Here is a 225,533-nt window from a genome sequence, read left to right on the forward strand (position 1 = left end):
CAAAATAAATATTCAGACTACATGGCTGAAGATAAAAATGTCTGTAGCACTGTTCAGCAGTGTACCCTGCATACATACAGAATGTACAGTGCTGAATAGTTAACATATCATTGTCATCTTACTGTGTTTCAGAATGAGTGCTGCTGATATTCTTTTTACTGCTTTCATAGTGGTTGTAGGATATTGTCTTTTTAAAAAATAGAAAAAGCAACATCACCGTATCATTTTTGCAAGACACCTAGACCTAGGATAAGAAACATTGTTTTTTCCTAAATGATCAAATTACACTATTTCACTGACTTTGAAGGCAACATTATTACCCTCCAAAAACAATGGTTGGCCTAAACAAACCGCTGTCAATGGCGAGGCAGGGTCTGTTCACAGGAAAATGAGTTAGAGAGATGTTTCCTGGTGTGCAGGGGTCAGGATCCTATAGTAACCATACTATTAGTGTTACTGTACCCTTAATTTTCTTTACTAGTAAATGAACAGACTTTCCTTTTTGAAGTACTGGAACATGAGGAAGCCCTGAACTGTAGCCCAATATCATGACAGAATTACTACTGTCAAATTTGGTTTCCATACAAATAATAGAAGTCCATACACTTCTTTGATAACTGATTGAAAGAAGCAATGTATCTAAAATACCGTGCTTGATGCTACCTGATGCTACTTTTGTCATTATATCGTTGAAGGATTTTTGAGAATATGAAATTCCTATCTCATCATTTACAGTCTGACATATCATAAATTATTGAAATGGGGTGATAGAACTGCGGAAGAGGGTATATCCTTTGAACTTGCATGGTATGGCAGGCTCGAAATTAGTGTGGTAGTCCCGCGTCCACAGACATACCAACTTTTCCCTGGGGCTACCAAAATCCATGAAATGGTAGCCCACATGGACTACCAAAGACCGGGACATAAATTTCAGTCAGTACTTGGCGTGCAATGTCCAATGTCTGAAGTGACGTACTTGAATGACAGGCACTTGAAGTGATGGTCAATGAAAATGCATTTCATTGCATTTTGATCCTAATGTATCAATCACGGGTAATATGCCTCCTCCCTACGGAAAGCTCATGGTCTATTTTTAGCACTGCTACAGTATGGCTGGTCTCGACGTGCTGAGAAGGTCGTAGTCGTTGTCATGACAAATATCAAAATTTTCATACAACTCTGAGAATGAAACAAGATGAAAATAGATCACCAAATTTTTGAGTATCACTGTTGTCCATTAGGCAAAAAAAATTGTTTCTGGTCACCGCGTGCGTCATTTCAGAACCTGAGCGTCATGGCATTTTTTTGGGTCACATACTAATCAGTACAGCTATCCTTGATATCCCTGTTTGCATGTCTAAAAATGCTAAACAGAAAACGGAAGTATTATGCAGTCAGTGATAAAGACTGTAACAATAACTGTTGCATCAATAGTGCCAAACCAGCATTGTTAAGAAAAAAGGGGAAAAAGAAAACCGCGTTGCCGCATCACTTCTGAATGTCAAGGACCAGAAACATTTTTTTTTTTTGGGTGGGGGGGGGGGGGCTTATACCTGTTTCCTTTTGGTACTAGGTGTGTAAGTTTTCACATCAATGACAAGAAAATTCCCCTCATGGCAGAATCTTGAAAAATTGCTTTTGCTTGTCTGGTTAACGAAAAAAATGTCCGTAAACTTAAATATGCATGGGCTACCAGCCATTGTCACTGGACTACCAACTTCAGAAAATGGTAGCCCAAGTGGACTACCAGGGGAAAAAGTTAATTTCGAGCCCTGTATGGGATTCTGTTGTACCTGTTTACAGTATGTTTGTCTGTCTGCAGAAACAGTAAGTATAGATTTACCTATACACCATACTGATGTTGCATCAATTACACCTTGTTCTGATTGGACCTCATTTGTTCTATGCTGGTCACATTGTAGCAGCACCAGCAAACAACAAACACAGAATTATCTAAGTATCTGATGGTGATCAGATTGGCCCATACAATGGTATGGCAGGAAAAAAGAGAATGACACTTTATATCGATAAAAGATTGTTTATTGTTGACCATGAAAATGGTACAATTATTTGGACGGAAATTCATTCAGTGTTCAGACCATGCATAGTAAAGATTATTTAACAAACCAAATGTCTGATCATACAGAAATAAAAAACTTGAAGAAAACAGTGGTCAAGGCATCTTTTAAGTACACTTTTAGAAGAGAGACTGTCACAATAAAATAGGGAGACAGTCTGCCGGAGTATCCCAACCCTTGTCATATTTCTTGGATTCACACAGAAAATACAAAGTTATAAAATAAAATGTCAAAGATATGGTTTTCAGTCAAATTTAGTTTTATTGGTGTCACTTTAAATAAAAGCCTGAATCTGAAATCACAAGATTGGAAATAAAAAAATCGTCAAAAGCTTATTCTGGATGAAAAGCAACTTCTCAGACTGCTTCATCTTGCTTGCAAAGTTCACGTAACACTCACTTAGCAATCCTCATTGCAGCCGTTCAATTTTGCAAATACATCAATATCACTTTATTAATCTTTGCTGTTCTCTATAGCCAAACATAAATTCCTCTGTTGTCTCTGAGGTTTGAGACATCTGAAAAATACTGGGTTCTCTTTTCCTTGAGCAATTTAACTGTTGGTATAAGGGTACCTTTTCGGTGGACGAAAAAGTGTACCCCCTAGGAGAAGAATAAATTGTAATACGGCTTCATGGGAACCCGGTATTCTTCAGTCTCATTAGTGAAGAGTTTTTGTGTGAGTGATTTGATTGTATGCTTAAAAAGATTGTCCAAACTAATGATTGAAATTTCCAGAACTGAAAAACGTGAATCTTACATTCCAGGTGTAATTTGTATCGTGTGGTGACATGTAACTCTATGTGTACAGTCACACCAAAATGTCTTTACTGATGTAGAGAATCAGAGATAAATCTAAAACATTGTGGTGAAACATGGTGGTCTTGATTCTCAGATTATTTTTGTCATAACTTGAAAATGTCTATTGACTATTTGCAAAAGAATACATTTGTTCTTGAACATGTATTATAGTAGTGTTTCCAGCAATTGGACGTTCATTAAACAACAAAAAACAGATTATAATAAGAATAAGTTTTGTATTAGATGTGAAAGTCTGCTATGTCTTTATAAGGACGGAAAGAGTGGCAATGCAGTTGCAGTAAATTTTTAAAATGGAGACCAACTGTTGCTGGATGGATGAAGAGACAAGATTCCTGTAGCATTCTCACCCTACCTCCCTCTATAGAGGTAGAAATCAAGAGTGGATGGATTCAGTTTGTGTGGATGGATTCAGTTTGACAGTGCATGGAAGAAACCCTAGGTATACATACTTCAAAACATGGCTGAGACGATCAGAAAACATGTCATTACTTTGAATGTACAAGGAAAATGGTACGACATAATAATGGTTGTCCTTAATTTTACTAGTACAAAAACTGAGAAGAGTCACACGGCCATAACCCATAGCCGTATAAATTTCTTTTCTTGAAAATGTGTTCGAGTTGCCATACATTGAAAAAATGGCAAGATATTTTTGTGGAACAATTGAGATAATCACTTTTAACTACATGAAATCACACAGGTTGTTGAACACTACAAGAAATTACTTCAGTGGTAAGCAAATAAATAGCAAGATATGACATAGGCTGTATTGATCAATGTCATATGGACAAGGCAAACTCTTTTTGCAAGTATTTAACTTAAACTGCACAAATAGGTAGCACCTCACAAACCATGTTAAATTTTCGAGTATTACTTTAAAAATCACAATTTGTCTAACCTTTTTACATGATTAAAATGGTTAAAGCTTTGAAAAATTGAAATTAAATATGAATGAAACCATGCTTTTTTTCATCCAAGAAAGTCACCATGTCAGGTCTGGAATTTCTGTAAATGTGAAAATTAAAATGGTAGAGTCAATAAAATTTGCTTTTGCATGGTTGTAATTGGATTAAAAACAACTACAATTTAATTTGATAAAAGTTCTTGATAAAATTTGCAAAGGGCTTCATTTGAACTACACTCAACAGAACAGTACGTTTCTCAGTAGTTTTCAGATTACGTCCAACGTTGAAGTCCTAGCATTAGTGGACATAAATTATAACAGACCAATAATCCTTCAGTTCAAGTTCCAGGATAGTTTGTTCAGGGACTTTGGTTCAAATGATTGGTAATCTTTCCTCAGCAGTTTGTCAGACAATTCCTTGCCAACAGTGTAAATACTATGGTATTGCTGTGGGTTACCATGTCATTGCCATGGGTTACCATCTCATCACTATTGGTTACCATGTCATTGCCATGGGTTACCATCTCATAACTATTGGTTATCATTTCAATCACTTTTACCTTATGTTTTGCCTGTCTCTAATGTAACTATGGTTGCTAAGGAAACAGAGATACCATGTGACGGCCATGTCTTCCTCTTGTCATGATAAATGAAGTTCACATATAACACGGTGAGTTGTATCTGGTTCTCATTTCCCTGAAATTTTTTGAAATTTACTGTTTTCTTTCCAGATGGTTGATATTAGAGTTTTTCAGACAAATTTTAGAACCTTGTAATGTCCTTCAGACTGTAAAGCATATAATATAGCACAACACGCTTAGAAATGACAAATTACACTCAAAAGGTTGGATTCAATATTTAAGAAGAATGTTTAGTCTACCACTGTGTCTTTCTTATTCTTTTTTATGCTTCCTTAAGAAATCAGATCTGACAAACGAAAACATAAGATAGGACTCCATCTTCTCTCTTTCAACAATTGACAATTAGGCCATGATCTTTGACAAATGAACAAAAATTGACTTTCAATTTATGGTTGTATTTGTTTTTACTAACATTTTTCAGTACAGCTTTCATGACTCACAGAAAGTCCTGATACCAGATGCTGGCTCACAGACTGCCACCTTCTTACTGAGATGTATCTAGGGGCAGATAGACAACTGGCCTTCTTGTGCTGAATAAAGAAAATGTGGCTCTCTGCACTACGAACATCACATCACAGAAACCAAACACACTTAACAATGCACCATGGGAAATAATATTTTGCATAGCTTGGTTAATTTAAATGTGTCTATCTGTTGCAATCTCCAGTGTTGCAACATGCAAAATGTATACCATGATTTGTCAAAAAGGAATACATCTTTACCCAGCCTTTAAGTGTTCTTTACGTATTTACAAGTCAAAAATAACATTCAGCAAGGAACATTAATTCATTGAGTAATGTCGCAAAACTAGAAGTGGTTAGAGATATTTCACATATTTTTTAAAATTCTCATTTTTCCTTCAAGATTTACAGTCCTAATAATTATAATACATTACTGTGAGCTTCACAGCACATTACATTTTTCCTGTATGTCAAGTAATTATTTAATTCTCATACAAACATAATCTTGATCTCAATCAATGATGGCCACAAGGTCAACATCGATCTTGGACAATTGTAGAACCTGTTCCATTTGAACAGTGTTATGAAAGGATACTTGTAAATAAATTCATAGCTTTCACAAACTGGTGACAGCACACATGTGTAGTACTTTACACTTTAACAGAACACCACCAAAGGGGAAAAACACGCCTTGCACTTGACAGGGGTCATTCCACCCAAATTCCTGCTTCAAGGGTCCAAAATTATATGTGAAGATACAAATGTCGTAGAAAGGTGTACGTACAAACTTTCATACAACAAAACATGTTAAAACTTCACATCTTTTGCCATCCTTGCAGATGGTACTGAATGTGAGAAACTTCAGTAAAAATCCTACTTCAGTAATTTCTTGATTTCAAGGGAGGACTATGCTAGAAATCCTTGCGTTTCAGTGCTTCCGGGACTTCTATGCCAAGATACTGCAGCAGTTCAAAGTACGACCACACAAATGCTGGGTTTATTTCCTGTGTATGGTCCAACCCATGTGCCTCAGACTGTAGACTTCTATTGAACATCAATCTGGCTTCCAGTTCCTTTTGCTTCCTGGCAAGTTCCCTAGCTAGTTTCTCTGCTTCCTCTTGTCTGATCCGGAGTTCCTCTTCTCTGCGTATTCTCTCCTCCTCTTCCCGTTTCAATCGTTCTGCTTCCTCCTCCCGTTTCCGTTTCTCATATTCCAGTCTCTCTGCCTCCTCCATTTGGGCCAACATTTCCTCCTCAAGTCGTCTCCTTTCAGCCTCCTCTTGACGACGTTTCTCCTCCTCCACTGCAAAATACCAAAGGCGACATGTGAAAAATATTCTCAGCAAACTTTACACATACTCTTTACCATCAAAGCTTTTGCATTCATGAGGATACTGAACCGACTGACTGGAATCATATTTTGTTGGCAGGAACATTATTGATTACAGATAAGCATAATAGCAGCTGGTCAGTACAGTTAGGGACTGCAAATGTTTAAAACTGATGATTGAATGACAATCAACACTCATTATGTTGGATATTATAACCCATCCTCTAAAGAAAATGTTTGAAGCATGAAAATATGACGATGAAATTATAATTTGAACCTCCCTTAAACACAATAAATTGATAAAATGGTTTGTTCAAAGTTTAAACTGCCTGCAGGTTTTTTCAATTACAAATATTTCACAACAAATATATAAATTGTGATTTAGCATATATAGAAAATATATGGTCAATGGTATCTATTTGGTACAAAAAGGGACTTTGTGCAAGATTATTGAAATAAATGTATGACTAAACCCACTTCCCGATCACTTGTGATTTGTACTTTAACTATTCACAGTCACCTTTGAATGTTGAAACCAATCAGGGAAAAGTTCATACTGCATAGAAATACAAACAATTTGATCTGTGATATGCACTTGACTTTTTACAGCACACTATGCAAAGATTGGTACAACACATTATGGCAGATGTCTGTCTGGGTTCACAAATTGATGAAGACTGAACGAATCTTTGCAGAAAAGTGATTTTCAATTGAGCAAAATGTGCTGTATTTTCTGCAATGCCAACTTCAACAATTATTGTAGTGTAAAGCTTTGAATTGTATTTTAACCATACACAGCACCTTCCATATAGACAATGCTCTGTACTTTCTTAATACACCATACATAACACTTTCACAATAGACCATACAACGGCACTTTTCAAATAGACCAAACACAGCATCTTCCCAATAGACCATACACAACTTTCCTAATAGACCATACACAGCACTTTCCCAATAGACCATACACGGCACTTTCCCAATAGACCATACACGGCACTTTCCCAATAGACCATACACAACACTTTCCCAATAGACCATACACGGCACTTTCCCAATAGACCATACATGGCATTTTCCCAATAGACCATACACAACACTTTCACAATAGACCATACAACGGCACTTTTCAAATAGACCAAACACAGCATCTTCCCAATAGACCATACACAACTTTCCTAATAGACCATACACAGCACTTTCCCAATAGACCATACACGGCACTTTCCCAATAGACCATAGACGGCACTTTCCCAATAGACCACACACGGCACGGCACTTTCCCAATAGACCATATACAGCACTTTCCCAATAGACCATACACAACACTTTCCCCATAGATCATACATGGCACTTTCCCAATAGACCATACACGGCACTTTCCCAATAGATCATACGTGGCACTTTCCCAATAGACCATACACAGCATTTTCCCCATAGACCATACACGGCACTTTCTGAACAAAAACTTACATCTCCTTCTCTCTTCTTCCTCTTTTATCCTCTTTGCCATTTCTTCCATTTTCCTCCTGTATTCTTCTCTCTCCCTCTTCTCCCGCTCCTCACGCAATCTTTGCAGTCTCTCCCGTTCTTTCTCCTCTTCTTCCAGTCGTGCCCTCTCCAGTTGGTCACGCTCACGTTTCAGCCTACACAGGGAGATGTGAAAAACCTCACTGGTCAGGAATTTTGTAAAGCACTGTACTTTGTCCGAATACAAATAACTACCACATGAAACATATTGGATAGCATGTTCCATACAGTGTTGCTGAGCAGAGAAACCAAATAGTTTCTGAAACAGTTCAAAAATCATTCAATATCCTTACCAAATTGGACAGTTGTGGTGATTTGAAATGATATCTTCTCACAATGGTTAATAAATTGCAATATGACGACTTGCAGCTTATCAAATTTTCTATGTTTGAAAATGTTCAAAAAATGTTATTTTACTGAAAGCTAAGGAAAGTGTAGATGATGGTACTTATCGTTGAAATATTATTTTGTCAACAGAAGATCAAATTTCACCTTAATTCTTCTTCTCTCCTCAGTCTTTCCTCTTCAAACTCTCTCTTCATCTGCTCAGCTCTCTCAGCGTCTTCTTGGGCCTTGCGTTTTGCTTCCTCTCTTTCTCGTCTCTTTCTTTCGACGGCCAGGCGTCTCTTTTCAGCCTCAGCCGCTCTCTTAGCCGCCTTAGCCTGAGACCTGCTGGGCCCACCAGGAGCACTGGAATCCTAACAATTTCAGAAGTGATAAAATGTAAATAAGATGTCCTCTTTTTTTTACATTTCACCAGTACAATAATGTTAGCATTTGTTTCCAGGGTAACTGTTAAGTTCATAAGTATCAATAGACAACGGGAAATAAATGATTAAAATTGTTAATAACTTGAACAAACAACATTTAAAATTTTAGTGATGATTTAATGTTAACAAATTAGTTCTTTGTCCATACCCATGATAATTATGCAACACTTAATATTTTAATATAAAAAAAAACAAAAAAGTTATCGTAATGACTGAGAATGACACTCAATACAACCTTATAGTCCCAGGACATTGATGTATGTGTGTTCATGTTGTGAAGCAATTACATACTGGCCATCATCCTTTGGTTTTATGAAAATGGAACTTGCATATATATTACTGTTTGATTACAAAATTATTAAGTAGACAGAATTATAAGACATGAGACTTCAAAATGTCTCTAAAATATCTGTTAAATGGTAATTATGTTATCCTCTCGTTATTTTTATCATGCATTGGTTTATTTATATACCATTTGCAAATGAAAGTTACATGCAGGCTATGATAATTACTTTAACTTGAACAAGGCACTGGGTATGTGGTGTACAACTTGATAAAATGCCAGTAAGAAAAGGCTTGGATATCAATGTTTATGATACCACTGAAAAGTTTGAAGTTTTATTTTATGAATAATCTGTATGTGACATAGTTGTCAACAAATTCGCATGCAACATGGTATACAATTGTGTCTGATATTTGCAAAGTTTGTACACACTGTAAACAGGAAAGCATTTATATATAAAGAGATGGATGACAGGAAAAAGACCCTAACACAAATCATTTCTCTTTTCTAGAGCTATAAGGAATCTCAAAGCGTAATGAGAGAACAAAAAATTTTGGAATTTACGATGAACTTGTGTGACAATCTGCAAAGTGGTGAAATGTCATAAAAGTGACTGTACATATGATATAATAGTTGATCATCAACCAACATTGCACATTAATGTATTACAATACTATCGATTTTATTTGAAACTCTCCATCTAACCACTGAGAATATAGTTTCCTTGAAACTGTATTCCTCTTTAAGTTTTTAAAGCTTTGTGTTAAAACTTTGAGGCTTGATTACTACACTTCCATTAATTAAAGAATACAGAACTACTACTAGTAGTCAGTTATGTATTTCAGTTAGGTTCCTATTCCCAAACTTTTATGTGAAGACTGTATTGTAGCCAAAAGGAGAATGTTAGAATGAATGTTAAAAAACATTTGAAAGCATGTGATGATATTAATAAGGTATATATGAACCAGGTACAACGACATATAACATACAGACTAAAATGCACTCATAAATATGTGCATATATATCATATTACTTCAACTACATACTGGAAGATGCTTGTTTATGCGTGTCTGCAATATTTAGTGAGTGAACCCCAAACCAAAGCCAACCCAACTTGGTAACATTTGTTTTTTTATTGAATACATACAATAACAAAACAAACATACTAGACAAATAAGTGAAAAAACTACAAGATCCTGAAAACACTAAAATTAGTACTGTAACAACATCTTCATGAAACAGCTTCATAGATTTTGCTTTCTAATACAAATGGCAGATATGAGACATGGGGAGTGAAAACTTTCATGAAAGTTTCATCGCAACAATATATCTGCAGCAATCTGCTGTTCTTTACAGTGTACCGATAACCTTTATCAGAAATTCCAATTTTGCTCATGCCATTAGAATATTAGAAGCAATCACAGCAAAGCACCAGCACACACAGCAATTCAGAAAACAGATAATGAACTTGATCACAAGGATTATACATGTTGTGATGCATGTAAATCCTGCCTTCAATAGACCAGTTGCAAAGTACATTGACATTTTAACTTTGGAGGATGCTCTGAGGAAGTGACAGAGTGAGGCTGTATTTTTCCTTGGTTTCTATCAGTTTTACGTGACATTCATTAAATAGTATTTCTTCATTTGTGGGATATTGAAGATCTGTCACAGCAGTTGCCCATTTTGTTACACTAAGTTCATGAACACTTGTTTATTCAGTTTTGCCTGACTTTCAGATATTACCTTTAAATATTTGGCAATAAAACACAGGTTTTGCACAGAATGAAACCTGGTGAAACATGTTTCATATGGAGTGATATATGTTTCACATCTAAGATGAAATGGGTTTCACACAGGTAAAACTATAAGTAATTTCTTAAAACAAGCCTACAAACAAACCTATTTCACCTATTTGCTTGTTTTTTTTATTTCTTTGCTCTTGCCAATTTTTTGTTTATTTATTTTCTTTTTGTTCTTCTGAAGCCCCCTTAGGTTTCACATTACTATGATGTCAAACCAGTATTTGGTCAGACAAGGAAACTTGGAATTCAAATCAGACAACCCTGGTAGATGTTTTTGCAACTGGTTTTTACTGGAGACTACCTCTGTAAACTCAGAATCAAACTCTGTGGTTCCACCAGAGCCTTCATCTTCCACCGTTGGTTCATTCACGCTAGCAGGAACAGGCTCAGGCTCGGGATCGGGAGTTGGTGGGAAAGAATCCGGTACCCGGTAGTATATCTTGGGTGGTTGGATAAAATTTGGGCATGATTACGGCTGATATCAAAGTAGCACATCCATTGGCAAGGTTAGTGATAGGTTTAGTAGCAAAGCAACTCAAAACTCACGCCATGGTTATAAGTCTTCAGTATGTTAATCGACTTGCAGCTTACTGCATTCACCATTTGCACTAGCACACATTTACATTGACTAAGCGATGACACGTCTTTCTGTTTCATTAACAGTTCAATTTAAAACACACAAAAAATACATTTCCCATTTACAGCATCAAAGTTTTTGCAAATTATGCATTTTTATTCTGCCTTTCTTGTGAGAAATGCCACATTTCTGAGCTGCTACCCTTTAATTTAGTTCTCTAATCAGTGTGGCTAGGACTGATAGTATTGTTTTACAGTAAAGTTGGCCCTCTATGCCGGGAACGGGGAGAAAGGGTTAAAGGTATTCGGTCACCTGTTTTTTGACAGCAATCACAGATTTTACATGGGTGGCCGCTTTGTAAAAAGGGCACCCCACACGACAAGCCATGACATACTTAGCTGTGTTGTCTACATGAGCTTTCACATATCGAATATGGAGGACTGACAGCTACAGGTGTTACAGGGTAGTATGCTAAGCCCCAGCCCTTTACCATATATGGAATATGCAAATTTACGGTGACCGTGTACCTTTAAACCATCGGATGTACACAATACCATCCATGGTAACCCCTTTACTGTTGGGCTAATGTTGTTGCCTAATGTCATCAACGGTCAGATTGGACCTACATACAGGAAATGGGGCTAAGTGAGTGGGGAGGGGGATAACGGGACTTACATTAGGTACTCAGTTTTTCTGTCCTCAGAAAGCTTTTGATACATTTGAGATGCACATTAAATGTAGCAATCTTCCCCAAGTTATAGACAAAGTTGTTCCTTCCAATGAATTGATTGAAACAAAAACCACTTCAGCCCAGTACTTCTACAGTAGTTCACTTGTTTGATAGCGACTTTAGAAAGACACTGTCATCATGACTACCTGAAAGTAGGTAACCTTGCCCACATATATGTCCCTCTACTTTGTTAATCTCAAGAAAAATACCCTTTTACTACAAATTTTTATCACCTGCTGAAAGAAAAATGGAAGAAAAAACACCTGGTATAACAAATACCAGCAAAAAGGTAAAAGGTCAGGAAAAAAAGAGAGATTTCAAAAATCCAGTTTGGAAGAGAAAAATGAGTGGAAATGGCATGCACAGGTTCGTGTGTGAAAATAACACCTTACAGTGATGCTGAAAATGAAAAGTTTTGAACACGGTGGTGCATTTGGTGCGGCTAAGGAGTGATGGTGATGAGCACACTTAAAAACGTGACAACTTTGATCAAAATGCAGGAAGAGTTCAAAAAAGAGGAAAAAAAAACTTTTAAAAAACATGTGAAAATCTATCAGACAAGAGTCTACCTCTTCCTCCTCCTCCTCCTCCTCCTCCTCATCCTGCTCCCCAAGAAAGCTGAGCTCAGACCCCTCCAGCTCCTTTATAACAGCATGCAGGAAAGAATAGATCAGTGGTTATATGTGTGCTCTCAGAACACACAAAAATATCTCATGCAACTCTGAATGGCTTACTGGAAAAGAATCAGTTAAAAAAATGTGACTACATGACTGTGAAAAGTGATGATCCGTGTTGAGTGTGTCTGTAAAGTATAGTCTGGTGCAATTTTATTCATGAAGGATGAAACACATTTGAAAGTTGTTACAAAGGGGAGAAAATAAGAAATAAAAGAACTTACTACACTAAAACGAGGCTGAAAAAGAGATATATTTTGACAAATGCAAAAACACTTGCATTTCATATTACTCTTACAAGCTAGAGTATTTACATCACAACTTGGTCTTCTATTTCATATTCATGCATTGATACATTGTTGCAAAATATTTTATGACAAATTTGCAACAACTTGAACCATTTGGAAAGCATCTCAATGATAATTGAAAAACCCAACACATAGCATGGTCTTATGTTAGCTGTAATTATGCTAATGTTGCCATAACTTTATTTTAAAGTACTATCACGTTACTGGAAAAATTGAACTATCTTTCAATATTATCTGATGTTTTCAGTCTATTGTATAAAACTCTGAAGTACCACAGCAGATAACAAAAATTTAAGGCATTGGAGGTATTTTTCACGTAAACATTTCAACATTCTCTGAGTATTCTGATGGTTTTCACATACAAAGGTTACTTCTATGAGAATCACTTAAACTGGTTCAATAAGTACAAATTTCTCTCACTTCATGGAAATGCACAAGGATATCATTGCTGGGTTGTCACTCTTTATATAATAGGTCTTTACAATAAGTCTTTACAACACGCATTGCAGAGTTGAATGATAATTTTAACTGGAAGAAATAACCTTAAAAACTTGCTCAGAGCTTGAGGAAATCTGATCAGTACTTGGTAGCATGCATGCAGCAATATATTGTAAAAAGCATTCCAATCCATGCAGTTTCACCATGACCTTTGACCCACAATGTTAACGTTAGTAATTCAATTGTTTTTAACAAAGAGCATGGCGCAGATAATAGAATTGTTGCTGTGGATGTTTTCATAATTAAGTTTTATTTCACTCCAAGCTAACACTGAGGGAAAGAAATTGATGTAATATTCAGACTCTGCTAAGATAATTGTGTGACTGTCTGCTTCATCAACATGCCTTGAGACTTAAGTAAACTTTTTTGACAATATTTGCAGAGCATGTACACTGATATTGCAGTTTCCATTATCAAATATCTACTATGTAAGAAGTCAGAGTTTCATATGGAAACTTTTTCCGCATTTTGTAATGTACCTAGAGGTGGTTGAAGTTTGTTTGTGTTTTCGTGATACACAGGCGATAATTACTTGCAGTATGTGGATCTTTGACTTTGTGCAATTAATTCTTCATGTATGTACAACAAGGATGACTCTACTCTCTGTAAAATACTGCACACTTCCCTTGAAAAGATTCTCAAAAGAAGTTAGCGTAAAAAGAGAGCCGTGTGTCTGTCTGGCATTGTTATAGTAAATTCAACTCTTTCCAACTTTGAACAATATCCTTCATTTGGCACTGACCATCAAGATCACATAAAGAGGGTCCATATACTCTAAGTTGCTTAAAATTCAGGGACTTTTTCAACAATTTCAAGGGCTTTTTGAGGTCCAAATTTCCATTTTCCAGATTACATTTTTTACAGTACATCATTTTTATCTATCATTTTATCTTTCATCTACATGATATCACGACTGATTATCTGGACAAGTTTTAAACTGTGGCAGCTATATCAATTTTCCGGGACTCAATTTCATTTCCAAGAATTTTGCAGGACATTCCAGGCAGCTTTTCAATTCAAGGACTTTCCAAGTGCGTACGGACCCTGTATAAAGCTTGAGGGAATTGTGGTGCCGAACATGATGAGAAGTTGTCTCGGCTACACAGGGACCCGTCAAAAACCTAAGATCCAGTGGTAAAGCTCTTACCTCTTCTAATGCAGGAGATGGTTCAGGTTCAATTTCTGGAGTTGGTGGTTCTTTTGCTGGTGACGGAACGGGAGTTTCCTCCTTAACAGGAGTTGCCACTGGAGTTGGTTCTTTTTCTTCCACTTCAGGCTCTGCAAAGGTAAGAGTGATAAGATGAATGAAACCAATTTCAAACTGATTTTCAATACTTGCTCATTCAAGTCGGTCAGATGTCAATGTTTTGTAGTCAACACAGAAGGGAATTTTAAATGGTTACAGCTCTGTGAAAGGCCACTTCACAATCAAATGGCACAGTCATGGATCACTATCAATCTGCATTCATATAGGACTGTTACGTTTCAAATCAACACTCATATATGACATGTACTTAACCATTAAATTCCTATGATTATCATACTTTAAATATAAACACATGTGTTGAGACTGAGCTAAAGTAAAAGTACACATCAACATTTCACAAACTTTGTTGATCAAAAAAAGGACAGTGACGTCTGCGGTCTATCCTGAAATACCTACCTTCCACTGGTGAGGGTGTTTTCTCTTTGGGTGTTTCCGGTTTCTTCTCCGGTTCTGGTTCTGGTTCTGGTTCCGGTTCCGGCTCTGGTTCCTTGACCTCTTCCTTCTCTTTTGCTTTTGCCGTCTTTTTCTTCTTGGGTTCAACCTTTTTCTTTGTTGGAGATGCTTCCTTCTTCTTCTTTGGTTTTTTCCCGGATTTGACAGGTGCCACAGCTGTACCATTAAAAACAGACAAGGTTTTATCCAGATATCTAGTCTTCATCATGAAAGTGTAAGTCGTGTAAGTTTCCTTAAAGTATGCCATGGACACAATTTAGTAGACACATTTTCAGAACATGTTTTATTGATACAACTGCACAAAATAGATGATGAAAACTGATCTTTTAAAATAAACACTGATAAAGTATCAAATTAATGAATAGATGAATACATATTCACATGCAGACTTTTACTTCCATCATCTGCTTTTGTTTTAAAGTATAAACTGACTTCAGAAAATACAAGAATCAAAATGTTGACATACCTTCTTTTTTGGGAGCTGGAGAGGGCGCTTTAGGCTGCAGAAACTCATCCTGTGGTTTTTCTTTTGGTCTCCCTGAATGAGAGTAGAAATTGTATGTCACGCACACTGATGCAAAGCAAAATATTTCATTCCTATAGGCTGTTATTAGGTTGTATCAGCCGATTGTAAAAACAATGTTAAAACCTGCACAAAGTGAAAAAACTTCATCAATCTGCTCATACACAGCTGGGTTTTCTTTGAACTGCATACGTACAAATACTGTTCTACAAATCGTCTTCATGAGGCAATGAGTGATTTTGAACAAAAAATTGAACATGACAAAGTGACAGGCTATGCTAACTGCTTGTCACATGCTACATTGCGATTTCATTTTTTTTTCATACACTGGACAACAAGTTTAAGTTTCATCTGTTACAAAGTAAAACTAGAGAAGTTTTCCGTATCAATTCCATATTGAGTTCTTCTGAAGATATGTCTGACTCTGGCGGCCATAAAAATCATAATCTGCATATAAGTTTCAGTGCAAGATGACAATTAGAGGTCATATTCATAATGGAAGATGATGTAGACAGTTGTTTATGGATCCTACCCTAAGAACAAGAACATGTATTGCACAGTGGCAGCTGATGATGCAATTGAAATAATCATGACTGGAGCGCAGAATTTTTTTCGGAGGTACAAAGTGGGGTACAAAGTCGTGATATACAAACACATACACTACAACACACTGAGTGGAATACATCACCCTTACAACACTACGAAAAATACACAAATAATTCACAGTACGCAACAAATAACACAAACAATAAGTGACTTGACAATGTGTTGCAATGTGTACACAATAAACAAAGTCTAAAACTGCAATGCAAGATGTGAAGTGTACCTATGTAGATGATGATCAGTGCGTGTGTGGGGGAAGACAGGCACGGCATGTCAGAGAAGGTGTGATTGTTCACTCTTTCACTACTCCACCTGCTATGAAATCTTTACTATCAAGCATAGACTTATCAACATATTCGAATACGTCGGTGTCGACTTTCACAGAGTTTTCATCTAACATTTCTCTGTCATCTTCCTCCATCTTGACGATATCTTTGTTTGTTTTCTCTGTCTCGATTTCTTCCTCTATGACTTCAGTTGTATCAACTTCTTCCTTTTCAACTTTCTCTGAGCCAGGGTTCTCATCCTGAATCCCTGTCTCACTATTATGTGAATCAACATTTTCGGAATTTGCCACTTCTGTTTCAGCTTTCTCGGAATTTGCCACTTCTGTTTCAGCTTTCTCGGAATTTGCCACTTCTGTTTCAGCTTTCTCGGAATTTGCCACTTCCCTTTCAGCTTTCTCGGAATTTGCCACTTCTGTATCGGCTTTCTCGGAATTGGCTACTTCCGTATCATTTTTCTCGGAATTTGCTATTTCAGAAATCACCCTCTCAGACTCCACTACTTCTGTATCAACATCTTCAGAATCTATTTCTATATCAATTATCTCAGATTCTGGTATTTCTGTGTCAAGATTTTCTGACTCAGCTTTTTCTGTTTCAACTTTCTCACTGGCTGGTTCTTCATTATCTGCTGTGTTATTCTCAGTGGACACATTCGTCTTGGCGGAATTTGTCTTGGCAGACCTTGGTCTCATGAACGGTACGACTTCCAACTTCTGCTCAGGCGTGACTACATTTGTTCATGCATGGATTGACATGTAGTACAGTGTTGACACAAAAATAACATGCAACAATATCATAGCACACACAAGCAGTTACCAAACAATTATAACAAAGGGCGCCCTCAACAAGGCACTAAGCTAGAGCTTTTGAACTTTTAATCATAGTCCCCTCGTTTAGATACAGCAATAGTTTCTGATCTTGCTTTGTCTGTGGTAAAAGAAATGTTTTTTAAAGAACTCCATGAAAAAAAAAAAAATCCTGTCATATTCTGCTTCATTGCTGTTTTCTAATTGTTTTTCAGCATATACAAATGCAAAACTGAGGCTATCTACCCTGACAGGTTGATGAGTGACTGAGATATGTTTTGGGCCACAAAGTGAAACACAACAGACCTAACTGAATTGCAGAAACTCTGAAAACAAGACCGCTTGAGAGGGCATAAAATGGCAAGATGTACATAATGAAATAACTAATACGAAATATTTGCACATTCAGAACACAGAGACAGGGACTGTACGGTTTACATTACAATGGGTTCAAAGATGGGTGATGGTTGCATGTACAGGGCATGAAGAATGTTGTGGAATAAATATTCCCTTTATATCAATATTCTTTTAAATATCACAGAGAATGAAAATTTAATACTTCCAGTACATGTGGATTAGCATATCTAAATATGAGAGAATTTGGAAAATAATTGAGAGGTCATACAAAATGTTGATGGACAACAAAAGATCTGACAAAAGAATTCAAGAAGTCTACATCTGTGACAGATAAATAAAGAATTTTTGTGATACGGAGTGTCAAAGTTCACATGATCAAACATGCTTATTTCCTCAACCAAGTAGGACTTGTAATGACAGATAGAGCATATACTAGGTCAATAGATATTCAACAAGGTAGATATATTTCAAAAATACATAAATTAATTCCACTGACAATCAATATATCCATGCCAATAAATGATTCTTGTTGGTGGGACTTACCGACAACAAATCTTTCCTTCTTCTCTTTTTCAGCAGAATTCTTACTCTTGGAACTGCGACGACTTTCTGCTTCACTTTTCCGTTTTTCTTCCTCCTCCTCTTGTTTCTTTCTTGCCTCTTCCTCAGCTGCCTTGGCCGCTTCTGCTTTCTTTCTTTCCTCCTCAGCTGCAGCCTTAGCAGCTTCATCTTCCTCCTCCGTGGCGCCACTGTGCACCGACTTGGCCTTCTCGGCGCTGGAATGTCTGCTGTATTGTGACTTGGCCGACCCTCTCTTCACATCTTTGGGTACTGTACCATAATGAGTGATGTCCAAATTAAGGTCATCTGCGTGTGTGCCTTTCTCAGCTGGAATTGACTGCTGGGGACCCTTTCCCTGTGCACCTGTTGGATACAAACCAAGGAAGTTAACATCCGTGGTTTTGTAATTAGTTCTGTGATCTTGCTGGTACCTAGTTAGCAGACCACATATCACCAACTCACCTTCACCAGTGACTATGGAGAATGGTTGAATATGTATCATCAGAAACAACTTCATTCAAATTTTCACAAAGATCAATGTATATAACAACAAAGTTTCATCCAATCAGAACAATAAGATTTAACCATGCAAATTTCATAAACCCTTTGATTACAAAATTGACTTTACAAATTTATTACTCGTCACACAGTACTTGAGATTAACAGCAAAACATGGGACTGCATAAGTATTGCAAACAAATTCTATTCTAAAAATGTTTGTTATCTCACCCTTAACCCACATAGACTTAAAAACCATTTAAAAAGCAAACAAAGTTAATTATTTGATTATCTTCTTATGTAGTTTGACATGCTGGTGCAATGCATGCATTTAAATTGTAAATGTAGTGTGTGAGATATTGTGAATGATAGATAATGAAAAATAGTGAGTTGATGACAGATGAAGGAAAGTTGATAGAGAAGGAGTGCTTTCTTTCGGAGAAGTGCTGTAGTTTTTCCAACCATTTTTGTTCATGACTGATTAAATCCACTGAAAAATCCACTGTTAGCCAGTCTTGACTTAACATACATTTGGTAGTGATGTGCATTGCAGAGATTCAAAGAAACCTAGAAAATTTGTCCTATGTTGTATAGTAATTATAATTGATAACTTGCACATTATAGAAACATTTCTACAGAAAAAATAATAGCTTCTTAGTCCTACAGAGCTAACCTGAAACATGTAAAGAAATATTTTTTTAGTTTAATTTTTGTAATTTGACAGATTCTTGCTGAATTTAATTTGCTTTTTCAAACGCTTTACTCTAAGCATATGCAGAAGCATGTTTCTCACATTTATTGTGTTGCAGCTGAACTTTAAACAGTAAATTCCTTTTATAAATAGTTGATTTACAGTTGAATTCATTCACAAATGTATCTTAAGAACAGGTATATGTCTTCTAAAGAGTGCTTCATCTTTAAGCGCCTTCATAACTGAATCAATAAGCACCTGAGTTCACAAGTTTGTAATCTTATTGCTAGGCTCCACAGACACAGTCAACACAGACATAATATTTTGACCTTAAAAAATCCAGAGAGTGCGTACACAGGGTTGTTGTTTGTGAATTAACTTTCAAACTGTTTGGGTACTTATGTGCAGAATGGGTTTGTACTCAGTGACTGGTAAGATTCATGCAGAATAAAAGTTACGATACATATAAATTCTGAAGCAGTTGATTATGGACACTTATACCTTTGAAACCTCGTTTTCCTGTCAAAGAACAGATAAGGCAACCATGGCAGAGTCAGATTAAAAGCAAAATTAGCAATTAGTATGAGATTAGTTCAAGAACAGAAACAGACTTTGAAGTAACAAGATGTTAAAATACATGCAACAAATTTATCAACTGTTATATGGACATGTCTTTTTCTTTACATCTTGTTTAATTTCTGATGCTCTGCCAGAAGAAAAAAATTCTCACACAAAAAATTGAGATTGTGATAACTATGCTCTCATGACATTGACAATGACAATGGCTGTAAACAGCATCTTTGAGATGATCTATTGACAGTGTAAGTGAAATTCAATCACCATAGCAATGGAGAGTATTCTGGGATGGTGACCTTTGACATCAAGATCTCAACCAAGGTGTTGGTTTCGTTTCACTTGTTGTCTGAAGAAAATGGTGGCTGTGAGGTAATAGTGTTTGGAAAGGATCTACAACAGTTCTACACTTTTCCCAGTCATTCATTTGATAAAGTTTATGAGTGGTACTTTTGGTGAAAATAGAATGTATTTTTATGCCACTGTAAGCAAAACCAGTATTCATCAAAAATTTGAGAGTTTGCATGGGCAGTATTTCAAAATCCATCATCCCAGAATACTGTGCTTTCATTTTATGTCTGAAAACGTGACGACAAATATCACAAACACACACACAAAACAAATATGACATGACTCAATGACAGTGTTGGTAGTTGCAATGGTTGTGTCAAACAGTACAAAGAAAGTAAAAATACGGAATTATTGAGGTCGGTCAAAAGACATTTCCCTTGAATTTTGGAAGTGTTTAAATGCTGGAATGCATTGTTCATGCGCATGACTATGTAAAAACTGGTTGACGTACAACCAAAATGTGTGCATTTTGGTAACTTCAATGAAATGTGAAAGTCTTTATGACAGTGGATTGTGGGAATGATAATGACTGTACAGGTGATGACATCATCAATATTTTGTGTTGCATGGTATGTATAACTGCATATTAACTTGGGTGGTGGCAATTTTTGCAATTTTAAATAACACACCTATGTCTATTATAGGATGATGTTTCTTGAAGTCTGATAGTGGGGCAGTTACATTAAAATCAGCATTGATTACCCGATGCGCTGCCATTTTGTTTTTTATCAGGCCATGCATGTATGTTTATTCTAGGTGTATAATCCAATGAAAATCTGCTGACAAATGCTGATGATTCATACATTTGTGATTTAAAATTGACAGCACTTGTGTCAAAATTATATAATGAACCAGGTGTACACCAGTGAGTCAAGTGTACATCTGGAGACTTTAGATTCAACCTTAAAAAGCCCTTGAAAATGGGAATCTGTTTATTTTTAAAATATGGGCCATTCATGCTTACAGAAAAAGTGCAACATTTCTTTGAACACGATGGACATAAACACAGCAGGCAATCCAGGCCATGCATTAACGAAAGACGCAACATCACACTGTTGCCACGGCAACTTGGACTCACTTGCTGGATGATAAATATGGCCTTGTTTGACCCCACCCAAAGCTTCCTTTATACTCCTGGTGCTTTGAGCGCTTCTCACACTTCTGACACTGGGACTTTGTGAGCGTGCACTCATTGCATCGCCCGCAGTCCCATCATCCTCTGGGGTCTGCTCTTTTAGTGAATGCACAGACCCAGACTTCAGGGACTTTTCATCCTGTGATGTTTCCTGGTCTTCATCTTCTTTTGTTTCTGATCCTGTTTCTGTACCTGCCTTTTCTGATGACTTGGCTCTTTCTTCAGCTACTCCTAAAAAGTTAGTCATGCTCATTAGAGTTGCTATGCTGACACCAAAGAGGGCGCACTGACTCTCTGCACCATTTCCAACATGATTTGAAAAGGAAACTACATAATGTCACACATCAAAAAGGAAACACAGTGTGCATATATGACCAACACTAACTGTTCAAAAAGAGATATTTTTTGGAATGTAGTCTAAAAATATGAGATACTTTTGTGGTACAGGAGTTTCTGCTACGTCTGAGATAATTTGTGCGATAAACTGTGAAAATACTTCAAATTAGTTTTTGTTGCATATATAAACTGTCATTTCTTCTTTATTCACTGATGACCTTACTAAGAAGACAAATACTGTGACTTAAAAATACAACATCAAGGTCATAACAGAATTCCACACACAAAAAACATGCTTATAATACACTGTAAATTACACACTGTGGCTCAAACACAAAATCAAACGTGCAAGATGTGAGTTACAACTCCCATCGTAACAGCAGTAGTAACCCTGTTCATTTCAGAGAATCACTTCACAGCCATTGCAGTTGAAAAGTACAGACATGTTTCAGACATATTCTGCAGCATTATAAAATGCTTACAATTTACAAGTAAGTTATTGGGCTAACAGTTTGATTTTGAGAGAGACAGAATTAGACAATAAAGAGATATAGACGTAAAATGCCATCTTCTATTTCGGTATTTATCACTTCATAACTAATTTGAGAAATGTGTTTGGTTTTAATTTGAATGTGGTACAAGATGTTAATAGATACTTCTTATATTACAACAAATATCTGTTGACATTCCTTTTGAATATATTCATGAAATGTAGCTTTTCTTTAATGAGTAAAATGGCAATTCTCAGGAAACTGCAATAACTTTGGAACAAAAATGACAAAAATCATCATACCAGGGAGATAAAAAAATAATGTAAAACAACAGAAAATGTACATAGTTACATACTTCTGATAGCGTTCTCAATTTCATCGGCATCAAGGAGATCAGAGGCTGAGGAAGAAGCAACATCAAGTTCGAAAGCAAAGTCAAGGACAACCTTATACCATCTTAAGAGATAAAACCTTTCAGGTTAACTCTGGCAACATTGATATCTGCTGCTTTCCATGACCCATATGAATCAGGCTTTCTGATTGGTTCAACTAGAATGCCTTTATGAATCTCTGATTGGTCATATGTGGTCTGACGTACTGGGATTTCTGGTAGGTAGTGACAGCAAGCCTGTTGCATTTTATTTCAAGGTTTCTTTGGAACATGGTTGTATTTCCATATTAGTGTATATTGAATGACAAACTTCTTTGCATCAATTTATCAATATCTTGCGCAATATAAAATAGTCATTGTCTCACAGCATGATTCTGTGACAACATAGTGTGTGATTCTATACCAGGATAGGGGGAGTGGACTTCAACCAAATGAAATTTTGAATGGGTCAATTGCTCCATGGTATGGTAGATATTTGGCTGGGGTAACCTTCAATGGAGCTATGTTGCAGATATCAATGGCACCTGAGTTCACAGCTGATTGTAGGATAGTCATTTTTAGAGTCATTTGTAATTGGCAAAGATGATAAGGCACAGAAATCAGATCACCAACAAGATGTTAGTCTATGGATCAAGTCAATAAAAATAAATAAATTATAGATTCAATCATAGTGCTCCTGTAGATCAAGTTCAAATGAAATCACAAAAGTTGATTTCTATCATTGTAACACTGATAACAGACTTACACTTTCAGAGGAGGATAATACAAAATGGTTTTTAACAAAGTTACTGGCAAATTGAAGAAAAGACTGGTCATCTTGTTGTGATTGATATACTTTGATTGTTCCTGTGTGCTGAATGTCACACAAATCAGTGTGTTTATTATATCAAGCATAGACAAACCTTTGTGTCATCAGCACATTGGAAGCAGCAAAGTCAGAAAGCAGTAAACCCAATACCACACCACAGCACACCAAATCTTTGCATATTGACTGCTATTTCCTTCCAGACTCTCTGCTTTCAAAGGTTTTTATTGGGTTATTTTGCAAAAGTTTACCCTTGTTGCCAATTTTCACCAACTTTTCTTTTTTTAGGACATTCCACAACAGTATATAGGAATCTTTTGAATAGATGTGTTGATAAAAGTGATAAATCAATCTTATAAACCTATCATGAGAGGGTTTTGTAAATGTTTGTACATAATATGCAGTTGAAAGTCTTTGTTACTCAGCAGTCAAGGAATCAAAGATAGTGTTTTAGTGAAAATGCAAGAATTTTTGTAAAAAACCACACTGCATATAATTTTAAATGCATTCTCTTATAAGCATCAGATGGTAATAATTCATATCATATTCATGCAATATGATGAATAATTGATTGGAGTCATGAATAATTCATGTTAGAAACCATTAGTAAGCACACAGCAAACTTCAAACCATGTTAGCCCATCTTTCATGCAAGAAACCTTTTTGCCATGCAAAGTCAAAACCACACATGGATAAAAACCCGAAACACTGTGTTATTGTTAAACACGGAAATATCTGGTGTTATCAGTAAAAGAAACCACTTGTCAACAGTAAGCCCAGAGATGACCCATTACCTTTAGTGAAATCTACAGCCCTTAAGAATCGTGGGTCTAGAATGGAAATGCGATTTAATGCTCATTGAATACAACCATAACAAATATAAAACTTAACGTAAGACATATATACATGGGATTCCCAAATAGCTGTATGAGTAGCTACCAAAAGATAAACTTTCTCTGTCACATATATACTTTCACATATTTTCCTTGCATGTCTTTTGAGGAACTGCACAGAAATTTTAAGGATTCACCACTGTTAAATAATGAGCTCTATGATTGGTTGGTTAACATTTTTCTCTCTATCCACAAACATTTAGACAAGACATTTTACGAATTTTTACTTCATGCAATCACTTGCCATTTTATTTGAAAGGTATGAACAAACCTAGTCTACTCTGTATGATGCGACGACATTTTGAGAGCTGTTTTAGGTGTAGAAAGAACTGAATCATGTATTATTTACTCTAACTTTAGTAACCACTTGAACAGTCATTTTGGCAACTTAGCCTGTTATTATGCCAGAAATATTCAGCAAAAGTTGATCTTGACGGTAGCTACACACATAAGATGCCCTTACACATTGCCCTTACTATGGCCACAAAGAAATGACAGATTGTCTTACATGTTACAAATCAGGAAGACTTCAAACAAAGACAGTGAAAATCACACAAGATTGTGCCTTGACAAACATGTACATTTGCATCATGGAAAATATGTTTGGAACCTTCCTGATCATAGCTTTCTTGAGACGTGACACAATTTACATTGTATGCACTTTACAAACTTCAAATAGAAATGAACATTTATTGATGAATTTGAAAAAGCAGCAGACATACAGACGGTATACATACAAATAGGAAGTTGTGAAGGAGACATAGGAGAGGTTTGTGCATCTACAGTTTCCACGTGTTCTGAACGTCAGAAGACAGAAAACAATAAATATGACAAAATATGGACATATACATTTCCTATGTTTTATAACTATTATTATTAAAGTATAACAGAATTGGACGAAACAGACTTTGTCTTATATTACACTGAACATTTGGTAATTCTGTTAAGACATTGATCAAAAAGATATCTTTCAGAAGAGTTACTCAGTGACTTTCACTGACTCTATAATGACAATAATTGACTTAATATTTCTGGTAGCGACTCCTTCCAAAACTGTTCTTTGTTTCAGTATCATGGTCTGTAATACCATATTGGCTGTGGTTAGCAATAAGTGTATATAGTAAACAAATGGGATTGAGAAAAATTTGATATGGACAATACAACATCTTTTTTGAATCTAGAGTCCTATGAGGTGTGTATTGGATCCAGATAATGGAAGGAGAACAGCAACATACAAAATGTTGATATGAAAGGTACAATCAAAACAGTGCCAGAATCTGTTTGAAAAGTTGAGGGGCAGGGGAGGGTATGTTGGAAGAGACACCTGTTGAGTTACAGTAATAAACAGTTGGACCCCATGGCAGTGTCAATTACAATACATTTTGACGAGATAAAAGCTAAAATAGATCCATTCGAGTACATCACCAACAAAGGGTAATAAAACTTGGATAAAGAGGCAACTCTTTTCATCAGTGATTTTACTTGAAGTCCACTCATCAATGCCATCTAGATACGTTTGTGTGTGTTCTCAGATTTGGTGAGGTTCATTGTTTTATACCGGTATGTCTGTTAATGAATAAAGCCAGCATTCTTTGACGACACAACAGTAGATCTGCTTTATGTTTATGAAAATGAATTTCAAAATCCTGATTGGGTTCAAGGATCTACCCATACATGTAACCTGGGCATCACTGAAAAGTGAATTTTGTTAAAATAGGAACATGAAGACTGACTGCATCAACTGCAAGTATCACTTGACAATACTGTTGGCATTTGCTGTTGAAATATATTGTTATCATGTGCATGCTATTATTTAATACACCAAAGGAAAACATCACAGTGCCATGCATTTGATGCAGTGACAAGAAAATCCCTGCTGTCTTACCTGCTTGTCGTAGTCTTTGTCTGAGGAGGGACACTGCAGCCTCAGCAGAGTTACTTTTCTTGTGGGAGATCTTCCTCGGGATTTTGGGTTTCTTCAGTTTTGCTTTGCCTGGCCAACTTGGTCCATCATCATCACCGGGCAAACTGGATTCCATCTGAAAAAGAAAGCCAAGATGTCAAGCAGCGAAACATGGATGAAGGCGCGTGATTGGCTTAATGAAGAGAGAGAAAGAATCAGATTCAAGTCCACAGTGATTCAAGAATTTCGTTGTTTGTTTTACTCACACTCCAAAGGGAATCAAGAGAATTCCTGCGATGCCATTCTTCTGCTGATTTTGTCCTGTTTGGTTGTTCTTCATCAGGTTTGAATAATTCAGCAAGCATTTTGGACCAAAGCTGAGCTGCAGCCTGTGAGACAAGAGATGCATACAATTACCGGTTGCTTGCATATAGCTAAAACAATGCTATTGATTTTGTGAGATAAAGTCAAGATATAAATTTCATCATACAGAGATATGTGACTTCAATAATACATAAAGTAAAATCAGAGTGTCCAAGACATTTCTACAACAAAAAATGTAAAGTATTTGTTCCATGTAGACATCAAGTGGGATTTCCCAATTAGTATGATGCATTTCCAGCAGGTGGCAATGGATTTGTCATGCCAATTAACAGTTGTACTTCTTCACATCATATCATACCTGTGCATCCTTGGCTAGGTTTCTTCCCGTCACAGGTCTTTCCAGTACAGCTGCTGCCACAGCTGATGCGTGGTCTTCAAGAAGTTCCATCTGAGACTTGGTGGAAACCCCTGTTTTGGCTGAAATTCCCGATTTACCCGATTTCATGGATTTCATTGATCTAAGAGACTCGGCTTTAGGTGAAGCACGACCCTGTGGTACAGAGATGTGGCTCATCGCGTCTATTTGTTTTCAAAAAACAAAACAAAAACAGAAAATTATAATGAGTCACAATTTTAAGTCCTGTTTCAAATCTACAGGTCCAATTTGTTCATTGGAGACAATGGATTTGTGTCATTTTGAGATAGTAACAAAGTCTAAGCTATTTATCCTCCTAATTTGTTCCCTAAAGATTTGATTAACTAGGTAATCTTTTGAAATTACACAACTATTCTCTCATTCAGCTGTTTCTATATCTATTTTATCCTGCTGAGATTTCTCTGAAACTTACTATGTTTACTATTTATTTCCTATTATTCCTTTTTTTATATTCCATGAACAAAAGAATTCATTTCTTTTAATCTTTTAAAATAGATTATCAAATCAGACTAATAATTCCTTTTTAAGATACTGAAAAGATTTCCTGTTTCTTGAAATGATTGTCATGATTTATAGTTGTTTTTTGTAGCCAAGCATTTAAAATAACTTTTTCATTGAAAGGTAATCCTGCATAAAATCAAAATGTAGGATTACTAGATCATGAACACCAGAAACAAAGGTAAGTTTTCTGTTCTGAAATTAAGCTGTCATCAACTGATCTTTTCCAATGGACTGATACTATTTTTTTATAGCCTATGTCATCATTGTTCCATCTTCCAATATTAAACATTTTTAGTAAATATTATTCAGCTTTTATTTCCCCTTTACACAAGAATGGCACTAACTAATATATTTCCCACAGTATTTATTACATGTGTCACTTCAAAGAATATCATCACACAATGAGATCAGCAAAGTACACGTACTGGAGCTACTGAACAAAACTGTCAGTGAAATGACATACAATGACAGCTCAACATGTACATTGAACAGATAATACAAACTATACGGTTTCATATCTACTTTCTAACAGCCTCTTGTTTGCTATGCTGCTTCTGTTCTCTGTCACACACACCCAATCTGAACAACATTTTACTGAATCTCTGTTGTACACTCATGTGCCCTCAACAGTCTAGCCTAGTTAAGCCAAAGGAGCAAGCTGGGCTGTACCAACATTCATTTGTGAGGGCACATCCTATGAGCCAATGTGAGAGAACTGAATTGCAAGGCAAACATGGGCTGTTCGAGAATTTGGATTTCACAATACTTAAAATATCAAAATTTAGAGTGGACAGCTTGTACATGAGTGTGGGTATGTCAGAGTGCTTTTGTGGGAAGATGAACATTACACTATGGTTATGTGATGTACCTTCAACACACATGAAATGATAATAAACTGAACATTAGTACTGAACATGACTTGTACATGGAGAGTAAACACTTGCAGTTTGATGTAATTATGGATACATGGATATGAGGCTGTCTCTGGCAAACCAGTTCTAAATATACTCCCATATAATCCATGACACCACTATGCATCTGAGTATCAGCCTCAAATAAGCATCATTGATAATACTAATTCAATGTGTCACAAGCCTTTTTGAATTTTCTTCAAACCAATAGATGAATATATGAAATGGATATTACAGAAGTACATTTACAACTGGTCAGAGCCAACATGGCAGTCTGCAGTCAAGTGGCAATTGCCATAATGCATTGCACTATGATCTACTTTCTCAGTCTAGCCTGCTATACTGGAACTCCGAACTTCCTTTATCGAAATGTGGATAAGGTTCAAGGGTGTCTTTTGTTTTGTGAACAGACAAGACAATTGGTCAGCTGACAGCAGCATGGTCATCACTTTTTGCATGGCCTACATGCATCAAGTACATCTGTAAAGTGACATCTCTGACTTGAACATTTGAGTTAGAGAAAAAATATCATGGTCCGGATAATCTCTGAGAGATTGTTGATCATTTTTTGACTGAGAAAGTAGACTTAGTGCAGTGAATTGTGTCATGAATATCTGGCGTCGAGTAGGCAATGGACAGAAGCTCCTAGAATAGGGCATGAATTGATAGTGAGTTGATATGATAATGGTGATGATTCGATGATGAGAAGAATGCAGCCATAGTCTTTCCTGCTGAAAATGAAGCTACATTTGTGAGAAATGGAGACAAATACTATGAAATCTAGGATATAGATGTAGTTTGACATTCAATGAGTACTACTTTTAAGCCTAAAGATCAGAACTACTTTATCAAGGAAAAGCTGACTGATACTGCTTGCTAGTTATCATGTTGATTTCTCTACATAAAGGGTGTGGTATGTGTAAGTTTACGGTCTCGTCAGTGCTGAACCAAACTACAAACTACCTTTGTACGTAACGTGAAACAAATTTAGAAATGATCAATTACGAGCTGTGTTGAAAACAATTAATATTTGATGATGGTGTATTTTGCATTTGTTCAGTTCGAAGTACAACAGATATATGTGCACCAGATACACCTGTGCATTGCATGATTCTAAAGAACAAGAAAGCGAGAGACAAGAACATCAAACTGTTTTGCAACAGAGCAGACAAACAAAATGCAATATGATCGTGCAACAACAAAAACATAACACAAGCATTAAACATACACGTATGCAATATAGGATAACATGTACATGAAGTAATTTCTGTAACAGTGTAAATCCATGTGTGCAGTTACATTTATAATATTCCTTGAACAGGAAAATATGATGTGCAATGTTATTATGAATCTTCGTGTCAGTCATCTTCTTTGACATTCATCGATTAGATTTGTCATGTATCTGTTTAGTCAAAGTTACATGAACTTTATCAATCAATGGTTTAACAAACAATCAGAAGATACCCATAAAAGGTAAAACATATGTCACAAAATAACGCAAGAAATGGCAAAGGGTTAGAAGATATTGAAGTGTTAGGTTTTACTATTGATCAGTCAAAAACAATTTTGTAGTGACACCAGGATTTGCTAAAGTATGTTACTTATTTGATCCAGGTTGGTATTAACAATATGAAGGGTTATATAGATTGATTGCCTCCCATAATTATGCACTATATAATAGCGATAAAAAAAATTAACCCTGTGACGTTGCCACAGGATATGTCACTTGTAAGATATGTTAGAATTTTGAGTTGACTGAAAAGCTTCTAAGAAAACAACAATGAAAAAAAATACTGTGTCATGAAATGAATCTTTTTTTCAGCAGTGCAGATGTAGTTTGGAAAAATGCAAACACAAAAACTGATGAAAACAACACATCATTTGTTAGTATTATGGTCTTTTAGCGTGATGTGGCAATGACTCACATGCAGAGTTACAACACACACTGGTCAACACAGCCTGACACAGCTTGTTTAGTGGTTTGTTAATTCTCCACTCTGTATAAAATACCTGCATCCTCAAAATCTCCAGCATGCAGACTCTGAGTCAAAGCAAGCTGACCTTCATCAGCCTCATCATCAGCGTCATCATCGCCGCCATCATCCTGGCTGCCGTGCATTTTGTAACTCCAGTTGGAGAATGACACAGTTGCATCTATGTCCCCTGCTTTGAGATCAATTTCTTTTGACAAAATACAAAGTGTTTGAGAGTTAGTTCTTCTGAGTTGCCAACTCCCTGGCGACGCCCTTGAGGAGAAATTTAGTCATTAGTTGCTGTTTGTTGTGATAACATTGTATTTTTTGATAGATATGACAGGCAAGCATCGGGCAGCTGAGTAACTTGTAGTGACTATGTCAGACCACTTCCTCAAAATTTAATGACAGGGAACGGCTGCCGATAGTTTATGCATATGCCGACCCATTCTATAATATTATTGTACATGTATATCAATTACATTGTTATTGGCATTCTGTAATATGCCATACCAATAAATTGGTAAAACTTGCACATAAAAAAATTAAACCCTCTAAATTTAAGATTCAATGGCCGATGCATCTCATACTCATAGGGTAGTGCTGAGAAGGGAAATGAAATAAAACAGATACATTGCACAGGAATGGGGTCTCAGGCAAGTACATGTATGGTGTCAATTGTTTGTGTATATGGGTCACTGTAACAGTTATTAAATTAAATTCCACACAGTATGGCCCCTTTCCAGTCATTGCCACCACTGATGGAGAAAGAACCTGGAAGAAACTGCTATTAGTGTTCAGTAAGTTACCGAAACATAAACAAGAGTTACACCATAATGTCAGTCATTAGTACTTTCAAGGTTCACAAGTCAAAGACTTAACTATAATAGTTTTTGATGCATGAGATTCCAATGGCTTCATTTTTGTGCTCCTACTGTCTCTTTGTAAAAATTGTCCTTGAAAATATTGTGTTTTTCCATTTCCTCAACATAAAGTATCAATATACTAAAGTGCCGATATACACACTTGTTTGAAATTGTTTTCGACGATGATTTTGATAGACGTGACTTTGAAAAACTTTATAAACAGATAGACCAACAAAAACACTTCTGTTGTATTGATACTTGTCAAGTTCAGCTATGGCTCTTTATTTTGTGCACACACAAAAACAAAAACTTTAAGTATTCATTTATGAATGGTCGTCCATGAACAACCATTTGTGCATTATTTTTTATGAGAATGTTCCCAGTGTCAAAATTATTTCAAATGTTCTTGGAACAGCTAGGATTTCCATTGGAAAGGCATGAAAATCTAACTTTTCACTTGTTTCAAACAATGAAAATCAAAGGCTTTTTGAACACAAAACAAAATTTTAAAGTATTTTCACTAATTCGAAGACCATTGCTTTCAGTTCAACATTTACATACACACTACCATGATCTCAACATCTTCCCAAGCGCAGCAACAGGTGGCTTTTACTGCATAGCGACCGACACAATTTACTGCATAGCAACAGAAGCCATTAAACAGCACAGCCACAGAAAAGCTTTTTACCGCACAGAAAACACTGAACACTTTTCTTAATAGAATTATCTTGATCATTAGTACTGTAGGTTGTGTACTAAGTAGTGGAATTTACAGTCAGTACAGAGCTGTATTTCATCAGCCCTGGGGGAATGAACACAATACTATCATACACAGCAGAAGCTGTATGCTAAAACTCGAGTCATATGATCTGAAACCAAACATCACATCATATGATGTTTGGTTTCAGAAGTACAAAATGGAGACCCATACCAAAACAGAAAGGATAGCAAACTGTTTTGAGATCTAATCTGAATTCAATAATATTAACCCTTTGATGGTTTATGAATCATTCATCGAAATTGTAGTCTACTGTCTTTTGATTATAAATGCAATTGAATTAAACAGGCATTCAGTTGTAGGCAATCGCTCTTGTCAAATTTTTTTCATACTCTTTGACACATACGTGGATAAATTATCAATAAACATTGTTCAATTACTTAATCCCTTTTTTTCCCCTTTTCAATGTCAATACTTTCAAAACAGACTGGAATTCATATACACAATGAGGAATGTAGGAAAATAATTTAACCTTGATAGGAGTGCTTACCTTTCTGAGATTGATAAGATGTAGCTCTGGACTTCCTGGTTGCCACGGATGCCGGGTAACTCTCCCCGTCTGAATCGTCAGACGTTGCATAGTCTGTGAATTTGAAAGATAACAAAGTCACCATGGCTACTCCTTGTTGCTTTGTGTCGTACTGGTTTCAAGTTAGCTGTCCCCTGGTTCATGTACTGCAACCTTTGCCAAGGTTGATTTTACGTCTTGGTTTTGTGAAGGCTATACACAGTGAACCTTCAATTCTTTCCTAAATGATGCAAATCCACCCAGTGCTTAAACAGTGTGAGCACATTACATGGTAGAGAGTTGGTTGTAAAGTAAGTGTACGCTTGGTTTTACAGGAAATAGCAACTGGCCAAATGTACAACAGTGTCAGTGGTACATTTTGTACATCTAATGTGCAAAGTTTCCACATGTGGATTTGAATTCGAGATATTTATAGACGGCTACCAACGAAGTAAATTAAGTTAATTAGACCTGATTTTGATGGCAAAATAAGTGGTTTACACTGGAATTGAATTTGAAGTAGGTGAGATTACACATAAAGGTGCTGGAAACAGGTGTTGTTACACATGGTTTGGCAAGAATACACATTTCCTGTGATGGAGAGTATGGTACTAAGAGTGAACTCTTGTCCAGTGTGTCCAGTTTTCTTTGAATGGTTGGGATATATCCAATTGATATAGAGTGGATGGGGAGGTACTTATATGGGTGTTTGAGTACACATTGGCAATCAATATGATTTTTTGTTGCTGTATTTACATACTGTGACAGAAGAAACCATAGAAATGGATTATCGGTTCTTTTTGAACCTAGAAGAGAGTATGTTGTATGTCACCGATGTAAACTAGGTCATGCAACTTCTCAACTTAACACTCGTATATTTTCAAGGTAGCAAAACCATGTTTGACAAGAACAGGGTATAAAAATTATAATTGATGGAAAAACAGAAAAGATATCTATCCTCTATTAAATGAGGGTAGAGTATATTCCTCTGGGAAAAAAGACATGCAATTTTGATTGAAAAGATGAAATGATGACTAACTTTATTAAGCTGGAGAGGTGTAAATGAAATCTACTACTCTAGTTTGTGTCAATGTTACCAGTACAATGTGTTGTAAACATATTGCAATACAAGAGCGGTGGCAAGCACATGTCCCAGTACCATGAGTACTGTATCCTGGTGTTTTCTTTAAGAAACACCAGTGAATATAACTATGGGAAGGAATCAGACCATTTCTAGGCTAGTTAAGAGTATTTCCATGGGGTAAAGTAAGAAAGTAAGAGAGAGGCTTGTCTGAAAGGGTATGACCATTCTCATGCAGTGGCAATATCATTTCTTACTGCATGGCATTATTAAATGATGTGTGAAAATGTTTACAAAGAGAAAAATATCTAAATACAATAATCTTATCGTTTAAAATAAGGAGGTGTTTGTGAATTCTACCTGCTCCTTTTTCACCTTCCTCTGTACTGGATTCACTCTCCTCCGCAAAATGCACAATTTTGCGACTACCGGCCGCTGCTGTTTTTTGTGTTTTTCCCATCATCGGCAGCAGTGATGAAATAAGTTACACATTTGACAAACACTTGTATTTCATATTGAGGTGTCAAATTTAGGTGCATTTTGTGAAAGCGTCTTTGCTAGGTGTGATATTAAGCAAATGCTCCATTGACATGCTGGCATTCACATATCATGCAAAGCTTGTCAAATATAGGATGAAAAAAGAACAATATTTTAGGTCCAGCGTCGGCACACTATCCATTGCCTTAAAAAAATGCTTATGGTGGTTGAAGTTTACTGATTACATTTCCTCTTTTGGAATTATAAATAAAAAGAAAATTATTCCTTTTTAGAAACAATTAAGTTATTTATCCGATAATATTTATCTATGGCCAAAAACAATCATACGTTTGTTTCTCATTCTTGTTCTCTTACCAAAATGATGCGGCAAAACAATTTTTTATTCTACATTTGGATTTTTAGCTCATGAGATCTGACTACTGACATGGAAAAATCAAATCAGGAATTTATTTATATGTAGCAGTAATTTTTTAACACACAGCAGGATCATGATAATACCCCTATGAAGAGCAATAAGGATATGTGATCAAACACTGTCATGTTTTAAATTTTTGCACAGGAGTGAAACAGAGGTTGACTTAACAAGTCAAGGTTGATGCACACAGGGATGAGAAACAAACCCTTTTTTGCCTATCTTCTTTATCATTTTACAGCTCTTATATTTAATTATTTACTTTTAAATTTGATTTTTAACTTTTGAAGTTGTGACAGGACATTCATTTATAAATTTATAAACATTTTAACCAAGTTTTAAAGTTTTCAGAACTTCTTCTTGGAAAATATTTCAACTAGCAGTAATTTTCAATAAGAATGTTATAGCACACATACATATGTATACATGAAGTATTTGAAAATTCCAAAGGGAGAATATTTATAGTCTTTGACTATTTCTGTATACATTTTTATTTTCATGTAAACAAGTTTGACTTCATCTCAAACAATTACAGACATGCAGTACTTTGCAAAGTTAGATATGACTTCACATCTTCTGGTACTTTCCCATAGCAGCTTATCAAGCAGGTGCATCTACAGTTTTAATTCTTTAAGGTAGTATGCGCCTTGAAAGTGAAAGACTTAAACTTTTGCTCAAAGTTCTTCAATGAAACTTTCAGCCATTCTCTTACCAAATGAAGAATAAATTTCTGGGGTAATTGTGTAGAGTTTGGTGCTATAGAAACAAATTACCTAACATTTACTGATATTTGAAATTCAAAATGGCCGATAATCCCTGTGTTTACTCTACAGGGAAATAAAATTTTTGATTTTTGAAAAAATTAACATGGCGAAAATTTCTCTCACTCCAAGAGCTTGAAAATGATCTTCTAACAAGGGTTACCAGAAAGGTATTGAAAAATTTAAAGCATCCGAATATCTCTCCCTAAGGCGCATTCTACCTTAACAAATACGCAAGGATTTCTCTTGGCATGCATGGCGATCTAGTAGGGCTTAAATCTGTATTGAATATGTTGTAGCAGTCCACAACATCATATCATCATGCTTCAATAAGAATCAAATCCATGCAATAATAATAAAAATAATAATAATAATAATATAATTAATATATATATATATATATATATATATATATATATATATATATATATATATATATATATAGTGTAGTGTTAACGGGAACTAAGGCAGTTTCAAGGTAGGCGTTGTATTACTGGTCAGTTTCGTGTAGGTAGAACCTACACTCATCAGATACCATAGCCTATTGAACAGAACACGGTACTCAACAGAAATTATGCGTTATACTGGACTGAATATGCAAATGAGCCTGGAGTTGAATGGCAGTGTAAAAAAGAATGGGGAGTGACAGGTGGTGATGATTTGTCTGTCTCATGAATAACAGTCAGGTAACAAAATTCTTGAGGAGAAATTTGTTGGAGTGGCGACATGTGTTAACGAGCTCATTGCGTTTGTTAAGGGTGGCCAATTGGGGTTTGCATATTATAAAGTATTTCTCCCAAAGACATATATTGCATCTGTTGCTGATGGGGCTGTAGTCGAGGCTCAACCTTGCGGCAATGTGTGCAGAATCTGTTTCAATCGATGTGACTGTTACCTGGTCAACTTTCTTGTAAGATTTTGTGATGTTCTTGGTAAGAAGCTTGTTGTATGTTGGTACATCCATCTTGTAAAAATTGTTTGTCTTATCCGCTGGTATTAGGAGTATTGAGGTCTTGAGACATCTTAATTTTCCTTTCATATTATCTTTTCGCTCCTCTCGTGTCGAGCACTCTCTGCAACTATTACTGACACATCGATTGAAACAGATTCTGCACACATTGCCGCAAGGTTGAGCCTCGACGACAGAATCAACACAACAGCAAAAAGAGAAGCATTTATAACACTAAAAGATCATAAACCCAACTTCAGAAACAACCCTGCGTGCCGCCTCATCAACCCAGCCAAATCTGAAATCGGCAAAATTAGCAAAACAATTACTGGATCGAATAAATAAAAAAGTTATAGAAGCGACAGGCGTCAACCAATGGAAGAACTCCGCATCGGTTCTGAAGTGGTACAACAACATCAATGACAAGGCACTTCCCTCGTTTATTGTATTCGATGGTGGACTTTTACCCATCCATATCACCCGACCTACTCAACGCTGCCCTGGATTTCGCGTCCAACTTTGACAATATAACCAGCGACGAAAGAACAATCATCCTTCACGCGAAAAAGTCGTGTTTGTTCATTGCGGACGAAACATGGGGCAAAAAATCATCCACCAACCTATTCGACATTACCATGGGTAGCTATGATGGCGCTGAAACATGCGAGCTCGTTGGTGCCTTTCTACTCCACCACATCACTAAGAAACATGGCAAATACTTCGGCCTTTACAGGGATGATGGCCTCGGCATTACCAAAGCCACACCAAGACAAGTTGAACTCATTAAAAAAGATCTGTGCGCCATCTTCAACCGCAATGGCCTCAAAATCACCATCGAGGCAAACAAGAAAATAGTCGACTTCCTTGACATCACCCTGAACTTGAACACCGGAAAATACATGCCGTACACCAAACCGAACAATGCACCCCAATACGTCCACAGCAAATCCAACCACCCACCTAGAATCCTCAAAACATTCCAGCATCAATCAACAAACGCCTCGCAGAAATCTCCTGTGATAAGGAGTCCTTCAACGCAGCCGCCCCACTCTACCAACAAGCCATTAACAATAGTGGATATAAGCACAAACTCCAGTTTTCGCCACCATCAACACAACCACAAGCCAGCAAAAGAAACCGCAACAGAAACATAATCTGGTACAACCCGCCATACAGCAAAAACGTGGCCACCAACGTCGGAAAAGAGTTCCTGAAAATAATCAAAGAAGAATTCACCAAGGACCACGCCCTCCACAAGATATTCAACCGGAACACCATTAAAATCAGTTACAGCACCATGAGCAATACAGCACAATCTATCCAGGGCCACAACAAAACAATCATCTCTAATAAAACAGATAACAGTGCGAAAAGACCATGCAACTGCCAAGTGCGGTCATCATGCCCAATGTCTGGACACTGCCTATCCGAATCCGTCATTTATCAAGCGACAGTCACATCCCCGGACAGCAACCAAATCAGACATATGTAGGTCTCACTGCCGGCACTTTCAAACCCGATTTAACAACCACAAAGCATCCTTCAAAAACCCAGCCAAAAAGATAGCACAGAACTCAGTAAATACATATGGACATTAAAGGAAAAAAACATCATTACAACATCACATGGAAAATCCTCAAACAAGCCAAACCCTACAGCCCCATCAGCAACAGATGCAATTTATGTCTTTGGAGAAATACTTTATAATATGCAAACCCCAATTGGCCACCCTTAACAAACGCAATGAACTCGTTAACACATGTCGCCACTCCAACAAATTTCTCCTCAAGAATTTTGTTACCTGACTGTAATTCATGAGACAGACAAATCATCACCACCTGTCACTCCCCATTCTTTTTTACGCTGCCATTCAACTCCAGGCTCATTTGCATATTCAGTCCAGTACAACGCATAATTTCTGTTGAGTACCGCGTTCTTGTTCAATAGGCTATGGTATCTGATGAGTGTAGGTTCTACCTACACGAAACTGACCAGTAATACAACGCCTACCTTGAAACTGCCTTAGTTCCCGTTAACACTACACTATTTTGCTCTGGATTTGCACCATCGAGCACTCTGCCAGCAATACTTGCAATGAACTTTCATAATATATATATATATATATATATATATATATATATATATATATATATATATATATATATATATATATATATATATATATATATATATATATATATATATATATATATATATATATACCAATATATATATATATATATATATATACCAATATATATATATATATATATATATATATATATATATATATATATATATATATATATATATATATATATATATATATATATATATATATATATATATATATATATATATACCAAGGCATTGATATATTTTTCTAGTAAATGATCACTGAACTGACATATGAAGGGAATAAGAAATGATAATTCATAAACGCCTGTACTTCCATTACTTTCAGCTCTTGAAGTAAAGATATTGACACACTGAATTGCTCATGATAACCATTTCTATGCACTTTTAGAAAGCTGTCAAATTACATCTAAAGGATATTTTTTCGACCTTCATTGCACAAATGAGAACTCAGTAAATGTCTTTTTGCTTCAACAATCAGTTCACAACCATGTACCAGTATATTGTAATAGTTTGCTGTGAAAATCTTACCAGTAGCTCTGTTTGCATCTGTCACAGCGCTGAAAGAAGCTTGGGACTCCCGATCAGGGCCAATAGCGCCCCCAACAGCTGATAGCTTCACCATCGGGACCAAAGACAATGCTACCACTCTCTGTTGTCCCTAGGAAGTGATTCGTGACAGGTTAAATTGGCGTTACTTTTCCGGTGTAGAATAGATCAGTTGTTCTACTAATTAGTTTGATAGATTAAGAAGCAAAAAATTTTAGAGAACCTCTCACTCCATCTGTGCTGACAATAATTTGTTTCGCAACTTTGCAGTTGTCAAGTTTTGATGAAGTTCTGCCAGTGTCCTTCCAAATGTTGACTGCTATGATTTAGGGGTATAGACAAACTGTAATTTGCATTTTGCTAAAATTACTATGATGGTTATTGATATTCGTTCTTTAGAAATCTCAGGAACATACTAATCAACACAGATGCTTCTTGCAGCAAGATATCAATAGCACTTTGGAAGCTTGTACAATAATGGGATCATGCAAAGCCATATTACAATTTGACATTATCTTAGAGGGTATGTTTCTGTTTATTTACCCATAAAAGTAAGTCAAGACTTGCAGATTACTACATAGGAGCAATGCACCGACTTCTATTACAACCGTCAGAATTATGCAAGATATTCTTTGGATTGCCCAGATTTTTGTTTGAGAAATGTTAGAATTAAATTGGTTGCAACTGAAAGTATTCTTTTAAGGGAAAAGAAATGGCTAAAAAGTGAAGCAGAAATGATGTAAAGTTTGTGTGACATACCTTTCTTAGATGACTTCATGCTACTTCTGTAACTTTTCAGACTTCCACCTTTGAGGGCGCTATGAACGCTGACTGCATCACCAAGACTTTCTGTGCTGCTCTGCAACTGTGATCCTCCAGCTAATACAGGTCCACTTGCTGTATGGGTAAATAATGGAAAATTTATTTTGCTTTAATACATAGGACCTTTGACACTATCAAATGATCTTTATTTCAGAGAAATTTTCTGAGCAAAACATTACCTCAAGGTTATTTTACACTACAGCAAGCTTAACTGTATCAAATTTTGATGCACCTGGCCTTTTTTCTTCATCATCAATATGAAACCATATCATCAAAAACATTTGACTTGAGTGGAGCAAACACCATGGCAGATATTTCAGTCTGATTATGAAGGATGGAGAAAGCTAATGTTACAGAATTTTGAATCATTATAGACATTTTTGATGATATGTAAATTATTTTGCTGGTACTTAACTTTGAAATGTGTCAACTAACGGCTTTGTAGAGGACAAACAGATAAAACCTCACCTTTGCTGCTGAGCAGACTTTGTTTGGATGAGGATTTCTTCATGGTTGATGATTTGCTGGATTTCAGGGATGGATCTTTCTGTAAGATTTCATCTTCATCAATGTTTGCACCCCATTGATCAGTCTCTGATGAGCCTGCCATAAATCAAAGATGTCATTATATGAAGTCATCATAGTTAGCAAGAAATTTCTCAGCATAAGTGCCATATACATCCCATAATTTCACATCCGTGAAGATACCCTGCCTATACTGGTATTTGACATTATTATTATATTGTGATAAGCAAGAAACCTTAATGATTTTATACACAATGTACACAAATGTACTCTGCTGTCAAACATGACATACTGTTCATCATGGGCAGTTGTTTTTTTCTGTCACAAGATGATTATAGCATAGTATCCATTCTGATTTCGCATTCTTGTCTACCCTGACAAAAGTGCTCTTCCCACATTTCAGTTCTAATGCTTCGCTATGACATTCCTAGGAAGGTGAACTTTGACCTTTGCTTTTCAAGAATTTTGCACAAATGAATCACAACTTTTGATGGGATGCAATATGTCAACTGGCTGGTGACTATCTCAGTGTTGTTATGAAGAAAAGATTCACTGCACCGGCAAACCATGTGTACATTTATGGAATAGATTTTCCTCTGTCCAGTATCTGCACTGAATTGCATGAGGAATGACAGAAACACAAGTCTTGTGAATGTATGTCCCTTTCTAAAAACAGCTGACACACTGAAGATAAAAGTGAATTGTCATGCAACAATTTCATGAGATGAACATGTACCTGGTAGAATCTTTGTTGAGAATAGATACTAACAATGCCATTTTTGTGTGTGTCACACTTGTACCATTATGAAAGTGATATGTATATCTTTACCAGAGCCTTCCAAAATGTGTGATTCAAGATTTGCAATTCAAGAGACACGAAGGAAGCATTTCCTATCAATTTCTCCAACTATTCCAAAGGTACCATGCAGAAATCATGACCCCTGATGAGATTTAAACTAAGCATGCATGAATTGATGGTCCCATGACCAAAGTCAGGATCACCATGAATTCCCAGGGTTCATTACCCCATCACCCTCTACTGCCATTCAAAAGACCAATGACCCTTCACCTCTTGACACAGTTCATTCACAACAGACCGTGACTAGAGAACTTCACCATTTTTCATTTGTGAGTCCATGCAATGTCATAATTTTCTTACCACATTTGCATACGGTCATCGAATTATCAGATAATTTTGTCTGAGAAATGATCAGGCTAAGCAGCAGAGGGACAAAACAGATTCAACTTGAGTCACATAAATTTTAAACAAAATTGGTATAACCATACTAGAAATTTGCTTTTGTTGCATCAAGGATGTAGAAAATTCTGGTTACAGTGGCAAAAATGAAAGTACAGGTGGTTACAAGTAGTGTATGTGTACATAAAATTTGTGCTAAATGTACTGATTTCTTGCTAAACTAAATTTTCACAGCCGGCAAATTTTAGCTGACAGCTGGTTGTTTTGCCGGCTGCCGGCTATTTTCTACATCCGTGTGCATTAATAATTGTGGTTTGGAGGTATTTATATGAAAACAAATTTAAATTCATTGTGGTACTTTATGCCCATATGCCAATAACTTATTGATGGTGTTCAAATGGAAATAGGAGATAATAAACTTTTGATTAAAAGCTTTGGTCATAATTTATTTCCTTTGAAACAATATTTCACAATTCTTTGCAGTAAATCTTAAAGTTTTTTGCTTTGCAATAGAGACGATTCCTTTCACTGTCCAAAAGCAAAGTATAGTTTTTCATTCCACTCCTCCACATGAAAGGACATCAAGTCCAACTACCGGGTATATTAATCAGACTATCCACAGATTTTTTCATCTAGACATGCCGGCAGGGGAGGGGGAAACCCTCCATGAAATGGAGCCAGTCACACCTTAGAGATTCAAGAAGAACACATGAACTGGTGAAATCCCTCTAAATTTTCTGGTAAAGGGGGAAAATCCCCCTGTAGATGTCATCCTGGATGAAACACTGTCTGACTGACATCATATTAAACTGTCATGTTGAGTTTAGGCTACATCTTTTTTTGTCAAAAAGTCTGTGATAAAACACTGACTGGCTAGCTTTTCATCTGCATGGAATATCTCTGGCAAATTTTCCTAGAACTCAAAGAAATGCAGCAGGACTTACTTGCCCATCCTTCACTCATATCACTCTCTGCAATAGTGGGCCGCTCTGTCTGAAGAATAAAAGTCTGCTGTGGGGTGGGAGGTTCCATTGTGATGAGAGGTAAACCAGACGCATCTCCACCACCTTCCTTGCTCAAATTTCTTTGCATCTGTCTTGTGCTTGGAATTGGTGGCAATGTTGGGATAGCAGTTCCACCAACTGATGAGTGGGGAAAACAGACAACAAATAAACTGTAATACTTCCCTATGTAAAATAACTTGAAACGGTATTGTGGTTGAGATTCCCAGTATCACAAGATTTTTCAAGAGTGAAAATGCAATGGTTTTAAAAAGTTTCATTTTTTTGTTTGTGTGATGAAATTTGTCCACTCTTGCGATACACATGTTTTTTTTATTAAAATAAGACAGAGTCTTACATTTTTTCTCTCTCTTGACAGCTTTGGTGTACTCTGTCTTGACATCTTTGTCAGAATAGACTGCTTCTTCACCAACATCAATCAAATTGGTTGAGTTGACTGAAACCATCACCTGGAAGATGGAAAATGATACTTGTTATTCACAGAGAGAAATAATAAAGTTTGTTGACTACTTGTTGCTCTGCCTACTGTGCTGATTATCAATGGGTCTGTATGTGTTTTGACTGAGTCCCTTATCTGTCGGCACAGATTTGATTTTGACGATAAATCCTGCGGCTGGGTTTCGCAACTTATGTTCAAGGGAAAAGGTAATTGACAGATGGTAGAGATCAGTGAATCAAAATGCATATCTTTATATTTTTCAACCACAGCTATGTAATAACTTTCACACTCAATGCTTTCATTCATGCTCTGACAGAACAAATATCAGAAACGAAATTGATCAAAGTTAAAAAAATGCCAAGTTATAAAGTCATATAGCATGTGTTTGAATATACATTCCTTGACAAAACTGGTTTGTATATGTTGTACAACAACGTGTAATAACACTAACAAATCCCCTGGAATTCAACGCCACTGACTGCATAATGGTATAAGACTCATGGCAGCATGTATTCTTATCATGAAACCCGCTGGACAAACTTGATCCCCTAAGACATATATGGTGTTATAAGCCATATGACACTTTGATCCTACCCTTGCACACTGTATGAACAGTCACTCAACAGACCTTCTGATGAAATATTTAATTTCTTCTGTGTGCTACTTCTCATGTATCTTAACTTGTTTCTTCACGACCAAAAGTGCAATATTATGATGAAAAGCAGATTATTGAATTCAAAATAGGAAACACATTTGAGCCATCTTTCAAGAAATGCATCAACAACCTCTAATGTTTGGCAACTTTCAAATTTTACCCAAAGGGTGACTGTAATCCAACTACAGAAGGGCCGCCATTTGGGATAGCGGTATGTATGTGCATAGACATTAGAGGGGAAGTCTTCCCCTTCTAACGTCTATGGTGTGTGCACATGTATTAACTTGTACTTCAACAGGGCAAGAAGAATGTGAACTTCTAAGAAAAAGAAATGTATAGAAGAAGTGGTGAGTGGGATGCTGTGGTGGCACGAAAGGTGTTGAAGAGAAGATAATTCATAGAGAGCTGGCAATCAATTTTAAAGTATTTAACACCCTGAATGAATAATGAAATATTGAAATATGCAGGGATTTATTCACTTGAAACTATGACAAAAGAAGTAAGGGGTTCAATGACATGGGATGAATTCTGGTGTTGGAAATCTGTGACTTACTTCATCCTCTAATTGTTCACTTGTTTCCTCATAAATGACAGTGTCACAGTAAGAGAAGTGTAGTCCTAAAGCATCATGGGATAGCGGAAGTAGAGAAGTCACAGAGACAAATGCTACATGTGTTATGACAAATCAATAGATTGAAAGAGTAAAAATCATTTCAGTCAAATCAGCAATGGGTAGAAAGAAAACTAGTTTTGAAATGAGTAGGAATTTCAAATTTACATATTTGACAGCTATTTCTTGATATTGAGGTAGCCAAAAACCCAAACTACAAACTATACCATGCAGGTAATGGAAGGAAAAGGTTCTAGGGCACTTGAAGATACAATTCATGTCAGATGGAATCCATGCGGTATTTCCAAATCTTCAGGCTCAAAAATATCAGAATGATATTTTGTCTTGAATGACAGAATTCTCAAAGGGTTGTGAGCAGGTCTTGATACAGTTTTGGAATGTTACAAACAGCATCAAAGCATCACCCAGAAACATATACATAGAGATAAGGCCCACAACCATGCTTGGAGAGAGAATCAGTATACTTGTAGGAGAGGATTAAACCAAGGTGTTTAAAAACCAGACTCATTTCCCATTATCGAATGGCACACACTTCTCATTCCCTGTATATGGATCAAATCACAACTGAGGGTAGTAATGTGAAATTGAAATGACATCCATATATGGTTAGTCCAAGTATGGCTCAATTCCACAGTTTCAACTCAGTGATAAACAGATGGGGTTGCATGCAATAGAAAAACTGCTATTACATCTGCATTATCAGCATGGAACTCAGCAAATTTCCATCCAATATGACTTTACTTGTTTTAATGTCTTAATTGTAAATGAGATCTCAAAATGCTAAAAAATACGAAAGGTCACAGCTTAGATTCAGCAATAATGTTCCGTACCGATGAGTTCAGATGTAGTGGCAAACTAAAATGGTGGAAGTGGTACTGTAGGTGCATGATCACCCATCTCAATGCATGCCAAAGTGAAGACCACATTTGGATTTGAGTTCATGACAAGGCAGCTACAATGCTGTACGTGTGTCTGACTTACAGTGGCCTGTGAAGGGTGCATGGTACCAAAACCTGAATCCTACAGTGTCAAGCATTACCATTGGTGGGAAATATACATCAAAAGAAATAAAAATGAGAATTGTAATGTATTCGTGTAATACTTTCACTTTTCTTGTAAGAGATTCTATTTATTATCAGGTGGTTAACTAGTCACTTGGTGATAAAAGAATTATTAATCGAGTATTAATATATACACTTTAAAATATCATTTTCTGTAAACTATATGCATGTATCACAACTACTTGAAGATTGTGTTCACTTGAAAAGACTCAACTTCATCAAACCATGGACAATACACCCATCTACTTTCAATCAGATAATACTGCAAAACATGCTGAACATGGGGGATGGGTTGTAAGGTTGGGCACTCAGACGATGAGTGTAAAGAAGCAATGTGCATCTTTGTGTATACATCATTGTAAGTTATGTCTATAGTTCTCATTGATGGTAGATATCTGTTTTCTCTAAAGACATATTTTCTATTCATAGGGAGGAAGAATTTTCAAATCAGGACAATTTTTACTGATTCATCTAAAACAGAATATTTGCAAATACAGGCTTGGGAGGAATGAGAAAGGATGAAATCATCAAATTTCAGTGAGGCAGCAATTAATTATTGTTTGTCCCATGTCTTTATTCTGCATCATTGTTACATATCCGACTATCTAAAACTTGTTGTCATTTCACTTTTTAGTATTTGTGGTTGTAAGGTATGATTCACAGACACTGTGATCACGGTCTATAAATCTAAAAACTTACACAGTACATTCTTTATCAAAACACTGATTTAAAACACACTGAAAAGACATCGTCAAAAAGGCATGCTTCTGGACATTATCATGCATGTAGTGAATGATAAATTTATCAAGAATTCAAAAGTGCGTTACTAATAATCTGCAGTGACTGTATTTTAATATCATAATACCTGTGTATCATGTTCTAACACATCCGTTGTTGATGAAGAAGGCTGCTAGTTGGAAGAAGGTAAAATGAACTAACAGAATGACGATACGGCTTGATAGATAACTGATAAATGAAAAAAGCAAGTTTTGCAGACGAAGATGCTGCACATGTATTGAAATGAAATACATCTACTTTGCATATTTTAATTAAATAACTTTTAAGGAAGCTGTGCTTAACATGATTATGAACATAAAAGAGATATTTACATCTCCTTTGAAATAATTTTTATGTCGGCAGTTTGTGTTGACTTTGTTTCCTGCTGGATTTATTAGCACAAGGGACCTTTGAAACTCTCCTTGCACAGTTTTCTGTTTTATCCACCAGGCTTTCTGAAACCACCTGTATGGATGACTTTCATAGGTTTTTATTACTTACATCAATAGCTTTCTCCATATCAATATCTTTGATACTTGGTGGTGTTGAAGCTCTGGGAGTCTTGTTGTTAATCTTGGCCATGGATTCTTCCAATATTTGCTGTTGATGGTGCAAAGCACTTTGTATAAGTAACCTCTGTAAAACCTTATGCTGTTGTTCTTTTTCTAATTCGGCATACGAGACAGCACGAGCTTTATCGTCTTCATCGCGTGCAATGGCTGCGATGGAGCCTTGCATTGATCCTCGACTTTCTCTCCCTCCTGACCCTGTGCCGCCTTCCGATGGGTGGTCTGAAAAATATTGTGACAAGAAAGGATTAGGACGAAAGAAATATAAAAATTTTATTTATAAACAAAGATTTTTAGAATTATTCACGCTTTTCTTAAGGTCTCAATTTTCCATTTAATGTTTTTGTTATTGGCATACTAGAACTTTACTTGAGTATCATCAAAAATGCTTCAATATTATTGAAGCAAATAACTAGTATCATTTTCATGTACTGCAGAGTTTTAAATTATCACTGGCATATACATGTACATGTTTACAATGATGTTAATTTATTGCCAATCATTAAGCTGCATAGGTTGATAGGTGGACAAAAGGGTCTGGAAGAGACTCAATCTGTAGGTCCCTGCTTTGGAGGGTCTGATCAGAGAGAAGAAAGAATTATAGACTGCGTATAGCATATATTATGGAAGTAATCAGGATGGGAATATTTGATTACACCTCACAACACAAGAAGACAACCTAACTGGTTTGTATTAAGTTATCATTCCATCAGATAGTATCTCCACTGCCCTTTGAAAGTGTTTTATTTAAAAATGTACATTGTGACAAAGAATGGTAGCAAGTGGCTATTCCGGTTTACTGTTCAAAACAATAGCATGTCACCAATGTTCCCATCAACCCAACACCTCTCATCTAATACCGGGTGAAAAAAATTTCATTTTTTCACTGTCTGAACATTTGACAGTTAGTTTCCCAAATGGGAAAAGCTGTCGACCATCTCACCTGATAAGCCACTCTCTGGTCTTATCTTGTAAAACTCATAACTTTCTAGACTCCCAGGAGACATGAGCATACTCCTGTTGATTCTGTACGGAGTTGGAATCTCGGACAAGTCATCATTTATCCGTCTGTACAGGTGTGGTAACAGGGTATTCTGTTGGAATAGATTCTTATCCCAAATGTGACCTGTTGAACGAAGAAAGGCATATTATAATCTTCTCATCAGCATAAAACATCTTACAATGACACCAGTGAAAACGTCTGCAAGAAGAGCTAACTTAAAAGCCAAGTATATAATTTGCTTGGATCGAGTTCAAGGTGTTGATTGCAAAATCACACACATAAGTTCTGTCTCTTGTGTGTTGTGTTGAAATGTCGTTAGGCCAATGAAAAAATCTGCCGCCAAATTAATCTTTAAATATCAGAAATTGTCAATTTTGCAGTCTGTTCTGGCCATCCACTTCTTAGCCAATAGACAATAAGTACAGAGCACTCTGCAAAATCTTGGCATGTACTGTACACTTTCATTCCATGCAGAGAGGGAGATCACCCGTACACCAAAGCTATAGTAACAAAAATATTGAGATCACTAAAACCCGTCGTGTTGTAAATACTTTCATTTAGTTGTGTAACCTATGGAGTCGATTGTTCTTGGTACAATGATTATTTTAAACTTAGCAATGTAATCAAAGTGTACCATGGTCTTTGACATATTTACAGAGTCACCATATAAAATGCAGTAACTTCATTCCCCTGCTCTGTAAATGTTTCTGAAGTCTGGGTCGTATTTGGTTTCCTCACATCCCATGAAAAAATGTCCTTCACTTTAATATTTATACATTTTTTTTATCTGCCTTGATAATTATTGATTTTTGGCCTGCTTTGATATATATTAGCAAGGTCAACAAACAAAACTTTGTGATGAAAGACAAAACCTGTCAAATTTTCCAATCACCATCAAATGTATCATGCAAAGACATAAACATTTTCCACTTTGATGCATCAAGGTGAATATTCCAAGTGTCAACAAAAATCTTCTTGATAAAACTCTTTACATTGCATGGTTATGTGTTCAATCATTACATCCCATAGTATTTTCTCTAGCCATACCTTTTGTCCTGAGAGTATTAAGAATTGTGTCATCCCAGCTTCTTGACCAGTTTGCCATGTATCTCTTTGCAGAAAAACCTGGACGCACATTTCTGAAGTCTGGCAGTTTGTGGCGACGCAGAAAATTGAAATACAACTTTTCAGCATTCCCTTCATCTCCGTCCTACAAAAAGAGAAGAAATATCTGTCAATGCTTAGATCTTACAAGCAAACATAGTAGCCATCCTCCTCAAGAAAAATTTCACAAGTTCACAGTGGAAGTATAGTTTTATTTCCACATTGTTCATATAACAATGACATGACACACTTTCATTTCAGAAGCAACACATCAGATCTCAGAATTCTTTGTAAGCGACTCAACAAGATGATGTATACATTCAAAATTTGCCAAATCCAAAACTTCAAAGCCTTCATGCTAAATATACTGACGGAGTATTGACATTTTTTAGAGTAGACTTCGTCTAAATATATACATATGTATGATGTAAATTAATTCACAATTCTTCATATAAAAATTGCAATTATCAGTGTCATGTGTTTCCTAAACTGTGAAATTATCTGAGGACTAAAATATTGTATTGGTGGCATGGTGGAGTGTTCAATAGTCACTAGGTGCACTGAAATTGAGATTTATTGAGCATTCATTGGTGGTCATTTGTACATCAGAATAAAGCAGGCCCAAAAAATATCACATGGTGAACTTAGAGGCTGGGTGCAAAGGTGAAAGGTCATCAAAACATTCTTGCAGTGTAGATTTACTCCACCTTTGCCAAGGAGTGCTGTTGAAACAGGTGAGCTGGGCTATTATTTGTACTGTTGTGTATGGATGTACACGTAAGAGAGGCATATCACTTCAGTTACTGACAGAGTAGCATATCAAATGACAGATATGAGCCACTGTACATTGAAAACTGTCAAAAGAGTATACAGGTTAATAAATTATCTGTCAACAAATGGCAATTCTGATCGTACTACTTTCACATAGAACTGTTAGCTGTGATATGTAATATTTATTTCTTCTGCAAAATGGTTTTTATCAAATTTCATTTTGGAAAATACTAGCAGATTGGAAATGAAATCAGAGATGAAAGAAAATATTACAGGTTTAGGAGTTTCAAATCAACATTGGATTGCTTGAGCTCAAGCGGAAAGCAAAGATAAATACAGAGTCATTTTCTACAAAAGTAGAATTGATAATCAGAAATCTCTACATGCATTACAAATGATACACATGCATTTTCAACATCTTCATGGTCAATCAGCATGTTAAAGGTTGTTAGGTCAAGAAGACATATTGATAGTCCTAAAATAATGAATAATACCTGTTTAATTGCCAAAACTACAAGACTGTTGTCAGTTTCAATTCTATAACTGCAGTAAAGGCAATACTGACGGTAAAATTCTCATGGCTCTGTCAGTACCAAACATTTCTGCTTTTTTCATGGCAAGCATGATTCCCATTCAGTAAGAGTGACTGATGAAAAATGGCGACATGCCGTTGTATGGAATTCTTGTCTTTCTATGTTTGTGAAACCTCTGGTAGTGAATAAAATATGTCCATGGTCCCAGTATCATTCCAAAATAAACACATTCTATTGATTGAGTTACTAAAAATGCCACAAATGTCTGCATTAACAATGTCATACTTTGAGCACAAATATTTTCCATCATGATTCAGGATGAAAATATGACAATTTCATCTGAGTTATTAAGTTATTATTATGGAAGTAGGAAACCAGCCTCCAGAAATGAAATGACACTATGGAAGTTGAAATGACACAATGCAAGTTGATCCCAGTGAAATATATTACCAGGGCTATTTGTTGTCTTGTACATATCTGCCAGTGTATGCATATATGGCATATTAAAAAGATGCATTATGAAGTCTGTTTGCATTTTGGACATCTGAAAAGACAAATTTACTGATATCAGCGTAATATTCCACTAAGTGGTACTCCACTTTGAACATGTACTTATTCATTAGGATCATTTTTTATCGAATATTTTGTTCACTAATGTCAATTGATCATGATATGACGCATTACTCAGGTCACATTTGATAGTTGAGAATTCACAGAATTAATATCTGTACAAGAAGTTAGTCCAGTCATAGACTCAATTATAAGGCATCTGGACACAGCACTGCATGAAAGAACAAGGTATTCATGGGTCACTGTGAAACACGATTAATTTGACTGAATTGGACTTGTTTCCAATTGGCACTCAATTATCTGCTGTAATGATGTCACATGATAGCTCGGGGTGGGTCTTGGTAAGAAAGCAAGCCAAAGACTGAACATATAATCTAATTTCCATTAATGTGTTTACTTTTACGTTTCCCAAACAAATTAAAATTGGGTCTATGATAAAAGGCATATTTATAAATGTTTCGCTGTTGCTATGGAATTATTGAATAGAATGTCATGCTTCGGCAATTGCTCCTAATACGATGAAAACCATTCTTTGAAAAAAGATAGACACATCATATACCCATTCACTTCATTATTGTTATCTTCCTTTCATGAAAAAGAATATCAGAGACACTTCATAGGCACTGCAACGACTACTGGTATATCCTTAGAATTTATTGACAAGAGCGTCTGTAGTTATTTTTTTAAAGAAAAATACTTTCATTGAGTCACAATTAACATGTTGTAAAATCATACTAATTAAGCAATTAGATGACACACAAAATTAGACAGTGTGGCACAAAATTGTTGTATCCTAGCATGGAAATGAAAGCTCTTGCAGTTTAGCGTAAACCAGATCGTCTTGGAAACTATATAAAAAACACTACTTTATCAATCTGTACAAAAGCCAGGACTCCAAAGATTTCTTAGGAAATCATCAGAGAAATGCTTATGACATTGTTTTGATGTCTTCGATATTGAATTGAAGTGTTATGAAAAATCTACCAGCCATTATCATGATTAATCATTAAGGAGTCTTCAAACCATATCTGTATTTATCTTACTTTCATGGCATGCTTTGTTGTTTTTAACTTTGATTTGTGAACATCAAACATGTTAACAGGGAAACTCAAAAAGTATTACACAATTTTAAATTACCTTTGTGAGTTAAATAAATAAATGAATAAATAAAATATAAATAAATTAATTAATTAAATAAATAAATATATTACCAAGTTTTGTCAAGGCATTTTTGAAATTTAAATTTTTTGTATTCTTTACATTTTAAATTTCTGTTGACATACAAGCAATATTTCTCTCACTCTTATGTATTCTAACAGACTTTTAATACTTACCTATTTGGAATTTCAAACAATGTAAAATGGATGAAGTGAATAATTGTGTTACATGTGAATGTAATGGGTGATGAAATGATTCTTGTACTCCACAGGTATTGATATTTTGTTAGAATAAAGTATTTTTTGAAGTTCATTTATCACTCTGTATCAAATACATGGGCAGTTTATAAGGATTTGAGTGACAAGGTGTTGCAGGCTTTAGCTGGTAGGAAGTGGCATGCATTGCTTCAAGCGTTTTGGGGTTTGCACACACACTCTCTAGCCACATGCAACTCACCCCTTTTGGTAGAAAAATAACTCTGGCATTTTGATCTTGCTGAATTGGAATGGAAAAAACACATGTTAGTGAAATGACCTACAAACTACTTGTCTTCTATCATGCATGAGGTAGTTAGGGATATTGTCACTATTACATAGCCTGTTCTATCTATTTTCTGTAAACAAACACTGACATATTCCACAAGGCGGCAAAATTGTGACTCAGATAATGAACTAATTGTACATAGTAAGTTATGGACAAATTAAAAAATGTGTCTTTCAGCCAACACATCTTTGAGATTATTGCAAGCATTCCTACTACTTGTATCTTGTTTCCAGCATTTTGGTTTCAGACAGAAATCTGGCCTGATGGGGCAGGTATACAATGGTGTGGTAAACAGCAACGCTCAAATCATCCTTGTTGTGATGTTCATTGCGAGGGCTAAACTTCTATTTCATTAAAATCTGGTATGTTTATCAACAGCCTTAAGATAATTGCAAAAGAATCAGGCAGGAAAAGGTATCCAAGGACTTGTGAAAAACTCATAAGAAATCACATGGTAAGACAATCATTTGGGAACAGTGTAGGTGACTTTGCATAAAATTTCTAATGAAATGTTTTTATAAAATTTAATTTAGTCTAGACTTCTCTGATGGTAAGCTAATCCTTGCAAAGTATATAGCGATCCATGACAATCCCAGCAACGATTGGGTCTAAATGTTAATCAATTGCTTGAAACTTGAACAGTGTCTATGACAGATGTATATGGGATTTAACACATGATGGAAAGTTGATAATGATGTCATTTCTGCCTTTCATTTGTACACTTTACAGATGTCGGTTATGAAATGGAGCGTTTCTGTGGTTGCATATGATGGTTATATTTACTCTGTATCTTATGTGTCCATCAGTTGGGTCAAAGTTCACAAAGGTCTCAGACTAAGTTGAGCTTCATCAATATTCACAATATATACTTACACTGATTCCATAATTAAGCACAGCATTGCGTAGATCTTCTATTGTCTTCATTTCAAAACCGTCAAAATCCTCCGCTTCAAGGGACTTCTTCCTGCCGTACGAACTCCTCTTGTAATGCGATGTCTTGATTGCCATGTCTTCTGAGAACAGCAGCATGGCACCTTTCCTTGTGAGAAACGTTTTATGTAATGGCAGTTCTCGGGGTGAGTCGTCATATTTTTCATCTTCTTCCCAGGCTACTTTTTGTTCAATGGGAGGCAAATATAATTTTCTTGATTGGATATTGTAATAATCCTGCAAGACAAAAAAAGATTAAAATCATTTCGTCTGAAGATATGAAGGGCAATCATTATCCAAGTTACAAAAAAAAAATCCAATTAAACATTGACACTTTCAAACACTAACTTTTTCAGCTGTTTCATTTATCCTTGTGTGAAGTCCCATGAGAAAAATTCCCTTTGTAATAGCCAACAATAGCAATGTCAACAATAGGATTTGAAGGATAGTAATGGGGTTAAGATTTTCTAAATGTGTGTAACATGTGATAAAAGACGTGATTAACTCCACGATCAGCGACTGTCGAAGCTACATTGAGTACATTATTGTAATGCTTAGAACACCTTGTCCACGATGGAATTTGATGAAAGGGGTTGAATTGCCAGGTTATGCATGCAGGCCAGTTTCATATGTCACACAATCTATGTAATTTCAGTGTACATGCACTGTCTGGCAGATGAAACATCTTTTTTGGTCTGGCCTATACTTCTCAGTATAGATACATAGTAATATTCACTGGGAGTTGACGCAGAGTTCCAAACTTTTAAGTATTAAAAGTACAAATACCATGCATATATATCAGTCATGACAGCTGTTGGTAATTTAAACTAATTTTTAAGTGTTTTTTAATCAAATGAACAATCTTTGCAGTAGATTCTTTCAAAACTTCAAACATTTATAAAAGCGGCATGTACATGCAAATGTGACTCTTGCATTACTGTCAATCACTTTAACTTGAAGGACAGTTCCCCCACATATGCGGTTAAAATAACATCATTCATATGATATGCTATATTATATGTTGGTCATATCTGTTCATGAGTTACAAGAACTTGGCAATTCTCATTACTAAATTGACTTCCTGCTGAATCACACATGGTAAGTACATGTACAAGTACATTATTTACTTGGAATGGGACAATGAACCATATGTATTTACACTGGCTTCTGTGACAGATAAAAATGGTATACCATATATGCATTTACTGGGGATTATGAAATTTCAATGAAGACAATCCATACTATCTCTGATACCATGGAATGTCCATTGAAATGGACATTCTCGCCTGTCACATCATTACGTCAAAGTTGCCGTATTATTTAATGTGTACACTTTGGGCCAGATTGTATTTTGTCCACAATGTAAACTGCGACATTGTAATAAGTTATCTCTTTTCAAACACAGGTTCCAAGACTCTAAGAAATATGTCTGTACCAGGTGTGTCTCGATAACCGTGTAAATCTACTCTCTATTATGTGTTATACCGGTGAAAGCAGTATGTCTTCGATAGCTATGCAGCAATTAACTTTTCCTACAGTTAAAAAATGTCGCAACAGTTACTTTGACAGTTATGTATGTATACTGTATAGCGAAGCGAAAGATATGTATTCCTATTTCAAAGTCGAATCAATGTGAATTCAAATAATCGATACGTTGTAAATAATCTAAAGCTTTAAAGTTGGACCATATCTAGGGATTCAAGTTTTCATCATTACCTCCGGTTCAAGAGAAACGTCCAGTTTCTTGTGCCCCTTTCTGTCAGTTTCATTTCCAACACCCCGACTGAGTAACGACAAACCCGCCATGTTGGAAAACTTGACAGCGAGGTCTAGTGGACAGAAGAGGACATCAGTTTGCTGGCGCTGACTTCATAGTGGTGTCCGCGTTCACCGGACGTCTACCGTCCCTCTGCACTTCACGGCAAACTGTTGCACGGCAGCGATCTATCGCGGGCAGTGCGGCGCCTTCTTACTGGTATCCCTTTTCAAACAAGTGATCCACCGTCAGAAGCTCTAAATCTTGGCAATCCAACAAGATATAGGGAAGGATCCAAATTTGTTTGCATGTCAACGGACTTTGACAACGTCACTTTGCCGCCATATTGTTTGGTGTTGCCGTGGAGGGGCGTGATCACATGGTACAATGTAATTTACATATAAAATTGACAGCCTCAGGCTCCCTATCAGGTATCAGAATACTTGTCGTGATGACGATCGCGATGTCTTGTAGCAGGTGTTTCCTCTTCCTTCAGTGAGGCTTGATAAAATATTTTCACACAGTTCGAAAAAAACTGCTTCAGTAAATAGAAAAGGAGGAAATAAACCGGAAGAAACGTCGTTTACGAGATGCTGATTGGAATAACGTCTGATAATGATTATTTGTTCTATAGGCCTATATTGAATTTATCTGTATTTTCTCTTTCCTCTCCCTGAAGACGTTGACATACAAATAAAGTACTACTTGCCTTACCACAATTACTCTTACATGTGTAAAATTCAATGCTTTGTTTAATGTACAAATTTCATTGACGATCACAAAGCCTTTCTAATCAGAAAGTTTGGTGTGACATCGTCACTCCATTAAGTGACCGTGGGTGTGATTATCAATTTTCTGGATTCTGAAAATTAGTGAATAATGTTAATTTTACGTGTTTTTACCATACCAATGCCATACTGTACAAGACATATCCCACAATCCATTCAAAGATTCCTCAGTGAAATCTTGCATATTGTCTCTCATGCATGCAAATGTAGAGGTCACGTCGGACAATAATTGTAAATTTCATAAACACAGTTTTTCTGGATTCCTAACTTGAATGATTTGGAAAAAAGGTTTGGTTAAAAGAGCAGATGGCATTGTTGTTAAATGTTCCGACCATTGTGTCCAAAGCTGTGTATAATTTTTTAAAGCAAAGGAAGGAGACTAGTTGCAGGTGTTTCATCAAACAAAAGGTATGGTTTTGTTTTTACAAGGGATATAACAAAAAAAGATTATGGTAAATGATTTTCCCATTATTTGTAAATCTGACTCACTCGTTGATGTCTCACTACCCCTCCTACAGTTGGAACCCAACCAGATTGGTAGTTGTCTCAGCTTGCCCTTCAATTATCTTGTTATTATAGCATGGAAAAATTCATTGAAATATGACAAGGTTAAACGAAAACTTTGCATGTTTCTCATAATATGGCTCAAAGAATGGAGACGGTTGCTCAGTCAGTCATTTTGGGCCTCTCTGACCCACATCAAGGAACACAACAAAGATAGTGAATTCACATGTTATTTTTGAAAATGTACAAAATATTATAAGCCTGTAGCAGGGTCACTATGAACACGATCTCAGTCTTTCTTTATCTAGTGTCTATTAAGTCCGCTAGGAAAGTATTTTGAACATATATTGATTTCAATGATGTAAGTTTAGATTTAAGTTAATCGAAATAATCTTTTTAGTTTTCTGATCCAACACGCTGCGCCAACAAGTATGCAACTCCCTTATATTTGGTATTAGTCCGGGCAGAGTGTTGGTGCTGTTCTGGCTATTTCTATTTTACATTTTATGTTTTGTTTATATTTTATTGTTATTTCAAAGAACAACATTCTTAATGTTTCATCAATATAATTATTTAATCTGTGTGTGTAAACAAAAACATTGAACAAACAAAAGAAAACTTCAGAGTCTGATTTCTCTGGAAGTTCAGGGTGGAAATGGAAACCTTTGATATATAGAGGGCGCCCGCAAGCGATGAGTCCGCGCAAAGTTGAAAATTAGCATATGAATATGGCAATATTCAAATTTAGTTAACCAGAGTACCTTGTCCAGCAGCTTGCAGAGTTCAAATAATTTTTCATATCCCAGGGGGATAAAAGAACACCATAGCCTTCCCAATCTGATTAATAGGTGCAATATTACTTACCATGATACTGTATATAACAACTGGTGGATAATAGAACAACGTGACAGAAGTGATGGCGTCCCCATGAGAAATCGTAGATAAAGTTGGGCTCCATTTGATAGGGTCCTCACTTCGCCGTTATATAAGTATCGCTTCTCGGCCTTTTGGCTAAGATCATGTGTAGTATCTGTTCTTATCAGCTTAATATCTGATACGCTGCTCACCGAGCAGCTCGATATTAAACTGATTTTTGGAATTGGGCCATGGAATAGGGGCTTGCTCCGTCCTGGCCACGGATCGACCCGGTATTGCAGTACCTCCGGGAACGGTCCACTACTTTATCAATCAAAAGGCAGAATAAACCCTCTCCTCCTACCCTTTCACAAGTGGTGGTGGGCAGGCTTCATGGAGCAATAATACTATTATTTATCATATTTCAATGTGTCTGTTAAATTTTTTTTTGTTTATGAAAGCTAAAGACTACTTTATTTCTAAAATGCAATGTTGACAAACACATTTCTCTGGTTCCCAGTTTAAGACTTCTCATGGAACAAAACCCTGCAGAGAAGGGCTTGTGTGGATTTTTTGAAATAGAGGGCTTGTTGCCAGATCTGTTATCATTGACGATTTCATGAATTTAATGCCTGCAATGATCTTCTATTTTGAGACATTTTCAATTTCAACTTTGTCAGTTTGTTGATTTTTCCATATTTCCTCTTTAGAAGATAATTTGATATGCTTGTATGCTTTTTCAACGAGAGACATGTACGTGAAACATTCTTACTTGCGAAATATATATATTAAAGTGTTCTGTGTATTAAAAAGTGGATGTTTACTTATTAATGAGCACTTCTCATATTTTTTCTTGGGTGTGTGGATCGGACAAGTGTGTGTGGTCTTGTCAAAACGGCATCATAATACGAAATTGATTTGACATAAAGAACTTTTGTTTTAAGGGGGAGGGAGGGGGTTTCAAGTGAAACGAAGGAATTACGTTTCTTGTGCGTCAGCTTTTATTTTACTCATCTGATAGCTTTGATATTTGGTATACAGGTTCCTGCAGATGAACTTAAATATATTGAAATTATGATGAAATCTGCAATTTTGTCTGGTATTTTTTCGCGAGTGTGTGGATCGGACAGGTGTGTGTGGTTTTGTCAGAAACGGCATCATAATACGAAATTGATTTCGCATAAGAAATTTTGTTTTAAGGGGGAGGGAGGGGGTTTCAAGTAAAACAAAGGAATTACATTTCTTGGGCATCAGCTTTTATTATCAGCAGCCCCTTACACTTATTATTAGTTTGTATGTTCCCTAGAAATTTGCCAGATATTTCGCCCTCTATTGGCCTCTGATAGTGATCTTTTGTTTCAAAACTTTCAAAATCGCCCTAAAATAAACCAATTCTGCTTAGAGAGGCATGCCAAAACAGTGCATTCCTTGAGAATATATGTAAGGATAATGATTGCTGCATGTGCATTTGCTAAAACCTACTAATTTAATTTAACAAAACTAATCAATCATATGTACCTTAAATTCACACAGTTTGTGATAGATTTTGCATCCATTTCGTAGCCACACTGAAGCCACAGGCATGCATAGTTTGATACTTGGCTTTTATTATAGTCATGGTTTGCTCAGGTCACAGTAATTTGCAAACTTTATATGTCTTATTTGAAACTAAATTTCCATTGACTGAAAATCACAAAAGGTTGCACATAGGAATTCACAAACATTCTGTTGTTTAGCAGACCATATCACCAATATTCATCTTCAGTGGCATTTCTGATGGGAGTCACAGCAGTTTGGAAATTATATTTCACTGTTCAGGAAGCGGGCCATATATTTGATGAGTAGTGAATGACCTCTAGCAGTTTCTCTCCCATCACAGAGTTCTTTGAAGTCACGTCTAACAGTATTATACCACAGTTCCGAATATGTACATCAAAATAAGCTCTGGAATTCAAAACACCAAGCGAAATATAATGTGCAATATTTAAAGCAAATAATTAACAGTGCAAATAACAATGAAAAGGACATTTGTACATACTTGAAATAGTACAGCATATAACAGTATTGGAAAATGTAACATGATTTCAAACATGGGGCAAAACTGTAATCAACCTGAAAGGCTGATTTTATTAAAAATTAAATGTAATACTGATCTAAATATCCAAAATATGATGCTTTACAAACAATGATTTCTGTCTAAATGATCAGTTCCTTTAACTTGTGTTACACACCGAGTCAAATCTCAGACAACTTACAGTAACAGACTAAAAGCAAAGCTCTTCCTTTGTATGCATGTCTCAAATAAACACATTTCCATAAGAGTAATACTTCATGAAAAGTGTTATCTTGCTGAGAAAACAAGGAGACCTGGTTGTTTGAGCTAGATTATGCAGACTATTGTGCAACGTTGGGGTACTGGGAGCAGGAGAGTCGAGAAGCACTGGACCATACAACCTTGCGTGTCTATGGTTAGACTTACTTGTCAAGTGATCAGCCTCTGGCCTGTTGTGGTAGTTGTCTTAGATCAAAATCACTTTATTGATTTAATTCAAAATTACGGTTGTGTTATTAGTAAGCTTGTCCAACACGTGCACACTGTGGCAAAATGGCAAAATGAGAAAAAATCACAGATTCTGTTCTAAATTAGAATTTAGAGAAATTGTTGAAAGGAAGGAATTGCCCCTCCATACTAATTTTTTTGCATTCTATTGATATCCATCAAAATTTATCACAGTATATTGTACAATGAGACACACAGGCTGAATCACAGTTACTCAGTGTTTCAAGCAGAATGTTTCATTGGAACAGATTGATGTTGAAGCTTCTATCCCTTTGTGAAATAATGTGAGCAATCAATGATATGTTCACACAGGCACCACTTCTTAAAGTTGGCATTAAAGATTGCTTTCCCTGAGTACAAAATCTTCCTCTGATTTTGTTAGTATGAATCTATTCACATTTCATCAAGTTCTTGTTCTTTAGCCAGCATACGTACACTGGATATCCCATATGTACAGTTTTACAAAAAGTGGTGGTTCTACTACTTCTACACACCAAACAAATATGACCATTTTCAAACTACTAAATTATCTAGTTAAATCACATGAAAATCACAGAGTTCAAGTTGTCAGAATATCCAAGGCGAATTTTTCATAGTTTCATCAAGAACTGGGCCTAGTGGTTGTTCCACTTTTCAACCCGTCCCATCATCAAGAAAATCTTCGCTTAGAATACTCCAAGAAGCTTCAACTGCAAAAATGAAAGAACAAAAGTTAAAATTGGCTGATGAAAAGTGTTTGAAATGAGCATGTCTGCACAACTAGGTGTTATGAAATTGAGAGCAGTACACTCACAGATTTATTATGTTATTACTCATTCTGTAAGGTATGGTGTTGTTGTCTGTCTCTGAACAAAGAATGCTTTGAGGATAGTAATCATGCCATTCTTGAAATGATGTACAGATCATTGGGCATCATTTGACTTTATAGCTGCCATCTATCTTAAACCATTGGACAAGTATGCTATTCATAATGCTTTCCAACACCCAACTCTTGCCTGAGTGTTTTCAATAATCTGATTTGATAAGGATGAAAGATATATCACAGGTAATATTGTCCTGATTTGACCCTGACAACTATGCACCAATAGGGTACAAAACAGGACAAAGAGAGTATTTTAGGTAGTCTTATTTGACCTACAGAGAAAGTTGAATAGGTAAAAGGTCATAAAGTCTATTGCACTGGTATATTGGGAGATTGAAAGATTCAGTCATGTGAGGGCGCTCTGAGACTTCAAACCAATCCATAGACTTGAGGTCCTTGAATGCTATCATTTGACTGAATCTTGAAAAGGTCAAGTAAATAGAGTAACAGAAGTCATGGAAGTATAAGCTTTGCATTGTGAATTTGATTCTCAAATATGACAAAGAAAAGTCTTAGGGACTGAAATGATGGACTATTCAAATTTTACTTGATATTTTAGTTTAATCCTGCAGCAGGGGAATATTTTACCGTCAACGCAGACACAGAAATTTGTATCACATAAAAATACATTGCACTATGTATGCTTATCACTTTGTATCCGGGAGCAAACATCTGTAACATGGCATGCACTGAATGATTTACAGGTATTCACTGTGGAAGTGATATCCTAGCTGAAAAGGGGGAAGTGAACTATTGTAGCTTGTTGTTGTTTGTCTTTTTATATTCTAATGCTCCTTCTTTCTCTTACTATTTCACCATCTCTGTAGAACATGCATCTAAAAAATCTGCACAAACACAACTCCTCACTTTTATCCTTCATTGGCAGGGAGGCTAATTTTTGTTTTGAGTATAACCCTGCCATACTGCATGTCAGGGTGTTAAAGGTATACTGTCACCTGTTCCAATTTTGCCGCAGTTACCATGGAAAGAGAAAATCTAACCAATCACAGATTTTAAGCGGGTGGCCGCTTTTTAAAAACAGCGCCCTCACATGGGCATTTGATTACCAAGGAACGCTGCTATGACCATATATGGGCATATTTAGATTGGAGGTGACTGTATACCTTTAAGTTTGTTTGAACAGTCATCAGCTCATTCAGCAACTTGAGTGTGTTTCTTTAAGGCTTCTGGTGGAAAGTCGAATGTATTTTTCATTGAACACTTCTTAACCTGTCCACCCCTAATTCCCTGTAAACAGGTCCACACTGGCCATTGATAACAATGGGTACTTTGGGTCAAACCATGGCAATGAAAGGGTTAAAGCCAGATTCCAATCATTTCTAAAATGGCACCAACGTGACAAAAATAATGTATAGAGATGGTAAATTTGTTTCTGTGCATGAATTTGGCAAAACTGTATTGGCATGATGGCAAAGTGTAAAAATGTTTGTTGAAATAAAGTTGGAGGCTGACCTCTGCATATGCATGTAGAAATTACTTCAAGCTTGCTTCAATGGCACTCACAATTTTCTGATATTTGGCTTCAGAGTCAACATAGCCAGCACCGTTCTGAAAGGCAAGGAGGACACAGACATCAATCAAGTGGGCTGGCATTCACAGATAGGATGCTGACAATAGCTGACTGAATGTCAAACACACGTATCATGGTAACAGGGGCATGCTATTATTTGATACAAAGTACTTACATGTTTGAACGCAAGTTAAGGATGACTGTAGCTTTAATACACTAACTGGTTTTTTTTGAGGGTAGAAAAATTATGTTAAGCAAAGAACATTGCAACCAATACACAAAACAGTTTGACTGCTTCAGCAATTAGTCCACTGCATAAATAAATACAATGCTATAGTTTCCAAGAAGTGACAAAACAGTGATAAGTTGAATAGAAATTGCCATTTCTGTCAGTAAAAGAAACGGTAAATGAAATGGTCAAGGGAAACGTTAGTCCATAGAAGAAACATGAAATTGTGCTGGCATATGAGATTTTGATGTCAATAATCCACAATCAATAAATATATCAATGGTCTTGGATTGAAACAACAATTTCTTTCAAGTTTTGGTTGTGAAAACTATAAGTTCACTTCCTTTTCAAAGTAATGGTGATGAATCATTCTTAATCAGGTACAAAATATAACAATTCACCAGTGTTATGACCGTTTCTCACTTGCTAAATTAAATCAAGCATATGTTCAAGCAGCAAGCTTTTTTCTTGAATTCTACAATGTACTGCGCTGAGTTGAGATGAGTCCTCTGTTTCTAGCACACACTCTAAAAAAAGACCAGTGTTTCTACCTTTCAATGAAGGAACTCAATCTGACAGGTTCTTACACAAAAGCTCTGTCCAGCCAGTATTTCGAGCTAGTGGTACACGGCATTGCTTATCTTGTGTGTACTATCAGATTATGATAAGTGTAACATGAGGGTGATACAAGTACAAAACCTTTATACCATGTTCAGGGTGATACAAGTACAAAACCTGTATACCCTGTTCAGGGTGATACAAGTACAAAACCTGTATACCCTGTTCAGGGTGATATAAGCACAAAACCTGTATACCCTGTTCAGGGTGATACAAGTACAAAACCTGTATACCCTGTTCAGGGTGATACAAGTACAAAACCTGTATACCCTGTTCAGGGTGATATAAGCACAAAACCTGTATACCCTGTTCAGGGTGATACAAGCACAAAACCTGTATACCCTGTTCAGGGTGATACAAGTACAAAACCTGTATACCCTGTTCAGGGTGATACAAGTACAAAACCTGTATACCCTGTTCAGGATGATACCAGTACAAAACCTGTATACCCTGTTCAGGGTGATACAAGTACAAAACCTGTATACCCTGTTCAGGGTGATACAAGTACAAAACATGTATACCCTGTTCAGGGTGATACAAGTACAAAATCTGTATACCCTGTTCAGGGTGATACAAGTACAAAACCTGTATACCCTGTTCAGGATGATACCAGTACAAAACCTGTATACCCTGTTCAGGGTGATACAAGTACAAAACCTGTATACCATGTTCAGGGTGATACAAGTACAAAACCTGTATACCCTGTTCAGGGTGATACAAGTACAAAACCTGTATACCCTGTTCAGGGTGATACAAGTACAAAACCTGTATACCCTGTTCAGGGTGATATAAGCACAAAACCTGTATACCCTGTTCAGGGTGATACAAGCACAAAACCTGTATACCCTGTTCAGGGTGATACAAGTACAAAACCTGTATACCCTGTTCAGGGTGATACAAGTACAAAACCTGTATACCCTGTTCAGGGTGATATAAGCACAAAACCTGTATACCCTGTTCAGGGTGATACAAGTACAAAACCTGTATACCCTGTTCAGGGTGATACAAGTACAAAACCTGTATACCCTGTTCAGGGTGATACAAGCACAAAACCTGTATACCCTGTTCAGGGTGATACAAGCACAAAACCTGTATACCCCGTTCAGGATGATACCAGTACAAAACCTGTATACCCTGTTCAGGATGATACAAGTACAAAACCTGTATACCCTGTTCAGGATGATACCAGTACAAAACCTGTATACACTGTTCAGGATGATACAAGTACAAAACCTGTATACCCTGTTCAGGATGATACCAGTACAAAACCTGTATACCCTGTTCAGGATGATACAAGTACAAAACCTGTATACCCTGTTCAGGATGATACCAGCACAAAACCTGTATACCCTGTTCAGGGTGATACAAGCACAAAACCTGTATACCCTGTTCAGGGTGATACCAGTACAAAACCTGTATACCCTGTTCAGGGTGATATAAGCACAAAACCGTTATACCCTGTTCAGGGTGAAACCAGTACAAAACCTGTATACCCTGTTCAGGGTGAAACCAGTACAAAACCTGTATACCCTGTTCAGGATGATACAAGTACAAAACCTGTATACCCTGTTCAGGGTGATACAAGCACAAAACCTGTACACCCTGTTCAGGATGATACCAGTACAAAACCTGTATATACCCTGTTCAGGATGATACAAGTTCAAAACCTGTATACCCTGTTCAGGATGATACCAGTACAATACCTGTATACCCTGTTCAGGATGATACAAGTACAAAACCTGTATACCCTGTTCAGGATGATACCAGTACAAAACCTGTATACCCTGTTCAGGATGATACCAGTACAAAACCTGTATACCCTGTTCAGGATGATACAAGTACAAAACCTGTATACCCTGTTCAGGATGATACCAGTACAAAACCTGTATACCCTGTTCACGATGATACAAGTACAAAACCTGTATACCCTGTTCAGGATGATACCAGAACAAAACCTGTATACCCTGTTCAAATCATGATTCCAAACCAGTGGACACATCTATCTTTAAATTCACCTCTTTCTTTAGCAAATGTTCTTTTACCTTTTTTGAGTGAACAAGCTTGCCATCAACTTCAACTTCAAACCTTCCACTCATACCTGGGTCCTTATGGCCTTGCTATAAAATTAATTGATGCAAAGATCACATAATGTAAATTTTATCTTTACTAATGACTCCCTAAGGAGCATTACGGGATAAAAGCTTACTAGGAAGACATACACATACATACAAAATATGAATCACATACAAACTAATGGATCACAAGAACAGAGGTTATAAAATTTGCACAAAGAAAGAATTCCTATCAAAGTGATTGCGAGTCAAAATAGAAATAAAGTTACCCCTTTAAGCTAAGCTAACAACACAGGGCATTATTTCTCTAACAACATCTTCTAGTACTAGTATGCATAGTGATGACATCACTTGATTTTTGCCAAACATGTATTGACGGTTTAATGACACTGGTGGGCAGTTGCAATCTAAACATATCCAATGTGCAATGGGTAGGTGTCAAGGAGGTAAGTGTCCTGAAACCCTTGACGATCTGATTGCATTTCACATTAATCCGCACCGTCAAGAGATGTGTATCAAAAACAAAGTCTGCCAGTTTGGAAACCTAATTGTTAAACAGAAACTGCTGATATCTCTGAAGTTCATACTCACGATGTTAAGTTCCCCTGGAAATTCAGCCTCAAGTTCCCTCTTTAAAGAGTAGAACTGCAGAATGGGAAAAACAAACAAGCACTGCTAAGAGCCTGGCAGGAGAATTACCTTTCATACAAAGAGTACATCATTGACATACATGATACTCTCCTCAGAAACAAAACATGACACTCTCCTCAGACACAAAAGTGGCTAAATTTGTATTGATAGCCAGTGACAGATACTAAATGCATATCATATTGATTTGTATAATAATCATTATGCACATTCAGTTGATCAGTACGCCACTTCTGCTTCTCATTCACATCTTACTTGGTCTGTAAATAATAGAAATTTTTATCTCCTAAAGTACACTTATACAGAACAAAACACAACATTACACATTCGATTGCGAAATACTGGAATGATATCACACTTTTTATAAAGTATAGCAGGTCTAGAAAATCTTTCAAGCAGGTCCTAAAGGCTTACTAACTTAGCAGAGTCTAAATGTTTTTGACTGAGCGATTGTGATTTTTTTACCTAATCCTTATTTATTTAAAATTTATATGTATTAATATACAATATCCTACTTTTCAACTTTATCCATCTTTAGTATGTGTTTTAACTTTTTCACTCTATTTGTGATATAAATTTGATGTCTGGGCTAAGGACTAGATTAGGCTGCCTTCACAGTCAACAATCATAATGGGGGGAGGGGGGTAGGGCTGCTGTTGGAATTCAGATGGGATTTGAAAATTTTGGGGGTAGAAGGGGGAACTTGAAAGTTTTGCACTGCTCATAAGGGGACCTGAAAATCTTTCGGTTCCCTTTTACTGTTTACATTTTTCAATTCCAAGGTTTGGCAGGTAATTTAATGAAAAATGAACAACATTTTAATGTTATCAATTGTTCTAATGTTAGTGATAATTAAACAAAATCTAGAACCATTTTGTTGCATTTCATGACTTTTGTCTCAAAACAATCTTAACATGTATGATTTTTCATACGGATACCAAACAAGAGGGCATGGTTACACCAGCTGTTGATAATTTTTTCAATATTTCTATGCACTATATCAAATACAGTTTCTTGCTGTCTCCCTACAGTATGCTGAAACACACAATATTCAGTTTGTCGACAAAGCCCATATACATAAATATGAATTGGATGATAATTGAATTAGAATCAAGACTTAAAGTCATTTGTCAATGATACAAATGCACAGTACACATACACAGGCAAATATACTTGTACACAAGATCAGACCAGAGAGCAACACATATGTGAAGGCAGCTAGCCTAAACCTGAAGATGGCCCTTACGAGTGAAATACCGGTAAAGATATCAAAAGAAAGAGGAATTATTCAGGCTTACCTTGGGATCGTAACCTCATCCACCACTAGAGGCAAAAAAAAAATAGAATTATGAATTGAAAATAAATTTCATAAGCACTAGTGCAATTGATCTGTGTTGTGAGCTGTGGTCGATGCGATGGCTGGCCTTGGCTAAGCTAAGGTGTACCATGGCATTGTGTATGTGGCGTGGACAGGTAAAGATATTTTTACTTCTATTTATGCTCAACTTAAAGTTTCTTAAACCTGAATTATATATATATAATTCATTTATATATTTTATATATTATATATATATATATATATATATATATATATATATATATATATATATATATATATATATATATATATATATATATATATATATATATATATATATAATGCAATCATCCAAACATGATATTCAACTTTTCTTAACTACAAAAAACCTTTGCATACTGCAGATTAAATAAAACACAAGAATCAAGCTTTCGGTGTGAGTCAGTTAGTAAACACTTCCTTTACTGTACATTCACTGTTCTTGCTCTTTTGGAAACCACTGTCCCCGCTTTAAAATTGTTTCTCTGGAGTCCTGGCTACATTACAGTACACCCAGGTGACATGATGACATCAATCAGAGGAGTACAGAAGTAAGACTAAAGGATGACCTTTCACAAGACTTGTGATTAGTAGACAAAAATAGAATTTTGCGTGTAGTGGAGGGACTGTGGTATCACCTAATATTAGCTAGGAAGTCATTAGGGTGAGGATCAAAGCACAAGCCCCTAAGGAAACCCTCTTGTTTATATCCATAGGTGTGTGGTCACAAGAACATGCCTCATCCAACAGCCCCTTCCAATTTAGCATGTGTGGAGAGACTAGCTGTGCTCCTTGACTTATTGGCCAAACATAGGGATGGCAACTATTATTTTTCCACTGGGGTATCTCGATGCTTTGTGCAATGGGTCATGGGCATCAAGCATTCATTATCCAAGTGTGAACATGCATGTACAGCCCCACTCACAGTGTCGAATCTATGAGGCCATACATATATCATTTCTGCCCGAAAAATTGGTTCACTGCAGGCAATGGACTTTGAAATTTCAAGGATTGAAACATCCAGATTTACACTTTACTATGCATGTCAATGTTACCTTAGTGCAGGTGGAATGCCATGCCGATGCGGGACCAATGTACCAATTGTACATTGGTCATGTCAAGATATGACACAGCAAATATTCTGATGTTTACCTGAACAAGCTAAGCATCCTGCTTTTGGTCCTTTAAACCAGCAAATATTTTACCTTTTTATACTAGTTGAAATTACAAGTTTGTGGGCCAAGAACCTGTAGTTCTACAAATGCTTATTTGTAAAACAGTGGTAAAATTACCTCAAGAATTTACACCTCAAAATGGATACATAAGTCCATACCGTGAGTGCAAAACGAAGAAATTTCAAGTGAATTTCGTGAGGAATATTGGGCATATTACAATATTTGAAACTCACTGAGTTAGGACTGGCATGGAACATGTCAACCAATCTATATCTGATCAAAATCAATCATGGAGGTACTTTATATCTGATTAAAATCAATCATAGAGGTAGCGTGTGCTCCATGATCAGGTGACAGTGCATGTACAGATGGTATTAGTTTGCATATTCCTGCTGCAGTACAGTAGCTCGAGTTTTGGCCTGGTGGGTATTTGGATTGGACGGCAGAACCAGACCCAAATACCCAGGCAAAACTTCGAGCTACTGTACTGCAGCTAGCATATTCCCTGCTGTTCTGTAAGTCGGCACACTACAGCAATGGCTGCGGCGACAGAATGAGAAAATCATGCAAAGAAACTGTACGTGCCATCTCTACATCTGATTTTATTGGGCTAGACTATAGCTGCTGTGGCTCAACTCCGTTGGAGGCCGATTAACTTTCAAAATTCTAAAACATCATGTGTGTAGAAGTTAATGTCAACCCCACGTCGGGATTATAAATTTATATTTTTCTTTGGTTATGAAATCGGCATTGTGAAATTTGCTGAATGCCATTAACCCCTGGGAAAATAAAATAAATGGAAAGTCTCCATCCAAAACCTGCAAGCAAATCCCTAGATACATGAGCCCGGGTCCGTGAAACAACTGGGGTAGGGACTCCATGGTTTATAAAGAGACTAGGGACATTACTCAGTCACTTGTAGTTAGATACAAGGTGCTGGTCATTGTGAAATGCATTAGAAAAGAAGGATACGGATACACGCCACGGCGGCCATCGCCGTCTACGTATCGAACTACAAGCGACTATGGAGTGTGGGTACAGTGTGGGACCCCATCGGCCATCCCCGGGCTGAGTTTCATGGCAAATTCCGTCGGTACAATTTAGTCTATTAAAATCCCCTTTCCCGTATTGCTTGGAGTGGTCCCCCTTGGATATTGGTTGACCGCTGTATGTTGGTGTGGCTCGCTCGGCTGGCCTTTGCAGCACTTCCGTAGTGCACCATTTCCCCGGCGAAAAGCCTAACGCGTGTGACCTCGAAGACAAAAGAAAACTTACCAGTACGTGACTTTTATCTTCAAACCCATGTCGCGATTATTATTGGTATTTCCTTGATGTCGAATGGTCTTTCCTTTAGAGGGAGACGGAGGCCAGCACTCCTCTGCAAGTCTTGTTAAAGTGTGAAGAAGAGTCAATGTATGTCATCAAATCCTATATTGATGATGTAATGGTTCAGTGTACTCCCTAGGTTGCTATATTTCGAGACAGTAGTAAGGAAGCCATCATTATTTTCTGCGGGCGGGGAATCAGAAGAATTCGTCCCAACAACTCAACCTAATTGAGTATGCCTTGTGATGATAAATTTCATATAGTTCTATTATATTTTGAAAAGTTGTCATTGGCATTTTAAAGAAGTGTGTGCCTTGAAAGTGAAAGACTTAGGGACCATCTGAGATTGTCGCAGAAGTTCAAGAAACGAAATTTCTTCGTTTAGATCAAAACCCCCTCCCCCCTCACCTAAACGAAACTTCAAAAGTGCGAAATGTTCATGTCTGCGTGAGAGTACAATGTTGCATTTTGCTAAACTACTAAATACGTATTCCCCTTGCCACATTACAATTAAAGTAATCGATCAGATTTGAGTACTAACAGGGTATTTTACCGCATAAAAGTTTCATTTTATTTTACTTTCCCTTTTTGCATCTCTTGTACTGTTCTTTCTCTTTGTGAACACGCAATTTGTAATTGGTAGGGACGGTAACTAAGCGAGAAACTTTGACAAGGGGGACCAGGCATGTTCAATCATATTAAAACGGCTATGACCAGGTGTAAAACAAGTGAGAATAAAGACATCTAGTGGTTAGAGCAGACGCTTATAAATAGCACATTTTTAAAAAAAATACATTTTGTCTTTGTATAATTTGATGAATAAAAGGTTTAGGATACAATGTTACTATCGGTAAATTGTGTTTGGGGCACAAACGAGATGGAAACAGTTACAAATTTGTTGGCACGAGCGTGCAGTTTTTCTTTAATTTAAAATAAACACACGAAAACTTGTGATCACAAAATAAAAGTGCGAATGTGAAGTTCACTAATTGAATGGAGGTCAAACCCCCTCCCCCCTAAACGAATAAATTTCGCTTTTTGAACCTCTGCGACAATCTGAGACGGTCCCTTATGCTCAAACTTTCCTCAGTGAAACCTTTAATAAATCATTCTTTTAACAAATCAAGAATAAAAATCAGGGGTCACCATGCAAAGTTTGGTACTAGAAAAACAAATAACACAGCATTTACTCATCTTTGCCATTCAAAATGGCCACGATCCCTGTGATAATGCTATAGCGAAAATTAATTTTTTTTTGTTTTTGAAAATCTAAGACAGTGAAAATTTTATTTACTCCAAGAGCTTTAAAATTAGCTCCTACAAGTGGTAGATCAGAAAAGAATTGTAAAAATCTGAGTCCAAATTAGATTACAGTCAACTGAGGGGGGTGAAAAAGATACACAAAATGAATGACTTACAAGTTTGATTTATTTGTGGCAATTATGTGAGTAAAAAACATCACCACCAAGTGATGGGAAATACCATTAAAATTTTCGTTAAAATCAGCAGTGAATAGGTAAAACATATTTGACATAGCCTATCTAATTTCTTTGTTGTGAAATCATGCATCTTGGAAGAGCTTTGGTCAGTTTGATCTTTGACATCTTTGGTAACCTTCAAAGTTATATATGTAAAGTTAAGAGAATATACATCTACAAAATCTTCATCAGAAAAAATAATTTTTTACAAGTGAAAAACCCAACAATTTCAGCTCAATTCAATGAAGAAGTGACCACGCTTTCCTATTTAAAATAGTCACCTGATTTAAAATGGACAAATAAATGACTCTGTACAGGTTTATATTACTTTATGGTTATATACAGACTATGGTACTTATATGTTTGAAAAACTAAGAATGACAAAGTTGAGTGCATGACTTGGTCTCAGTGAATTCTCAGTTCCATCAAGATCAGGCTGAGTTATACCGGTAAGTCACATTTAAGCCAGCTCCATCATATAGAGATTCTTCACTTGGAACAAACCAGACTAACTCCACTGAAAATGAAACAAACAGATATGATGACACAATGTAAACTTTCAATGGATAAACAAATCCCCCTAAAATACTATCTCCGTTATTTGACAATTTTATCTTGGAGATTTAATTCATCTTGGGAAGATAAATTCCTCTTCAAATAAAAAAGTGCAGTTACAATGGTATTTCTCATTGTTACAGTCTAAAGCATGTTCATTGTGATATGTGTATTCAGACAGATTATTATGATAATAATTATCCTATATGCCAATATGAGTTTATGATTATTTCTAGGTACAGCAATATGGTAAATACTACAGAACCATATTGTATCACAGGTGCCATATTGCACTGACCCAAACAAATCGTCTTTGTTACTTATGGTAAGATTTTCACAGGAATCTGAATATCTAACCTTTGCCAAATTGATGATTGGATTTTCACAACCTCTTTACTTTTTCAACCCTTCATTGATGGCAGATAGTATCTTCTCAAACTTGTCTTTGCTGTCAATAAATCCGTCACCACCCTGTATGAAAAACATAGGGCCAAAGTCCCTGAAGCTACTATAGACATGGATACAAAATTAAGTATTTCCTGACTGTATGAAATTATCTCACTTAAGGTCATCCTAGGGACCTGTAAACCAAATATTAAAGCTGTCTGACCAGCGGTTTTGAAAAAACAAGCGACTCAACAGTTGACAGAGCTCTGCTGTGTTATGTAGAGAATAACTTTTTGTGACACCTGTATTGATGAAGAAGGTGCATATCTTTGATAGCTCATTTCAGGATGGAAAAAAAAATTCCGTAAAAATACAGATTTGCATATTTCATCACAATTTTAACAAATCTAAGTTGGGTTATCCCTAGGGACCTGTATACCAAATAACAAAGCTGTCTGACCAGTGGTTATGAAGAAGAAGATTTTTTACCAAAAACGCCTTTTTTGGTGCTAATTTGCATATTTTCAACAATATCAAAAAATTAATAAAAAGGGTTTCTGAAAATCATATATTTCATCCACACAACAAATATCAAATCAGTAAGTACTGCAGTTCTCTAGATATTTGAGTGGACGGACGCCTCACAAACTGACATACATAATACATACATACATACACATACATACTGACAGTGCACGTTGGACAGATACCCATCCCAATAGCTTCTATAAGACTATATTAGTCTATAGTAGCTAGTAAACGAGAGTTAATTACATTCTAATTAAAGTAAACAAGACTTGCTTAAATCGAGATTTTCGTCATAAAAAACAGCATATCTGTCAGGTTATAAAGAATCTTAAGCTGGTTATTTTATCAGTATTTTCATCCAATTAACCAAGCACATTTTAACTTTGAAATTAACATTGCAAGTAAGTTCTGTTGAATAAGTTGAGCCTGTAGGTACTCAGAGAAAGCACACTGAAGAGACAAATGTTTGAAACTTGAGAAGTTCAAGGTCATCAAAAGCATCATGCAACACTTTCATTGCACTGTTTACACAGATTGCATAATTGCTATAAATAGCACATGAGGAATCTTACAGCCCAGCTTTACCATAAAAACCCTATCACTTTGACCACTCTATTAATTGACCACTCTATTTTTTTCCTCAAAAAGTAATTTTATCTTATCCTTACCAAGTCAACCATAAATGGAAATTTGAACTTTCTCTATCTTTCTTTATTTGACCACCCTATCATGACACTATTATGAGCAATTTCTTTTAGATAACATACAGGGCACAATAAATGACGGTTCAGAATATGTCAAAGTTGGGATTCAGGAAAGCTGTTTTAATCCTCCAAGATGGTAAGCATTTCACTATGAACTGTCAAAAAAAGTTGAACTTTCTGATGATTCTACACTAAAATTATTTTGGCTTTGATGATTGCCTAATTAATTCAATTATTTAAAATCATATTAATTACTTTTTTCTGGGTGAATTGATAGGGTTTATACAGTACAAGAACTACATACAATGTAAGTCAAATTTTGACCAAAAATGACAAAAAAATTCCTTAAAAATACACATTTGCATATTTCATCACAATTTGAACAAATCTAAATTGGGTTAGCCCTAGGGACCTGTATACCAAATAACAAAGCGGTCTGACCAGTGGTTATGAAGAAGAAGATTTTTTACCAAAAATGCCTTTTTTGGCATTAATTTGCCTATTTTCAACAATATCAAAAAATAAAAAAAAATAGTTTCTCAAAATCATATTTTTAATCTACACAACAAATATCAAATCAGTAAGTACTGCGGTTCTCAAGATATTTGAGTGGACGGACACCTCACAAACGGACATACATACATACATACATACAGACTGACGACGGACGCCGGACGGATACCCATCCCAATAGCTTCTATAGACTATAGTCTATAGTAGCTAATAAAAAAAATCATATGCATTCATTCATTTAATTTTTTTATATGTGACTGAGCATGCAGATGTGTTTCCCAAGACTATTGTGAATACAACTTCACAGCATTTTTGGAAATCAAAAAGTCACATTGAAGCCAAAAAGATAAAACAGTGAGAAAACAAAAACACCATGACTAGTACTTGACTCCATGATGCATGGAGCATGGAAGCCCTGTGCCATTACATTACAGAGACTGGGACCACCAGCAAGTCAGGTGCCTTTGCATGCATGTTGTTTTTACAAATACAATATAGGAAGAGTAATTAAATTCTCTGATTTGCATCCACTCCAAATTTTGATAGGCAAGTGGGTAAGTGGTTCAAAAACTGCAAACAGAAAATTTTACAAATGCAAGTTCTATGTATGCTTGATTGTTTAGGAGTGATATGAGTATGTCAAGTGCCCATTCAAGAATCAAACTAGCAGAAACTTCTGTTTCAACTCCTTAATTTACACTACAATGTGACATTCTGCAAGTATGAAAGTGTTATAAGTACATTTTTTCAATGTAAACAATGATTGTCAGCAGATAAGTGCCATTCAAATACACTATGTGTTTTTTTTTTCATGAAAACCTCAAAAAATGCAAACAAATTTTAATTTCTTTGGCCAGAGAATGCATTGACAGTTGATAAACTGCGAGGTATACAGCATATCTAATTCAAAGAGGTAAGAGTTGACTATTTGTTTGTGTGTTAAAGGCTAGGGACTCAATCCCCAGGAGTTGAGTTAATTTTAGTCTGTACAAGGATTATGGAAGTGTCATAGCCTTTAGTTTTTCATTGAAATTGTACTCTAGTAAGTAAATTTCTTGGCAAGACAAAATGATGCCTGACAAACTTTTCAAGCCTTTAATGAATTTAGAAAAAGACATAAGAAATCATTAGTTTTTTACTACATGTTCTTAGAAATAAAAATAACCTTGTTGACCACACTTATACTTAATCTTTGCAATTTCATGACTGCATGAGAAAAAATTCCTGATTTTTCTCTGTTTATTATATCCCCAAGACATGTCAAGAAAGAAATACAGAAACACACATATGAGATGAGTCACATCCATGCAGTACACAGTATCATCAGAAATACAAACCATGTCTTATCATACTATCGTACAAATTATCTGATTGTATTGCTATTATTGTTATCCCCTGTTTATGTCATAACACATGTATAAATAGGTTTACTGTAGCATAAACAGTCTTCTCCCTCCACAATAATTGGAGTAAAGATGTCACCATGTGTAACTGACCTTTTTGGAATGTACTAATGTGCCATTGATTTCAACTTCAAACAAACCATTCATGGTTCCGAATGACTCTTCCTCCTAGAAGGGAATATTGAGATATCACTTGTAAATAAAAACAGATGTGACTGCAGAAGTGTCAATTTGATACAATGGACAATGAAATACCTTTTTGTGCTCTTTGCTCAGTCTTTAGGATATGCAGATCATAAAATTTACTTTCAACATACAATGTGAAAGTATGATGATGGGAGAAAGAACACGTGACAGAGTATGAGTAACGACTTAATATAAAGTTGGAAATTTCCGGTAACCTGACTTTATCATGCTGCCAATCTGCTGAACTTGTAGCAGTTTTAAAAATATGATTAGACTTTTCCAATGTCATAATTTTCCTAGGGTTGCACTCGCAAGAATTATAAGGAAAGACAAATTTTTGAATCCAGTAACACTATTTATGGAAGACTATGCCACAATGGGAAAAAAGTAGATTTAGATGGAAACAACTCGTCTTTCATGGGAAAGAAAATATTACCAATGGTTCTTCGATCGTACGATGAATACTTTGATATTTCATTCCACAGTTCTTTCATTAATGACAAATTTCACACATCAATTTTCAAATTTTACTGTCTTCCTGGGTAGCTGCTCTTTCAAAGCTACATGAATAAATATGCATATTAATCAACCCTAGATTTGCATATTTTGCAGCAACCAAATGACCTCAAAATGTGAAATGGCAGATTTCTGTAGATTCTGCTTTTACACAGCATTAGAAAATATTTTATGTGATGTTGAGGAGTTAGCATGCATTTACTTACAATAACTAAGAGACCTGGATAAGCAGTTTTCAGGTCTTGCATTAGTTTTTGAGACTGAAATTAAAAGAGTGAAGGTGCATGTGAATTATTTTGTGTGTTCACAAACAGTGATGCTTCCAACTGACTTGAAATTATTGTGAAAAATGTGCTCCACCGAGGGATCATGAAAATTACAGCAAATCCCACCAAATGGTTTTCTAGCGAATGAACAGTAGTTCATGCATATTGTTTTTTTCAAAAATCAGCATTGCTGCACAATATTTTAACAATCTTCACTCAATGGGTTTTTCTGCCTTTTTTATACCCCAAGACCTAATGTTCAATCCCATAAAACATGAAATACAGGTAAATACCAGTAATAACTCACCCTGCTCCCAAAAGCTCATCCGCCACTGCAATAGAAATTTCAAAATGAGTGTGAGTAAAATTTTAAGAATATACAGATAGTTTTTCAGAGAGGAACATGTTCTTTCACAGTATTTCAAGGTGCAGTTCCAATGTAAAAGTATAACAATGACCTTACTGCCAGCATATAGCATGGTGAGAATATATTTTTATCATGTCAGTCGGTCATCTTCAACAAAATCAGAGCTTCACACCTCTCAATGTGTTCATATATTTTAGTTAAAACTATTTAAGGGGTGAATTCACTGATACTGCATCAAAATCAATTGTTTCAGGGAATTATTTTGTAAAGGCCTGAACAGAATTAAAAGGGAAGGGGATGCTTAGTTCACCTGACATCACCATTTTTCATGCATCAGTTTTGGGGAGGACCATGATATTTCTAGAGCATGAATCTGGGCAAAGGTGACCAATTTTTGTGCAAGGATACGGGCAAAATCAACTAATAGTTTAAGACAATGCCCTGCAATGTTAATGCAGAACAGTAATGACTTTTCAGTGTATAAGGAAATTATGAAATAGCACAACAAAGTATAGATAGGGCTCAGTAGTTTTTACTATACTTGTACTGTCAACTACATCCTCTGTGTGACAGTTAAAAGACACAATACCACATTTATTTGACTGACTGAATTATGAATACAGCTGTAATACATTCTTTGAATAAAACTTATATTCTGTAATGAAAATTATAAATTTTGTTTCATACCATTTTGTGAAGTCTTTACCTCATATTGCACTGAACACACATTTTGCATTTAAAAACTGGATGGAAAATAATGATGGCATATTTCAGTGAATAAAAACAAAGTTCTGAATCAGTCTCTATCGCTGCAACAGCAATTATTTATTACATAATGACGAACTCAGTCAGTCCATAAATGTTACAATAATACAATAATAACTGCAAAAAACAACAAACAAGAGGGTACTGAATCTGGTTCTGAAACACTGGTGACATACATGTATTTAACATTTCCATTACGTTTGTGTAATACTGATATTGATCAGTGGATATACAACACAACTCTTTTCGTATTTTATTTTCTTGGTTTAAAGGGTAGGAGCTATACTTTTTATGAATGCTTTAGTATTTCTGTCACATAAACATGTTTTCTGGTTCTGTATGATATTGCAATGCTATTAGTTGGATTGTCAACATATCATATATATATATATATATATATATATATATATATATATATATATATATATATATATATAATATATATATAATCATCAACCTTACAGTTGACACTCAGACTGATGGTGTAACTTGCTTTATCAACAATATGCTGACCAACTACACATTTGCCTAGGCTGTTTTGACGAAGCAAAACATTGGTAAATTGGCATTTTTGTCAGAAATGTAGAAAGACTACCAAAAGGCTCTTTATTAGATGCAAATTTTGTTAGAGGTTCACTTGTTTTTAATCAAGTAGAAGGGTCAGCATTTTTGTGCATCCAGTTTTTGAAAAGCATTAGGCCCCCCTCCCATTGATTTTGTCCAAACCCTAATCACAGCCCATTCTGGAGGAAATTGCAGAAGTATGAAACTTTCTTTAGGATTAGCACTATAAATTTAACTCATCAGAAATTATGAGAGGTGACTCTGATATCATTTCAATCAGCAAATATTGGTCACTGAGGTAAACATTAGAAAATAACATTTTTGGAAAGGCATTGTTAGTCTGCAATATATTGGCAAACAATGTAACAAAATAGTGCTGATTCACGCGACAGTTGCTCCTCAAAACTGGAATGTTTGCAAAACCCAATGCCAAGTACTGTGAACTGGCACATGATATTTCAAACATTAACTCACATTACCAGCGTATTAAAATGCAGCATTTAGGTTACACTGCAAATCCAGCTCAAAACATATTTTCTGCAAAAGCCTGAAAGCCTTTCTTTTGAACTGAAAGGAACAGGTCATTTTACACAACCATGCAAACCTTATCAAACTACATGGCGAATCGATCCTGAGTGCCTCTCAAAATTCAATATCAGAAAGTGAAATAATTTTGTGTAACCAAGGTAACATTCACAAATTTAAGATCAAAGGACTAACAATCATTATACTTGTACTTAAATTTAATCAGATATAATTGTGAAATACCAAATTGCGCATTTGGTAAGAAAGCCACATTGTTAGTTCAAGCACAGCAGACCTCTATATTTCGGGTCTATTGTTTCTACAGCAAGACACAGTTGACATTCTTTCATTAACGTGGAAAATCGAAGCTTATCGATCAGCGGACAGCAGCTTCCATTCTAGAATATTTTATTGGGATACTCTCCTGAGTTCAAGTCACTTATGGAACAACTCTGGGTCTGGTCACTGAGACATTGAGACAGAAGTGAGCTCCTCTAGCTCTGCCTATTTATAGTGCTATTAAGTTTGGCAGCACGGTCGGGGACAGTAGTGGATTGTTGTGTAAATGTTTGGTAAAGTGTCTCGTTTGACAGATACATTATCGTCACCGGCACGTTGCCGAGTAAATAACAGGCAAACATCCAACAAGTTATTTACTCACCAACGTGTGATTTTTATCTTCAACCTCATTTTTCACCTTCCTATATACGTGTCACGGGGGACTTGGCTCAAATCATCCACTTGTTTGGTATTGGCCCTACGCAGAATTATTTGTCGCAAGAAAGACCCCTTAGGCATCCGTTCCTTTGAAGCTAGTAAATTACCACGTTCTGATGAGGGATCGACCATTCAGAGAGGTATGAACTTATTGCATTAATGCCAAGATTTTTAATTTCTTTTTTCAGAATCTGCTTATGCCATGCGTAAGTCATTTAACAATATTCTTTCAAAAGTGATAGGTCTGCATGTTTCAACATTAATTTTACTCTGCATGTTTTCCATAACGACGACTTCTACATCTAAGTTTAATGGTCTGTCCCCCATGGCCTGGCAACTTATGTGTACTGATCAGTATTGACAGAGCGCCATGACAAGGCAATTCTTTTACCACGGGTTTGTACAGAAGAGGTTACAAAAACACAGCCCCACAAACATATTTGACACCGAAACCAGGTCCGAACTGTTAGCGTACACCAAAAAGAACTTAGTCTCCATTTGGACCGTTCACTTATCTCGCGAACAGGATAAAGTCCGACCCCGGGAGTCAGACAGTATAGTCGTTGGTCGTTGGCACAGGGACGCGTTATATTCCCAGCTGTGTCATGCGCACGCTGCAACCTCTTGCGAATTTGGGTACTATGAATAGTTGTACACACACTCCTACTCATAAGAAATCCAAGGGTGGACAGCGAACTAGACAATTTGGGAAAATCTACATTGTAACGGGTTATATTCCAACAAAACCAATAGTTATGGCCATTTCTTACGTCAAATAAATAATTTTTCCGGTAACATCACCAAATAGTGCGTTTGTCATTTGAAACGGAGTGTAATTTCGCTGCTTGAACGAAGGGAAAACTGCTCTGTATGCAAATTACAGGTCGCGATGTCACAATAGATTTCTCGAGTGCTGATTGGCTATAAAGTGCCGGCTTTCCTATGACGTAAGTATGTGCAAATACAAACATTGCAAACGACGTCCCAGTGTTTCAACCCGGAAGTGTGGATCTCGCACAGTTTTCGACTGTTTCATGGCATTAAGTAAGACATATGCGTACAAACTAATTAAACTAGTGCCTGTCTAACAATATGCGAAGTGTGGAATATCGTTTGGGTCATTTTTTTCATATTTCAGTGATTTTTACTAAGGTTCGAGCGCGAGTCGTACGTGGTAACGTACAGACCGTACGCGTTCCGATGAACCACGCGCCACCTGTCCAATGACAGTTTCCGTTTGAAATGATTGACGTACAGAGCAGTTTTCTTTCAGGTGTCCGGTTTGTGTCCACCCTTGGTGTTTTATATAAGAACAGTGGCAAAGCACTTAATCTTGAAAATACTATTTTTACAATCAGACGGAAATATAAATATTCATTAATAATTGATATGTTATTGTGAACAAGCAAACACGGAAAAGAAATGTTGTAAAAGATCGAGTCATAATGTTCGAAATAGGTACTCAAAGTACCAACATTCGTCATTCGAAAGATAACGCGTCCCTGTGGTCGTTGGTCGTTGTTAGGCTGCATTCACAATTTCTTGAGGGGGGGGGGGATAGCGTTTATCACGATTTCAGGTATGTTTCTAAATATGCTGCACGCGCGCGACATAGGACAACGCTGCCTCAAATTCGGACAAAATCTGTTGCTGCATGCGCAGCTTAAAGGGGGAGTCGAAATGAAACTATCTCTGCTTGATATGAAATATGTGTTGGGTGTCCATTTTAGCAGTGACTTTTGGCTAATTTTTTGGTTTTGTTTTGTGTATCACTGCAGTTTCTTGTTCTACTTCATGAAGTGTGATCAAATGTCCAGTATTTAACTTATCAACACAACCATATGTGTACGGCTATCATTGCTATTGTTTAAAATTGAATACAAGTCATCAACAAGAATGATTACAGTCTTAACACACTTACAGAGTATTTTGCCAAACGGAATGTTTGAAATTGTTATTCTAGCATGGCGTATGGAGTAAAGCAAGAAACTGCAGTTGATACACGGAACAAACCATACTGAACAGTGGCTAAAAGGAAAAGCTAATGTCCCTTTTATACAATTATGTAAATTATGTTCAGTTTTCCTGACAGGGGAAGGAAGTCATCCTGTTTCCAACCATTTTATGTGATTGCTATTTTCCTGTTCTACAAGATGTTATCCTGCAAAAGAAAATATGTCAAAACAGCGCCCTCCTTCCCAGAGAGAGAGAGAGAGAGAGAGAGAGAGAGAGAGAGAATCTGTCAAGTTCAAAATCACGTCAGTTTTTAGCTCAAGTGTTCACACACGTGGGCTAATGTCGCAGCGATGTCTGTCTGTCTCTATGTCTGTCTGTCTGTCTGTCCGTCTGTCTGTGCGACTCATCAGATCAGAATCAAATCTGGTGCATAGATTCAGTTTCCGAATGGCAAGAACTGATTAGTTTTTGGTGGGTGTGGCTTGCTTACTTTGTGCTCATTTGCATAATTAATGATTTTAGAAAAAAACATATATATTGAGAACGACTGCACACAATTTAATGAGACTTGCTACAAATGTTGATTGCACCAAGATATATCAGCCGTAAAAGACATTAAGGGGTGACATGAAAGATAATTGCTAATTTGCATGTTTGATGAAATTTTCTAATTAGGGATATATATATCTGAATTGACTTGATCAAAATTGACGGAACTTGGTATGCATATTGAAGGTACTATGATTTAACATTATTGAAAGTCATTAAGTATTTTTGACTTCAGCCAATTCTTAATTTACATATTTAGGCCTAATGAACTTTCCTAATTAGGGATATATATCTGAATTGACTTGACCAAAGTTGACGGAACTTGCTACACATATTGAAGATACCATGAGACAACACTCTTGAAAGTCATTAAGCATTTTCAGTTCAGCCAATTCCTTCTTTGCATATTTAATGATCTTTTGAAATTAGAGAATTATATTTGATTGACTTGACCTAAGTTGATAAAACTTGCTTTGTACATCAAAGATATTATGATAATATTATTGAAAGTCAAAAGGCATTTTCACTTCAGCCAATTCCTAATTTGAATATTTAATGAACTTTTCCTAATTTGGGATATTTATCTGAATTGACTAGACAAAAGTTGATGAAACTTGCTTTGTACATTAAAGATACTATAACTATAATACAACACTATTAAAAGTCATTGAACATTTTTACTCAGGCAATTTCTAATTTGCATATTTAATGACTTTCCTAATTACAGATATATACCGGGATTTACTTCAAAGTCGGCAAAACATGCTATGTACATTGATGATTATACCTGGTTAAAACAATATTGAAAGTGATTTCGCATTTTCATGTCAACTAATTTATAATTTACATATCCAATGAGCTTTCACAGTTCGGCATATATAGCTTGGAGGATTTGACAACAGGCAATTACACTTGCTGTATAAAGTGGTGATACAATGACAGCAGTCAAAGAAATTTTGTATTTTTATTTCAGCTAACTAAATATTTATATACTTAATGACCTTTAAGAATTAATCTGTGGTAATTTTTTTCATTATGTTGATCATAATACTCTCAATTACGTTGCAAACATGTGGCACTGGTTCAAATAAGTTCAATAATGAAACACGTGAGCATTTTCAGTTCATTTATGGTATTTTTAGGGGATGTCAATAAGTCAGAAGGGGCATCTGAAAGCTTTTTGACTTTGTTACGGGGCATTTGAAAAAAATCCTATATTTTTTGGGATTCTCCTGCCCTCCCCTTCCCCCGAGGTTTTTGTGAATGCAGCCTTATAGTGATGTTAGATCATGCCAATTAATGTGATTGGATACTACTCTTAACTGCTCTTAACTCTTACTCTCAACTCTTAACTGCTTAAAGGCGCAGTAGTTTATTACCTGTTCTATAAATGTTCGATCTTCTTAGGTAGTTTGTACCACAGGCACTTGAGAGTTTCTATGTACAGGGATATACCCAGTTGTATACAGACATTCCATACGCATATGGTTCGTCCAGGTCACCTATTAAGTAGAAGCATTTCTGAGGGGCAGCCAACAAAGCCGTTCGTGCAAAAAGCTATTCGTAAGTGGGGGCTGGAGGAATTTTATTATTTTTTTTATTTTTCTTATTTATAAATTCAACGCAAGATCGACTATAAAAGAATAAAAGAATACGAAACGTGAACGACTAGTCCGACATAAAAACTACCAATGACTGAACTAAACACATTTACATATGAAATTTTTAATTTGATATCTACGTCTGAGTCCGACTCATGGAAGAACATAAACGTGTCTAAACAGCTTAGGGGTAGTAAGACTGATGATATGGAAAAGAATCTGGCTAGACCACTGTCCATTCCCGTATATCGACACATAAAGTTACTTTGTGCTTTCTGCCTGAATGGGTGGCTGTTTGTAGCTATGCAGGGGTTTCCGGCAGCCGGCGAAATTGACCGGTTACTCTCACGATTTCGCAAGCTACTTTTTTGAAAAATGTTGAGTCTTTCATCGCTAAAATATGTTTTACCTTCTGAAATGGTTCGGACAAGTATCACAAGCTGTGCTATCAAACTATTCAACAGGTTTTATTTGAAACAAAGTTTAGTAGACGAGTGACTACTACGATCGCCGTGCAGCACAGTCTAGCTGTACTGCCTGAATAAAAATCGGAATTGCAACGGTTGATTCTATTGGCAACCTGAATTGCTGACTCCAGTGGTGCCTTTTTATTCGCCAATGAAAACGTGCGTACTACACCTGTCGGCCGTCATACGCTCAATTCAAAAAGGCCGATAAACAACTGAAGAAGCGATCACAAGGTCAAGCATCGCTGTACGATCGTGGGTTTTAAAGTGCGCCAAAGAACAAGAGAAAGATAATTACGTGGATTTAAACTGTTTTCGAAGGCAATGGTCTGATTTTTTCTCACGAAAAACATTCCCGATTTATTACAGTTCGAATTTTAGTAGGTCGACGTGCGTTGCACTGCCGTAGCCGTAAGTGTGAACGTATGATATAACCAGCTGGAGGTATGATATGTAAGCCTACTGCTTTTCGGTCTATCCACGCCAATAAGAAGTCGTCTAGAGTGGTTGAAAATACAAGCACACCTCTGAACTCATTTCAAAAACGATCGTCAGGTTAAATCCATATGTGAGCTTCTGAACGTACAAATTTTCATATCCTATATCAAGGTTCTTACTTTGCATACCCATAAGCTTATAGGCCTGTCAAATAACCTTGAGGATCTTGGTTTCTATTTGCGAAGTATGGTCATTGTTGTCATTTTTTATTATTATTGAAAAATGAATTATCCTTTTAACCTCCCTCGAGGTATAAAAGTTCTTCGTTTACAGATTTTCATACCCAACATCAGGGTTCTTAATTTTAAGCATATGAAAAGTTTCTCGTTTTCTGTGTTTAAAATATCAGTCTCATCCAGGATGGCATCAACAGGGGGATTTCCCCCTTTACCAGAAAATTTAGGGGTGATTTCACCAGTTTATGTGTTCTACTTGTATCTCTAAGGTGTGATTCGCACCATTTCATAGGGAGCTGGTCCCCCCCCCCTTGATAAATTAATTTGGGTGTCAACATGTCGACAGGAATCTCCCATCCCCCTGTCTAGATGAAACACTGCATGATATCGTCTGCAGTATCAAATTTATATCAATAATAATAATGAATTATTATAGATTATTTCAGAAAGCATATAGGTTCTTAACATACCGATTTTCATATCATACATCAAGGTACTTTACTGAGCAATATTGTCAACTTATTTCTAGACTTTAGTTTTCTTTGTTCAAAATATAGTCAACATTACCACATTTTATCATTTTTAATTATGAATTATCATATTTAATCTCCCAGGAAAATGGCTTTTATGACATGAACACAAATTGTTGTCCTACATAAAATTCATTCATTGAAGTTTGAAACCTTATTGGTATAAAGACTGACTCAAAGTTGAACATAGTGTGTTTAAGAAGCTAGTAAGGCACATTGCTATTTGTACATCAATATCGAAAGTTTACTCTGTAGGCTAGGCCTACTTTATTTTTGATAAGAGGTTTCATATAGTTACCAGTCAATTGTTTGTTTGAAGCAGCTCTTGTTGAGAAATTGTTCTATTTCGCATATTACTAATTATGCAAATTGATATCAATTACGTGTCTTTGCCATGTGGTAAATGGGGAATAGGGAAATTTAATGTTACGCGATTGGTTGCTCTGCTTTAACGCGTTCAGTTTCGCTTGCTTGACAGCCTCGCCCTGCAAGCGAGCGAGTGCTTTATACTTCCCTTTTAATCAGTGCGCATGCGTAGATTAATCGCATCAAAACGCCATTAAGGTCATAGCCATACAATTCAAACTCAAGCAAGCGAAAGTTGTTCCTAGTTTTGTGGGCGATCGCAAGCTTAACCTGGATGTCACGTTAAGGTCACCGTGACAGGCCACGGATATTATTTATTCACCTCAGTGTACATAAGGTAAAGGTAAGGTTATGTAGCGACATCGCCACCTGTCAGCGTTACTGTCGCCTGTTTGTTACGTTGCATTGCAATGTGTCACTGGTGTAAGACATCGACTTGTTCACCTTAACCTTGTATTTACATATTGAGATGCGAGCCTTGCCCGCGCAATGGCGTCCAATGCCAAATTGTTGACTAGCTGATCTGTAGATTCTATTATAATCTACAAACATAGGTATTAATGCACTCGTGTCATGCTAAATTGTACCTCTTACCGTATACCGTCACTGCCGTGTCCACAACAACAGTATACAATGTAGTATATATTGTATGATGGTGGTTCCATAGCGATTCAATGAACTCGCGTTTGCTTCCGCAGCCCACATTTATATAAGTGACACAGAACTACTGAAGTGTAAACCAGAACACCAGCGAACTTACATATGTGAAGTAATGTTAAAAAATACCCGAAATATTTTTCTTATATATTCTGTTTCAATGTAAATTTTTAATTTTTTTAGTCCAGGTAATGTAATAGTACCCTGCAATATACCTCACATATTTATTAATTTTCACATTTTCCTTTAGGGGAACCTTCATTGTATTGTATGACCAAAATCTAACTATCAATAAATAAATGATAAATGATAAATGTGGGCTGCGGAAGCAAACGTGAATGTTAGGTTAGGTTGTCACTTATATCGTGAGGTGAACTCCATAGCTTGGCGTGAAAAGCCAATGTGGAGGGCATTCTCAGATCGGTGACAGTGTTTGTCGCGGCGCGGCGGGTCGCTCCTGATTTCTGCTGCAGCAATTGTATCTATGTCATTATATATTTGTAGATTGAAATGCTCGTTAGTGATATGGAAACGCTGTCTCCTAACTCCGTTACGGTCTCACGACTGATATCTCTCGTGTGCCACGCCTAACCTTGACAATGACACTCATCAGCGCAGCAGAGTCCGCTGGCGTAAATCACATTTGTCGGTGAGGGCGCCATAGCCAACTTTTCGGATTGAAACCACAGGCCCGCGCCCGGTGGTATACGCGTTCGAAGCGTTGAGGGTGATATGATTTTCAGCTATTCGATGCGGGAAAACAATACATATTTATAGCCATCTTAAGATTGAGCATTGTTCTATCTCTTCCGACTTATCCCCCCAACATTTTATAAATTTTGTTGTTTGTACCTACAACAAATATTGGGCATGCTCAATTGTACCTGCAGTCGCATGCTGCAGTCATAAAATGACACAGTACATCTGTACTGGCATGTCTCAAGTCGCAGCCCTTTAACATTGCTGGTTAGTTATCACTCTCAACGTTGCTGGTTTGTCATCACTCTCGAAGGAATAACGCTACACGTCTAATACAGTGCTGAGTCTTTGTATTTGATTGATTAATTGGCGACAGGTCAACTTGATGAAAATAAGATATAAGCAGTTTTGTCCTTGGATGTAACTTACCATTTTATATGTTATTAGTAGGCAGAGACGGGGAGAAGTTCAGAAAAGCTGGTGCTGTATGGGTGGAATTTTTTTCTATGGGGAAAACAGTCCGCAAACTAAATGAAATCTAGACAATTTGTCCTGGCCCAACTAGGACTGAACACAATGATATGAATTATCAGTAGAACAATTGCAACTGAAGTGTTGTGAAACATAAAAAGCCACTAAGGGACTACATGCCATAGCTGCAAATAGTCACCATTACTGTGGTGTTAGGGCATTGGCTATGGGTCACCTGGGGGACATGCTTTTGAGATGGGCGTGACAGGTTCGCCTCTGTTCAGAATGATGGCTCATTTCTCCATTTTACCACAGTAACACTGTGTAATAACATAGTTCACAGCCAGACATACAAGTGCAGTCACATGTAAACTGTGCCCCAACACACATGCACAGGATTGATGTGATTTGATCACCACCTCACTGAAGCCATCGTTTGCCATTGTAATTTTAGGAGAGATTGTTCACCAAGTGGCAGTGAAGTTCAGCAACATCTACAAGGGATTAAGTGACATTAACACAAAGATGATTGACTTGGACAGGACCGCTTTGTTAGCATTGCTTTGTTTTTTATCAACATTCTTACATCATGTAAATTCTACAAAGGATGGTGGCATGCATTTATCAGCTCAAGATCTTCACAGCAGAGGTGAGCAATATATCGCAATAATCTGTACGAGAGTTTTAAATACAGTCACAAGAAGACATTACATAGAGATTGATATTGTATCATTTCTGTCAGGCTCTCCTTGCATTGTGGAGGAGTTGTTTGGCATAAGCGCAATATAAATCTTTTCTTCCAAAGTGCAAGTACTGATTAGAACGGTAATCAAAGGAATGGTTGGGCATATACAATGTGTTTTTCAGTCAAATTATCATTAAAAAAGAAGTGAGCATATTGTTACACATATAAGTGATTCCCTGGACTAAAGACAATATGTTGTGTATTCTAACATCTATTAAATGGGAGTCTGTAAATCAGAATTAACATAATGCACAAACAGGATAATGTTTACATGATCAATGCAAGACTCTGGTATCTTGATCAAAATCACTCCCAGTTATTTTAACCACATGGAGAGTATTCTCATACATTGTGTTACTATGATTAAAGAAGTTAAACATTCTTGATTTATGCTCTTATCAGTGTTTTCTAATTATTGGCTTGAAAAGTTTGTAATTTGTTGCTCAAAAGATGGCACTGTGACCCTTGCCTTATGCAGATGATACTTTTTGCTAAATTTCTTCTTGTATGTGAATGAAAGAAAATGCATCAATTGTATTCACAAATTAGTTTAAGGGATATGGTCGTCAGCACTGACCCATACGACCTATGGCAACAATGTATCCAAGGCACAATGGTGATTGATGAAAGTTAAAACATGTCTGTCATTCTCTGTCATCGTATAATTTAAATTTTGCAGCTATGATGATGAGGTACATCTTGATATCGTGCACGAAATACATCGTTTGTAAACAAGAAACTCGCACAGGCGCAGTTCCGATAACTATATCCCTTTAAAGCAAATTTCTAAGCATGTAGGGCAACAGATAGTGTAAACTATGCTCTTCATCATTGACAATACTATCTCTTTTGTGAAATATTACAAACAACCAACATGATGGAAATGAATCTTAATTTAACCTTGTTTACAAATGAGTTATTTGACTGTTTTGTGTCCTGCTTTGTGTTGTAGTTCGTCGCAACATCTTGGGTGCCTGTGGAGGAACTTTGACTGGCACTTCAGGGGTATTCACTTCTCCTAATTATCCTAGTGACTACCCAGGCAATCAGGAGTGCATTTACTACATTCAAGGAGACGGATCACCCAACAGCCGCATAGAGGTAGGTTCATTAAAGCCCCAGTATTTGTAACTTTTTAAACCTTTTTTTATGTTCGAAATTACATATTATTCTCTTACATCCATGGTGAAATGTTGTTCAGTAAAGAAATAAGCCAAATTTGTGCTCCTGTAGTGACATACAAACGCTAAATATTGCCCGATCGAGTTGGATTGCCGCGCGGGTTTGTTGACAACTTGTAGGCTGTGCACGTGATCGAGAACGCCGATTCTGATCACGCGTGGATTCTGATGACATCATCGAGCCTCCAACATTCCTGGGGCCTTGCCATGCCACGCCACACTGCCTGGGTAATCGCCAATGGTCGCCGGCTGAATGACCTGCGAATGGTTTTATTTTGTTCTTCTCCGGTCAAATACGTACTGCTACTGTGTTTCAGAGGATACAGAACTTTGGCAGAGGAGGCTAACATTCTATTCTGGTACCGTGTGCATTATATGCGGATTATTCAAACTGCAGTCGGCAGTGCACCGATGTGCACCCTGCAGTTGGTCACTCAGAACTCCGAGTACCGATGTAAAATCAAGACAACGCTATATACACTTGGCTCACTTCTGTAGGCAAATAGCTATCAAAATTGAGTAACTTGAAGTAATAAATTTCAGCTGATTGTCGCTTTAGCGGCAAGGTGATTGCGAAATCGAAGCAACATAATTTGGCAATGTATGGTAGGCTGTCGAATGCAGTGAACGCGATGGCCTTTGGCTGCAAGTAAGGGAACCGTCAGTATTTACGACCTGGGGGTCATTCAAAAATTGAAAGTTATAAGGGGGTGCTCAAAATGTTTTTACGCTCCCATATATGCATATGTATATATGCAAATGGGAGGTATTCGTATAAGGTGGCAAAATGGCGTCTGTGTGTATGTATGTATGTATGTCTGTTAGTCCGTCCACATCAAAAACTCCTAAACGTTAGAACCTACTGTCTTAGTATTTGGTGTACAGGTGCACCTAGGGGTGGAGATGTGAATTTGTTCAAATGAACATTAAAAGACAATTTTATTTTGGCCAATTCCTAATTTGCATATTAAATGAATTTTCATAATTAGGGATATATATCTGAATTGACTTGATCAAAATTAATGAAACTTGCTATGTACATTAAAGACACTATGATACAATAATATTGAAAGTCATTAAGCATTTTTCCTTCAGCCAATTCCTAATTTACATATTTAATGAACTTTGCTAATTAGGGATATATATCTGAATCGACTGGACCAAAGTTGATGAAACTTGCTATATACATTAAAGATACTGTGATACAACATTATTGAAAGTCATTAAGCATTTTTCCTTCAGCCAATTCCTAATTTGCATTTTCAATGATCTTTTCTAATTAGGGATATATACTGGGATTTACTTGATCAAAGTTGGCAAAACATTCTGTGTACATTGATGATAATGCCAAGTTAAAACAATATTGAAAGTCATTTCACATTTTCATGTCAGCTAATTTATAATTTGCATATCTAATGAGCTTTCACAGTTTGGCATATATGGCTTAAAACTTGGCTAAAGGTAATTATAAAGTGGTGGTACAATGACAGCAGTCAAAGAAGGTTTTTTAGCTCCCATAGCCATATGTATATATGGCAATGGAAGCTATTCTTATAGGATAGGAAAATGTATGTATGTCTGTATGTCTGTATGTCTGTACGTCTGTATGTCTGTATGTCTGTATGTCTGTATGTCTGTCCGTCAACATCAAAAACTGCAAAACCGCTGTACATTTCATCTTGATATTTGGTGTGTACATGGATGATGGGCTGTAGATGAGATTTTGTTCAAATGAAGTTGTCATTGCCAAAAATATGCAAATTAAGTGAAAAAATGTAAAAACAGTCAAAATTGAAAAATCTCAATAACCACTGAGCAGATTACATGAAAAATTAGCATGTAAGTACTTTGGGCTGACATGAAATGATTGTGCGCATCTTGGGTCAGTATCTTGGACTTGCTATTTTTCATGAATTTTTTTGTAATTTTCTCCCATTTTTGGTCAAAAAATCTCCTGCTCTGAAACCACAAGTCCGATTGATTTGAAACTTGGTATGGAAGTGCATAGGAGTGACCTTTCATAAATTTGGGCAAATCGTGGTGAAATTTGCATATTTTTAGTCCATAGACTCCCATGTATAAGGCAGATCTCCATAGACTCCCATGTATAAGGCCACAAAAAATAAAAATTTAGTTTCTCATCGTATATTCATATTGCAAAAAGGATGCAGTGACACAATTTTTAGTCCCCACGGATGAAGTCCAGTGAGCTTATAGATTGGGTCATGTCCGTCTGTTCATCCATCCGTGAGTCCATCCGTTCACGCAGATATCTCGGATATTTTGACAAAATGTCATGTGACCTTGATGACCTTTGATCTCAAATATACATATTTGTCCATAACTCAGTAACCACAAGTGCTACCACCCTTCATATATGGTATGATGGGACAGCTTATGACGCCACATATTGTACCTCATTACTTATGCGCATATCTAATTTTGAGCGAGCTAATAGAGCTAGAGGTCTGATTTTTGGTATATAGGGATAACTAGCAATACAATTTTTTGACAAAATGTCACGTGACCTCGGTGACCTTTGACCTCAAATATACATATTTGTCCATAACTCAGTAACCACAAGTGCTACTCCCTTCATGTATGGTATGATGGGACAGCTTATGACGCCACATATTGTACCTCATTAATTATGCACATATCTAATTTTGAGCGAGCCAATAGAGCTGGATGTCTGATTTTTGGTATATAGGGATAACTATAGGAGAGAAATTTTTTGACCAAATGTCATGTGACCTCGATGACCTTTTACCTAAAATATATGTTTATGTCAATAAATAAGTAACCACAAGTGCTATGTCCTTTGTATTTAGTAGGATGGGAGACCTTATGACAACACACGCTTTACCTCATTAATTATGTACACATCTAATTCTGGGCAAGCGAATAGAGCTAGAGATCTGATTTTTTGGCATATAGGGATTAATTAGCATTATAATTTTTTTTTTCAAAATGTCATGTGACCTCGATGACCTTTGACCTTGATTATACATATATATGCATATTTCAGTAACCACAAGTTCTATACCCTGCAATTTTGATGGGATATTAGACCTTAAGATGTCACATCTTGTACCTCATTTATAATGCGCATATGTATTTCTTGGCTGGCCAATACTGCTAGAGGTCTGATCTTTTTTCCTGATTTAGAACCATAACTTAGACATGCCTCATGTGTTTCAAATTGGGAACAACGACATAGACCTATGTGCCCATAGATCTTAACATATACACTCCAGTGATACTTCTTAATGACCACATTTTCCTACCCCATCAAGACTAATACTCCTATTACAAGTGGGGACTATGTCATTGTAAATGACTTGTTGAGTTAATGGTTGTATCACAGTATTCGATATATCTAATTCTGTATTTTTTCCATTTTATATTCTGAATAATTACATTAAACATATTTCACTGTCTCCAGTACATTTCATTTAAGTATTTTCACTTCATGCACTTTATCCCTTTCACACATGTTCAAATATCTGACCAGAGAACAAACACTAAATAGTCCAGGATGGGAGTTACAGTGTCATTGACGCTATTTTTATTTTAGCTAATTACGTATTTGTATACTTCATGATCTTTTAGAACTAATCAGCGATGAATATTGTTCATTATGTTGATCATAATACTTTCAATGAAGTTGCAAACATGTGCCGAAGGTTCAAATTTACACATAACTGCAATAATAATGAAACACGTGAGCATTTTCAGTTCATATCTGGTACCTTGCTGCAGGCCCCACACCAATCTCGGCCCGGCCCCGCTGCACTTAGGCTACTACCTCCATGAAGTACAGCCTTACAGGGCTAGTAGACGGCCAAACACACAAAAAACAACGTCGCAGTGTAAAATCCGTAGGTCAGAACCGTTGATCATAAATTTTCAGAACCAGTGATGTTTAAAAGTTTTGTATTGATCACTTCATTTAGGTTTATGTGAATGACTTTCTCATCGAGCTGCGTCTATAATTGTCCCGGGCATTGTCCATGCAAATTTGGGGCCTGCCTTAGCTCCCTCCGATCGTCTGTAGACTACAGCCAAACTCACAGTCCTGAGCAAATTGTACAGTTGTGAAAGTCAGATATGTATCATGAATTTTATACAAAAATATATAAAAAAACAGAATCAAACCAAGAGGTTAGTTTGCTGTCGGGCCGGGTGCGCAGGGGACGACTTTGCAGTGAGGCCGGGATCTCTCTTGTGTTCGAACTTCTAAGCTTACAATGCCTGGAGCTCAATCGCATCGCAGCTAGCCGATACTTGTTGTACTACTGTAGTCCTTGTGAGGATTAGATACCCGTTACGTTCGATATTATTTTGAAATACTTTTAAATTTAATAAGTAAGACTTTTGTACTGCATTCAAGATATAATTTTTCCTTTCTGAGCGTTTTCAATTACACCGGCAACGATATGCGAAGTTGATAGGCTGTGTTGCCTGCAGCGTAGCCTGGCCGTACACAAAACTTCGTTTGAGTAGACGGAGCAGAATCAGTCCCGTCATTTATTTTCAACGAAATTTTTATTATACTCCATAATGGAAGAAACGACTAGTTCAATGATTACAATGGTGAAGTGTTGAATTTTTATTCATATATGTTTTTCTCTCTCAATTCATTCAGCAAACTTGATCTCCGTACCATCGGTCACAACGTGCAGTGCCTTGCATGAAGCTAATAGTCATTAGTTTAGCTGTTCAAGACGTTTGTTTGCACGGCTCATTATAGTCGGAACAATCTGTAAACACTTACATATTTATATCTTTCCGGTATTTCACCCAACTTTCGCACGTTTTTAGCTGAGTCTCCAGTTTCGATGGACCAGACCTTTTCGAAGAGCGTATGGTTTCTACGGACGCTACAGTAAAACTTGCGTAGATGTGGTTGAGCATGCGCGGTGGTGTGATTACGTTTCGTTTCGTGTGTCAACAAAGCTGACTTCTGGTCCGGACAAGAAGTCATTTTTCACTCCTTTTACTGTTAATCGTGAGGCGGGCTGGGCATGCAAACCATGCGATTCAGTATTAATTATGGTCTACTTTCACATACTGAGGATGTCATTTTAATCAAAAATATGAAAAATATTGTTAAAAGTTACAAATACTGGGGCTTTAATACCTTAATATTGGCAAAGCTGACCAAAGGTACCGTACCTCAAAGTATCATGTCAATGAATTGCTAATTTGCATATTTGATGAACTTTTATAGTGTGATAGTCTAGAATTTAGAAATACTGCTGCAAATTTGATGAAATTTGATACCGTGATACAGTGTTGTAATAGCATGCAAAGACATTTAGTAGTATCATGTCAGTTAATTGTTGATTTTCATATTAAATGACTCCCCAAAATTAGGGTGATATGTCCAGAAATACTTCATCGTATTTGATGAAACGTTGTACAGGTGTTGATCTCACAGTGTTGGGATAGTGTATAAAAACGTTAAGCATTATTATATCATTTATTTGCTAATTTGCATATTAATACATTTTTAATGAGGGTAAGTTGTCCTTAAATACGTCATCCAATTTGATGAGAATTGGTACAGATGTTGAGCTCAAATTGCTTGAAGGGACAAAGTTGGCCATTTTTCATGAATTTTGTTTGATGCAAGGTACCACTTATATTGTTTGACATGTTGTAAGATACTGAATAAATGAGTGACTGTGCATATATTCGACCCTGGTTTTAGACAAATTAAATGAAGCCATCACGAAAATGAATTAATGCTCATGACCATTAATTCATTTTCGCAATGGTCTCATTAGTCGTGTCTAAAACTGAAGTCAATTATATGCATGGTCACTCATTCATTCAGTATCTTTCAACATGTCAGTCACTCATTCATTCAGTATCTTTCAACACGTCAAACAATATAAGTAATATCTCGTATCTAACAAAATTCATGAAAAAATGGCCGACTTTGTCCCTTTAATAGTGTATAGGTATCATGTTAATTAATTTTTAGCTACTACCGTAATCACTCCATCAGTTCGACCGGGAAAAAATAATTACGATTTATGAAAAGACGAACTGATGGGCTACAAAAAATAATATCAATACTCAGCCGGTCGAATTTCTAGAATATATTTTCGACGGTCACAAGTTTCCATAAGTTTACATGTAAGAACTGTGGGCACCTTCAGCTGGTCGTGTAGGAGGCATGTATGATCAAATTTAACAGTTTGACCCGAGAAAGAATGAGTCTCTAATACCTTAGAAGCTCGGATCTGCAGCTTTGATCTTCAAAAATACAAAACGGCGACAGAAAAGTTGATTCATATGCACAGCACACCACGACGACATGGACGCCGCCATATTTACTTGGATGTTGATACCATAGAGGGCGCTAGACAATAAAGACTATTTAGTACGCTCAACAACGGTACCATGTCATTTTATATTTCAGGTGAAGACGGCGAAAGAAGATACTAATAAAAACAATTTACAAAATATTGAAAACATGTAATCGGCTTTTGGTTTCCTTACTTTTTTATACTTGTGTTGAATGAATGAATGGATGATTTGAATGGAAAATTGTGTACAGACTGAATGTTTCCCTGTTCAGAATTATTACATTCATTTTTTCACAATGAAAATATTACGGTTTCCGTATACATTTGTCATGACGATTTTTTCTGATGCCAGTTTAGCAAAATTTTCAGCATTGCTAAATTTTGTTCAACTCGTCCAAAGTTCCCCTGACATTAAATGCACCAAGCCAGAATTTTGTTTTGTTCAATGTCCCTTAAATTTAAATGCCGTACTGTCGAGCAGCACTTCATTTTTAGACGCTTAAGTTTTCTTTCAATTTCTTGTTTGCAGAATTTTGTAGATGTTATGCCAGTAGCACTAAATTCAGAATACGTTTATTACAATTTTATGTATGAACCACAATTTTTTGCAACCGCCCCTCAAAAGAGAGAGAGAGGAGAAAAAAAAAAAAAAAGCGGAGGTTCTGAGAGAGAGAGAGAGAGAGAGAGAGTAAAATATAAAAAAAAAGAAAAATAAAAAATAAAAAGTTGGCATTGTTTTATTTAGGTATACTCTTTCTGGAGGATGTGGTGGCCCTGAAAAGGGCCGTTTATGGTTTGGGTTTGTTGTCGCTCAGACATACTGATCTGAGGCTTTTAGCTGTACTGGTTTAGACAGCCAACTCATCTGCGGTGAAGCCTTCAAACCATGGTTCTTCATCATCGTCTTCGTCGGTGAACACGTCCACCAACATGTCCGCCAAGACTTGCTCGTTGTGGGTCAGGTTAACTTCGCTGCCGTCTAGAGCGTTGCTGATCCCGCAAACCTTGAACGACTTCGCTACCATTACCGGCTTCGATCTAAGCTGCTGCCAAGCGCTGGTCACCCAGTCTACAATGGTTTGGCGATCGGCGGTGGTGAGGCGGCTTTCGCTGTCTTCGTTGTCGAGGGCTTTCTGTGCTGCTTCTTGGATGTACGATGTCCACGAGCGCCGGAGTTCCGCCTTGAACGGCTTGTTCAAGACGACATCAAGGGGCTGGAGCTTCGATGTGCACCCACCAGGTATCACCGCCATCACCGAGTTTGCTCGACGGATTTTGGACTTGATGGCATCGGTTTTATGGGCTCAGAAGGAATCTAGAATCAACATCGAGTAGCGACGCTCAGTGTATGGTATCCAGATTTCTTCAACCCACCTCGCCATCAAGTCCTCGTCCATCCAGCCCTTCGGTTGAACAGCGATGACAAACCCTGGTGGATGCTGCAGCTTCAGCTCCCGCTTCCCCTTGAAGATGACCATCGGTGGAAGAACATCGCCGTTTGCTGCTACCGCCAGTACCACGGTGAGGTGTCGTTTCTCGGCGCCGGTCGTTCTCACTCTGACGGTCTTCTCACTCTGACGGTCTTCGTGCCACGCTTCTCGACTGTTTTGTTGGGTACCAGATCGAAGTAGACCGGTGTCTCATCCATATTACCGATGACATCGAAGTCGTCTGCGAGTCGCTGCGTACGGACGTAATCGTGGAAGCTGGTGATGTGCTGCTGAAGGTTGGCCGGGAGCTTTTGCGATACCGATGTCTTGCTGCGTAGTACAAGTTCATGCCGCCTCATGAACTTTTGACACCACCCTCTGGACGCTTTGAAGTCGCGGTTCTCTGGCTTTACCACTTGAAGTGCGTGAGTGCAGATGGCATCGATGGTGACGGGGATCTGAAGATCGCACTGCTGTAGAATCCACTGGAGAATGGCTTCATCGGTCTCGACGGAATATGACATCTGTCAGCCACCACCAACCAGACGACCACCTCGAGTGAATTGGTCGTGTTTGAAGTCGTACTTCTTCCAGGTTTTCAGTGTGGAGAGTGGGATGTTGAATAGCCTGGCGGTGGCATTCAAACCGTTCTCTTTGGCCTGGTCACGAATTTCTCGGCGCTGTTTCGGGGTGTACGACTTGTACAAACCCCGTTTCTTGACTGGTGATGGTGTCGATGCGATGAGTTCGGTGACGATGGGCAGCGGTGCAGTGACGACGGGTGGTGATGGTACGACGGCGGCGGGTGGTGGTTGGACGGTAGGCGGTTGGACAGTGGCAACGGTTGTTGGTGGTGGAACGGTATCAGCGCGAGTTGGAGATGCAGAATCGATACGTGGTATCTTTCTTGGACGTCCAACTGGTCGCTTCGCTTTTCTCTTGATCGGTGACGGAGTGCGGAACATCGATGGCGGTAACGCAGGAGTCTTGGCGAAGTAGGAGTCGATGCGATTCATGGTGATGCTCTTCGTTAGGATAGCGAATTGCGAGTGAAGTTGCATTCATTTCAGAGACGTTTTTATACACTTTTTCGTTTTGATATACCTGCTTTACGCTTTATACCCGGTATACCCGGTAGACTGTATTCTATAGAAGCTATTGGGATGGGTATACATGCAGCGTCCAGCGTCAGACTGTATGTATGGCCGTTTGTGAGGATGTCCGTCCACTCAAATATCTTGAGAAGCGCAGTACTTACAGATTTCATATTTGTTGTGTAGATGCAAAATATGATTATGAGAAATTAAATTTTTTTAGTTTTTGATATTGTTAAAATGAATCAAATTAGTGCAAAAAAGACATTTTTGGTAAAAAATCTTCTTCTTCATAACCGCTGGTCAGACAGCTTTGATATTCAGGACCAAACTCAGATTTGTTCAAATTGTGGTGAAATATGCAAATTTGTATTGTTAAGGAATTTTTTTGTCATTTTTGGTCAAAAATTTATTTCATCAAAACCGCTTGTTTGACAGCTTTGATATTTGGTATACAGGTTCATAGGGATTATCAAAATATGATGTAGTCAAAGTATGATGAAATCTACAATTTTGTACTTTTGGGGCAATTTTTGCCATTTATGGTCAAAAAAATTATTTCTCAAAAAGTACATGTCTGATAGCTTTGATATTTGGTGTACAGGTTCCTACAGATGAACTAAAGGTTCCCACAGATGAACTGGCTTCTCAGCTAGGCGACTGATGCCGTATGTTGTGGGTTCAAATACGATTGAAAACTAGCTGTATTTTCTACCCTGGGTTGGTAACTCTGCTGGTGGACAGAATTGTCCCAGAGGTTATCGTTCGCCCAGTTAAAGCGATGAAATTCGTTCCTTTGCGTCGATAAAGTGTGTATGTGCGATGTATGATAGTGAGCATGCGTGCGTGAGTGTTTCACGAACTCTACAACGTGTTGAGCGGTCTCAGTCAGAAAAATGTAACAACTTAGCCGGCTATTGAACCACTCTTTTTTGGGAATGGAGATTTAGCCGAGCGGTTCTCTCTCTGGCCTCTCGGCTAGGCGACTGATGCCGTATGTTGTGAGTTCGAATCCGATTGAAAACTAGCCGTATTTTCTACCCTGGGTTGGTAACTCTGCTGGTGGACAGAATTGTCCCCGAGGTTATCGTTCGCCCAGTTAAAGCGATGAAATTCGTTTCTTTGCGTCGATAAAGTGTGTATGTGCGATGTATGATAGTGAGCATGCGTGCGTGAGTGTTTCACGAACTCTACAACTTGTTGAGCGGTCTCAGTCAGAAAAATGTAACAACTTAGCCGGCTATTGAACCACTCTTTTTTGGGAGTGGAGATTTAGCCGAGCGGTTCTCTCTCTGGCCTCTCAGCTAGGCGACTGATGCCGTATGTTGTGGGTTTGAATCCAATTGAAAACTAGCCGTATGATATATTGAAATTGTGATGAAATCTGCAATTTTGTATTTTTGGCGCAAGTTTTACCTTTTTTGGTAAAAAAATTTGTTTCTCAAAAATACTTGTCTGATACCTTTTATATTTGGTATTCAGGTTCCTAGGGTTTGTCTTACTGTGATATTTTTAGACTTGATGAAATCTTGTATTTTAAGATCAATTTTTGCCTGTTTCGTTCAAAATCTTTATTTATACTTAATTTTGTATCCATGTCTATAGTAGCTTCAGGGACATTGGCCCTATGTTTTATTTGTGTAATTCATAAATTTATTGTATTTAGGGTGAATGTCCAGAAGCTCTTCATCAAATTTTTAAATCACATGGTACAGATGGTAATCTCAGCGTTATTATAGGATACAAAATATTTAGCAACATCAAAGTGTCCTCTATTAGTCTATTTGGCACCCCATGACTCAAGAATATTCTCTGTGACTCAAGTAAATTTCACAAATTTTTCAATTGACTCAAAACTTTCTTGACATCCCTTTTGTTAGTACACTGAGCAACATCCTGTCGATTAATTACTAACTGATTTATTTAATGACATTTTATAATTTGGGTGGCAGTCTAGATTTGCTTTGCGTTTTCACCAACTAGTCAGCATAAAATATGGTTTGACCCGCAAAAATTTGCTACAAAAGGTTTCTCAACAGTTTTTTATAGAGTCAAATGTGCTTAATAACATAGTAAAAGTCTACCAAAATCTGACCACCGGAAACGTGTCTTTTTCAAGATGGCGTCCAAGATGGCCGCCATATACTTAAAATGGCCATAACTACATAAATATTAAACCTAGACTAGTGATGTCTGTGTCTAGCACATGTTTTAGTGGTTTAGGAATCCACGTACCATATCTAGATTATAGGCAAGTGATCATAAGTCCCATAATATGCATATTAAAAATAATCACTGTCACATTCTTCATTGCTCATGTGGATTTTCACAATTTCCAAGGTTAGGTAGTAAAGGGAAAGCAAATCCACACATCGTTCATGTTTGAGTTATTTGCGTTTTGTGTATAAAATTGTGCATAATTTAAGTGTATATCATGTTTGGCTGTTTTATGTAAAATGTTGCTTAGCAATGGCGAGACGTACCCGTAATCTAGGCATGATGTTACTCCACACTGGAGCGGAGAGACTAGTGTGACACTGCGATCCTTTGGCGCTACATTTCGAAAACAGAGTTTTCTTCATCAGTCGCTTAAAATTCATGCTTCTTGATTGGTGAGACGTGTTGAATGGTTGATTGTTTTTATTTGGCAGTATGCTGTTCCACTTCATTTGTTGTTCAAGTCGGGAAGCTAGAATGTCTACTGTTTGGTCTTGTTGTGTTTGTGTAGGTTCATGTGAACCTGAGTTCGAGCTGTTGTCGCTTTTGTGAAATCTGGCGCTTGTAAGTGTAATGCCTTTATTTCTGTTCCTTCTATATGTGATTATTGGAACAGTTTTTTCAGTGTTTCGTCTTTTACAAGTTCACTCCAGTTTTCTATCATGGCTTGCTTGATTTTTGTCGTTTCGAGGTACAGGCTATATGTTGTTATGAAGACTACAGTATTATTGGTGGCGTTCTTTCTTTCTTTTTGTTGTTCAAGTTGCCTTTTTCTGCTTTTATGATCTGTTTCTCTGATAATGCGTTCTATTTCATTTTTTTATGTTGTCGGTCTTGTAATTTTTCACTAAATTGCGTGACTTTCTGTGTAAAATCGGTTTGGTTGTTGCATGTTCTGATGTATCATAATGTTTCACCTTTGATCAGACCTTTGAATGTTGCTGCCGGATGGCATGAGTTTCTTTGTAAGAACTGGAATGTATCTGTTGGTTTTGTATGTGTCTTGGTGTTGAGAATGTTCTCTTTGTTGTATTGATGACCTTTGTAGATAGTCAGGTCTAAATATGTGATTTCTTGAGAGGAGCTTTCAAACGAAAATTTGAAAATAGGATGCATTTTGTTGATGTTTGATATGAATTCATTGAGTTCGTGTTGTGTTCCGATGAAAATCAGAAAACATCGTCGCCTGAACCTCAGCCAGGTCGGTATTTGTTGTTTGTGTTTCAGTATTATTCTCATTTCTGTCTCATGAAATGTAATATCTCCTATTTCCGGAGACGAGAGAGACCCATAGAGTACCCCCATATTTGCCGGTAGAATTCATCGTTGAATTCAAATGTGTTTTTTTTTAAAGATTGTTTTTAAGATTTCAGCTTGATGTCTCGTTTGTAGTATTGCACCATAATAGAAAAAGACTTAAACTTTTGCTCCAACTTTCCTCATGACACTTTTAATCATTCTCTCACCAAATCAAAAGTGATCAGGCATGGTGGCCTAACTAACACCGTGGAGGTGCACATATTTATTCATCTCTCCAAAAATTAGCTTCTCTACAGCTGTCCGTGATATCACTCTGAAATGTTGCGTTAAGATCGAAAAGGCCAACCTGTATTTCAAGTTAGCTCTATAATGGTGATAAAATTGTCATGGACAAATTTTAGGCAAAAGTTTTTCTCAAAACCTCTTTTTCCTCTAAACCACCCATGCAATGGCTGTAAAATTTGATTTGTATGTTCCAGGTGAGAAGTTCATTCAGATTTGTTCCAATGATATTGGAATTTGTGTATTCAAGTTTTTGAGGCAAATATATTCCAATTTTTCGTTAACACAAGTTTTCCTAAAAAATGTACCAGTCACATAGATTTTAAATTTGTAACCAAAAGTTCCCTGATATGAAAATATTTTGGACCATACTCTCATTCATGGTCAAGACATCTGATAACTTTCATATTTTGTCTGTCTGATAGCTCAGTAAAAAGCTTCATGCTTTTCCAATTACTATGTGTTTTTGTACTGTGTCTGTGTGTCGTCTGCTCCATGCACACTGTGTTGCTCGGTCACGCACAGGATTGTAACATCTAAGTCGGTTGCTGTGACCAACTCTTTTGGGTTTGAAACGGTAGCTGACTGGTTTTGTGTGAGGCCTGGCAGCTAGGTGATGTTGCCGTGAGTGTACGGGGGTTCGAATCCCGATTGGGTTATAAAAAAAAATATATTTGTATGTCAGACACACAACAAAACTGATCAAACTGAAGCATACTATCATTGATCCTTTTTAAAACATAATTAAGTTATAGAAAGAAGCATTGCTCAAACACAGAAAGTTTGATGAGTTATCCAGTCTTCATCTTTTAATATCTTTCATATATTCTTCTTATGTGTATGAGTTAAATTAGTTTCTATTCAATGGGAACAGAGTATAATCAATGCTTCTTTGATTTACTTTTCAGCTCACATTTACTGAATTCAGCTTGTCATCCACTGATGAGGTAGTAGTGTATGATGGCAATGACACAGTAGAAAGCACTGTGATTGGTCCATTTGCTGATGAAACAAAAGACCAGCTTCCCATTATCCGTTCATCTGGCAGTAGCTTGACTGTCCGATTTATGTCGGCATACTATTCAAGCCATGATGGGTTTTACGCTAAGTATAAAACTGTGCTATCCACATCAGATTGCGGTGGCATATTTACAGCAATAGCAGGGACCATTACCTCACCATATTATCCTGAATCATATCCCAGTAATGCAAACTGCTACTATTTCATTATTGCTCCAGAAGGTGCACGTATTATGGTAAGTTTGCAGTAGTTTGATATCAATTACAGGAATTGGATTATTAACACAAATCTACAGCAGAAACCACAATAGCAAACTATTCAAGATACAACTGCCATTGCAATGTTCTCCCCAGGATAGAGCCATAGCATAGCGGCTAATTTGCATAATCATTTGCATATTCATGAATTTATTTTTGCATATGGATATAAGCATGCACATGCACCAACACATACATGTACACTCACAACACACAAGTATGCAGTTGAACATCATGGAAACTCTTTACTACACTGAAATAAATCACCACAGTATCGTAATTACAATGACAATAAAAACAAGATTCAAACAGTAAACTCTGCAGCAAGTTCAGATTGAAAGCAAGAAATGATTCATCTGTTTGGCATATCATGAATACATATATTGCAAATAAAGATGTCAAACATTGCCTACGAAAAGGATCAATTTCAACGAGAGCCCTCCCCCCCCCCATGCATAACTGCCACTGAACATTGTCGTTCGATTCTTGATTTTAAAAATCCCACCAAGATGACCACAAGACATTAACTAAGTAAGACTAGAATCACTCAAAATCAGGTGTAAAAATCTTTCAGAGAACATGTCAGAGTGGAACCAAATGCAACACCTTGATCAATTTCAACAAGTTATTAAACATGGAGGCTGACATGGATGCCGCCATATTGGAATGCAATGTGAACTTGATCGCGATTGTATTCGATCCAAAAAACGAAACATTGTAAAATCACAAACCTCATCAGTCAACGGCTTTTCTTCTTGAATTCTTTGTGGCCTATTCCTTAGATCAAAGCATGGGAATGTGATCAAAGGCCCTGCTTGTGTTACACCATTTAACTCTGTGTATACTTATTGGCGATGTATACTGGCTATTAAGGCCCAGCCTTTGTTGGTCTAAATAGTAATTGTAGAATGACAACTTATGAACAACCCAGTCGAACCTTCTATTGTTTTAATGTTCCTCTCAACACTTACGGACAATTTATCTGGCACATACCTAGCCTAGAATTCTATTCGTCTGCTAGCCTCCGTACCTCCGGCCCACTACCGTCTAGTCTCGTGAGCAGTATTTCGAGCTAGAGTTGTAAAAACTGCTCATTTGAATGTCAATGGTCGCCAACTGAGACCCTGACGTCACTAGCGTCTCTTTCAAAGTCAATCACTGAAAATGACCCTCTCATGATTGGCCTATGACTTGGTTGGGCAGAGACGTGTCAACACAATTAATATATTTGATGTCATATTAATTAGCTCTGCCCAACCAAGTCATAGGCCAATCATGAGAGGGTCATTTTCAGTGATTGACTTTGAAAGGGACGCTAGTGACGTCAGGGTCTCAGTTGGCGACCATTGACATTCAAATGAGCAGTTTTTACAACTCTAGCTCGAAATACTGCTCACGAGACTAGACGGTAGTGGGCTGGAGGTACGGAGGCAACGGACGAATAGAATTCTAGGCTAGCGCATACCATACTTCACACTTCCACTCTTTCACCAGGTTGAAAGTTGCAGTGTGCGCTAATGTGTAGTCACAAACTGTACTTTGCGTACAACAGCTGGTAGCTACATAGAGTGTGTGAACTAAAGAATGGCAGGGTTATTTTAAAGGATGGCGGGGATTTTTTAAAGCATAGCGGGGAGAATCAAAGCGTAATAGGGAGAGTCGAAACTGTACCAGGACTGCTCTACGCTAAAATGGCCTTGGGAGAACACTGCAATGAATTTAAAAGTGAATGTAATTACTCTAGCTCTTTTTAAGAACATCTTACCCTTTCAAAGTATACAAATGTGCTAGTCTAAGCCTACAAGTAACTGTTCATTACGTTATGAACTCTCCAAAAACTTCAATGTATCATTTCACACATTATTTCACTTCGGTATTTATATATCGGGGTGAAGTTCCCTTTCTTTTCTGTCTTTGAACATTATCAAAAACTGCTGTTCAGAATCAATGAAATTTTGGTGACAAACAAATTTACTATGCATTTGAAGGATGAGAGGCAGCTTTCATTTCATTTCATTGAAATTTGGTTCAAAGATGCTGTATGTCTGTATAGAATATGGCCAACTGATGGTGAAATTTGCATAGGCAAATTTGTTGAAATATTTCTTTCTGAAACTAAACAGCTAAAATTTGTCCGTTAGAATTATTTCATTCAGCGAATTAAATGCAACATTTGCAAAGTACATTTTTGCAACCAGATTTTCTCATTTTGGTCTATAAATTATATCTGTGAAACTGATTATCCTCTTAATTGTATGGAATCGTATTTAGTTTCCAAAGTGTTAATTGCGGTTTTCAAATTTCGTTTCAGTTTTTAGTGATCTTAAGCTTCCCGTTTCGTTTCCATCATCTCTGCAGATATTCGGTACTATCAGAATTTTCTGATATTGGGCCAAGGGTGTTTATTTTGACAAATACACTTGCCCCCATAAGGAAACATAATGACACTTTCTGTGATCTGTGAATGACGCAGACAACACACAGACTTACCTCTTGCATACACATGCAGTTATTTTCGGTACAGTAGGGATGTCTGATGTAAATGGCTGTTTATTTTGTTTGCTACACAACAGTCATTTTGTTAGAGCTAATTTGTAGTGTAACGGTAAGGCAATTGAGATGTCACTGGTAAAAACCAAGCAAAACTAAAATCCAAAATAAGCGCCCACCCCCTAAATAATGGCCTATAGACGTGTATGTGGATGGGTTTATTATCAGAAAACTCTGGCAGTGCTATAGTTCTTCCTCTTCACCAGTCAATGCTTATATTGCGGCATCTTTGTGTTTTCTGTAACCCTTCTATGATGAAATTTACCGACATGAATTAATGTGTGTAATTCTTTAACTTTACAGTTGCAGTTTCAAAAATTCAACTTGGATTACAGTGATGATGTGTACATCTATGAAGGATTTGCTGCCAATAATAACCATTTAATACGCAGTGGCTCAGGAAGGTACATTGATGATGTGATTACGTCTGAAGACCACGCTGTGCTGGTGCACTTTGAGTCAGGTGACTATGCTTCGGGGTCTGGATTTTTTGCAAAGTACAGCCGAGACACGTGTGGAGGTACATACTCTGCCAGCATCAATGAGGGATATATAATGTCACCCCTCTATCCCAATTATTACAACAATTTTTTCAACATCGAAGATTGCTATTACACCATATCTGTTTCTGATGGAAATACTGTTCAAGTAAGTGCATATCAGACTCTTTAGTTTTTAGCTACTATAGACTATAATCTATAGAAGTTATTGGGATGGGTATCCGTCCGTCGTCAGTCTGTATGTATGTATGTATGTATGTATGTATGTATGTCCGTTTGTGAGGCGTCCGTCCACTCAAATATCTTGAGAACCACAGTACTTACTGATTTGAAATTTGTTGTGCAGATGAAAAATATGATTTTGAGAAACTCTTTTTTTTTTAATTTTTTTATATTGTTGAAAATAGGCAAATTAATGCCAAAACAGGCGTTTTTGGTAAAAAATCCTCTTCTTCATAACCGCTGGTCAGACAGCTTTGTTATTTGGTAGACAGGTCCCTAGGGATAACCCAACTTAGATTTGTTAAAATTGTGATGAAATATGCAAATGCGTATTTTTAAGAATTTTTTTGTCATTTTTGGTCAAAATTTGACTTACATTGTATGTAATTCTTGTACTGTAGAAACCCTATCAATTGACCCAGAAAAAAATGACTAATGTGATCTTAAATAATTGAACTAATTAGGAAATCATCAAAGCCAAAATAAATTTAGTGTAGAATTATCAGAAAGTTCAACTTTTTTTGACAGTTCATAGTGAAATGCTTACCATCTTGGAGGATTAAAACATGTAAAGGCAACTTTCCTGAATCCCAACTTTGACATATTCTGAAACGTCATTTATTGTGCCCTGTATGTTGTCTAATTGTTTGTCATGATAGGGTGGTCAAATAAATAGAGATAGAGAAAGTTCTAATTTCCATTTATGGTTGACTTGGTAAGGATAAAATAAAATTACTTTTTGAGGAAAATAATAGAGTGGTCAATTAAAAGAGTGGTCAAAGTGATAGGGTTTTTATGGTAAAGCTGGGCTGTAAGATTCCTCATGTGCTATTTATAGCAATTATGCAATCTGTGTAAACAGTGCAATGAAAGTGTTACATGATGCTTTTGATGACCTTGAACTTCTTAAGTTTCAAACATTTGTCTCTTCAGTGTGCTTTCTCTGAGTATATACAGGCTCAACTTTGTCAACAGAACTTACTTACAATGTTAATTTGAAAGTTAAAATGTGCTTGGTTAATAGGATGAAAATACTTATAAAGATAAGCAGCTTAAGATTCTTTATAACCTGACAGATATGCTGTTTTTCATGACCTAAATCTTGATTTAAGCAAGTCTTGTTTACTTTAATTAGAGTGTAATTAACTCTCGTTTATTAGCTACTATAGACTAATATAGTCTATAGAAGCTATTGAGATAGGTATCCGTCCAGCGTCCACCATCAGTCTGTATGTATGTATGTATGTATGTCCATTTGTGAGGCGTCCGTCCACTCAAATATCTTGAAAACTGCAGTACTTACTGATTTGATATTTGTTGTGTGGATAAAATATATGATTTTGAGAAACTCTTTTTATTAATTTTTTGATATTGTTGAAAATATGCAAATTAGTGCCAAAAAAGGCGTTTAGGATAAAAAAACTTCTTCTTCATAACCACTGGTCAGACAGCTTTGCTATTTGGTATACAGGTCCCTAGGGATAACCTAACTTAGATTTGTTAAATTGTGATGAAATATGCAAATCTGTATTTTTACGGAATTTTTTTTTCCATTTTTGGTCAGGCCATTCTGAAATGAGTTATCAAAGATATCCACCTTCTTTATCAATACATGTGTCACACAACACAGCAGAGCTCTGTCGACTGTTGAGTTGCTTTTTTTTTCAAAACCGCTGGTCAGACAGCTTTAATATTTGGTTTACAAGTCCCTAGGATGACCTTAGTGAGATAATTTCATACTGTCTGGAAATACTTAATTTTGTATCCATGTCTATAGTAGCTTCAGGGACTTTGGCCCTATGTTTCTACTCATACAGATTTAATACTTAATGTTAACTGATGAAGTTTGTTGCATTGTAAGGAAGAAGGTGCTTCAGGACAGATGTTTGGACTCTCAAACTTTCACAACATTTGTGGAGTACTGACCAAAGATTTTTATTCTCAATTTTGAAAGAGATTGGTTTAATGTTCCTTTCTGGTTCAAAAGTTCAACACTTTTCAAAGTTGAGGCACATACTACCCTGAAATTTTTTAGTGTGGAGGGAAACAATATGTATGATCAGTGGTTACATATTGACTAAATTCCCCTTTAGACTTTCTCTTCAAACACCTATAACATAATTGCTATGTTGACAAGTGACTTTGTATTTTACCACACTGTCATTAGTCATTAGTAAAGAGTAATACACTACACACACTTTGAAAGGTACTGGGGTTTGAAGCTGTAATAGCTGCCATCTCTTTAAAATTTGATATCATTCTTACAGTTATGCTCAACGGAAAGTAGACGATGAGATTAAATGATACCTTACTCAATTACTAATTTACATCAGACACTTTATTTCTAAAACTACACTAGTACCTCACAATATTGCTTGCGAGCGGCAAGTTCTCAAAGACAAGAATAACAAATACCAGACCTAAATGATTCCTTAACATAACAGTCGCTTGCCTGCTTCTCTGCCGACATGAGTGCCTTATCTCTTTCCACTGGTTTATTGCCGTAATCTTATACCACGATACTAATTACACAGCGACAAAAAGACAACTGTAGTTCTTCTTGCTGAAATGAACGTCATCGCCGGGGTAGACCGGCCGACATTGTTGAGATACTGCTCAGTAAGTGTCAAGTAGATTGGATTTTTCAATCTTTAAAATCATGACTTCTGCTTTTGCCAATTTTCATTTTCTTTGACACTAAAATGCCTTAAAACAGATTATCCCTAATTCTTTGTATGAAAATGCCTCGACCTAACCCCCCTAATTCTTTGTAAAACAGGTCCACACTTACGATTGATAACAATGGGTATTTTGCCAAACCATGGTGGTGAAAATGTTACAATCAACTGCCACTCTGTAATTTGTGCTAGAGTGAAGATAAGTGTGGACAAAAACATTTGGATAAAACTGACTTAATTTGGCAATGTTATCACACATGGGGGTCTCTAGCTATGTACCATATTGCCAACTTTACAATTACCTAAGCCCCTGATGATTAATGTGAAATACTGTCTATGTGTCCACTATTCTGTGTATCTCTTCTAGCAGTCAAACAGTGGTGCAACTATTCTCATACATACTCTTCCAAGTACATTTGATTGGGATGTTTAACGTTTTGTGTTTATTATATCCAATCAAATGAGACTTTGTCTATCTGTTATTCAATGGCTCAAAATTGATGAGGGTCAATTACAGATTTGTATAATCCTCTACAAGATTTACTCGCCAAACCAGAGAAACCATATAATTATTGTCTGTCTCAAGATATCTTTGCAAGAGCTTTTCAGACAAAACGTTTGATTCATGAATGATGAAGATGTTTCATTATTTGCCTTTTATATATCTCTTTGAGAGGCACATATGTTACTTCATGCTTCAGCCAACTTACAGTTGTCTTTTTGTCGCTGTGTAATTAGTATCGTGGTATAAGATTACGGCAATAAACCAGTGGAAAGAGATAAGGCACTCATGTCGGCAGAGAAGCAGGCAAGCGACTGTTATGTTAAGGAATCATTTAGGTCTGGTATTTGTTATTCTTGTCTTTGAGAACTTGCCGCTCGCAAGCAATATTGTGAGGTACTAGTGTAGTTTTAGAAATAAAGTGTCTGATGTAAATTAGTAATTGAGTAAGGTATCATTTAATCTCATCGTCTACTTTCCGTTGAGCATAACTGTAAGAATGATATCAAATTTTAAAGAGATGGCAGCTATTACAGCTTCAAACCCCAGTACCTTTCAAAGTGTGTGTAGTGTATTACTCTTTACTAATGACTAATGACAGTGTGGTAAAATACAAAGTCACTTGTCAACATAGCAATTATGTTTATAGGTGTTTTGAAGAGAAAGTCTAAAGGGGAATTTAGTCAATATGTAACCACTGATCATACATATTGTTTCCCTCCACACTAAAAAATTTCAGGGTAGTATGTGCCTCAACTTTGAAAAGTGTTGAACTTTTGAACCAGAAAGGAACATTAAACCAATCTCTTTCAAAATTGAGAATAAAAATCTTTGGTCAGTACTCCACAAATGTTGTGAAAGTTTGAGAGTCCAAACATCTGTCCTGAAGCACCTTCTTCCTTACAATGCAACAACTTCATCAGTTAACATTAAGTATTAAATCTGTATGAGTAGAAACATAGGGCCAAAGTCCCTGAAGCTACTATAGACATGGATACAAAATTAAGTATTTCCAGACAGTATGAAATTATCTCACTAAGGTCATCCTAGGGACTTGTAAACCAAATATTAAAGCTGTCTGACCAGCGGTTTTGAAAAAAAAAGCAACTCAACAGTCGACAGAGCTCTGCTGTGTTGTGTGACACATGTATTGATAAAGAAGGTGGATATCTTTGATAACTCATTTCAGAATGGCCTGACCAAAAATGGAAAAAAAAATTCCGTAAAAATACAGATTTGCATATTTCATCACAATTTAACAAATCTAAGTTAGGTTATCCCTAGGGACCTGTATACCAAATAACAAAGCTGTCTGACCAGTGGTTATGAAGAAGAAGATTTTTTATCAAAAACGCCTTTTTTGGCACTAATTTGCATATTTTCAACAATATCAAAAAATTAATAAAAAAAGTTTCTCAAAATCATATATTTTATCCACACAACAAATATCAAATCAGTAAGTACTGCAGTTTTCAAGATATTTGAGTGGACGGACGCCTCACAAACGGACATACATACATACATACATACAGACTGATGGTGGACGCTGGACGGATACCCATCTCAATAGCTTCTATAGACTATATTAGTCTATAGTAGCTAATAAACGAGAGTTAATTACACTCTAATTAAAGTAAACAAGACTTGCTTAAATCAAGATTTACGTCATGAAAAACAGCATATCTGTCAGGTTATAAAGAATCTTAAGCTGCTTATCTTTATAAGTATTTTCATCCTATTAACCAAGCACATTTTAACTTTCAAATTAACATTGTAAGTAAGTTCTGTTGAATAAGTTGAGCCTGTACATACTCAGAGAAAGCACACTGAAGAGACAAATGTTTGAAACTTAAGAAGTTCAAGGTCATCAAAAGCATCATGTAACACTTTCATTGCACTGTTTACACAGATTGCATAATTGCTATAAATAGCACATGAGGAATCTTACAGCCCAGCTTTACCATAAAAACCCTATCACTTTGACCACTCTTTTAATTGACCACTCTATTTTTTCTTCAAAAAGTAATTTTATTTTATCCTTACCAAGTCAACCATAAATGGAAATTAGAACTTTCTCTATCTCTATTTATTCGACCACCCTATCATGACAAACTATTAGACAACATACAGGGCACAATAAATGACGGTTCAGAATATGTCAAAGTTGGGATTCAGGAAAGTTGCCTTTACGTGTTTTAATCCTCCAAGATGGTAAGCATTTCACTATGAACTGTCAAAAAAAGTTGAACTTTCTGATAATTCTACACTAAATTTATTTTGGCTTTGATGATTTCCTAATTAGTTCAATTATTTAAGATCACATTAGTCATTTTTTTCTGGGTCAATTGATAGGGTTTCTACAGTACAAGAATTACATACAATGTAAGTCAAATTTTGACCAAAAATGACAAAAAAATTCCTTAAAAATACGCATTTGCATATTTCATCACAATTTTAACAAATCTAAGTTGGGTTATCCCTAGGGACCTGTCTACCAAATAACAAAGCTGTCTGACCAGCGGTTATGAAGAAGAGGATTTTTTACCAAAAACGCCTGTTTTGGCATTAATTTGCCTATTTTCAACAATATAAAAAAATTAAAAAAAAAAGAGTTTCTCAAAATCATATTTTTCATCTGCACAACAAATTTCAAATCAGTAAGTACTGTGGTTCTCAAGATATTTGAGTGGACGGACGCCTCACAAACGGACATACATACATACATACATACATACATACATACATACATACATACAGACTGACGACGGACGGATACCCATCCCAATAACTTCTATAGATTATAGTCTATAGTAGCTAAAAACTAAAGAGTCTGATATGCACTTACTTGAACAGTATTTCCATCAGAAACAGATATGGTGTAATAGCAATCTTCGATGTTGAAAAAATTGTTGTAATAATTGGGATAGAGGGGTGACATTATATATCCCTCATTGATGCTGGCAGAGTATGTACCTCCACACGTGTCTCGGCTGTACTTTGCAAAAAATCCAGACCCCGAAGCATAGTCACCTGACTCAAAGTGCACCAGCACAGCGTGGTCTTCAGACGTAATCACATCATCAATGTACCTTCCTGAGCCACTGCGTATTAAATGGTTATTATTGGCAGCAAATCCTTCATAGATGTACACATCATCACTGTAATCCAAGTTGAATTTTTGAAACTGCAACTGTAAAGTTAAAGAATTACACACATTAATTCATGTCGGTAAATTTCATCATAGAAGGGTTACAGAAAACACAAGATGCCGCAATATAAGCATTGACTGGTGAAGAGGAAGAACTATAGCACTGCCAGAGTTTTCTGATAATAAACCCATCCACATACACGTCTATAGGCCATTATTTAGGGGGTGGGCGCTTATTTTGGATTTTAGTTTTGCTGGTTTTTACCAGTGACATCTCAATTGCCTTACCGTTACACTACAATTAGCTCTAACAAAATGACTGTTGTGTAGCAAACAAAATAAAACAGCCATTTACATCAGACATCCCTACTGTACTGAAAATAACTGCATGTGTATGCAAGAGGTAAGTCTGTGTGTTGTCTGCGTCATTCACAGATCACAGAAAGTGTCATTATGTTTCCTTATGGGGGCAAGTGTATTTGTCAAAATAAACACCCTTGGCCCAATATCAGAAAATTCTGATAGTACCGAATATCTGCAGAGATGATGGAAACGAAACGGGAAGCTTAAGATCACTAAAAACTGAAACGAAATTTGAAAACCGCAATTAACACTTTGGAAACTAAATACGATTCCATACAATTAAGAGGATAATCAGTTCACAGATATAATTTATAGACCAAAATGAGAAAATCTGGTTGCAAAAATGTACTTTGCAAATGTTGCATTTAATTCGCTGAATGAAATAATTCTAACGGACAAATTTTAGCTGTTTAGTTTCAGAAAGAAATATTTCAACAAATTTGCCTATGCAAATTTCACCATCAGTTGGCCATATTCTATACAGACATACAGCATCTTTGAACCAAATTTCAATGAAATGAAATGAAAGCTGCCTCTCATCCTTCAAATGCATAGTAAATTTGTTTGTCACCAAAATTTCATTGATTCTGAACAGCAGTTTTTGATAATGTTCAAAGACAGAAAAGAAAGGGAACTTCACCCCGATATATAAATACCGAAGTGAAATAATGTGTGAAATGATACATTGAAGTTTTTGGAGAGTTCATAACGTAATGAACAGTTACTTGTAGGCTTAGACTAGCACATTTGTATACTTTGAAAGGGTAAGATGTTCTTAAAAAGAGCTAGAGTAATTACATTCACTTTTAAATTCATTGCAGTGTTCTCCCAAGGCCATTTTAGCGTAGAGCAGTCCTGGTACAGTTTCGACTCTCCCTATTACGCTTTGATTCTCCCCGCTATGCTTTAAAAAATCCCCGCCATCCTTTAAAATAACCCTGCCATTCTTTAGTTCACACACTCTATGTAGCTACCAGCTGTTGTACGCAAAGTACAGTTTGTGACTACACATTAGCGCACACTGCAACTTTCAACCTGGTGAAAGAGTGGAAGTTGTGAAGTATGGTATGCGCTAGCCTAGAATTCTATTCGTCCGCTTGCCTCCGTACCTCCAGCCCACTACCGTCTAGTCTCGTGAGCAGTATTTCGAGCTAGAGTTGTAAAAACTGCTCATTTGAATGTCAATGGTCGCCAACTGAGACCCTGACGTCACTAGCGTCCCTTTCAAAGTCAATCACTGAAAATGACCCTCTCATGATTGGCCTATGACTTGGTTGGGCAGAGCTAATTAATATGACATCAAATATATTAATTGTGTTGACACGTCTCTGCCCAACCAAGTCATAGGCCAATCATGAGAGGGTCATTTTCAGTGATTGACTTTGAAAGAGACGCTAGTGACGTCAGGGTCTCAGTTGGCGACCATTGACATTCAAATGAGCAGTTTTTACAACTCTAGCTCGAAATACTGCTCACGAGACTAGACGGTAGTGGGCCGGAGGTACGGAGGCTAGCAGACGAATAGAATTCTAGGCTAGGTATGTGCCAGATAATTGTCCGTAAGTGTTGAGAGGAACATTAAAACAATAGAAGGTTCGACTGGTTGTTCATAAGTTGTCATTCTACAATTACTATTTAGACCAACAAAGCTGGGCCTTAATAGCCAGTATACATCGCCAATAAGTATACACAGAGTTAAATGGTGTAACACAAGCAGGGCCTTTGATCACATTCCCATGCTTTGATCTAAGGAATAGGCCACAAAGAATTCAAGAAGAAAAGCCGTTGACTGATGAGGTTTGTGATTTTACAATGTTTCGTTTTTTGGATCGAATACAATCGCGATCAAGTTCACATTGCATTCCAATATGGCGGCATCCATGTCAGCCTCCATGTTTAATAACTTGTTGAAATTGATCAAGGTGTTGCATTTGGTTCCACTCTGACATGTTCTCTGAAAGATTTTTACACCTGATTTTGAGTGATTCTAGTCTTACTTAGTTAATGTCTTGTGGTCATCTTGGTGGGATTTTTAAAATCAAGAATCGAACGACAATGTTCAGTGGCAGTTATGCATGGGGGGGGGGGGAGGGCTCTCGTTGAAATTGATCCTTTTCGTAGGCAATGTTTGACATCTTTATTTGCAATATATGTATTCATGATATGCCAAACAGATGAATCATTTCTTGCTTTCAATCTGAACTTGCTGCAGAGTTTACTGTTTGAATCTTGTTTTTATTGTCATTGTAATTACGATACTGTGGTGATTTATTTCAGTGTAGTAAAGAGTTTCCATGATGTTCAAACTGCATACTTGTGTGTTGTGAGTGTACATGTATGTGTTGGTGCATGTGCATGCTTATATCCATATGCAAAAATAAATTCATGAATATGCAAATGATTATGCAAATTAGCCGCTATGCTATGGCTCTATCCTGGGGAGAACATTGCAATGGCAGTTGTATCTTGAATAGTTTGCTATTGTGGTTTCTGCTGTAGATTTGTGTTAATAATCCAATTCCTGTAATTGATATCAAACTACTGCAAACTTACCATAATACGTGCACCTTCTGGAGCAATAATGAAATAGTAGCAGTTTGCATTACTGGGATATGATTCAGGATAATATGGTGAGGTAATGGTCCCTGCTATTGCTGTAAATATGCCACCGCAATCTGATGTGGATAGCACAGTTTTATACTTAGCGTAAAACCCATCATGGCTTGAATAGTATGCCGACATAAATCGGACAGTCAAGCTACTGCCAGATGAACGGATAATGGGAAGCTGGTCTTTTGTTTCATCAGCAAATGGACCAATCACAGTGCTTTCTACTGTGTCATTGCCATCATACACTACTACCTCATCAGTGGATGACAAGCTGAATTCAGTAAATGTGAGCTGAAAAGTAAATCAAAGAAGCATTGATTATACTCTGTTCCCATTGAAATAGAAACTAATTTAACTCATACACATAAGAAGAATATATGAAAGATATTAAAAGATGAAGACTGGATAACTCATCAAACTTTCTGTGTTTGAGCAAATGCTTCTTTCTATAACTTAATTATGTTTTAAAAAGGATCAATGATAGTATGCTTCAGTTTGATCAGTTTTGTTGTGTGTCTGACATACAAATATATTTTTTATTTATAACCCAATCGGGATTCGAACCCCCGTACACTCACGGCAACATCACCTAGCTGCCAGGCCTCACACAAAACCAGTCAGCTACCGTTTCAAACCCAAAAGAGTTGGTCACAGCAACCGACTTAGATGTTACAATCCTGTGCGTGACCGAGCAACACAGTGTGCATGGAGCAGACGACACACAGACACAGTACAAAAACACATAGTAATTGGAAAAGCATGAAGCTTTTTACTGAGCTATCAGACAGACAAAATATGAAAGTTATCAGATGTCTTGACCATGAATGAGAGTATGGTCCAAAATATTTTCATATCAGGGAACTTTTGGTTACAAATTTAAAATCTATGTGACTGGTACATTTTTTAGGAAAACTTGTGTTAACGAAAAATTGGAATATATTTGCCTCAAAAACTTGAATACACAAATTCCAATATCATTGGAACAAATCTGAATGAACTTCTCACCTGGAACATACAAATCAAATTTTACAGCCATTGCATGGGTGGTTTAGAGGAAAAAGAGGTTTTGAGAAAAACTTTTGCCTAAAATTTGTCCATGACAATTTTATCACCATTATAGAGCTAACTTGAAATACAGGTTGGCCTTTTCGATCTTAACGCAACATTTCAGAGTGATATCACGGACAGCTGTAGAGAAGCTAATTTTTGGAGAGATGAATAAATATGTGCACCTCCACGGTGTTAGTTAGGCCACCATGCCTGATCACTTTTGATTTGGTGAGAGAATGATTAAAAGTGTCATGAGGAAAGTTGGAGCAAAAGTTTAAGTCTTTTTCTATTATGGTGCAATACTACAAACGAGACATCAAGCTGAAATCTTAAAAACAATCTTTAAAAAAAAACACATTTGAATTCAACGATGAATTCTACCGGCAAATATGGGGGTACTCTATGGGTCTCTCTCGTCTCCGGAAATAGGAGATATTACATTTCATGAGACAGAAATGAGAATAATACTGAAACACAAACAACAAATACCGACCTGGCTGAGGTTCAGGGACGATGTTTTTCTGATTTTCATCGGAACACAACACGAACTCAATGAATTCATATCAAACATCAACAAAATGCATCCTATTTTCAAATTTTCGTTTGAAAGCTCCTCTCAAGAAATCACATATTTAGACCTGACTATCTACAAAGGTCATCAATACAACAAAGAGAACATTCTCAACACCAAGACACATACAAAACCAACAGATACATTCCAGTTCTTACAAAGAAACTCATGCCATCCGGCAGCAACATTCAAAGGTCTGATCAAAGGTGAAACATTATGATACATCAGAACATGCAACAACCAAACCGATTTTACACAGAAAGTCACGCAATTTAGTGAAAAATTACAAGACCGACAACATAAAAAAATGAAATAGAACGCATTATCAGAGAAACAGATCATAAAAGCAGAAAGGCAACTTGAACACAAAAAGAAAGAAAGAACGCCACCAATAATACTGTAGTCTTCATAACAACATATAGCCTGTACCTCGAAACGACAAAAATCAAGCAAGCCATGATAGAAAACTGGAGTGAACTTGTAAAAGACGAAACACTGAAAAAACTGTTCCAATAATCACATATAGAAGGAACAGAAATAAAGGCATTACACTTACAAGCGCCAGATTTCACAAAAGCGACAACAGCTCGAACTCAGGTTCACATGAACCTACACAAACACAACAAGACCAAACAGTAGACATTCTAGCTTCCCGACTTGAACAACAAATGAAGTGGAACAGCATACTGCCAAATAAAAACAATCAACCATTCAACACGTCTCACCAATCAAGAAGCATGAATTTTAAGCGACTGATGAAGAAAACTCTGTTTTCGAAATGTAGCGCCAAAGGATCGCAGTGTCACACTAGTCTCTCCGCTCCAGTGTGGAGTAACATCATGCCTAGATTACGGGTACGTCTCGCCATTGCTAAGCAACATTTTACATAAAACAGCCAAACATGATATACACTTATATTATACACAATTTTATACACAAAACGCAAATAACTCAAACATGAACGATGTGTGGATTTGCTTTCCCTTTACTACCTAACCTTGGAAATTGTGAAAATCCACATGAGCAATGAAGAATGTGACAGTGATTATTTTTAATATGCATATTATGGGACTTATGATCACTTGCCTATAATCTAGATATGGTACGTGGATTCCTAAACCACTAAAACATGGTGCTAGACACAGACATCACTAGTCTAGGTTTAATATTTATGTAGTTATGGCCATTTTAAGTATATGGCGGCCATCTTGGACGCCATCTTGAAAAAGACACGTTTCCGGTGGTCAGATTTTGGTAGACTTTTACTATGTTATTAAGCACATTTGACTCTATAAAAAACTGTTGAGAAACCTTTTGTAGCAAATTTTTGCGGGTCAAACCATATTTTATGCTGACTAGTTGGTGAAAACGCAAAGCAAATCTAGACTGCCACCCAAATTATAAAATGTCATTAAATAAATCAGTTAGTAATTAATCGACAGGATGTTGCTCAGTGTACTAACAAAAGGGATGTCAAGAAAGTTTTGAGTCAATTGTAACAAGCTATAACACCTGGTTGCTGGCTCGTTTAGGAAGCACATACAGTGTAAAACCCGACCAAGAGTACCGTTGCAAAAAGTATATTATCCTTTTTGCAACGGTACTGTTGGACGGGTTTTACACTGTATGTGCTTTGGGTCATGACACACAGCGACCAATTGTTATCTTGCGCTTACCATTGTTTACTGCTTTGGGTCATGACACACAGCGACCAATTGTTATCTTGCGTTTACCATTGTTTACTGCTTTGGGTCATGACACACAGCGACCAATTGTTATCTTGCGCTTACCATTGTTTACTGCTTTGGGTCATGACACACAGCGACCAATTGTTATCTTGCGCTTACCATTGTTTACTGCTTTGGGTCATGACACACAGCGACCAATTGTTATCTTGCGCTTACCATTGTTTACTGCTTTGGGTCATGACACACAGCGACCAATTGTTATCTTGCGATTACCATTGTTTACTGCTTTGGGTCATGACACACAGCGACCAATTGTTATCTTGCGATTACCATTGTTTACTGCTTTGGGTCATGACACACAGCGACCAATTGTTATCTTGCGCTTACCATTGTTTACTGCTTTGGGTCATGACACACAGCGACCAATTGTTATCTTGCGCTTACCATTGTTTACTGTTTTAGTCTGGGGGAATTGTAGATTTGGTTGTGTCTGTGGGTCGGTCTGTCTGTCCATTCAGCTCATGCAAAGTTCTAAGAGATGGCAAGGGCAATGTCTTTCAAACGTGATACATTACTGCCTATGTCAGAAATATGCATGTTGATTTGTTGCTGTTAAAATCCAATATGACCATCATTTCTGTCAATGGTGTCCAAAGTCTTTAACAAAGTGAGGACTATAATATATGTCATTAACAATGACTTGTTTCCTTTAGGTGGAGTTTATTGACTTCAGCCTGGAGCCATGCTGTGCTCATTTGAGCATTTATGATGGTAGTAGTGATGAGTCTCCACTGATTGGTGAATACACAGGCTACACCCTGCCATCAAAGATAGAATCCACAGGAACTAATCTCTTCCTGTACTACTACGGTGCTGCATATTCATCTAGCCGTGGTTTTTACCTTGCCTACCACAGTGGAACTGTGGATGTAGATGGTCCATTTTCAGGTGAGTGGAAAAAAAAAAATATCCTCAAAATGTTTAATCAAATTTATTGCAATGTCAAATGGTTATTTATTGGAGTGATTCCAAAAATACCAAAAGTAAACAATAAAGCTATAAACAAAATTTTAACCTAATCATTTTCTACTTCACTGGAGGTTGCTGCTGTTACACGTTATCATTGTAATGTATAAACTGACAGCGGTCAATTTTTAAAGTAAAATTATTGTCCAAAGATTCCATTTTGTGTTAGATCAACATGTAGGCATAGACCAGAAAGTGGGCACACATGCCATTGCTCTTTTCACTTGTTTTTGTATGTGTATTCGTTTTGTTTGTAATTTTGTTCATGACTGCATTATTGTTCTTATCTGTCGTCAAAATTTTCACTGCAACAACATGAAATTTTTTATGCAGTATTTTCATGAATGATGCATATTACATTGCTAAGTATTTTTTCAGTAATATTGTGACCGACTTGCTGATGAAACTCTTGAAATTTACAGAGGCATTTTGTAATGTGTTTGACAAAGTTATGAATGTTTGTTTGCTGAACTTAGGTTTGTTGCTGTTTTCAATGTCTCCTCTGCTTGTACCATGTAGATGTCATGTCAAGTGTTTTTGTTAAGAGGGTGGTACTCTGGTAAAATTTAGCTTGGTACCACAGTGTGACAGTTTTCAGACAGGGTAGTGAATTTCGCCCTAAGCTGTTTCATAAATGACGAGCAGTACGAAATCTTATTACCATATCCTTCGAAACCTAATTGTGTTTATCCTAAAACTGTTAGTATGACTGAATTGTTATTTAGGGAGTCAAAGATGCCAAATTTTTAACCCAATGTTGAGTGCGTAGTAATCGGACTGCTATCGTAGTAATCAGACGTCATATTTGGAATGTGATTATAGGGGCTAAATATTGATATTTTGAAACTTCGAACTCCGATTTTTAATTTCGATGTGTTTAGAAAACTGTATGTAAATATTTTATGATAAATTAGTTACTTTTAATCCATGGACGACACAACTATATTTCGACGTGTACGGCGCCTACATATCGGACATGGGCTGCCTCTGTGTGTTGCTTACGACACCTTGTATCGTACAGTGTGGCTAACTTCGCCAAGTTTGTAGCACCCGAAATAGCTTCTACTGAAAAAAATCTATCCGAAACAGGACAGCAGCGTCACCTGACTTAATATGCTGTCACATGACTTGTAAAACGCTATCAAAAAATAAAAAAATTCGAAGGAACTCTTGGAAAATTTGAAATCAAGATCTGTTTCAAAAATAACATCTATTAAAACTTTCGATTTTTCCACATTGTATACCACAATACCACATGATAAATTGAAAGAACGCTTGAAAAACATCATCAACCAAGCATTTTTCTACGAAAACAGTTCACGCCGTTACAAATATGTGGTGTTAGGGTATAATTCTACATATTTTGTTAAAAATATTACTAACGCTAAAGTGTTTTATACCGAGAAAGACATTATCAGTATGCTTGATTTCCTCATTGACAACATATTTGTTGAATTTGGAGGACACATTTTCCAACAGTATATAGGAATTCCCATGGGCACTAACTGTGCTCCCTTACTTGCCGACTTATTTCTGTTCTCATAGGAGGCAGAATTTATCCAGAACCTTATCAAGCAGAAAAAGGTCTCTGTAGCTCGTACTTTCAACCTTACATTTAGATACACAGACGATGTTATTTCATTGAATAACTCTGAATTCAGTAAATATCTCGCTATGATTTATCATCCAGAATTGGAGATTAAAGAAAATACAGAAACAGCCTCTTCTGCTTCATATCTGGACATTTTACTTGAATTTGACTCTAATGGTCACCTTTCTACTAGATATATGACAAGAGAGATGATTTCAACTTTAGTATAATCGACTTTCCACACCTCATCAGTAATTTTCCACTCTCACCTGCTTATGGGGTATACATTTCCCAGCTTATTCGATATGCAAGAGCATGCAGTTCATATGGTGATTTTGTAGAGAGACATGGCCATCTCTCTTACAAACTGTTAAATCAAGGTTACACCAGAGCAAGACTTGTCTCTACATTCAAACGCTTTTCTGGCAGGTATCGCAAGCTGGTAGATAAATACAATATCTCTCTTCGACAAATGATCACTGATGGCATCGGTGACATGGGGCCTTAGTTAGTGACCACTACCTATCTGACTTACAGATTGATATATGGCAGGTGCAAAATGTGGGGCAGGATGCGCTTACTATTTTCGAAACACCTGACATCACTTCTTGGTCTTTTGGCCAGAGGTCCATATATCTTTCTTTCATGAATTTGACTTTGTTTGTGTACCGTCTATTTACTGTCTGTTCTGTGCTGTTTTGTGTCTATGTTTACAACCATTGTCTTACAAATTTTGACCTAGTGTTATTGGATTATAGATTGGTATGATTGCGATTATCAATAAAGAACGAAGTGAGTACAATGTGACTACAACGAACAACATGTCATTAAATGTCCGAAAACTGAGGTCGTCCAAAAACTGTCATACTGAGTGTACTGTGTTTTGTTTACCTTAGTGTACCATTACAGTCCTATTAGGGAACTTCAAAAATACTGTCAGGGTTTGCGATAACCTATTGTGGCTTAACCTTGTAAAAATGCAGAGATTTTCTGATAGATGGAAAATCAAGTGTCTAAATGAATGTCTGTATCTGTTCACAGCATCTACACTATTGCACTTCATTTTTTTCAGTCTGTGGTAACAACATTGCGTATGGTTTGAATGGCTTTATCTACTCACACTCCTCATATCCCTCCGACTATCCATCGAATCAAAACTGCTCCATCACAATATTGATGGCTGGTTTATACAATCATGTGGCCTTCAAAATTATTGACCTTGATTTGGCAAATACTGCTCCAAGTTATTCAGGTGAGGCGATATCTTTTTAGCTGGCATAAATTGCTATGATACCTTGAGCAATAGTACAATGTTACAAAGCCATTACTACAGTGTACATAAATACAACTCTTCTATATGTACCTATGTATTCCTGTATCTCATTACTGTGAACAATAACAAAAGGCAAATGATATCAGCAAACAAAGCGTAATTACCATTTGAAGAGTTGTATATCTACTAATCTTGACATCATCTTTCATGTAAAGTAATTATCAAAGAATTAGCTTAAATGTTCAAAGCTACTGGTAGACATGGCCATACACAAATACAAAAATAATCCATATATATATATATATATATATATATATATATATATATATATATATATATATATATATATATTATATATGTATTGTGTGTGTGTGGGTGTGTGTTTTGTGGTTTGAGGATGGTAATAGTAAATTTATCATTTATGAGCCCTCCTAAGTCCTCAAGAGATACATTTAACAAGACCTCAAGGCTTAGAAATTCAATCTTTTAGAAGTTTTCATGCAAAGTGAAACATTTCAGATATTGTACGGCATAGAACAGTGATAATCCTGTAAAGTTGAGCTCTTAAACCTAAATTTATTGTGACTTTTATGCAATCCTCAATGTCATAGCTGATTGTACCATTTTAGTATCCTGTGTCACAGAACAGTTGCCAAAACAACTGAACAGCAACCAAAGATCTCACAAGTTTTGTGCTATACAGAAAATTGGAGATGCTGATTAGTTTTCAATCCATTGCTTTGTCAGACTGTAGCGAGAATGAAATCACAGATGCAATACGAGTCTATGATATGCATGGTTTGGTCGGCTCTGTCTGTTCCAATGATGGTTATCACCATTACTCAATATTTGGAAATATGACTGTGACATTTACAACCTACGAGCATACAGGACACCACAGTGGATTCAAGGCATATTTTACTGTTTATGAATCCAAAGAGGGTGAGTACCTCTAGGGAAATCTATGGATTTACTGTACAGTGTATACATCAGCAGACCGTTTTCAATGAAGCCCTTAGCCAAGAGATCTTAGATCAGTCAACATAACTTTAGGGAAACTGGAAAATTCCTTTGACGACACACATTGCTGTGTTTTCACACTATCAGGAGAATCCAGTGAAAGTCATCATATTTAAGTATATTTGAGAGATACCAATCAATAATGTTTTTGCATGCGCAGGGTTGTTCAACGTATTCAACTTGCTAAAATTGCAAGGGGTATGTTCTGTTCTACTGATTGTACCGATAAAGTAACTGGCCTGTGTTGCCACAGGATATTGTATTAAGGGCAGATAAATGTATACTGTAAGGGCTGATAAATGTAGTTACTGTAAGGGCTGATATAAAAGTAACTTTTACATAGGTCTCAGAAAAACAGTGAAATGACATGTGTCTCAGAAATATGTCCCGTAAGTATGGTAATGATGTACATTTAGTTGTTTCTCTGACCGTAAACAATTCCATTTTCATCAAGGCCCTCCCTCCCCCGAGGATTTTTAAACGTAAAACATTCTGAACCTTGCAAATACAATGCGTTTCTACATCACATGTTATGTTGTTATTGACAAGTGAATGTAGGTAGTCCAAATTTATATGTTAACAATGGCATCACATCATATGAAAACTAACTGTCAACAAGCTGACCACCCCGCACTGTGTTTCATTATGATTTGAGTAGATCAGGAATCTTTATTTCAATGAAAGAATAACAAAAGTAATTTTCAAATTCTTAATTCTGTATCAGTTTTGATTGTTTTGTTGATTTTTGTGTTTTTAATGTATTATAGACACCTGGGATGACTGCGGAGATTATAGGGATTTTAAATGTAGGTACTCTGACCGTTGTCTTTCACTTAAGCTGAGGTGTAATGGCTATGATGATTGTGATGACGAGTCAGATGAAAATGAGTGTCACAATCCAGGTATGTATACTCATAATAGCTGAAACTTAATTCTTCACAGTAGTTAAGTGAGTCCATAAAGTGTATTGTATCTAAAGTATGAGTCCCAGTAAATATGCTACATGTGGCAAATTCGAAATCGCCACTGTGGTTAAGTGAGTCCATAACATGTATGGTACCTAAAGTATGCGTCCCAGTTAACCCTTTGAACACCAAAGTCAATTTTTGTTGCCCGTAAAAAATATAACCTAAACAATTTTTTTCATGTCCAAACATTTTGTTCTCATTTTTCCAAAAATTTTGACCAAAAACTTGAGTTTATGATAAGTACTGTCAACCTGGTCCAAAATTTTCAAAAGAATTACAAAAAAATTCATAAAAATTGGTAAAATGTGACACTATAATTTTGGTGGGAAAAATTACAGTGCTTAAAGGGTTAATATGCTACATGTGGCAAATTCAAAATTGCTAGGTTCTGGCTTTTTATCCTTGATATTATGTGACACACAAACAGGCAGCCACTGACATCTAATTCTGGATATTATGTGACACACCAACAGGCAGCCACTGACATCTAATTCTCATATGTTAACATCTATAACAGAGAACCAACAAGTTAAAGCATGCACATCACAAAAAGTGACATGATATTAGGGATCACAAACTTGTTTGATACCTTGATTGTAACTCAGAATATTGATAATGAAAGTGAGGACTTCCTTTATTAATAAACAAAGCTTGTACTGTTATTCCATACACATGTACTAATACAGAATGAAGAGATCACTATAGCTCTTGTTCTTTTCCAATAGCACATGACCTTCAATAAAGAAGAGAATGTTATCTGTCCTTGTGATGATGATTTCTATTTCTCCATCTTGTAGGACGAGATACTGCCATAATCGTAGGATGTGCTGTAGCCATAACTATTGTCATGATTGTGTTGATAGCAAGCATAATGTGCATATGTGGAAAGCAGGCCAGAAATGCTATTTCAACTCAGTCCAGAGGTAATCCACAGGTAATTTCCAGGCTCACACTTGATTACTAAATGCTAATATTTAAACAATGGTAAGTATGGGGACTGTCTCAGATTGTTTCATGTTCAAGCACAATTCACTCATTCAGAAGAAAACCCCTCAGATTAAAACTGAAAAAGTAAGTCCAGCCAGGAGTACCCAGGCTCACCTCCCTGTTTTGTTTCATTTCGTTTTGTTTCATTTCGTTTCGTTTCGTTTCTCTGAATAGCATAAGCCCTTCAGAGGTAGTCCTGCGGACTAGTGCAATTTTTCCATACATTGTAGATGGTTAATCCTAGATCGGTTCAAGAAACTTTATCGCTACGAGACTAATGGGACGTTGAAATTAATAAAACAGCACAACCGTCCTCTCGCAATTAAGACTCGGTAAATCCTTCTGAAACACGATTATTACACAAATCAAATGCCAGGCCACTCATTTGATAAGAATGAACCAAGCCTCTATCATTTTAAAATAAACTAACTTTTGCCCAAACAAATTGGACAGTGAAACAGTGAAGCAAACTTTATTGATCACCAACTTAGAAATGAAACAGTTGACCTGCTACAAAGAATCAAATTGTACATGCCAGTATTGAAGTAACATTGCTCAATGCACACTACGCTGAGCATCAAACAGAATTGTCTGCATGTGTATTTTGGTTTGCTTGAAGTGCATCACTTCGCCTTAAAACATAAGCAACCCCAAAATTTTGTTCAAACACTGCATCCTTGCCTTTCAAAGAAGCATTTTTCTCAAGATTTCTTCAGGGGCATTCCCAAACAACAGCCTTGGATCGTTCGTGGCCAGCTTGACCCTGCTTAGAATGTCTCCACATGCTGACCTCCGTATACAAGACCCCCTAGCTTGATTGAAGCTTATCTTAAAAAGAGCCATCTAGCTTGCCAAAACAGTGCTATGGCAAGCTGCTACTGCTTGTACAGGTGGGGAATTCCTCTCAGATACTAACTTGGTGCTGGCAACTTCTGCAACTTATTGTTTTGCCATTTTAGTGGAAAAGTGTAAATTATTGGGGCAATAATAGTGAAGTGAACCTTAAAACAGTAGTGAAAAAAAACGCATGAAATGGGTGTATCTGTTGTGTCAAATCACTTCTGGGAATCATTCGTTATTTTTGTGCTAATCACATTGTGTTACTGGTAACTGGCAAAAACTCATAAAAGACACAAGCACATGAAATGGTAAAATACAACTTTTCTACTATTAAAAACTAAATTTTTCACAAACCATTATTAGTCCCCACGGACACCGTCCGGGGGGACTTATAGGTTTGGTCATGTCCGTGCGTGTGTGCGTGCGTGCGTCCGTGCGTGCGTGCGTCCGTGTGTGCGTCCGTCCGTCCGTTCACGCAGATATCTAAGAGATGCCAGGAGCGATTTCATTCAAACTTGGTGCAAGGATTACTTCATATGTCATACATATGCACATTGATTTGTTTTGTGATACGATCCAATATGGCCGCCAGGCGGCCATTTTATTACGATTTTTTCATGTACAAAGCCATAACTCAGACATGTTTCAACCGATTTTATTCAAACTTGGTACAAGGACATTGACCTATGTCATACATATGCACATTGATTTGTTTTGTGATACGATCCAATATGGCCGCCAGGCGGCCATTTTATTACGATTTTTCATGTACAGAGCCATAACTCAGACATGTTTCAACGATTTTATTCAAAGTTGGTACAAGGACATTGACCAATGTCATACATATGCATGTTGATTTGTTTTGTGATACAATCCAATATGGCTGCCAGGCGGCCATTTTATTACGATATTTTCATGACAGAGCCATAACTCAGACATGTTTCAACCGATTTTATTCAAAGTTGGTGCAAGGACATTGACCAGTGTCATAGATATGCACGTTAATTTGTTTTGTGATACAATCCAATATGGCTGCATTGCGGCCATTTTGTTACAATTTTTTCATGTACAGAGCCATAACTCAGGCATATCTCAACTGATTTTATTCAAAGTTGGTACAAGGACATTGACCTATGTCATACATATGCACATTGATATGTTTTTTGATACGATCCAATATGGCCACCAGGTGGCCATTTATTACGATTTTTTCATAAACAGAGTCATAACTCAGACATATCCACCACTATCATTCAAAGTTGGTACAAGGACATTGACCCATTTCAGATATATGCTCGTCAATTTGTTTCATGTCATTTAGCAGTATCATGTCAATTATTGAAGTTTCATAATTAGGCTGATTGTCAAGAAATACTGCATCAAATTTCATGAAACTTTGTACGGATGTTAAGCTCACATTCAATAACAGTGAAAAAGACATTTATCAATGTCGTTTTAATTAATTTGTAATTGCATATGTAATGAACTTTCCTAATTAGAGTGATATATCCACAAATACAACGTCAAATTTGATGAAACTTGATACAGATGTTGATCTCATAGTGTTGTAAATACTGCATCAAACTTTATGAAATATGGTACCGGTGATTATCTTTTAGTGTTAGGTTAGTAGGCAAAAATGTTTTGCAACATCCTGTCGATTAATTCCTAGTTGACTCATTTAATGACCTTTAGGATAGTGGCCTACATTGGTTTTATGTTTTCATCAGCATGGAACTCATTCTTGGCCATTGAGCGCCATCTGTATCAAAGTATTTTTATCACAGACCTAATTAATGAAGAGGATTCTATCCTCTCTGAGGACTTGTAATCAAAGTATCAACTAACAAGTGGGGACTGTGTCATCAACGATGACTTGTTATAAATGAGATATCCTCCCCACAAGCTGGTTAATTTTCAAATGTATTGTGATATATTTGTCAAAAAATATGAAGGCACTCCACAGGAACATTTGTGACTGGCTGTACAAATTTCAGTTCTTCAGAAACAAAAGCCAAAAATCTGTCCTCACCATGAACAAACATGTTCTTTGCAAATTAATGGTGCACTACCTGAGTTATGAAGAATTTTCAACAAATTCATCGCTACCTCTGATTTTATTCTTGACAGCAATAGGCCATTTTCATGACCTCTCCTCCTACACGAGACATTTCATTCAGGCTATTTTTGTTTATATATGATTCAAAGTTAAACATTTTGCAGTAAGCAAATGTGCTAGTCTTGTATTAAAGTTAGTTATTGGGTTCAAAAACCTTTGTGATTAAAAGTATGGTCATATACACCTCTTTACAGCATGAGAGTAACATTTGGCTTTGCTTGAGCAGGACTAGTAGATTTCATCTAGGACTACTGAAAATGAACTGCTACTATAGTCCTTCAGGCTAGTGGATGATTTGACCTTGCGTCAAGCCCTAGATTTGCCATAGAATTGTTGTTTTTATTTGTGTTATATCCAGGATGTTAATGTGAGTGATATATACAGCCATTTGTATAGAGTTAAATTGCCTCTGAGGTCCCCAGTATGAAATGCAACATTCTGTAATTGCATCAAGCTTAAAACCTATGTTAAGTAAAACAAGTTTTCTTTTCAAAGTTCTGCAACAATCTGAGACTGCCTCGTCAATGTTTAGTATTTTTTTCAATGTATTTGTAGTGCTGTTTCTTGATCTACTCCCTAAAGCTAAGAAAATGAGAGACTCTTCAAATTTGTAGCAAATTGTCATTTATAGATGAAACAGGATAATGAGGAGTTTACGGAGAACACTCCTTCCGGAATAAGAAAAGAACTTTGCTTTGACAAGTGTAGTTGGCTGATATCAGTAATAACACACTAAAGGCATGTTGAAATATCCTGTATGTAATTTCTTTATATAAATTTTACTGAATGTAAGGCCATAAATTATCAAGCAACAAAATTTATTATATTTTATCATCTACTAGGGAAAAGATCAACAAACTGTATGGTACATTGAAATTATCAGACATTGTCAAAAGCAAAGTTGTGACCTTTAATGCAACATCACTTGTATTTAAATGCAAACACTTTCAAGAAATTGTTCTGACCACCACAGCTTATGTATCTGGTATAGATACATCACAAACCACTTTCTTTTCTAGGTTTTATGTTTGACATTTAGAGACTTCTATAAATGCACAGTACACTGTTAAATGTACCTGTGTCTGTCACTCCTAAGTACACTGTCTGACGTCATGATTAATTTTCACATTTGAATATGAAGTTACGTCAAAGTTAAGTGTCATACAAGTTACTTGCAAAGTTTTCAGGCTTCCTTTTTAACAATCTCCTAAATTCGCCAAGCTATAATTTGTGGCTCTAACTGTAGCAAAAAGATTGGTTCATTTCATGTTTCTGCAAAAAAAAGTAGCTTTTGGTTATATGTAAAATTCAATGTACTAGTTACTTATAATGTTGTCAGGGAAATTATGCATTTCAGTGGAAAAGGCAAAAAATCTGCTAAGGAAAATGTGCATTCCAGAATAACATGCTGGCAAATTTTTGAGGTGTTATAATTTTACAAACAGAGGCTGCGTAGTTTATTGGTTTTTTATCCCTGTTTACTACGCTTTATCTTTTGTAGGATGGTGTGTACAGTAATATTACTGAATGAAGAGGCTCTGAATGATCAGGGATAACCTGAAAAGGGAATCCAACAAGAGGAAGCATCCATTTGTTGTTTTGGTAGCAGATGTCAGTTTTCATTTACAAATTTAGGAATTACACATTTTAAAGCTTTCCTTAATATAGGAAGCATTTTTATTGTACACAGATAATACATCATAAAGAGGCTTGACTTATTCAGCAAGAGAGCTTGGTACCCTAGATAACACTAAATGATTCATGCATGATCACAACACTGCAGTGTATGAAGCAAACCATCCAAAGGGATATGGGTGATAATTTCCCTCTTGCCAGTCTATTATATATTATATATGTATTTATATTAGCTTAGTTGTAGTTTAAAGCAGTGTATGTGTGCATTTCCTTTATTTTGCCCGTACCTTTGGATAAAGGTTAGGTTTCAGCAGAAAGTTCAGCCAAACAGTTCTTGTTTTGACTTGGCACTAAGCATAAATGCTGCAAAAGTACATTTTCATAGAAATTCTATGCAAATGTAGAGAAAAAAACACAAGCAAGAATATATATGTACAACATTATTGTAGTTATAACTGCAAATGCTACCAGATACTAATAAACTCGGACAAGTTTGTCATCAGCAAGGATAACTTGTTTACAATACTTCATTCATGTAATTGAGTAGGCTTTTTATCAGATTTGAATTTGCAACCTGTGGCACATGAACTCATTTAAGGCAATGATTAAAAACAACTCTGCTTGTCACCTTATCTGAAGAAGAGGGTAGTTCAATGCCTGTTTTATAACAATTTTAACCATATCTCCTCCACACAGCTATGTGATAAATTCAGGTAATTTGAATATCTGATGTTAAAGCAACTTGCAGAATACTTTGTATTTAATTAATCTTTCTGTTTGTTAGGGTGTTAATATTTTTACTTCAAGATCATGAATAAATATTCTCTGTGTTTTCTAGGTGGCCAGGTGTCACATGTATGGGTGATACATCAAGGCCCTGACTAAATCAGGAATAAATACAAATGTGTCCATTCAAGCAATATTTCTTTATTACAGGGCATAATTACCCGAAGTTTGGTCAGTATTTGCCAAACTTTGTATAATAATGTGAAACCATGATCAATTTAGTTGGTATCTTAAAGATCATGTATGGATTCCATCAGGACACACAGTAATTTGCTGGCCATTATCATGCTTGTATTAGAACGTATTGTACCAATGTCAATGGAAAAAGGAAATGAGGCAACTTTTTATGATGATCAATATTACTAAACAGTGAGGTACAGGCCACTGGATAAAATATGTGGCTGCAGAAAATGGTCAGCATTAAGTATTTTAATACAGTGTTGTCCATGCATTTCATGCATGCATGTTTTTAAGATTTGAATGATTCTTTGTTCAATGTATTTTACTGTTATTTGGACAGTCGCAACAAAAGGATATGTGAATTAGGCTCCAAACAACGTTTTCCATGTATGGAATTAGTTTAAAGCATTCAAGACATGCACAATCAACAAATTATCAAGTGTGCTTGGCATTTGGGATTAGCTTTTTTATGCAGTGTGACAGTCTAATGTCAGAGAAGTCAGCTAGAGTAATGTTTTCATGCTGGATAGGTAGCTATTCATCAAGCTTCATATCAAGAACATACAGAATTTGACATTCCATGGGAGTTTGTCGGCAGATGAAATTTCATTGATCTAAAGTTTGTGGGTCAAAAACATTTTTAAAAATATGCACATGGTTTAAAGCCTTCTGTACGGGCCAACTGGTCTAGAAACTTGTCAACAATGTCTAAATTAATTGTTCATTACAAAAGCAAAGTTTGTCTTGCTTAAGAATTCAACCATTGTATCCCTGTAACTCTTTCATGAAATATGATGAATGGTATGCTTGGTATGACACTCCAGCTCCTTGTTAGAACATGAATTGTTTTCTCATTAGTTTTGTCATAAAGTCTCATTTGGATGGCTTATCTGATAACACAAAGTGTTTATGACCTGATGTGATTGTCCAGCACAAAAAACTGAATTTGTTTGAATATGTATGATTTCATCTGACAAATTATGCTCCTTTATATTCACTAATTGTTTGATTAAAAATTGTGACATTTTGAATAGATGTTTTTGAAACATTTTTTCACGATGCAAGAAACCATTTGTAGTTTTTTTCATCACAGTTACAGTACATTGAGCACTATCCCTTAAATTTTCAGGGCCCTGGTGTTATGACCCAAGGAATATGTTTAATTGTATACATTCAGGACCTTGTAGAAAAAAGCCAGGCCAGGACATCTTGATTTGGTAGCTGTATTTATGATCTGTATTTAAGGGTGATCAATAGCACAGTGTGGGTTAGTAATTCTTGTAAACTAGGTGATAAGTCTATAAGTCATAATGCAAAGAATTTAACCACTCATTCATGTTACTGAAGTACTTATTTTTGATCGGTGTGATGACGAATTGTAATATAAAACAGGTTTTAGGGTGAATTCGGTTTATATTTTATACATTTTGTTCAAAAAATAGTTGAGGCTGATGCTGTTTGTATTAAAAGGTTATTTACTTTCGAAAATGTGTCAAATGCTGGGTAAGTTAGTATCGATGCACACATACAAATTGGTAGTGATTTTGATTTAAAATCACCATGGTTTGACCTCATCTTGTTTTCTGTAGCAAAATTTGACCTCAACACAGGGAAACAGGGTGAAAGGGTTAAGGCCCGACTTGGAAATTCCCTCATTATTAGCATCATTTTACCGACTTCAATGCGTTTATGCAAAGACAACAGAAGTGTCAGTCAGTTAGGGTCTTTTTATTGCAAACACATCCATTCAAAATCAAATAATAATTTTTAATACCACAACTTGACGGAGATGTTTGCAAGAACACCATAGTATTGTTATTCTAATTTACAACCATGGCAACACTGAGAAGAAAATGTACCAATAGTTTACCAACAAGATGGAATGTGTCCAGCAGTATTCATAAATGATATGCAGTATAGTAGTTCTGACATGACAATTTGCAGCGAAATCCCTTTTGGCTGTCTTACCTGTTTGAACAATTGGAAGAATGTATTCATGTATAAAGAACTTCTCATGTTGTAAACATGCATGTAGGAATTCTGTTTAACTCCCATGAAGATTCATTGCATCATAGCTACTCAAGGTTTATAATTGATGCCAGTTTTGTACATATACTTTGGTGTAAATAAGGAGATCCCATTGTAAATAAAGCGCTGTTTACATTTGAAAAAAATCCGTGTGCGTTTAAGTATTCATTGATATCCGATTATCACACATATTGAAGGCGCTGATCTAAGGTCCTGAGTCTGTCATTCACCCATAATTAGTGGAATGGCGCTGGTACCCGATCGTATCACTGATGCGAAAGAAAGACACCAAATGTGTAGGCCTTTGAATTGTAAACAATTGTAATTATTGCAACATTCCTTGTATTATATGTGTAACGTGTTAAGTGATGTAAAAATAATATTGCACATTATTATAGCGACTGTTCTTTTTGGTAAAATGAATATTATCCCCCTCTCTCTCTCTCTCTCTCTCACATACACACATTTGGCACATGTTCATGATAATCATTATAATCATTTGCATAATTTATGATGGCGGAATGGACAACATGTAAACTAGTAATAGTTGATTTGGGCAACAGCAGTTTACTTTTTGTTTCCACATTCATAGCAGTCTGCGCCACAATCGCAGAGAAACAACCGAGCATCTTGGCACCATCATCACTTACGATGTCTAAAGCATGTTTGTGCATGTGTCCTCAAGCAGGTAGACTGTTACAGGTAACAGAAACAGGATCAATAAGCATAGTTTACTACCAAACAGTCGAATAATTTCGCATGTTACATTTGACTTTTACATGAGCAGTATGAGCCTGAGAAAGAATGCGCAGGTTGAACTGAAAATTGCTTGTATGACATTTATCTATGCATCGCACGACAGTAATTTAGAAATGACTTTCGTTGTAAATAAACGGAAGATTCACCAAAACTTTCTCATATGCTGATGTGGTATTAATCAGAATAATAATAATAATAATTATTATTATTTTTATTTTTCTATACCGTAAATCCATAAAATGCTCTAAACGGTTCACCAATGTAAAAAAATAATTAAACCCTTGACACTAAAAACAGGCACAGGAAAATTTTTAAAATCTTAAAAAGACAATTAGTTAAAAGCTGTGCGGAAAAGATGCATTTTAAACATTTCTTAAAACAATCGACGGTATTGCACATTCTAATATCAGCCTGTAAATCGTTCCATAAGCGAGGAGCGACAATAACCTTTAACAACCATAGTATCCCTCCGGTGCACGGTAATAATATTTTCTAGCATAGTGAGCATTTTTGACATACTTGAGACAACTGGTGTGATGAGAAAGGCACGGTCACATCCTGGGGCCACATCCTTCAGGATGCAAAGTAGTTTATCTGGTGTCGTCGCACGATAGATCCCAGGGATAGTTGAAAGGTTGATGACATTGGATCGTGCCACTTCATGAGTATTCGTTTTATATAGTCTTGTGTGAGTGAGGGATTTTGTTTCAAGAGAAGTACAGTCACCCCTGCAACAAAAACAATACTCATAATCGATTAGAGATGTTGTCACGCTAGGATCATCCCGTTTTTATGACCGGAGAGGGGATGGAGGACATTGGTCAGCTCCAGGTCAGCATCATTTTTCTTCCTGTAGTGTACATTCTATGTTGAGAAAGTCAATAGTTTATGCACAGATTATCATCTACCTTTAATACAAAGTTCGAGTTTAAAATCCGATAACACTTCTTCATGTAAAAATGAGGCCTGATGAAAATGGTTGTGTAATATCGTGGCTGAATACCGTTGAACCACAGGGCACTCTGTCTCAGTGTTTGTCTGTTTGTTTAGGCATGTTTATTTGTTAGTCTCCACGGACACCGTCCGGGGGGACTTATAGGTTTGGTCATGTCCGTCCATGCGTGCGTCCGTCCGTCCGTCCGTCCGTTCACGCAGATATCTCAGACATGCCCAGGTCAATTTCTTTCAAACTTTGCACAAGGATAGTTCCCTACCCCATACAGATGCACGTCGATTTGTTTCACAATGCGATCAATTTTGGCCGTGTAAGAGGACTTTTTAGTTTTCACCTCCATAGACTCCCATGTATAAGGCAGTCTCCATAGACTCCCATTTATAAGGCAGTCCATAGACTCCCATGTATAAGGCAGTCTCCATAGACTCCCATGCTTATTGTATAAGGCAGTCCATAGACTCCCATGTATAAGGCCAAGAAAAATAAAAATTTAGTTTCTCATCGTATTCATATTGCAAACAGGATGCAGTGACACAGTTTTTAGTCCCCACTGATGAAGTCCAGGGGGCTTATAGATTGGGTCATGTCCGTCCGTGAGTCCATCTGTGAGTCCATCCGTTCACGCAGATATCTCAGATATTTTGACAAAATGTCACGTGACATTAATATTTACGTACGTTTACAGGAGGCTTCGCGATCACTGGTTGATTTAAGCACCTGTGATACGAGCAGCTGGTTTGCCAATATCAATGTGGGTTTCGCGTACATCACACGTCCTCTGTAGACGACAGACTGCCAAAGTATATTGCTTGAATTTCACTATCACTTCACCATCAATGCTTTCATCTAACGTTTATCCTTCGATTCACGCTATTATAAGACCGCAAACATTTAGCAACTCAAGTTGTGCGTGTATGGTATGAAACACGGCAGGAATAAAAAAACAGAGCGCAAGGCGATGAACGCGCACCGGTACATGTCACTGCCCCTCGTGAAGGGACTGTGTTTATGTCGATAAAATAAAATAAAATAACACCATTGAAAATGGTATGCTGGACGAGAGAGAGAGAGAGAGAGAGAGAGAGAGAGAGAGAGAGAGAGCTATGAACTGGGCTATTTATGTACGTTTACAGGAGGCTTCGCGATCACTGGTTGATTTAAGCACCTGTGGCTCGTAGCAGCAATCGCGTACGCCAAGACAAATTCCTAAGTGACAAGTTTAAGATTTGAAAGTCGAAATCAAAATGGCGACAACACTTTAAAAGACGAAAACTTCGATGCTGAAAACTTCGATGCATTCAGTAATGATTGACAGATAAATGTATCCAAGTTAACAAATTTGCGTTCGGGCAAGTAAAATCAATATGCTTCCCGTCCGATGAGCAAGTGCACCAGCGGTTGAATTAACTAAGCTCTGGACAATTCAAGCTTGAAAAGGTATTTCATTACGTCTGTACACGCCTACAATCATTTTAATTCCTTCAACTCTGAGAATTTTTTTTTCTGAAAACCCATGAAAATCCGCCCGACATCGCAAAATAATTGTTCTTGCTGTTGTAAAACACAAAAAGTCGTAAAATTAGAGCTTGCAGCATGTTCTCTCCAACGTACGCGGAGTCAACTGACTGTTTTCTATGTGTGCCGTAAAGTGGTATGCCCTTGACAGTGGTTGCCATTCTCTTTTTGCAAGTGTATGACGGTCGACTTCACTCGAGAGTGTAATTGCACCTTGCATATTGTGCTTGGTAAATGGATGTAAACTTTATTTGGAGCCATGGATCTCGGCAATGCTTAGTGTGAAACGCATTAATCAACCCTCGGATGAAAAAGGACAAGTTTAGGGACTGGTCAGTTTCTTCAGCCGACGTCAAAAAGTGGCTGATCCCCTATTCAAAATTTTGAAAACAGGGTGACCCCCCCACACGACAACTGTAAAACAAAAGGTGGACACAAATTATATAATATATATATATATATATATATATATATATATATATATATATATATATATATATATATTATATATATATATATATATATATATATATATATATGGTTTTGTTTGAGGCCTAGCAGCTGGGCGATGAAGTGTGTAGGGGTTCGAATCCCGTTTGGGTTATAGTAAAAAAATTATATATATATATATATATATATATATATATATATATATTTATATTATATTTTACATACATTTATATTTTAACAGTCATTCTGTGTTTTAAAGAAATTGTTGACATGTCAGTTGTAAGATAGGAATTTCAAAGTGTCAATCTTTAAGTTTGAATACATTTTGAATGAGCTGTGAATGTATTTCACACTTTCTATGCTTAACCAGATGTCCTGAACTGTTGTACAGAAATGGATGTCAATCATTAATATCAAAGAGGAAAAAGCAGTAAATTAAAAAATTTTGATGGGTGTTAAGATTTGCCAGCCATCCAGTTAAATCTTCTGAGGAGCCATACAGAGACATTTTAGCCAAATCTGATGTTTGCAGTGTCTGAGATGACCTTTTCTTGTAACATTGAAACCATAAAAGCACAGTTAATAATGACAAAAACTGCTTTTTTAAACTGTTATTTTGATCATTAAAAAGCATCTTTCTACATAAAAACCTGAGACACAAAGGAAAACAGTTGCATCAATGAGAACGAAAGATATCTTGTCATTTTTCTATTTCTAAAATAAGTCACTGTATCAAATATATATTGTGAAATACTTGTGCATGTTGCTTTCTCATACTGAATTCTCATAGAGAGAACAGAAAAGTATCAGGAATTTGTCTTGCTTATCATATGAAATGCAGATTTCATAACGGTACACTTTCACTCAGCAAAGATTAAGATATCTCTGGCATATATCTCTGATTTATTATAGTATGGCGCCCGAAGGGCGTGGAGAAAAATATGAAACATCCTGATATCGCTGATATATATGTCTTGTATATTAAAGTCATGCACAGGAAGGGCGTGCTGAAAAATGTCTGATATATTAAAGTAATGCGCTCAAAGAGCATGCTGAAAAATATTGAACATACAGATACCACTGATATATGTATGCCTGATATGTTAAAGTTTGGCGTGCTGAAAAATTAGTCTGATTATTAAAGTTACACGCCCGAAGGGCGCGCCGAAAAATGCAACTGAATGATGAAATTTGAGACTGACACGATGCATTTTAGGCAATGATGAGCCTGTGTCGAAATTCAAAAACACACTGACCCCCCTATTGGGCATTTCAAAAACATGGTGAACCCCCCTATCACCAAAGTCAAAAACAGGGTGAGCCCCCATGAATCCACCGCCCCCCTCCCCGGGCCGAAGAAACTGACCAGTCCCTTACATCGTAATCGAAACGGGCTCAGTCGACCAAGGAGGCCACATATTGCGTGAGATGCAGACATTTCAAATTACGTGACCTTGGTTGTTAGGAATCGGCTCTCACTTAGAGAAAACAAATCTGCACTGAAGAGTATCGAAAACGAAACTTGAATCTGCTTTCTTCACGAATTCATACATTTATCAAAATAAAACTTTGAAAAACGGCTGTGCTCAGTGAGTAAACGTGTAAACAGGTAAAAGGGTTGCAGATGTACATGTGCGTATGCATTGGCAGATACACACTAGCAGTGTAAGTTGTTTGTGATCTCAGCTTGATAATAAAGAGCAGCAGCCAGCCCCGGCAGCCAGCCAAGCACATTGTAAATTAAAGACATTATTTAATGGAGAAAATCTGAAAGTCACATAATCTTATTGATCTTATGCAAAGATTTTAATTTTTGATTAGGTTGTGGAAAAATTTCAAGATGTTTTCTAGATGGCCAAATCTACAGAAAAGACAAAAGTATTCTCACATTTCTTGTGCTACATTTCAGATTTGATAATGGTCCTTCATTTTAACAAAATGTAGTTCATGTTTCAATCTGCTTTTTTCCTCTTTGGATTCACTTAATATGCCCAAACTCTTGTTACTTGTACAATTATTACAAATTTCGAGCAAGTAATTTTTCCTCTCGGGCAAGTAAAAATGAATCATCACGTGTCCCACGACTAGTAGAAAAAGATTCTTTGAGACCTGCAGTATGGGTCGACTTTTTGTGACGTGCACTCAACGTCTTTTCAAGAATTTATAAATTAGATAGAGTATGTTGCAATGAGAAGATGTTTTATTATACCGATCACATGATGTGTTAAACTGCCTTCAGATTTTTCATAATTGCCACCTGATTTCATATCCGGTGGCAAACTTTTGCCACAAAAAATAAAAAAAGTATTTCTATCCCTGTTCAATATTGCAATAATACTCGTCTAGTGAGTGTTCTCCTGCTAAATTTGGCATAACGGTGCCGGGCCTGACAATAACAACAACACGTTGATTTCACAAGTTCTATACTTCAACAGATTCGGAATTTACGTGTACACAAATGTAAATAGTACAGCCCTTCATTCTCTGTTTTCTTGGCTTTCATTTTCATTTGTAGCGTTCAAAACACAAGGTTCTTGAAGAGTTAGATTCTTATGTCAAGCTCATTTTCATGTTTAATAAATGTCTGTAATTAGGCTATATATCAATATTCAGTGCGTCAATTTAAATTGGCCCTTTGCCTTTTGCTGATCATATCTATTGTTAGTTGCAGTAAAAGGTTCATATCTTTGACATTTTATTCAACAGATCATTTGCATATTTAATGAAACTTTAATAAGGCAATGTATCAAAATTCATTTGATTGGACTTCTTTAAGTACATTGGTTATATTTACTAATGCATTTATGATGACCATGTAACTCTGATTTAAAACTTGTACAAAATGAAATTCTGTGCTTGGCCTATATGTTGAAAGCGATTGTGATATTTGTAACTTAATTTGATACGACGTCTAAGCTTCAGCAGCTATACTTACTTTAAGTCATGCTTGAAGTTTATGAGTACCTCATATTATTATAATTAAGCCATCAAAAAAACTGAATGGAGTGAATTTTATCCAAGTTTCGTTTAACATATGGAGTGAATTTTATCCAAGTTTCGTTTAACATATATGCTTTTCTTAATGAGCATGCCATGAGTCATCATACTTACATTTTGCTATATTTTTTGAATACATTTTTGAAAGTTTCATGAGTTTCCCATATCATAATTAGTTCATTTGCATATATTTGCATATATTTATATATATATATCCCTTTTTCTCTCAACTTATTTCTGAAGGGCTGACCATAATTAATAACCGATTATAGCCCATGGCATTCACCTCCAGGGAGCACAGAAACGATGGTGAAAGATGTCAACTGTCAATCATACCAAATTCACTTACTTTGACTTGGTCATGTCATTGCTCCTACACAATTTGAAATCCATAACAGTCCAACAAAACAACCCATCTCGAATCATTCTTGTCACAATTCAAATTAATTCCAAAGTTGCACTTCAAAAGTTTTACTTTATCTAACTTTATTGTAATTGTTGTGTACATGAGTTTGTTCCTGAGTTTGTTCTTTGTCATTGTATTGTGTAACTTGAAAAATGCACATTGTTTGTTCATTTTATTAAAATTAATTGTCTTGCTTCATTTACTCTAGTAAAAGAGTTATTAATACTCATGTGTCATGTAATCATTGTCAATGGAAATATTTTGGTCTGCCATTATTTATATACGCTCGTGTAACTTCAGAGACCCCATGCTTGTTTTTATATCATAGGAACGCAAATCCTATTTTTTTTGTAAATTGGTAGTGACAAATTATATTATTCGATTAAACTTGCATTTTTCAACTATTTCCGCGTGGGCAACTTAAGTTTTACTTTGATTTTGCAATGTCAACAATTTCACTTCCGATTTATGGCAAGTATGGAACGTTATCTTTGACGTATTTCTGGATAGCCAGTGGACTACACTTTCAGAACGCCCGACATAATTCATAATTGGCATAATTGGGTCCTTTGAAGCCTTCAACAGTGAACGCGCAGAGGCAGCTGAAGATCTGCTGCATATTAGAGTGGCGTACGCAATACGTCGCAAAACGGACTTCCATACTGCGTTTTTAGTGCACACAATATATTATTGTTCTCCATGGTAGATGTATAATAATTTAGATTACTCAGCTTGTAATAGGAATATTTCATCACATGCTATTTGTATGTAAATTTACTGTTTTTGAGCACAAATGTCATTTCCAAGCCATGCTTGTCTTTTTATCTACCACACTGTACCACTTTTTGATGGAGAGCATAGGCGGCCCAGACACTATTAATAAGCTTATTGTTGAGTTTTTCTCAGTTTTCTCTATCAGTTCCTCTCCTTTTTTTCATGCTCAGACTGATCGTAGTAAATAAAATAAATGACTATATAGCGTAACCTAGCCTCTTGACTCTTTATTTATTTTACACCCCATTACAAGGACGTTTATCTCTCATATACACATCTTGTAATTAATTAGTCAACACAACTAATTATGCTAATCCGTGGACTTATCAGGGATTTTATGGGTTGGTCATTATCGCGAAAGATAGGAAAGGTTACTATTTTTTCATTTACATCTCTATCTTTCTAATGTTGACCAACCCTTGATAAGTCCACGGATAAGTCCACGGATTAGCATAGAGTCAATGGGCTAGGTTAGGTTATATAACCATTTATTTTATTTACTCCGATCAGTCAGAGCACGAAGACACAGTCCCTCTACAATAGAGGGACTGTGATGAAGAAAAGGGGAGGAAATGATAGAGAAAACTGTGAGAAAAACTCAATAATAAGCTTATTAATAGTGCCTGGGCCGCCTTTGTGGAGAACGAAAAGTCAACATCACGCTCAATAATTTGCAAGCTTCTTCAACAGGCAATTTGAGTAAAACTACATGTAAGCAAGTAGACGATCAGATATCGTAAATTATTACTTCATGACCCAAGGTTAATGATTTGCCATAGGTCACATACATTATGTATGTGAGCGATACATAAGCCTAAAGTCATTTGTGTGGAGTTAAATTGCCTGTAAGGTCCCCAATACAAAATGCAAAACTGAAGTTCCGTACTCGTATATGAGGTGCATACTCGTATCAAGTTCAAAACCCCCGCCCCTCCTTTGTGAACACACCACATCTTTTTGGTGATAAACTAAACATTATTGGACCTGATTTGATGTCTATTACTACGAATCAAAAAGCATTCATATGTTTTTCAATCATTTTCATGTCTGCACGAAGTGCATTTGATGATCAGGACTTCGTAGGGAGGGCTGTTTTGGTAATATCAGGTTAGACTCTTTAGAATGTATTACAGTATTTAGTGCAAGCCAAACCAGACATGCTCTCGATTTTAAAGTTAAAATATACTTCGTGCTGGCCTTAGGTACACAAAATGTATTTTGATGCGTAGAACAATGAGCATCTCTTTCGATCAGAATGCCATAACGCAATACGTAATATCTGTCTGGTCGATGCCGTAAGCTGAATTGTGGCAGGCTAACTCCACAAACATTCATTCACTTCCGTATACAAGATACAGCTAGTTTTCAATCAGGTTCGAACCAACAACATACGGCATCTGTCGCCTAGCAGAGAGGCAACAGAGAGAACCGCTCGGCTAAATCTCTACTCCCTGAAAAGAGTGGTTCAATAGCCGGCTAAGTTGTTACATTTTTCTGACTGAGACCGCTCCACACGTTGTAGAGTTCGTGAAGCACTCACGCACGATTGCTCACTATCACACATCGCACATACAAACTTTATCGAAGCAAAGCAACGAATACATCGCTTTAACTGGGTGAACGATAACCTTGGGGACAATTCTGTCCACCAGCAGAGCTATCAACCCACGGTAGAAAATACGGCTAGTTTTCAATCGGGTTCGAACCCAAAACATACGGCATCAGTCGCCTAGCGGAGAGGCCACAGATAGAACCGCTCGGCTAAATCTCCACTCCCTGAAAAGAGTGGTTCAAGAGTGAAAGGTAAGTTTATGTAGTGATATATTCTACATTTGCATTGCCTATCTGTTATTGTTGCCTGTTTGTCAAACGGTAAGCTAACTGCATATCCTACTGTCACTTGTCAGCCATGTTCACCTTCACCTCGTTTGTACCTTCTATCATATGGTACCTTATTTACGTCCCTGCTTGGATATAAACAAAAGCCTTTCGTCATGGCGTGTGGAACTAACTTGTTGCATCGACAAGCTAATTTGCAGTTTCTCCGTCATACAAATACGTACGTGTTAAAGTAAGCCGTATATACTGTTACGCCCGAGTTTTTACGACTAAAATATTTTGGGTTAAGGTCTTGGTTCCATAGCGAATGTGTGCTGTCCCATGGAGAGCACTCTTGTCCATGGCAGCCCAAATAAGAAACATAAATGTTTACAGGAACGACTTATACTTATCTAACGAATTTGTATATGTTGTATACTTGATTGTCTGTGTTCATTTACTATTTACCGGGTAAAAAGATCGAGGATGACGTTCCTTTGTTTTCGCTTCAAAGCCTATACTTGAGAGAGACATACGGAACGATTTCTTTTAAAAGAAAATGAATATCCTGCAGGCCTAATCAACACACCCAAAGACACGTAATATTACTTGCAACAATTTGGCAACAACAGACTAATCAAAGTTTACAGGGACAATAGACCAACATTGTTTAAACAGAGAGAAGAACTTGTATATATTTCAAAAAACTTGAAATGCTGATATATCGCAGTCCCCCTCCACAGTCACTTGACTGTTTATCGAATAGCACAAAAAAAACTTCCCCTTTTACGAAAACCAAGGGCTTTTGGACTTTTTTTGTGAAAAAACTGAAAATCTAAGAGAAATTGCAAAGAGTTTCGAATATTTTTGAAGAAAAATTAAACAAGGTGAAAAGAAAAAAATTCTGAGTGATTTTTTTTTTCAATTTTATTCTAGAAACAGGAAAATGTAATGGTATGTCTCCATAATAAATGTTTTAGAAAAATTCAAATTCAGATTGAAGATCTTGTCAGACTTTCCTGTTTTACCAATAAAATTAAAACTTACTTAGACCTACATTAATGCGAGGTAGAGATACAATTTTTTAATCATTTTTGATCATTGATACCTTCAAATGTTGATGGCGACAGTTTTTTCTTTGAAAATATACACATAGTAGAACAAGAGCTCTCGTATGTGAATAATTCTTGGAAAAATAATTTTACTGTACATAGAAGGGTAAAATGGTATTTTGTCTTGGAAATCTTCATTTTCATGACACTAAAATATTTACCGAATTTTTTTCTCGAAAAATCAATGTTTTATGTGATTAATGTCTGAAACATTGAAATTGATGACATTCAACATGGTCAATCTCACCGAGTGGCAGAGAGTATGACATCTCGCCAAGCTGGCTAATCTCACCAACTGGCAAGGAGTGTGACTTCTCGCCAATTGGCGAGATTCAGGCATGCCAATGTCGCCAATTGGCGAGTGTCAAACTGGCTATTCTTGCCAAATGGCAAGGAGTATTACTTCTCGCCAAATGGCGAGATTCAAGATTGCTGACCTAACCATAGTTTTCAAAACACATGAGACACACATACATTATCAAACTTATATGAAAGAGATGAAACAAATGTTACATTGTATAAAAACTTGTTAGGAGTTTTTTATTTACCATAACAATATCTGTATGTAATACATTGTACCAGAGAGATACAAATTGGTAAAATTCAATACACAGTCAACATGACGTTCCTACATACACTGGCAATGATGACAGATGTTTTCCTAAATTATAAAAATTAAAAACTACCAGGAAGCATTTCTGGGGGGCAGCCAACAAAGCCGTTTGTGCAAAAATATATTCGTAAAACTGCGTTCACAAAAATGGTGGAGGTTGCAGGAATCACGATCGAAACCTTTTTTTTCAGATCCCCCTTCAATACCTTCAAAAATGTTCAGGTCCCCTGTCTACAGCTGCATATTTGTTAGGAATGCAAGCAGAATAAAAATAAACGTGTTGCGTAGTTCTAATCACAACTTGTAAAACAAAAAAATGGTAAAAATAGATCAACAAATAAAACTCAGGTATAAAATGACTTAAAAGGGTATAAAACTCATGTATAAAACGACTTAAAAAGGTAAGTTTTTAACCGACTTCAAAATTATCAAGTGACTGAGATGCACGAAGGTGTGACGGTAAAGACTTCCACAAACGAGGCACACATATTGAAAACGCCCTATCACCATAATAAGATGTGCGACCAATGGGTTGACTTAACTTAATTTCCCCATTTGAAAATGGAGGCAATGTATGACTCATACTACGCCTAATCAAAAGCTCATCAAAGTGAGACGGTACATGACTACAAAGAACTTTGAAAGTAATAATATGCACATAGATGTTCGACACTGCTTCTGATATCAGCAGGTTGTAAAGCCATATTCCTAGGGCAAGGTCTTAATTGATTCATTTCTTTATTTTTCTTGTTTATAAAATTTAACGCAAGATCGACTATAAAAGAATACAAAACGTGAACGGCTAGTCCGACATAAGTGACTGCATGAACTAAACACTTTTACATTTGAAATTATTTATGTTGATATCTACGTCTGAGTCCGACTCATGAAAGAACATAAACATGTCTAAACAGCTTAGGGGTAGAAAGACTGATGATATGGAAAAGAATCTGGCTACACCACTGTCCATTCCCGTATATCGACATATACATAAAGTAACTTTGTGCTTTCTGCCCAAATGGGTGGTTACTTGTAGTTATGGTAAGCGTAGGAGTCGTCCTGTCTGCGGCTGCGCGACTTTCTTGTTGATGAATTCTTCCTCTTCCGGAAATTGCGATAAGTGTTGTGAAATGTGAATCACATTCGGCATTTTATGCATGTTCATAGTTCACCAGTTTTGTTGCCTTCCAAATACTGCAAGACGTACGTTGTCGAATAAACATTGTGCATAGAAACAGACCCACTGTATTGGTACGCACAGCCGCAGACGGGACGAGCCCTTTCGTTAGTCATCATTTGAATGAAGTTTTATCATCTTCTGAGCTTGCAGCAGTTATGGAGTAGGTTTTGTATTTCCTATGTATTCCACTCTTTTCTTTGCGATGCGGAATGTGGGGACATTAAAACGTCAAGCAAGTGATTAAATGAAACCTAATGTTGCTGTACTCTTTGCTTGCTTCTGATGGAGACGTGTCAAGTTCTAATATTTGCTTGGTTTTTGATGATGGGTTTTTATGGTTCTAGGGTGGCCTAAAATTCAATGAACACTGAATCATACCCTTTGCATCCTCATTAGAAAAAATGTTACTATTATGGTCCGTTTCGGTCAAAAAACATGTTCAAGGTTTTTACGCCAAACATAACATATTACGTACAGCTCTCTGTTGGGTCACCTGCAGTCCATCAATCTATACCCCTAATCACTCATAGACAAGATCAAAGCAAACGATTTAGGTGACCTTTTCACTAGATTTATTTTCGATGGAGCTCAACAAAGTAGTACTGCTCTAACTCATATTATTAATCTTTTAGTCAAATAAAACAGGCCAGAGTGATTGCATTATACGTAAACAGAGAACAAAATAAACGTGACAAGGTAACCATCGACATCATCCTCATTGGGTAAAAATGTGCATTTCCTACAACGTTTCCGCGATCATTGCAAGTACAATATTCTTTTTAAAATTCCAGCCTGTGGGCGTGAACGTTGTCCCGTAAATCACACTGTGTTGAATGAAACTTGTATATTCGAAACTCAATACAACCATAGAAATTTGCTAGCTTTGCCAGGGTAAGTACACCACGTTCCTCCCTTCACTTACCTTTCCCATGACAGGCGTCACGGCAGTAAAATCCAGTGTACAATCTTTAACAGTATCTGTAGGAAGCGCCCAAACACCAGATGCTACTGAAAATTACAATTATCACTACCGTATATCTGATTTAGGGGTCTTTGGATTTTTCATCGGTCGCAGTCTGTACCTATTCTGTCATATCAATACACCAAGACAATCTCCAATAAAATATTCAATTACAGTAAGGCATTGCGGCACTTAAAAATTGATGAATTCCTTCAAACACCAGCATCCAGTGACTGCTCTACATCTCCCTTCAAATATACTCCAGTTGGCCATGTCATCACTGGTGATCTGAACTTGGTTGAACATCACCACCTTCGTAAGATATTATCTTGTGGACCCAAGTTCAGAGAACCTCGCAGGATCAACTGGAACCATAATTTTAAGATCATTATGGACATTGTTGAAGAATATGCCAGGAAATTGGCTAAAAGGGAGGATGTAGAGCTGGACACACTGTCAGAATGGGTCAAATCTGTGAGGAAAACAGTGCGTGGCCGTATTGGTCGACTAAGATCACATGTTTGCAGAAGACCCTATTCTGTATTTAAAGATCCTGATGCTGTTAAGTGTTTGAATGATATCCATTACAAATATGTTGTCATTCCTGCTGATAAAGCTGCCAATAACATTGTATTTGTCTGTAAGAAGTATTATTTTGAATGTCTTATAGACGAACTTGGTGTAACTAAGACCTCCACCACCTCCACTTACAGACAATCATTGTTCAACAAATCTGAAATTTTGGCAAACCATAAGTCATTCATGGATAATTTTAATATTACAACAAAGGATGACCATAATAAGTTGCCTAGCTTATACTGGATACCAAAGCTCCACAAAACACCTTAAAAGCTAGGTTTATCGCAGGATCTTCAAAATGTTCAACAACAGAGTTATCAAAGATACTGACTTCTGTTCTTTGTACTGTTAAACGGGGACTTCAAGCATACTGTGATGTTGTCTTTTCTCGGAGTGGTATAAATCAAATGTGGATATTAAAAAATTCGAAGGAACTCTTGGAAAATTTGAAATCAAGATCTGTTTCAAAAATAACATCTATTAAAACTTTCGATTTTTCCACATTGTATACCACAATACCACATGATAAATTGAAAGAACGCTTGAGAAACATCATCAACCGAGCATTTTTCTACAAAAACGGTTCACGCCATTACAAATATGTGGTATTGGGGTATAATTCTACATATTTTGTTAAAAATATTACTAACGCTAAAGTGTTTTATATCGAGAAAGACATTGTCAGTATGCTTGATTTCCTCATTGACAACATATTTGTTGAGTTTGGAGGACACATTTTCCAGCACTGTATAGGAATTCCCATGGGCACTAACTTTGCTCCCTTACTTGCCGACTTATTTCTGTTCTCATAGGAGGCAGAATTTATCATGAACCTTATCAAGCAGAAAAAGGTCTCTGTAGCTCGTACTTTCAACCTTACGTTTAGATACATAGACGATGTTATTTCATTGAATAACTCTGAATTCAGTAAATATCTTGCTATGATTTATCCTTCAGAATTGGAGATTAAAGAAACTACAGAAACGGCCTCTTCTGCTTCATATCTGGACATTTTACTTGAATTTGACTCTAATGGTCACCTTTCTACTAGGCTATATGACAAGAGAGATGATTTCAACTTTAGTATAATCAATTTTCCACACCTCATCAGTAATTTTCCACTCTCACCTGCTTATGGGGTATACATTTCCCTGCTTATTGGATATGCAAGAGCATGCAGTTCATATGGTGATTTTGTAGAGAGACATGGCAATCTCTCTTACAAGCTGTTAAATCAAGGTTACACCAGAGCAAGACTTGTCTCTACATTCAAACGCTTTTTTGGCATGTATTGCAAGCTGGTAGATAAATACAATATCTCTCTTCGACAAATGATCACTGATGGCATCGGTGACATGAGGCCTTAGTTAGTGACCACTACCTATCTGACTTACAGATTGATATATGGCGGGTGCCACATATGGGGCAGGATGCGCTTACTATTTTCGAAACACCTAGTATCACTTCTTGGTCTTTTGGCCAGAGGTCCATATATCTTTCTTTCATCAATTTGACTTTGTTTGTGTACCGTCTATTTACTGTCTTGTTACGTGCAGAGAAAACGAACAAAAGGGTGAACTCAGCAGTTAACGTTTAAACAAAATTTATTATGAAAATAAAACTAATTGCTAAGTCAGGGATAGAGTACAAGCTTTAAAAGTGTACAGACTACTTATCTCAGCTGGGACGGCAAAGCTCCAGTCTCAGAGTTGTAACAGTCAGTCGGATGAATGAACAGTCCTTTGGCTTGCAGGCTTGAAGTTGCACAAAGTCCACAGTATAAATCCAGCGTTGGCAGTGAAGGTCTTGAAAAGTCTTGAGAATGACTACTGCTGGGGTTTAGTAACACACAAGAGACACGATCCCAAAAGTCTGACTGGAAGCTGTGCACGTCCCTTTTTATACCCATGTGCTTACATAAGGGCATATAAGAACAATCTAGAACTTTTATTGACATGCTATTTACTGTTCTAAAATTATCTCTCTTACACAACTAATTAAATTTCTAGAACATTCCAAACATGACTAATTGAATTCAAGGTTGTGAGGTCATTAAGGGCAGTGACCTTGAGAATGTTCTAGACTAATTGAACTCAGGTCATGATGAGTGTGGGGGGAAATGATCTACATAACAGTCTGTTCTGTGCTGTTTTGTGTCTATGTTAACAACTATTGTCTTACAAATGTTGACCTAGTGTTATTTGATTATGGATTGGTATGATTGCGATTATTTTGCTATGTGCGTTCGCCACAGTAAAACTTCCTCCGAGTCCTATTGAGAAAGTGTCACATACAAACCGTTTCCTTAGTATTCGCTGTCAAATTTATCTTCCTTACATCCAAGACACCTGCCTGTGGCTAGTACCAGGCCTCGTCAGCTCTGTTAGAGTCATTGGCACCTGCAAAAGGCTTTCCATTATTCTACGGCGGTCCTTTCATCGCATGAACCACAGTCGTTTGTGAATCGATACACGATGCATTAGTAAAGTGAATGAAATACACTCTCAAGCCAAGACGTATTGACATCATCATTATAACCAAACTTAATACCAATATTAACACATTGTAATTTTCGTCGTGACAGCCCATCGTGTTCTCAGTGATGATTACCATTCTTCTTGCTAACTGTTACGACCATATATATATATATATATATATATATATATATATATATATATATATATATATATATATATATATATATATATATATATATATATATATAACACGATTGGAACTAATTTGGGATAATTGGATTTTCATATTTTTCAAATTTCTCAAAAATTTAGGTGCCCTATAGCCGAACGTCGCAACATTACAAATTACTGAAAAAAACAAGTGTGTAACTTAAAAAGAAAAGCAGATGCTTACATTTGCAGATCAAATAGACATTACTTCACCATCCAATTATCCCAAATTAGTTCCATTCGCGTTATATATATATATATATATATATATATATATATATATATATATATATATATATATAATATATATATATATATATATATATATATATATATATATATATATATATATATATATATATATATATATATATATATATATCCACTTCACCTTCGTTTCTTTGGCTGTATCTCGGAACCTTTGATAGCATTTCATCTTCCTACACAATCATATCTCCACGCAGGCAGCTATACTGGAACTGTTTTCTAGAAAAGATTGCTCCACAACTAACAACGACAATCGTACGTTTGACCCCCGCGTGTGCCCGCTCAAAGGGCAAAATAAACACAAACACGTTTAGACAACCTTACATGTCCAGCTATAATAAACTTCTACCAGCCTGACGCACGAATCTAATCCTCTGCGTCTGTATTTCTCCATATCAAGAATTTGAGCTCTTTCTTCATCAAATATTTGAACTTTTTACCTATGCCAAACCACTTTGGTTTTTCATACACTTCCTTCCGACCAACTTATGATTTATCTTTCGCAGTGAGGAAAAATCCTTACGTATAACGTTGCATTTCAGTCTTCTGTCATTTTCATCAAATAGATATTTTATGTCATTGGTATCATCTTTCGGTATATACACATCAAAGCACGGTCTCTCCACGTTTTTGGAGGGACCGTGATCAAAGTACAAACAAATTCATCATTCAGTCCTTCCTTGATATTGATGATTCATGATAATCTCAAATGCAACATTCTTGTCAACATTATAGAGGTTGTCAGGCACATGCATTTTAAATGCATGCTTGCTGTATGACAGCGGCATTAGCGCCACCTCGAGACGTTTTACAGAAAACATGACAGATCTGATCTGTGGAGGAATTTTTACTCATCAGGTGTACATAAATTGAAACCTAACAAACACTGGTGGCACACCATATAATTATAGCTGCTGTGGCCATTTACGCACATTTTGATCGTCTAGCCATTTGCTCCCTCGTGTCTTTCGTTGGTGATAAGCTCATTCATGAAAATGTCCTTCGGATGAGCTGCAAATTAGTCCTTTCGGGTTACGATAACTCCCGGATAGTTTCTTAAAACTATCAGCCGCTGTCTATTCTGACTACTGTACCTGTTAAAAGATGGAAGTTGACAAAAGTATTATTGCAACTTTGAATGTTTAACATTTTGTTTGTTCTGTAATATTCAGTCTAGCATGAAGATGCTGGGGTCAAATTCGTTGAAACTGATCGTTGCGTCTTTTACACCTGTAATTAAAAACTCCCGAAATCTTACACGAGAAACTGAACGTGTGCATTCTTCATTGTTTTCTTGGATGTGGTATATTTGAGGCATAAGCTTAGAATTCCATTTTAAAAGTAGTTTTTCGCGTGAAATCTGTGTAGAAAGCAGGCGTCGCCATCCTGAAAACTCCAATGCACTTGACGCTATTTTAGCGGTCAACTGCAGCGGTTTCGCAGGGTAAGCTTAGGTGTTGAGATCCAGTTGTCAGCTGTGGGATATTTCCCGTCCACCCCAGATTTTTAGTGGTCCATGGATTGCCGACACCCCAATTTCTATCCTACCCCTTGACACAGGAATGTAGACTGTGACTAGTCCTGCATAAAATTACCAGTGACTTTACCCCCACAGGGAAGCCAAGGTAAACAAACAAACAAACAAACAAACAAACAAAATGATCAACCAATTAAACAAAGACAAACACACAAGAACTAAGTAACAAATAAATCAACGAATGAGTAAAACAAACGGAAAGACAGAAATAATTAAATATACGAGAAAACAATAACTTGAATAAGAATTGTAATAACTGACCCAACACCACATGCAAACTAATCAAAATGTTACGTCATTTTCACTACCAATATTGGGTAGTGATACTGACTTCACATTTTGAATAGGTTGCATTTATTGTTCTGTGAATTATTTTAATTCTTATTTAATGTATTGTTTTATCTTCTATCGTTATTTATATATGTATTTATTTATTTATTTATTTGCTTGTTGGGGATTTCGTCTGTTATTTTATTTATTTGTTATTTATTACTTGTTTGTTTTTGTTTGATTCTTTGGTTGCTTATTTGTTTTCCTTTGGTTGGTATTTGTGTCTGTTTATACTTATTTGATGGGTTTAGTCTATCCGTTTGTTTGTTATTTTTTGGTTTTGATTTTGTTTGTTTGTTTATCCTGGCTTCCCTGTACCACAACACTCATTTGCACAGAACATGCTTATTGCTGATATCTACGTCTGATTCTGACTCACATTTCCGATTCAACGACGATAGAAACAATCTATGCATTTTTATTTGTAGAGACCGAAAAAGTAGGACCTCCTATAACTATCGGAATCCTTGCCACCGAAAATCAAATAATTAAAAATTCATTCATTGAAGTTTAAGGTTCCAAGACAAGAAATTGACCTTTTTAAGCTATAAATTCTCAAGTGATTAATAAGCTCAGAATTCCCGTAAATTATACATTTTCGGAAAGCCTAGATATAGAGCCACATTGTGGTTACCATAATGTCACCATTATTGACATAACTATCATGTGACAGGTAATTTACATAACCTTTCAAAAATCGGTTTTCTCTATGTTTTGTTTCAAGGCTTTCAGATATGTGGCTGAAATTTGTGCAAGCTGTTGCAAGGATATCCAAAGTGTGTCTCAGAATTTTTTAAAACTTTATTAAACAATTTTTATGCCAGAAAAACTGCCAGAGAGTTGACTTTAAGCCTAGTTGATTTCTTTAAAATTCTGCTCAAATAAAAACTAACCAAGATATAAAAAATCTCAGACACACTTTTGAAGAACGTTGTAACAGCTTGCATTCCAGCAAGTTTCAGTCAGATATTTTGAAGTATTTTGAAGCGAGCGAGTGCTTTATACGTCCCTTTTAATCAGTGCGCATGCGTAGATGGATCGCATCAAAGCGCCATACAATTCACAGGAAGCGAAAGTTGTTCGTTGTCGTGTGGCCGATCGCAGGCTTAACCTGGATGTCACGTGAAGGTCATCGTAACAGGCCAAGTCCACGGATATTAATTCATTGACCTCAGTATACATTAAGGTAAAGGTAAGGTTATGTAGCGACATCGCCCCCTGTTAGCGTTACTGTCGCCGGTGTGTGTCACAGGTGTAATACATCGACATGTTCACCTTCACCTTGTATCTACATATTGAGATGCGAGCCTTGCGCCATGGCGTCAAATGTCAACTTGTTGACTCGACTAGCTGATATGTAGATTCTATTATAATCTATATACAAACGTATTAATGCACGCGTGTCATGCTAAATTGTACCTCTATACCGTCACTGCCGTGTCCACAACAACAACATGCAACAGTAATAGGCCCTACCCCACTGTGTTAATATACGCCGGCATGTATACAGTATATTATATGATGGTGGTTCCATAGCGATTAAATGAACTCACGTTTGCCTCCGCAGCCCACATTTTTAAGTGACACTTAACTACTGAAGTGTAAACCAGAACGCCGAATAACTCACCCGAAAAAAATACCCGAAATATATTTTACAGTTCTTATATATTCTGTTTCAATGTAAATTTATAATCCAGGTAATAGTACCTTGTATTCTGTCACATTTTTATTAATTTTCACTTTTTCCTTTAGGGGAACCTTCATTGTATTGTATGACCAAACTCTAAATGGGGACATGTTTTAATAAAGGCATACTAATATTAGCGCTACGTGCACTACTACGGAATTTATCAACTTAAGTCGTTGACAAGGGCACTTCCGACAAATAAGGTCACAGAACTTTCAGAAGGGAGCGCATGTTGCCCACAATGTTATCAAAAACGTGGGAGTCTTGCTTTGGGCTCATTTGTGCAATTGTGTTCAGCCCTTTGAAAGACAAATTGGCCCCTACCCAACGCAAAAAAAAAAACAAACCCAAAAAACTAAAACAACGCAAAAAAACCAAACCCAAAAAACAAAAACAAAAAAAAACAACAACAAAAACCCGGAGTATGAAGAACATGGTGACAAAGGGTCATCACCGGGCGCGGCCGCACTATGGCCTCTCTCTTTGCCTTTGAGATGTTTCTCATGCATTAGTAGGCTTGCTCCAAGTCCGTGGGCATATAAATATCAAAACAGAAATTGAATAAACAAACCAGCGGACTGTCGCGTTAGTGTGAGGTTGTCACGTATATCGTGAGGTGAACTCCATAGCTTGGCGAGAAAATCCAATGGGGAGGGAGTGGCAGTCTCATGCAATAGAAGATCGGTGATTGTGTTTGTCGCGGCGCGGCGGGTCGCTCCTGATTTCTGCCGCAGCAATTGTAGATGTCATTACATATTTGTAGAATGAAATGATCGTTAGTGATATGGAAACGCTGTCTCCTAACTCTGTTACGTTCTCAAGACTGATATCTCTAGTGTGCCACACCTAATCTAGCTGTGGGTCCATAGCTGTGGTGTTTTCAGACGGGATTCCTGCCTTTTACGGGTTGGTTTTGACTTTTATGACTTTAACCCCCGCCACTGTGGTGAGGTTAAAATCACAAAATCATAAAAGTCAAAACAAGCCCGTAAAAGGCAGGAATCCCGTCTGAAAACACCACAGCTATGGGCCCACAGCTACACCGAACCTAGCTGCAGTACAGTAGCTCCAGGTTTTGCCTGGGTATTTGGGTCGGACGGCAAAACCATGCAGAGTCAGCTGGCGTAATTCACATTAGTCGGTGAGGGCGCCATAGCCAACTTATCGTACCGCAAACGCCGGGCCGCGGTCGGTGTGTTGAAAAATCCCAGTATGCGCGCTCGAACCGTTGAGAGCGATATGATTTTCAGCTATTCGATGCGGGACAACATTACATATTTATAGCCATATTAATATTTACTGTTTATTGTTCTGTCTCTTCAGACTTCATTTCCCCCCAAACATTTTATAAATTTTGTAGTTTGTACCTTCAACAAATATTGGGCATGCTCAATTGTACCTGCAGTCGCATGTTGCAGTCATAACATGACACAGTAGGCCTACATGTGTACTGGCTCGTTTCAATACTGAAGTCACAGCCCTTTAACATTGCAGGTTAGTCATCACTCTCAACATTGCCGGCTAGTCATCGATCTTGAAGGAATAACGCTACATGTCTAATACAGTGCTGATTCTTTGTATTTGATTGATTAATTGGCGAAAGGTCAACTTGACGAAAATAAGACATAAGCAGTTTTGTCTTTGGATTCTTCCAATGAATGTAACTTACCATTTCCATGTCGGCTGTTTTAACCTTTAACCCTTGTTAAATCCTAAATTTCTAGTTGAATTTCAGATTTGTTTCAGAAGAAACAAGTTTTCAAATTCATTGGGCTTGGTGTGAGGGGGTGTTAACCATACAGTGTTGCTCATGAAGAGGCGGCTCACATTTGAACATTGCAAACATGATTATTAATGTACTCACTGCGTTCAAACAGATTGCAAATTTTATTTGTTATTAGCAGGCAGAGACGGGGAGAAGTTCAGGAATGATGATGCTGCATGGGTGGAAATTTTTTCTATGAGGAAAACAGTCAGCAAACTAACTTAATTTGTCCTGGTCCAGCTAGGATTGAACACAATGATATGAATTATCAGTAGAACAATTGCAACTGAAGCGTTGTGAAACGCAAACATAAGATACTGAGACAGCCACTAAGGGACTACATGCATTAGCTGCAAATAGTCACCATTACTGTGGTGTTAGGGCATTGGCTATCGTGTACTCACCTTGGGTCACCTAGAGGACATGCTTTTGAGATGGGCGTGACAGGTTTGCCTCTGTTCAGAATGATGGCTCATTTCTCCATTTTACCACAGTAACAATGTGTAATAACATTGTTCACAGCTAGACATACAAGTGCAGTCACATGTAAACTGTGCCCAAACACACATGCACAGGATTGATGTGTTTCGATCAGCACCTCAATGAAGCCATCGTTTGTCATTGTAATTTTAATTTAGGAGAGATTGTTCACCAAGTGGCACTGAAGTTCAGCAACATCTACAAGGGATTAAATGACATTAACACAAAGATGATTGACTTGGACAGGACTGCTTTGTTAGCATTGCTTTGTTTTTTATCAACATTCTTACATCATGTTAATTCTACAAGGGATGGTGGCATGCATTTTTCAACTCAAGATCTTCATAGCAGAGGTGAGCAATATATCGCAATAATCTGTACGAGAGGTTTAAATACAGTCAGAAGAAGACATTACATGGAGATCGATATTGTATCATTTCTGTCAGACTGTCTTTGCATTGTGGAGTTGTTCGGCATGAGGGCAATATTTTCAATCTTTTCTTCCAAAGTGCAAGTACTGATTAGGACAACAATCAAAGGAATGGTTGGGGAATGTGTTTTTCAGTCAAATTAATATCATTAACATGAAGTGTGCATATGGTTACACATTTTAGTGATTCCCTGGGCTATTAAAGACAATGCTTTATTTCTTCTTGCATGTGAATGACACAAAATACATCAATTGTGTTCCCTATTAGCTAAAAGGAAATTTAGCATGTAGGACGACAGATAAATTGTAAACTATGCTCTTCATCATTGACAATACCAACAACCAACAGGATAGAAATGAATCTTAATTTAACATTGTTTACAAATGAGTTATTTGACTGTTTTCTGTCCTGCTGTGTATTGTAGTTCGTCGTGACATCTTGGGTGCCTGTGGAGGAACTTTTACTGGCACCTCAGGGGTATTCACTTCTCCTAATTATCCTGATGACTACCCAAGCAATGAGGAGTGCATTTACTACATTCAAGGCGATGGATCACCCAACAGCCGCATAGAGGTAGGTTCATTAATACCTTAAAGCCCCCACTCAATTATCAGATTATCGAATATAAATATTATATACTTGATAAAATATTCAATGGAAAACAAAAGAATGACAAACTGTTAATGAGCTATTGACACATTTGCTACTGCGAGAACCTGGGATTGAGAAGGGCGCCTTTAATACTGGCATATAACTGAGCAAAGGTATCTCAATGTCGATCAACAGTTTTTTTTCCAGACTTTTCAGGCATAGGTCAACACAAATTTCAGACTATATTTTTATGATGACAAGTTGTAGACATCGTGTTATAACAAACCTGTTGTAAGGAATACAGTTGTATTTCTCATTAAAGGCGTATTGAGAGTGTTTGTTATTCCCCACAGGCAAAGTCCAAGGGGATTTGTAAATTGGGTTTTCAGACATGTGTCCATCCATCGACACAGATATCTCAGACATGCCTGAGCCAATTACTTTCAAACTTGGTACAAAGATAATACACTATGGCATATATATGCATAATTTGCTTTTAACTGATTTATGAAAAAAGAGCTGTATTTATAGAGAGACTGTGCTAAATTTTGTGAAACTTTGTACAGATGTCAGTCACAGAAAGCTCTAAAAGTGCATAAAGAAATGCCAGTATTTAGTCAATTAATTGCTAATTTGCATATTTAGTGAACTTTCCTAAATAGTGTGCCATGTCCATAAATATTTCATCAAATTTGATTAAACGTGGTACAGATGTTGATTTTGAACAGTGTGCAAAGACATTTAGCAGTATCATATCAATTAATTGCTAATTTGCATGTTTGATGAACTTTTATAGTGTGATAGTCTAGAACTATGCATATTTGTTCCGATGATGTTGGATAGTCAAGTTTTTGAGGCAATATTACAATTATTAATGAATTTTTGTAACGAGGGTAATATGTCAAGAAATACTTCATCCAATTTGATGAAAACTGGTACAGATGTTGAGCCTAGATTGCTTTAGTAGTGTACAAGTATCATGTTAATTAATTTTTTATTTGCATAATTCATAAATTTATTGTATTTAGGGTGAATGTCCAGAATCACTTCATCAAATTTTATGTCACGTGGTACAGATGATAGTTTCAGTGTTATTATAGGATGCAAAATATTTAGTAACACTGCAACATCCTGTCAATTAATTACTAATTGATTAATTTAATGACCTTTTGTAATTAGGGTGGCAGTCTAGATTTGCTTTCACCAACCCTATTGTTTTCTGTAGTAAAGTTGGGCCTCTGAACAATCAAGAATGTTTGTAATTAGCCATCGATATCCTGAATGACTGCACTAAATCCTGTGAAATTTGTTGCAGATGTTGATCACACAAAGATTTTACAGTAAAGAAAGGCATTTAGAAGTATCAATATCTAATTACATCAAATCTCTTATATAATGAAGATGGGTTTACATTGTCTCATAGCTGTTTTTTATGACAAGAGCCATTATTCAGAAATGCCTGGACTTGTTTCTTGCAAATTAGTTGAATTTTGACATTTCAAGAGCCAGTGCATGACCAATTTGGTAAAAGGACATAACCCTAAACCATTCATACTGTATACTTGTTAACACTACAATCCAATATGGGCATCAGTCTCAGGTCTTTTTTACCCTCATTTCTCTTTTCATGTACATCATATTGACTTCCATTCAGTTACTTTCATTGACAAATTCGAAATTACTAGCGAAATATGTCACTGCAAATAACTTTTTTATTGTTTACCTTGGGGCTTACTTTCTGTGATTCAGTTCCGTCATTTATGGACACTTTTAAAGATGAATTTGAGAACAGCCAAAACCTTTTTTGGAATCTCATGCTAGTTTCTACATCAGAAAATACAGTGGTGAATCAGTACAAAGACAGAGTGGTTGTCTATGCATAAGCTCAGTTTGTCCTCTCTCAACAAAAATTCGTGATTTATACTGGGATTATTCTCGATCAAAATTAACAGCCAGCTTCGATGTCATCAATTTTGTTGCATCAGAACATTTTTATTGGTCTTCAGTGTGTTTTTTTCAATGTAAGCAAACTGTCACATTATGGTGGTCAATATTTCTTCTGTCATCAAAATTTCAGCTTGATGTCTCATTTGTAGTATGCACCTCAATAGAAAAAGACGTAACCTTTTGCTCCAACTTTCCTCAAATTAGTCCTTTAACCATTCTCTCATAAAATAAAGAAGTGATCAGCCATGGTGGCGTATACTAACACCATGAAGGTGTACATATTTATTCATCTCTCCAAAACATTAGCTTCTCTACAGCTGTCCATCACATCGCTTTGACGAAAAGGCCAACATGTATTTCAAGTTTGCTATAATGGTGATCAAATTGGCATAGACAAATATTGGGGAAAGTTTTTGTCAAAACCTCTTTTTCCTCTAAACCACGTATGCAGATTTGTTCCAATGATATTGGATAGTCACGTTTTTGAGGCAATATTCCAATTTCGTTAACTAATGTTTTCCTAAAAAAGTACCAGTCACATAGATTTTAAATTTGTGACTAAAGTTCCCTGGTATGAAAATATTTTGGACCATACGCTCATTCATGGTCAAGACATCTGATAACTTTCATATTTTGTATGTCAGACACACAACAAAACTGATCAAACTGGAGCATATTATCATTGATGCTTTTTAAAACATAATTAAGTTATAGTGAGAAACATTTGCTCAAACACAGAGAAATCCAGCCTTCATGTTTTCATATCTTTCGTATATCTTTCCTGTGTGTATGAGTTAAATTAGTTTCCATTTCAATTGGAACAGAGTGTCAATAATCAATGCTTCTTTGATGTACTTTTCAGCTCACATTTACCAGATTCACCCTGTCATCATCTGATAAGGTAGTAGTGTATGATGGAAATGACATGGACGGAAGCACTGTGATCGGTCCATTTGCTAATGAAACAGACGACCAGCTTCCCATTATCCGTTCATCTGGCACCAGCTTGACTGTCCGATTTACGTCGGAATATTATTCAAGAAATGAGGGGTTTTACGCTGAGTATAAAACCGTGCTATCCACATCAGAATGCGGTGGCATATTTACAGCAATAACAGGGACCATTGCCTCACCATATTATCCTGAATCATATCCAAGAAATGTGAACTGCTACTATTTCATTATTGCTCCCGATGATGCACGTATTTTGGTAAGTTTGCAGTGGCTTGATATCAATTACAGGAATTGGGTTATAACACAAATCTACAGCAGAAACCACAACAGCAGACTATTCAAGATACAGCTACCATTGCAATGCCATGTTCTCCCCAGGATAGAGCCAAAGCAAGGCGGTTAATTTGCATAATAATTTGCATATTCATTAATTTATATTTGTATATGGATATAAGCATGCACATGCACTCACACATACATGTACACTCACAACAAAATGCAATGGTAACACACTAGCTGCAATAATTGTAGCCTTGGTTCGCGAGGGGCCTTAGGCTTCTGTCATGCGGCTCGTGCCTTGCCCCAACCAAGGCTACAATTTCTCGCAATACCTGCTCGTGTAAAAGCTTCAGTGAGGATCTACACTGGGTGCTCAAGGCACACACAGGGCCGCATTATCAGAGAATCTCGCCTTACCGTGCGCAAATTTCACCATAATCCTGCTCCCGGATAATGTTAGAATCCTTGTAACCCCTATTGATGGTCAACTTTACTCCTTGCAGCTGAAAAATGGGGCAAGGCACGATCGATGGTCGGGATATTTTAAAACATAGCGGGGAGAATCAAAGCGTAGCAAGGAGATTCGAAACCGTACAGGGACCGCTCTATGTTAAAATGGCCTGGGGAGAACACTGCAATGAATTTACGAGTGATTACTCTAGTTCTTTTTCTTTTTAAGGACATCTTACACTTTCAAAGTATACAAATGTGCTTGTCGAAGCCTACAAGTCTATTAAGTGACAACAAAAACTATATTACGTTATGAACTCTCTAAAAACTTCCTTCAATGTACCATTTCAAACATTATTTCACTTCGGTATTAATATTTGGGTGAAGTTCCCTTTCTTTTCTGTCTTTGAACATTATATATTAAAAAGTACTGTTCAGAATCAATGGAATTTTTGTGACAAACACATTTACTACACAGTTGAAGGATTAGAGGCAGCTTTCATTTCATTTCATTCAAATTTAGTTGAAAGATGCTGTATGTGTGTATTGAATATATCCAACTGATGGTGAAATTTGCATAGGCACATTTTCTAGAGGCAAATTTGTCAAACTATTTTTTCTGAAAGTAAACGGCTAATAGCTTTAAAAATTGTCCGTTTTCTGAGAATTATTTCATTCAGCAAATTAAATGAAACATTTACACATGTACATTTTTGCAACCAGATTTTCTCATTTTGGTCTATTCATTATGTCTGTGAAACTGATTATCCTCTTATGTGGAATCATACTTAGTTTCCAATGTTTCGATTGTGATTTTTATATTTCATTTCAGTTTTTAGTGACTTCCTGTTTCCATCATCTCTGCAGATATTCCATACTATCAGAGTTTTCTGATAATAGGCCCAGGGCGTTTATTCAAAAAAGGGTACATTGTTAAGGGCACACCTGGAGCTTAATAAGTGCCCAGAGTGTTAAATTCAGTAGTACTCACAAAAGCTAATATTAGAGTTGAAGTTCATAGAAACAGTAACAAAGCAAGAATAAGAAGTTGCAGAATACCCTTTCATGAAAGTTCGAACTTTCGTTTTCTTTTTCGTTCTTTGCCTCAGCAAATTTTGACAAATCCACTTGCCCCTCATAAGGAAATAATATTACACTTTCTCTGATCTGTGAAAGACACAGACAACACACTGACTTACCTCTTGCATATCCATGCAGTTATTTTCAGTACAGTAGGGATGTTTGATGTAAATGGCTGCACTCAGGAAGCCAGAAGCCTCAACATCTTTATTTTGTTTGCCACACAACAGTCATTTTGTTTGAGCTAATTTGTAGTGTAACGGTAAGGCGATTGAGATGTCTCTGGTAAAAATCAAGCAAAAGTAAAATCCAAAATAAACTCCCAGCCCCCTAAATAATCGCCTATGAATGTGTATGTGGATGAGTCTATTGTCAGATAACCCTGGTAGTGCTATAGTTCTTCCTCTTCACAAGTTGATGCTTATATTGCGGCATCTTTGTACCCCTTCTACGATGAAATTTACCGACATGAATGTCTGTACTTCTTTTACTTTACAGTTACAGTTTCAGAAATTCAACTTGGATTACAGAGACAATATGTACATCTATGAAGGATTTGCTGCCAATGATCACCATTTAATACGCAGTGTCTCAGGAAGGTACCCTAACTTGGCTGATGTGATTACGGATGACCACAATGTGATGCTGGTGCATTTTGGGTCGGGTAACTATGCTTCAGGGTCTGGATTCTTTGCAAAGTACAGCCGAGACATGTGTGGAGGTACATACTCTGCAAGCATCAATGAGGGATATATACTGTCGCCCCTCTATCCCAAATATCAGAAAAATTTTTTCGACATTGAAGACTGCTATTACACCATATCTGTTTCTGATGGAAATACTATTCAAGTAAGTGTAGATCAGACTCTTTAGTTTTTCTACTCATACAGATTTAATACTTAATATGAAGTGATTAAGTTTGTTGCATTTTAAGGAAAAAGGTGCTTCGGGGACAGATGTTTGGACTCTCAAACTTTCACAACTTCTGTGGAGTGGTGACCCAAGATTTTTATTCTCGATTTTGAAAGAGATCGGTTTAATGCTGCTTTGTGGCTCAAAAGTTCAACACTTTTCAAAGTTGAGACACCCTGAAATTTTTTGGTGTGGAGGAAACAATATATATGATCAGTGGCTACATATTGACTAAATTCCCCTATAGACTTTCTCTTCAATACACATATAAACATATAATAATAGATATGTTGAAAGTGACTTTGTATTTCACCACACTGTCATTAGAGAAGAGCAAGACACTATACACACACTTTGAAAGATACTGGGGTTTAAAGCTGTAATAGCTGCCATCTCTTTAAAATTTAATGTCACACTTAATAATGTAACAAGCTATAACACCTGGTTGCTGACTCGGTTAGAAAGCACATACAGTGTAAAACCCGACCAAGAGTACCGTTGCAAAAATGATATTATCCTTTTTGCAATGGTACTGTGGACGGGTTTTACACTGTATGTGTTTTGGGTCATGACACACAGCGACCAATTGTTATCTTGCGATTACCATTGTTTACCACCTTTAATGTCTGTTTTAGTCTGGGGGAATTATGTACCGGTATTTGGTTGTGTCTGTGGGTCTGTCTGTGTGATCATTCGGTTCATGCAAAGTTCTCAGAGATGGCAAGAGCAAAGTCTTTCAAACTTGATACATTACTCCCTATGTCAGAAATATGCGTGTTGATTTGTTGCTGTTACAATCCATTATGACCATCATTTCTGTCAATGGTGTCCAAAGTCTTTAACAAAGTGAGGACTATAATATATGTCATTGACAATGACTTGTTTCCTTTAGATGGAGTTTATTGACTTCAGCCTGGAGCCATGCTGTGCTCATTTGAGCATTTATGATGGAAGAAGTGATGAATCTCCCCTGATTGGTGAATACACAGGCTACACCCTGCCATCAAAGATAGAATCAACAGGAACTAATCTCTTCTTGCACTACTATGGTGCTACATACTCATCTAGCCGTGGATTTTATCTTGCCTACCACAATGGAACTGTGGATGTAGATGGTCCATTTTCAGGTGAGTGGAAAAACAACAAAAATATCCTCAAAATGTTTCATCAAATTTATTGCAATGTCGAATGGTTATTTATTGGAGTGATTCCAAAAATACCAAAGGTAAACAATTAAGCTATAAACAAAATTTTAACCTAATCGTTAATTTTCCACTTCAGGGAGGTTGATGCTGTTACACTTTATCATTGTAATGTATAAACTGACAGTGGTCAATTTATAAGGTGAAATTATTGTCCAAAGATTCCATTTTGTGTTCTGTCCTCATGTAGGCATAGACCAGAAACTGGGCACATGCCATTGCTCTTTTCACTTGTTTTTGTATGTGCATTGAGGTTGTTTGTAATTTTCTTCTTGACTGCATTATTGTTCTTCTCTCTCATAAAAATTTTGTCACCGCAACAACATGAAATTTATTTATGCAGTATTTTCATGAATATAACATTGCTAAGTATGTTTCAGTAATATTTTGATCGACTTGCTGATGAAACTTTTGAAATTTACAGAGGCATTTTGTGATTTGTTTGACAAAGTTATGAATGTTTGTTCGCTTAACTTATTAGTGTTGCTGTTTTCAATGTCTCCTCTGCTTGTAACATGTAGATGTCATATCAGGTGTTTTTGTTAAGAGGGTGGTACCCTGGTAAAATGTAGCTTGGTACCACAGTCATGTTACACTCAGTGTGACAGTTTTCGGACAGGGTAGTGAATTTCGCCCAAAGCCGTTTCATAAATGACGAGCAGTACGAAATCTTATTACCATACCCTTCGAAACTTTATTGTGTTTATCTTTAAAGTGTTAACACGATGGAAGTGGTATTAAGGGAGTTAAAGTTGCAAAATTTTTAACCCCATGATGAGTGTAATTGGACTGCTATCGTAGTAATCAGACGTCGTATTTGGAATATGATTATAGGGGCTAAATATTGATATGTTGAAACTTCAAATCTCCGATTTTCAATTTCGATGTGTTTAGAAAATTGTATGTAAATATTTTATGATAAATTATTTACGTTTAATCCATGGACGACGCAACTATATTTTCGACGTGTACGGCGCCTACATATCAGACAGGGGCTGTCTCTGTGTGTTGCTTTCGACACCTTATATTGAACGGTATGGCTAACTTCGCTAAGTTTGCGGCCCGAAATAGCTTCTACTGAAAAAAAAATCTATCCAAACGGAACAGCAGCGTCACCTGACTTAATATGCTGTCACATGACTTGTAAAATGCTATCAATACAGAGCAAAGTGAGTACAACGAACAACATGTCATTAAATGTCCGAAATCTGAGGTTGTCAAAAAACTAAAACTGTAACACTGAGTGTACTGTGTTTTGTTAGTCAACACGGACGAAGTCCGGGGGGACTTATAGATTGGGTCATGTCCGTCCGTCCGTCTGTTCACGCAGAGATCTCAGACATGCCCAGGTCAATTTCTTTCAAACTTTGCACAAGGATAGTACACTACCCCAAACAAATGCACGTCGATTTGTTTCACAATGTGATCAAATTTGGCCGTGTTAGGGGACTTTTTAGTTTACACCTCCATAGACTCCCATGAATAAGGCAGTTCTCCATAGACTTCCATGTATAAGGCAGTTCTCTATAGACTCCCATGTATAAGGCAGTTCTCCATAGACTCCCATGTATAAGGCAATTCTCGATAGACTCCCATAGGCCAAGACAAAAAATAATTTAGTTTCTCATCGTATTCATATTGCAAAAAGGATGCAGTGACACAGTTTTTAGTCCCCACGGATAAAGTCCAGGGGGCTTATAGATTTGGTCATGTCCGTCTTTTTTCCTGATATAGAACCATAACTTAGACATGCCTCATGTGTTTCAAATTGGGAACAAGGACATAGACCTATGTGCCATAGATCTCAACATATACACTCCAGTGATACTTCTTAATGACCACATTTCCCTGCCCCCATCAAGACTAATACTCCTATTACAAGTGGGGACTATGTCATTGTCAATGACTTGTTTACCTTAGTGTACAATTACAGTCCTATTAGGGAACTTCAAAAATACTGTCAGGGTTCCCATTAACCCATTGTGACTAAACCTTGTAAAAATGCAGAGATAATTTTCTGATAGATGGAATATCAAGTGTCTAAATGAATGTCTGTATCTGTTCACAGCCTCTACACTATTGCACTTCATTTTTTTCAGTCTGTGGTAACAACATTGCGTATGGTTTGAATGGCTTTATCTACTCACACTCCTCATATCCCTCTGACTATCCATCGAATCAAAACTGCTCCATCACAATATTGGCGGCTGGTTTATACAATCATGTGGCCTTCAAAATAATTGACCTTGATTTGGCAAATACTGCTCCAAGTTATTCAGGTGAGGCGATATCTTTTTAGCTGGCATAAATTGCTTTGATACCTTGAGCAATAGTACAATATTACAAAGCCATTACTACAGTGTACATAAATACAACTCTTCTATATGTACATATGTGCTCCTGTATCTCATTACTGTGAACAATAACAAAATGCAAACGATATCAGCAAACAAAGCTTAATTACCATTTGAAGAGTTGTATATCTAGTAATCTAGACATCATCTTTGATGTAAAGTAATTGTAGCGCGCAAACAAATCCTTTAAGACTCAAAATAATTTGTCTGTGACTACTGTGCAATTGTCATCTATGAATGATATTCCGTAATGCGTTCCTCCATAAATAAGACAAAGCAAATATCCAATCTAATCATCACGGGGTTTATTCGAATATAAACAAGTCTCCCAGATAACGTATAAGAAACGTATTGGAACGATTGACTGAAATAAATCAGAAAAATACAGAAAAAATAAGAACTAAGCTAAAATTCATATATATATATATATATATATATATATATATATATATATATATATATATATATTTATATTTATATTTTTTTTTTTTTTTATGCAATCCTCAATATCTTAAGATGATTGTACTATTTCAGTGTCTTTATCGCAGAACAGTTGCCTGAAAATATTTCAGCAACAAAAGATCTCACAAGTTTTGTGCTGTACAGAAAATGGGAGATGTTGATGAGTTTTCCATTAATTTGTCAGATTGTAGCGAGAGTGAAACCACAGATGCAATACGAGTCTATGATATGTATGGTTTGGTCGGCTCTGTCTGTTCGAATAATACTGATAATCTTTACTCGATATTTGGAAATATGACTGTGACATTTACAACCTATGAGCATACAGGACACCGCAGTGGTTTCAAGGCATATTTTACTGTTTATGAATCCAAGCATGGTGAGTATCATCTCTAGGGAAATCAATGGATTTACTGTACTGTATACATCAGCAGACCTTTTTCAATGAAGCCCTTAGACAAGAGATCTTAGATCATTCAACATAACTTTAAGGAAACTGGAAAATTCCTTTGACGACACACATTGCTGTGTTTTCACACTATAAGGAGAATCCAGCAAAATTCATCATATTTAAGTGAACAATAATATTTGAGAGATACCAATCAATAATGTTTTCACATGTGCAGGGTTGTTCAACGTGTTCAACTTGCTAAAATTGCAAGGGGTATGTTCAGTTCTACTGGTTGTATGGATAAAGTAACTGAGGCCTGTGTTGCCGCAGGATATTGTATTAAGGGCTGATAAATGTAGTTACGGTAAGGGCTGATATAAAAGTAACTTTTACATAGGTCTCAGAAAAACAGTGAAATGACATATGTCTCAGAAATATGTCCCGTAAGTATGGTAATGATGTACATTATTTGTTTCTCTGGCAGTAAACAATTCCATTTTCATCAAGGTCCCCCTCCCCCGAGGATTTTGAAATGTAAAAATTCTGAACCTTGCAAATACAATGCGTTTCTACATCATATGTTATGTTGTTATTGACAAATAAATGTAGGTTGTCCAAATTTATATGTTAACGATGACATCACATCTTATGAAAACTAATTGTCAACAAGTTGACCACCCTGCACTGTGTTTCATTATGATTTGAGTAGATCAAGAATATTTATTTCAATAAAAGAATAACAAATGTTATTTTCAAATTCTTTATTCTGTATCGGTTTTGATTGTTTTGTTGATTTTTGTGTTTGTGTTTAATGTATTATATAGAAACCTGGAATGACTGCGGATATTCTGGGGATTTTAAATGTAGGTACTCTGACCGTTGTCTTGCACTAAAGCTGAGGTGTAATGGCTATTATGATTGTGACGACGAGTCAGATGAAAATGAGTGTCACAATCCAGGTATGTATACTCATAGTAGCTGAAACTTAATTCTTCACAGCATTAAGTGAGTCCATAACATGTATTGTATCTAAAGTATGAGTCCCAGTTAATGCTACGTGTGGCAAAATCAAATTTGTCAGGTTCTAGCTCTATATCCTTGATCCATTATGTGACACACCAACAGGCAGCCACTGACATATAATTCTGGATATTATGTGACACACCAACAGTCAGCCACTGACATCTAATTCTGGATTTTATGTGACACACCAACAGACAGCCACTGACATCTAATTCTCATATGTTAATATCTCTTATAGACAACCAACAACTTAAAGCATGCACATCACAAAAAGTAACATGCTGGGGATCACAAACTTATTTGCTACCTGGATCGTAACTTAGAATATTGACAATGAAAATAGGGACTTCCTTTGTTAGTAAGCAAAGCTTGTACTTAGAAATCACACTGTTATCCCATACACATGTACTAATACAGAATGAAGAGATTATTATAGCTCTTGATCTCTTCTAATAGTGTATGACATATAGCAAAGAACACCAAAAGCATTCTACCGTTGTGATGATAATTTCTATTGCTCCATCTTGTAGGGCGAGATACTGCCATAATCGTAGGATGTACTGTAGCCATAACTATTGTCATCATTGTGCTGATTGCCAGTATAATGTGCATATGTGAAAAACAGACCAGAAATGCAATTTCAACTCAGTCCAGAGGTAATCCACAGGTAATCTCCAGGTGACACTTGATTACTAAATGCAAATATTTAAAGAATGGTAAGTATGGGGATTGTCTCAGATTGTTGCACAAGTTCAAACAAAACTCACTCATTCAGATGAAACCTCCTCCCTTTCCTTGAAACAGAAGTTTGCAAGTGCAAAGTGTTGGTGTCAGACAGACAGTAACAGTTTGAATATACCTATTGAATATAACTCATATGCATCCAAATGATGTCGTCAAGGTAACCAGGTTGACACACACTTAGTTACTAACTGTAGAGAAAATGTCTATGAGTTAATTTATTACAACTGAAGTTGTTTTTCCATTAGGCGTTTCCTGTGTTCTGTATATTTTTGATTACTCAACATGTAATCAAAATATTTCACCACATGCTCTTTGCTGGAAAATTTTTATGTTTTGAATCTCTGCTGTTATTTCCAACTGTATCGTCTGCTTGTCCTTTTCGTCTTTCATACTGTCATTACATTTTGATGGAGATCTAAAAGGGAACATCTAGGTCCATAGCATGATTCTTTGACAGGCAGTTTGAGTAAAACTACATACGGAATGTACGCAAGCAGACGCTCAGAAACTCTTCAATTGTTTCTTCATGATTTGCCATAGATTGTTGTTTTTATTTGTGTTACATCCAGGATGTCTATGTGAGTGATATATAAAGCCATTTGTGTAGAGTTAAATTGTCTCTTAGGTCCCCAGTATCAAATGCAACATTCTGTAATTGCATCAAACTTGAAACCTATGTTAAGTAAAACAAGTTTTCTTTTTCTTTTCTGCAACAATCTGAGACTGCCCCCGTCAATGTTTAGTATTTTTTAAATGTATTTGTAGTGCTGTTTCTTGATCTACTCCCTAAAGCTAAGAAAATGAGAGACTTTTCAAATTTGTAGCAAATTGTCATTCATAGATGATAAAGGATAATGAGGAGTTTACGGAGAATACTCCATTCTGAACAAGAAAAGCTCTTTGACAAGTGTAATCGGCTGATATCTGTAAAAACACACTGAAGGCATGTTGAAATATCCTGTATGTAATTTTTTAAAATGAATTTTACTGAATGCCATAAATTATCAAGCAACAAAATTAATTATATTTATTATGTATTAGGGAAAAGATCAACAAACTGTATGGTACATTGAAATCATCAGACATTGTCAAAAGCAAAGTTATGACCTTTAATGCAACATCACTTGTATTTAAATGCAAACACTTTCAAAAATTGTTCTGACCTCCACAGCTTATGTACGTGGTATAGATAGTTTAAAGGCTTCTGTATGGGCCAACTGGTCTAGAAACTTGTCAACAATGTCTAAAGTAATTGTTCATTACAAACGCAAAGTTTGTCTTGCTTAAGAATTCAGCCATTGTATCCCTGAAACTCTTACATGAAATATGATGGATGGTATACTTGGTATGACACTCCAGCTCCTTGTCAGAACATGAATTGTTTTCTCATTAGTTTGTCATATAGTCTCATTTGGATGCTTTATTTGATAACACAAAGTATTTATGACCTGATGTGATTGTACAGCACAAAAAACTGAATTTGTTTGAATATGTATGATTCCATCTGACAAATTATGCTTCTTTATATTCACTAATTGTTTAATTAAAAATTGTGACATTTTGAATAGATGTTTTTGAAACATTTTTTCACGATTCAAGAAACCTTTTGTAGTTTTTTTCATCACAGTTACAGTACATTGAGCACTATCACTAAAAATTTCAGGGCTTTGGTGTTTTGACCCTAGGAATATGTTTAATTGTATGTATTCAGGACCTTCTTGTAGCAAAAAGCCAAGGCAGGACAACTTGATGTGGTAGCTGTGTTTATAATCTGTATCTAAGGTTGATCAATAGCTCAGTATTGGTAACTGATTCTTATAAACTAATGCAAATAATTTTAATCGCTCATTCATGTTACCCAAGTAGTAGTTTTGACCGGTGTGATGATAAACTGTAATGTAAACAGGTTTAAGGGTAAATTTGGTTTGTCACTTAATACATTTTGCTCGACAAATAGTTGAGGCTGATGCTGTTAGTATTAAAAGGTTATTTTTTTGTTATTTATTTTCTTTCTCATAAAAGGTATACATGTCTGAAAACTACAACAGTGTGGCCAAAAAATCACACGACTATAAGCAAGGTTTCAATTTTGTGAGCTTGAACTTTTTGATGCAACTCGTTACTCATAACAATTACAGAAGGAAATGAATCTTCAAGATTACAGACATGGTATTTATGTATAGACCATTTCGCTATGACAATAATAAGATTTACAATGTTTTCCAATTTCTTTGATTTGAAATAATATCCTCTGATCACATCTACATTCAACTTGCATTTGTAACATCTTACTTATTACTTTCTCCGTAAAACTACTTATATTTTTTGCAACAATACGTTCCCAAAATCTATGCCTGTAAGTGCCGTATACTTGGAAAGTTTACATAAAGAAGAATCGATTTTTTTCCAGTGAAAAAGCTTAACACAATTTTGTAATCTACGAATAGTAAATTTCCAGTGAAAACTGTGAAGCTTAGTTTCTTGTGTAACCCTTTTGGCTGGTAACCATACTTCTTTTACCTGCAATTGAAAGTTACATTCTCTACTCCAACTTTCCATCGCATTTGGCTTCATCACAAAGTCTTTAATTAATATTATGTAAACCATTCTTGATAAAAGTTTTGAAATACCGATGGTGTTAGTGAAAGAGTCATAAGCAAAAATATTTAAATCACTCATTTCTACAGACAAAAGTTTTGTACATTGAATTCCACGTAAGATGTCTATTACTTGCGTCAATACTTTTCTGTCTGACAGCAAACCAAATTTTAAGGCAATCTCTATAGAAAGGTGGCAACGCTCTTAAAATCTGAAAAGGTATATAATCTGGATCAACACTTGATCTGAGAATGCTATTTTCCGCATCTGTTTGCAACAAGTAAGAAAAAATTGCTTTCCACTTTGCGTTACTTTGATCAAAAGTTTATTTACTTTCGAAAACGCGTCAAATGCTGGGTAAGTTAGTATCGATGCACACATGCAAATTGGTTGTGATTTTGGTAAACAGGGTGAAAATAACCATGGTTTTGACCTCATCTTGTTGTTTTCTGTTGCAAAGTTGGAACTCAACACTTGGAAACAGGGTAAACAGGGTGAAAAGGCTTAAACCGTGACTTGGCAATTCCCACAATAATCCCATCATTTTACTGTACTTCAACATGTTTATGCAAAGACAACAAAAGTATCAGTCTGTTAGGGCCTTTTTTATTGCAAAACATATCCATTCAAAATAAAATAATAATTTTTAATACCACAACTTTACGGAGATGTTTGCTAGAACACCATAGTATTGTTATTATAATTTACAACCATGGCAACACTGAGAAGAAAATGTACCAATAGTTGACCAACCAGATGGAAGATGATGTGTCCAGCAGTATTCATGAATGATATGCAGCATAGTAGTTCTGACATGACAATTTGCAGCGAAATCCCTTTTGGCTGTCTTACCTGTTTGAACAATTGGAAGAAGGTATTCCTGTATAAAGAACTTATCATGTTGTAAAATGCATCTAGGAATTCTGTTTAACTCACATGAAGCTTCATTGCATCATAGCTACTAGAGGTTTATAATTGATGCCAGTTTTGCACATATACTTTGGTGTAAATAAGGTTGATCCCATTGTAAATAAAGCGCTGTTTACATTCGAAAAAATTCCGTGTGCGTTTACGTAATCATTGATATCGATTATGCACACATATTGAAGGCGCTGATCTAAGGTCCTGAGTCTGTCATTCACCCATAATTAGTGATAGTGGAACGGCGCTTGTACCTGATCGTATCACTGATGCGAAAGAAAGACACCAAATGTGTAGGCCTTTGATCGCAGAGAAACAACCGAGCATCTTGGCACCGTCATCACTTACGATGTCTTAAGCATGTTTGTGCATGTGTCCTCAAGCAGGTAGACTGTTACAGGTAACAGAAACAGGTTCAATAAGCATAGTTTACTACCAAACAGTCGAATAATTTCGCAAGTTACATTTGACTTTTACATGAGCAGTATGAGCATAAGAAAGAATGCGCAGGTTGAACTGAAAATTGTTTGTTTGACATTTATCTATGCATCGTACGACAGTAATTTAGAAATAACATTCTTTGTAAATAAAACGAAGATTCGCTAAAACTCTTTCATATGCTGATGTGGTATTAACCAGAATAATAATAATAATAATAATAATAATAATAATAATAATAATAATAAATAATTAAAGCTGCAAGCAGCGTTGGCAGGGCCCAAGCGGATAACATGGTTGAAAGATCTTGCACTAATGATATTATGTGCAAAATTTGATCTTGGAAAAGTATGATTTTGAACATCATCTCATAGTTACTGTACGTGTCAGTGGGAATTGCATGTTTTACGTATAATCCAATATGGCGGCCAAATATGAAGGGTGTAGCACTTGTGGTTACTGAGTTATGGACATATACTCATATTTAAGGGCAAAGGTCATCGAGGTCACGTGACATTTTGTCAAAAAAATTGTTATGCTAAGTTATCCATAAATACCAAAAATCAGACCTCTAGCTCTATTGGCTGGCTCAGAATTAGATATGCGCATAATTAATGAGGTACAGGATGTGGTGTCAAAAGGTCTCCCATCATACCAAATATGAAGGGTGTAGCACTTGTGGTTACTGAGTTATTGACATATACGTATATTCAAGGTCAAAGGTCATCAAGGTCACGTGACATTTTGTCAAAAAAATTGTATTGCTAAGTTATCCCTATATACCAAAAATCAGACCTTTAGCTCTAATGGCTGGCTGAGAATTAGATATGCGCATAATTAATGAGGTACAGGAGGTGGTGTCATAAGGTCTGCCATCATACCAAATATGAAGGGTGTAGCACTTGTGGTTACTGAGTTATGGACATATACGTATATTCAAGGTCAAAGGTCATCGAGGTCACGTGATATTTTGTCAAAAAAATTGTATTGCTAAGTTATCCCTATATACCAAAAATCAGACCTCTAGCTCTATTGGCTGGCTCAGAATTAGATATGTGCATAATTAATGAGGTACAGGATGTGGTGTCATAAGGTCTCCCATCATACCAAATATGAAGGGTGAAGCACTTGTGGTTACTGAGTTATGGACATATACGTATATTCAAGGTCAAAGGTCATCGAGGTCACGTGACATTTTGTCAAAAAAATTGTATTGCTAAGTTATCCCTATATACCAAAAATCAGACCTCTAGCTCTATTGGCTGGCTGAGAATTAGATATGCGCATAATTAATGAGGTACAGGATGTGGTGTCATAAGGTCTCCCATCATACCAAATATGAAGGCTGTAGCTCTTGTGGTTACTGAGTTATGGACATATACGTATATTCAAGGTCAAAGGTCATCGAGGTCACGTGATATTTTGTCAAAAAAATTGTATTGCTAAGTTATCCCTATATACCAAAAATCAGACCTCTAGCTCTATTGGCTGGCTCAGAATTAGATATGTGCATAATTAATGAGGTACAGGATGTGGTGTCATAAGGTCTCCCATCATACCAAATATGAAGGCTGTAGCTCTTGTGGTTACTGAGTTATGGACATATACGTATATTCAAGGTCAAAGGTCATCGAGGTCACGTGATATTTTGTCAAAAAAATTGTATTGCTAAGTTATGCCTATATACCAAAAATCAGACCTCTAGCTCTATTGGCTTGCCCAGAATTAGATATGTGCATATTTAATGAGGTACCGGATATGGCACCATAAGGTCTCCCATCCTACCAAATATGAAGGATGTAGCACTTGTGGTTAATAAGTTATGGACGTTCATGTATATTTGAGGTCAAAGGTCATCGAAGTCATGTGACATTTTGTTAAAAAAATTGTTTTTCGTAGTTATCCCTATTTACCAAAAATCTGACCTCTTGCTCTATTAGATTGCCAAGAATTAGATATGACTCTTACATAGGCCAGAATAAGCCATTTGTATAGCTTAGCTGCAGAGGTATAGGGGAGGTCAAAGGTCATTGAAAAATCAGAAAAATAATACTTTAAAAATTTTCTTCTCAAAAACTGCCTGGTTAATTTCCTTGAAATTTATTATATAGCATCTAGTAGTATGGCCTATAAAGTTTGCGAAAAGATTTTGGTGTTAGTTGTGGAGAAGAAGTTTTTGAATGATTAAATTGCAATTTTTAGAAAATCCAATGTGGCGGCCAAATCATGTGACTGATCCAAATGTCTTTCGCAAACTTAAAAGAGATCACTCTAAGGATGACATGAGTAAAATTTCAGTTAAATCGGTGTGTTTGTTCTGGAGGAGAAGATTTTTAATGATTAAATTGCGATTTTCGTAAAATCCAAGATGGCGGCCAAATCATGTGACCAATCCAAATGTCTTTCGCAAACTTAAAAGAGATCACTCTAAGGATGACATGAGTAAAATTTCAGTTAAATCGGTGTGTTTGTTCTGGAGAAGAAGATTTTTAATGATTAAATTGCGATTTTCGTAAAATCCAAGATGGCGGCCAAATCATGTGACTGATCCAAACGTCTTTCGCAAACTTGAAAGAGATCACTCTAAGGACGACATGAGCAAAATTTTAGTTAAATCGGTGTTTTGGTTCTGGAGAAGAAGATTTTTAATGATTAAATTGCGATTTTCGTAAAATCCAAGATGGCGGCCAAATCACATGACCGATCCAAACGTCTCTCGCAAACTTGAAAGAGATCACTCTAAGGATGACATGAGTAAAATTTCAGTTAAATCGGTGTGTTGGTTCTGGAGAAGAAGATTTTTAATGATTAAATTGCGATTTTCGTAAAATCCAAGATGGCGGCCAAATCACGTGACCGATCCAAACGTCTTTCGCAAACTTGAAAGAGATCACTCTAAGGATGACATGAGTAAAATTTCAGCTAAATCTGTACGTTGGTTCTGGAGAAGAAAATTTTTAAAATTAAATCGGTATTTTTCGAAAATTCAAGATGGCCGCCAGGTCGCGCGACTATTCAAAATTTCTATACCCAGGTGCACGAGATCTCATAGGTACCTATTAGCCCTGCAAGTTTTAGAAGTTTGCGGTAAGCGGTGTTTGAGTTCTAGGTCGACAAAAAAAGAGCGGAAGAAGAAGAAGAAGTAGAAGAAGAATTAAAGCTGCAAGCAGCGTTGGCGGGGCCCAAGCGATTAACCTGGTTTCCAAATCTTCCACTGATTATATTATGTGCAAAATTTTAGCTTGAAAACAGTCAAGTTCTTGTAAAGAAGAATTTTGAACATCATCTCACATTTATCTGTTCCATGCAAAATACAATATGGCGGCAAAAACATGTGAGCGATCTAATTGCCTTTCACAAACCTGAAAGAGCTCTCACTAAGAATGACAAAAGTGGAATTTCACTTCCATCAGTGTTTTGGTTCAGGAGAAGAAGATTTGTAGAGATAAATTGCGATTTTCAAGAAATCAAATATGGCGTCTTAAACTGAGCACGGTGACCTACCAAAAATTTGTTTCAAAAGTACAAGACATATATGATTTAGATACTACTCAAAATTTACAATACGGGAAGGTTAAAATATTCCATCAAATAAATGTATTAATCTCTGAAATTTTTGGCGTAATAATTGCAAATTTGGTTAAAAAATAAATAATTAGTCATATATTTTTTCATTTCATCTTTACTGTTTAAAGTTTTACTTTTGCATAATGTTTTGACAAAACATGTGAAAATTTAGAAAATCAAGCACGGTGACCCCTCTTTTTTCTTTAATATTTGATTATTCTCATATGCTAGAATGCAAAAATTTTCATGTGTTCTTCCTTGTGTTGCTTACTGGTCTGATCTTGTTTAGGTAGTGTTTTACTGTCATGAGACACAAACTCTTCTTCAACTACAATGTATATCGGAGTCAGAGCTATCTCTGTCACTGCTCACGTATATACTACAGTAGCAGGGCGGTATCTGATAGTGACAGTTGCCCATAGGAAGAAGTTGTATTAACTTTGATAATTTTGACACTATTTTTGTTCAGTTTATCATACAACTGCGTTCTTGTTCTACTCTCTACAGCATGTTGAACTGTCCAGTATTCAGCTTGCTAGCACAGCCTGTGTATGTGTACCACGTATCAGTGCTGACAACTGACTGTCAGTCTGGACTCTAATCAAACTATCACCTAAATACATATTTATATATACAGGTTTTGTCGACAAACTGAACATTGTGTGTTTGAGCATGCTGTAGGGAGACAGCAGGAAACTGTAGTTGATATATTAGATAGATTGCAAAAATCATCAACGGTTGCAGCTTCTGCCCTGTTACTAGGCTCAAGTTAGATTTTTTTACGACAATCACACATGTTTAGATTTTTTCGAGATATAAGTCATGGAATGTGACAAAATGGTTCTAGATTCTGTTAAATTATTACTAACATAACAACATTTGAATGACATAAAAATGGTATTCACTTCATTAGATTACCTACAAAAAAAATTGGAATCGGAAAATGTAAAACATAAAAGGGAACCAATAAATTTTCAAGTGCCCCCTGCAGGTAGAGCAAAATTTTCAAGTCCCCCTCTACTACCCCCAAAATTTTCGATTTCCCCTTCCTGAATGAATACCTCCAGCCCCCCCCCCCCCCCCTTTTTTTGTGAACGCAGCCTTTGTAAAAAACCTGCAATCGCTATCACTGCTGTACTGTACATATCGCACTATAACGGCACAAAACCTGTTTCAGCATACCAGTTTTTCAAACGAATTATACGTAGATATCCATTTTCATAAAGTAAAATACTCAAAGACTTGACAAATTTGTGCATGTTAGACTTTCGATACACATGCGATACGCTTGAATTTAGCATGGAGCTTTGGTAGCTCCATGAATTTAGCAAGCGATGCTCGGACAGCACACAGCGTATCGATGACACTTGGGTCAGGGGTCATCACCAAAAAAGTCAGTGCGTATCCACGGCAAGGTTGAATCATGCCACGGATCGCGGAAATCACGGATCATAAATCCAAATGTTCATGTCTATTACTTAAACAGAACCCTAAAATATAAAACACATAATGTTTTGATATGGAGAAACATCTTTTTTTTTCACTGACGATCAAGTTAAATGCTCAAATATCGCGACAAGACTTGCGGATTTGCACAATATGAATGCGGAAGTACGTCGACTGTACTCGGCGGACGAGCGGGCGCCTTCTCTGAAAATCTGTTTCCGATATAACGTCACAATAGCTGAAAAATCTTGCGAATTCATCTTCAAGGAAGCCAATTCACACAAGTTTTCTAACATCAGTGTGGATATTTGCTTATTGGCAGCTATACACCATCAACATTTTCGCCGTTCAGGAGTGCCTTACTCGCTCTACCTTGTTAAAAAAGCCGTATGCTTTGGCCGTTTAAATTTACCCATGGAGATCGCCATTGTGAATCTCGCCGCAGAGACTCAAGTTAACCACAGACCGTTGCCGGGAACAAACACACCTGAACGCAGGGCTACTTTTGCACTAATAAACTTGACAAATTAAGGAAGTACATGTTTACTGAGTGTTCCCACTGTAATAAGTTGTGCAAACAATTCTTCTGAACAGCTACACTATCAACTGAAATGGTCACACCTATTTAGACCTAGAACTATGGCAAGAGCGTCCAGCTTTGAATAGCAATTTTACCGACAGGCTGTGAGTAACAGCAGCCATTTTAAACCTAGTTTCCTTCCCAACTGACAACAATCAATAAACTATTTGTAGTTGGTAATTGCGGCCGCCTGCTAGCCGCATCGTAGACTGTGATTTGTGAATATTTTAGTGGGGTGAAGGCGATGTGAGACACCTGAGTGTGGTGAACGCAATAGGCGGGGTGAGTGCTATATAATATCCCGGAATCCCGAGGACACCGCGACATTGCACTTTGATATGATATCCGATATTTAGGGGTGGACCATTTGATATCCTGGGGGGGGGCTTGGAAGATTGGTGGAGAGCCATTATTTTTTTTCCCACGTGCTTCACCATGAATTATTTTTTTTCTACAGGGCATATGCTGGCAACTCTTTTTTTCACTTTCCTTCTTCGAGATATATTTTTTTTTACCAAATTTCGGTGCAATGTTTGTTTGCTTGGTTTTTCACACCCAGCAACAAGATGCTGTTCTATCGCACACAGACTATATTCAAGAAACTAAATGAAGTTATGTAAATACATGTACATTTTTGATTCACTTTACAAAAACATATTTGTAAAATCATGTACATTTATGGCATTTACCTGTCAGTGTTGTCCTTACATTGAAAGTAGCCGGGTAATTTAAGAAAGTAGATGGGTGGACTGCGAGGGAGCGAAGCGACTGAGTGGCGAGTGAGCGTAGCGAACGAGGGGGGGAGAGCGCGAGAGGGGGGTGTCCCCCCTCTTGCAAGGCGAAAAATGAAATTTTGGAGTGGAAATGGTTTTCTCTGGTGGCATCTGAGGTGACATTTACTGACTGAAACAGTACTTTTGTTGTGTGTCTTAGACGTGGCTCACATACAACAAAACAAACAAACATGATTTTGTTTTGTTTGTATTATTTATGACACACTTATGGTTTTATTTGCAGTGAAGATGTAACATTTAATCTTAAATCACCTGCTGTCTGCTCATTTCATTGCTCATTTCCCATTCTTCATTACCACATAGTAGTTTCCCCAAACCATCAAACTCATTCTATTCTAATCAAAACACATTCGCTTTTGTTAAGAAAAACATCGGTAAGATAATTCACTATAACAGTGTTCGCATTTACGAATAAAACAAGCGTATATAGAAAACTCGTAACAATGAAAAAATGTGTAGAGAGTCGATCCAATGCGTAATAATATTACACATTGGATTGAGTCTCTACGCATTTTTCATTGTTATGAGTTTTCTATACGCAAACGATAATAGTAAAATGTTTGCAGGCTGTCTCTCTTCTTGTGGTATTTTGACAAAATCCTTACATTCAGATTTACACATTTCTGGAAAACACTGGTGAGCAATTTCAATTTCAGCATACTTCCTCTAATCAGAAGGTCATGTATACTGTACAATTGTTCATATTCAGTTATTGTTCCTCAAGCTTGAAATGGTTTATGCTTTATAAAACTCCAGAGCTACTGCTTGATTTTTATTGATGCTGCAGTGTGCATCGAACAATTGCCAAGATTTTTTTTTTCCGAGTCGCAATGGTCCATAATTTTTTTTTTCCATCAGCCACTTAAAGCCAGATTTTTTTTTTCGAGCAATTCCACCTGGCATCTTTTTTTTTTCCCCAAATCTTCCAAGCCCCCCCCAGGATATCAAATGGTCCACCCCTTACGGCTATTAGACTATACAATACCGAAGTTAGATTGGCTCGACTAGATCTATAAGATGGTGAAATCTCCAATCTATATCGGATATTCACCCTCGATTTGACAGAATCTAGTATTGCCTGGTATCGAAGTTACAGTCGGTCCTTCGCAGTCGGGTTTGTAAGGTAAGGTGATGAATGTTCGATATATATATATATATATATATATATATATATATATATATATATATATATATATAATTATATATATATATATATATATATATATATATATATATATATATATATATGATATTTACCCGCGATTTGACAGAATCTAGTATCGCTTAGTATTGAAGTTAGAGTCAGTCCTTGGAAGTCGGGATTTGTGAAAACCTGTAAGGTGGTGAAATCTCCGATATATATGTCGGATATTTACCCGCGATTTGACAGAATCTGGTATCGTCTAGTATCGAAGCTAGAGTCAGTCCTGGGAAGTCGGGTTTGACAAGAGTGTAAGGTGGTGAAATGTCCGATATACATATCGGATATTTACCTGCGTTATGACAGAATCTGGTATCGTTAAGTATCGAAGCTAGAGTCAGTCCTTGGAAGTCGGGTTTGACAAGAAGTGTAAGGTGGTGAAATCTCCGATATATATCGAACATTTACTGGCGATTTGAGAAAATCTAGTATCGTCTAGGAACGAAGCTAAAGTCAGTCCTTGGAAGTCGGGTTCGACCAGAACTGCATTTAAGGTGGTGTATTCTTCGATATATATCGGACATTTACCCGCGATTTGAGAAAATCTATTATCATCTATTATAGAAGCTAGAGTCAGTCTTTTGAAGTCGGGTTTGGCAAAACCTGTAATGTGGTGAAATTTCCGATATATACCGGATATTTACCCGCGATTTAACAGAAAGTATATAGTCTAGTGTCGAAGCTAGAGTCAGTCATTGAAAGTCGGGTTTGACCAAAACTGTAAGGTAGTGAAATCTCCGATATCGGATATTTACCCTCGATTTGACAGAATCCAGTATCGTTCAGTATCGAATTTACAGTCAGTCCTTGGAAGTCGGGTTTGACCAGAACTGCAAGGTGGTGTATTCTTCGATATATATCGGATATTTACCCGGGATTTGACAGAATCTAGTATCGTCTAGTATCAATATTGGAGTCCCCAAAACGCTGATAAATATCTGGTAAATATCGGCAATTTCACAGACCTTGTGTGCCGAGGCACAGGGCAAGTCATTCTAGTATTGTGTGCTATTTATATTAGAGTCCCCAAATTCCCGATAAACATGCAGTAAATATATCGACGATTTCACAGATCTGGCGTACCGATGCATAGGGCAAGTCATTCTACTATTGTCTAGTATCGATATTAGAGTCCCCGAATCGCTGATAAATAAAGGGTACATTTCGGCGGTCACAGACCGGGCGTGCAATGGCACACAGCAATTACAGTGAAGTTAGATCAAGCTGCAGAACTTCATTAAACAAGGTGTTGTTTTAATAGATGTGTATCAGCGATTTTTATGACATTTACAGCTGGGCTTGATGTGGTCTTGTTTACATTTTAATCAGGTACATGCTCTCAGTTACACAACACACCAGGGCCACTCCATGCATGTCAGATAGAGAAACATAAACAAATCACCACACCTTGCAATGTCATGTATCTTTCTTTTTTATTAGTGATGAACAAGTTAGCGTGTATTGAGACACCTACATATAAAATTACCCAAATAGCTTAATTTATGATCCTTGACACTCACATATCAGCTGTGCGTAGACCCCAGTAATTGTGCCCTGGCGGGACCTTGTCTCTTATTCAGTCAATCACAGCAGTCGGCCACCCCTTAACGCTAGTGGCACACTCCTCTAAGTACTTCCGTGGCAGTATACTCGACAAAGTCACCCGGCGTACAAAAGCTGGTCGCCAAAGTGCCTTAAACAAGGCGCCGATATTAGGGTTCGTGTGACTGCTAGCTGAATTTGACAGCGGGCATTGCAGTCTGTTGTGCCGTCTTTGACTTTCAAGTGTACAATATAACATACATCACTGATCGATCTTCTGACTGACGAGGTTTACACTGCAGCCTTATGCACATTGTGGCGACTTAACCGATCCAAATGCCTTTCGCAAACTTGAAAGTGCTCGCACTAAGAAAGATATGAGTAAAATTTCAGGTGATTCTGTGTGTTGGTTTTTGAGAAGAAGAGTTTTAATGATGAAATTGCGATTGTCGCTATATCCAATATGGCAAACAAACCACTTGACCGACCCCAACGCCTTTCACAAACTTGAAAGTGCTCACACTAAGGGTGACAGAAGTAAAATTTCAGTTGGATCGGTGCGTTGGTTCTGGAAAGAATAGTTTTAAAGATGAAATTGCAATTTTCACAAAATCCAATATAGCGGCCAAAGCACGTGACCGATCCAAATGCCTTTCGAAAATGTAAAAGAACTGCCACTAGGGATAATGAGTGTAAAATTTTAGTTCAATCTGTACATTGGTTCTGGAGAAGAAGATTGCTAAGGATTAAACTGCGATGTACATAAAATCCAAAATGGCGGCCAAATTACATGACTGATCAAAATGTTTTTCTGAAACTTAAAAGGACTACCACTAAGGAAAAAAAATGTGAAATTTTAGTTCAATTGGTGTATTTGTTCTGGAGGAGAAGATTTTTAAAAATTGCATTACAATTTCACAAAATCCAATATGGCGGCCAAACCACGTGACTGATCAAAATGTTTTTTGCAAACTTGAAAGAGATCACCCTAAGGATGACTTGAGTAAAATTTGAGCTTAATCGGTGTTTTGGTTCTAGAGAAGAAGATTTTTAAAGATTAAATTACGATTTTTGCAAAATCCAATATGGCGGCCAAACCACGTGACCGATCCAAACGCCTTTTGCAAACTTGAAAGAGATCACACTTAAGATGATATATGTGGAATTTTAGTTGGATCGGTGAATTTGTTCTGGAGAAGAAGATTTTTAGAGATTAAATTGTGATTTCACAAAATCAAATATGGCGACCAAACCACGTGACCGATCAAAATGTTTTTTGCAAAGTTGAAAGAGATCGTTCAAAGGATGACATGAGTAAAATTTGAGCTTAATCGGTGTTTTGGTTCTGGAGAAGAAGATTTTAAAGATTAAATGAGTATTTTAGAAAATTCAATATGGCGGCCAAGGTCACGTGGCCGCATGCGATTTTATGTGCAAATTATGAAGACCTTAGGTCATGCTTGCTATACAAAAAAATTCAAATCGACTAGACCCCTAGGTCTTTTGGAGAAGCCATCTTTAGGTTTTTGGAAAATCCAATATGGTCGCCAGGTCACGTGACCAATCAAAATTTCAAGGGTCAGGTGCACGAGTACTAATTAACACCTACTAGCTCTGCAAATTTGAGAAGTTTTCATTCAGCCGTTTAAGAGATCTAGGTCGACAAAAAATCGGCAGAAGAAGAAGAAGAAAAAGAGGAAGAAGAGGAAGTAGTAGAACTTGAGCAATAACAATAGGGTCCCAGCCGGTCGGCTTGGGCCCCTAAGAAGAAAGTTGAATTCCTACGAAACCAATAGGGGCCCAGCCGGTAGGCTTGGGCCCCTAATAATTGTTTTTATTTTTCTATACCGTAAATCCATAAAATGCTCTAAACGGTTCACTAAGAATGTAAAAAAATCATTAAACCCTTGACACAGGCACAGGAAATTTTTTAAAATCTTAAAAAGACAATTAATTAAAAGCTTTGCGGAAAAGATGCGATTTTAAACGTTTCTAAAAACGATCAACGGTATTGCACATTCTAATATCAGCCGGTAAATCGTTCCATAAGCGCGGAGCGACAATAACGGTACAAACAACCAAAGTATCCCTTCGGTTGACGGTAATAATATTTCCTAGCATAGTGAGCTTTTTTGACATACTTGAGACAACTGGTATGATGAGAGAGGCACGGTCACATCCTGGGGCCACATCCTTCGGGATGCAAAGTAGTTTATCTGGTGTCGTCGCACGATAGATCCAAGGGATAGTTGAAAGGTTGATGACATTGGATCGTGCCACTTCATGAGTATTCGTTTTATATAGTCTTGTGTGAGTGAGGGATTTGGTTTCTAGAGAAGTACAGTCACCCCTGCAACAAAAACAATACTCATAATCGATTAGAGATCTTATCACGCTAGGATCATCCCGTGTTTATCACCGGAAAGGGGCTGGAGGACATTGGTCAACACCAGGTCAGCATCATTTTTCTTCCTGTAGTGTACGTTCTACGTTGAGAAAGTCAATAGTTTATGCACAGATGTATGCAATTATCATCTACCTTTAATACAAAGTTCGAGTTTAAAATCCGATAACACTTCTCCCTGTAAAAACGAGGCCTGATGAAAATGGTTGTGTAATATCGTGGCTGAATACCGTTGAACCACAGGGAACTCTGTCTCAGTTTTTGTTTGTTTGTTTATGCGTGTTTATTTGTTACGTATGATTATTTCCAATACTAATAATAGTACTGGTATGTTAATATCTATCATGAACAACTCACAAGCATGCATATCCAAAAAGTGATGTGCTATTAGGGATCTCAAAATTTTACACTACCTGAATTGTAACTTAGGGTACTGACAATAAAAACTTGGACTTCCTTTGTTAATCAGTAAAAAGAAAATTGTTACAAAATGGAATACATTTATCCTCGCACTGGTTATCCCATACATGTTTACAAATACAGTACTGAGAGATAGCGATGTAGCTTGATCTCTTCCAGTACCGTATGACCTTCACCAAAGAGGACCAAAAGTCATTTGTCCTAGTCATGCTTTCTATTTGTCCATTTTGAAGTAGGGATACTAGCTACCATAGTCACAGAAAGTGCTGCAATTATGGTTTTTGTCATCATTGTTTTGTTTGCCATTAAATATGCATTATATGGAAAACAGGCCAGGAATGCTGTGTCAGTCCAGAGGTAATCCACAGGCAATTGCCAGGCGCAGGCTGACACCTGATTATCGAATGCTAATATTTAAAGATCCATTAGCTGTCACTTTGGTCATTTTTTTATTTTGTTTGTTTCTGTGTATCATCTGCAGTTTCTTATGTGAATCCCTGAACCATGGAGAAATTCCTAATATGTAGCTCATTAATGTACCTTATAATCTGCATTTTTATTGTTTAAATTTTGTATTTAGGTCCGGACTAGCATACATTTATCAACAAAAACAATGGTCATTTCACATATACAGGATGTGTTGGCAAGTAAGGGATGGACCATTAGACCTTGGGAGGGGGGTGGTCACAATGAAATTGTGAAAAAATTTTTACTATTTTAAATTTCTGAAATTTTTTTTCCAATTGAGATAAGCTGTGCAAATTTTTTTTTCAGAGTAAATTTTCAGATTTATAATTTTTTTAGTTCGTCGCTGTCTGAAGATAAAGAGGGCAAAGATGTGGTGCCAAGCACCACAAGCGGCCACGCAAGCACTCACGAGGGGGAGGCCAGAAAGGGGTGTCCCCCTGCTGCTGCTGGAGCTTTTGAAAAATAGAGATTAAAATGGTGTTATTTGGTGGCACTTGGGGAGTATTTTTGCGGGGGGAGGTCAGAAGGGGGTGTCCCCCTCCTGCCGTTGGAGCTTTTGAAAAATAGAGATTAAAATGGTGTTATTTGGTGGCACTTGGGGAGTATTTTTTTCGGATTACACATCTTCCTCTGAAACATGGTCTTCTTGCTCCTCAGTAGCTTCCTATAGTTTTGAAAATTGACTATTTTGGTTTCCTGGCTCCCTTTCTACTGCTTGGTGAAATGCCTACATTCACCCCACCAAGCATCATGCATATCTCATGATTTACAATTGATTTTGACAAGCTGAGAAGCTAAAATAAGCTAAATAATATAGTTAAATTTGCATATTTGTGTTTTTAGAGCAATTGTTGCCCTTTTTTGGTCAAAACATCTATTTCTCTGTAGCAGCATGTCCAAATTGATTGGATATGTATAGATGTGTTGAAATTTCAATATTTGTCTTTTTAGGGCAATTTATGCCATTCATGGTCAAAAAATCTGTGTTCTCTGAAAGGGCTTGTCCAATTTCTTTGAAATTTGCTACACAAAACGATTTTTCATGCAGATTTATTCAGTATTTGCTATCGAGAAACTTTCAAAATTCAACCCTTTTATGTGTTTTTGTGTTGGGATTTGTTGGATAGATGGCATTCTACGTAGTGTATTGTTGAATGTTAAAACATGTGTTGCTGTTGTTTTTTGAGGCGTGTTTTTGAGAAAAAAGAATTGAAAATGCCTTTTTAAAAGCAAAATAATACATAATGACTTGATATGTTGTTTTATCGTTATTGACGTGTTTCTACTTGTTCACTCATTCTTGCATTCATCATTGCGATAAAATGCTGTGAAAAAAATGAAACTGATGTGGCCTGCATCTGTTTACCTTGATCTTAAAAGGCAAATACAACTTTCTGTCTTGACAACCATACCATAGTTTCAATGTTTTACCTAGTGTACCTGCTTGGTTTGTACGCAGGAAACAAGTAGTAAACAGGCTCTATAATTTCATGATTTTCAAGTGATCAGAATACAAAAGTCCTGAAAAGATAAGATAATCACAACTTCCAGTATAAGGGATACAGTCACTCTAAATGTATAAATTAAAGTTAAAAATGTGCCGGGAGGATGTACTAAAAATACAGAAAGTTGCTTTCCTGTCGGTAAAATCTAAAAAAAATTCAAAATTTTTAAAGACTTTCGCAGATTTTTTTTACACCTTTGTCTTCTTATTTATTTTTTTTAGTTTGCAAACTAGATTGAAGATTTTTTTTTCCCTAACTTTCTGCTCTGAAAATTTTTTTTTTCTGTTTTTGACCACCCCCCTCCAAGATCTAATGGTCCGTCCCTAAGACACCGGGCATTGGTCATAATGATCAGATTATAGTAAAATTCTGTAGTTGATACATTGAAACAGAGTAGTGAAAAATTAGTCGACAGTTACAGCTAAATACGCAACGAAATGACATCGTCAAGGTAACTCAAGTGGATGAAATTTAGTTACTAACTGAAGAGAAAATGTCTGATGAGGTTATTACAAAAATACCGCAAAGATGCATGAGGACGCGCAGCGTATCTTCCTCTGCGAAATGCTTGGTGATGCGCGACACCGGGCGCGACACCATTGTCCGACTGTCCGTGCGCTATTTTCGTAATACCACAGTCGTTTGATGGGCTATTAAGCTCTTGGACTATTCGCCCCATAGACGAGTGTACAGAAGCGAGAAACACCTCTCGCTTCTGTACACTCGTCTATGGGGCAAATAGTCCCGGAGCTGAATAGCCCACGAGGAACTGTGGTAATACCTCATAATCATTCATCTTGACTTTGTGACTTGGGCGTCAAATGGGCAGAGTATTGACCCAATCTGATTAAAATCAGATGTAGAGTACCGCGACGTCTACTTAGCGTTCGCGGCATTCTCTTGCTGTCGTTTCTGTAGTGATAGGCGACAGCAAGAGAATACCGCATACGCTAAGTAGACGTCGCCGTAGCTGTGGAAACGCAGCTATCTGCTATCATTGTTCTCCATGGTAGATGTATATGTATAATAATTTAGATTACTCAGCTTGTAATAGGAATATTTCATCACGTGCTATTTGTATGTAAATTTACTGTTTTTGAGCACCAATGTCATTTCAAAGCCTTCGTTGTCTTTTTATCTACCACACTGTACCACTTTTTGATGGAGAACATAGGCGGTCCAGACACTATTAATAAGCTTATTGTTGAGTTTTTCTCAGTTTTCTCTATCAGTTCCTCTCCTTTTCTTCATGCTCAGACTGGTGGTAGTAAATACCTGGCCTCTTGACTCTTTATTTATTTTACATCCCATTACAAGGACGTTTATCTCTCATATACACATCTTGTAATTAATTAGTCAACACAACAAATTATGCTAATCCAGGGACTTATCGGGGATTTTATGGGTTGGTCAACATCGCGAAAGATAGGAATTGTTACTACTTTTTCATTTACATCTCTATCTTTCAATGTTGACCAACCCTTGATAAGTCCACGGATATGGATATTATATGACATTGGTATCATCTTTTGGTATATATACATCAAAGCACGGTCTCTCCACGTTCTTGGAGGGTCCGTGATCAAAGTGAAAACAAATTCATCATCCAGTCCTTCCTTGATATTCACGATTTATAATCCCAAATGCAACACACTTGTCAACATTATAGAGGTTGTCAAGCACATGCATTTTAAATGCATGCTTGCTGTATAGCAGCTGCATACATGACAGATCTGACCTGTGGAGGATTTTTACTCATCAGGTTTCATAAATTGAAATCTAACAAACACAGTGTTTGTGGCAGATCATATAAATTATAGCTGCTGTGGCCATTTACGCACATTTTGACCGTCTGCCATTGCTCCCTTGTGTCTTTCGTGGGTGATAAGCTCATTTATGAAAATGTCCTTCGGATGAGCTGCAAATTAGTCCTTTCGGGTTACGATAACTCCCGGATAGTTTCTTGAAAATGTCTGCCGCTGTCTATTCTGACTACTGTACCTGTTAAAAGATGGAAGTTGACAAAAGTATTATTGCAACTTTAAATGTTTAACATTTTGTTTGTTCTGTAATATTCAGTTTAGCATGAAGATGCTGGGGTCAAATTCGTTGAAACTGATCGTTGCGTCTTTTACACCTGTAATTAAAAGCTCCCGAAATCTTACACAAGAAACTTAACATGTGCATTCTTCATTTTTTCCTTGGATGTGGTCTATTTTAGGCATAAGCTTAGAATTCCATTTTAAAAGTAGTTTTTCGTGTGAAATCTGTGTAGAAAGCAGGCGTCGCCATCCTGAAAACTCCAATGCACTTGACGCTATTTTAGCAGTCAACTACGGCGGTTTCGCAGGGTTGGTGTTGAGATCCAGTTGTCAGCTGCGGGATTTTTCCCGTCCACCCCAAATTTTTAGTGGTCCATGGATTGCCGACACCCCAATTTCTATCCTACCCCTTGACACAGGAATGTAGACTGTGACTAGTCCCGCATAAAATTACCAGTGACTTTACCACCACAGGGAAGCCAAGATAAACAAACAGACAGACAAACAAACAAACAAACAAACAAAAATGAACCAACCAATTAAACAAAGACAAACACACAAGAACTAAATAACAAATAAATCAACGAATGAGTAAAACAAACGCAAAGACAGAAATAATTAAATATACGAGAAAAACATAACTTGAATAAGAATTAAACTGACCCAACACCACATGCAAAATATTCAAAATGTTACGTCATTTTCACTACCAATAGTGGGTAGTGATACTGACTTCACAATTTGAATAGGTTGCATTGTTCTGTGAATTATTTTAATATTTAATGTATTGTTTTATCTTCTATCGATTTATTTATGTATGTATGTATTTATTGTTTGCTTGTTGGGGGTTTGTCTGTTATTTTATTTATTTGTTATTTATTACTTGTTTGTTTTTGTTTGATTCTTTGGTTGCTTATTTGTTTTCCTTTGGTTGGTGTTTGTGTCTGTTTACACTGATTTGATAGGTTTAGTCTATCCGTTTATTTGATTTTTTTTGGTTTTGATTTTGTTTGTTTGTTTGTTTATCCCGGATTCCCTGTACCACAACACTCATTTACACAGAACATGCTAATTGCTGATATCTACGTCTGATTCTGACTCACATTTCTGATTCAACGACAATAGAAACAAACCATGCGTTTTTATTTGTAGAGACCGAAAAAGTATTACCTACTATAACTATTGGAATCCTTGCCACTGAAAATCAAATAATGAAAAATTCGTTCATTGAACCTTTCAACAATCTGTTTCCCTATATTTTGTTTCAATGCTTTCAGATATTTGGCTGAAATTTGTATGAGTGCAAGCTGTTCCAAGGATATCCAAAGTGTGTCTGATAATTTTTTTAAACTTTTTATGCCAGAAAAACTGCCAGAGAGGTGACTTTAACCGTAGCTGATTTCTTTAAAATTACGCTCAAATGAAAACTAAGCAAGATACAAAAAATCTCAGATATACTTTTGAAGAACGTTGTAACAGCTTGCATTCCAGCAAGTTTCAGTCAGATATTTTGAAGTATTTTGAAGCGCGAGCGAGTGCTTTATACTTCCCGTTTAATCAGAGCGCATGCGTAGATGGATCGCATCAAAGCGCCATTTAAGGTCACACCCAAAGCAAGCGGACGTTGTTCGTTGTCGTGTGGCCGAAAGCAGGCTTAACCTGGATGTCACGTGAAGGTCACCGTGACAGGCCAAGTCCACGGATATTAATTCATTCACCTCAGTATACATAAGGTAAAGGTAAGGTTATGTATAGCGACATCGCCCCCTGGGCCCTGTTAGCGTTACTGTCGCCTGTGTCAGCTGTGTGTGTCACTGGTGTAAGACATCGACAAGCTGTGATATCGCAGCAGTACTTGTGGCGTATATCGAACGCGCTCGGGTCACTGGGGTCATCGCCACGACCCGATCGCGTTCGATATACGCCACAAGTACCGCTGCGATTATCACAGCTAGACATCGACATGTTCACCTTCACCTTGAATCTATATTGAGATGCGAGCCTTGCGCCATGGCGTCAAATGCCAACTAAGCAACTTGTTGACTCGACTAGCTGATCTGTAGATTCTAGTATAATCTACATACATAGGTATTAATGCACGCACTGTCATGCTAAATTGTAGGTCTCTATACCGTCACTGCCGTGTCCACAACAATAACAGTAATACCCCATTGTGTTAATATACGTTTGCTTGCGCAGCCCGCATTTATAAGTGACACTGAACTACTGAAGTGTAAATCAGAACGCCGAATAACTCACCCGAAAAAAATACCCTAAATATTTTTTACAGTTCTTATATATTCTGTTTCAATGTAAATTTATAATCCAGGTAATAGTATCTTGTATTTTGTCACATTTTTATTAATTTTCACTTTTTCCTTTAGGGAAACCTTCATTGTTTTGTATGACCAAACTCTAAATGGGGATATGTGTTAATAAAGGCATACTAATATTAGTGGTACATGCACTACTATGGAATTTTTCAACTTAAGTCGTTGACAAAGGCACTTCCTACAAATAAGGTAACAGAACTTACAGAAGGGAGTGCATGTTGCCCACAATGTTATCAAAACGTGGGAGTCTTGCTTTGGGCTTATTTGTGCAATTGTGTTGAGCCCTTTGAAAGAAAAATTGGCCCCTACCCAACGCAAAAAAACCCAAAAAAAACAAAAAACAAAACAACAACAAAAACCTGGAGTATGAAGAACATGGTGACAAAGGGTCATCACCGGGCGCCGCCGCACTATGGCCTCTCTCTTTGCCTTTGAGATGTTTCTCATGCATTACAGGCATTAGTAGGCTTGCTCCAAGTCCGTGGGCATATAAATATCAAAACAGAAATTGAATAAACACACCAACGGACTGTCGCGTTAGTGTGCGGTTGTCACGGATCGTGAGGTGAACTCCATAGCTTGGCGAGAAAAGCCAAAGGGGAAGGGGTGGCAGTGTCATGCATTAGCAGATCAGTCATTGTGTTTGTCGCGGCGCGGCGCGGCGGGTTGCTCCTGATTTCTGCCGCAGCAATTGTAGATCTATTGCCCGCCACGCACACAAGAGAAATTAGGGACTGGACACAAATTACAGGGGGTGGGGGGTGGGTCGCCATTTTTCGCGCAAGCATTTTTGAAGGGTCATAAAATTTTGTGCAAGCCTATTGGGGAGGGTCACCTTTTTTATGCATCAAAGCTGAAATTGCATGTGCACGTATTAAAGAATATGGAATACTGAAAAAAGAAAACATACCTCCTGGCACTTTCATTTTCTGTCATTTCCATTTTCGGCGCGCCCTTTGGGCGCAAGTTTAAGGGTATAATAAGCAATGTATTGATGATCCAAGCAGCCACATTGATTTAAGTTGTCATGATTTCTACTTATCCAACTCCTCTATTGTACATATAAACTGTCCCCTATAATGACGCTTTAAATAACAATTTGGGAGATCACTTATTTGATATCATTCTCCCATTGACAATACATTGGGTATAGGTCGGTGTCAAATGTTCATGAAGCTGTATGTACATTTTTCATTTTTTGAGGACATTGACAGAATACAAACTATTCAGAATAGTGCAAAATGTCATAAATAACAACTGGAAGCTTCAGGTTGAACAACTTTTGAATAACAATTTAGGATCAGATAACCTATGAGTTATTTGTAGTTTCCTCTTAGCCTACAATGTATAGTGAATCAACATTTCGGTGAAATTCCAAAATCAAATTTCTTGCACAACCATGGACTTGAAACCACTCTAGTCTAGTCATGAACATTAATACTAATAATTAAGTGTACATAAATGCACAGATTAACTGGTTTTGTAGTGGAAAAAAAAATATTCATAGTTTCATCATAGGTTGCCATGCGTAATGAATGGACATTTCAGTGAAATTCCAAAATCAATTTCTTGCACAACCATTGACTTGAAACCACTGTAGTCTAATCATGAATATTAATACTAATAATCAGGTTTACATAAGTGCACAGATTTACCTAGTTTTGTATTGGGAAAAAAATATTCATAGTTTCATCATAGGCTGCCATGCATAGTGAATGGACATTCAGTGAAATTCCAAAATCAAATTTCTTGCACAACCATTGACCACAGGGTGTTGTCTACATGTCCATCCCAGGGGTGGGTAGGTGTTTCGTTGTATCGCTAATAAAGATATATTCTACCAACCTTTGGTATTTCGGTCTTAACTTAGCACTGCCCTTGACAACGTTTTATAAACATGCTGCGTCTATTATCTGATGAGTTTGAGTGCCTAATTAGCCAAAGTAATCAAGGGTAAATTACTAATCTGTGGACGCTCTCACCAGATTATCAACGGATTAAATTTGACAAAGTCAACAACGAACGCACCAGCAAGGTATAACTGAAGAAAGGGCTGAAACTCTCAAAAGCCGTGTCCAGAGGTGGTCCGTAAAACTAGTGGACACTTTATATTCATGTATTCAGAACCGGGATTCAGAAACAAACAGAAGGCAAAACAAACTTGAATATTCATTTGTAAACGAACAGGTCGGAAAGGAGGACCTCCCAGGAATGCGTAGTATGTGTTGAACACACTATTGGTAACGTATCGGAGATGTGTTTATACTCTTCCGGCTGGCCCGGCAAAAACCACGTTGGTCGACGTGCCTAACACCGCATCGAATTGAATCAGACTTCATGGGTATATATTGAAAAATTCCATGTTAGTCGAGAACAAGAACGGAAAAGACTTTATTAACACGACGTTCGAGCTCGCCTTCAACTTGTCCAGTTTATCAACTGCGTTCTTGCAATACGTACATTTTTGTATTAGTCTTCTTTTTCAAATAACAAAAGACATGTTTTACATACGACCGCTTGTGTGCTCTGCAGTACAAGCAGTGTTGCGGGTTGGTGACTACGATACACCGCGGTATTTTGCTCTGAATTTTTCAAATGACCCCATGTGCTAAGTTAAAACACAAACAAGAAGGTCGAGTGTTCTCTCTGCAAATCAAGTAGCATTTCGAACACGAACGATTCGGATATCTTGACCTTAGAACCATTATTAGCTACGCAGCTCGAAAGATATGCTCGGAAACAGGACAGGAACATTAGTCAAAGCCGGATTTTGCATAAAAAGCATGCAATGTACTGCATACTGCTTATGCTCCCTTGGGTCTGAGACTCCCGCCCTCTCATCCATAAACGTTATTGAGCTGCCAAGAATATGATAGTGCAGTCGCGTGAATCTGTGTATATTTTGATACATTATTTTATCACAGTCCTCTGACAATCGGTATGCGGTTTGCAATGCCGTTTGCAATTGCAGGCAATATCCATGGTTTGACCTCATTTCTCCTGACGGCGAGACCTATTGGTACGTTGAATATGTCGTCAAGTATACTCGTTCAATTTGCTTCCATTTTATCAAAGTTTGGATACCGTTTTCGGCGAAATTTCATCCAAAGTTTAGCAAAGAAACATGACAGAGTAACCCTGAAGCTAATTCAATACGTGTAGATTAACGGTCGATGTGTCTTGCCGCTAACACTTTGACCTGCGTGACCTGGGTCATTTAGCGAATCTGACCAATCGCGGACAACTTTTCACATGATAAATGACGTCATCATGCGTGATGCAGCCTAACCAACAACAACATGCAACGTACACGTTTTTCTCATGGGTCTATGATTTGATGTTCGGACCTGTGGGATGTAGCAAAAGTAGCGGTGCTCGGATCTACAAATATCAAAGGTAAAACGGAGCACAGCTTAACATCGAATGAACAATGATTCTGAGGAAGACACGTTGATAATTATAAGGCAACTTCTCATTGATGCACAGGGCTTTCCCGGCGTTTTTATATGTGTGCCCATAGGATTACGCTGATAGACTACATGTACACGTACACGCGTACTCGATCAATTTTCTGAGCCGAGATCGCAAAACGGACGCACGCAAATTTTAATTCGAAAATGGACTGAATTCATTAAATACCTGACCGTCCTTATAACTTCACTCTACTAGAAACGAAACTCAACTACGGTGGTGCATACCCTTATATATACCTTGACTGGCTCATGTTTTGCTGCCAGTGAACTCTTTCGAGCTGCCATAGAGCTGTGACAATTGTAGTGTCAACAAAGTTTTACTTCGAACGATTTTGAGCTGCATAACGGCTGTTGACCGATCGGCCAAGAGCTGCACAAGTCTGCATTTCGTCTTCCAGAGACACTCGAATCTGCAGCAGACAAATGACAGCTCCAAACGCTCTGTGCAGATCTGCATTAAAGCTGGTTTGAGCTGTCACAGCTCTGAAACCAATCTGCTGCAGCTAAATGAAGATCTGCACGTTTCCTACGGGTAGGTTCATGTGAACCTGAGTTTGAGCTATATAGTTTTTTGTGAAGTCTGGCGCTTATAAGTGTGTCGCCTATATTTCTGTTCCTTCTATATGTGATTATTGGTTGGTTTTGGAACAGTTATTTTAGTGTTTCGTCTTTTTCAAGTTCACTCCAGTTTTCTGTAAGGGCTTGCTTGATTTTTGTCGTTTCGATGTACAGGCTATACGTTGTTATGAAGACTACTGTATTGTTGGTGGCGTTATTTCTTTCGCTTGACCCGAACTAAATTTATACCTTGTGTATGACGTGTAAACGTGAGATCGCTTAGATCGCTGATAAGGAATATTTACAGAGCGACTAATCAGATTCCCTCAGGTTTAAAAAAATACACGTGTAAACCCACCCTCAAACTCATCAGATAATAGACGCAGCATGTTTATAAAACATATACGCAAGATTGTCAAGGGCAGTGCTAAGTTAAGACCGAAATACCAAAGGTTGGTAGAATATATCTTTATTAGCGATACAACGAAACACCTACCCACCCCTGGGACGGACATGGAGACAACGCCCTGTGCATTGACTTGAAACCACTGTAGTCTAATCATGAACATTGATACTTATACTTAGGTGTACATAAATGCACAGATTTACTTAGTTTTGTATTTAAAAAAAATATTCATAGTTTCATCATAGGCTGCCATGCATAGTGAATGGACATTTCAGTGAAATTCCAAAAACAAATTTCTTGCACAACCATTGACTTGAAACCACTGTAGTCTAGTCATGAACATTAATACTAATAATTAGGTGTACATAAATGCACAGATTTACCTAGTTTTGTATTGGGAAAAAAATATTCATAGTTTCATCATAGGCTGCCATGCATAGTGAATGGACATTCAGTGAAATTCCAAAATCAAATTTCTTGCACAACCATTGACTTGAAACCACTGTAGTCTAGTCATGAACATTAATACTTATAATTAGGTGTACATAAGTGCACAGATTTACTTAGTTTTGTATTTAAAAAAAAATATTCATAGTTTCATCATAGGCCTGCCATGCATAGTAAATGGACATTTCAGTGAAATTCCAAAAACAAATTTCTTGCACAACCATTGACTTTAAACCACTGTAGTCTAGTCATGAACATTAATACTAATAATTAGGTGTACATAAATGCACAGATTTACCTAGTTTTGTATTGGGAAAAAAATATTCATAGTTTCATCATAGGCTGCCATGCATAGTAAATCGACATTATCGATGAAATCTAAATATTACATTTTTTGTACATGCATGCACTTTTTATCTGCCACTTCATGCAAAGTACATTTACATGAATTATCACACACATATGATTTGATATTTTTTGGACAAAGCGTTATATCGGCCGCATTTTGCCTTCCTTTTGGGAGGGGACTTCAAAAGTATAGCAAGTCAGAAGGAGGTCTTGAACTCATTGCGGGTTTGTTGGGGGGGGGTATTGAGTAACAGGGGAGGGTCACTAATTTTCATGCACGGATAAGGGGGAGGGTCACTAATTTTTGTGCATGAACTTTTGAAGGGTCATTATTTTTGATGCAGCGGTGTTTCGAAAAACACCGGCCCACCCCCCCCTGTAATTTGTGTCCAGTCCCTTAGCTGAGCAAGTTCATTCGAGGCTGTTTGGTCAGCTAGTGTGCGGTCGATTTTTCGTGAATTTTTGTCCTCGTGAGGCGTTGAGCAAAATATCCAATCTGTTTGATATTTTTTGCCTCGCGAGGCAATATGCTCACCGTGTGCGCCGGACAAAGTCATTTTACTCACGCCTTTACATTAAAGCGCATGCGTTAAAATCACATGACGATACAAAAATGGCCGCCCCAGTGATGTCGTCTAGTAGGAGGACAAATTGGTGGAACTTTGGTGCAATTATCCTGCGCTATATGATGTAAGGTCTGTTGACTTTAAAAACAGAGACATAAAGTTCTCATCGAAGTGAAGCACAGCAGATAATAAAGTTCCAGAGGACAGCAAGCAAAGGTCCGCTCAGAGAAAAAAATCTTGCGACGGTACTGTCGACATTAGCTGTGGAAACGCAGCTCTATCTGTTGGCGGGGTAGCGTGCGTTGCTCTACGGGTCATCAAAAGGTCAACCCGGCCACGGATACGGGATACGCATGGGCTTTAGTGTAAAGGCGTGAGTAAAATGACTTTGTCCGGCGCACATGGTGAGCATTTTGCCTCGCGAGGCAAAAAATATCAAACAGGTTGGATATTTTGCTCAATGCCTCGCGAGGACAAAAACTCACGAAAAATCGACCGCACACGAGGGTAAACTAGCTGAGCAAACAGCCTGGAATGAAACTTTGCTCAGCTAATTCCTCTCGTGTGCGGCGGGCATTAGTCATTACATATTTGTAGATTGAAATGCTCCTTAGTGATATGGAAACGCTGTCTCCTAACTCTGTTACGTTCTCACTACTGATATCTCTAGTGTGCCACACATATTAAACCCTAGCCCTATGAGTATGGGGAGAGTGTCCGGCTTTGGCTACGCCGCCCCCACCTCCATCACTCTCGCCAGACACTCTCGCCATACTCATAGGGCTAATATAGCGCTGTACACGGTTACAGGTTTGTTACTAAATATAGCTGTACGCGCGTGATATCGGACACGCAGCTTTAAATGCAGACAAATTTTATCAATGTTGCATGCGTGGCTGTTTTTGCAGCTTGTACTCTGAGTCGTGAATATGTTTTTAAGTATTCACTGTTACACTAGCAGTCGCCCACTGAGATGTATAAGCCTACTTTCGTCGTTCTTGCATGCGTAATTTTCAGCTATTTGATGCGGGACAACATTACATATTTATAGCCATATTAAAATTTACTGTTTATTGTTCTGTCTCTTCAGACTTCATTTCCCCCCCCAAACATTTTATAAATTTTGTAGTTTGTACCTACAACAAATATAGGGCATGCTCAATTGTGCGCATGCTGTAGTCATAAAATGACACAGTACATGTGTACTAGTACGTCTCAGAAGATACTGAAGTCACAGCCCTTTAACATTGCAGGTTATCACTCTCAACATTGCTGGTTTGTCATCACTCTCGAAGGAATAATGCTAGATGTCTAATACAGTGCTGATTCTTTGTATTTTATTGATGAATTGGCAACAGGTCAACTTGATGAAAATAAGACATAAGCAGTTTTGTCTTTGGATTCTTCCAATGAATGTAACTTACCATTTCCATGTCGGCTGTTTTAACCTTTAACCCTTGTTAAATCCTAAATTTCTAGTTGAATTTCAGATTTGTTTCAGAAGAAACAAGTTTTCAAATTCATTGGGCTGGGGTGAGGGTGTGTTATCCATACAGTGTTGCTCATGAAGAGGCAGCTCACATTTGAACATTGCAAACATGATTATTAAAGGGACATAAGCTGTAACTTGTGGCAAGTTTTTCAGTATTCTGCTTCTGTACATCAACTACCCTGTCTGATCCTAATCCGTTTGTTATGCTGAAATTTTGAGTATTCTTTTTGTCAACACAGCTTGTGTGTGCATAGTGATCATTGTTTATTGTTTACAAATGAATTCTAGTCCGGACTTGAATACAATTTTCAACAATAAAAAAGGATATTATACTCTTATAGGTTGTGTCGATATGCTAAATACTTGGCATTAAATTACAGTTTAGGGATTCAATGCAGAAAGTGTAGGGAAACCACAAAACAAAAGTTCTGAAAAAATAGCCAAAAGATACAGCTTATGGAGCTTTAATGTTCTCACTGTTTTCAAACAGATTGCAAATTTTATATGTTATTAGCAGGCAGAGACGAGGAGAAGTTCAGAAATGATGGTGCTGCATGGGTGGAAATTTTTTTCTATGGGGAAAACAGTCAGCAAACTAAATGAAATCTAGTCAATTTGTCCTGGCCCAGCTAGGATTGAACACAATGATATGAATTATCAGTAGAACAATTGCAACTGAAGCGTTGTGAAACATAAACATAAGATACTGGTAAAGCCACTAAGGTTTGCCTCCATTCAGAATGATGGCTCATTTCTCCATTTTACCACAGTAACACTGTGTAATAACATTGTTCACAGCCAGACACACAAGTGCAGTCACATGTAAACTGTGCCCCAACACACATGCACAGGATTGATGTGTTTCGATCAGCACTTCAAGGAAGCCAATGTCGTTTGTCATTGTAATTTTAGGAGAGATTGTTCACCAATTAAGTGGCAGTGAAGTTCAGCAACAAGGGATTAAATGACATAAACACAAAGATGATTGACTTGGACAGGACCGCTTTGTTAGCATTGCTTTGTTTTTTATCAACATTCTCACATCATGTAAATTCTACAAAGGATGGTGGCATGCATTTATCAGCTCAAGATCTTCACAGCAGAGGTGAGCAATATATCGCAATAATCTGTACGAGAGGTTTAAATACAGTCAGAAGAAGACAATTTACATGGAGATTGATATTGTATCATTTCTGTCAGGCTCTCCTTGCATTGTGGAGTTGTTCGGCATGAGGGCAATATTTACAATCTTTTCTTCCAAAGTACAAGTACTAATTAGGACAACAATCAAAGGAATGGTTGGTGAATGTGTCTTTCAGGCAAATTATCATTAACATGAAGTGCGCATGTGGTTACACATTTTAGTGATTCCCTGGGCTATTAAATACAATGCTTTATTTCTTCTTGCATGTGAATAACAGAAAATACATCAATTGTGTTCACAAATTAGCTAAAAGCAAATTTAGCATGTAGGGCAACAGATAAAGTGTAAACTATGCTCTTCATCATTGACAATACCAACAACCAACAGGATAGAAATGAATCTTAATTTAACCTTGTTTACAAATGAGTTATTTGACTGTTTTCTGTCCTGCTGTGTATTGTAGTTCGTCGCGACATCTTGGGTGCCTGTGGAGGAACTTTTACTGGCACTTCAGGGGTATTCACTTCTCCTAATTATCCTGATGACTACCCACGGAATCAGGAGTGCATTTACTACATTCAAGGAGATGGATCTCCCAACAGCCGCATAGAGGTAGGTTCATCAATACCTTAATACTGGCATATAACTGACCAAAGTATCTCAATGTCGATCAACAGTTTTTTTTTCAGATTTTTCAGGCATAGGTCAACACAAATTTCAGACTATATTTTCATGATGACAAGTTGTAGACATCGTGTTATAACAAACCTGTTGTAAGGAATACAGTTGTATTTCTCATTAAAGGAGTATTTAGAGTGTTTGTTAGTCCCCACAGGCAAAGTCCAAGGGGATTTGTAAATTGGGTTTTCAGACATGTGTCCATCCATCGACACAGATATCTCAGACATGCCTGAGCCAATTACTTTCAAACTTGGTACAAAGATAATACACCATGGCATATATATGCATAATTTGCTTTTAACTGATTTATGAAAAAAGAGCTGTATTTTAAGAGAGAGATTGTGCTAAATTTTATGAAACTTTGTACTGATGTCAGTCACAGAAAGCTCTAATAGCGCATAAAGAAATGCCAGTATTTAGTCAATTAATTGCTAATTTGCATATTTAGTGAACTTTCCTAAATAGTGTGCCATGTCCATAAATATTTCATCAAATTTGATTCAACGTGGTACAGATGTTGATGTTGAACAGTGTGCAAAGACATTTAGCAGTATCATATCAATTAATTGCTAATTTGCATGTTTGATGAACTTTTATAGTGTGATAGTCTAGAACTTTTTTATTGGTCTTCAGTGTGTTTTCAAGCAAACTGTTTTATTATGGTGGTCAATATTTCTTCTGTCATCAAAATTTCAGCTTGATGTCTCATTTGTAGTATGCCCCTCAATAGAAAAAAGACGTAACCTGTTGCTCCAACTTTCCTCAAATGACTCCTTTATCAATTCTCTCATAAAATCAAGAAGTGATCAGCTATGGTGGCATATACTAACACCATGAAAGTGCACATATTTATTCATATCTCCAAACATTAGCTTCTCTACAGCTGTCCACCATATCTGATGGAAAGGTCAACTGTATTTCAAGTTTGCTATAATGGTGATCAAATTGGCATAGACAAATATTGGGGAAAGTTTTTGTCAAAACCTCTTTTTCCTCTAAACCACCTATGCAGATTTGTTCCGATGATATTGGATAGTCAAGTTTTTGAGGCAATATTCCAATTTTTCGTTAACTCAAGTTTTCCTAAAAAAGTACCAGTCACATAGATTTTAAATTTATGACCAAAGTTTCCTGGTATGAAAATATTTTTGACCATACTCTCATTCATGGTCAAGACATCTGATAACTTTCATATTTTGTATGTCAGACACACAACAAAACTGATCAAACTGGAGCATACTATCATTGATGCTTTTTAAAACATAATTAAGTTATAGTGAGAAACATTTGCTCAAACACAGAGAAATCCAGCCTTCATGTTTTCATATCTTTCATATATCTTCCTGTGTGTACGAGTTAAATTAGTTTCCATTTCAATGGGAATAGAGTGTCATTAATCAATGCTTCTTTGATGTACTTTTCAGCTCACATTTACCAGATTCACCCTGTCATCATCTGATAAGGTAGTAGTGTATGATGGCAATGACATAGACGGAAGCACTGTGATCGGTCCATTTGCTGATGAAACAGAAGACCAGCTTCCCATTATCCATTCATCTGGCACCAGCTTGACTGTCCGATTTATGTCGGCATACTATTCAAGAAATGAGGGGTTTTACGCTGAGTATAAAACCGTGCCATCCACATCAGAATGCGGTGGCATATTTACAGCAATAACAGGGACCATTGCCTCACCATATTATCCTGAATCATATCCCAGAAATGTGAACTGCTACTATTTCATTATTGCTCCAGAAGACGCACGTATTTTGGTAAGTTTGCAGTAGCTTGATATCAATTACAGGAATTGGGTTATAACACAAATCTACAACAGAAACCACAACAGCAAACTATTCAAGATACAGCTACCATTGCAATGCCATGTTCTCCCCAGGATAGAGCCAAAGCAAAGCGTTAATTTGCATAATAATTTGCATATTCATTAATTTATATTTGCATATGGATATAAGCATGCACATGCACTCACACATACATGTACAGTCACAACAAAATGCAATGGTAACACACTAGCTACAATAATTGTAGCCTTGGTTGGCCGAGGGCCTTGGGCTTCTGTCACGCGGCTCGTGCCTTGCCCCAACCAAGGGTACAATTTCCCGCAATACCTGCTCGTGTAAAAGCTTCAGTGTGGATCTACACTGGGCATCCAAGGCACACACAGGGCCGCATTGTCAGAGAAATTCGCCTTACCGTGCGCAAATTTCACCATAATCCCGCTCCCGGATAATGTTAGAATCCTTGTAACGCCTATCGACGGTCAACTTAACTCCTTGCAGCTGAAAATTGGGGCAAGGCACCAGCTGCACGACAGAAGTCCAAGCCCCACGGCCAACCAAGGCTACATTATTGCAGCTAGTAACACACAAGTATGCAGTTTTAACATCATGGAAACTCTTTATTACACTTAAATAAATCACCACAGTATTGTAATTACAATTACAATTAAAACAGAAGATTCAAACTGTAAACTCTGCAGCAAGTTCAGATTGAAAGCAAAAATGGTTCATCTGTTTTTCATATCATGAATACATATAATGCTAATAAAAATGTCGCAAATTGCCAACGAAGAGGAAAATTTACAAGTTTAAGCTTTGCACCATTCAAATGTCAAATGTCAAAAGTTTTTTGAACGAGAAACACCACGAATAATTTTTCATAAGGGCGATCAATTTCAACCAGGGCCCTCCCTCCCCATGCATAATTGCCACTGAACATCATCGTTCGATTCTTGATTTTAAAAATCTCACCAAGATGACCACAAGACATGAACTAAGTAAGACTAGAATCACTCAAAATCAGGTGTAAAATCTTTCAGAAACATTGCAGAGTGGAACCAGATGCGACACCGTGATCAATGTCAAAAAGTTATTAAACATGGTGGCTGACATAGTCGCCGCCATAGTAGAATGCAATATGAACTTGATCGCGATTGTACTCGATCTAAAGAAAGATCATCATTGTAAAATCAAAAACAACCTCATCAGTCAACTGCTTCTTTTGTTTCTTTTGTGGTCCATTTCCGTTGATCAAGCATGGGAATGTGATCAAAGGCCCCGCTAGTGCTACCCGCTCTAACTCTGTGTATACTTATTGGCGATGTACATGACTATTAAGGCCCTGTCTTTATTGTCGTAATGGTAGTTGTAGAATGAAAACTTATGAACAACCCAGTCGATTCTTCTATTGTTTAGACATTCCTCTCAACACTTACAGACAATTTATCTGAAGCATACCATACTTCACAACTTCCACTCTTTCACCAGGTTGAAAGTTGTAGTGAGCACTAATGTGTAGACAAACTGTACTTCGCATGCAACAGCTGGTAGCAATGCAGAGTGTGTGAACTAAAGGATGGCGGGGATATTTTAAAGCATAGTTGGGAGAATCAAAACGTATCTGGGAGAGTCGAAACCGTACAGGGACCGCTCTACGCTAACATGGCCTGGGGAGAACACTGCAATGAATTTACAAATAATTACTCTAGTTCTTTTTAAGGACATCTTACCCTTTCAAAGTATACAAATGTGCTAGTCGAAGCCTACAAGTCTGTTAAGTGACAACAAAAACTTCATTACGCTATGAACTCTCCAAAAACTTCCTTCAATGTACCATTTCAAACATTATTACACTTCGGTATTAATATTGGAGAGAAGTTCCCTTTCTCTTCTGTCTTTCAACATTATATATCAAAAAGTGCTGTTCAGAATCAATGGAATTTTGGTGACAAACAAATTTACTACACAGTTGAAGGATTAGAGGCAGCTTTCATTTCATTTCATTCAAATTTAGTTGAAAGATGCTGTATGGGTGTATTAAATACATATACATATACCAGTGTTGTCCTTAGAAGCCGGGTGCCGGGTAAATAACCCGACTGTTTTGCATTTTTTCCCGGCTACTTTTAACGTCATTAGATTATTTTATAGACCTGTAATTTCGGGATTGCACTGCCAGCTGTTATAGACGGCACACGTACGATTAGCAGTTTCGCGACCCCTTTCCCCCGCATGGAACTGCACAAACATAAAACAGTTTCAAAATACCCGTTTGCGGCTTTTTGAGCCCGATCTTTTATTTGTTAAATAGTGTGATTGGCTGATGGACGCGCCTATGGTGTTTCTTTGTTACGAGCAGTGTAATTGGTTTGATTAGTATGAAGGTCATCTTAGGTCATTTTTTAACAAATGGCGTCAAAAAGAAATGTGGCGTCGGCCACTGGCACCTTGCCGATGGAATATTTTTTCCCGAAGAAAGCCCGTTCGAAAGGTATACTTGATTCCAAAAATATATTTAGTTTATGTATGAAAAACTTCAATTTCGCTGAATTTGTGAGAAAAAAGCGCCGAAAAGATGTGATTTTGATCGACGATTCGAAGTTCATGAGACTGCAGCTAGTTTTCCGCCGCCGCGCTGGCTGCCAACGTCACGGTCACTACGGGTATGATCTTCTCAACAAATCAAGTTATTCTCATAGCAATACCGACGCATTTTCTAGATTTAAAAAAATGAGCTAGATCTGATTTTTTAGAAGCAACTATTGATTTGAATGGGTATTTTTTTTCATTGATTTTTTTTACGTACTAGAATCCACGGTCACAGGCATGTGTGTTGCCGACCGTTGCCGACCGGCGCATCATCGTCACGGCTCACGGCTTCACCGTGGCGCTGATCCCCTGTTGCTTAAGACAACAGGACAATACGTCGTGGATTCCGGCATGGGTTCAATTTCACTTCGCCTCTCCACGTTCTCCATGTTGGTTGCCCTATAGTGTATTTCGATGGACCCTCTGAATAATTTTTTTCACGGACTCGTGGAGCAAATTTGAAAGAAAATAGAGTTGTTTCCTTCCGACGCCATGCAGCATATCTGCTTTGATCAAATTTGGGGACAGCGATGATCCAATCTGATTAAAATCAGATGTAGAGTACGGCGACGTCTTCTTATGCGTACGCGGTATTCTCTCGTTGTCGCCTCTCAGTGAGAGTAGTGAGAGGCGACAGCAAGAGAAAACCGCACAAGTACAGAGACGTCGCCGTACTCTACATCTGATTTTAATCAGATTGAGCGATGATCGTGCGCGGTTTGCATTTAATTTGTAGAAACATTTCTGTCAATCACTCACTTTGTGTCATAAGTTTCAGAAACTATCGCTCGCCTGAAAATTAGCGACGTAGTAAGTTCATAGGCACAGCTGACATGGTAACGTGCCTCTGACTCGACGATGCCGATTTTTCAGACTACGCTCAGAGAATCCGAAACTTTCCACACAAAATGAGTGATTGACAGAAATGTTGCAACAAATTTAATGTCAAGCCGGCACTCATCTTGTCTGGTTGTCGCCTAAGCTCAGTCGCGGAGAGTGCTTTCGCAAACATTTTACTATTATCGTTTGCGTATAGAAAACTCATAACAATGAAAAAATGCGTAGAGACTCAATCCAATGCGTAATATTATTACGCATTGGATCGACTCGCTACGCATTTTTTCATTGTTATGAGTTTTCTATATACGCATTTTTTTACGTAAATGCGAACACTGTTACAGTGAATTATCTTATCGATGTTTTTTTAACAAAAGCGAATGTGTTTTGATTAGAATAGAATGAGTTTGATGGTTTTTGGGAAACTACTATGTGGTAATGAAGAATGGGAAATGAGCAATGAAATGAGCAGACAGCGGGTGATTTAAGATTAAATGTTACATCTTCACTGCAAATAAAACCATGTGTGTCATAAATAATACAAACAAAACAAAATCATGTTTGTTTGTTTTGTTGTATGTGAGCCACGTCTAAGACACACAACAAAAGTACTGTTTCAGTCTCAGCTAAATGTCACCTCAGATGCCACCAGAGAACACCATTTCCACTCCAAAATTTCATTTTTCGCCTTGCGAGAGGGGGGACACCCCCCTCTCGTGCTCTCCCCCCCCTCGTTCACATCCGCTCACTGGCCGCTCAGTCACTTCGCTCCCTCGCAGTCCACCCATCTACTTTCTTAAATTACCCGGCTACTTTTATTGTAAGGACAACACTGATATACTGATGGTGAATTTTGCATAGGCAAATTTTCTTGAGGCAAATTTGTCGAAATATTTTTTCTGAAATTAAACGGCTAATAGATTTAAAATTTGTCCGTTTTCTTAGAACTATTTCATTCAGCAAATTAAATGCAACATTTGCACATGTACATTTTTGCAACCAGATTTTTTCATGTTGGTCCATACATTATGTCTGTGAAGCTGATTATCCTCTTATATGGAATCGTATTTAGTTTCTAAATTTTTGATTGTGGTTTTCATATTTCATTTCAGTTTTTAGTGATCTTAATCTTCCCGTTTTCATCATCTCTGCAGATATTCCATACTATCAGAGTTTTCTGATAGTAGGCCCGGGGGTTTATTAAAAAATGGGTAAATTATCAAGGGCACACCTGGAGCTTAATATACGTCCAGAACGTTAATTCAGTAGTACTCACAAAAGCATATATTTGAGTTGAAGTTCATAGAAACAGTAACAAATCAAGAGTAAGACGTTGCAGAATACCCTTTCATGAAAGTTCGTTTTCTTTTTCGTTCTTTGCCTCAGCAAATTTTGACAAATCCACTTGTCCCTATAAGGAAACAATATGACACTTTCTCTGATCTGTGAAAGACACAGACAACACACAGACTTACATCTTGCACATCCATGCAGTTATCTTCAGTACAGTAGGGATGTCTGATGTAAATGGCTGCAGTCAGGAAGCCAGAATCCTCTATGTTTTTATTTTGTTAGCTACACAATAGTAATTTTGTTAGAGCTTATTTGTAGTGGTAAGGCGATTGAGATGTCACTGGTAAAAACCAAGCAAAACTGAAATCCAAAATAAGCGCCCACCCGCTAAATAATCGCCTATAGACGTGTATGTTGATGGGTTTATTATCAGAAAACTCTGGCAGTGCTATAGTTCTTCCTCTTCACCAGTCAATGCTTATATTGTGGCATATTTGTGTTATCTGTACCCCTTCTATGATGAAATTTACTGACATGAATGTGTGTAATCTTTTTACTCTACAGTTGCAGTTTCAAAATTTTCCTTGAGTTACAGTGACAATGTGTATGTCTATGAAGGATTTGCTGCCAATAATAACAATTTAATACGCAGTGGCTCAGGAAGGTACATTGATGATGTGATTACATCTGAAAACCACGCTGTGCTGGTGCACCTTGAGTCTGGTAACTATGGTTCGGGGTCTGGATTTTTTGCAAAGTACAGCCGAGACACGTGTGGAGGTACATACTCTGCCAGCATCAATGAGGGATATATAATGTCGCCCCTCTATCCCAATTATTACAACAATTTTTTCGACATCGAAGATTGCTATTACATCATATCTGTTTCTGATGGAAATACTGTTCAAGTAAGTGCAGACCAAACCTTTTAGTTCGTATACTCATACAGATTTAATACTTAATATGAACTGATGAAGTTTGTTGCATTTAAGGAAAAAGGTGCTTCAGGGACAGATGTTTGGACTCTCAAACTATCACAACTTCTGTGGAGTGGTGACTCAAGATTTATATTCTCGATTTTGAAAAAGATCGGTTTTAATAGCAAGACGCTACACACAATTTGAAATATACTCGGGTTTAAAGTTGAAACAACCGCCATCTCTTCAAAATTTAATGTAATTCTTAATAATTTAACAAGCTATAACACCTAGTTGCTGGCTCGGTTAGAAAGCACAATATCCTTTTTGCAATGGTACCATTGCAAAAAGGATATCCTTTTTGCAATGGTACTGTTGGTCGGGTTTCTCACTGTACAAACTTTGGGTCATGACACACAGCGACCATTTGTTATCTTGCGATTACAAGTGTTTACCACCTTTAATGTCTGTTTTAGTCTGGGGGAATTATGTATTTGGTTGTGTCTGTGGGCCTGTCTGTGTGTCCATCCAGTTCATGCAAATTTCTCAGAGATGGCTAGAGCAGTTTCTTTCGAACTTGTTATGTTAGTCCCTCTGTCAAAATATGGGTGCTGATTTGTTTGCTGTTACAATCCAATATGACCATCATTTCTGTCAATGGTGTCCAAAGTCTTTAACAAAGTGAGGACTATATGTCATTAACAATGACTTGTTTCCTTTAGGTGGAGTTTATTGACTTCAGCCTGGAGCCATGCTGTGCTCATTTGAGCATTTATGATGGTAGTAGTGATGAATCTCCACTGATTGGTGAATACACAGGCTACACCTTGCCATCAAAGATAGAATCAACAGGAACTAATCTCTTCCTGTACTACTACAGTGCTGCATATTCATCTAGCCGTGGTTTTTATCTTGCCTACCACAATGGAAGTGTGGATGTAGATGGTCCATTTTCAGGTGAGTGGAAACACAAAATTATCCTCAAAATATTTAATCAAATTTATTGCAATGTTGAATGATTATTTATTGGAGTGATTCCAAAAATGCCAAAAGTAAACAATTAAGCTATAAACAAAATTTTACCCTAATCGTTTTCTACTTCAGGGAGGTTGCTGCTGTTACACTATATCATTGTAATGTATAAACTGACAGTGGTCAATTTTTGAGGTGAAATTATTGTCCAAAGATTCCATTTTGTGTTCTGTCCTTATGTAGGCATAGACCAGAAAGTGGGCACGTGCCATTGCTCTTTTCACTTGTTTTTGTACGTTTTTGTTGTTGTTTGAAATTTTGTTCATGACTGCATTATTGTTGTACTCTCATCTCAAAATTTCCACTGTTAAAACATGAAATTTTTTATGCAGTATTTTCATTAATGATGCACATAACGTTGCTAAGTATTTTCTCAGTAATATTGTGACCAATTTGCTGAACTCAAAGACTTTGAGTCATTTTGTCATGTGTAAAGTTAATGTTTGCTTCTGAAGGTCAGTTGCTGTTGTCAATGTCTCCTCTGCTTGTACCATGTAGATGTCATATCAGGTGTTGTTGTTAAGAGGGTCACAGGTATACTCTGGTAAAATTTAGTTGGGTACCACCGTCATGTTACTGTGTTTTTGTACCTTTACGTGTACCATTACAGTCCAATTAGGGAACTTCAAATATACTGTCAGGGTTCCCACTAACCTATTGTGGCTTTACCTTATAAAAACGCAATGATCATTTTCTGATAGATGGAAAATCAAGTATCTAAATGAATGTCTGCATCTGTTCACTGCATCTACAATATTGCACTTCATTTTTTTCAGTCTGTGGTAACAACATTGCGTATGGTTTGAATGGCTTTATCTACTCACATTCCTCATATCCCTCTGACTATCCATCGAATCAAAACTGCTCCATCACAATATTGGCGGCTGGTTCATACAATCATGTGGCCTTCAAAATAGTTGACCTTGATATGGGAAATACTGCTTCAAGTTATTCAGGTGAGCCACAGTTCATCAGTGCATATTTGGCGATAGCGTTTTTAAGGTGGGTTTACAGGTGTATTTTTTTAAACCTGAGGGAATCTGATTAGTCGCTCTGTAAATATTCCTTATCAGCGATCTAAGCGATCTCACGTTTACACGTCATACACAAGGTATAAATTTAGTTCGGGTCAAGCAAAAGAAATTACGCCACCAACAATACTGTAGTCTTCATAACAACGTATAGCCCGTACATCGAAACGACAAAAATCAAGCAAGCCCTGACAGAAAACTGGAGTGAACTTGAAAAAGACGAAACACTAAAAAAACTGTTCCAAAACCAACCAATAATCGCATATAGAAGGAACAGAAATATAGGCGACACACTATAGCTCAAACTCAGGTTCACATGAACCTACACAAACACAACAAGACCAAACAGTAGACATTCTAGCTTTCCTAACAAACGTAAGTGGAACAACATATTATAAAATAAAAACAATCAACCATTCAACACGTCTAACCAATCAAAAATGAATTTTAAGCGACTGATGAAGAAAACTCTGTTTTCGAAACGTAGCGCCAAAGGATCACAGTGTCAGTAGTCTCTCCGCTCCAGTGCGGATTAACACAGGACACGTAGATTACGGGTACGTCTCGCCATGGCCAAGCAACATTTTACATAAAACAGTGAGTTAAACATGATATACACTTATATTATACACAATATCATGCACAAAACGCAAACAACCCAAATGTGAACGATGTGGGGAGTTGCTTTCCCTTTACTACCAGTTGCTTTCCCTTTACTTCCTACAACTCATCGTAAAATGGCATCGTTTTTCTAGCTCTGCCACTACGACGGTTGTTGTCTTACATGGACTTGAACTGAGCTCGCAACTGTTTGATTTTGTTGAGGCATTGTTCCGCTGTCCTCTCAAGTCCCTTCTCCCTGGCCTTTGCAGCGACAACTTCATACACTTACCCATCCCTCGACGTGCTGTCCATCATACGGATGACATTTTCGTCTCTCCAGATTGACATTAGTAGCCTGATCTCTTCCTGCGGCCAATTGTTGTCGTGATCGCGAGAGCTTACTTGAACACCGTCCATTGTGGTAATGACCGCAAGCCCGAAGACAGGATATTGTACGGCATTTAGTTCGGTGTTCTGGTCACATGTGTAAATAGGCCATTGTTTAGTACGGAGCACCGAACCTGGACCAGCCCTCCGACACCGAATTTAGTTCTTTGTTAGTTCGGTGTTGTCTGTTCACACATCCAACTGACACAGGTTTAAATTTATTTCGGTGTCAACTCCGGACTTAACTCACACGTGTAACCCCCCTTTAGCTGGCATACATTGCTATGATACCTTGACAGTATTACAAAGCCATTACTATAGTGTATATACATGTAGATACAACTCATTTATATACATGTAACTGTGTGTTCCTGTATCTCATTACTGTGAACAAATTAAAAGGCAAGTGATATCAGCAAAGAAAGCTTAATTACGATTTGAAGAGTGGTATATCTACTAATCCAGACTTATCATCTGTCATGTAAAGTAGCAAAGAAGACTTAAAAATGTTGGCAAAGCTACTAGTAGACATTGCCATATGCAAATTCAAAAATAATCCATGTCACACACACACACACACACACACACACACACACACACACACACATATATATATATATATATATATATATATATATTTATATATTATATATGTGTGTGTGTGTGTGTGTGTGTGTGTGTGTGTGTCCTGGAGTTTCAGGATGATGATGGTAAATTTATAATTAATAAGCCCTCTTTATACAAAATAGTTCTCAAGAGAGAGATTTAACAACACCACAAGGCTTAGGGACCGTCTAAGATTGTCGCAGAAGTTCAAAAAGCAAAATTCATTCGTTTAGGGGGGGAGGGGGTTTGACCTCCATTCAATTAGTGAACTTCACTTTCGCACTTTTATTTTGTGATCACGTTTTCGTGTGTTTATTTTAAATTAAAGAAAAACTGCATACTCCTGCCAACAAATTTGTAACTGTTTCCATCTCGTTTGTGCCCCAAACACAATTTACTGATAGTAACATTGTATCCTAAACATTTCATTCATCAAATTATACAAAGACAAAAAGTATCATTTTTTTAAAAAAAATGTGCTATTTACAAGCGTATGTTCTAGCCACTAGATGTCTTTATTCTCACTTGTTATGCACCTTGTCATAGTCGTTTTAATATGATTGAACATGCCTGGCCCCCTTCTCAAAGTTTCTCGCTTATTTACATCCCCTACGCAAAGACAAAGAACAGCACAAGAGATGCAAAAGGGAAAGTAAAATAAAATAAAACATTTGTGCGATAAATGCCCTGTTAGTACTCAAATCTGATCGATTACTTTAATTGTAATATGGCAAGGGGAATATATCTTTAGTAGCTCTAGCAAAATGCAACATTGTATTCTCAGGCAGACATTTCGCACTTTTGAAGTTTCGTTTAGGGGGAGGGGGAGGGGGTTTTGATATAAACGAAGGAATTTCGTTTCTTGAACTTCTGCAACAATCTGAGACGGTCCCTTAGATGTTCAATCTTTTAAAGAGGTTTTCAGGCCAAGTGAAACATTTAAGATATTGTACAGCACATAGGCCTAATAGTGATTATCCTTTATGGTTGAACTCTTAAACCTTAAATTTGATGGTGAACTTTTATGCAATCCTCAATGTCATAGCTGATTGTACCATTTTAGTATCCTGTATTACACAAGTTTCCTGAAATTATTTCAGCAACAAAAGATATCACAAATCTTGTGCTGTACAGAAAATTGGAGATGTTGATGAGTTTTTATTTCATTGCTTTGTCAGACTGTAGTGAGACTGAAACTGTAGATGTAATACGAGTCTATGATACCCATAGTTCGGTGCAGGCCTCTGTCTGTTCCAATGATGGTTATCACCATTACTCAATATTTGGAAATATGACTGTGACATTTACAACCTATGAGCATACAGGACACCGCAGTGGATTCAAGGCATATTTTAATGTTTATGAATCCAAGCAGGGTGAGTATCATCTCTAGAGAAATCTATGGATTTACTGTACAGTGTATAAATCAGCAGACCGTTTTCAATGAATTTTTAAGATATACCCTTAAGACAAGAGATCTTAGGTCAGTCAATATATCTTCAGAAAAACTAGAAAATTCCTTTGAAGACACACATTGCTGTGTTTTCACACTATCAGGAGAACCCAGTAAAAGTCATTACATTTAAGTATATTTGAGAGATACCAATCAATAATGTTTTCGCATGTGCAGGGTTGTTCAACGTGGTCAACTTGCTAAAATTGCAAGGGGTATGATCAGTTCTACTGGTTGTACCAATAAATTAACTGATGTCTCTGTTGCTGCAGGATATTGTATTAAGGGCTGATAAAAGTATACTGTAAGGGCTGATAAATGTAGTTACTATAAGGACTGATATAAAAGTAACTTTAAATTGGTCTCAGAAAAACAGTGAAATGACATGTGTCTCAGAAATATGTCCCGTAAGTACAGTAATGATGTACATTATTTGTTTCTCTGGCTGTAAACAATTCCATTTTCATCATGCCCCCCTCCCCCGAGGATTTTGAAATGTAAAACATTTTGAACCTTGAAAATACAATGCGTTTCTACATCAATGTTGTGTTGTTATTGACAAATGAATGTAGGTAGTCCAAATTTATATGTTAACAATGACATCGCATCATATAAAAACTAACTGTCAACAAGCTGACCACCACACACTGTGTTTCATTATGATTTGAGTAGATCAAGAATCTTTATTTCAATAAAAGAAAAACAAAAGTAATTTTCAAATTCTTCATTCTTGTATCAGTTTTGATTGTTTTGTTGATTTTTGTGTTTTTGTTTAATGTATTATAGAAACCTGGGATTACTGTGGAAATTATATGGATTTTAAGTGTAGGTACTCTGACCGTTGTCTCTCATTAAAGCTGAGGTGTAATGGCTATGATGATTGTGACGATGAGTCAGATGAAAATGAGTGTCACAATCCAGGTATGTATACTCATAATAGCTGAAACTTAATTCTTCACAGTAGTTAAGTGAGTCCATAAAGTGTATTGTATCTAAAGTATGAGTCCCAGTTATTGCTACATGTGGCAAATTCAAAATTGTCAGGTTCTGGCTTTATATCCTGGATATTATGTGACGCACTAACAGGCAGCCACTGACATCTAATTCTCATATGTTAACATCTAAAATAGACAAGCAACAAGTTAAAGCATGCACATCACAAAAAGTGACATGCTATTAGGGATCACAAACTTGTTTGCTACCTTGATTGTAACTCAGAATATTGACGATGAAAGTGAGGACTTCCTTTATTAATAAGCAAAGCTTGTACTTTGAAATCACACTGTTATTCCATACACATGTACTAATACAGAATGAAGAGATCACTATAGCTCTTGATCTCTTCCAATAGCACATGACCTTCAATAAAGAAGAGAATGTTATCTGTCCTTGTGATGATGATTTCTATTTCTCCATCTTGTAGGACGAGATACTGCCATAATCGTAGGATGTGCTGTAGCCATAACTATTGTCATGATTGTGCTGATAGCCAGCATAATGTGCATATGTGGAAAGCAGGCCAGAAATGCTATTTCAACTCAGTCCAGAGGTAATCCACAGGTAATATCCAGGTTCACACTTGATTACTAAATGCTAATATTTTAAAGAATGGTAAGTATGGGGACTGTCTCAGATTGTTTCACGTTCCAGCACAATTCACTCATTCAGAAGAAAACCCCTCAGATTAAAACTGAAAAAGTAAGTCCAGCCAGGAGTACTGGTTCACCTCCCTGTTTCGTTTCGTTTCGTTTCGTTTCGTTTCGTTTTGTTGTAGATGGTTTAATCCTAGATCGGTTCAAGAAAATTTATCGCTACGAGACTAATGGGACGTCGAAATTAATAAAACAGCACAATCGTCCTCTCGCAATTAAGACTCAGTAAATCCTTCTGAAACACGATTATTACACAAATCAAATGCCAGGCCACACATTTGAGAAGAATGAACCAAGCCTCTATCATTTTAAAATAAACTAACTTTTTCCCAAACAAATTGGACAGTGAAACAGTGAAGCAAACTTTATTGATCACCAACTTAAAAATGAAACAGTTGACCTGCTACAAAGAATCAAATTGTACATGCCAGTATTGAAGTAACATTGCTCAATGCACACTACGCTGAGCATCAAACAGAATTGTCTGCATGTGTATTTTGGTTTGCTTGAAGTGCATCACTTCGCCTTAAAACATAAGCAACCCCAAAATTTTGTTCAAACACTGTATCCTTGCCTTTCAAAGAAGCATTTTTCTAAAGATTTCTTCAGGGGCATTCCCAAACAATAGCCTTGGATCGTTCGTAGCCAGCTTGACCCTGCTTAGAATGTCTCCACATGCTGACCTCCATATATAGTCAAGACCCCCTAGCTTGATTGAAGCTTATCTTAAAATGAGTCATCTAGCTTGCCAAAACAGTGCTATTGCAAGCTGCTACTGCTTGTACAGGTGGGGAATTCCTCTCAGATACTAACTTGGTGCTGGCAACTTCTGCAACTTATTGTTTTGCCATTTTAGTGGAAAAGTGTAAATTATTGGGGCAATAATAGTGAAGTGAACCTTATAACAGTAGTGAAAAAAACCGCATGGAATGGGTGTATCTGTTGTGTCCAGTCGCTTCTGGGAATCATTCGTTATTTTTGTGCTAATCACATTGTGTTACCAGTAACTGGCAAAAACTCATGAAAGACACAAGCACATGAAATGGTAAAATGCAACTTTTCTACTATTAAAAACTAAATTTTTCACAAACCATTATTATAAATGAGATATCCTCCCCACAAGTTGGTTATTTGCAAATTAATGGTGCACTACCTGAGTTATGAAGAATTTTCCAACAAATTCATCGCTACCTCTGATTTTATTCTTGACAGCACTAGGCCATTTTCATGACCTCTCCTCCAACACGAGACATTTCATTCAGGTTATTTTTGTTTATATATGATTCAAAGTTAAACATTTTGCAGTAAGCAAATGTGCTAGTCTTGCATGAAAGTTAGTTATTGGGTTCAAAAACCTTTGTGACAAAAAGTATGGTCATATACACCTCTTTACAACATGAGAGCAACATTTGGCTTTGCTTGAGCAGGACTAGTAGATTTCATCTAGGACTACTGAAAATGAACTGCTACTATAGTCCTTCAGGCTAGTGGATGATTTGACCTTGCGTCAAGCCCTAGAATTGCCATAAAATTGTTGTTTTTATTTGTGTTATATCCAGGATGTTAATGTGAGTGATATATAAAGCCATTTGTATAGAGTTAAATTGCCTCTTAGGTCCCCAGTATGAAATGCAACATTCTGTAATTGCATCAAGCTTAAAACCTATGTTAAGTAAAACAAGTTTTCTTTTCAAAGTTCTGCAACAATCTGAGACTGCCGGCCTCGTCAATGTTTAGTATTCTTTTCAATGTATTTGTAGTGCTGTTTCTTGATCTACTCCCTAAAGCTAAGAAAATGAGAGACTTTTCAAATTTGTAGCAAATTGTCATTTATAGATGAAACAGGATAATGAGGAGTTTACGGAGAATACTCCTTCCTGAACAAGAAAAGGTCTTTGACAAGTGTAGTTGGCTGATATCAGTAATAACACACTAAAGGCATGTTGAAATATCCTGTATGTAATTTCTTTATATAAATTTTACTGAATGTAAGGCCATAAGTTATCAAGCAACAATATTTATTATATTTTATCATGTATTAGGGAAAAGATCAACAAACTGTATGGTACATTGAAATCATCAAACATTGTCAAAAGTAAAGTTGTGACCTTTAATGCAACATCACTTGTATTTAAATGCAAACACTTTCAAGAAATTGTGCCGACCACCAAAGCTCATGTATCTGGTATAGATACATCACAAACCACACTCTTTTCTAGGTTGTATGTTTGACATTTAGAGACTTCTTCAAATGCACATTACACTGTTAAAAGCACCTGTATCTGTCACTCCTAAGTACACTGTCTGACGTCATTAATTTTCACATTTGAATATGAAGTTACATTAAAGTTATGTGTCATGGAAGTTACTTGCACAGTTTTCTTCATTTTTAACAGTCTCCTAAATTCGCCAAGCTATAGTTTGTGGCTCTAACTGTAGGAAAAAGATTGGTTCATTTCATGTTTCTGCAAACAAAAAAGTAGCTTTTGGTCATATGTAAAATCCAATGTACTAGTTACACATAATGTTGTCAGAGAAAGGGCGGAAAGAGCAAAAAATCTGCTTTCCAGAATAACATGCTGGCAAATTTTTAAGGTGTTATAATTTTACTAACAGGCAGCGTAGTTTATGGGTTTTTTATCCCTGTTTACTACATTTTATCTTTTGTAGGATGGTGTGTACAGTAATATTACTGAATGAAGAGTCTCTGAATGATCAGGGATAACCTGAAAAGGGAATCCAACAAAAGGAAGGAAGCATCCATTTGTTGTTTTGGTAGCAGATGTCAGTTTTCATTTACAAATTTAGGAATTACACATTTCGAAGCTTTCCTTCGTATAGGAAACATTTTTTATCGTACACAGATAATACATAATAAAGAGGCTTGACTTATTCAGCAAGAGAGTAGGTACCGTGGGTTGAGAGTTCAAATACGACTAACATAACACTAAATGATTCATGCATGATCACAACACTGCAGTATATGAAACAAACCATCTAAAGGGATGGGTAATAATTCCCCTCTTGCCATTCTATCTATTTAGTGCTAGAGAATTATATATGAATTTATATTAGCTAAATTGAATTTTTTAAAGCAGTGTATGTTTGCATTTCCTTTGTTTTGCTTGTAGCTTTGGATAAAGGTTAAGTTTCGCTGGACAGTTCAGCCAAATTTCAGTTCTTGTTTTGACTGAGCGCTAAGCATAAATGCTGCGAAAGTACATTTTCATAGAAATTAGGAAATTTTTGCAGATTTAGTGGAAATAACACGAGCAAGAATATATATGTACAACGTTATTGTGGTAATAACTGCAAATGCTACCAGATACTAATAAACTAGGACAAGTTTGTCATCAAGGATTACTTGTTTACAATACTTCATTCATGTAATTCAGCAGGTCTTTTATCAGATTTGAATTTGCACCCTATGGTACATGAACTCACTTAAGGCAATGATTAAAAACAACTCTGCTGTGTCACCACCTCTGAAGAAGAGGGTTGTCCAATGCCTGCATTGTAACAATTTTAACCACATCTCCACACAGCTATTTGATAAACTCAGGTAATTTGAATATCTGATGTTAAAGCAACTTGCCGTATATTTTGTATTTAATTAATCTTTCTGTTTCTAAGGGTGAAAATATTTTTACTTCAAGATCATGAATAAATATTCTCTGTGTTTTCTAGGTGGCCAGGTGCCAGGTATATGGGTGATACATCAAAGCCCTGACTAAATTAGGAATAAATACAAATGTGTCCATTCAACCAATATTTCTTTATCACAGGGCATAATTACTCGAAGTTTGGTCAGTATTTGCCAAACTTTGTATAATAACGCGAAACCACGATCAATTTATTAGTTGTATGGATTCCATCAGGACAAACACTAATTTGCTGGCCATTATCATGCTTGTATGAGAACGTATTGTACCAATGTCAATAGAAACAGGAAATGAGGAGAGGCAACTTTTATGATTATCAATATTACTAAACAGTGAGGTACGTGCCACTGGATAAAAAAGTTGTTGCAGAAAATGGTCAGCATTAAGTATTTTAATACAGTGTTGTCCATGCATGCATGCATGCATGTTTTTACGATTTGAATGATTCTTTGTTAAATGTATTTTACTGTTGTTTGACAGTCACAACAAAAGAATATGTGAATTAGGCTCCAAACAACTTTTTCCATGTATGGAATTAGTTTAAAGCATTAAAGACATGTACAATCCACAAATTATCAAGTCTGCTTTTGGGATCAGCTTTTTTCTTTGCAGTGAGACAGTCTAATGTCAGGGAAGTCAGCTAGAGTAATGTTTTCAATCCACCTACAAGTATTAGCTGGATAGGTAGCTATTCATCAAGCTCCATATCAAGAACATACAGAATTTGACATTCCTTGGGAGTTTGTGGACAGATGAAATTTCCTTAATGTACAGTTTGTGGGTCAAAAACCTTTTCAAAAATAATTACATGGTTTAAAGGCTTCTGTATGGGCCAACTGGTCTAGAAACTTGTCAACAATGTCTAAAGTAATTGTTCATTACAAACGCAAAGTTTGTCTTGCTTAAGAATTCAGCCATTGCATCCCTGAAACTTACATGAAATATGATGGATGGTGTACTTGGTATGACACTCCAGCTCCTTGTCAGAACATGAATTGTTTTCTCATTAGTTTTGTCATATAGTCTCATTTGGATGGCTTATTTGATAACACAAAGTGTTTATGACCTGATGTGATTGTCCAGCACAAAAAACTGAATTTGTTTGAATATGTATGATTCCATCTGACAAATTATGCTTCTTTATATTCACTTATTGTTTGATTAAAAATTGTGACATTTTAATACATGTTTTTGAAACTTTTTTTCACGATTCAAGACACCGTTTGTAGTTTTTTTTATCACAGTTACAGTACATTGAGCACTATCACTAAAAATTTCAGGGCTTTGGTGTTATGACCCTAGGAATATGTTTAATTGTATGTATTCAGGACCTTCTTGTAGCAAAAAGCCAAGGCAGAACAACTTGATGTCGTAGCTGTGTTTATAATCTGTATCTAAGGTTGATCAATGGCACAGTGTGGGTAACCGATTCTTGTAAACTAGGTGATACATTATTAAGTCATAATGCAAATAATTTTAATCGCTCACCCATGTTACCCAAGTGGTTATTTTTGATCGGTGTGATGATGAATTGTAATATAAAACAGGTTTTAGGGTGAATTTGGTTTGTATTTTAATACATTTTGTTCAGAAAAAATAGTTTAGGCTGATGCTGTTTGTAATAAAAGGTTATTTACTTTCGAAAACGTGTCAAATGCTGGGAGCTAGTATCGCTGCACACATACAAATTGGTAGTGATTTTGGTTTAAAATCATCATGGTTTAATTGACATCATCTTGTTGTTTTCTGTAGCAAAGTTGGACCTCAACACAGGGAAACAAGGTGAAAGGGTTAAGGCCCGACTTTGAAATTCCCTCAATAATAGCATCATTTTACTGTATTTCAACATGTTTATGCAAAGACTACAGAAGTATCAGTCTGTTAGGGTCCTTTTTATTGCAAAACATATCCATTCAAAGTCAAATAATAATTTTTAATACCACAACTTTACGAAGATGTTTACCAGAACACCATAGTATTGTTATTCTAATTTACAACCATGGCAACACTGACAAGAAAATGTACCAATAGTTTACCAACAAGATTGAATGTGTCCAGCAGTATTCATGAATGATATGCAGCACAGTAGGGCTGAGATGACAATTTGCAGCGAAATCCCTTTTTGCTGTCTATAACCTGTTTGAAGAAGAAGGTGTTCATGTGTAAAGAACTTCTCATGTTGAAAGCATGCATGTAGGAATTCTGTTTAACTCTCATGAAGATTCATTGTATCATAGCTACTCGAGGTTTGTAATTTTATGCCAGTTTGTACATATGCCTTGGTGTAGATGAGGTTGATGCCATTGTAAATAAAGTGCTGTTTACATACAAAACAATTGTGTGCATTTAAGTATTCATTGGCGTCTGATTACACACACATATTGAAGGAGTTGATCTGAGGACCTGATTCTGTCATTCACCCATAATTAGTGGAACGGAGCTGTTGTAATTAATCAGAGCATCCTGTACCTGATGTATCACTGATGCAAAAGAAAGGTGTATCAAATGCGTAGGCCTTTTGATTGCAAAAAATCGTAATTATTGCAACATGTTTAGTGATGTAAAATAATATTGTACATTATTTTAGAGTGTTGTTTATGGTAAAATGAATACCTCTCTCTCACTGTCTCTCTCTCACACACACATATGGCACATGTTCACGATATTCATATAATCATTTGCATCATAGAAGAATGGACACGGTAGAAGAATGGACAACAGGTGAACCAGTGATAGTTGACTTGGGCATGGTGTCGCAACAGCAGTTTAAAGTCATAACACTGCCCGCCCCACAGTCATAGCACTGCCACAATTGCAGAGAAAGTACCACTCACGTGGGCACAGTCATCACTAACGTTGTCGAAATCATGTTTGTGCATATGTCCACACAGGTAGACTGTAACAGAAACAGGTTCAGTAAGCTTACTATACTACCAAAGAGTCGAATAATTTTGCATGTTCAATCTTACATGAGAAGTATAAGCATAAGAAAGAGTGCGCAGGATGAACTGAAAATTGCTTGTATTACATTTATCAATGCATCCCACGACAGTAATTTAAAAACAACTTTCGTTGTAAATATACCGAAGATTCGCGAAAACTTGTAGCTCACTCTCTCATATGCTGATGTGGTATTAATCAAAATAACCATACAAACGACCAAAATATCCCTTCGGTGCACAGTAATGATATTTCCTAGCATGGTGAGCATTTTTTGACATACTTGAGACAACTGGTCTGATGGGAGAGGCACGGTCACATCCTGGGGCCACAGCCTTCGGGATGCCAAGTAGTTTATTTGATGTCGTTGCACGGTAGATCCCAGGGATAGTTGAAAGGTTGATGGCATTGGATCGTGCCCACTTCATGAGTATTTGTTTTATATAGTCTTGTGTGAGTGAGGAATTTTGTTTTAGGAGAAGTACAGTCACCCCTGCAACAATAACCAGATATGAACTGAAAATGCTCACGTGTTCCATTATATATTACAGGTGCGTGTCAATTTAAACTTTTGCCATATGTACGCATCGCAACGTCATTAAACATGTCAATATCACGATCAATATCACGAACAATATTCACCATAGATTAATCCTAAAGGTCATGTGGTATACAAATATGTAATTAGCTGAAATAAAAATAGTAAATTTCTCTGACTGCTGTGATTGTATCACCACCTTATATAGCCTCTTGTCAAGTCCTTCAAGCTTTATTGGCCAAACTGCGAAAGCTCATTAGATAGAAAAATTATAAATTAGCTGACATGAAAACGCGAAATGACCTTCAATATTGTTTTAACCTGGTATCATTAATGTACATGTCCATAGAATATTTTACCAACTTTGATCAAGTAAATCCCGGTATATATCCCTAATTAGAAAGGTTAATTAAATATGCAAATTAGGAATTTGCTGGAGTAAAATGTTTAATGACTTTCAATAATATTGTAACATATTATCTTTAATGTACACTGCAAGTTTCGTCAACTTTGGTTGTGTCAATCCAGATATATATCCCTAATTAGGAAAGTTCATTAATATGCAAATTAGGAATAGACTAAAGTTAAAATTCTAAATGACTTTCAAGAATGTTGTATCATTGTACCTTCAACATATGAAGCGACTGACAGTGTGATTAGCATTCTGTATAGCATCTTCAGTGCAGGTGGCCATCTTGAATGAACCGTGTCTTTGTACCATCGTAAATCTATACACTTTCACGATGACAGCTGAGAAAACTGGCCAACTCGGGCTCGCCAGATTTCCACACCAATGCCCATCACTTCAGACTAAATTAACTTTACTATTGGGCTAGAAATTATTCCGGATTATTCAGTATGTTGTGACCATTCGTTAAAAAACCGAGAGCACTCAAAATAGCCTGCTTCAAGGTCAAAGCCAATATGGCGTCCACTTCTGTCTGATGATTGCACGATGTATGAAACTTAAGTAACAGATACTACAGATTTCGATTCAGTGTAACGTTTGGAGAAAGTAGGAACAACGTCCTTTGGTGTCGATTTAATCTCGATAACGTAAACATTGTATCGCGGGGCTACTAAAATAATTAACTTGGCGCTATCAGTGTCTGAGGAAGTGAGGGGGGGTTATTACAGTTTACGAACAAACATTTAACTGTAGACAGTACAGTTCATTCCTGAAACATATTTTACTTCCAAACATTTGAAGCCAAAAACCAACGTTAAAAATAAATAAAATCCAACAAAGACATGAACATATTTCACGTTCATTACAGAAGTTGTAAAACATCAAGCCATAGAGAAAACGTGTTGACTGGTATGTCCATGATGACCCGAAAATTTCACAGTTGTGACATGGTATTGGTTTTTGTCATCACATGAAATGAAGATCTGAATTAACACAGAACTTATGATATGAGTATCACTATAATTGAACAACAGTCTTACATTTTGAGATTGGAAACTTTTCAGAAGTGTACGTTAATCGGAAAGTTGACATCAGCGTCAAAATCTGACAACTATGACAATATCGCGATTTAAAATCGGTACAACATTCTTTCACCGGGGCTGTCGATTAGTTTATCCGCAAACAAGAACATGAAAAAGGCACACCACCACAGTCTCATCTTGTGGCCTGCGTTGTCGGCTTGTATTAGCATAATTCCTATACGTTACGTTAGCTGGACTTGATAATTTGCGTAAAATAACATTTTAAACTTGGAGGAATCCCACAGTGGAAAAATAACCATGGCAGTCGGCTGCCGTAATGCCAGACAGTGCATGAAAAATGGCGTATTGCATATTACGATGCAGCATGTCTCTATATTCAGGACACTTCAAACGTTTCTTCAAGTCATTAAATAAATATTCAACAGGATTTATATCAGGCGAGTATGTCGGCGTGAAAACATATTCGACTCCTAAATTGTCCAAGGATTGCCGAAGTGCTCTTCCACCTTCATGGTGGTAAATAGGACAATTATCTACCACTATCACGTCACCGGGCCGAATTGCTGGTTCGCCATTGTCCGTGTTAGCATCAACAGCTTCAGTAAAAAACTGCAAAAACTGAGTTGTGTTGGATGCCCCCGCGATTATGTTTGCGTAACAAATTCCGTTAGCACCCATAAGTACGTTTAGAGTCATATTTGGACTTTTTGCATATCGTTGCAATTCAACGCATCGCTCGCCAACAGGCGAATGACCGTAGTTTTGTGAGCCAACAGACGGTAATTGAATTCCAGATTCGTCCATAAACTTTACAGTGTATGGATTACATTGTGACAAGAAATCGGTATAGGCTTGAGTGTAAACCATATTTCCCTCCGTGAATCTCTCATAGGCATGCTTAGTTATCTTCTTTCTTGTCCACTCGCCACTTGGTAGTCGGTATTTCACGTATTTACAAAGAGCAGACGTCGAAATTTCAATGTCTGCATTTTGCGCCAAGTTTGTTTTAATTTCGGCATATGAAATCGACGGTCTTTCACTTTTCAGCATCTCTACATACAACAGGTCGTGGTTATTCAATTTTCGCTGACGTCCACCACTACAAGGCTTTCGTTGTAGATGCCCTTGTTCACGATACTGCTTCCATAGTTTTTTAACAGTCACATGATGGACCTTTGTGTTTCTGGCAACTTCGGCAATCTTTCCGTGAGGTATTACTCCGGTTTCGTCATTAGCTCCTACGTCCAACAAAGACTGCAAAACAAGCTTGCGATAGTCAAGACTGAGTTCTTTACCTCTTTGGAACATTCTACCTCTAGCCGACATTGTTTCCATAGTTTTAGTTAGACAGTAAAAATGCCGCTCAAGCACGGTGTGAACAGTCACTCTCTCAGAAGATAGTCACGCATCTAATTTTAGAAACGTAATTACTGTAGTTTGATTAGTGCAGGCTACTACCAATGTGACGGGGTGTGAGAAAGTAAACTTTTTTACAGTGAGCTGTATATAACTTCGCGTAAATTGGACACAGATGAATCGACTGTGTTGGCAAAACAAACGTCCGTCTTATCTTGCCTGACAGCCTTGACAGAATCTGCTCCCTGGCTAAAATTCAACGGAGATCAAAAAAGTTCATGTACTTCATAACAGTGGAATGGTCCAAAATTCATCACAAGTCTGTATCGAACACAAATGTCGTAAATTTCAGTTTTTGGCGCGCTATGCAATCAAGGCCTGGTATAGGGGCCTCTCAAGTGCAATCTATCCAAACCGCTGGTTTATAGCTGTGAGGATAGCGTATAAAGGCTTTCGGGGATTCTAGCGGAGAACTCGAACTAATTATCCATTATGTGTATTACGGACGAGAGCGATGCACTCCAATGGACGTACGCGTGACCGACTTGTTATGTAGAGGATACACGTGGTTTCTAGATCGACTGCGTCAATGTATTCCCTATATTGGTCGAATGGATTGCATCAGGTTGTGCTACAGAAATTGCGATGGTTTGTGGATTGATATCGTGGAATCTACATTTTCAAGAGTGATAAAATCTGCACAGCGACATTCATTGTCTGACTTTTTGTCATTGCATTTGCGTGTACTGGGCGGGACATCTCCATATCAAAAGAGAAAGGAGTCAAGCTGTGAAAATCAAAGCGACGTCTCAAACAGTGATGAAAGTTCAGTCCGTCGTGGACTTTCGTTCAATACGCAACGTGAGGGAATCCATAATGATCCAACTACCGACATTTCAAGCCCTCCTTCAAACAAATCAAGAGATGAAACAAGCAGATTTGTTTATAAGAGTCCGATGGAAATTGATATCGAATTGAAGCGGCAACAACTTGAAGTGAAACAACAGGAGCACGCGGAATACCTCGAAATATACGAATGCCTTCAAAGGAAATATACACCCAGCCCTGGAGTAGCTGTTGATAAGCGTAAAAGAATGTGTAGTAACTGTCACTTGCGTGGAACTGGAC

At 36.8% G+C, this 225,533-nt stretch overlaps 5 protein-coding genes, 2 long non-coding RNA genes and 1 other non-coding gene across 25 annotated transcripts; 4 read left to right on the forward strand and 4 right to left on the reverse strand.

Annotated features, from left to right (window-relative positions):
• Positions 1-2,018: 2,018 nt before the first annotated feature.
• LOC139149212 (uncharacterized protein KIAA2012 homolog) lies at positions 2,019-55,445 on the reverse strand. 12 transcript variants are annotated; one of them, XM_070720788.1, is made up of 27 exons: positions 55,045-55,445; positions 53,272-53,565; positions 48,767-48,929; positions 47,660-47,842; positions 46,649-46,938; positions 42,922-43,033; positions 42,507-42,704; positions 40,308-40,442; positions 39,777-39,914; positions 39,000-39,129; positions 32,614-32,706; positions 30,517-30,687; positions 27,017-27,237; positions 26,601-26,723; positions 26,317-26,470; positions 25,169-25,228; positions 22,698-22,742; positions 21,459-21,746; positions 18,250-18,630; positions 15,597-15,668; positions 15,074-15,286; positions 14,558-14,688; positions 12,500-12,571; positions 10,925-11,062; positions 8,258-8,463; positions 7,709-7,881; positions 2,019-6,208 (listed from the first exon to the last, which is right to left on the reverse strand). In XM_070720788.1, the coding sequence occupies exons 10-27, from the start codon at positions 39,091-39,093 to the stop codon at positions 5,817-5,819; spliced, it is 3,027 nt and encodes a 1,008-aa protein (XP_070576889.1). In that variant the 5' UTR covers positions 39,094-39,129; positions 39,777-39,914; positions 40,308-40,442; positions 42,507-42,704; positions 42,922-43,033; positions 46,649-46,938; positions 47,660-47,842; positions 48,767-48,929; positions 53,272-53,565; positions 55,045-55,445; the 3' UTR covers positions 2,019-5,816. The 12 variants fall into 12 exon arrangements, with proteins under 12 accessions (XP_070576889.1, XP_070576891.1, XP_070576890.1 ...); XM_070720790.1 differs by lacking the exons at positions 40,308-40,442; positions 42,507-42,704; positions 42,922-43,033; ... (3 more) ...; positions 53,272-53,565; positions 55,045-55,445 and adding an exon at positions 19,958-19,975 and having other exon boundaries at positions 30,568-30,687; positions 39,777-39,916; XM_070720789.1 differs by lacking the exons at positions 25,169-25,228; positions 40,308-40,442; positions 42,507-42,704; ... (4 more) ...; positions 53,272-53,565; positions 55,045-55,445 and adding exons at positions 19,958-19,975; positions 24,333-24,368 and having other exon boundaries at positions 39,777-39,916.
• Positions 55,446-57,367: 1,922 nt separating this feature from the next.
• Positions 57,368-57,558, forward strand: LOC139150743 (U2 spliceosomal RNA). The gene has a single exon (XR_011556280.1). It is a non-coding gene; the product is annotated as a U2 spliceosomal RNA (small nuclear RNA).
• A 1,260-nt stretch (positions 57,559-58,818) lies between these two features.
• Positions 58,819-69,746, reverse strand: LOC139149214 (uncharacterized). The gene is made up of 6 exons (XR_011556085.1): positions 69,559-69,746; positions 67,050-67,074; positions 65,695-65,748; positions 65,074-65,148; positions 62,127-62,222; positions 58,819-60,480 (listed from the first exon to the last, which is right to left on the reverse strand). It is a non-coding gene; the product is annotated as an uncharacterized lncRNA (long non-coding RNA).
• Positions 69,747-71,019: 1,273 nt separating this feature from the next.
• On the reverse strand, positions 71,020-79,167 carry LOC139149215 (uncharacterized). The gene is made up of 6 exons (XR_011556086.1): positions 79,028-79,167; positions 76,453-76,477; positions 76,086-76,139; positions 75,271-75,345; positions 72,000-72,113; positions 71,020-71,604 (listed from the first exon to the last, which is right to left on the reverse strand). It is a non-coding gene; the product is annotated as an uncharacterized lncRNA (long non-coding RNA).
• Positions 79,168-85,397: 6,230 nt separating this feature from the next.
• On the forward strand, positions 85,398-133,341 carry LOC139149216 (CUB domain-containing protein 2-like). Of its 2 annotated transcripts, none has more exons than XM_070720800.1 (11): positions 85,398-85,569; positions 87,508-87,702; positions 88,751-88,899; positions 102,491-102,838; positions 105,714-106,058; positions 119,456-119,690; positions 122,432-122,611; positions 123,380-123,574; positions 124,420-124,554; positions 125,418-125,554; positions 130,068-133,341. In XM_070720800.1, exons 2-11 carry the CDS (start codon positions 87,579-87,581, stop codon positions 130,095-130,097), a joined length of 1,878 nt encoding a protein of 625 aa, XP_070576901.1. In that variant the 5' UTR covers positions 85,398-85,569; positions 87,508-87,578; the 3' UTR covers positions 130,098-133,341. The 2 variants fall into 2 exon arrangements, with proteins under 2 accessions (XP_070576901.1, XP_070576902.1); XM_070720801.1 differs by having other exon boundaries at positions 85,398-85,563.
• Positions 133,342-153,188: 19,847 nt separating this feature from the next.
• On the forward strand, positions 153,189-170,887 carry LOC139149218 (CUB domain-containing protein 2-like). Of its 2 annotated transcripts, none has more exons than XM_070720803.1 (10): positions 153,189-153,327; positions 156,226-156,420; positions 156,923-157,071; positions 159,899-160,246; positions 162,298-162,648; positions 163,604-163,838; positions 166,013-166,192; positions 166,914-167,108; positions 167,945-168,079; positions 168,674-170,887. In XM_070720803.1, exons 2-10 carry the CDS (start codon positions 156,297-156,299, stop codon positions 168,823-168,825), a joined length of 1,869 nt encoding a protein of 622 aa, XP_070576904.1. In that variant the 5' UTR covers positions 153,189-153,327; positions 156,226-156,296; the 3' UTR covers positions 168,826-170,887. The 2 variants fall into 2 exon arrangements, with proteins under 2 accessions (XP_070576904.1, XP_070576903.1); XM_070720802.1 differs by having other exon boundaries at positions 153,189-153,321.
• Positions 170,888-190,379: 19,492 nt separating this feature from the next.
• Positions 190,380-220,455, forward strand: LOC139149219 (tolloid-like protein 1). Of its 5 annotated transcripts, none has more exons than XM_070720808.1 (11): positions 190,380-190,546; positions 199,349-199,541; positions 200,044-200,192; positions 201,686-202,033; positions 207,341-207,684; positions 208,416-208,650; positions 209,502-209,681; positions 212,531-212,728; positions 213,592-213,726; positions 214,229-214,365; positions 217,128-220,455. In XM_070720808.1, exons 5-11 carry the CDS (start codon positions 207,592-207,594, stop codon positions 217,155-217,157), a joined length of 1,008 nt encoding a protein of 335 aa, XP_070576909.1. In that variant the 5' UTR covers positions 190,380-190,546; positions 199,349-199,541; positions 200,044-200,192; positions 201,686-202,033; positions 207,341-207,591; the 3' UTR covers positions 217,158-220,455. The 5 variants fall into 5 exon arrangements, with proteins under 5 accessions (XP_070576909.1, XP_070576910.1, XP_070576905.1 ...); XM_070720809.1 differs by having other exon boundaries at positions 190,390-190,552; XM_070720804.1 differs by lacking the exons at positions 201,686-202,033; positions 207,341-207,684 and having other exon boundaries at positions 190,408-190,546.
• Positions 220,456-223,310: 2,855 nt separating this feature from the next.
• LOC139150582 (uncharacterized) lies at positions 223,311-224,375 on the reverse strand. The gene has a single exon (XM_070723019.1). The coding sequence runs from the start codon at positions 224,373-224,375 to the stop codon at positions 223,311-223,313; it is 1,065 nt and encodes a 354-aa protein (XP_070579120.1).
• Positions 224,376-225,533: the final 1,158 nt, after the last annotated feature.

This window comes from Ptychodera flava, chromosome 14 (genome assembly GCF_041260155.1).
Source record: "Ptychodera flava strain L36383 chromosome 14, AS_Pfla_20210202, whole genome shotgun sequence".
Classification (NCBI taxonomy): Eukaryota; Metazoa; Hemichordata; class Enteropneusta; family Ptychoderidae; genus Ptychodera; species Ptychodera flava.

What these genes read in the sequence shown, in the direction of transcription:
- LOC139149219 (XM_070720804.1), top strand. Translation starts at nt 199,418, where the DNA reads ATGATTGACTTGGACAGGACCGCTTTGTTAGCATTGCTTTGTTTTTTA. An exon ending in TGTAGATGGTCCATTTTCAG is followed by an intron (nt 208,651 to 209,501) that starts GTGAGTGGAAAC and finishes CATTTTTTTCAG; the next exon opens with TCTGTGGTAACAACATTGCG. An exon ending in TACTGCTTCAAGTTATTCAG is followed by an intron (nt 209,682 to 212,530) that starts GTGAGCCACAGT and finishes TTGCTTTGTCAG; the next exon opens with ACTGTAGTGAGACTGAAACT.
- LOC139149216 (XM_070720800.1), top strand. Translation starts at nt 87,579, where the DNA reads ATGATTGACTTGGACAGGACCGCTTTGTTAGCATTGCTTTGTTTTTTA. An exon ending in TCAAGATCTTCACAGCAGAG is followed by an intron (nt 87,703 to 88,750) that starts GTGAGCAATATA and finishes TTTGTGTTGTAG; the next exon opens with TTCGTCGCAACATCTTGGGT. An exon ending in AAATGAGTGTCACAATCCAG is followed by an intron (nt 124,555 to 125,417) that starts GTATGTATACTC and finishes TCCATCTTGTAG; the next exon opens with GACGAGATACTGCCATAATC.
- LOC139150582 (XM_070723019.1), bottom strand. Translation starts at nt 224,375, where the DNA reads ATGTCGGCTAGAGGTAGAATGTTCCAAAGAGGTAAAGAACTCAGTCTT.
- LOC139149218 (XM_070720803.1), top strand. Translation starts at nt 156,297, where the DNA reads ATGATTGACTTGGACAGGACTGCTTTGTTAGCATTGCTTTGTTTTTTA. An exon ending in CCGATGATGCACGTATTTTG is followed by an intron (nt 160,247 to 162,297) that starts GTAAGTTTGCAG and finishes TTTACTTTACAG; the next exon opens with TTACAGTTTCAGAAATTCAA. An exon ending in TGTAGATGGTCCATTTTCAG is followed by an intron (nt 163,839 to 166,012) that starts GTGAGTGGAAAA and finishes CATTTTTTTCAG; the next exon opens with TCTGTGGTAACAACATTGCG.
- LOC139149212 (XM_070720787.1), bottom strand. Translation starts at nt 39,093, where the DNA reads ATGGTGAAGCTATCAGCTGTTGGGGGCGCTATTGGCCCTGATCGGGAG. An exon ending in AGATGCAAACAGAGCTACTG is followed by an intron (nt 32,707 to 38,999) that starts GTAAGATTTTCA and finishes TCAAATTCACAG; the next exon opens with ACTATGCAACGTCTGACGAT. An exon ending in TGGAGATTTTGAGGATGCAG is followed by an intron (nt 27,238 to 30,516) that starts GTATTTTATACA and finishes GAAAACAAATAG; the next exon opens with ACGCGATGAGCCACATCTCT.